The sequence below is a fragment of the Poecilia reticulata genome, chromosome 18 (genome assembly GCF_904066995.2).
Source record: "Poecilia reticulata chromosome 18, P_reticulata-male-v2, whole genome shotgun sequence".
NCBI classification, from domain to species: Eukaryota; Metazoa; Chordata; class Actinopteri; order Cyprinodontiformes; family Poeciliidae; genus Poecilia; species Poecilia reticulata.
In genome coordinates, this window is record NC_088847.1 from 26,278,228 (window position 1) to 26,557,372 (window position 279,145).

The 279,145-nt window shown below is 43.0% G+C and overlaps 20 protein-coding genes, 4 long non-coding RNA genes and 1 other non-coding gene across 47 annotated transcripts in view; 10 read left to right on the forward strand and 15 right to left on the reverse strand.

Annotated features, from left to right (window-relative positions):
* The first annotated feature begins 4,515 nt into the window (after positions 1-4,515).
* On the forward strand, positions 4,516-17,125 carry LOC103480991 (zinc finger protein basonuclin-2). The gene is made up of 9 exons (XM_081599817.1): positions 4,516-5,918; positions 6,302-6,612; positions 9,433-9,602; positions 9,679-9,744; positions 11,156-11,464; positions 11,529-12,066; positions 12,847-14,777; positions 15,184-15,259; positions 16,214-17,125. The coding sequence occupies exons 2-7, from the start codon at positions 6,459-6,461 to the stop codon at positions 13,398-13,400; spliced, it is 1,791 nt and encodes a 596-aa protein (XP_081455943.1). The 5' UTR covers positions 4,516-5,918; positions 6,302-6,458; the 3' UTR covers positions 13,401-14,777; positions 15,184-15,259; positions 16,214-17,125.
* Positions 17,126-18,654: 1,529 nt separating this feature from the next.
* On the reverse strand, positions 18,655-22,512 carry LOC103480969 (uncharacterized). Of its 2 annotated transcripts, XM_008436185.3 has the most exons (4): positions 22,410-22,512; positions 20,969-21,862; positions 20,546-20,663; positions 18,655-19,709 (listed from the first exon to the last, which is right to left on the reverse strand). In XM_008436185.3, the coding sequence occupies exons 2-4, from the start codon at positions 21,529-21,531 to the stop codon at positions 18,975-18,977; spliced, it is 1,416 nt and encodes a 471-aa protein (XP_008434407.1). In that variant the 5' UTR covers positions 21,532-21,862; positions 22,410-22,512; the 3' UTR covers positions 18,655-18,974. The 2 variants fall into 2 exon arrangements, with proteins under 2 accessions (XP_008434407.1, XP_017165878.1); XM_017310389.2 differs by lacking the exon at positions 22,410-22,512 and having other exon boundaries at positions 20,969-21,965.
* An 824-nt stretch (positions 22,513-23,336) lies between these two features.
* ttc39b (tetratricopeptide repeat domain 39B) lies at positions 23,337-47,919 on the forward strand. The gene is made up of 19 exons (XM_081600029.1): positions 23,337-23,633; positions 34,809-34,843; positions 35,556-35,660; positions 36,521-36,652; positions 37,365-37,435; positions 39,054-39,121; positions 39,460-39,524; positions 39,610-39,715; positions 40,419-40,484; positions 40,581-40,689; positions 40,778-40,845; positions 40,928-40,987; positions 43,092-43,253; positions 43,324-43,415; positions 43,774-43,894; positions 43,984-44,095; positions 45,401-45,518; positions 45,605-45,721; positions 47,710-47,919. The coding sequence occupies exons 1-19, from the start codon at positions 23,595-23,597 to the stop codon at positions 47,804-47,806; spliced, it is 1,743 nt and encodes a 580-aa protein (XP_081456155.1). The 5' UTR covers positions 23,337-23,594; the 3' UTR covers positions 47,807-47,919.
* On the reverse strand, positions 43,406-90,545 carry LOC145548920 (uncharacterized). The gene is made up of 2 exons (XR_014084867.1): positions 89,730-90,545; positions 43,406-43,924 (listed from the first exon to the last, which is right to left on the reverse strand). It is a non-coding gene; the product is annotated as an uncharacterized LOC145548920 (long non-coding RNA).
* Positions 56,595-72,271, forward strand: cfi (complement factor I). The gene is made up of 17 exons (XM_008436184.3): positions 56,595-57,551; positions 58,601-58,779; positions 60,298-60,451; positions 60,541-60,604; positions 60,690-60,849; positions 60,922-61,109; positions 61,770-61,874; positions 61,943-62,065; positions 62,868-62,912; positions 63,008-63,028; positions 64,218-64,360; positions 64,799-64,902; positions 70,164-70,268; positions 70,346-70,521; positions 71,680-71,781; positions 71,852-72,000; positions 72,069-72,271. The coding sequence occupies exons 1-17, from the start codon at positions 57,498-57,500 to the stop codon at positions 72,135-72,137; spliced, it is 1,941 nt and encodes a 646-aa protein (XP_008434406.2). The 5' UTR covers positions 56,595-57,497; the 3' UTR covers positions 72,138-72,271.
* LOC145548919 (uncharacterized) lies at positions 77,651-87,236 on the reverse strand. 2 transcript variants are annotated; one of them, XR_014084866.1, is made up of 3 exons: positions 79,720-87,222; positions 79,591-79,619; positions 77,651-79,513 (listed from the first exon to the last, which is right to left on the reverse strand). It is a non-coding gene; the product is annotated as an uncharacterized LOC145548919 (long non-coding RNA). The 2 variants fall into 2 exon arrangements; XR_014084865.1 differs by having other exon boundaries at positions 77,651-79,619; positions 79,720-87,236.
* A 7,578-nt stretch (positions 90,546-98,123) lies between the features above and the next one.
* aimp1b (aminoacyl tRNA synthetase complex interacting multifunctional protein 1b) lies at positions 98,124-121,944 on the reverse strand. 2 transcript variants are annotated; one of them, XM_081599821.1, is made up of 9 exons: positions 121,797-121,944; positions 117,682-117,776; positions 116,765-116,878; positions 114,288-114,467; positions 114,021-114,220; positions 112,516-112,687; positions 110,074-112,432; positions 101,249-101,392; positions 98,124-98,775 (listed from the first exon to the last, which is right to left on the reverse strand). In XM_081599821.1, exons 1-7 carry the CDS (start codon positions 121,826-121,828, stop codon positions 112,266-112,268), a joined length of 960 nt encoding a protein of 319 aa, XP_081455947.1. In that variant the 5' UTR covers positions 121,829-121,944; the 3' UTR covers positions 98,124-98,775; positions 101,249-101,392; positions 110,074-112,265. The 2 variants fall into 2 exon arrangements, with proteins under 2 accessions (XP_081455947.1, XP_081455945.1); XM_081599819.1 differs by having other exon boundaries at positions 113,994-114,220.
* On the forward strand, positions 98,519-105,707 carry LOC103480964 (dickkopf-related protein 2-like). The gene is made up of 5 exons (XM_081599101.1): positions 98,519-98,684; positions 101,235-101,398; positions 103,732-103,888; positions 103,979-104,113; positions 104,899-105,707. The coding sequence occupies exons 1-5, from the start codon at positions 98,519-98,521 to the stop codon at positions 105,279-105,281; spliced, it is 1,005 nt and encodes a 334-aa protein (XP_081455227.1). The 3' UTR covers positions 105,282-105,707.
* Positions 110,166-111,934, forward strand: LOC103480963 (GTPase IMAP family member GIMD1-like). The gene is made up of 4 exons (XM_008436178.3): positions 110,166-110,251; positions 110,392-110,536; positions 110,633-110,895; positions 111,501-111,934. The coding sequence occupies exons 2-4, from the start codon at positions 110,392-110,394 to the stop codon at positions 111,774-111,776; spliced, it is 684 nt and encodes a 227-aa protein (XP_008434400.2). The 5' UTR covers positions 110,166-110,251; the 3' UTR covers positions 111,777-111,934.
* Positions 119,033-134,617, forward strand: LOC103480961 (phosphatidylcholine:ceramide cholinephosphotransferase 2-like). 3 transcript variants are annotated; one of them, XM_008436177.3, is made up of 7 exons: positions 119,033-119,136; positions 129,101-129,772; positions 130,617-130,734; positions 130,821-130,878; positions 130,985-131,080; positions 132,750-132,916; positions 133,980-134,617. In XM_008436177.3, the coding sequence occupies exons 2-7, from the start codon at positions 129,252-129,254 to the stop codon at positions 134,151-134,153; spliced, it is 1,134 nt and encodes a 377-aa protein (XP_008434399.1). In that variant the 5' UTR covers positions 119,033-119,136; positions 129,101-129,251; the 3' UTR covers positions 134,154-134,617. The 3 variants fall into 3 exon arrangements, with proteins under 3 accessions (XP_008434399.1, XP_008434398.1, XP_081455944.1); XM_008436176.3 differs by lacking the exon at positions 119,033-119,136 and adding an exon at positions 123,825-123,959; XM_081599818.1 differs by lacking the exon at positions 119,033-119,136 and adding an exon at positions 124,013-124,267.
* A 930-nt stretch (positions 134,618-135,547) lies between these two features.
* LOC103480959 (transcription factor 7-like 1) lies at positions 135,548-152,640 on the reverse strand. 2 transcript variants are annotated; one of them, XM_008436170.3, is made up of 8 exons: positions 150,277-152,640; positions 149,746-149,788; positions 138,955-139,052; positions 137,953-138,107; positions 136,990-137,110; positions 136,504-136,611; positions 136,388-136,428; positions 135,548-135,791 (listed from the first exon to the last, which is right to left on the reverse strand). In XM_008436170.3, exons 1-8 carry the CDS (start codon positions 150,298-150,300, stop codon positions 135,731-135,733), a joined length of 651 nt encoding a protein of 216 aa, XP_008434392.1. In that variant the 5' UTR covers positions 150,301-152,640; the 3' UTR covers positions 135,548-135,730. The 2 variants fall into 2 exon arrangements, with proteins under 2 accessions (XP_008434392.1, XP_008434393.1); XM_008436171.3 differs by having other exon boundaries at positions 136,366-136,428.
* A 764-nt stretch (positions 152,641-153,404) lies between these two features.
* LOC103480955 (uncharacterized) lies at positions 153,405-160,020 on the reverse strand. 3 transcript variants are annotated; one of them, XM_008436167.3, is made up of 10 exons: positions 159,681-160,014; positions 159,526-159,597; positions 158,654-158,798; positions 158,427-158,551; positions 158,113-158,348; positions 157,788-157,903; positions 157,585-157,715; positions 157,277-157,521; positions 156,671-156,783; positions 153,405-156,591 (listed from the first exon to the last, which is right to left on the reverse strand). In XM_008436167.3, exons 1-10 carry the CDS (start codon positions 159,907-159,909, stop codon positions 155,202-155,204), a joined length of 2,802 nt encoding a protein of 933 aa, XP_008434389.2. In that variant the 5' UTR covers positions 159,910-160,014; the 3' UTR covers positions 153,405-155,201. The 3 variants fall into 3 exon arrangements, with proteins under 3 accessions (XP_008434389.2, XP_008434388.2, XP_008434390.2); XM_008436166.3 differs by having other exon boundaries at positions 157,277-157,715; positions 159,681-160,017; XM_008436168.3 differs by lacking the exon at positions 159,526-159,597 and having other exon boundaries at positions 157,277-157,715; positions 159,681-160,020.
* A 2,126-nt stretch (positions 160,021-162,146) lies between these two features.
* Positions 162,147-179,789, reverse strand: LOC103480990 (uncharacterized). The gene is made up of 20 exons (XM_081599822.1): positions 179,247-179,789; positions 176,084-176,155; positions 173,930-174,029; positions 173,729-173,841; positions 173,412-173,638; positions 172,043-172,155; positions 171,842-171,957; positions 171,387-171,613; positions 171,241-171,302; positions 171,077-171,168; positions 170,309-170,526; positions 170,148-170,236; positions 169,962-170,068; positions 168,986-169,218; positions 168,839-168,903; positions 167,228-167,328; positions 166,455-166,684; positions 166,291-166,349; positions 164,073-165,442; positions 162,147-162,790 (listed from the first exon to the last, which is right to left on the reverse strand). The coding sequence occupies exons 1-20, from the start codon at positions 179,608-179,610 to the stop codon at positions 162,768-162,770; spliced, it is 3,981 nt and encodes a 1,326-aa protein (XP_081455948.1). The 5' UTR covers positions 179,611-179,789; the 3' UTR covers positions 162,147-162,767.
* Positions 179,790-189,539: 9,750 nt separating this feature from the next.
* On the reverse strand, positions 189,540-197,727 carry LOC108167184 (uncharacterized). The gene is made up of 7 exons (XM_081599824.1): positions 197,347-197,727; positions 195,259-195,388; positions 193,981-194,065; positions 193,578-193,678; positions 193,361-193,463; positions 193,184-193,287; positions 189,540-192,050 (listed from the first exon to the last, which is right to left on the reverse strand). The coding sequence occupies exons 1-7, from the start codon at positions 197,573-197,575 to the stop codon at positions 190,889-190,891; spliced, it is 1,914 nt and encodes a 637-aa protein (XP_081455950.1). The 5' UTR covers positions 197,576-197,727; the 3' UTR covers positions 189,540-190,888.
* A 2,831-nt stretch (positions 197,728-200,558) lies between these two features.
* LOC103480954 (ceramide-1-phosphate transfer protein-like) lies at positions 200,559-204,959 on the reverse strand. The gene is made up of 6 exons (XM_008436165.3): positions 204,819-204,959; positions 204,052-204,116; positions 203,749-203,933; positions 202,867-203,026; positions 202,592-202,788; positions 200,559-201,410 (listed from the first exon to the last, which is right to left on the reverse strand). The coding sequence occupies exons 1-6, from the start codon at positions 204,910-204,912 to the stop codon at positions 201,182-201,184; spliced, it is 930 nt and encodes a 309-aa protein (XP_008434387.1). The 5' UTR covers positions 204,913-204,959; the 3' UTR covers positions 200,559-201,181.
* Positions 204,851-205,472, forward strand: LOC108167200 (uncharacterized). The gene is made up of 2 exons (XR_001777558.2): positions 204,851-204,978; positions 205,253-205,472. It is a non-coding gene; the product is annotated as an uncharacterized LOC108167200 (long non-coding RNA).
* A 1,421-nt stretch (positions 205,473-206,893) lies between these two features.
* Positions 206,894-225,573, reverse strand: LOC103480953 (F-box only protein 41-like). Of its 3 annotated transcripts, none has more exons than XM_081599362.1 (17): positions 225,325-225,573; positions 223,120-223,297; positions 222,104-222,574; positions 221,753-221,832; positions 216,990-217,062; positions 215,418-215,633; positions 215,124-215,233; positions 214,905-215,051; positions 213,522-213,679; positions 213,206-213,429; positions 212,416-212,531; positions 211,985-212,137; positions 211,812-211,907; positions 211,188-211,306; positions 210,878-211,036; positions 210,679-210,794; positions 206,894-209,245 (listed from the first exon to the last, which is right to left on the reverse strand). In XM_081599362.1, exons 2-17 carry the CDS (start codon positions 223,273-223,275, stop codon positions 209,183-209,185), a joined length of 2,457 nt encoding a protein of 818 aa, XP_081455488.1. In that variant the 5' UTR covers positions 223,276-223,297; positions 225,325-225,573; the 3' UTR covers positions 206,894-209,182. The 3 variants fall into 3 exon arrangements, with proteins under 3 accessions (XP_081455488.1, XP_081455485.1, XP_081455486.1); XM_081599359.1 differs by having other exon boundaries at positions 223,120-223,466; positions 225,325-225,564; XM_081599360.1 differs by having other exon boundaries at positions 215,124-215,179; positions 225,325-225,563.
* A 5,046-nt stretch (positions 225,574-230,619) lies between these two features.
* Positions 230,620-232,683, reverse strand: egr4 (early growth response 4). Its single transcript, XM_008436162.3, has 2 exons — positions 232,439-232,683; positions 230,620-232,351 (listed from the first exon to the last, which is right to left on the reverse strand). Exons 1-2 carry the CDS (start codon positions 232,563-232,565, stop codon positions 231,303-231,305), a joined length of 1,176 nt encoding a protein of 391 aa, XP_008434384.1. The 5' UTR covers positions 232,566-232,683; the 3' UTR covers positions 230,620-231,302.
* Positions 232,684-237,115: 4,432 nt separating this feature from the next.
* On the forward strand, positions 237,116-244,214 carry cyp17a2 (cytochrome P450, family 17, subfamily A, polypeptide 2). The gene is made up of 9 exons (XM_008436161.3): positions 237,116-237,441; positions 238,067-238,187; positions 240,244-240,382; positions 240,953-241,182; positions 241,503-241,589; positions 241,698-241,913; positions 242,769-242,938; positions 243,010-243,113; positions 243,184-244,214. Exons 1-9 carry the CDS (start codon positions 237,116-237,118, stop codon positions 243,447-243,449), a joined length of 1,659 nt encoding a protein of 552 aa, XP_008434383.1. The 3' UTR covers positions 243,450-244,214.
* Positions 240,472-243,357, reverse strand: LOC145548619 (uncharacterized). Of its 2 annotated transcripts, none has more exons than XR_014084631.1 (2): positions 243,224-243,357; positions 240,472-241,219 (listed from the first exon to the last, which is right to left on the reverse strand). It is a non-coding gene; the product is annotated as an uncharacterized LOC145548619 (long non-coding RNA). The 2 variants fall into 2 exon arrangements; XR_014084630.1 differs by having other exon boundaries at positions 243,164-243,254.
* A 364-nt stretch (positions 244,215-244,578) lies between the features above and the next one.
* On the reverse strand, positions 244,579-257,537 carry LOC103480949 (uncharacterized). Of its 2 annotated transcripts, none has more exons than XM_008436159.3 (5): positions 257,360-257,537; positions 254,874-255,361; positions 253,310-253,471; positions 250,739-250,943; positions 244,579-249,953 (listed from the first exon to the last, which is right to left on the reverse strand). In XM_008436159.3, exons 2-5 carry the CDS (start codon positions 255,016-255,018, stop codon positions 248,225-248,227), a joined length of 2,241 nt encoding a protein of 746 aa, XP_008434381.2. In that variant the 5' UTR covers positions 255,019-255,361; positions 257,360-257,537; the 3' UTR covers positions 244,579-248,224. The 2 variants fall into 2 exon arrangements, with proteins under 2 accessions (XP_008434381.2, XP_008434382.2); XM_008436160.3 differs by lacking the exon at positions 257,360-257,537 and adding an exon at positions 255,979-256,001.
* Positions 257,538-258,001: 464 nt separating this feature from the next.
* On the forward strand, positions 258,002-266,861 carry LOC103480948 (lysozyme g-like). The gene is made up of 8 exons (XM_008436157.3): positions 258,002-261,070; positions 262,575-262,703; positions 263,150-263,167; positions 263,264-263,341; positions 263,422-263,521; positions 263,596-263,713; positions 264,244-264,382; positions 265,844-266,861. The coding sequence occupies exons 1-8, from the start codon at positions 260,971-260,973 to the stop codon at positions 265,984-265,986; spliced, it is 825 nt and encodes a 274-aa protein (XP_008434379.1). The 5' UTR covers positions 258,002-260,970; the 3' UTR covers positions 265,987-266,861.
* Positions 266,862-267,175: 314 nt separating this feature from the next.
* Positions 267,176-271,501, reverse strand: LOC103480947 (PRELI domain-containing protein 1, mitochondrial-like). 6 transcript variants are annotated; one of them, XM_081599367.1, is made up of 6 exons: positions 271,478-271,501; positions 270,556-270,658; positions 270,056-270,281; positions 269,842-269,955; positions 269,552-269,630; positions 267,176-267,514 (listed from the first exon to the last, which is right to left on the reverse strand). In XM_081599367.1, the coding sequence occupies exons 2-6, from the start codon at positions 270,645-270,647 to the stop codon at positions 267,402-267,404; spliced, it is 624 nt and encodes a 207-aa protein (XP_081455493.1). In that variant the 5' UTR covers positions 270,648-270,658; positions 271,478-271,501; the 3' UTR covers positions 267,176-267,401. The 6 variants fall into 6 exon arrangements, with proteins under 6 accessions (XP_081455493.1, XP_008434373.1, XP_008434376.1 ...); XM_008436151.3 differs by lacking the exon at positions 271,478-271,501 and adding an exon at positions 271,252-271,454; XM_008436154.3 differs by lacking the exon at positions 271,478-271,501 and adding an exon at positions 271,120-271,205.
* trnag-ucc (transfer RNA glycine (anticodon UCC)) lies at positions 270,956-271,027 on the reverse strand. Its single transcript has one exon. It is a non-coding gene; the product is annotated as a tRNA-Gly (tRNA).
* Positions 271,175-279,145, forward strand: part of LOC103480946 (uncharacterized) — a 14,296-nt gene continuing 6,325 nt past the window's right edge. Inside the window, exons 1-3 of one of the 6 annotated variants that reach the window (XM_081599363.1) lie at positions 271,176-271,266; positions 273,711-273,841; positions 278,968-279,145. The exon at positions 278,968-279,145 is cut by the window's right edge and continues 25 nt beyond it. In XM_081599363.1, the coding sequence (XP_081455489.1) occupies positions 279,054-279,145 (92 nt within the window). In that variant the 5' untranslated portion in view covers positions 271,176-271,266; positions 273,711-273,841; positions 278,968-279,053. The other 5 variants (XM_081599364.1, XM_008436146.3, XM_008436147.2 and 2 more) reach the window with 5 other exon arrangements.

Below are 279,145 nucleotides of genomic sequence, written 5' to 3' on the forward strand. Positions count from 1 at the left end.
TCACATGTTGGGAAACATCAGTAGTTTTTAATGGGTTGGCAGTAAAATCTTTGGAGTTTTAGATGCTTTTCCTCTAAGAAACAGAAACAATTTGGTCTTAAATCATAACATGAGCTGAACCTCCGCCTGTTTTTTAGACTTTATTATCTTAACATTATGACGTTATTCTTCTAATACTAAGACATTTTTATCATATTTCAACTTTGTTCTCATAATCCTGACTTTATTCTCAGTTTATTCTCATTATTTCACCTTTATGTTCATATTTTTTTGTCTTTGTTCCCATGCAACTTTATTCTCAAAATATTATGACTTCATTCTCATTTTGTCACCATTTTGTACTCATATTATGACTTTATTCTCATATTACAATTTTATTCCCGTATTATTTTCACTTTATTCTCGTGATATTTTGACTTTATTCTCAAACCATTTTATTCTCATAGTTTTGTTTTCCCTCAGTTTTGCCCTAAAACTCGGTCATAGAGATGAAAGTTGGTGTAAATTCATCGGTTTCTCTTGTCTGCCGTTCATCTTCAGCCCTCTGAGTTGTTGACGCTCCTGTCGTTTCTCGGAGTCCCTCAGGGACGCCTCGCTGTTTTCTTCTTCTCTCCCCGGAGAAGATTTGCTGCTTCAGCAGGAAGCATTCACTCCCGCCAAGCTGCCCGCTGCAGCAGCAGATTAGGTTTTAATTCGCGATGAGGCAGCAGCCTCCTCTGTTGGAGACCAAACGCCGCCTGAATCCTCCAGAGGACGGAGCCGGATAATCCAGAAACAAAGCGGCGCCGCGGCTCGCAGTGACAGATTCCAGCTGCGGAGACGCAGAGATTTACATCAACATCAGGTCACGTCCTGCTCTGAAACGCCAAACTGACAGGAGAAAGGAGCAGCAGTGACACCCTCCACCTACAGAACCACCAGCCGGCCTCCGTTAAGCCTCGGCAGACGTAATGAACCCGATGGCCGCTGAAAGGAGACGTTTATTCTGCTCAGCTTTAAGGTTTCTGCAGGATTTAGTTCTGAACCAACACAGAAACATCTGGGAAACATTTCTGTTTGTTTGGACGTTTGACTCAAATCCTTATTCTGCTCAAAGTTTTTGGTTTTGTGACAAAAACTGTCCAAGTCCTGAACTCCCAGCTGGTGGACGGAGTGTTAGGGTCCCACTGAGGAAATGAGAAAAAATACCTGGAAAAGTCATAATATTACAACTTTATAATTGTTTTATTGACTTTATGCTCAAAATGTTACGACTTTATTCTCGGAGGAGTTTATTCTTGTAATTTTGTAACTTTGTTCTAGTCATTTTATTTTTTGTGTGTTTTTAGTTCTGCCCTAATCCTCCGTACGCTGCAGGTTTGAACTTTGACCTGTTCCACGTTTCACGCCTCTGGTAAGGCCCAGACCAATCCGTGGACGGGTGCGTTTGAAAATGTTTCCATCTTTTAGAGCATTGACTCTTTTTTTATAAAACCCAAAAATCACCAAAACGAGCATAAAAACTTTTTTTTTTTTTGTTTGCAGAATTGAGGGAATTATTTCAAATTTCGTCGATTCCATCAACGTTTTCTATGCCAATACTTCAAAATTTGCATGAACACGTCAATTTTGGAGGCTTTCAGTGAAAATACAAGATAAAATTGCTGACGTAGTTCGATAGAAATAGCCAGAGCTCTATTCCCAGATTAAAGGTTGGATTATTTAACATTTTGAGTTGCAGTTTAATGGATTTGAGCCTTTTGACAAAAACAAAAATCACCAGATAGTTTCAGAATCCTGTGTAAAAAATTAGCTGTCCTGCATTTTTTTTTCTTTTTGCATGAAGTGATGTTTAATGTGAAAAACGATTCTTTCAGACTCCAGCAGCGGTGAGGATGACAGACTTTAATCCTCCGTTTTGAAGCTGCAGGATTAAAAGTTTTCTTTTCAGCGTCCCTCGATTTCCACCTTCAAACTTCTTGGTCATTAATAAAAGAGTCAAATTAAATCTGGAGCGCCAAAACGAAGCAGAGAACAAAAGGAATAACTCAAAGGTGTCAGCGTCCTGTTTTAGTTTTGGATCTCCCTCATGATCTTCCGCTGTTGGGTTTTTTATTATTACTTCAAAAACGTTATTTTCCGTCTCGGATTCCTCCCTGCCTGCTGCTCCAGTTGTACCTGTGACAGCACACACACCTCGTCTTTAAACACACACAGCAGTGACTGAATCGGAGCCAAGTTGGCGTCGCTACAAAGAAGCAGCCTGCAGCAGCGGCACAGATACGGCGGGGCGGGACAGGGGACGGGTGGACGGGGGGGACGGGGGGTGGGGGACACACTCTGAGTCTAAGAGCCTCTTAAAAGCTGCCACAGAAACTCTGAGTGTTTGTAGTCATGTAAAATTAAGCTGAGGCGCCGCTGGAGCTGCCGTTTGAGGTGACAAATTATAAAAGTGACGGAGAGGGAGGCGACACACACGTCCCCGTCTGGACCGAGACAAGATTTTAGGTTGAAGTTTTTAAACGTCATGACCGAAAGAACGAGATCACGGATACAAGCGGCCGAAATGGGTTTCCTCCTCCGCAGGGTGGCTGGGCTCTCCCTTAGAGAGAGAAGCTCGGTCATCCGGGAGGGACTCAGAGTAGAGCCGCTGCTCCTCCACGTCGAGAGGAGCCAGTTGAGGCTCGGGCATCTGGTCAGGATGCCTCCTGGACGCCTCCCTGGTGAGGAGTTCAGGTCCCACCGGGAGGAGGGGAGACCCAGGACACGCTGGAGGGACGATGTCTCTCTATGGCCTGGGAACGCCTTGGGGTTCCTGGAGGAGCTGGAAGAGGCTGGAGAGGGAAGTCTGGGCCTCCCTTCTGATGGATGGATGGGTGGATGGATGGATGGATGGATGGATGGATGGATGGATGGATGGATGGATGGATGGATGGATGGATGGATGGATGGATGGATGGATGGATGGATGGATGGATGGAGGGAGGGATGGTTTTTAAATGCAAATTAAAACCCAAACAGACTCTAAAACTATGAATCAAGAGATGAGGATTTATAAAAACAAAAACAAACAAAGGTCAGGACAAATATTAAAAATAATTGTACTCCATTAGAGCAGGGGTGTCCAAAGTGTGGCCTGGGGGCCCTTTGCGGCCCTCAGGCTGATTTTGTGTGGCCCCAAACTTCAGATCAAAAGAGATGCAGATTAGACCCACATATGTAGATGCAGATTTTTAATTTGTAATCAGAGTAAAAACAAAATGTTACCAACATAAAATGTAAACTACAACACAAAGTATCACGAAATGTCAGTTTTTATCAGACATGTTTTCACTGTGAGGTGGAAACTTTAGCTCAGAGGAGGAGCTGCGTCTTGTAGGCGGGGCTAGACCCACCCAGGCGTTTTGCACAGCTTAATGGTTGCCATGGAGACTAAAGGATTTCTCAAACATGCCTGAAAGAATCAAAGCAAAACTCAGAGAGGATAACATTATAACACCTATTTATATAACTATTTGATATAATACTGCTCCTTTAAGAACATCAGAGTTTGTTTTACTATGAACCTGATTTAAGTGACAGGAAGTTTGTTGCACCTGACCCAGATACTCCGGTTCTGTCAGGAGAACCGGGCCAGAATGAAGTTTCTGAAGACAGAAGCTGTTCAGCAATCCTTCCTGACGGGGTTTAGATCATTATCAGAAGGTTTTAAAGTTCTCTCTGGCGATCCGTTCCTTTAAGGAAACCTAACAAATGTACAGAAAGACGATCCCGACCCGAAGAACCTGCCGACGCCCGGTCCCACCCACCAGGTGACCCGGCGCTGCGTTTGAAGCCCGACCCTCAGAGACGCTCTGATGCTGAACTGTGTCAGCGAGCGGCGGTGATTTCTGGCTAACGGGACGCGATATTCCAATTAGTGCTACATCAGAACAGGAAGGAGGTCTCCCGGCTCCCGGAGGACAGGAGGCCTGTCCAACAGCGCCTCTGTCTCCGTGTGAGTGTTTACCAGAGCGTTTCCAGGTCATCTCTTCTCGTTTCAGCACCAAAGTCTCTTTTCTGAGGACAGCAGGTTCAAATTACGGCAGATTTCACACAAACCGCTTCCTGCAGGAGCTGAATGTCAAGAAGCTAACAGCCAGAATCGTGTTTGGAGTAGGAAACTCCTGGGTCATGATTATCCCACCTCCACCTCTGGAACAGGCTGGAAAGTTTTCACACTGATGCTCGGTTCAATTTTACAAACTTTTGTTTGTATGTAGCAATTTTTTCAGGGTTCATCAGTTTATGAGATAATCTGAAAAATGGAGTCCTCTGCTTTCTCCCAGAGGAACAACCAATCAGAGCGCGGGGGCGGGTCTTAGCGCTGTCAGTCACAGTCTTGTTGGCGCTGCGAGATTTTCCCCAGATCCTGCTGTGAATGCTAGGCTAGTTAGCATAGCCACCAATGATGGCAGATAAATGGGTTTCTTGTAATGATACATTGTTTGTCCACCATTATTCATTTAGAAGTGAGTACATGAGGATGATTGACAGCGCTGAGACCCTCCTGGTTCTGATTGGTTGGTTTTGGAGCATTTCTTCAGATGGCTACAGCAGCTCAGGGAAGAAAGATCAACCTTTTCACAGATTACCGTATTTTCCGCACTATAAGGCTCCTAAAAACCTTCAGTTTCCTCAAAAGCCGGCAGTTTGCCTTATGACCCGGTGACCTTATATATGGACCAATATTGAGCCACAACAGGTCTGGCAACAGCCGCTGACTTCATTTTCGCCCGTAGAAGAAGAAGCGCGCGGTGCATGCTGGGATAGTTGTCAGAACGCTGGTTTGTTAATAAAGTTTGTCTGACCTACGACCTGATGATCAGGTCGTCTGCAGGTCATTCAGCACCACGTTCTCCACCAACAGAGAACGGTGACCATCGTCCGGCCCAGGAAGGCTCTCCTCGCCGACCGGAGTCGGGACTGTTTTGTTGACATTCCCTTTAGTGCAGCTCCATCTAGTGGACGCATAACGTAACTCCAGCCTCTCCTGCAGCGTCTGTTCCATGCGCCTTATAGTGCGGAAAATACGGTATGTCTCACACCTTCGCAACATGGCAACAGTTTTAACAAAAAATGTAGAAAACAGATTTTCCATAAAAGCCACAAGTTTTCAGCACGACGACCCGAAGCTGAGCCAGAACTCAGGATGAAGAACAAGATCAGGTTCAAAACAAACTGCAGACATTTAAACGTCTGCAGACATGAAGAGAGTTTCTGGAGGAAACGGCGCCATCTGGTTAATATCTGCATGATTTACTTTTAAACTACTTATTTTACTGTGTTTTCACCTCACAGTGCAAATAGCTGCATAATATTCATTAAAAACATGAAAAATGTGGGTTTTCTGAGACATTTGACCAGGAGTGGTGGTTGCGCTCTTATAGCTTTTCTAAATCCTGATCAGTTCAGACGCCGAGTCGTCATTTCAGGTCTCAGCAGGATGTTTCCCACCTTTAAATGTTTTCTACGTAACATCCCACGTCTCAAAACAAGGATTCCTACTGTTGACCTCAGAAGCATCAGCTGCTTTTCCTGTTGTTGACCTGAAATCTGGAGTTTTTTATTCAGTTATTTCATCTTTTTATGTTCGAATGTGAGTCAATATTTTCATCTGCAATCAAATCAAACGAGTCCAGTTATGTTTTCGTCTTTGTCCAATCGCGTTCAGCTGCAGGGAGGAGTCAGAGGAAAATAAAAAACCAGAACATGTACAAAGCTCAGATGAGAAAGAAAGGTCCAGAGAGGAAGAGGAGGAGGAGGAGGGAGCGACGAGGAAGAGGAGGAGGAAAGACGAGACGTTAAACTGCAGATTGCTCACCAAGCGAAAGAGAAAATCATTTATTTAACAAGAATTAGAAAGAAGCAGCTTTTCTTTTATCAGCAGAAACAAAAAGGTAGGATTTTAAAGTAATTTATGACAAATATCATTTTTTAAAACCTTCAAATTTAACTATTTTACTTTGAATTACATGATTTTTATTCCTCTGTTTCTACGTTTATTTCTAGATGAACTGAATTTTTGTCCTGCTAACATGAAAAAATATTAAATTAAAAAGAAATTTAATGTAAAAATGTAAGTTGGATTTTTTTTTTTTCATTTTCACTTTTTATAGTGAAATGACTCAAACACAGCAAACAGGTTTGATGAATAAAAATGTTACAGTGATCAACTAAATGTTTTATAGTGAAAGTAAAAATTCAAAATACTTTAATTCATTATTTTTGAATTGTTAACTGATTCTAGTCACGTTTATGTAACTGTAACTTTTCATTTCAGTTTTATTTTCCAGTTTTCTGCCGTTTTCCGGCTGATTTTCGTCGCTGCTCAGGTTCGATCGCTTCCGTTTCACTGCAGGATGAAGGTGTGAGGATGACTCCAGACGCTCAGGAGGGAAACGCTGCACAAAACACGTTTTACTGAAAACCATGTTGACATGCAGCATCTGATCGGAGGAGGACAGGAACCTGACCTCCGTGTCCGTCAGTCCGTCAGGTGCAGCGTTTCGAACTGCGCCTGCGCCTGTTTTAAACCCGGAAAGGTCAAGCTGAGGTCATGTGATCGCTGTGGACACGGCTGGGTGGAGCACGGTAAAAACACGCAGACTTTATCAATCAGCTGAGTTCATAGTGAAGGAAGGAACAACGTCACCAAGTTCAACAGAGACAGAACTTTTTATTTCCTGCTGATTTTATATGTTTGCTTTAAAAAAAATCCCTGCAATATTTACCCAGAATGCTTTACAGCACCAGAACATGATGATGGAAGTTATGAAGAGAGAAATATTCCCAGAGGCAGATTAGGTTGGATTATGGCTGTGAAACCTGGAGGACTTTAATTAGACCGTTGTGGACGGCTCGTCTGAAGCTCTTATTGTTATTCAGCTGCACATTTAAAATAAACACGTTGAGCAAAATTTTATTCCGAGGCTCCAATAATAATAAATAACAAAAAATATACAGTATTAACCCTTTCGTGCATAGTGGTCACTACAGTGGACAGCCGTCTAAAAGCCATGTTCTTGTGCTTCTTGTGGATTTTTATGTTATAAATGCACACAGACCACTGAGGTGGACACTAATGCATCATAAGATACACCATCAACTGCTGGACTTCAGCTGCAAATGCAGGAAATTATTTTTGTTAAATCCAACATGGCCGACCGACCCGGTCCCTCCATCATCAGATTAACCCCTAAAGAACAAAACTACTCATGTATTTGTCAAATAACAACTTTGTATTTGGGGAAAATTACAACTGATCACCTAAAAGAAATTAAATAAAATAAATTTTTACTAAAAAAAAGTTTTTCCAACCCTTTTTTTTATGCGTTAACAAAAAAATTTTGGGGAAAAAAAAATCCTGACACAGAGAATCCTAATTTCATTTCATTTATTTATTTATTTCGAACAGACATTAAAAACAGTAAAAAAAAAAAAAGAACAAGAAAACAAAATAGAATGAGACAAACTTAAGAAATAAAATGTAAAACAAATTATTTTGCCCATGTGACATGGAATTTTATATTTTCTGTTCGAAAAGCAGCAGGTAGAAGATGCATCTTATAATTTCCTGCCCCTTTTTATCAATGTTTTATCAATTAACTTTCAGAACATCAACAAGAGACAACTTGTTTCCATTTTTCATTATGTTTAACTATGTACAATTATTTTAAGTACTATTTATATAATCATTTACATTATAAACCACAGGTGTCAAACTCAAGGCCCGGGGGCCAAATCTGGCCCGCCGTAGCTTTTTATGTGGCCCTCTGGACTCCAAATTACATCAATAAGTCCGTCCAGTTTTTCACAAATCTGCAAAAATCACACAAAATCAACAAATTTCCACATTTTTTTACCTGATTTTACTGCAAATTTTCCTCAAAATTGGTCAAAAACGTTAAATCCGTAACTGATACAGCGAGTGATAAAGAGTCACATTTAACATTATATTAGCGTAAATACTGCAAAATAACAATTACAAATATTTCTTAATATTCACCACAAAATCTGTCATTTTGATTGCAAAAATAAACACTAAAAATAATCACAAATCCTGGAGGAACAGCTATTTATTGATATTTTAACAGTTTTATTGGTTTTATCAACAGATTCTGGTGCAACCGGCCCTTTAAGAACATTCAGATTTTTGATTCGGCCCAAAATAAAAATGAGTTTGACACCACTGTTATAAACTATTAAACATGTAGCATATTTTGAAATGAGTTCTGCTTTAATCAATTTTTTAAACTGGTTTACATTTGTAATTTTTTTGATCTCATCATTCAATCGATTCCAAACATTTACTCCACACACAGATAAACACAAACTCTTCCTGGTTGTTCTAATATGTTGTTTTTTAAAATATCCTTCACCTCTTAAATCATAACCCTCCTCCTCTCTGTCACCAAACGTTTCCTGTATATTGTGTGGAAGTTTTTCATTTCGGACCTTAAACATGAATTGTGTAGTTTTAAATTGGACCAGGTCCCAGAATTTCAGTGTATTTGATTTGATAAATAACTGGTTTGTGTTCCCAGTATCCCACTTTATGTAGTAATTCATGCATGAAAGGGTTAATATAAATATATACACTAAAAAAGATGAATGGAGTTTATTAGTCTGAAACCATTTGCTGTGTAAAGTTATGAGCGTGGGCTGCACTGTGGCGCAGTTGGTAGAGCTGTTGCCTTGCAGCAAGAAGGTTCTGGGTTCGATTCCCGGCCTGGGGTCTTTCTGCATGGAGTTTGCATGTTCTCCCTGTGCATGCGTGGGTTTTCTCCGGGTACTCCGGTTTCCTCCCACAGTCCAGAAACATGACTGTCAGGTTAATTGGCCTCTCCAAATTGCCCCTAGGTGTGAGTGTGTGTGTGCGTGGTTGTGTGTCCTGTGTGTCTCTGTGTTGTCCTGCGACAGACTGGCGACCTGTCCAGGTGACCCCGCCTCTCGCCCGAAATGTTGGCTGGAGATGGGCACCAGCACCCCTCCCGACCCCACTGAGGGAAAAAGGGTGCAAGAAAATGGATGGATGGAAGTTATGAGCGTCTGAAGCTGTTTGACTTCAGAACCGGATGCAGGAGTGAAAAACACGACGACGTCCTTCATCTACACACGACTCTGAGCTGAACGGCTCTGAGGACAAACCTCCAGAGAGTCTGAGCAGAACGTTCCGGTTCAGTCCCGGTTCTGTAGCGACGGTTGGTCCTGCAGCTGGTTCCGACTCGGAGGTGACACGGTTCAGGTGTTGCTGTCATCGTGTCGGCAGGAACATCTGGGTGAAACATCTGCGTCGTGCGAACGCGGATCAGGTGTTGTCAGGTTTATCGGGTCGGTTTCCTCCAACACCTGCTCCAGTCCTCCATGTTCCCTTCACACGTCTCTGACTCATCCGTTCATCCTCCCTCTCAGCTCTGGAGACGGTCCAGGCCGCTCCGCCGTCCGGCGCCGGCCCGGTGGAGGTGGCGCTGCCCGGGCTGGTGTTCGACCTGAGCTCCCTGGTTCTGTTCGGAGCGCAGGCCGTTCCCGTCCAGCTGAAGATCCTACTGGACCGGCTCTACAGCGTCCTGACTCCAGAGCAGGTCCGCCACCGTTTCCCCGGGTCAGCTGCTGTGGCCTGGTGCTGGTCGGGTTTGATGGGTTTGTTTTGCCTCCCAGGTGGGTCAGATTCTGAACGGTCTGGGCTGGAGTCTGGGTGATTACGTCCGCGGATACATGCTGCAGGTAAACCCAGTTCAATCTTCTGAAAACGGACACAAAGTTCTCACCTTTTATCCAACATGTTGGTTGATCCGCTTTGTAAACTCGGCTGAAGGTTCTGAAACGACCCACATCCCATAAAATGATAAAAACATCAACATTTAGTTTCCTCCTTCAGGGTTTTTATTCATTTAGGTTTTATAAATAAGACAAACCAGTCAAATCAACAGTAATTCACAGCTATTTTATCTGATTAAACATTCGGTGGATCTTATGATGTGCAGGTAAAATGCAGCTGAGACGTTTTTACTGATAAACAAAGAAAAATATAAATCGTCTGATCTTCAGCCAGTCATGGATACTTTATACTTTATTCCCTACTGGAGAGTCAAACATATGTCCCAGGCTTCATGTCCATCATGTCCATCATGTGAAGTGACCCAGGCTTCATGTCCATCATGTCCATCATGTGAAGTGACCCAGGCTTCATGTCCTTCATGTCCATCATGTGAAGTGACCCAGGCTTCATGTCCATCATGTCCATCATGTCCATCATGTGAAGTGACCCAGGCTTCATGTCCTTCATGTCCATCATGTCCATCATGTCCATCATGTGAAGTGACCCAGGCTTCATGTCCTTCATGTCCATCATGTCCATCATGTGAAGTGACCCAGGCTTCATGTCCTTCATGTCCATCATGTCCATCATGTCCATCATGTCCATCATGTGAAGTGACCCAGGCTTCATGTCCATCATGTCCATCATGTCCATCATGTGAAGTGACCCAGGCTTCATGTCCATCATGTCCATCATGTCCATCATGTGAAGTGACCCAGGCTTCATGTCCATCATGTCCATCATGTCCATCATGTGAAGTGACCCAGGCTTCATGTCCATCATGTCCATCATGTCCATCATGTGAAGTGACCCAGGCTTCATGTCCATCATGTCCATCATGTCCATCATGTGAAGTGACCCAGGCTTCATGTCCATCATGTCCATCATGTCCATCATGTGAAGTGACCCAGGCTTCATGTCCATCATGTCCATCATGTCCATCATGTGAAGTGACCCAGGCTTCATGTCCATCATGTCCATCATGTCCATCATGTGAAGTGACCCAGGCTTCATGTCCATCATGTCCATCATGTCCATCATGTCCATCATGTGAAGTGATCCAGGCTTCATGTCCATCATGTCCATCATGTGAAGTGACCCAGGCTTCATGTCCTTCATGTCCATCATGTGAAGTGATCCAGGCTTCATGTCCATCATGTCCATCATGTGAAGTGACCCAGGCTTCATGTCCATCATGTCCATCATGTCCATCATGTGAAGTGACCCAGGCTTCATGTCCATCATGTCCATCATGTCCATCATGTGACGTGACGGGTTTCGTTTCCAGAGTTGAGGCTAAGCTGCGTCTTCCTGCAGCGTCCCGGTGGCGAGGCGTTGGAGCGCTGGGACTCGGCCACCGCCCCGGAGCAGCTGCTGCTCCTCACACAGTTCCTGCGCTTCGGAGAGACTCGGCCCATCGTGGAGGAGATGATCCTGCAGCACCTGGAGGCTGAAGCGCTCCTGCCTGACCAGCAGCCAAACGCTCCGGTGAAAAACATCCAGTCTGGTTTGAGGGTTGGTTTCCTGACAGACGGCCGGCCGGCGGAGAGCAGAGACGTCCCAGGCGGCCAGTCGGTGCTCCTGCCGTTCCATTTCCCACAATCAGCCGTCTGCTGCTCAGCAAAGGTGATGATTCCTGTTCCTTCATGATCCGGAGCAGGTTTTAAATCTGCTCCTCCTGTTTCTGCAGGAAACTTTTCCTTCCCCTGAGCCTCAAACCGTCCTGCAGGGCTTCAGGAGGAACAAACTGGTTCAGAAACACGACAGGCATCGATGTGGGGAAGGCCACGGCTCGGTCCGGCAGAGATCAGAACCGGCCTCATCCATGAAAACCGACCCAGATGAGTCAAATCCGTCGCCGTGGCAACAGAGCCCCATCCTCCACCACGACCGGGTTTTCCTCCAGAAGAGACTGATCCAGGAGAAAACTGCTTCCTTTTCCTCTTCCTTGAACTTCTCACTTCCACCTTCCTCCCTGATGTGCTCTCCACTCCCCTCCTCTTCCTCCTCTTCCTCCTCTCGCCTTCCTGAAACGCTTCCCTCCTTCTCCTCCTCTTTCCTCAGGCCTCTTCACTCCTTTTCTTCCCCTCTCCTCCCCGTTGCGTCGCCGTGTTCGTCCCTCCATCCTCTCCCGTCTCCCCTCTGCTCCTTCCCTTCCCTCCTGGCGGCCGGAGGTCGGAAGGGCAGGGTCAGCTGTGGCGTCTGTGGGAAAAGCTTCTATGACAAAGGTGAGCAAACGTGACCTGAAGGTGAAAACCAGACCAAATGAGGTCAAAGGTCAGCTCCATTCATGGTGGAACGATGTATGAAAGAGCTTCACTGGTAACATATGTCATTACAAACATCCCAAAACTCAGCATGAAATCTTTAAAGTGATTACAAGATTATTTAACAGAATAATTATAATGTCATAATCTGTCCTAAGTCCTGGTTATTGGTAAAGATGCTTAGAGCTGCAGACTGTAACTTTTATAAAATAGATTTTATAAAATCTATTTTATAAAATAGACATATTTGTTAAAATGTTGTGAGTTTATGAGACAGATAATCTGTGAAAACATCGATTTTTCCATCTCCTCCTTGAAAACAACCAATCAGAGCCAGGAGGCGGGGCTTAGTGCTATCAATCAAACTCATGTACTCGCTTCTAAATGTGATGACTTACTATCAGTGTCTATGCTAACTAGCATAGCATTCATGACAGGCTGTGCTAGCTGCAGCGTACCACTGAGGATGAGAAGCACCTGATGTAGGATGATTGACAGCGTTAAGACCCGCCTCCTAGCTTTGATTGGTTGCTTCTAGTTAGCACTGGGAGAAGGAAGAGGAGTTCAATGTTTTCTCAGATTGTCTCATATCAGGTTGTCACAACATGATGACAGCGTCAACAAATATGTAAATAAATAAAAGTTCTGTGAGTAGAACTGAACAAAACATCCGGACGTGTTTGTGCTAAGCTAAATAAAATAATCGATGCTAACAGCGTTTCGTTTGCTGTGTTTGGACAGGAACCCTGAAGATCCACTACAACGCCGTCCACCTGAAGATCAAACACCGCTGCACCGTTCTGGGCTGCTCCATGGTGTTCAGCTCCCTGCGCAGCCGCAACCGGCACAGCGCCAACCCGAACCCGCGGCTGCACACGGCCGGCAGCCGAGACGCTCAGCCGTACCGAAACACGCCGTGTGGACAGAGCAGCGCTCACGCTCCAACACAGAGACACCGAGAGAAACAGGAAACACAGGGAGGCAGGAACGGTGACTCCTTTCACAACGCGCCTCAGGAAGCCGCCTCCCCGACTCCGCCTCTCATTCCTACAGCTCCGCCCTCAGGGGCCTTCACGCCCTCAGGGGCCTTCACGCCCTCAGGGGCCTTCACGCCCTCAGGGGCCTTCACGCCCTCTGGGGCCTTCCCGTCTTCACTTACCGACCTGCAGACTGGTCAGCACTGTTGGCAGGAGAATCAGTCCTTACCACAGAAGAAGAAACCCAGGAAGTCAAGCATGCCACTGAAAATAGAAAGAGAGATTACTGAAAGCAGCAAACATGAAGGCGAGAGCTGAAAGACTGAAATCTTGTTTTCAGTAATAAAAAATGGAGCTTCAGTATGTCACAGCTTTGAAATGATTCTGAATTCACACATTTTTGCACTTTTACAAATATGTTGTACTTTGTGTCCACTGGCTGTATTTATTTACTTGTAATTATTCAATGATAAACTTCATATATCACACCTGAAACTCATTTTATAAACCTTTCTTCAAATTACCAACTGCTAATTAAATTTAGGACTTAATCATCATCATACCTTGTTGTTACCATGGCTACCATCAAATGCTGTCAGCAACCTTTGTGTCTGAACTGAGTTTGTTCACAAATGCATCAGCAAATAAAACCTAATTATCAGTGATTGTTGTTTTAGCTCGACCAATTAAGCTCCTCCGTCTCCCAGATTTCATCAAATCTATTTTTAAACATTGTTAGTGATGCTGATGTTCTTAGTAGGAAGAGGGGCCTCTAAAGCAGATTCTGCCTCAGGCCCCATACAACCATGGGCCGGCCCTGCATGACGAGCTAGAACCGCTGCTGCGCATCTTCAGGCCCGGCGGCATTGAGGACCATATATAGATATAGATCTATATATATCTATATCTATATATGTTTTTCAGCCGACAATTTCCAGCTTCAGAGATTCAGCAGCTGAGATCGAGTCCAAAATCCGATGTGAGATTCATCCGTGCTGCAGTGAATCTGTCTCTCTTTATAGATTCTCCCTCTTCTTCCTCACATCGTGTCTTTAGGAAACTTTCAAAACAAAAACGGAAGATTTGGGATGTATCTTACTTTTGACAGAGTGAGAGAATTACATATAAATAATAGTCTTTACCACCTGTGTAAACTTTGCTGGTGAATGTTATAACACATAAGTTTTATAATATGTGTTACATTGTTTCATTTCTAATATAGGCTCTTGTGTCAGATAATCTAAGTCAATGTTAGAGAATAATTAATTTTTTAGATTTACAGAATCTCAGTTATCCTTCATAGCGGCTGAACCCGTATTACACCGAGCACTGTAGCTAATATTAGCTGGTATCTCACCAGTGGACATAAATACAGTAAAGTAATATTCTAATCACAAAATATACACAATAATGTGTCCATCTTACTTGTGAAATGTTGTCTGTGGAGCCTCACATCAATAGTCCATCGATCCGAACAGCAAAGTAAGAGGGAGTACCGCTCCAAGATGGCCGCCGTATTTCCTGCGCCGGAGCAGCCAATGCAGGGTCTACTCTTACATTATGTCTATGCGGAGACCTGCTGCTGCTGTGCGGAGCTACGCAGGTGTGTTAGATTCATGGCAACAAAACGCAAAGAACTTCCCGTAGTTTCCCCCCAAACTAACCGACTGAGTTCAGTAAAGCTGTTGGATGCAGGTAAAGTTAGCTAACAGATGACTAGCTAATAACAATACAGCACCATGAGTTTGCTAACAAGTAGCTTATAGGCTACTTATGTTCAATAGTGGGTAGTACTTGTTACATTTGAGTAACTTTTTAGGAAAACAATGTATTTATAAGGGTAGTTTTACTGCACTGTACCTTTTTATTTTGTTTGAGTGATATTATTATTATTATTGCTAAAACTGGGATCTCTGCTGAGGTCTACCTGCACTGCAAACTGCAGCTCTGCACCAAGCAGGACAACACCTGCGTCAAGGTGCAGCTTCTCTGAGTCTCACTCACCTCAGGATGCTGGATGCTAACACGCTATGAGAGACAGAGTTTAGCTCCGAGCTTCGACAGTCACTGAAATGCAGACCTGTCTGTCCTTCACTCCCAGACGTGTGATGGAGCTCGGATCCGTCAGGTCCAGAGATGAAGCAGTGGCCTTCGTCAGCATGGCCTGGACTGCCTAGGTAAGACTGTAAATTATTACCGTTCATCCATCCATCCTTTAGTGTTCACCTCAGAGGGGGCCAATGGGTCAGTAGCTTCCACTCGCCACTAGGGGCAGCGCCGTGTCGTCTAGTTCATGGGAACACCGGTGGATGTTTTGATTCGGTTGCAGGAACATGAAAATTAAAAGCTAAAACACTGACAGTCTTACCTAGGCAGACTGTCAGTCTACCTGTCAGTCTACCTAGGCTGACAGGTAGACTGACAGGTAGACTGACATCCATTGATTGACATCAGCGGATGTCAATCACATCTAATGTGATGTCAATGGACATCACATCCATTGGTGTGATGTCCATTGATGTGATGTCAATGGTCATCACATCCATTGATGTGATGTCTCACATCAATGGATGTGAGACATCACATCAATGGATGTGATGTCCATTGATGTGAGACATCACATCCATTGATGTGATGTCTCACATCCATTGTTGTGATGTCCATGGAAATCACATCCATTGATGTGATGTCCATTGATGTGAGACATCACATCAATGGATGTGATGTCCATTGATGTGATGTCTCACATCCATTGATGTGATGTCTCACATCCATTGATGTGATGTCCATTGATGTGAGACATCACATCAATGGATGTGATGTCTCACATCCATTGATGTGATGTCCATTGATGTGAGACATCACATCCATTGATGTGAGACATCACATCAATGGAGACAGAATAAAAATGGACAAAGTTCCTGATCGATGGGAAGAAGCTCAGGCTTTAACTTTTTACAGTTTTTTTTGTTGTTGAGCATTTTAAAGAATTTCCTCAGTTTATCACATAATGTTTGAGTTATTAAAATATGAGGGTAAATACTTTTCAACATCTTATAAAGCTGATGTTCAGTTGAACCGCAGCAGTTTGTGAGGTCAAGGTTCAAACTTTGGTCCTGTTGTGTTTTCAGGTGGACCTCCAGCCTCCATGAAGATCCCAGTCTGTGGAGCGGTTCTGATCCAGACCCGGGATGTGATGAGGAAATCTCAGCGGCTCTACTGCTGAGACTTTCTTTGTTTTAGTCAAATCTGGTGAAGGGAAGGGAGTGAAACACCAAAATAATCAGAGTTTATGCTTAGAGTCTCTGTTTCCTCCTGGAGACCAAATGTTGGAGTAGGCTTTAGAGTCGGGTCAAAGGTCACAGATGTGTGGGAACAGCAAGAAATCGAATCAAAGGAACCTTTTAATTCTCACTTTTGAATCACTGCAGCCTCGTTTCTCATTTCATAATGAGCTTTAATAGTTTAAAACATAAATGTCTCATTCAGGACTGTACAATGAGAGGCAGGAATTTGATTCCATATCCAACTTAATTAGTAATGAAAATATTTTCCAGGGATTGGTGGATGTTACTGAGTGTGTTGTTCTAATGACATTTACAGAAACATCCAGACCTGATGTTAGTTTTTAACATCAGTAAAATTATCAGGTTGAATTTTTTATTTCAGAAAGTTAAAGCAGTTTTAACTCTTACAAATGTAAAATGGAGCACTTCCCCCTCTGGTGGCTACAACTTGTATTACATACAGAAATAACAATATGTCTTATTCTTCTAAGATCAGACAGAAACGTTGTTGAGGGCAACTAAATGATGGACCTCTGTAGTTTTTATTCAGCCTTTGGATGGATTGTTGTTTGGTTTTGATGTTGGAGATCTGATGTGACGACATCAAGATCAGCACTTTTGATTTCTAGTCAATAAAATATTAGATTATTAATCAAACATTTTCATTTTTTCATTGAAATCCTGTAAACTTCTCTGATGAAGGTGATCAAAGTTGTAATTCATGTTTTAATCAGCAAATAAACATTAACAATAAAAGTCTGTATTTGGTATTTTATGCATATTGAATATCCAGAACCAAACTGTCGGTTATTTATGTATTAACTTACAAAAGGCATTTGGTTTACAACCTAATAAAAAGTCTGTATTACAAAAAGTTTTGGTGAAATTTGATCATTTTGATAAATTTAGATGAAACTGATTGTGTCTTTAAGGTCAAACTTGTGTAATTTATAATCTCTAGCCAAGTGTCTAAATAAGTGGTCCCCAAGCTACGGCCCGCGGGCCGGATTCGGCCCGCCGCCACATTTGGTCCGGCCAATACCAGAGAGCATTCAGATTTTTTTTCATATATTGTATTTTCCGGTTTATATGTGGATTTTTCTTCAACCACCAGGGGGCTCTTTAGCACTTTTTCTGTTACAAACTGACTCCGGCCCCCCACCAGAAAAGGGAAAAGTTATGTGGCCCTCACAGGAAAAAGTTTGGGGACCCCTGGTCTAAATAATCCAAATCCCTCAGAGTTCAGACATCGAGGTTTTCAGAGGCCAATCAGCTGATCCAGACCTGAAAACGTTACTCTGTTGCCATGGTTACCCATGACAACAGGAAGTCCTTCCAGCTGCTCAGCATCCAGAACCAGAGCAGATGTCCCATCACAAATCTGGAAATGGGACCATTGCACTCCAGAACTGAAGGGGGCGCAATTTCCATTGTGTTCCAGTATCTGTAAAAGTCCATTTAAAAAATACATTTAGAAAGTAATTTATCTAGCAGTAAAACAAGTTTTTAACACTTTATTTCTGTTCTTGATGAAGATATTCTGCTTGCAGATGACAAAAGATTAGAATATTACATCAGATTAAGTATTGATCTGCCACCAGCAGAGTGTCTGGGTGTGCACTGAAGAGGAACATCTTCATTTGCAGAGTTTGCAGTTTTCCTTTGACATGGATCCCAAAATTCAGACGTCAACACGAGACCAGAGCTGATGACCTCATGACCTGCTGCGACGAGCAAGAACAACCTTCGAGATTTAGGGGAGGGTCATGTGAGAGGTCACAGTACTGCTGAAGCTCTGACCGAGCGAATAATCAGGTTCTGATGTGGAGCTTCAGCCAGCAGAATACGCCCGCCGCTGTAATGTGAGTTATTCACCTGGTGGGGGAGCAATTCACCCCGAGGCCCAAGGGTCAGGAGCCCCCCGACCTCCTGATGGTCGTATTTACGACCCCATCATTCAGCTTGGTTGGAATAAAATGCCCAAATGTGAAACATTACATTCTTGCAGATGTCGGATGAAAACCTCCAGCTTCCTGCTGCTCATGTGGAGGAACATCTGTTTGACACGCAAGTTCAAAACATAACCAGACGGAAACGAGTGACCACTTCAACATTTTCACGCACAAGTACCTCAATGAGACGCGCAGCACTTAAAATGAGACATTCTCACTCTGTAATAGTATACAATACATAAAATAAATTCATTTAAATTTGTGCTATAATCAGCACTGTCCTGTAATTTAGGTTTGTTGCCAGGTTTTCATAAAAACAAGTTTACTGCCATGTATTGTTGCCTTCACGTTTATTCATGAAATGTGACAGCGACCAGTCAGTACATGAGAAAAATGCTGCTGTGGTTTTACATCAGTCTGAGAAAGATACTCAACAAGTACAGGAAAAAGGCAAATTATACAAATTAAACTTTGCCAACATGTTCATGAATGATCACTTGGGTCACTGTCCTGCATCCTGAGGGCGTTTCCTGGCTGCTCCTCTTCTTCAGCTGGTTTCAGTTAACAGGCCTTTTCTGACGTGGGAACTCCTGAACCACCTGAGGATGGGAAACGCTCTCCTCTGCTGAGAACTGCACAGCCGCTCCCTTTCTTTAGAGCGGTTTGTTTTGGTAGTTGACTAGCAGGCAGGCCACTGTAAACAGTTTATTAATGTTTCCGACCACAGATAAAGGGATAACAGAATCAAACAGTTTGTTTTCTTTAACTCTCCGGGTCGCCCGCTCAACGCGAACGCGCAGACGGGCGACTTTCTGTGCCTGCAGGACGTTTTGAGACGCCATCTGTGGTTTTGTGCCGAGAAAAGGTGGACGGTACACCTTACACTTCACGAGGTCAGAGGTCAGGAATCCTTTTCCCACCATGACGGCCATGTCTTCAGTAAGACGGTCAGCCAAGCCCGACCTCATAAACAGCTCCGTGTCACTGACTGACCCCTCATAGAGTGAAGACACAAAGGTCACGGCACCGTGGGGAGCCACTCCCATCAGACCTCTCATTACGCACTGAGTCTTGGATTTGGAGGACATCTCAGTGTGGAGGAGAGCAGAAGCAGGAGTTTGGCATCTGAGCTCAGAGCATCCAACTATCACCCGAGTATCTGGAAAATCTCTGAAGTCCTCCGGGAGCTGAGCTCGGACGGCGTCTGCATCGATCCAGATGCACAAAGAACCCAGGAGAGAGTACAAATAATCGGCCCACGAACAAATAATGCGGCTTGCAGTGGAAGGTTGAATCTGGAACCGGTTTGCTAGGTCTCCTTCCTGCAGACCTGCAGCCAGGTACATCAGGAACAGGAGCAGCTCGTCGATGGGCTGCAAGGAATCCCTCTGGAAAAAGAAGAGGCAACAGCAGACAAACATTTAAAATACAAATATACACTTTTATTTACTACTTATTTATTATAAAAACAAAGAAAACAAGTAACCAGTAGAACACAGGTGTCAAACTCAAGGCCCGGGGGCCAAATCTGGCCCGCCGTAGCTTTTTATGTGGCCCTCTGGACTCCAAATTACATCAATAAGTCCTTCCAGTTTTTCACAAATCTGCAAAAATCACACAAAATCAACAAATTTCCACATTTTTTTCCCTGATTTTACTGCAAATTTTCTCAAAATTGGTCAAAAACATTAAATCCGTAACTGATACAGCGAGTGATAAAGAGTCACATTTAACATTATATTAGCGTAAATACTGTAAAATAACAATTACAAATATTTCTTAATATTCACCACAAAATCTGTCATTTTGATTGCAAAAATAAACACTAAAATAATCACAAATCCTGGAGGAACAGCTATTTATTGATATTTTAACAGTTTTATTGGTTTTATCAATAGATTCTGGTGCAACCGGCCCTTTAAGAACATTCAGATTTTTGATTCGGCCCAAAATAAAAATGAGTTTGACACCACTGCAGTAGAACAACAGACATGAACAAAAGGATTATCTTTCCACCACTTTTCTGTTTGAAAGGAGCAGGAAGTAGCAAACACTTTTTATCTCAACTTAATGAAATACATCACTGAACCACTCGATTATCAGAAATATATAACTGAAAACAAAATGTCTGGAGATGTTCTTGTGTAATCTGTGGTAAAACGCCCGTTTCCTGCCGTGTCGCGGTGTGTGTGTGTGTGTGCTGTGGGAAGCTGCAGATACGAACCGTGTGTGTTGATCTGACTTCGCTGCTTCCCTCAGCGGCTCCTGATGAACGAATCATTTTATGGACAGACGGTTCAACGAGCCTCCAAAACATCAGGAAGAGACGATAACTCTCAAACCTGTTGGTCCAGAAACGCAGAAACGGGAGATTATTTCACTAAGAAGAGCCGAGAACTGATCTACTTCAAAAGAACGAATGTTAGTTATTGTATACTAAATTTTGCATTATTAATGCTAAATAATTTTTGCATTATTAGAAATAATGCAAAAATACTTCCAGTAACATTATATAATGCTTGTTTTCACTTTAAAACAATAACAAGTGAGACTTTAATGAACTGTAAGCGTGTTTACTGTATTTTTGGGTTAAAATATAGCAACCAAAATGAAAAATAAAATAATAATTTGCGGTGTTTCAGCTCACCTGGTGTAGAACCGGATGTCGTCATCGGACCCTGCGAACCTTTGTAATCCAAAACTGGATGGGATTTTCGGTTCCTTTAAGGCGTTCATTTCCTCTTTTAACGTCTCGTTTTCATTTACTGCCGTGTCCAGGTCGGCCGGTTCCGGGACAGAGCAGTAATCATGATCCAGGAGGCTGAATCCCACGGCCGGGTCAGCTGGGTCGGGCCTCCTCTGCGGCTCCCCCGGACCGGCCGTGGGGGGCGCGACGCTCTGGTGGCTCCAGGGAAACAGCACAGGGACGGCTCCTCTGTTCACCATCCGTCTGCCCCCGGCAGCTTTAGGCTGAAGCAGCTGATCCGGAGTGAAGTGAAGGCTGCACACTTTGCTGTGCAGCGTTAGCTTCAACTTGTCCCGCCGAATACTTACGAGCCACTGCCTTCTCAGCTCAAGGTCCCTTGGAAATCCGTGAAAACTTAACAGGCCGTTATATTTGGAGGAGGCTGTGCACTGAGGGACGCAGCAGTGCTCATGGTACTGCTTCGTCTGCTTCTGAAATACCACTTTCTCTTTCCTAGCAGTCATGGCTCCTCTAAACGGAAACAAGGAAGTCGCATTTCGCTCTTGCGGATGTGACGTCGCGCCGTGCGCGTGGCGTCACATCCGTGGCTCAGGCGGAGAAAAAGCCTCCTGGTGTAAAGATATGAGCTACGACAGTTAGTCGGTTTTCTGTGAGGTTTTTTTAATCCGGTGAGATTTTTAATTCTGCAGCGGGCAGAAACGCTTCGTCTCAACAGACTCCAGCTCGGTTCTGGTCCGGTCCAAACGGTGACCGGTGACACCGGCCTGCCGGCTGCTGCTCTGCCCGGCAGAGAGGCGCCCTGCCCGGGTTCTGCTGCGGCGCTGATCCGGTCAACTGCAAAACAAACAACCCAAAAATCCACCTATAAATAAAACCGATTTTAAGACAGCCATATGTTTCATCCACAGCACAATGTAGTTTTAGAATAATTTAGAGAAAGTAACATTTAATATTTTATAATCTAGGGTTGAAGAAAATCATGTTAAGCTTTGAAAATGTAAATTTATCTCATGCCAGTTTATCTAGTGCGGTTTTAAAATAATTTAGAGAAACTGTGAATATGTATTAAAACTACATCCCTGATACAGTTTTTATCCCAATAACTAAACTGGCTTGATGCTGAACTGTTTCTCCAGCCCGGAGTTTTATGGAGAGTCAATAGTGCCAAATGACAATAAAATAATGATTTAAATGTGTCAATTAAACAATTAAAACTCTCCTCTCTCCATAGATCCTGGGTCTTTAGATCCATCTTTAAATAATATAAGTTTATTCATAAATTGCTTACTGAAAAATGTACAATAAAGAATCTGAAATATGTTTAATGTTCGTTTTGGATTAAATTTAAATTCAAATCATGAACTTCCCGAACGAACTGAACTTTATCTCCTGGTCAGGATCCAGAGCTGCAGATCATCACCATGTTGAGGAGGAGAAATGGATCCGAACGGAGAGGCTGTGGGACCGGATAATTCCTGGAGCGAGGCTCAAACTCTGCTGCCTGGTTCTGAGGAGAGGACGGGATGCAGGCCCACATTTCAGGACCAAGAACCGTTTGGAGAAAGAGAATAAAATAATCCAGCAGGGATCAGATGAAGGTGTTTACCATGTTTCCAGCAGGTTCTGGACCTTCAGAACCAGCTGGTCTGGACTCCAGGTCAGCCACATTCAGCAGCTGCTTGACCAAGAACCAGACGGAGAACCCGAGTCCTTGAGAGCCGCTAATGGGTCTGAGCGTCCATGAAAATAATAAAACGAGTTATAAAACGGAAAGCTGCTTTCAGCTCACTGACCATCTGAAGCCACGCAGAGACCCGAACTGATTGGTTGATCCAAACCAACCAATCAGCAGAAGCTGCAGCCTCTCATTACATTCATATGAAAATGCATCGATAAGAACAGGAAAAACGAAATATTTATGCATTTCTTGTCAAAAATGCACGTAAGAAGAAAAGGTTGAAGAAAATGTGTTAAAAATAAATGAAAAATAAAATGTTTTAATTTCTGCTTTTATTCTTAATTATGTCAGTTTTGGTTCTCCATAGTTGGTCCCCTAATCATTGAAAAATACTTGATTAATATTGAATAGTTATTATTATTATTATTATTATTATTATTATTATTATTATTATTATTATACCTGCAAATAGAAGTTTGGATTTGCAGCAGATTAATATTCAGAGTTTTATGCAAACATTATGCAGATTCATCCCTCTCTCTCTCTCTCTCTCTCTCTCTCTCTCTCTCTCTCTCTCTCTCTCTCTCTCTCTCTCTCTCTCTCTCTCTCTCTCTCTCTCTCTTCTTTTCCCTCACTCTCTCTTTCTCTGGGCGGAGAGATGAAATGTGGGAGGCGTGTCTGTCTTGCACTTCACGGAAGAGAGCCGCAGAGTCCGAACCTCCGCGTCCGACAGGCGCAAGGACGAACCGGGACCCCCTGACTCCGGACCCTGACGGACCCATCGCGGCCAGAGTTCGGGTTCTGGCCGGGCGGCGCAGCGACATGCCAGCCAGGCGCGCCTGAAGCCGCGCAGACAGCAGCGCAGCTCCGGGAGGACGGACAGGAGACATGGCCCACGTCGGCAACGGGGCGGCCGCCGAGGAGGAGGTGAGATCCCGCCGCTATCACGTTTCAGCCGGTCGCTTCCCTCCGGAGGCTCCGGTTACATCCCGGCTGGTTTCCTCCTTTACATTCCCCCAAAACCCGTCCGGAGCCGGGATGTGACATCCTGGTCCTGCGTAACCTTCACTCATCGTCTGCAGCAGCTGCTGCTGCCTCACATGTTCTGTCAAATATTACAAATATGTAAATAACGAGGTGATAAACGAGACTGATTAAGAAAACACACACACACACACACACACACACACACACACACACACACTTTTTTCAAACCAGTTACGTAAAGGTGACCAGGCTGGTTTTGAAACACCTTTTCCTTCAGTGTCACACCTTCTTATTATTTGGTACATAGGAAAAAACACAGATATTCTTCCACACACTGTAAAAACACTGAAATAATCACAGATTTAAATGAAGTTTGGATTAAAGGTGCTGTGTGACAGATGTAGTGCCCTCTGGTGGTAAAGGTGGTACATTACTCCAGGTTATATTCCTTCCACTTGTCAATGTGGCACTGACTGAATAGCAGAAACGTTTTATTAGATAATAATTAATATAAAATATTCCTGCTGAGCCACGTTTTGGTTGTTTCTGCTTTAACGATTTATCTTTAAGGTTTGAAGACATTCTTGTCACCAACCTCTTACAAAATGGCTGCTTGAATGCTAATAATGCAGAAGAAACATGTTTACAGAGTTCTTCTGTAAACCCACACGCTGACATTTTTCTATTAAATTTGAGAAATTAACTTAAATAGAAAGGAAAAAAAGGTTTTTTTTAAATCTGGTTCACTTCCTTCCTGTTTGTTAGAGTCAAGTTTCTCCACTTCCTCTTGACCTACTTGCCATTTCGTTGTCGGTCAGAAACGGCTGCACAGCTCTTCATGGTTGCATGCAACAGAAAAGCTGAGATGTTTTCAGTGGCTGCTGCCGTTGGAAGCAGATCTCTGCTCCCCTCCATGGTTTAATTTGTGGTTGTGCTCTGGCTGCAGCCGCGGAGCTAAAATGGGAAAAAACCCAGGGAAAAAACGGCCCAGGAGGCTTTTCTGTTCAAATGAACCCGAATCAGACCAGAGCAGAGCTACTGACCACGCTTAGCAAGATGCATGCAGTCAGTTTTCATTCAGAAAAACCCAAATAAATGAGACAAAAATACTGTACATAAAACTTCAGCTCGAAATAAAAAAAAATGAAGCAAAAAACAAGATTGAAGAATCAAAGTTTTTCTCAAAAATCCCTGCAAAAACACTATAACAAGTATTTTCTGTCTAGTTTGTGGTTATTACACTTAAAATAAGACAAAACTACGTTATAATTAACTTTCATCATCACGGATTATTTCACGTGTAATGTGGGAAAATGTCGTGTTATTACACAACGCTGTACTTTTTACTTACATTTTTGTTTTAACCAAAGATCCAGCATAAACACACGGCTTCTGTTAAAGTTTCATCAGTTTTATACTGAAATAAAGAAACTGATATTTATTTCGCCTGATGTTATTTGTTACTTATATGAATTATTGTCCTTTTCGTTCCTTAAAATATCAAAATTTCCACTAAACCTTATACTTTGGTCTGTGTGATGACATAATTTTTAAATATTTAATGGCAGATTTTTCACCAAATACCTTATCAGTTATTTTTTGGACGACTACTTTTTACTTTTGCTGAGTAAAAACCTGCAGAAGAAGCTCTGCTCTGATTGGAGGGTTTAATTTTCTGTGAAACTGTTTGTCACTGTGTGAACAAACTTAGTCATGTGATTTTTATTTAATTTCTTATTTAACAGAAACGCCACAATCAGCAGCAGCAGCAGAATATAGACAAAGATCTGCTTGTATTTGTAGTGGAAAGTCTCTTCTATCAGCTCAGGGTTTCATATTTGTGCATCGATTCTCATGGAGCTCATAAAAGGCTGACAGGAAGTCGTGGTTGGCTCTTTGGACCATGGAGGTCCATGCAGCGTCCGGAGCGTCTGGAGTGTCTGGAGCGTCTGGAGCGTCCGGAGCGTCCGGAGTGTCCGGCCTCCGGTCTTTAGGTTTTATTACAGCTTAGATGAGGCGGAGTGTCTCAGCCCCTCGTCTGCATCAGGATCGTTTCCTGTTTAGTTTCTCCGTCTTCTTCTTCTTCCTCTTCTTCCTCTTCCTCCTCCTCTTCCTCCTTCTTCTTCTTCTTTTTCTTCTTCTTCTTCTTCTGAAATGAATCCAGCTCAGGTGAGCAGCTCACAGCCAGACGATTATTAAACTGATCCATCAGCAGCGTGTAATCAGCTTTCAGTGATGGTGTCAGGTTCTGGCTGTGTGTGTGTGTGTGTGTGTGTGTGTGTGTGTGTGTGTGTGTGTGTGTTTGCATCGTTCCTGTTGTCTCCTGCTCATCCCGTCTGAACCTGAGAAACGTTTCAAACTGAGGGATTAAAGTTTAACTGGTTTGTTCTGTTTAAACTGGGGCTGTACCAGTTTACCTGTGTTTTTTTTACATTAATTATTAACTAGAGGGAGAGTTTACTTTATGATATATGTCTGAATTAAAGAAGCATAAGAGACAAAACACTCGTAGTTTGAGATTAAAGGACACGTTTCCTGTTGCTTGGGAAATTAGGGAGATTTTTAATATTTGATTTGATTAAATCTGCACCACCAATTTTTTTATTTTTGACAGGATTAATGTTAAAATCAGAATAAATCTCAAATAATGAGGTAAAAATTGAATTCAACTTATACTTTTAAGCTGGAAATACAAAATCTAGTTTTAAATATAACCAAAACAAACTGAAAACATAAAATCCTCCTTAAAGCTACGAAGATACATGAACAGTTTTAGTTTATCTCTTAGTATTTTATTCCATTTGGAAACGATTTTCCACCAGCTGGAAATATTTCTGACACGTTTTGTGGCTTTAACTCTGCAGAAAGTCTCTCTTTGCTGCAGGTTTTAGGATGCGAGTCTTGGATTATCTTGGATTATCTGCTGATCTGCCTTCAGATCCAGACTCTTCACAGCACACAGAATCTGCTTTAATGAGAGTTTTTAATGACATCCTTCCTGCTTGTGATTCTGGCCACCATGTTGGTCTGATTTTACTTGTAGACATTTTAATATCGCGATTTCACCACGTTGTAGGTATTGGTGGCACTGTTCTTAAATGGTTCCTGTCTTACGTGGAGGTCAGAACAATTTCAGTGAAAATTAGTGACTCTGAATCATCTGCTGCTTCAATGCCTTATGGTGTCCCGCAGGGCTCAATTCTGGGCCCTCTGCTTTTCTCTCTGTATTCACTGCCTCTGGGTTCTACCCTCAGGAAACATGGGATCTCATTTCATTGCTACGCTGATGATTGTCAGATTTATTTGCCCCTGAAGCAGAAGGACGTCCATCAAACATCTCCTGGCCTGTCTAGGTGATATTAAAGCTTGGTTGGCCCTGAACGTTTTGAATTTTAATGAAAACAAAACAGAGGTGATGGTGTTTGGACCCAGTGGCTCCTGTGAGTCCTCTTCTGTTGACCTTTGACCCTTGGAGGTTTATTTTAAAGCTGTTATTACAGATCTTGGTTTTAAGGTGATTGTAAACTGGACAGCCAGATCAGAGCTGTGGTTAAAGTCCAGCTTTTATCGTTTAAGGCGACTGGCGTCAGTGAAATCTTTTCTTTCCATTTTGAAACATGATCCAGGCTTTTATTTCCACTCGGTTGGATTACTGTAACTCCCTTCATCTGGGAGTCAGTCAGTCGCTGCAGCTGGTTCAGATGCTGCTGCACCACTTTTAACAGGAACTGGAAAGAGGGAGCATGTGACCCCTGACCCCTGACCTGGCCTCACTTCACTGGCTGCCTGTATATTTTAGGATTCATTTTAAAATTCTTATGTTTGTTTTTAAATCACTACATAATCTCACCCCGGCTGACCTCTCTGAGCTTCTTCACCCCTACGTGCCCCATCGGTCTCTCAGGTTCAGCTGCTCCTGGAGGAACCGAGATCCAGGAGGCTCAGAGGGGACAGGACTTTCTCTGTCATGGGGCCTAAGTTATGGACCGACTTGCCTTTGCAGGTCAGAGACGCCGCTTCACTGTCCACTTTTAAAGCTCGTCTTAAAACCATCTATTTTACTTGGCTTTTAACTCCAGCAGGATCTAGTTTTAAAGTGTATGCTTTTGTTTTTAAACTGTAAGTTTTTATTTTATTTTTTTATTATGTTGTGTTGGGCTGCACAGTGGTGCAGTTGGTAGAGCTGCTGCCTTGCAGCAAGAAGGTTCAGGGTTTGATTCCCGGTCTTTCTGCATGGAGTCTCCATGTTCTCCCTGCATGGTGGGTTTTCTCCAGGTTCTCCGGTTTCCTCCCACAGTCCAAAAACATGACTGTCAGGTTAACTGGCCTCTCCAAATTGGCCCTAGGTGTGAGTGTGTGTGTGCATGGTTGTGTGTCTCTGTGTTGCCCTGCGACAGACTGGTGACCTGTCCAGGTGACCCCGCCTCTCGCCCAGAACGTTAGCTGGAGAGGCAGCAGCACCTCCTGACCCCACTGAGGGACCAGGGTGTTAGAAAATGGATGGATTATGTTGTGTTTTAATGTACAGCACTTTGTATCAGCTGTGGTTGTTTTTAAAGTGCTTTATAAATAAAGTTGGTTTGGTTAGAATGAAGTTTATTTTATTTGAAATGTAGCGAGAATAAAAAAACCAGAAACGGAACGATATTTTTTTCCTTCAGCTCGGCTGTAATCTGACCTCTGAAAGCTTCATTCAGGCTCGTCGCGTTTCGGAGGAACTCAGCTGAGGCTCGTTAAGCTCTGAGGAATGTGAGACTAACTGAGTTCATGCAAACTGGGATAAAGGTTCTCGTTGCTGACGCTGCGCAGAAACGCCATAAAAACACAAAGACGCCAATTAACTACGTGCACAAAACGCTGTTCATGTGTGCAGTGCCATGACCTTTGACCCTTTGCCAACTCAGGCCACTGTAGCTACACGACTGACTTGTAAATCTAAAGACATGACGGGAATATGAGGTGGAGTCATAATCTCACTCATAAAAACAGCAGAAAAACTTTGGTGCAAATTTGCTGAAAACAATATTTTATGAAAGCACATGTTGCTAATCTACAAAAATGTTTAAAAATGTGTTGAGCAGCGTTTATTTCTTCACATTTTTAGTGGATTCCATGAATAAAAGATTTCCAATTTGGTGTTTGTAGAGATTTTCTGAGTAAACCTGTTGGTAGAAAGACTTTAGTTTCATAGATTATTAAACTCTGAACTTTCTGAACTTTGAGATTCTCCAGAAAAGAAAAACGACGAGACAGGTTGACGTGTTTCTGTCGAAGATTTTATTCACATTTTGACGTATCCATCCATCCATCCATCCATCCATCCATCCATCCATCCATCCATCCATCCATCCATCCATCTATCCATCTATCTATCTATCTATCTATCTATCTATCTATCTATCTATCTATCTATCTATCTATCTATCTATCTATCTATCTATCTATCTATCTATCTATCTATCTATCTATCTATCTATCTATCTATCTATCTATCTATCTATCTATCTATCTATCTATCTGCCTGCCTGCCTGCCTGCCTGCCTGCCTGCCTGCCTGCCTGCCTGCCTGCCTGCCTGCCTTCCTTCCTTCCTTCCTTCCTCTTATCCGGGGTCGGGTCGCGGGGGCAGCAGCTTCAGAAGGGAGGCCCAGACTTCCCTCCCCAGCCTCTTCCAGCTCCTCCAGGAACCCCAAGGCGTTCCCAGGCCATAGAGAGACATCGTCCCTCCAGCGTGTCCTGGGTCTCCCCTCCTCCCGGTGGGACCTGAACTCCTCACCAGGGAGGCGTCCAGGAGGCATCCTGACCAGATGCCCGAGCCTCAACTGGCTCCTCTCGACGTGGAGGAGCAGCGGCTCTACTCTGAGTCCCTCCCGGATGACCGAGCTTCTCTCTCTAAGGGAGAGCCCAGCCACCCTGCGGAGGAGGAAACCCATTTCGGCCGCTTGTACCCGTGATCTCGTTCTTTCGGTCATGACCCAAAGCTCATGACCATAGATGAGGGTGGGAACGTAGATCGACCGGTAAATCGAGAGCTTCGCTTTTTGGCTCAGCTCTCTCTTCACCATGACGGACCGGTACAGCGCCCGCTTCACGGCAGACGCTGCCCCAATCCGCCTGTCGATCTCCCTTCTTCCCTCATTCGTGAACAAGATCCCCAGATACTTAAACTCCTCCACTTGAGGCAGGACGACCCCCCTGACCCGGAGAAGGCATTCTACCCTTTTCCGGCTCAAGACCATGGCCTCGGATTTGGAGGCACTGAGCCTCATCCCGGCCGCTTCACACTCGGCCGCGAACCGCTCCAGTGAGAGCTGCAGATCACAGGATTCAAAAATAACTTCCTCAGTTTTAGGTTTTTACTGTCACTTGAGAGGTTTGTTTGTTTTCCTGTTTGTTGACTTTTCAGAAAAAGAGTCGATACAATAAGGAGAAAATGCTGGATAAGTTCTGGCATCGCGGCGCTTTGCCTTACCAGAGACACCAAACATCCAACATCTGACGTTTTATTTCTGTTTTAATCCTTTTTAACAGCTAAGAGAAAACTTTAGCTTATTGTCAGCAGACGGAGAACCTGAAGTGATGAATGGTGACAGAATCTGGCTTCTTTAGCAGAACACCTTTAGTTTCCTCTGTTTGAGTTGTCAGTGAAGAGAAGACCGGATATGTCTGCTGCAGTATTAGACGGTTTTTAAAGGTAAGACCAAGTGTTTAATCCTTCAAATGGGTCAATAAAATCCCACCACACAGGGCAAAGTTTTCTCCGGATGTGTAAAAACGTTTATTGCTGTTTTGGGAGGAATTAAAACCTTTGTCTGGTTTCCTCTGGGCTTTTGAAGCCTTTGTTCCTGGTCCTTCTTGGTGGTTCCTGGTGGTTTATAGAGCATGTGGCCGGTAATCGGACGCAGCACGAAGGTCCTGACTAATTAATGAAAGGTGCAGCCGTTACCGGAGAACCTGTCTGACTCTGAATGCTGCGTGTTTCTAAAGGCGCAGTGCCTGGTTTTATCTGTTTCCTTTCTGGTCATAGAAATTAACTCATAGTTACCATCTTGGTTACTTAGTTGATATTTAGTAGTTAGTAATCCAGTTGGTGTTTAGACACTTTAAGAGGGATGCTAGTCATTTTAAAGCTCATATGTAAAGATGAAAGAATTTAGATGTGTGAATTTACCGGGTCTCGCCCGGAACGTTAGCTGGAGAGACACCAGCAACCCTCCCGACCCCATTAGGGACAAGGGTGCAAGAAAATGGATGGATGGAATTTACCGGGTCTGTACTTCTGCAGAGTTAAAGTACTAAATTATTGTTGTAATTAAAACGTTGTTGGAACCCCCCTCCCCTCCGTCTGCCTCAGTCTTTGTGCACCGTCATGCAGCTTCACCCACCTCGCTGGTGGTCAGAGGGCCTGATGGCGCCGATGCACGGCAGCCTCACTTCAGTCGCTTCTGTGAATGTATGCATGAATTAATGAATTCATAACCTACCTTCTTACCCGCCAAACTACCTCATTACCAGCCTATCTAGCTCTCTACCTACCCACCTCACTATTTACCCCCTGACCTAAAGAACAAGGTCGTTAGGTCAGATCTACCTACCCCCTAACCCTACCCTAACCCATAACATGGCTACCAACCCGTTGACCCGGCTACCAACCCGTTGACATGGCTACCAACCCGTTGGCATGGCTACCAACCCGTTGACCCGGCTACCAACCCGTTGACCCGGCTACCAACCCGTTGACCTGGCTACCAACCCGTTGACCTAGCTACCAACCCGTTGACATGGCTACCAACCCGTTGACGTGGCTACCAACCCCTTGACATGGCTACCAACCCGTTGACCTGGCTACCAACCCGTTGACCTAGCTACCAACCCGTTGACCTGGCTACCAACCCGTTGACATGGCTACCAACCCGTTGACCCGGCTACCAACCCGTTGACCCGGCTACCAACCCGTTGACCTGGCTACCAACCCGTTGACCTAGCTACCAACCCGTTGACCCGGCTACCAACCCGTTGACCCGGCTACCAACCCGTTGACCCGGCTACCAACCCGTTGACCTAGCTACCAACCCGTTGACCTAGCTACCAACCCGTTGACCTGGCTACCAACCCGTTGACCCGGCTACCAACCCGTTGACCTAGCTACCAACCCGTTGACCCGGCTACCAACCCGTTGACCTGGCTACCAACCCGTTGACCTAGCTACCAACCCGTTGACCTGGCTACCAACCCGTTGACCTGGCTACCAACCCGTTGACCCGGCTACCAACCCGTTGACCTAGCTACCAACCCGTTGACCTGGCTACCAACCCGTTGACCCGGCTACCAACCCGTTGACCCGGCTACCAACCCGTTGACCTGGCTACCAACCCGTTGACCTGGCTACCAACCCGTTGACCCGGCTACCAACCCGTTGACCCGGCTACCAACCCGTTGACCCGGCTACCAACCCGTTGATCCGGCTACCAACCCGTTGATCCGGCTACCAACCCGTTGATCCGGCTACCAACCCGTTGACCCGGCTACCAACGAGTTGACATGGCTACCAACCCGTTGACCCGGCTACCAACCCGTTGACCAGGCTACCAACCCGTTGACCCGGCTACCAACCCGTTGACCCGGCTACCAACCCGTTGACCCGGCTACCAACCCGTTGATCCGGCTACCAACCCATTGACCTGGCTACCAACCCGTTGACCCGGCTACCAACTCGTTGACCTGGCTACCAACCCGTTGACCTAGCTACCAACCCGTTGACCCGGCTACCCACCCGTTGACCCGGCTACCAACCCGTTGACCTAGCTACCAACCCGTTGACCCGGCTACCAACCCGTTGACATGGCTACCAACCCGTTGACCCGGCTACCAACCCATTGACCTAGCTACCAACCCGTTGACCTAGCTACCAACCCGTTGACCTAGCTACCAACCCGTTGACATGGCTACCAACCCGTTGATCCGGCTACCAACCCGTTGATCCGGCTACCAACCCGTTGATCCGGCTACCAACCTGTTGATCCGGCTACCAACTCGTTGACATGGCTACCAACCCGTTGACCTGGCTACCAACCTGTTGACCCGGCTACCAACCCGTCTCCATCTCCTGACTAGTTACCCTTTGACCTTGTTACTTTCCCATGAAAAGAAGGCAGGTACTTACCTTTTCTCCTGATAGCTGGTTCCTGGCCAAGCTGCCTTGTTCCTGACCATCTACCCCCTGACACGGCCACCTAGCTCAGTAGCTGCCTACCTGTCCGTTATCTTGCTTTCTACCTGCCTATCCTACTGGAATATCTAGCTAACTAGCTATACTTGCTAATCTAGCTGTACCAGCACCTAAATCAGAGCTTAGCCGTCTCCGCCCTGTCCTTCTGCTCACAGGTCATCAGCGTCCGGTTGTTAGAGACTTATGTTGTGTTGCAACATGCTGGCCCGGCTGACTCAACAACAGTTGCCTGTTTTTAGACGCACACAGCAGGAGCTTATGGTGCTGCTCTGAGGAATGCTGTGAATGCTGGAAGCAGACTGAAACCCTGACAGAGTCTGCTTTAACAGACAGGAAGTGATGCGTCTCTGAAACGAGGGTGTGAAAGCGACTGTTTGGATTCACACTGAATTATTGTTAATGTTTCCTGAAAGTATTCTGAGAAGTGTGTGTGTGTGTGTGTGTGTGTGTGTTGTACTTGTTTCTAATGGTCAGTACAACAAAATAAAGCTAATTGTAGCACACTAAAGCACATTTAAAATCTAACTTCTTTGTAACTGAGCATATAAAACATATTTTATTTCTATTTGCTTTTTAAACCCAACATATTTTGTCTACTAACCAATTGACCAGGATAAGATAGAAAATATAATTTCTGCTTTTATTTAATGTGTCCTTCAGTTATTTAGAAACATTTCTGTTTTAGGTTGATGTACTTTGTTTTCTGGTTGTTTTCTATTTCCGAAGCTGTTTTGTGTCTCTAGCATGTTGGCTAACTTTGACTTACTCCTGCTAGCATGGAGGCTAAAGTTAGCTTAAATGCTACGTTTAGCTTGTTGACATACATTCACTGTCTCCTCCTTCAGTCTGTTCTCTCGGTCAATTACCAAATATGTTTCTTTTTATGTGTTTTGTAAGAACTTTTAAATACCTTTGTAGAGACAAATCCTTTATTTTTTTATCTATAGAGCTACAACAGATTGATTTGCAGGTTGTTTGTTTTTTTTTCTTTATCAAAATGTAAGTTTTGTGTTCATTTCCAGTTTTGTACCTTTTTATAAGACATTATTCTTTGTTAAATGTTTCCTGCATCATGTCCATCATGACATGATGTCCACAGCTCCCTGCAGTTTGACCTGTTTATGCACATTGAGCAGATTCCCATCGAGCGTTTCCCTTCGATGCGCGGCTGTCGGCTGTGCGGCGCGGCTGGTCTGGACGGTGGAGGCTGGATGGATGGCTGCAGTCTGCAGGCAGAGTTCCTCTTTATGAGGCCGTGGCTGCAGCTGGATGCGGTTATGTAAGGAGCTGCTGGACAGCTATTATTAGCCTGTTACTGAGGCTCTGAAGAAACACTGTGAGGTTCACTCATGTTGGAGGTGCACAAATATGCTTTGGGAAAATCCATACAGGTGGAGGTGGGCAGGATGGTTTTGTATTTGAAAATGAAATGCAGATTAGTTTTGAGCAAAACGGAATATTTTTGTGAAACGGCTTCCTGTCTAAGAATGAAAACTAAGATTTGAAAATTGAGATTCTGGCTTTTGAGGACTTTGTTTACGAGCTTTGCTTAATTGGCATCGTAGCAGATCCTTTAGCGGTTTGCTTTCTGGACCAGGCCACGTCTCCAGCCGACACCCTGCACACCCAAACTGTTACAAAATGCTGCAAAGCAAAGGTTTTACTGTAGAGGGAGGCGGACATTTTGGATCAAAGGGTTATTTTTGGTCCTTTTTGATATTTAGACACCGCGAGGGATTAAAAGTTATCAAAATGTAATGTGTGTTTCAACATTTCACCAAAATATGTTGTAGCAGAGGGTTTGTGCTGACCTGTGATGATCCTGTATCTAAAGTGTTTGATCCGTTTGTGAGGATTTTCCTAGCTCACCTCAGTGTTTCTGTTTCAGGACTGCTTTGAGGATGCCTTCGATCGGATACCTTCGTAAGTACGCACATACTAACACACGATGTTATTAGAGCTGAAAACGTGTCTCTGTGTCGTTTTCACTTCCTGTCAGGCTCCAGTTTCTCCTTCTGTCCCTCACTTTGTCACTTTGGGTGTTGATTGGTCAGTGTGTGTTTGTTCTTATCATATCATGTGAGGACCAGAACTTGACCAGACCAACTGGGCCACTTTTATAAAACTGTATTTTCTTTTAATTTTGTTATTTTATGGTAAAGTCTTGAATTAAATTTAGATTTACTCACAATGTTAGTACAAATAGTTATGTGCAGTACACATCTTTTGCCTTTCACATGTTTATAAGAGCGTCATGTCTCAGTATTGTTGAGTTTTATGCATACCGTGGTCGGTGGGCGCCCCCTGGTGGTCCGCCAGGTACTGCATGTAAATGATGCATACAGCAGTGAGAGCTGTTTCTTAAAACATAAAGTTTTAGTGTTTAGTCTAACTCTAAAACTTTATGTTTTTGTGTTTGCCAATATGTCCGAGAATGTTGAGAACTAGAGAGCTGCTGCATCCGGGGTGCACAAAGACGCAAAGATCACAGATCCTTCCCTCCATCACTGTTTGAAAACAAGACACTAGAGAGCAGTGAGGGTTTTAAAATCTAACAGAGTGTGTGTGTGTGTGTGTGTGTGTGTGTGTGTGTGTGTGTGTGTGTGTGTGTGTGTGTGTGTGTGTGTGTGTGCAGGGCTTGTCAGATGGACCTGCAAACTGCCATCCAGGAGACTCAGTGCGCTCTCAACCTCGTCCTCAACAACAGGTTCTCTCAGGCTCTGGACCTGCTGAAGCCGTGGTGAGGCTCTGTTCAAACTCATCAAACTCGTGTTGATGTCGGAAAAATGGCCGAAAGTAAATCCCAAAGTAAATCCTAGATGTTTTTCCGGGGGGAATCATGTGTGAAAATAAATTTCCCCTAAATCTAATTACTGGTTTAAAGCTGATGACCAACAATGAGTCTTTTATTGTGAAGGAATTGAAACACATTCTTCTTCTTCTTTACTGAATTGTTTTAATTCGCCCGTCAGAGGTTTTCAGGATTTAACTAGACACCTACCTTCCATAATTATAGATAATTAAACTACTCAGCATCCTGTTGGCTTCTTTAGGTCATTTAGTTTTTCTTGTTGTTTTATTCCTTGTGTCTTTATTTTTTCATCTTTTTCCATCCCTCTATCATTTTATCCTAACTCTCTTATCCTTATTTCCTTTCCTTGTGTCCTTCCTAAATTGTATTCTCCTTCCTTCTTTTCTTTGTTGTTTATCCTTGTTTTTTTCTTCTATGCTTCCTTGCACAATTCCTCCTTTCCTCCATTCTTTCCTTCCTTCCTTTCACTATTTCTTCCTCCGTTCTTTACTTTCTTAATTCCTTCATTTGTTTCTTCCTTCTGTCCTTCTCTTCCTCTTAACTGTCCTTCCTTCCTTCCTTCCTTCCTTCCTTCCTTCCTTCCTTCCTTCCTTCCTTCCTTCCTTCCTTCCTTCCTTGCTTCCTGTCCTCTCCTTTCTGTCCTCTCCTGGTTGGAATCAAACCAGTTCCTCACTGGTTCCTCCCCTCCATCAGAGCTGGTCGTCGTTCCGTTCCTGAACCGGCTCCGGTCCCGTTTTGGGTCGCTGTGTGCTGGTTCTGCGGTCCTAACCGACCCGTTGTGTGTTCAGGTGGAAGCACAGCATGTACCACGCTCTGGGCTACAGCAGCATCCTGGTCATGCAGGCCACCATGACCTTTGACCAGAAGGACATCCAGACGGCCATGGAGACCATCAAGCAGGCGCTGCAGACCTGCCACCGGTAAGATGGCCGCCGCCGGGAACAAACGTCACATTTCACATCAACGCTCATCAGAACTGTGGGTCAGTTTCAGCCGAGCTCTGTTCTAATAAAGTCCTGAACTGGTTTCCATCTGATGGGTTTGATGGTACCGGTGGAGTCGGCCCAGTTTGGCACTGGGTTTAACTGGGAACCACATCCAGTTCCTCTGACGTCTGGAACTTTTTCACATCTTTGGTTACAGAAACAAACTTCACTTCATTTCGTTTGGATTTGATGGAACCAACACAGAGTTGTACATATTTGTGATGCTAGGTGGCGCCATTTTCACTCAAGCTCTGTCAGATTTGGTTGGACTGAATCTGTGAAACTTTAACTAGACCGTTCTGATGCATGAAGATGCTCTGAGTTAAACTATCCAATAATAATCTCCACCAGTTGTCCTGCTGGAAATCTGGACTTCATGCTGGTCTGCAGGTTTGTCTCCAGCATGATGCAGCCACCGCCATGTTTTAGCCTCTGGACGGTGTGTTCAGGGACACTGGACGGTGTGTTCAGGGACACTGGACGGTGTGTTCAGGGACACTGGACGGTGTGTTCAGGGACACTGGACGGTGTGTTCAGGGACACTGGACGGTGTGTTCAGGGACACTGGGTCGACTCCTCCGAACCTCTGAGTCATGTGATCAGAAAACCTGCAGCAGGAACCAAAGACTCTGAAATGTTTCCGCAGGTTCAGGAAGAGAAACTCGGTGGTCGTTTCTCTGTCCAGCCTGATCAGCAAGCAGTCCAGCTTACAGGAAGGTACGAGCCACTGGTTTAACTGGGAACCACTGGTTTAATTGGTTTAACTGGGAACCACTGGGTTTAACTGGGAATCAGTGGTTTAACTGGGAACCACTGGGTTTAACTGGGAACCACTGGTTTAACTGGGAACCACTGGTTTAACTGGGAACCACTGGTTTAACTGGGAACCACTGGTTTAACTGGGAACCACTGGGTTTAACTGGGAACCACTGGTTTAACTGGGAACCACTGGTTTAACTGGGTTTAACTGGGAACCACTGGGTTTAACTGGGAATCAGTGGTTTAACTGGGAACCACTGGGTTTAACTGGGAACCACTGGTTTAACTGGGAACCACTGGTTTAACTGGGTTTAACTGGGAACCACTGGTTTAACTGGGTTTAACTGGGAACCACTGGTTTAACTGGGAATCAGTGGTTTAACTGGGAACCACTGGGTTTAACTGGGAACCACTGGTTTAACTGGGAACCACTGGTTTAACTGGGAATCAGTGGTTTAACTGGGTTTAACTGGGAACCACTGGGTTTAACTGGGAACCACTGGTTTAACTGGGAACCACTGGTTTAACTGGGAATCAGTGGTTTAACTGGGAATAAGTGATTTAACTGGGAATAAGTGGTTTAACTGGGAATCAGTGGTTTAACTGGGTTTAACTAGGAACCACTGGGTTTAACTGGGTTTAACTGGGAACCACTGGGTTTAACTGGGAACCACTGGTTTAACTGGGAACCACTGGGTTTAACTGGGAATCAGTGGTTTAACTGGGTTTAACTGGGAACCACTGGGTTTAACTGGGAATCAGTGGTTTAACTGGGAACCACTGGGTTTAACTGGGAACCACTGGTTTAACTGGGAACCACTGGTTTAACTGGGTTTAACTGGGAATCAGTGGTTTAACTGGGAATAAGTGATTTAACTGGGAATAAGTGGTTTAACTGGGAATCAGTGGTTTAACTGGGTTTAACTGGGAACCACTGGTTTAACTGGGAACCACTGGTTTAACTGGGAATCAGTGGTTTAACTGGGTTTAACTGGGAACCACTGGGTTTAACTGGGAACCACTGGGTTTAACTGGGAACCACTGGTTTAACTGGGAACCACTGGTTTAACTGGGAATCAGTGGTTTAACTGGGTTTAACTGGGAACCACTGGTTTAACTGGGAATCAGTGGTTTAACTGGGAACCACTGGGTTTAACTGGGAACCACTGGGTTTAACTGGGAACCACTGGTTTAACTGGGTTTAACTGGGAACCACTGGTTTAACTGGGAATCAGTGGTTTAACTGGGAATCAGTGGTTTAACTGGGAATCAGTGGTTTAACTGGGTTTAACTGGGAACCACTAGTTTAACTGGGTTTACCTGGGAACCACTGGTATAACTGGGAACCACTGGTTTAACTGGGTTTAACGGGGAACCACTGGTTTAACTGGGAACCACTGGTATAACTGGGAACCACTGGTTTAACTGGGAACCACTGGTATAACTGGGAATCAGTGGTTTAACTGGGAACCACTGGTTTAACTGGGTTTAACTGGGAACCACTGGTTTAACTGGGTTTAACTGGGCGGTAGAACCAGAGAGCTGTAGAAAAGCGTGGCCTGTCTTTGTGTTGCAGAGGAAATGCACGCTGAGCTCTGCTACGCCGAGTGTCTCCTGCAGAAAGCAACGCTCACCTTCATACAGGTCAGAGTCACCGGTATCAAATCAGCTCAGTGTGTTTGAATCATGTTCATCCCTCAATAAAATCACTGCATTTTTAACTTGTGTACTAAAATATGTTTGTTTTCTGTAACTGGTCTCTAAATACCAGATAATAGAAATGAGAAAATTGTTTTTGTGGAAGTTTCCTCTTTGCCCTTTTTGCTGTAGCGTCTCTTAAAGTCACAATGTCCTTCGAAGTTAAAGCCAACAGGTGTGAAAATTCTGCCGACTTTTGAATCTGGCAGGAAAACCTAAGATTTAACGACTGCTGATGTAAGTTTAGCGTAAATAAACTCGTCTTTTCTGTCCTTATTTTCCAGGATGAGAACATGATCAGTTTCATAAAAGGAGGAATCAAGATTCGAACTAGCTACCAAATCTACAAGTGAGTGATGAAGGAACATGTGAAGCTGCCTCCATCAGAGGCATAGTTTAAATGATAGACCATCAGGCCCTGTGTTTCTCGTTAGGGACTGTCAGAACGTGCTGAGCATCAGCCAGGACAAGGCGGAGCAGTTCAATTCGTTCAAACAGTTTGAGGGCGGAGTCAAGCTGGGCATCGGCTCGTTTAACCTGGTGGGTGAAGAAATTAGTTAAATTCATTTAAACTGATGTGAAGGTTTTCTAAAGCTTTTCTGTTTTTAAACACAGAGAAGCTCATATTTTGGATTCTGCTGCGATTATCACCGTATCATCAGCATATCGGCAAACATTCCTAAAGTCTTACAGTAAAAAAGATACAAATCATACAAAATAACTTATAATTAGGTGTACTTTATTAATGAATTCCTTCAGTTTGATTTCTTTGTTTATTAGATTTTAAGGTTGTTGGAGTTTATTGGGTTTTTAAACACAAACACATATACGGGGTATTTAAATGTTTGCCCATATTTTGGATTCTGCTGCGTTTGTCACCGTGTCATCAGCATATCGGCAAACATCCCTAAAGTTTTACAGTAAAAAATATACAAATCATACAAAATAAATTATAATTAGGTGTACTTTATTAATGAATTCCTTCAGTTTGATTTCTTTGTTTATTTTAAATGTCTAGATTTTAAGGTTGTTGGAGTTTATTGGGTTTTTAAACACAAACACATATACGGGGTATTTAAATGTTTGCCCATATTTTGGATTCTGCTGCGTTTGTCACCGTGTCATCAGCATATCGGCAAACATCCCTAAAGTTTTACAGTTACAAAGATATAAATTATACAAAAAAAAACTATATTTAGCTGCACTTTGTTAATGAATCTTTGAATCTGATTCCTTGTTCCAGATGTTGTCTCTCCTTCCTCAGAAGGTCTTAAGGTTGTTGGAGTTTATTGGCTTCTCAGGAAACAGGGTGAGTTTTCCGTCTGCAGATATTTCACTAAAGACAGGAGTCGAGTGTCTGTGCCGTGAACAGAGGTGGCCGTCTCACTGCCCGTTTCTCCTGCAGGGTTTTGGTTTGTCTCAGCTGAGGGAGGGAGCAGCCAGCCAAAGTCTGCGCTCCATAATCTGCGTGCTGACGCTGCTCTTCTATAACACATACGTGTCGCTGATCCTGGGTAGGAAATTCCTACAAATCTCTATTTGTTTAACCTGAATATTTCACTTCATCGGTTTTCAGTTGCTTGTTTCTGTTTTTGATGTAAGGAACTGGGGAGGGGAACCTGACGGAGGCTGAAGCTCTGCTGGAGCCATACCAACAAAAATACCCCAAAGTGAGACCAATAGAGACTCTGTTCGATTACGTATTGATCCATTGGGATTGATAGATGGATTTATGGTTATTGTTTCTTTCAGGGCTCCATCATCCTCTTCTACTCTGCTCGCATCGCCACCCTGCGAGGAAACTTTGAGAAGGTTCGTTCATTTAGACCAGTGGTGTCAAACTCATTTTTATTTTGGGCCGAATCAAAAATCTGAATGTTCTTAAAGGGCCGGTTGCCCCAGAATCTATTGATAAAACCAATAAAACTGTTAAAATATCAATAAATAGCTGTTCCTCCAGGATTTGTGATTATTTTAGTGTTTATTTTTGCAATCAAAATGACAGATTTTGTGGTGAATATTAAGAAATATTTGTAATTGTTATTTTGCAGTATTTACGCTAATATAATGTTAAATGTGACTCTTTATCACTCGCTGTATCAGTTACGGATTTAATGTTTTTGACCAATTTTGAGAAAATTTGCAGTAAAATCAGGGGAAAAAATGTGGAAATTTGTTGATTTTGTGTGATTTTTGGAGATTTGTGAAAAACTGGAAGGACTTATTGATGTAATTTGGAGTCCAGAGGGCCACATAAAAAGCTACGGCGGGCCAGATTTGGCCCCCGGGCCTTGAGTTTGACACCTGTGGTTCAGACTCTCAGAGCCGTGCGGTTCAAACGTTAATTTTTACATCATCTTGATCCGTTTATTGCAAAGTGAGCTTAAAAACTGAAACTCAAAATATAACGGCTTTGTTTTGGCTGTTTATCTGTCACTTCTCACAATCAGAGCCAAAAAATAAACCCAGCAGTTTTAAAAAGACGACTAGTTTCAATCCCTAATTTTTATTCATATTTTTATTAAACAAACAGGAAAAAAGACTCGATAGCAAAGATGATATTTGTAAAACCTGCTAGTTTGTAAGGTTTTCTAACATAATCTGTTCTTATCTAGAAAATACTCATTCATACTGATCTCATCTTTAACATAAACCTACATAAAGTATTACATTTATAAATTTAGTCTGTTTACTGTTGTATTTTCCATTCTTACATTATTTTTTGACATAAGTGAGAACAAAACAGAAAAGGTTTGGCATTAAGTTCATCTTCCTGAACTTTTAAAAGCTTTTTAAACTTTATTTTTTAATAACACCTTTCTCTAAATATAAGATCTTTGGTATTTTAAAAGTTTTATTTTAAAAGTTCGTACAGCAGGTAGATCCGATTGTTTCACCGCAGCCTGAAGACAAATCAGATTTGTTTTCCACTTCTATATCCATCCATCCATCCATCCATCCATCCATCCATCCATCCATTTTCTTCCTCTTATCCGGGGTCGGGTCTCGGGGCAGCAGCCTCAGGAGGCCCAGACTTCCCTCCCCAGCCTCTTCCAGCTCCTCCAGGAACCCCAAGGCGTTCCCAGGCCATAGAGAGACATCGTCCCTCCAGCGTGTCCTGGGTCTCCCCTCCTCCCGGTGGGACCTGAACTCCTCACCAGGGAGGCGTCCAGGAGGCATCCTGACCAGATGCCCGAGCCTCAACTGGCTCCTCTCGACGTGGAGGAGCAGCGGCTCTACTCTGAGTCCCTCCCGGATGACCGAGCTTCTCTCTCTAAGGGAGAGCCCAGCCACCCTGCAGAGGAAACCCATTTCGGCCGCTTGTATCCGTGATCTCGTTCTTTCGGTCATGACCCAAAGCTCATGACCATAGATGAGGGTGGGAACGTAGATCGACCGGTAAATCGAGAGCTTCGCTTTTTGACTCAGCTCTCTCTTCACCACGACGGACCGGTACAGCGCCCGCTTCACGGCAGACGCTGCCCCAATCCGCCTGTCGATCTCCCGCTCCCTTCTTCCCTCAATATGTGGAATAAAATTTTAGAGTTTGCAAAGTGTCTTCAGTCGCATTTCATCCGAGTTTTAAGTCATCAATGAGACGTGTCATTAACAATATGTAGCTATTTATGTTTAAAATTTACTTCCAAAACACAACTTTCTACAAATACTAAAGCATTTACTTGCAGTTCACATCATCGTTTTTACCAATACAGCAGAAACAGTTTCTTCTTTTTAAAATCATGTTTCTAAATAAATATTGAAAAACATCTATTTACTCTCTCAGCATTTTTGAAAGGTTTCAAGCTAAATATTCCCAGAACGTTTCAGATGATGTGTCTGATTTCTCTCTGCTTGTTGTGCAACTTTTACCAGACGTTAAAACTTTAAGCTCGTTGTTTGAAATGCTCTGTTGAAGGCGCGGTCCAGGTTTGAGGAGTGCATCAGCAGCCAGCAGGAGTGGAAGCAGATCCACCACCTGTGTTACTGGGAGCTGATGTGGACTCACTCCTTCCAGCAGGAGTGGCAGCAGGCGTACCGATATGCTGACCTGCTGTGCAAAGAGAGCCGCTGGTCAAAGGTCAGCCCTGCTGCCGGTCCTCACAGCCTGAACAAACTCAGAGGCTCATCGGTGTGTCTGCTGGTTTTAGGCCATCTACATGTACCAGAAAGCAGCGATCCTCAGCATGATGACGGAAGACGACGTGAGGAAGACTGGAGAAGACATCGTCGAAGTCTTCAGGTTGTTTTTATTCCACGTCCGTAAACCCTCATCATCGTAACAAACAAAGAAACTCAGACAAGCAGGAATGTTTTAAATGTCTCAGTTAACGAAGGCCAAACATGTTGAAAAGGTTTTTCACCATGAAATCACTTTTTCTAAAGATTAAATAAAGAATAAAAACTTTCAATAAATGGAAATATGGAAAATAAGCTTTAAAAACGTGAGTGAAAGCATCTTGAAAACCTTTTTCAGTCATAATTTGTGGCTGCAGTGGAAGTAAAAATGCTTCTGTTGAGGTTTTGCTTGCTGTTGCTGCAGGGTTGAAGGTTTTGTGGTGGTTTCAGGCTCAGCGGTGTGAAGGTGTTTCTGTGTGCAGGCAGGTGGAGGGGCTGAAACAGCGGCTGGCTGGAAAGTCGATTCCCATGGAGAAGTTTGCAGTGAGGAAATCCAGACGCTACAAAGCTGCTCAGCCCGTCCCGCTGGTCATCCCCGCTCTGGTCCGCCAACAAACATCAGCCCCACTGCCACTGGGGAAAAAATGGAAAAATACTGAGTCAGAAAGGTGAATTTGTGTTTTTGTCTGTAGGAGATGATGTACGTCTGGAACGGCTTCAACATCGTCGGGAAGAGAGCCGACTACACTGAGTCCCTGCTGGTCACCATCGAGAAAGCAGAGCAGCAGCTTCGCAACGACGCCAGTGAGCTCAGCGACTCACTTCTGTTAGAAACATCCAGTGATGTAACATGGAAACCAGATCTGTTCTTCCATGGAGAGAAAAAACATGGCAAACGCGATAAAAACGGCAAAACGCAGAAAAGCAAATGCAATAGAAAAATGCTGCAGCTCATAATGCTGCAGCTAAAAATGGTGCAGCTCCAAACGCTGCTGCTAAAAATGCTGCAGCTAAAAATGCTGCAGCTCAAAATGGTGCAGCTCAAAATGCTGCAGCTCAAAACACTGCAGCTAAAAACACTGCAGCTCAAAACACTGCAGCTCAAAACGCTGCAGCTCAAAATGCTGCAGCTCAAAACACTGCAGCTCAAAATGGTGCAGCTCCAAATGCTGCAGCTAAAAACACTGCAGCTCAAAATGCTGCAGCTCAAAATGCTGCAGCTCGAAATGTTGCTGCTCGAAATGCTGCAGCTCAAAACACTGCAGCTCCAAATGCTGCAGCTCAAAATGCTGCAGCTCGAAATGTTGCTGCTCGAAATGCTGCAGCTCAAAACACTGCAGCTCAAAATGGTGCAGCTCCAAATGCTGCAGCTCAAAACACTGCAGCTAAAAACACTGCAGCTCAAAATGCTGCAGCTCAAAACGCTGCAGCTCAAAATGCTGCAGCTCAAAACACTGCAGCTCCAAATGCTGCAGCTCAAAACACTGCAGCTCGAAATGTTGCTGCTCGAAATGCTGCAGCTCAAAACACTGCAGCTCAAAACGCTGCAGCTCAAAATGCTGCAGCTCAAAACGCTGCAGCTCAAAATGCTGCAGCTCAAAACACTGCAGCTCCAAATGCTGCAGCTCAAAACGCTGCAGCTCAAAATGCTGCAGCTCGAAATGTTGCTGCTCGAAATGCTGCAGCTCAAAACGCTGCAGCTCGAAATGTTGCTGCTCGAAATGCTGCAGCTCAAAACGCTGCAGCTCAATGCTGCAGCTAGGCCTGTTGCAATAAACAATAAATTAATCACGATAAATTAAAATGAACTCAATCATTTCCTTTTGCTTGATTTATAATTTTTCTCTTTTCTTTCTTTTTACCAAAATCTGGATGATAAAAGTTTTCAGTCTGGTGTTTTGATCTCAACTGACTTTTACAGTGAAATCAACCGAATAAAAACGATATTAGCTGATCAACGTTTGAAAGTTTACAGGAGTAAACCACTTTATCACACAAAAGCTGATTTGAGGAAGTAAAATTCAAACGGAGCACCGTCCAGCTTTACGTCAGAGTCTTTTGAGCATGCTAACATGCTAACACGCTAACAGTTTGCTGTCCGTCTCTCAGATCCGTCCGAGTTCCACCCAGATGACAGCGGCCTGGTCCAGATGCTGAAGGGTCTCTGCCTGAAACATCTGGGCAGGTTGCTTCAGGCTGAGCTGTGCTTCACACAGGTCCTCTCCAGGTAACACACACAGATAACCTGGGTTGGCCTCTTCCTGCTGCTGCTTACGTCCTCCTGGTGAAGATCACGTCTGTGTGTGTTTGCAGCGAGAGTCGCATCAGATACGACCACTACCTGATCCCGTTCTCCCTCTATGAGTTGGGTCTGCTGTACAAACAACAGGGCGACTTCGTTAAGGCCGCCGCTTACATCGAGAAAGCCAAGTAAGTTCATCTTTGATTCAACAGACAGGAATTACATTTAAAACCTGTTAACATGTTTTAAATCAACACAAGTTTTGCTTTAATAAATCCTCAGTTTTGCCTTTAAAAAACCAAGCATGAGCTGCGTTTCCATTACAAATGTGCACAAAATTTTGTCTGTTTCGCTAATGTCAAAAATAAAATGACAATTTTACAAATGCAACGTCTGCGTTAAATAAGAAACTCAACAAAAATCACACGTGAATAAGTTTTACTCGATAAATCATAAAAACATTATCCTCCAGCTACTTCCTGTTGTCTTCTTTGTGGTTTTCGCCAGAAGCAATATCTGCTTGTTGATCATGTGACTCATGACGTGATTAAGTGTTTCCATTACAGTTTGAGAAATAAACCAATTTTGATACGGCCAAAGAAAACCCACCGCATCCTATCAACAAAACATATAAAAAAACAAGAGATTTTAAATAAATAAGCAAATTTATTTTCAAAATGTCAAATCGCTCCAGTTTTTCATATGAGACAATCTTTCGTCTTAGGATGTTTTCACACCTGATGGTCCAGTTGAATCCCGGTTCTCTTTCTCACTGCACTGAGACAAGCAATCAAAACTAATTGAAAAATATGTTCCCCTTCTCACCTCTGGGGGCGCTGCACCAAGAACCACTGGAGGAAACATCTCAAAACCCTAAACCAGTGGTTCTTAACCTTTTTGAGGTACCGAACCCACCAGTTTCATATGCGTCTTCACTGAACCCTTCTGCAGTGATAAATAAAATATGATTTCCCAACTAGAGTCTAGTTGGGTCACCCTAAGATCACTAAGTCTTCTTAAAGGTAGAGTCTCTGAGATCAGTTCTTCAAACTATAGTCAGTTTTTTCAGCAAAGTTGATCTGACTGTCCAGGAACGACCCAAAGTATTTAAAATCTGCCACAGTTTCAACAGGTTGGTCATAGAGAGAAACTGGAACCACTTTAAGGTCTTTAGATCATTTAATTAGCTCTACATTCTTAAGAGAATGAAAAATTAATAATAAATAATAAAGACTTTGCGGTATTCTGATTTAGTAATGTAATTATATTAGTGGTGTTACCACCCCACGCCACTAGAGGCAGTACCAACCCCGAAAAGATGCGAGGAGCAGATTTAGAAGTTCACTGAAAGCTACAGAATGTGGAAAAACTGTGAGCTTTGCTGAAGTAAATAAAGACACAAGTTCAAATCCATGCTGAGAGGAGCTCCTTCAATCAGGGCTCCTCCACAGCTCTGATTGGCTAAGCAATGTAACGTGATCCTCTGATTGGCTAAGCAATGTAACGTGATCCTCTGATTGGCTCAGCAATGTAACGTGATCCTCTGATTGGCTAAGCAATGTAACGTGATCCTCTGATTGGCTAAGCAATGTAACGTGATCCTCTGCAGCAAGTGATGGCAAAGCGGGGCGACATCACGACTTTACACAGGTGAGTCTTTACCTCCGCGGTCAGCAGAGGCTCCGCTGAACCCCTGAGACCGACTAACCGAACCCCTGGGGTTCGACTGAACCAGGTTAAGAACCTTGAAGACACTGAACGCAGCGTCTTCTTCACAAAATATAAGCAGAAATGGAGCAGTGTCAGATTTTATCAGTTGGATGATTTGTCTTCAGTCTTTGGTTAGAACCATTTCTCCCGCTAGCGCTAGACTCGCTAACGTTTGTATCAGTTGCATTCAGACCTCACCAAACGACCCAGAGTTTGAACAGAGGGCTCATGTGAACGCAGCCTTGGGTCGTCTTTGCTCTGCCGTAAACCCTCAGACCTCTGCCGCTTATCTCTGCTCTGCTGCAGGTGTGTCCTGCGGTAAACTGGCTGGTAAAACTGACTGACTGCTGTAAAAACATCAAAAACTGAGATATAAAAGTGTTTCATCTGAACTTTGACCTGAAAGAGTCACTGTGTGAAGTAGCAGCTTTTAATGCATATGATGCTAATGTTTGTTCTCCATCAGGACGAACTACAAGGATTACTCCATGGAGTCCCGGCTTCACTTCAGGATCCACGCGGCGCTCAGCAGCCTGAAAGGCTCGCCTGTCAGCACGCCGTGACCTCAGCTGGGAAACCTCCGGCTCACGTCACGCTTCAGCATTCACACTGATCGCTTCAGCATTCACACCAACAGATCGCTTCAGCATTCACACTGATCGTTTCAGCATTCACACTGATCGGTTCAGCATTCACACCAACAGATCGCTTCAGCATTCACACCAACAGATCGTCTCTGCATTCACACCAACAGATCGCTTCAGCATTCACACCAACAGATCGTCTCTGCATTCACACCAACAGATCGCTTCAGCATTCACACCAACAGATCGCTTCAGCATTCACACCAACAGATCGTCTCTGCATTCACACCAACAGATCGCTTCAGCATTCACACCAACAGATCGTCTCTGCATTCACACCAACAGATCGTCTCTGCATTCACACCAACAGATCGTCTCTGCATTCACACCAACAGATCGCTTCAGCATTCACACCAACAGATTGTCTCTGCATTCACACCAACAGATCGCTTCAGCATTCACACCAACAGATCGTCTCTGCATTCACACCAACAGATCGTCTCTGCATTCACACCAACAGATCGTCTCTGCATTCACACCAACAGATCGCTTCAGCATTCACACCAACAGATCGTCTCTGCATTCACACCAACAGATCGTCTCTGCATTCACACCAACAGATCGCTTCAGCATTCACACCAACAGATCGCTTCAGCATTCACACCAACAGATCGTCTCTGCATTCACACCAACAGATCGTCTCTGCATTCACACCAACAGATCGCTTCAGCATTCACACCAACAGATCGCTTCAGCATTCACACCAACAGATCGTCTCTGCATTCACACCAACAGATCGCTTCAGCATTCACACCAACAGATCGTCTCTGCATTCACACCAACAGATCGTCTCTGCATTCACACCAACAGATCGCTTCAGCATTCACACCAACAGATCGTCTCTGCATTCACACCAACAGATCGCTTCAGCATTCACACCAAAAGATCGTCTCTGCATTCACACCAACAGATCGTCTCTGCATTCACACCAACAGATCGCTTCAGCATTCACACCAACAGATCGCTTCAGCATTCACACCAACAGATCGTCTCTGCATTCACACCAACAGATCGCTTCAGCATTCACACCAACAGATCGTCTCTGCATTCACACCAACAGATCGTCTCTGCATTCACACCAACAGATCGCTTCAGCATTCACACCAACAGATCGTCTCTGCATTCACACCAACAGATCGTTTCAGCATTCACACCAACAGATCACTTCAGCATTCACACCAACAGATCGTCTCTGCATTCACACCAACAGATCGCTTCAGCATTCACACCAACAGATCGTCTCTGCATTCACACCAACAGATCGTCTCTGCATTCACACCAACAGATCGCTTCAGCATTCACACCAACAGATCGTCTCTGCATTCACACCAACAGATCGCTTCAGCATTCACACCAACAGATCGTCTCTGCATTCACACCAACAGATCGTCTCTGCATTCACACCAACAGATCGCTTCAGCATTCACACCAACAGATCGTCTCTGCATTCACACCAACAGATCGTTTCAGCATTCACACCAACAGATCGTCTCTGCATTCACACCAACAGATCGCTTCAGCATTCACACCAACAGATCGTCTCTGCATTCACACCAACAGATCGTTTCAGCATTCACACCAACAGATCGCTTCAGCATTCACACCAACAGATCGTCTCTGCATTCACACCAACAGATCGCTTCAGCATTCACACCAACAGATCGTTTCAGCATTCACACCAACAGATCGCTTCAGCATTCACACTGATCGCTTCAGCATTCACACCAACAGATCGTCTCTGCATTCACACCAACAGATCGCTTCAGCATTCACACTGATCGCTTCAGCATTCACACCAACAGATCGTCTCTGCATTCACACCAACAGATCGTCTCTGCATTCACACCAACAGATCGTCTCTGCATTCACACCAACAGATCGCTTCAGCATTCACACCAACAGATCGTCTCTGCATTCACACCAACAGATCGTCTCTGCATTCACACCAACAGATCACTTGAGCATTCACACCAACAGATCGATTCAGCATTCACACCAACAGATCGATTCAGCATTCACACCAACAGATCGTCTCAGCATTCACACCAACAGATCGTCTCAGCATTCACACCAACAGATCGTCTCTGCATTCACACCAACAGATCGTCTCTGCATTCACACCAACAGATCGTCTCTGCATTCACACCAACAGATCGCTTCCCGCTCTATAAACCCGTCAGCCTGATGAATCTCTAGATCCAGGCACAACTTTCTCGCTGTCAGTCTATTCAGAGGTTAATGACCCATTAAGGACGTCGGGTTGAATTTTTGTTTCTGCTGCATCTTTGATTCACCAAAAAGCACAAAGTAAAAAACCAAACTTATTATTCCAAAAAAGAGCAAAACGTCTGGGGAAAAATGACAAGTGGGATCTTAACCGCCCGCCTTTGGCTTTATTTTGCTTTAATTATTTAAAAAAAAAACACAAATCATGACCCTACACTACAATAAGTAACAATAAAATATGTATTTTTGGGATGAACTGCTAAATTCCAGTACAGACGGTGAAACCCTAAAGTGTCTCTAACAGGAGAAACGTTTATTTCTAACCGCTTCCTGCCTTGTTTACCCGTCTAGTTTTGTAGAAACGCCTCATGCAGTCACAGCCTTTTCACCAGTGGTGGCCTAAATAAACGCAGCAGCTGAATTCACCTATTCCAAACTCTCTCACACACACACACACACACACACACACACACACAAGCTGCTACGCACGTCTGAAGGAGATTACACACGCAAACGGCGGTGGTTGCACTTTTTTAGCAGCAATAGAAGATTTTTATGTTCTTGTTCTTGGACGATTTGTCAGGTTTTTGTTGGGTTCATGCTGAGAAGCCAAAGGTTTTTAATTTATTGTTGAGTTTCTCAAATACAGAGCTGCTTTTGATTCAGTCAAGGTTTTCTGCACCATTGGTTAGCTTAGCATCTAGCTAAGCTAGCTCGGCTAAAGCTAGCTGTAGAGGTGGCTAACACCAGTTCTAAGTCACAAAGACCTCTGTGACATTATAAATGTCGGAAACCCAACATTGTTGTCTTTACTAGTTCAAACACGTCAGCATTAACGTTAATGTGTTTACATGTGGAGTTCCACAAGGTCGTGTGCTTGGTACGCTACGTTTTAAATTTACGTTTTAAGGTTAAATAAATATAAAAATTTCTGTTATAAATTAATTACAGATGATCCCAGACAAGCTAACCAAGTTGTCTTTAAGTAAGTGATGAAGAGTCGATGACGGTTAATGACAGATGAGAAATAAAAAGCATCTCAGTGTTGCTCGGTACCAGAACGTCTGTCGTTAGCGGTTCAGCATTACACGGTACAATCAATCTACTCTCTGATCAGCACATTGAAAACACTAATAATAACAGGAAGTCTGACTAACGAGATTAAAAAATTATATTTTCAGGGAGCAAAGAAACTCAGAGGCATTTTAGGAAACATGTTTTAGCACAAAACTCCGGATTTTAGATAATGGAGCAACAGGATGTTGATTCTTTATCACTTCAGAGAGATTATTTTATGAAAACTGACACTTTTGCAGCTCCGTCTCTGAGAAATAACAACCATCACCCGCCTGGCTGCTCAGCCCTCGAAGGATCGAAGCTTTAATTTTATTTTTGTAAACTTTTGAACAAATGAACGTTGCCTTTTGTTTTCTGTTTTGTTGCTTTATAGCCTGGAATTTGCTGTAAATCCTACAGACGTTTAGATCAAAAGTATATATGTAGGAATATGGAGAGCGACTTTATAGTGTATCGTAAATGTAAGCACAATCTGTTTTCTCCAAACACGTGGATCAAAAATACTAATTATAAACATTATGGTTATTCTGAGAGGTTCGTGGACTAATAGAAATGATGAAAATGTATTTTTTTTGTCGTTTTCTGTGAGCTTGAAGTCGTTTCTGCTTCCGTTTGAGCCGTCAGAGACGCGGATCCTCTGAGACCAAACCCCGTTTCTCCGTTTCGTAAACGTCTGGATGTTTCTGCGACCGCAACAACTCGATGCTTCATTTGTTCGTAGTGATGACGAAGGAGTCGTGGCAACGAACTCAGAGTCTCGGTGAACATCGGGAGAAATGCTCCTGGAAACAGGAAAGGTCAGAGGTCAAACTCCAGTTTTTTTTTTATTTTTAATTCGGTTGTGATAAAACTGATGGGATATTTTATTTCCTTCTTTTAGCCAGTAGAAGTTTTTCGTCTGGTTGTGTTGATTTAATAAGATCTTGAATAAATGGTGTCATAAAATCTCGTTTATTTTTTTAACGAAATCCTGAATAACAGGATTTCTGTGGTTAAATGATGAGTTATGGATAATTTATGGTTTATTGATGGCGGTTGGGAGAAAATTATGAAGTTTTTCATCAGAAATCGCCTCTTTGTTGACAGAAATGATTTTAAATGATCAGGAAGTGAAATAAATAACTAAAATGGAGAACAGATTGTTCAAAATGAGACATTAAAGCTGCAGTACGTCATAAAAAATAAATATTTTTACATTTTTGTTGAAACTGTTACCATGCTGTGACAGTTTAGTAATCGGTTAAACACAAATGAATTAATCTCCCTGCCTTCTCCCAGTGGCAACTAAAAAGCAACCAATCAGAGCCAGGAGGCGGGTCTTAGCGCTGTCAGTCATCCTCTGTGTAACGCTGCTCATCCGCCTCTCTCAATGCTAGTTAGCCTAGCCACCGAGGACAACAGGTGAATGGTTTTCCTGTAACAGTGAGCGTCTCTGCCATTAGCACATTTAAAATTGATTGACAGCGCTAAGCCCCGCCTCCTGGCTCTGATTGGTTACAGTTGGTGCATTTCTTCAGAGACAGAGGAGATCAACCTTTTCACAGACCATCTGTCTCATAGCAACCATGAAAACACATCCTAATGAAAATGACGTACTGCAGCTTTAAATGTTTTTCATTTCCGTTTGACTCGTTTCGTTGCCACGACCTTTGACTCCTGTCAGTGTCTCTTGGTGTTTTGTCCGGGTGATAAACGTCGTGCCTCTTTGTGTGTCTGGTCTCCAGGATGTTGCATGTTATTTAATCTAATCTTTGTTTTTTATTTTCAAGGCCTTTTGCTCTGGTGACCATTTGGTGCAATAAAGTGGAAACAGGAATATTGTTCAGTTCGTGTCTGTTGGCGTTTTTATTTTTCTTTCTTTTGATTCTTTGTGTCGTTTTTAGAGTAGAAACATTTAACTGAAGACAAAACCCATAAATGTTGGTAACAGAATTATCTTAATGATTTAGGAGAAAATCTAGATTGAAAAAAAACTTTGAATGATAAAGTTAGCTGAACGTCTCAGGAGCGAAGCGACTCCGTCCTCCAGCAAATCACAGCTTGCTTTAATCGGGGTTCTGTGGAGAGGTTGTGAGCTGCCACTATCCTACGGCGCCTTTACTTTGGAAGAAGCTCGGTTCTGGTGTTTTGTTGAGAACTGACCAGTTTCTATCAACACTGAAGAAGACCGTCGTATCAAGATGGCCGACGCCCTGCGCTCCTCTTCCACCCGTGGTCGCCGCCATGTTTCTTTGTCTTCGCTTTAACGAGACGCAGGGCGACGTCGCGGTGCAGAAGGAACCATATTTGGCATTCGGGAGCAAAATTCACATTTTGAAAAAATTACTTTCATGAGCCAGAACATCTTCAGAACTCGGCTGAAAACTTTGTCACAAAATTTAACAACTATTTTAGTTCCCACTGGTGACTTTTGTTCCAAAAACGCAACTAGCGACAAATCTAGCATCTTGGAGACTTTAGCGAAACGAGAAATTACCGCTCTGCAGCTAGCAACACGTGGATGTAGTCAGTCTGACTCATAAATATGAATTTTAATGTTTCTTTCTCTGAAAATGTTGCATCTAAATAAACTCCTGATTTGATTCACTGATTCATTTCCTGTCTTTGGCTCATTTTGATATCACATAAAACTGATTTAGTGTAGGTTCAGGCAAAGGATGGTAAAACTTCATTTGAAGGAGGTGAATAAGACTGACATGACACTGTCATAAACATGTAGTAAACATGTAATAAACATGTAGTAAACATGTAATAAACATGTAATAAACATGTCATAAGCATGTAATAAACATGTAATAAGCATGAATAAGCCTTCATAAATATTTATGACTGTTGTCATAAAGTGTCATTTGGTAAATTATGACACTTTTAATACAAAGTTGACATTATTCAAAATGTCTTTATGACAATTTGACATTAACCAAGAAATTATTACTGATATAAATGTGTAATAAAAGTATTACTGATTGCACTTTAAAAATTTGGTAGCTTTATGTTATTAAAGGTAAAGTTTAATCAGTAATAATTTATTTTTATAGGCTTATTCATGCTCATAACAGGTGTTACGACATGTTTATTACAGTCTTATTCACAGCCCTTCAAATAAAGTGTTACCAAAAGTATTTACATTATTAAATACTTTCATAAAGTCTTTTTGTATTTTTAATCACTTTTGAACTTGTCTTATGTGTTTGAATCACATAAGACCAAATATGCAAATTAGGCGATGACGTCATCAGACGGTTTGTTTCACTGACTCAAACTTTATGTCATGATTTCATAATTATAATTTGTAGCCATTGTTTACATCCAGATTCACCGTCTGGCTGCTTCTGTTGCAGAATTATGATGAAATTTCTCACGTCTGTGACAAAAGTCGGATAAAATGCGATAAAATCCGTCCAGATTAAATTATTTGAAAACTGTCGGAAACATAGCTGGCAGTAATATTTTAGAAATGAAAGTTTCTGCGCCTCGTCTTGCTCACGCATCGATCTCCCGTGGGTAAGCTACTGCCTGCTGACAGCGACTCCACAGAACCCCGCGTTAAACCGTAAATCCCAGGTTTTCCTGCTTTTCTCTTCCAGACTCTTGAACATTTGGAGAAATTTTGCTGTGATTTTGTTTTAACCTTCTGAGTTAAAAAAAACTCGTCGGATTCATGGCAGAAACACGAAGCGTTTCGACATCAGGGACAGAAAAGTTCTGCGTTTTTAGGAAACATTATGCAAAAACTACCAAAGTAAATTTAGTGAAGCTTTGCTGACAATCAGAACTAATTAATTTAAGGTTCCTGTGGTTATTTATCTCTCTCACACCAGAGTTGGTGTTTTATTCTCTGTAAATATGAGATTAATTTTATGTTCTGACATATTTAACATTATAAATGTGCTACAAGCCGTAAATTCTACTTGTTGCTTTAATATCTTAAACAAAATACTTCCTTCTTTCCTTCATTTTTATGTTTTTGTTTTATTAGTTGAAATAATTCAATTTCTTAGAAAACTCTTTATTTTTTCACAGCAATTTTATAGATTTATATTAATATTTTTGCATGATTTTGAGCTCATTGTTTCGTTTTTTTAACCTAAAAATCATCCAATTTCCAGTTAAATTGATGTTTATAAAGTTTTCTGATCTAATTATTGAGAAAATGTTTATTTTTGCTGAGCCTTTAACTGGGGTTGAAGGATGCAAACCTTTCACAAACTGTTATTCTGTCATAATTTGATTTTTTCTGAGCTGTAAACATGAAATTAAATCAGTTAATCTGAACACATTTTTTACTGCCTGCACATTTTGTGATTTTTACACCTGAAACAATCTTTTATTCTTTAATTTTGTATTTTCCTTCAGTCTGAAGAGTCAAAACCAGCTTCATTTCTTCACAACTGTGGTAAAAATCAGCATAGATGCATAAACTTTAGAAAAATAAAGTAAAAAAAACCTCTTCGAACGTCTGAAAGTTGAATAAATCCTTCAGAAATGTTCTGAATTGTGTCTCAATCCGCTTGGAAACGGGATTTACTGCGTTCAGCTGTTTGTTTTAGCTGAAGCGTCTCTGTGATTTTGAAATTGTCTTTATTTATTCAGCGTTGGACGTTAACCTGTTTGTCAGGGTCAGGAAACGCTCAGCTGCACTAACATTTCAGACTTTTGATAAAGAACAAGCATGAGGAAAGTTAATGACGACGACCGAAGACGTTTCAGACTCATTACAGTAACTAAATATGTTGTTTTTTTTTAGAAAAACTGAAAATCTCAGGTTTTTATTTGTGTTTCCAGAAGCAGGAAGAAACTTTTCCAAAGTTTTGGCTCAAGAGTTTGAAAAGTTCATTTCTATAAAATCCTTCAGCAACAAAACATTTCAATTCTTCACATGATAAAAACAAAAAACAATAAATACAAAAATGTGGAAATTTGAAATGGTTTGAAAAGTAAAAAAATTGCTAGAAATTTTGACATTTAGCTCAAATCTGCTAAAAAAAACAAAAAACACTTTCTGAGTTTGAAAAGTCAGAGATTTGCTAGGGAATAAAATTTTTTTGAGATTAATCTTTTCGATTTTTGAAACTAAAAAAATTCAGAAAACACAGAAATTTCAGTTTGAAAAATCGAACATTCTTTGAATTTTGAAATTCCCCAAATTTCCAAAACTTTTTCTAGAAAATTTCAGAGCTTAATTTCTGAGTTGTTTTTTTCCAGTAATGGTTTCTTGCTTTTTTCTGCCTACAGTGACCGTAATCCGCCTGCAACATGCTGTCAGTTTTCAAACATTTAGCTACCAGAAATAATCCAGAGTTTTAATTTAGCTGTTTTATGCAGTGAATATAAACCTCTGGTTGTTCCACATTTGATCAAATAAACATGATTCTGTTGTTGGTTGTTTTCTAGGAGTTGACTCAGCTTCCACTAAGTCACAGGTGTCAAACTCAAGGCCCGGGGGCCAAATCTGGCCCGCCGTAGCTTTTTATGTGGCCCTCTGGACTCCAAATTACATCAATAAGTCCTTCCAGTTTTTCACAAATCTGCAAAAATCACACAAAATCAACAAATTTCCAAATTTTTTCCCCTGATTTTACTGCAAATTTTCTCAAAATTGCTCAAAAACATTGAATCCGTAACTGATACAGCGAGTGATAAAGAGTCACATTTAACATTATATTAGCGTAAATACTGCAAAATAACAATTACAAATATTTCTTAATATTCACCACAAAATCTGTCATTTTGATTGCAAAAATAAACACTAAAATAATCACAAATCCCAGAGGAACAGCTATTTATTGATATTTTAACAGTTTTATTGGTTTTATCAATAGATTCTGGTGCAACCGGCCCTTTAAGAACATTCAGATTTTTGATTCGGCCCAAAATAAAAATGAGTTTGACACCACTGCACTAAGTCCTAATGAAGTTTCTGTGACATATTTTGGTAAAAAACACTTTTAGCCAAAACAGAAATCCACGATTCCGCGCCTGATTAGCATCCAGCTAGTTAGCATCCAGCTAGTTAGCACCCAGCTAGTTAGCATCCAGCTAACTGTAAACAAAGCAGCTCTGAAACTTCAGAAACTCCCGGATAGAATCATCGGACGGGTTTAAACGTTTGGGCAGAAACTATTTGCTCCCTGCTGACGGGAATGAGGGTCTCCCACTCCCTCATCCTGTCAGGCGGATCAATCATGTGTTCACAGTGACGGGAGCAGCTAATGATTGATGGTGACACCAGGAGCCAGCCTCAGATTTTCAACAGATTTGAATCCGAGCAGGAACCAGCAGCTGCTGGATCCTCGGAACCATCAGGATGAGACCAGACTCCTTCCTCCTGCTGTTTCTCCTCATCTTTGGCTGTCAGGCGGTGAGTTGGGCGGATTTATTCCCGTTCAGGTCAGACAGAATAATTATAAAATTACCCAAAATTACAGATTAAATGTTTTAGAAGCTTCACGTCTCCACAGAGATTTTTTACGAAAATGGGTGAGACAAAAAAAGAGCTTCATTTGTCCTGAGTGCTAAATATTAATGATCAACCTTTAAAATTTGATCAAATCTATAATTTCATGCCAGAAAACTTTGATACAGTGAATTATGTAGGTATTCACATCCGCTTTGCCACATTAATGCCAAAAACTTGATATATCTTGTTTGATTTTATTTTGTTACAATCAACTTAAAGTTGTGCACAAATGTGGAAAGGAATAAAAATGATAAATATCCTGAACTTCCTGTCGCTCTGGCTGTATGTTTAGGGTCGTTGAGTTGCCGTGAGGTGAACTTTGACCCCAACCTCAGGTCCTCTGCAGACTCAGAGGTTTAATTACAGGTTTTGTCCTTTAATAGACCCATTAATTCATCTGACCGCAGCACAATGTGACCATGTTTCACTGAGGGAATGACGGGTTCAGATCAGTAGTGGTCACACTTATGCTAATGCGCTAATCCGCTAAGAGTGGAGCCAGTTCTTTGTTAGCATGTTGTCGTTTTTGCTAACTTTGTACATTTCATCTGTGTTGAAGTTTATGTAAATTTTTAAGGAACAAATCTGCTGCAGATCAAAGTTTTTTTCAAAGCCTCAACTTAAACTATTCAGTTTGTAGCTAAAAAAATCCCAGCAAATCATAAATTTTGAAAACAACCAACACAAAATCAGTTACTTATGTGGACGTTTTGTTTTATATTATATACTGATTAACGACTTAATATTGGAAAAAAAAACTGCTCCAGATTCAATATTTTTCACAACCTAAGAATATTTATTTAGTTTATCAGGATATCTATGAAATGTTGCTAATAATGCGTCTAAGCTGCTTTTAAAAAGAATCAAATATCATCTGCGTAATGCTTAACGTTTAGCTTCTGTGCTAAGCTATTGGGATGTGTTGGTTTGTGAATCTGTGTAATCTTTAGAGTAATCCATCAGACTCAGAGCAGCCAAAGGCCATAGAGCAGCAGCCCGAACAGATCCAACAGAAACAGCAGTTTCCAAAACCAAAACCAACCCCGGTGGCCACAACGCCTGCCCCAAAAACCACCAAAGCCCCCGACACGGACGAGTTCCTGGGTCCACAGGAATGTCTGGACAAAAAGTAAGTTAGAGAGTCACCAAAAGTTTCTGTAATCTACTAACAAAGGTCTCGATCAATAGTTCATCAGGCTTTCTGGGTTTATGGGAATGAAACTATTGGCAAATAGGCTGATAGGCTAATTGTGGAGGGAAATGTTTTGCTAAGTACAGTAGCGCTTTTGAAAACTTTCAAAAAAATTAGCTCACTTAGCTTCTACAGTAAAGAGTTTAAAACATATTTAAACTGCGATTTCTTACCACAGAGTTGGCAAAACACTGCAAAACTGAAACCAAAAATGAAAAATCTGTTCATCTTTCTGAATCACAAACAATACAAATGATGCCCTATGGGGGGGCGATATAACATGTTTTACTGACACATGATTGGTTTTAGCGCTTTAACATTAGCTTCTGCTAAATACCATGTTGGTATAGTGCTTAGCATTAGCAGGACTAATGTTTATATGTTTTAGGGTTAGCACAGCTAACTTTTTAGCTATCAGAGAGCCCACCACTGGTCTAGCTTAATGGCTAACACCACTGGTCTAGCATAATGGCTAACACCACTGGTCTAGCATAATGGCTAACACCACTGGTATAGCATAATAGCTAACACCACTGGTCTAGCATAATGGCTAACACCACTGGTCTAGCATAATGGCTAACACCACTGGTCTAGCATAATGGCTAACACCACTGGTATAGTATAATGGCTGACACCACTGGTCTAGCATAATGGCTAACACCACTGGTGTAGTATAATGGCTGACACTACTGGTCTAGCTTAATGGCTAACACCACTGGTCTAGCATAATGGCTAACACCACTGGTCTTGCATAATGGCTGACACCACTGGTCTAGCTTAATGGCTAACACCACTGGTCTAGCATAATGGCTAACACCACTGGTCTAGCATAATGGCTAACACCACTGGTCTAGCATAATAGCTAACACCACTGGTCTAGCATAATGGCTAACACCACTGGTCTAGCATAATGGCTAACACCACTGGTCTAGCATAATGGCTAACACCACTGGTATAGTATAATGGCTGACACCACTGGTCTAGCATAATGGCTAACACCACTGGTGTAGTATAATGGCTGACACTACTGGTCTAGCTTAATGGCTAACACCACTGGTCTAGCATAATGGCTAACACCACTGGTCTAGCAAAATGGCTGACACCACTTGTCTAGCATAATGTCTAACACCACTTGTCTAGCATAATGTCTAACACCACTGGTCTAGCAAAATGGCTGACACCACTGGTCTTGCATAATGGCTGACACCACTGGTCTAGCATAATGGCTAACACCACTTGTCTAGCATAATGGCTAACACCACTGGTCTAGCATAATGGCTAACACCACTGGTCTTGCATAATGGCTAACACCACTGGTCTAGCATAATGGCTAACACCACTGGTCTTGCATAATGGCTGACACCACTGGTCTAGCATAATGGCTAACAGGCCGTTCAGCCAGAGAAATGTTTGCTAGTAGCCTCAGGTTGCTAACAGGAAGCTGATGTTCCTCAGGTTGACTCGAGCGTCGTGTGGCCTGGTGTTTTGCCCTCCGTGGCAGCGGTGCGTTGAAGGTCAGTGTACCTGCAAACTTCCCTACCTGTGTCCCACTGAGGGCGTGGAACCGGTCTGTGGGCAGAACCACAGGACCTTCACGTCGTACTGTCAGGTAAAACCAGACGGAGCTCGTTCTTTACAGCTCGTTTGAAGACTCGATAAGAGACTCTTTGCTTTAAGAAATGCCGATTTGTTTCCCAGGCAATGGCTTCCTCATGCCGGACCAAGAAGCCCGTAATGTCCCACTTTGGAAAAGTCTGCACAGGTTCTGCTTCACAGATACATTTACAGCCTTACCTCGGTTGGTTTTCATGCTAATCAATGATATTTTCTTTATTTTGTGACCACAGTGAACATTCCCAAGTTCAAGAGCTTCCTGGACAAAGACACGGGACTGATCAGGATCTTCCTTCCTAACGCCACCGGAGGAGGAGAGAACCTACTGTTGTGCCAGCAGGACTGGGACATGGCAGCCGCTAATGTGGCCTGCCGGGAGCACAAACACCCACAGTGAGGAGATTCATCTACATTTACATCCATGAAGGCACAGCAAGCTAACCAAACCATCATTTAATGTGACAGAGGGGCAGCGTCTGCAGACTCTGTGGACCACAGCTCCCTGACGCCCAACACAGATCTCCCCAGCCGCTGCGTCAGCGTCCACTGCCAGGGCTACGAAATGTCTCTGGCCGAGTGTGAAATCTACGACAAGATGGCGGCTGACGGCGGGATGGTGGCTGCAGCGACCTGCTATAAGGAAACACCTGAAGGTCAGTCTGAGGTCAAAAACACCTGGAAGCTGCCTTACAGAGAAGCTTCTCAAAGAATCGCCTTGCCTCGCTCAAACGGTGTTTCTTCTTCTTCAGGAGTTAACCTGTGGCTCAACTCAGAGTTTAACTGGTCTTGCTATAAACAACAGTAATCATAAAATGCTGCTAGCTCACTTCACAAAGCGGAAGTCCTCCAGTCCACTAGGGGGAGTCTGGAGTCAGTAATAATACCTGCATAAATGTTCTGCTGTTGTAAAAAACCAAGTTTGAAACATATTTCCTGTCTTCTTGTAATTTTCTTTGTCTTCTTTGCTAAAAACCTGGTTCCTTATGATTTGGTGGCCGACTCCCCCTGGTGGCCTGGAGGACTTCCATTTTGTGGAGCAAATTTGCAGCATTTTCCTTTTGTATTTTTTTGTGTGTTTTGAAGTTTGCGGTGTGTTTGCGCCGTCGGCCAAACACACCGCAACGTTTGTGCTGCTGGTGAAATCTTCAGTCAGACGTTGGTCACTTTCAGGCTCCCACATATTTTACCTGAAGTGCTGAAAAAAGTCCTGAAATGCGATAAAATCTGCAATCCTGTCAAATTACTCGTAATATTTAGGTGAAGGTTTGATGCGATGTTGCCGCCTCCGTCTCCTGTTTGTGTTTCTGCTGCAGAATGCGGCGGCTTCACCTGCGCAAACCAGAAATGCGTCTTCCGCAACCAGACATGCGACGGAGTGGACGACTGCGGCGACCGCAGCGATGAGATGTGCTGCAAAAGTAAAACCCAAACACACAGATGAAGGCACAAACGTGCAGAGGTTTTCCCTGAGCGGCGTGTTTCTCAGGCTGCAGGAACGGAGGTTTCCGCTGCAGCTCCGGCGTCTGTCTGCACAGAAACGCAGTCGGCGACCAGCTGATCGACTGCCTGGACGGAGCCGACGAAGCTCAGAAACGAGTGGAAGCTTCCAGTAAGACGACAGATCAGATAAAGAGCTGAAACAAAAGTTACATCTGAAGTTGTTCTGAAGTTAAAGCTTTGGACCCTCTCAGGGTCTGAACTGGACCCTCTGCAGGGTCTGAACTGGACCCTCTCAGGGTCTGAACTGGACCCTCTCAGGGTCTGAACTGGACCCTCTGCAGGGTCTGAACTGGACCCTCTCAGGGTCTGAACTGGACCCTCTCAGGGTCTAAACTGGACCCTCTGCAGGGTCTGAACTGGACCCTCTCAGGGTCTGAACTGGACCCTCTGCAGGGTCTAAACTGGACCCTCTCAGGGTCTAAACTGGACCCTCTCAGGGTCTGAACTGGACCCTCTGCAGGGTCTAAACTGGACCCTCTGCAGGGTCTGAACTGGACCCTCTGCAGGGTCTAAACTGGACCCTCTCAGGGTCTGAACTGGACCCTCTGAGGGTCTGAACTGGACCCTCTGCAGGGTCTGAACTGGACCCTCTGCAGGGTCTGAACTGGACCCTCTCAGGGTCTAAACTGGACCCTCTCAGGGTCTGAACTGGACCCTCTCAGGGTCTGAACTGGACCCTCTGCAGGGTCTGAACTGGACCCTCTGCAGGGTCTGAACTGGACCCTCTCAGGGTCTAAACTGGACCCTCTGCAGGGTCTGAACTGGACCCTCTGCAGGGTCTGAACTGGACCCTCTGAGGGTCTGGACCCTCTCAGGGTCTAAACTGGACCCTCTCAGGGTCTGAACTCAGGGTCCAGTTCAGGTTTGCCTCTGACAGCAGCTTCATATCTAAACGTTTCTGTTTCCTGCAGCCTCAGCAGCTCCAGATAACTTGAACTCGGCACCAAACCCCTCAGGTAACAACTGTGTTTATTTACTCAGTTTTTAGTAAATCTGGACGTTTTTTAAACGGTAGAAATCAGACTTCATGTCTTCATGTCTTGTATTCCAGAGTACGTCTCTCGTAAAAACGGTAGGTGACCCTCAGCTGGTTCTCACCCTGCAGGTAGGAAACTTTATCCCCCGTCTGAGTGAAAAGCCAACAAAAGGTTTTCTGTAAAAGTCATAAATAAATCTGCATGTCCAGACTAAATGTTTTAACGTGAAGGCGTTCAGACGGAACTAAAAACACTTAAAACACTGAACATGTTGCAGCCGAGACACTTTATTAATGTAAATAAATCCAAAAATCTGTTTTATAATCACATTTAAAACACAAATTCTTTATGTTTACCCGTTAAAAAGATTCAAAATCAATCATTTCTCATATAAAATAAAGAAATGAAACATAAATTTATAACTTATATTTAACAACTATTAACATAAATAATCCTAAAAATATTTTACAGACTTATTGAAAGTGTGAGGAAAATAAAAATGAATAAAACTTGTATGAACTGAGTCTGTGGTGCTGATTCTGACTTCAGCTGGTTTTACCTTTATTTATATTCTTTTACACACTTTTCTGTCTTCTACGTTCAGAAAATTTATAAAAATATTTGTAAAAAAATCCTAAAAAGACCAAAAGAAAATTTGTTTTGTGACCAAATTAAGGTTTTTCTCTGACCTTAAACCCGAGTTTGGATTTAAAAAATGAGTTTCTGTGACGTTATTAACAGAAACGGTTCCTCCGCCTGCAGCAGAAAGAGTTCATATCACTGTGAGCTTGATGAAAAACTAAGTACACCCTCCAAGAAAGAATTAAGTACACCCTCTAACGCTGAACGTCACAGTTAGCAGGAGCTAATGCTAAAGCGCTAACTTTATACCTGCCCTCTAAACACTGCAGTCCTTAATTACCAAACTAATTTTGACTTAATTTGCATGTTATATGAAACATTATATCGTATTTATCTTTATATTTGTTCTGCCTGTGTTTTATTTTGTTCCTTTTTTGTTTCTTGTTTGAAATAAACAAGAAAAGGAGGAAAAGGAAGCCAGAATCTGAGGAAAGGAAATGGAAATGCTCCGTAAACAGACTTCAAAATAAGAGCATGAATATAAACGCCTAACCGCTTAAAGAGTTCCTACAAACCAAAACTTAAACACAGACGTCAAACTTTACTCAACTAGTGAGTTATTATTCCATAAATGTTAATTTAGGTCATGATAAATGTTTGTTTGTTTGTTTGTTTTTGTTTGTTTGTTTGTTTGTTTTCCAGAAACCAGAGCCAACAGGAAACACCTGGAGGCCCAGCTGTCCTGTGGGATTCCCAACAAGGACTTGGTGGACGACACGGAGCCGGAGAACCGAGGAAGAACGAGCCGGAGGAAGAGGGTGGTGGGAGGAATCCCGGCCAATCCGGTCAGCCACAGCCCGGGTTGCCAGATCCAAACACGCACAACTGGCAACCCGCTTGTAAACAGGAGGAAGTTATACAGAATAAAACGACGCAGCAGAAATTAAATAGTGGAATATAAAGCATTTATATTCATTGATTTATTTTAAATAACTTGTCAGCGATGATGAAAGTTGTTCAATAATTTAAATCACTGCAGGTTTGAGCTAAAAACCTCGAATGAGGAAACATTTTCTGATGCTTTTTCCTTCTGCTAACAGTTATTGAGCCGCAGTATTGATACTTTATTCACTTATCAATTATTACTCAATATCGCTGCTATCAAAATATTTTAAAAAAATGAGTATTTCTGTCACGTGAAGTGAGATTTTTAGAGGTCATTCATGGCCGCCTTTACTCTGAAGAGCTGAAGGTAACCTGGCGATTCCTCTTCCTGCCTGCAGACTCAGATCCAGTGGCAGGTGGCGCTAGAGGAGAACCGCAGGATCGACTGTGGAGGAGCTTACATCGGCGGCTGCTGGGTCCTCACCGCCGCTCACTGCGTCAGGTACGACCCGGTGACTGAGTGAATGTGACTGAGTGAAAGAGACAGAGTGAAAGTGACTGAGTGAAAGAAAGTGACTGAGTGAAAGAAAGTGACTGAGTGAAAGAGACTGAGTGAAAGTGACTGAGTGAAAGTGACTGAGTGAAAGTGACTGAGTGAAAGAGACTGAGTGAAAGTGACTGAGTGAAAGAGACAGAGTGAAAGTGACTGAATGAAAGAGACTGAGTGAAAGTGACTGAGTGAAAGTGACTGAGTGAAAGTGACTGAGTGAAAGAGACAGAGTGAAAGTGACTGAATGAAAGAGACTGAGTGAAAGTGACTGAGTGAAAGTGACTGAGTGAAAGTGACTGAGTGAAAGTGACTGAGTGAAAGTGACTGAGTGAAAGAGACTGAAAGTGACAGAGTGAAAGTGACTGAGTGAAATGACTGAGTGAAAGTGACTGAGTGAAAGTGACTGAGTGAAAGAGACTGAGTGAAAGAGACTGAGTGAAAGTGACTGAGTGAAAGTGACTGAGTGAAAGTGACTGAGTGAAAGTGACTGAGTGAAAGAGACTGAGTGAAAGTGACTGAGTGAAAGAGACTGAGTGAAAGTGACTGAGTGAAAGTGACTGAGTGAAATGACTGAGTGAAAGTGACTGAGTGAAAGTGACTGAGTGAAAGTGACTGAATGAAAGAGACTGAGTGAAAGTGACTGAGTGAAAGTGACTGAGTGAAAGTGACTGAGTGAAAGTGACTGAGTGAAAGAGACAGAGTGAAAGTGACTGAATGAAAGAGACTGAGTGAAAGAGACTGAATGAAAGAGACTGAGTGAAAGTGACTGAGTGAAAGTGACTGAGTGAAAGTGACAGAGTGAAAGTGACTGAGTAACTGTAACTGAGTGAAAGTGACTGAGTGAAAGAGACTGAGTGAAAGTGACTGAGTGAAAGAGACTGAATGAAAGAGACTGAGTGAAAGTGACTGAGTGAAAGTGACTGAGTGAAAGTGACAGAGTGAAAGTGACTGAGTGAAAGAGACTGAGTGAAAGTGACTGAGTGAAAGTGACTGAGTGAAAGTGACAGAGTGAAAGTGACTGAGTGAAAGAGACTGAGTGAAAGTGACTGAATGAAAGAGACAGAGTGAAAGTGACTGAGTGAATGTGACTGAATGAAAGAGACAGAGTGAAAGTGACTGAGTAACTGTAACTGAGTGAAAGTGACTGAGTGAAAGTGACTGAGTGAAAGAGACTGAGTGAAAGAGACTGAGTGAAAGTGACTGAGTGAAAGTGACTGAGTGAAAGTGACAGAGTGAAAGTGACTGAGTGAAAGAGACTGAGTGAAAGTGACTGAATGAAAGGGACAGAGTGAAAGAGAGAGAGTGAAAGTGACTGAATGAAAGAGACTGAGTGAAAGTGACTGAGTAACTGTAACTGAGTGAAAGTGACTGAATGAAAGAGACTGAGTGAAAGAGACTGAATGAAAGAGACTGAGTGAAAGAGACTGAATGAAAGAGACTGAGTGAAAGTGACTGAGTGAAAGTGACTGAGTGAAAGTGACAGAGTGAAAGTGACTGAGTAACTGTAACTGAGTGAAAGTGACAGAGTGAAAGTGACTGAGTGAAAGAGACTGAGTGAAAGAGACTGAATGAAAGAGACTGAGTGAAAGTGACTGAGTGAAAGTGACTGAGTGAAAGTGACAGAGTGAAAGTGACTGAGTGAAAGTGACTGAGTGAAAGTGACTGAGTGAAAGAGACTGAGTGAAAGAGACAGAGTGAAAGGGACAGAGTGAAAGAGACTGAGTGAAAGTGACTGAGTGAATGTGACTGAATGAAAGAGACAGAGTGAAAGAGACTGAGTGAAAGTGACAGAGTGAAAGTGACTGAGTGAAAGAGACTGAGTGAAAGTGACTGAGTAACTGTAACTGAGTGAAAGTGACTGAGTGAAAGTGACTGAGTGAAAGAGACAGAGTGAAAGTGACTGAGTGAAAGAGACTGAGTGAAAGTGACTGAGTGAAAGTGACTGAGTGAAAGTGACAGAGTGAAAGTGACTGAGTGAAAGAGACTGAGTGAAAGTGACTGAGTGAAAGTGACTGAGTGAAAGTGACAGAGTGAAAGTGACTGAGTGAAAGAGACTGAGTGAAAGTGACTGAATGAAAGAGACAGAGTGAAAGTGACTGAGTAACTGTAACTGAGTGAAAGTGACTGAGTGAAAGTGACTGAGTGAAAGTGACTGAGTGAAAGTGACTGAGTGAAAGTGACTGAGTGAAAGAGACTGAGTGAAAGTGACTGAATGAAAGAGACTGAGTGAAAGTGACTGAGTGAAAGTGACTGAGTGAAAGTGACAGAGTGAAAGTGACTGAGTGAAAGAGACTGAGTGAAAGTGACTGAATGAAAGAGACTGAGTGAAAGTGACTGAGTGAAAGTGACTGAGTGAAAGTGACAGAGTGAAAGTGACTGAGTGAAAGAGACTGAGTGAAAGTGACTGAGTGAAAGAGACTGAGTGAAAGTGACTGAATGAAAGAGACAGAGTGAAAGTGACTGAGTGAATGTGACTGAATGAAAGAGACAGAGTGAAAGTGACTGAGTAACTGTAACTGAGTGAAAGTGACTGAGTGAAAGTGACTGAGTGAAAGAGACTGAGTGAAAGAGACTGAGTGAAAGTGACTGAGTGAAAGTGACTGAGTGAAAGTGACAGAGTGAAAGTGACTGAGTGAAAGAGACTGAGTGAAAGTGACTGAGTGAAAGAGACTGAGTGAAAGTGACTGAGTGAAAGAGACTGAGTGAAAGTGACTGAGTGAAAGTGACTGAGTGAAAGTGACTGAGTGAAAGTGACTGAGTGAAAGAGACAGAGTGAAAGTGACTGAATGAAAGAGACTGAGTGAAAGAGACTGAATGAAAGAGACTGAGTGAAAGTGACTGAGTGAAAGTGACTGAGTGAAAGTGACAGAGTGAAAGTGACTGAGTAACTGTAACTGAGTGAAAGTGACTGAGTGAAAGAGACTGAGTGAAAGTGACTGAGTGAAAGAGACTGAATGAAAGAGACTGAGTGAAAGTGACTGAGTGAAAGTGACTGAGTGAAAGTGACTGAGTGAAAGTGACTGAGTGAAAGAGACTGAGTGAAAGTGACTGAGTGAAAGTGACTGAGTGAAAGTGACAGAGTGAAAGTGACTGAGTGAAAGAGACTGAGTGAAAGTGACTGAATGAAAGAGACAGAGTGAAAGTGACTGAGTGAATGTGACTGAATGAAAGAGACAGAGTGAAAGTGACTGAGTAACTGTAACTGAGTGAAAGTGACTGAGTGAAAGTGACTGAGTGAAAGAGACTGAGTGAAAGAGACTGAGTGAAAGTGACTGAGTGAAAGTGACTGAGTGAAAGTGACAGAGTGAAAGTGACTGAGTGAAAGAGACTGAGTGAAAGTGACTGAATGAAAGAGACTGAGTGAAAGAGACTGAGTGAAAGTGACTGAATGAAAGAGACTGAGTGAAAGTGACTGAGTGAAAGTGACAGAGTGAAAGTGACTGAGTAACTGTAACTGAGTGAAAGTGACTGAGTGAAAGTGACAGAGTGAAAGTGACTGAGTAACTGTAACTGAGTGAAAGTGACTGAATGAAAGAGACTGAGTGAAAGAGACAGAGTGAAAGTGACTGAATGAAAGAGACTGAGTGAAAGAGACTGAATGAAAGAGACTGAGTGAAAGTGACTGAGTGAAAGTGACTGAGTGAAAGTGACAGAGTGAAAGTGACTGAGTAACTGTAACTGAGTGAAAGTGACAGAGTGAAAGTGACTGAGTGAAAGAGACTGAGTGAAAGAGACTGAATGAAAGAGACTGAGTGAAAGTGACTGAGTGAAAGTGACTGAGTGAAAGTGACAGAGTGAAAGTGACTGAGTGAAAGAGACAGAGTGAAAGTGACTGAGTGAAAGTGACTGAGTGAAAGTGACAGAGTGAAAGAGACTGAGTGAAAGAGACTGAGTGAAAGTGACTGAATGAAAGAGACAGAGTGAAAGTGACTGAGTAACTGTAACTGAGTGAAAGTGACTGAGTGAAAGTGACTGAGTGAAAGAGACTGAGTGAAAGAGACTGAGTGAAAGTGACTGAGTGAAAGTGACTGAGTGAAAGTGACAGAGTGAAAGTGACTGAGTGAAAGAGACTGAGTGAAAGTGACTGAATGAAAGAGACTGAGTGAAAGTGACTGAGTGAAAGTGACTGAGTGAAAGTGACAGAGTGAAAGTGACTGAGTGAAAGTGACTGAGTGAAAGTGACTGAGTGAAAGAGACTGAGTGAAAGTGACTGAATGAAAGAGACAGAGTGAAAGTGACTGAGTGAATGTGACTGAATGAAAGAGACAGAGTGAAAGTGACTGAGTAACTGTAACTGAGTGAAAGTGACTGAGTGAAAGTGACTGAGTGAAAGAGACTGAGTGAAAGAGACTGAGTGAAAGTGACTGAGTGAAAGTGACTGAGTGAAAGTGACAGAGTGAAAGTGACTGAGTGAAAGAGACTGAGTGAAAGTGACTGAATGAAAGAGACTGAGTGAAAGTGACTGAGTGACTGTAACTGAGTGAAAGTGACTGAGTGAAAGAGACTGAGTGAAAGTGACTGAGTAACTGTAACTGAGTGAAAGTGACAGAGTGAAAGTGACTGAGTGAAAGAGACAGAGTGAAAGTGACTGAATGAAAGAGACTGAGTGAAAGAGACTGAGTGAAAGTGACTGAGTAACTGTAACTGAGTGAAAGTGACTGAGTGAAAGAGACTGAGTGAAAGTGACTGAGTGAAAGAGACTGAGTGAAAGTGACTGAGTGAAAGAGACTGAGTGAAAGTGACTGAGTGAAAGAGACTGAGTGAAAGTGACAGAGTGAAAGTGACTGAGTGAAAGAGACTGAGTGAAAGTGACTGAGTAACTGTAACTGAGTGAAAGAGACTGAGTGAAAGTGACTGAGTGAAAGTGGCCCAGAAGCTCCAGAACGGGTCGTTGGAATACGGCGGCATTCGGATGTAACCCGGCTGCAGGCGAACGCTCATTCATTTGGCTCAGACACGGAGGAAAAGCTCAACACGGAGGGTTGTTATTGTAGCTGAACATGCAGGAGAATCGCCTGGACAGAGCAGCTTTTAATGCCACGGCATTGGTTTTCCTTAGAATGACACAGTGAAAAACACCTGATCAACTTTATGCTCACAAACAACAGCTTCAACAGCTCCCGTGAAATGACTGAGTGAAATGACTGAGGGAAATGACTGAAAGTGACAGAGTGAAAGTGACTGAGTGACTAACTGGTTCATTCCCCCAACAGGCCGAATCCTTCTGCGTTCAAAGTTAAATTTTCTCTCTGGAAGAAATTTCGGCCTCAGGGAACGACGGACATCGTTCCTGTGACGGACATCCGCATCCACCCGAAGTACGAACCCGCCTGATCGCTGATTATCGATTATAAATCAGTCACACAGGAAGCTAAGACTCCCAGTCTCCCTGCAGCTACGTGCCGTCGACGTATGAGAACGACATCGCGCTGGTGCAGCTGGAGAAGCTGCCGTTCTCGGATAAATGCCTGGAGGACAACCCGGCCGTCCGGGCCGTCTGCGTCCCCTGGACCACCCAGCTGTTCCCGCCCAACCACACCTGCAGCATCTCCGGGTGGGGGCGGACCGCAGGTACGGCGCCGCGAGCACCTGAGACCATCACCACATCGGTTCGGCTCAGAAACACTGAGGAGGATTAAATATGAAATGTTTTTAGGTGAAGAGGGATTGAGCAGTTCTCACTTTCTACCAGTTGGTGGCAGCACTGCCCCATTATGGTGTTTACCAGCATAAAACAGTAGAACAGTGGTGTCAAACTCATTTTTATTTTGGGCCGAATCAAAAATCTGAATGTTCTTAAAGGGCCGGTTGCCCCAGAATCTATTGATGAAACCAATAAAACTGTTAAAATATCAATAAATAGCTGTTCCTCCAGGATTTGTGATTATTTTAGTGTTTATTTTTGCAATCAAAATGACAGATTTTGTGGTGAATATTAAGAAATATTTGTAATTGTTATTTTACAGTATTTACGCTAATATAATGTTAAATGTGACTCTTTATCACTCGCTGTATCAGTTACGGATTTAATGTTTTTGACCAATTTTGAGAAAATTTGCAGTAAAATCAGGGGAAAAAATGTGGAAATTTGTTGATTTTGTGTGATTTTTGCAGATTTGTGAAAAACTGGAAGGACTTATTGATGTAATTTGGAGTCCAGAGGGCCACATAAAAAGCTACGGCGGGCCAGATTTGGCCCCCGGGCCTTGAGTTTGACACCTGTGCAGTAGAAGATGAAGAGGATCCAATCAATAAAATATCACTTTATTGGGCCTGAATGTGGGTTTATGCAAATTATTAGAATAAAATGATGCTGAACTTAGTCGTTTGAATATTTGAGGATTTTTTTTCAGACATTTGAAAAGAGAGAAAAGTGGGAAAATGAAACAGATAAAAATAAGTTTTTGTTTTAAGTTGCAGTTTTTAAAAAAATAAATCTTTTCACTGGCAGCTACGTGAATCAATGGAGGTGAAGATATTTGTAAAAAATAACTAGATTATTTAGGTTGATGTGCAGCATTAAGTTTTATGTTGAAATGACTTTTTAATCCAAGATAATCTCAGACATAATCTGGTCTTTAGTGAACTTTTAAACTGAATCTACTCAGTTTTTAGATTGTTTTGACCTCCGCTGGTTGTTTTCTACCCGTAATGAATCCCTGTAATCCGGGCTGTTCGGGTCCATGAGCCCGTTAACATGTGTCTCGTTAAGATGATGTTTCTGCGCAGACGGCCGGTCGGCTCAGGTTCTGCTCTGGGCCAACGTGTCGCTCATCTCCGGCTGCGAATCCTCCTACAAGCATCGCTTCAAACCGGGGATGATGTGCGCAGGTGAGTGCGTCCGCGGCGCCCGAGCCGATCCGCCGGGTCGACGGCCTGAACCCGGTCCGTCTGTGTGCAGGTGACCTGGAGGGACACGTGGACTCGTGTCAGGGCGACAGCGGCGGCCCGCTGGTCTGCCAGGACGAACTGGGGGTTTCCTACCTGTGGGGCATCGTGAGCTGGGGGGAGCGGTGCGGCCATCAGGGCTTCCCAGGGGTTTACACACAGGTACAACTGGTTCTACTCCCAGTTCAAGCTCTAAAAAGACCCAGTTAACTGGTTTCTCTTCTCGGCAGGTCGCTCATTACTTTGAGTGGATCCGGCTTCACACCGGCTGGCCTGCAGTCACCAGATTCAACTCCTGAAGAAACAGACTAGTTTGAACTCTTTTCTCACCTTCATGTGATCTCAACCTTCACCTGGTACTGAAAACAGAAAACATTGTTCTGCTTTGCTGTTCAATAAAGTAAATAAAAAGGTCCTGAGACAAAAAGCTGGATTTTTACTGGCAAGTTGAACCTTATTTTAATGTTTGGTGATCCACAAAACATTTGACGCGTTTTTGTTCTTTCATTCGAGTCTCTGCTGATCAGAAAAACAGCCGTTTTCTGGCTAAGTTCATGTTTTATGGTGTCTGGAAAATTAGCCATTTAGAAATCCTAAAATCCTGCCAATAGCATGTTTACTACGACTGAGCTACTTCATTCAACACTTTAAATTCATCTTTTACGTCAAAGTTAGCTAAAATGCTACGGTTATTTAAAACCCTGTCGATAGCATGTCCACCATTATTGATCTACTTCATTAAGTTGATTACCGTATTTTCCGCACTATAAGGCGCACCTGAAAAAACCTTCAACTTCCTCAAAAGCCGACAGTGCGCCTTGTAGTACGGAAAATACGGTAACTTAAATCTATTCTCATTAGCTAAAACGCTAATGTTAGCATGAAGGCTATATGTTGACTAACATCTCCTATGCAAACAGCTACATTTAGCTAGAACGCTAATGTTATCTAAAATGTTTTTATTTATCGGATTTTAATTAAATCTTTTCTGTTGAACATAAACACCCAGAATTTCTTCAGTTTCTCTTTAAATCAGAAAGCTACTCCTGCCAGAACACGAAGGGCGTCAACAGAGGGAAGCTGCTTTCCCAGCTTTATTCGCTTTATTTACCAAACAAGAGCAAAACTAAACGTCTTTTATTGAAAGAGAAACGTAGAAAGTGCCAACATGCTGCTCTGGGATCACCAGGAGCTTCTGGATGGAGCTCCTCGGCCTCCGCAGGTCGTCACATGGAAACAAACGGATCGGCTTAATGGAAACCCGCAACGGGTCAGGTTACCGTCGCCATGGCAACAGAGGAAAAGGACGGTAAGCTAGCGCGTCACCTTAGCTAGCTCGTTGTTGTATCTGCTCAGGGCAGGAACTGACAAATTTACTCTGAAGCTCCAAGCATCCAACTCCCAGGGAACAAAATAAATCTAATCAAATTAAAAACCCTGACATGCGACGGGCGGCGTTAAACTTTCATGTAGCTTGACGGTTACGTTAGCGCACTGAGCTAGCTCTACGTGATTTTCTTGGCTGCGACGCGACGAGGCAGGAAGCAGCAGCGGACCGACCGGCCTGGCGAGGAGGTAGTAGCCGAAGAAGAGCATGCTGGTGGCGCAGGAGATGGAGAAGGTGACGGGCTCCGTGACGGAGCCACACTGAGGGAGGCTGCCGGGCACAAGGACCGATGCTGCTGCAGCACAAACTTCATCCCAATAAATGATCATGTTGCTTTGAGACCGTTTTCAACCGATACCTCGATAATAATGTATGTTCGTCCTGTCAGATATCAATTAACTTCAGTTTCAATATCCAAAATAACACACAATAAACTGTAATGTTGTTGTTTTGAGATCATTTTGAACTAACATAATGGTATTAATGGAATAATAATGCATAAATAATACATGAATGTTAATTAATATCCTTACTAAATAAATTTAAATTTAAACCAAAGCTGAAGACTTTAGTCATTTTGGTAGAAAGAGAGAAAACGATAAATCCTGTAAATGGACTGATGTGGTTTTAATTGATAGTGTGATTAATTGATTTAATACGTGAGGCAGGCGAGGCGGCTCACCAGGTGAGGTGGGCGAGGGAGGCGGCTCACCAGGTGAGGTGGGCGAGGGAGGCGGCTCACCAGGTGAGGCGGGCGAGGGCGGCGGCTCACCAGGTGAGGCGGCTCACCAGGTGAGGCGGCTCACCAGGTGAGGTGGGCGAGGGCGGCGGCTCACCAGGTGAGGCGGCTCACCAGGTGAGGCGGCTCACCAGGTGAGGCGGGCGAGGGCGGCGGCTCACCAGATGAGGCGGCTCACCAGGTGAGGCGCCTCACCTGGTGAGGCGGCTCACCAGGTGAGGCGGCTCACCAGGTGAGGTGGGCGAGGGCGGCGGCTCACCAGGTGAGGCGGCTCACCAGGTGAGGCGGCTCACCAGGTGAGGCGGGCGAGGGCGGCGGCTCACCAGATGAGGCGGCTCACCAGGTGAGGCGGGCGAGGGCGGCGGCTCACCAGATGAGGCGGCTCACCAGGTGAGGTGGGCGAGGGCGGCGGCTCACCAGGTGAGGCGGCTCACCAGGTGAGGTGGGCGAGGGCGGCGGCTCACCAGGTGAGGCGGCTCACCAGGTGAGGCGGGCGAGGGCGGCGGCTCACCAGGTGAGGCGGCTCACCAGGTGAGGCGGCTCACCAGGTGAGGCGGCTCACCAGGTGAGGCGGCGAGGGCGGCGGCTCACCAGATGAGGCGGCTCACCAGGTGAGGCGGGCGAGGGCGGCGGCTCACCAGATGAGGCGGCTCACCAGGTGAGGCGGGCGAGGGCGGCGGCTCACCAGATGAGGCGGCTCACCAGGTGAGGCGGGCGAGGGCGGCGGCTCACCTGGTGAGGCATCCCAGGAATCCCCCCCGCAGCGACAGGTAGGCGAGCCCCGCCAGCTGAACTCTGACCTGAAACCAACGACATCATCAACAGGAAGCAGCAGCAGAAGTAAAATAAAATGTATTTTATATGTAAACGTGTCTCTCATATAAACTGCAGCAGGACCAGTTGGACAGATTTGCTGTAAATATGATCATGTACTCAGATCCCTGCTGGAGGTCAGAAAGCTGCTCGCTAACGATGACTAGCATAGTTATAAACTTAATGAATCTTAAATGTACGCCTGATATATAAAGCAAAAAGGGACGCAGGGCTTTGCTCTAACACTACGACAACGAGGTGACAAGTTCAGGAAAAACATTTAATTAAGAGAAAAAAGCAAAGGAGGAGGAAGTAGTTCAGCTATGCTAACTTGACTTTGACAACCGTAGTGTTTAGATGTGCTGTGGAATTTTTTAAAAGTTTTATAGAAATGTGGCCTAAACAGCAGCTCTCACAGATCTTTAGTTTCATTTAGTTAACGGTTCTACGGCGGCAGCACCGCCATGGATGGAGGTAAAATAATGGTATTTTCACCCTGCAGCGTTGTGCGCCTGCAAAAACGTCCCCATGTAAACAATAATGCAGCAGTAGTTTAATCAGAATATTGTGTTTTTAGCTTGTTTTGTATTTTTCATAAACAGATGGCTACACTGAACTTCACGGCTCCATCAGTTGTTAGCTAGCGCTGCTAATCCACCTCCTTTGCCTTTGCCGCTCCTCTTCGTTTCTCTGTGTGACGTTCTGGTTGGAGAGATGTTGGAGTAGGGGACGCCGTCGTTGCTCAGAGTCGGTTTGAGCCTCTGCCTCCTCTTCAGCTCTCTGGGATTTGGGGTCAAAGTTCAGGTTTCATCTGAGATGCTAATCGGCTCCTGGTTGTGAAAACAACACCTTGTTGCCACGGTTACGCATGCTAGCATCTGTCTAAATGTATGAAAGCCCTTCCAGCTGCACAGCACCCAGAAAGTGTTCCCTCAGGTTGATCGGCCTGACCTGTAGGTGGCGCCACAGCGTCCTGATGTAATTCAGACTAAATGTTTGCTTCGTTCCTCAGACGGACAGAGGAATCTCCTCCTCCACTTTGAGGGAAACGGTTCTGAACAGCGACTTCCAGATCCAGGTCGATGACGTCATCTACAGCGTTCGCAGCGCCCGCTCCCGTCTGCAGGGGGCGCTGGCGACACCGGGCTGATGTTTTGTGCTCCGTTGGTCCGTGAGCCTCGTCCAGCGTCTGGACGACATGAAGCACACGGTGCAGCTCCTTCGCTCCGCCCTGAGTCTTCCTCAGCAGCTGAGGAGGAAGGAGACGCTGGACGACGTACGAGTCTCACTCCGAGTTACTTACCTCACACAGAGACGACGACGATGCTGGATTTAGCTAAAGAGGCTAATCTAATCTGTAATCCTGCAGCAGGTCGATGGAGGAGTTTAAAAAGTGCATAACAACTAGGGCTGTTGTAAACGATTATTTTAGTAATCGAGTAATCTATAGATTTTTCTTACGATTAATCGGATAAAAACAATTATGAAATAAAATATTGGTAAATCTTCCATAACACCAGTGTTACTATCGGATATCAACATCAGTCTATTTTTTCCACATTTGAGCTTCCCTACCAGTTACTGTTTTGTAGACCGGGGAGCAACACGGGATATTTATGGCTCCTCCGTTCAGAAACTCATCTACCAGCCATGTTCCGCCTCCCGTTTGTTCAGACCGGGATGATATAAGTTTATTGTGCGGTTCGTCCGTAAAGCTGCTCTTACCCTGTAAGCATCAACCCTCAGCCGCCCGCCGTGTTCAGTCTCTCCGCTCACCTGTAGAAATCCTCCTCAGCTTCTTCCCGCCGTTCAACCAGCAGCTCCGGAGCAGAAAGGCTGCCGAACTCCCGGCATCGCGCCGGTCATTTTAAGGATGTTTATTGGTCCCACAAAAACGATGAAAACCCGGAATTATCACCAATCAGTAAAATCCCCGCGGGCCGAACCTGAAGATTGGACGTTATGCCGCTAACACGTAGCTTCCGTCAACAACTCAGAGGCGGAAGTCAGAGCTCCGCGCAACGCAAATAATGTTCCGGCTGAAACACGGTGCTAAATGATAAAACATAAACTAACGAAGCTTCGAGGCAGGTCAATTTTCCTCGAGGAATTTTAATAATCGAGGTTCTCGAATCACTCGAGGAATCGTTTCAGCCCTAATAACAACATAACCGGCAACAAGATTAAAATACAAGCTTAAAATCTTCCTGATTAGCTTCAGTTAAATGCTTTAAAATAAGAGCTGCTCAATGTTTCTGATGCTATTAAATTAAAATAAAAAATGTTTCTGTTCTTTTTTAGTTTAAATCTATTCTAATCTGCATAATTTCCATTTACTTTGTGCTAATCGTGTCGCCATCAACAGAAAAGATTAGCTTCGTTTGAGTTGGTGCCACGGGCCGCACAGAATCACGCCAAGGGCCCCACGTGGCCCCCGAGCCACACTTTGGACACCCTGACATAGGACATGAGGAGTTTTGTCTCCGCTGCCTGGACGCTGTTGGTTTCGGGGGAAAATTAAAACATTTTCAGGCGTTTCAGTGAGTTTTTCTGCTATTTAGCGTCAGAATTAACTCTAATTATTATTATTTGTGTCGTCTTGATATTTCAGGCGAATCGCAGAGAAAAGCCGGTTTAGCGACGTTTTAAAATAAAATTCAATGTTTGACTGACTTAATTAATTCTGATGTTTCTACATTTTTAATCATCTGCATAATTAAAACTTATGAAGTCCAGATAATTAGCAATGCTAACATGCTAACATGTTAGCATTGCTAACATGCTAGCATGAATGCTTAACGTAGCTTCAGTTCACTTTATTTCAATGCAAGACCAAATCTACCTGAGAACTTGGCAAACTATAACAGAAAACATTCGTTTCATAAAGTTTTTATTATGTTTCTCTGATTGTTCAACAGAGTCACTCAGAGTTCAGGAGGCCTAAAAATAAAAATATCACGGTGAGGAAACACACAGTCCGTCACCGAGGCGACAATCAACCAGGTTGTTTATGTAACGTCACTAAAATACATTTAATTAGCTTTTGTACCAAATCATGTTTCGTTACGCAGATGATGCTGTGATAATATTCTGATTATACTTTACCTGTGGATGTAGATTTACTGCTCAAGCTGGAAAAGGCGGACCGGACCGGACCGGACCGGACTGAAAGACCAGAAGAACATAGAAAACTTTACAAACTACAGTTATTTTAGCCTGTAAACTGAAATGTTTAGTTTTTCTGTTTGATTTTAGACGTAGTAACAGCGAGAACTAAACACCAAGTTACAGAACAAACAGGAAATTATTTATTATTTTTGACAAACTGCGTTTGTAGTAATTTCACCTCAACACCTAATCCAGGGGTCCCCAAACCTTTTCCTGTGAGGGCCACATAACGTTTCCCTTCTCTGGTGGGGACCGGAGTCAGTTTATGACCTGCGCGTTTACCTCCGATTAATGATTATTAATAATATTCAATTAAATCTTCAGGAGAATCGCCTTTCGTCAAAAAAGATCAATGCAGTCAGAGCCGCAATTTAAGTGTAACTCCCAGTGTTTCCCACAGTGTATTATAAGCCTGGCGGGCCACCAGACTTTAATTGCCTCCCCGCCAGGCTTTACTTGCTCCCTGCCAGGCTTTACTTGCCTCCCCACCAGGTTTTACTTTCCTAGCGACCAGGTGTAACTCCCAGTGTTTCCCACAGTGTATTATAAGCCTGGCGGGCCACCAGACTTTAATTGCCTCCCCGCCAGGCTTTACTTGCTCCCTGCCAGGCTTTACTTGCCTCCCCACCAGGTTTTACTTTCCTAGCGACCAGGTGTAACTCCCAGTGTTTCCCACAGTGTATTATAAGCCTGGCGGGCCACCAGACTTTAATTGCATCCCCACCAGGCTTTACTTGCTCCCCGCCAGGCTTTACTTGCCTCCCCACCAGGTTTTACTTTCCTAGCGACCAGGTGTAACTCCCAGTGTTTCCCACAGTGTATTATAAGCCTGGCGGGCCACCAGACTTTAATTGCCTCCCCTTCCCGGCTTTACTTGTCTCCCTGCCAGGCTTTACTTGCCTCCACCAGGCTTCAAAAAGTCACTAGAGGGTATAAAACCCCAAAATTATCGTATATTGGCTCCGCCCACTTTGCTGGAATGTTTTTTATTTGTCAGGGGGCGGAGCTAATCTTCCACCGAGGGGTTAATTACACTTTAAACCAAAACTAAAGAAAAATATTTACATTTTGCTTTTAGAATAAAAAAATTCACTCCTGAAGTTTTAGCTTCACTCAGTTCAAATAAAAATATTGCATTAAAAAACTTTTATTAATCAGTTAATCCAAACTTAGTGAAGTCAACCAGAAACAGCTGAACATTTTAAACGTCGGGAGTTTTTAGCTACAGATTCGTGCTTTGCTACAAACGATGAAACGTTCCCTGAAGGAATGCTGTCGCTGCATTTTACACAATTAAATCTTTTATCTTCTCATTTAAAAGAGGAATTTTCTGATACTGTTTCAAAAAAAGGCCCAAGTGTTTGAGTCTGCAGAATGTAGCTGTTTGTTTTTATCTTTTATCCGGTTGTGGCCGTGTGCAGAGCAGGCGGGTCGGAGGGACCCGCTGGTGGCTCTGCGGCTCAGGAATGTGACCGCAGAGACGAACCCGGCCGGGAACCGGGAACCGGGTCTCAGAGGTACAGGGACCCAGAGAGGGTTACCAGCAGCCGAGAGAGTTTCTCCTTCCACTGTAAACATGGGCAGAGTCGCTTTAACACGGGTTGGTTTGGTGGTGAAAGTGTTTTTATTGATTCTGCCAACGTACCGGAGCAGCCGCCGGTTCAGGATGTGACCCTGGAGCCAGAATGAAAAGTAAATACTAATTATGTGAGAAGCTCTTTGCAGTGAGCCGTCATTTCCAAATGCTCCAGGTGTTTGGTTCTGCTGGGCCCACCTGACTGCTATCAGCTGGACTGGACCGCTTCAGCTCGGATCGTTTCATCCTCTTCAGGCTGGAACGTCTTGGCTCACTTCCGGGTGAAACGATGCTTCACGTCTTCAGCTGGAATAACTAATAATTGATGATGAGGTGAAGCTCTGCTATCAGCTGGACTGGAGCCCAGCCGGGTCGTCTCTCCGGTCGGATTCGGTGCCGGTGGTGACCCGGGGTCCGGCCCGCTCCAGAACCGGATCATCCTCTCCCAAAACGGAGCGAGTCTCAGCTGCTGCTAACGAACTCTTCCTCAGTCTTCAGCCGTCATCTTCATCTCCGTCCCGCTGCTGGAGGACGTTCCTCCGTCAGGATGGTCCCTCCTCTTCCTCACTCGGCCCGGTGTTTTCATAAACAAACCCACCAGCCCAAACTTTAACCGCGCCTCCATCCGCCGCCACCTCTGACCCTCGGACATCCCGCCGTCTCTGCGTTTAAATCCGCGTGATATAAATAGCAGCAGCCCTGCTGCCTGCTGGGCTGCTGCCTCTGACCACAGCTGGAAATTTCCTCAATAATCTGTGATGAAGAGCCAACAGACGGGATGTGAAAGTGGCTTTTCATGAAGTTATTCAGCTTCTTTACACACAACCAGCCTGATTCTTTCTAATCCCACAGGAAACCCGGCTACTTGGACGCTTCATCACGTCAGCGATTATGGCGAAACAAACGCGTTTCCTACAAAGATTTCTCCTCTTCCTCACCAGGATTTTATCTCCTTGCATTCACATCCACAGATTACTGACTGTTGGGGTTTTTTCCCAGAATCCCCCTGCGCCTGCTGTCTGACGGGCTGGGAGCGCCGGGATCCGCAGCTCGTTTTGATGGGATCAAAAATCCAAAGGAACCGTGAAAACGAGCCTCGTTTGGTTCATCCGTCCGGCTGTGACGGGACCGTCACAGGTTTTATCCCGACGGTGGATTTCATGATGTTTATCCCAGTTTAGACCAACACATCATCTCTCCCAGAACATTTACAAACCCTGGATCCAAAACCTGAACCATGACGAATAACCTGAACACCTAACCATTGGCTTTGAGGGGAAATTATGCAGCAATTAACCCTTAAAAGGACACAGCCTGCTTTAACCCGGTGCAGTCGCTGCTCGCCGTGCGGCGTACAAGCATGTGACGCATTAATGAGGCTTCGTGATAACACGGACGGCATACCGAGTTTTCATTTCGACTCTGGTGGACAGCACGGACTTTAAACTTTATAAAAGTAGTGCTTTTATGTTGGTTTTGTGGTTATTTACTTCAAAATAAAGCCAGAAATAAGATCGATCATTTCCGCCTTATTTTGTGGGGTCTAAATGTACCACATTTCGAAACAACCAATGAAAATGTGTTGACGGTCTGTTGCTAGGTAGAACAGAGACACGCGGAAAGAGACGAGGGGGGGATTTGGATACGGCAAGAGACGAGGGCGCAGCGATGCTGTGGATTAAGAGTGTTTCGATGGTTTTTAAGACTATAAGTGTGTTAGTTAGAGTTCGTGGTGTGTGTAGGGTTAGTAGCAGTTTTGCTAGCTATCGCTACATGGCTTCATAGCGAGCGCTGACGCACAGAGAAGAGAGACTGGGACGGCCATTTAGACCTCGACTGCAAAGGGTTAACAGCATTACATGAAGGGTCTTTAAGTTAATTTACACATAAAGGGCTCATTGGTCATAAAGCCATCAACATGACGGTGAGCTTTTAGCTGCTAGCGTAACCGTTTATCAGAGTCTCATCGTTTTCTGGAGGATGTTCTTTAAAGAAACAGATGAGTTTATTTCGGTTTGTTTTCCGTACAGCAGCTCAAACGTACCAAGGAAAATCACCGTTAGCATAAAATCACGCAAATTGGAATTACGAAGATAAATCTGCTTAATGGTAACAAACCAATTTTGAGAAAACTCACATTTTCCAATGAAACGTTTCTGCGTTCGATGAGGTAATTTTTCAACCGTTTGGGCAACGGAAACATTTTTATCGTGTTTCAGGAGTTTGTGGCACAATCAACGCTCTTATTTGTAATTGTCTTTGCCTCCACTAAAGTTGGACGATTGGACAAATTTATCAATCATCGACGAAATGCTGCGTCCTTTGTTGTTTTTATAAGAGTTACTCTATTAGCTACGATAATCACGATGCTTTACGGAAGTCAAAAGATGCCCTTCCTGGGAAAAACGATGTTGTTTTTAAAGGCAAACACAAATTCCTTCCAGCTGCAAGCAAAGTTTTTACTTTCCAGAGTGGCTCCAAGTGCAGCAGTGATTTATTTAGTCAAACCCGGAGCAGGAAGCCGGTTTCCTCCGTTCAGAAAACACATTCGACCAAATAATAACCGTAGTGGCGACGAGTGACAAACAAACAGTTTCTTTCTCCTGGTTGATCCTGCTTACTGCCGCTCCACTACCTGGTTTATGGTTCCCAATATAAAACAAGATTAAAACAAGATCTCCAGTCTTGTGGGTCACTGACAAGTTCCCCATTACGTTAGTCGTCACGTCTGTCACAGCCGTGATTTTTAATCAATTATCACGTCATTTTTAATTACTCTTCTTATTTAATGGAGACACCTTAACCGGTTTCTAATGTCAGAGGTTTTGTGCACATTTGTAACAGAAACGCAGCAAATGATCCCAAACGTACCAGAGAAAATATCCTGATAAACGGAGCAAAGGTTTATGACTCAATAAAAACGCTTACGGAGAGAAAACACTGCCAGCAGAGAGAGTTTACGAGCACAGCTGGATTTCCTGTCTCTGTCAGTCTGACCTGCAACATGTCAACTTTCTTCTAACAAAAAGAAATATTAAAATCCTCTTTGCCTTGAATGGGGATAAACGTGCAGCAAAGCAGGGAAATGGATTCAGAAGTTTGTGGGTTTCAAGGACAGGACAAAAAAATTCATAATCTCCCTTTCTTGCAGTTTCAGAAACAGAAAATCTTAATTTTTAATAAAATGCAATCACATTGTGGCAGCGTTGCCATCATTCAGTCTGTAAACGCCACCAGACAGGAAAAATAATGTCGGGGTCCCCAGTTTGTACTGAAAACCTGCCAGTCCAGCAGACAGCAGCTGACATTCCAGACATTTTCCTCCGGATAACGGTCCCCACATTTCAGCGGCTGGAAAATACACGCGCTCCCACCCACCCCGTCCTGGATGCACAACCATTTTCTGCAGTTATGGTTCGTTTGCCTTGCTTGACCACTGGTAGTAGCCACTTCTATGCGCTCTAGCTCTAGGAGTGTCTCCAGACTCCAGAGGAGAGCAAACACCCAGCGCAGTGGCCTCAAGTCGATACCAGCCTCTGCTTTCAATTTGGTACCAAAATAGCTTATGGGAAGAAAAAAACAAACCTCACATTCCCAGTTTAAACGGTAAACCTCCCAGTCCAGCAGTCAGCAGCCAGAATCCAAACTATTTAGGCTTCGATAATAAACATTTTACGCATCCAACTGGGAAGGAAGTCTGTGCTATCCTTAAAATATCACCAGAAATTAAGGATTCACCTTTAATATACAAACAATTATACATTTTAGAGGGGAAACAAAAGGTTTTTTGAATCTGCCAAGCAACAGTTTGAACTGTGTAACCCCAAAAACCACAACTCTACGTCAAAAATAAAGTCTGCGATTAAAGACACAATTATTCCTCCTGAGAAATCCCCACATTTTAAATCCTTTACCTACATAAAACAGCTGCGATTTACGTCAAACGACTTCCAGGTTCATGTTACAGATGTTAAATGGATGATTATCAAGTATAACATCATAAAAATTATATTCAAATAAGTTCTGGAAAAGCAAACAAGTTCATTTCTACCAGCTGTAAAACAAATGGAAGGAAGGAGAAGCGTTTAAAATACTCCTCTTGGCTTGAAAGCTGTGAGGGAAGAAAAACTCAAATCAAAGTATCCAACTTCAAATTGTACCAGTAAAAACTTCCCACGCAGCATTTTGACGCTGCGTGGATGTCAAAAATGATGCTGTAATTTCTAAAACAATTTCCAAAACAAATTACAGCATCAAATTCTGTCATTTGTTTTGTCCTTTATCTGAAAACCATATTTTTATGTTGAAATAACAGAGGAAGAGCTTATATGACAGTAAAAAAGGACGGATCCGAGCACACGGCCCTGTGGAACTCCATCAGACTGATTCTCTTCAGATACACAGATGTCTTTTCTTTCCATAGTTACTGATTCCATCTGAACAGCAGAAACTCTCTGACAAAGAGTTCAACACGAATGTGAAGGTCAGAGAAACAGCCCAACTATCAGGACTGAACCCAACTTCCGCCTATTTGTTCTGCATTTTAAAAGTTAATCAGCTGCGGCGACATTAGATACGAGCGTCAACGACTTGTTTACTGGCAGCTGCGCCACCACGGAAGTCAACAGGAAGCCAGCGGGTTTTCTGCGCTTCCTGTGGAAATGCAATGTACTCTGCGCTCCTTGGCTCCTGTACTGTAACCCTCCGCTGGTGTGTAACCATCAGATGCGAGAATGAGACGCCTCCTTCCAGGTCGCTGCTTGTCGTCTTCTGGGTTTGACTCAAACTTAACGTCAACAGACGACGTGGGTTTGTTCCAGTTCAGGCACCCATCTGACCGCCTTGTTAGACAAAAACAGAGGGAACGACTGAAGATCTGCCACAACCTTGGCAAAGCACCAAAAACGTGCCATCTATGCCCCTGCATTGGTGAGCAACTCAAATCCAGAGTGGGACGAAACTGCCTTGACATTTATTGATAAAATAAAAGACTTGTTTAAACTTTGAATCTGGAAGAAGCAAAGTTTAACCCTATATGTTTAACTAATGCCTTGGAAGTTGAAACTCATTGCTGGGTTTGACGACAGTATTCCAGTTAACGCAGGCGGAGAAGTCAGGATTTCAACATGGTGGCGCCGAAAAAGACATTGTTCACAATCTCTCTTCCCAACATCGCTGAGCTTTACTTAAATAAGTACGATGTAGGGCTGCAGGCGCCACATCTAACGCTGAAGATTGAAAGTGTTGGCTGAGATGTTGTTAACGTAAATCCACGGGCCGATCAACAAATGCTAAAGTAAGTTCACCCTGAAGGAGGGGGGGGCAAAGATGCTAAAAGGAGCCTCCAAAAACCCGACAATGTCACCACTGCAACCGTTGGTACAAAAAATCCCGACTGAACAACCAGAAAATGAACTAACAAGTTTCATGGTCTTCCACCACAACTGATGAAAAGGTTTGAACCTCAGGGTTTGATCTTGGAGCAACTCGTTCCACCAAGTACGACGGTCTCGTTGTGGATTGAAGATGTCGGTTGAGATGTTGTTGACGTAAATCCATCGGCCAGTCAACAAATAATCAAGTAAGTTCACCCTGAAAGCTGGCTGCAAGATGCTAAAGCAATCTCCAAAAACCCAACAATGTCACCATGGACCTACAACAAGGCCCTGCTACTGTCGATGCAAAAAAATCACGACTGTCCAATCAGAAAACAAATCTACAAGTTTCATGGTCTTCCACCACAACTGATGAAAAGGTTTGAACCTCAAGGTTTGGCCTTAGTCATCCCACCAAGTACGGCGGTCTCATCACAGATTGAAGATGTCGGTTGAGATGTTGTTGACGTAAATCCATGAGTAAAGCTGACTGCAAGATGCTAAAAACAGCTTCCGACAATGTCACCATAGACCTACGACAAGGTCCTGCTACTGTGGATGCAAAAATTCACGACTGTCCAATCAGAAAACAAATCTACAAGTTTCATGGTCTTCCACCACAATTGATGAAAAGGTTTGAACCTCAGGGTTTGATCTTGGAGCAACTCGTTCCACCAAGTACGACGGTATCGTTGTGGATTGAAGATGTCGGTTGAGATGTTGTTGACGTAAATCCATCGGCCAGTCAACGAATAATCAAGTAAGTTCACCCTGAAAGCTGGCTGCAAGATGCTAAAGCAGTCTCCAAAAACCCAACAATGTCACCATGGACCTACAACAAGGCCCTGCTACTGTTGATGCAAAAATTCACGACTGTCCAATCAGAAAACAAATCTACAAGTTTTATGGTCTTCCAACTCATCTGATGAAAAGGTTTGAACCTCAGGGTTTGATCTTGGAGCAACTCGTTCCACCCAAGTACGACGGTCTCGTTGTGGATTGAAGATGTCGGTTGAGATGTTGTTGACGTAAATCCATCGGCCAGTCAACGAATAATCAAGTAAGTTCACCCTGAAAGCTGGCTGCAAGATGCTAAAGCAGTCTCCAAAAACCCAACAATGTCACCATGGACCTACAACAAGGCCCTGCTACTGTCGATGCAAAAAATCACGACTGTCCAATCAGAAAACAAATCTACAAGTTTCATGGTCTTCCACCACAACTGATGAAAAGGTTTGAACCTCAAGGTTTGGCCTTAGTCATCCCACCAAGTACGGCGGTCTCCTCACAGACTGAATATGTTGGTTGAGATGTTGTTGACGTAAATCCATGAGTAAAGCTGACTGCAAGATGCTAAAAACAGCTTCCGACAATGTCACCATAGACCTACGACAAGGTCCCTCCACTGTGGATGCAAAAATTCACGACTGTCCAATCAGAAAACGAATCAACAAATTTGACCTTTATCAAAGGTTTTCAACTGGAAAACCTTTGCTCCTCAAGAAACACACAAGCAGACAAAGACTTGTGGAAAAATGAGTCTAAATCTGAATTATTTGGCACCAGGACAGACGCATTCCAGGTAAAGAACTTCCTACCAGCTGTGGTTGGAGGTGGAAGCGCCACGGTTTGGAAGTGTTGAGTTGGATCAGGACCTGTTCAGCTTCCCATCACAGGCCCCACCGTGACTTCTACCAAAAAACATTAACGCTGAAGCAGAACTGGACCGTGAAACACAAAAACGGCTCAAAACACGGCAGAAAAGCTCAAAACTAAGAAAAGGAAAGTCTTCGCTGAGATCCTGTGGGCTGAAAAAGCAGAACAGTCCTCAGAAATCTCACACCTGAAAGTGAGAAGTGGGGCCAACTTTCCTCAGACATGCAAGAGGCGTTGACAACAAACAACCGCTTCCTGTTCCTGTTTGAGCCGTTTCAGGAAACCCTGTTCCTCTTCTCCCCGGCCTTGGAGTCCAGCTGCTGTGTCAACACCGGCAGCGCCGAGACTGGGTCTGTTTGGTCTGCTGACAGGAGGGCGTTGCCTCTAAACCAACACGGCCTCATTGTGTGATCCTGGCTGCTCCCTCTGACTCTCTGCTGGCGCTCAGCTAGCAGTGGGATAACTGTGCGTGTGTTTGTACTCGCTGGTTTAGCCTTAAGGACCTTCAGCCGTACATTCACTAGCCTTCTGCAGACCGGAGAGCCCGAAGGAGACGAAGGCTGGCAATGATGCAGCGAACTTTACTTTTCTAGGGTTGGTGGTTGGGATTAAGAACAGGATTATACTGGTAATACAGTATAATCCTGTATTACCAGTACAGGATTATACTGGTAATACAGTATAATCCTGTATTACCAGTATAACTCTGTATTACCAGTACAGGATTATACTGGTAATACAGTATAATCCTGTATTACCAGTACAGGATTATACTGGTAATACAGTATAATCCTGTATTACCAGTAGTACAGGATTATACTGGTAATACAGTATAATCCTGTATTACCAGTATAACTCTGTATTACCAGTACAGGATTATACTGGTAATACAGTATAATCCTGTATTACCAGTATAACTCTGTATTACCAGTACAGGATTATACTGGTAATACAGTATAATCCTGTATTACCAGTATAATCCTGTACTGGTAATACAGTATAATCCTGTATTACCAGTATAACTCTGTATTACCAGTACAGGATTATACTGGTAATACAGTATAATCCTGTATTACCAGTACAGGATTATACTGGTAATACAGTATAATCCTGTATTACCAGTATAATCCTGTACTGGTAATACAGTATAATCCTGTATTACCAGTATAATCCTGTATTACCAGTATAATCCTGTATTACCAGTATAACTCTGTATTACCAGTACAGGATTATACTGGTAATAAATGCACTTAAAATGAGTTGAAATCAATAAAATCCAAACATGGGTAGAAATACAAACTTTAGTGTTTGCAAAGACTTAATAATCTTTAAATAATTGAGCAAACTGTACTGTTATGAATGTGTGTGATTAAACTGAAATATATTTTTTGTAAAGTGCTTTCAGAGTATATCTGCTGTGAATCAGTTCATGTTGAAATAAACGAAGTTGAATTGAACACGTTGGACAAAGTTTTCGTTGAGCCCAAAGGAAACCCGACGTAAACAATTATTTCATTGGGTCTCCGACAGATTTCACAATAAATCATTTGGCACAATGTGTCGCGATCATGTTCCACAAGCAATAAAAGTTCTGAAGCTCAAACTGGAAAGTATTCCTGCAGGCATGAAAGCCTCGGATCATTTAAGCTTTCTTTTCACCGGAGTCTTTATGGTGGATAGTAAGGATTTACGCCCGTTAGCTTCAAGGTGTCTAATTATTCCCATGCTGCTAAAAATCAATTTGCAAGAATCCTCTTTAATTCTCTTGTAACATTTACAGTCAAAGTTCTGAATCTTCTCCATTTTACATTTTCTCCAAATGTTCAGTGGTAATATTAATTAGTTATGTGTTCCTGTCAAACAAAAGGCAACTAGCCAAACGAAGCTATAAACCTGTAAAAACTCATAATTACTTAAAAAATATTGTATTTTTCTGCTCCGATCACCATTTTTTCAGTTGCATAATGGATCCCAGGCTGATGACGCAGACGGACTGAAGCCTGAAACAAAACTTCAGACGCTAAGGACATTTAGGCTAACAAGGTTAGCTAACAAAACATCTGGGTCGAGGAAAACTGCCTCAAAAGGAACTATTATACAGCAAAGACGTCTTGAAACACATAAACATGATTTGCTTATATCATATTTTCTATGTTAGCTAGAGCTAACGCCATTAGCAGGAGCTAATACCGCTAGCAGAGGCTAACACCATTACCAGAGACTAACGCAAAACCACAACAGTGGATGTTTAAAGTGATAATGAAGCATCTTTTAGGTTTTGTAGCATCGTTCCAATGTATTTGAGAAAATGTTTTGATCCCAATGCTAACCATAAACATTTCAGGTTAGCATTTCCAAGCAGCAGCTGTTTCATTCATCGTCATCCGTTTGGTTCTCCTCGTGTTCATTTGTTCCTGTCATTTATGCATTGGTTTCTGTTTCAACACGTTTTGGTTCAAATTGAAAAGTCTGAACGTTACTGAATGTGCAAAAATTATTGTTCTGGATGGACGGAGCTAGCGCCTTAGCACGTAGCATATGCCATCTACCCAGGATGCATTGCAGCGCAAAAATCATGGCAACAACATAAAAAAAAATCAGGAAGGGTGTTTTTGTTTTTGCCTTATTGTAGATAATTTGCAATATGTTTCTCAAATAAAAAGTCTTGTTACAACTAATGAAGAATTCCTTTAAAAAGAGGCGGCAGAAGCAAAGGAAGTGGATTAGCAGTGCTTATCAACAACTATCGTCCTTGACATGTTACTGTGGAATATCAGAATATCATCTCTGCTGTTGGCGTGTCATGAGACTGTCATACAGCAACAGTCTTCAGTCAGAGGCTTTTCTAATTCATCGGAAGACTGACTGCTACTGGAGAGTCTTTTTGAAGGTTTATCACATTTAGTTTCCCTCAGTGATCAAATATTTTTTACATTTTGAATTAACCAGAAGCAAACTAGAATAAGGAATAACTTCTAATGTCAAAACAAGATTATCTTGAAGGACAGAGTCCGGCTGTCTCTGAGACATTAGAGATTAAAGTCTAATAATAATTATGTAAGAAAGTGTCGCTGTGCCAAACACAGAAGCGGAGATAACAGTTACAGAGCAGCAAACCACAAGCGGACACCAAACAGCAGAAAGCAAACCTCAAGTAAAAATAAAAGCGGGACTCACGTAGCATCCAGAGGCAGCGCTGCGCTCCGGTCTTCACACCCGGGCAGAGCGCTTCCTGCGCCGGACAGGCCGTGGCTGACAGCGGCCCGCCGGAGCTGGAGCTGCCGCTGCGGCGTCACGGAAACACCGCTACGTTTCCCCACGCCGCCGCCTCCACGCTCCATCTTCTCCGGTTCGGGTTTCGCCTCCAGAACACCGGTACGAAATGTCGACCGGGCCGGATAAAAAACGGAAGCCGGTAAAATGAAAACGGGCCGTTGGAGACACGGTTCCTGACGCAGCGGTTCCGCTGTTGCGCGGAGCCCCGTGTTGCCGGATCTTGCTAGAAAAACCAGCAACCAGCTATGAAAACAAGCCCAGAAACCCCAACTAGCGACCTGCTTGTAAACAGTATAAATTAATACATTTATGGTAAAAAAATCATTTAGAAAAGGTCTAACTAACAGCCAAATGTCCAGAATAAATATCCACTATTTTATACAATTATTCACGGGAGGCCAATGGAAATTATAAATAACCCCAATTTAAGTTTTTTATTTGTCTTTATTCCGTTTGAGCGCTTATCGTCTTTACTTCGTTTTATCTGATCTATCTATAATTAACTTCCGGTTTTAGATTCAATGCTTTTATTTTTTTAAAAAGACTATTCTATTTCCGGTTTTGTATTATTGAACAGCAGCTTAACGAAAACAACGGAGTCGGGAGTTGATCAAATAAGAGAGATAGAGATAAATCTTTATTGTCATTGTCACAAGAACAACGAAATTTAAAAAGTGCCGTAAGTCAGTGCATATGCTAAAAAAAGAAAAACTTGTGTCACACTTTACATATACTGTAAGAAATACATAACAAGTAGGTGATAAAATAAAACTAATAAATAAGAATAACCACATTCTGACACACATCATTCATAGTGATTAATGGTTATTTGATTGCATGTAAATGAGAATGTTTTCAATATTGAGCAACTGAAATTGTGCTTCTGTTTCATTGTGTACTAAAACTAGAGTTATTTTTAGACTATATTTCAAAGTTGCAAACATAATGGTTTTAGTTTAAAGGGTTTTTTTTTTTTGTATGTTGACGTTTTCTTTACGTCACTCAGTCACTCTAGGCGCCAGTATGAACGTCGGAAGTGAGGACCGGAAGTATGGAAATTTTGCTACTAATGCGTTAGAAAACTCGTTACGGTAAAAAAGGGGTCCGGCGGACGTCACACAGTGACTGACAGCCATGTTGGTAGGCAGGTAACTTACCTACAATATAAGTACATAACTAACCTGATCACAGTTTTTGAGAACTCCACTCACCTCGCTGTGATCCTTAGACAAACATCGGTGATATTTACAGCTGGAGCAGTAAAATCAGCTTAGCTAATGCAGCTTTTGTCTGTAGGACGGACATGTTGCCTCCTGTTCGTGTTTGTTGCTGCGTGGACTCTCTCTGCCAGTCACCACAAGCTTGTTGGAGGGTTTGTACGGCAAAAGACATTCAAATTTAAAGTTTACTCCAGGGATTTTTTTTTATTGTCATACCATTTTTCACAATTGCTTGAATTTGTTCTTGCATTACTAAGCCGTTGTATTACTTGCTATCGTTTATCGCAGTAACTTCTGGGATAGAAGTTACTGCGTGCCTACTGCGTGAAGTGAATGCATGCCTTCTGAACCAACTGACCAAGTTTGAAGCCGATCCATCAAAAGCCCTAGGACACAGGTGTCAAACTCAAGGCCCGGGGGCCAAATCTGGCCCGCCGTAGCTTTTTATGTGGCCCTCTGGACTCCAAATTACACCAATAAGTCCTTCCAGTTTTTCACAAATCTGCAAAAATCACACAAAATCAACAAATTTCCAAATTTTTTCCCCTGATTTTACTGCAAATTTTCTCAAAATTGGTCAAAAACATTGAATCCGTAACTGATACAGCGAGTGATAAAGAGTCACATTTAACATTATATTAGCGTAAATACTGCAAAATAACAATTACAAATATTTCTTAATATTCACCACAAAATCTGTCATTTTGATTGCAAAAATAAACACTAAAATAATCACAAATCCCAGAGGAACAGCTATTTATTGATATTTTAACAGTTTTATTGGTGTTATCAATAGATTCTGGTGCAACCGGCCCTTTAAGAACATTCAGATTTTTGATTCGGCCCAAAATAAAAATGAGTTTGACACCACTGCCCTAGGAGGAGTTCGATCAAATGCGAAGGCTATAAACGGCCAAAATGGGGTGAAATTTGCAAATTCAATCCAAAATGGCCGATTTCCTGTTTGACATGCACTATGAGAACAATTATAAATTCTGACATCATCAGAATCTATTGTTGTGACAGAAAAGAACCCTGCTGGGAGGGTACGATGATGTCACACACGGCCTGATGATGTCATCGGTGACGTCACTCTGTGATACAGCCTCTGTCTATGACTCGTCGGAATCCTCTCCATTTGTCTCCGGACCTCGAAGCTGTCTGGCCTGCGTTACGTTTTGCTCTGACGATTTTGGCGTTAAAAACCTCAAAATGTACAAAGTCGAGAAGCAGAAAGCAATGACTGCTTTTTACGATGCTGAGAAAGTTCGCAAGAAGAACAACAAGGCGATCCAGAAGCTGCTGAAGACCAACGCGGACCTGGAGAACTCCTCGGACCGCAGGAGCCGCTATCAAAATCGGAAGAGGCTGGAGAAAGATGAGAGGGTGTTTTTCAAAGAATGCGAGAAGCGGCTCTACAAGCTGAACTTGGAATTCGACATCTGGGCAGACGAGGAACAAAAACTGGACAGTCTGTGCAAGAGAAGGGCGATGCTTTTCGACGTGTTGAAAAACACGAACGAGCAGCTAATTGAGGAGCCCATGATGAAGTCTTTGAACCACGGGGCCCTACTGCGTCAGGACAGGCTGTTATTTCTTAACAAAGAGTTAAGAAAAAACGTCGGCATCTTGTCAAGGCAACTTGTTCAACAAACGAAGCTATTTGAAGAATTCACAGAGAAAGAAAGGCAAAACAAAGAGATGATGACGATTCAAGACAACTACTTCAGAGAGATCAGGCAGAAATTAAAAATGTACAACTTGGTCACCGTGAAGAAGAAAGTCTCCTCGGACGATGAAAGCGGGAAGGACACGTTCAGAAAGAACCAGAAACTGGAGGGTACGCTCAAATCACTGAGCCAACAGACGATCAACGTGCCGATGCTGAAATATCAGTTTCTCTGCGCAGTCGACGAGAAACGGCGGCTCAGCGTCCTCAACGGGGAGCTGGAACTAGAGGTTCTGGTGTTGACGGAAAGGCTTTCGGATCAGACTGGCTGGGAGGTTGCCTTCAAGGACGTGGAGAGCAAGGTCAAGGATCTGCAGCAGACCCAGGCTGCTCGTCTGAAGAAGATCGAGGAATTGAAGGGAAGCGCAAAGCTCGGGACCAAATCCATGTTTTCCTCGTTTTCAAAAGAGAAAAAGGAAAGAGAGAAGCTGACCAAACGCTTGAATTACTTCAGGACTAAAATCACTACCCTCCAGAAGGAATACAAAGCCTTCCAACCAGACATTGAGGCGTATAAGAAGGAACTGGAGGCTGCTGCAGAAGCTGCAGAAGCTGCAGCAGAAACTGCTTCGATCGCAGCGAGAGACTCTCCTAAATCCAAGAAATCAGAGGAGTCTTCCACCGACTCTGTCAGTGAGTCAGATATTGAAGAGACCGTCACTGAAGAGTCAACCACCTCAAGCCGTCCCATCCAGGGAAGGAAACAAACAGGAATGTTTCCCAGTACTTGGTGCAATTGGGAGGAGGAAGAGTCGAGGAATAGTCCAGAGGCCGCAGCTGAAGCCCTGCCTGAAAGCAAAACGCCTCCAGAGGATTCAGTAGACAGCCAGCCGAAGACGAAAGCCAGCATCCCGAGGCTAATAGACAGACGTCCAAGCTCCCGGGCAGAATCTGTGGACTCGGTCAGTGACTGCAAGTGTCAACCAGCTGTGTACTCTCTTAGGACGACAGGCTCTCCACCTTCCCGCAAACAGTCCTGGTGGCACTTCCTCTTCTGAGCGAAACGTTCCTCCGTAGCTCGTAGAGGAAGTCACAATTTGAACTTGTGGGTTTTCTCCGGGCGCTCCGGTTTGACTGTGACACCCAAAAAAACATCCATGGTGGCTTCATTGGTCTCTCTAATTTGTCCTTTCATATTCTAACCAATAACATCCAGAAACCATTGGTGGCAGGTTAGTTCGTCTTCCCTTAGGAGAGTCTGGACTTGTTTGGCTTTTCCACTCAGGATCATTTCTGCCATGTTGACGAACCCTCTGAAGACCGAAGGGTCTTGCCAGAACCAGAACCTGGCCCTATGACCTGGTTCTGGCCCGGGGGTTTGGGTCAGGGGCGTCCGCTGTTGATGAGCCGTTTTCTCCGGGTGCTCCGGTTTGACCATCACGTCCAAGCAAACACCTGTGATAGTTTGACTCGCCGAGCCAAACCCACTGAAGCAGGAGTGAGAAAACTGATTCAACAACCAAACCAAGACACAGAAATGATAAGACGTTACTTCATAGTTTATTTATGTCTAATAAACCATAAATAACTGTTATCTTCTCCAGCTAACCATAGCAGACTGCTCCATCAACGAAGACGATTCCCGACCATCTAACTTTTATACATTTATTTATATTTATATTCATAGATTACTATATTTTCTAATTATGTATTTATTTAATATGTTTATTTTATATTTAAATCACTTACAACAGTGGTGTCAAACTCATTTTTATTTTGGGCCGAATCAAAAAATCTGAATGTTCTTAAAGGGCCGGTTGCCCCAGAATCTATTGATGAAACCAATAAAACTGTTAAAATATCAATAAATAGCTGTTCCTCCAGGATTTGTGATTATTTTAGTGTTTATTTTTGCAATCAAAATGACAGATTTTGTGGTGAATATTAAGAAATATTTGTAATTGTTATTTTGCAGTATTTACGCTAATGTATGATGTTAAATGTGACTCTTTATCACTCGCTGTATCAGTTACGGATTTAATGTTTTTGACCAATTTTGAGAAAATTTGCAGTAAAATCAGGGGAAAAAATGTGGAAATTTGTTGATTTTGTGTGATTTTTGCAGATTTGTGAAAAACTGGAAGGACTTATTGATGTAATTTGGAGTCCAGAGGGCCACATAAAAAGCTACGGCGGGCCAGATTTGGCCCCCGGGCCTTGAGTTTGACACCTGTGACTTACAATATCACAATTATGTCTATTTTTTTATATATATATTTTATATTGTGTATGATTTTATTTGTATGTAAAAATATTTAACACTTCAGATGGAGCAGGTGTCAATACATAAGGCCCTGAGGATCAATAATCAATATTATATTCTATTGTCTTTAGCAGTTAAACCTGATGTGTTTCCATCTGTTAAAAACCTTATAAATGTATAAAATCTCTGTATTTTTCAGCCATGTTTGCTCTATAGAAACTGATTTCACTGTATAAATAAAACAACATAATTCAAAGTTCAGTCCGTTTATTTAGTAGAAATGATTTAAAAATCCTAAAGTTGGCTGTGAAACCTGGACGAGCTTCTTTAAAACTTTGTTTCTTGTCATTAATAACTGAACTGTTTTAGTTATCTGCCTTTATTCTTATAAATATCTGATAGTTTTATATATATTTTTTATAGTTTAAGCATTTCGTTCAGCCACTGAAAAAATGCTAAGAAAGCATAATGGTGTGGTAGAAATATATTATTTTATTGAAAGATACTGGAGATTTATTTTTGGAGGGTTTTTAATTAAATATTAAAGTCAAACTGACATTTAAACCCTTAAAACTGGTGATTAGTTTATTAGTCGACTTTTGGCCTTTTTGTCCTTAAAGACTCAAATTATAAATTGAACTTAAAAGTAAATATTTTTAAGATCTTCAACATTTGACTTGAGATAAAAGAAACTCCACTGATTTACTATTTTCTGTATGAAAATAACTTTTTACTCTTTTATATTTTTATATTTAACGATTATTTATTTAGCCTTTGATACGAGCTGAGAAAATAAAGCATTTATTAAAATTAAGTAAATCACATATATAATTTTCTACGGTTTTTCAATTTGTGGTTAAAAATGAGTTTGAATATTTTATTGATTTTTTATCGCTGCTCTCATCCTTTGACCTTTTTTTTGTTCTTGCAGTTGCGGGGAAAATCCACCGCGTGGCGCTGTTGTCCACCTGACGACGCAGTCAAATTGTTCCAGAGTTTCACTATTAAGACAAATTCACCGAAGAATCGCATCTAGAAACAGATTTTCTATAAAAAAAACCCAGAGATAACTCCCATTCTTTGTTGAACTACTTTCCATTTTCAGGAGTTTTTCACCATCCGGCAGGTTTTCCAACAGGATCGGTTCGGTTTTTTTTTTTTATTGCTCCATCCAGATCTCTGTGTCTCTCCAGCATCTCCACAGCATGATGCTGCCACCACCATGTCTCTAACCTTAGAGACGCAGAGCTCACGGTAACGAATAAGTTCCTCTTTGAAAACATCACCTGCATTTTCACGCTGAATTTGCTTTAAATCAATAACATTCCAATAATTTGGTTAACGCTGCACAGATGAATTTATCCAAGATGAGGAAAAAAAAAAAAAACTGAATGTGATCGTTGAAAATAAAGATTAAATGTATTTAGATCAGGTCTGAATAGTCGGGGCTGTCGATGGTGACGAAGAGTTTAACCGCAAACATGAAGAGGTTTTCACAGAAACTTTCATTTGAATTTAAAAAAGATCTGGAAATCTGAAAAGTGTGGCATGCAATGAGCCGTTTACTTGGATGAAGCCATTTTGAATTGATCTGAACTCACAGCACGGTGGTGGCAGCGTCATGCTGGAGGGAAGCAGGTCAGAGTTAATGATCAGATCGATCAGTCTCAGAATGATACTTTTACTCATCAAATGAAGCACAAATAGTTTTATTTTTATTCATTTTTTCCTCCACAACGATAAACTGAGCATGCAATGTTTTTACTAAATGAAAAGTTTACATCAACCTCCTGCAGCGGCCACAAAAAAATCCTCCCCAGGGCCACAAATGGGCCCACGCGCCTCATTTTAGACACACCTGAACTGAAGTCAGGTTAAGGTTTGTTGGAGCTGCACCACCAAACACCTAAAACTACGATGTGAGTGGTCTAGTCAAAGCCCAGGCCTCAATTCAGACTAGAAAGCTGATCACAGATGTTGCGAATCAGACAGCGAGTTTTTCATCCAGACGTTCAGATTCTCAGCCGTGTATGTGTGTGTGTGTGTGTGTGTGTGTGTGTGTGTGTGTGTGTGTGTGTGTGTGTGTGTGTGTGTGTGTGTGTGTGTGTGTGTGTGTGTGTGTGTGTGCGGTTTGGTTTTTCCAGCTCATTATCTTATCTGGGATCAGCGGCTGCGGCTCGGACTCTGAAAGCAGCCGCAGGTGTCGTGGGCGTCGTGTGTGGAAATGTTAAATGTTTCCCACAAAGGTCACAGACAGAAAGGACTCGACTGTTTACAGTGTCGCCTTTCACGCAAAGATGGAAACGTGCTAAAAATAAGCTTCAAAGCAAAACCTTTCGTCTGTTGTGCCGCTTTTTAAAACACTTTAAAACACTGATGGCCCAGTTAGGATTCATGCTCACCATTTCTCTGCTCTCCGCTTGAAGCCGGACATCTTGTTTTCTTCTTGTTTTTGACTCAAATTGACAAAAAAACAGAAACATTTCTGGTACCTGTAAATTTTACTTGGATTACGCCCAACATTAAAAGATGCAACTGGTGAAATTTCTGCCAATATTTATTTTAAAAATATCTCAAGTTAAGTCTCTGTCTGTCTGTTTGATAGATTTTAATTTGTTAAAACATTTTTGGCCAATTAATCATGTTTTTAAAGTTTTGTTTTTGTTTGTTTGTTACGAAAGTTACGGGCGGAACCGTCGTACTCTCGTGTTTCTAGTACGACTATAAATCTGACGCACACCCCTAAAGAAACATCAACAGAAGATGAATCCGCTTCTCTCGGCGAACTGGAGGATAATTCCTGCTTCTAATCGATCTGATTGGACGCTGGAAAACATTATTGTTGTGTTGAAGTTGTGCTAAAAGGAGTTAGCCTTTATTCAAGCTAGCATCTCGATGCTAACCATGTTGCTAATGCTAAATTCAGCGTCCACGTTTCTAAATGAGTCACATGATCCTGAAACACTTTCCATCAATCTGACGGTTGAATAAACTATAAATATGTTGTTGCTCAGCTCATATGTTGATTTATTCACAACAAAAAAGGATTTTTGAGTTGAAATAGTTGCTCATCTGTAGTATGATGGCATATTAATGGCCATAAAAAGCATAACTTTGAACATAATGAACACTTTCGTCACTGATTCTATTTTTTCAGTCAGTTTTATTTTAATTAGTTACAAGTTGGGTTATAGTTCATGTGTTTGTAAAGACATAAAACTTATGAGACATAGTGAAATTTAACAAAGTTTTATGATTATTCTGAATTAAAGTCTGTTTCTCATCCATCTACACTAAAAAAAAACAACAGGTGAACCAACTTTTTTAAAATTCTGCTAATTTGCTACAAGTAATCAAATTAAGTTTAAACAAATAAGTTTATCAAGTTGTCAAGTTTAGAAAAGTGAATAAATTCAGTTTGGTTACATAACAAACTTTTATTTTTTTAAGTTGGAGCTACATTCTCCTTTTTTCAGTGCAGCTGCTGTTGAACCAAAACGTCCTAATCCAAACATGTCCATCTGCAGCCTCCGTATCGATGGCTGCGGGTATCGATGCGCGCGGGAGGTGTGGCGGGGAGGGTTGCGGGGCGGACCGGGGCCAGCCTATAAATGGATCAGGTTGCGGGTTCGCCTCACCTGAGCGAACCGGAGCATCTTCCAGCAGCAGGTGTGTTCGTGTTACTGACCCGCACGCGCTCACAGGTGTGTCTGTTGTTATTATTAACCCTTCTGTGACTTTAGCGCTTAAACCTGGACATAAATCTGAGGATCGTCGCGTCCCGCAGCGATGAGCCTCCAGTACCTGCGTGAAGCTGACACCCCACCCACGTCAAAAAATCCAGCAAATAGTCTGAATGGTTAGTGCTCCGTTTGTGCAGGTTTGTGCCGTTAAAATTTTCGTTTGTGCAGTTTTGGTTTCTGAGATATTAAACATTATTTTTAGGTCATCTAGAGTTCACCATCCCCCCATATCGCTCCAAAACAAACCAAAGTGGGCTAGTTCGTTAGTGCTCCGTTTGTGCAGGTTTGTGCAGTTAAAATTTTCGTTTGTGCAGTTTTGGTTTCTGAGATATTAAACATTATTTTTTAGGTCATCTAGAGTTCACCATCCCCCCATATCGCTCCAAAACAAACCAAAGTGGGCTAGTTCGTTAGTGCTCTGTTTGTGCAGGTTTGTGCCGTTAAAATTTTCGTTTGTGCAGTTTTGGTTTCTGAGATATTAAACATTATTTTTTAGGTCATCTAGAGTTCACCATCCCCCCATATGCTCCAAAACAAACCAAAGTGGGCTAGTTCGTTAGTGCTCCGTTTGTGCAGGTTTGTGCAGTTAAAATTTTCGTTTGTGCAGTTTTTGTCTTTAAGATATTAAAAGTTATAATTTTGGCAGATGACGTCACCATCCCCCCATATGCTCCAAAACAAACCAAAGTGGGCTAGTTCGTTAGTGCTCCGTTTGTGCAGGTTTGTGCAGTTAAAATTTTCGTTTGTGCAGCTTTCATCTTTGAGATATTAAAAGTTATAATTTTGGCCGATGACGTCACCATCCCCCCATATGCTCCAAAACAAACCAAAGTGGGCTAATTCGTTAGTGCTCTGTTTGTGCAGGTTTGTGCCGTTAAAATTTTCGTTTGTGCAGCTTTCGTCTTTGAGATATTAAAAGTTATAATTTTGGCCGATGACGTCACCATCCCCCCATATCGCTCCAAAACAAACCAAAGTGTGGGCTACTTCTTGTAATTCTTCAGATTCTCAGCTGTTGTACAATGTGTACATTTTGTTTTGAACTTCAATAAAGACTTAGAACAAGAAAAAATGTGTCTCATTTCAAGAAATGTTTTAAGATAGCAATGTTTTTTCACGAACGTAGCGCACAATAATTGAATCCTGCTAATAAAGGACATGCAGCCTGACCCTAACGTAATGTGTATAACCTGTTCAACTGTGCTTTGATTTCGGAGGTGGTCTGAAGAATTATATTCACATTGTTGATGTACTGTCTGCTGATTATGCAGCAAACGTGTAAAAAAATTACATGAGCCTATAAAGGCCAATTTGCTAGTTGCTTGAGCAAAGATTTTGCCGAGTAAAACGGAAATGTGTCATTATTTCAAAGTTCATCCAAGTAATGTACTTAATATTTAGTAAATATAGTTTCAATGCAACGACTTTCATTTCATCCAATTTCTTAAATTAAATGTGTATGGGCTTCAAGGAGACATGTTTTGCGAACTTTGACATAGTTCTCACACAACTGGGATTGGCTCCACCCACACTGTAGTGAGCCTCCTGCCCCCCCCCTCCCATCTTGTTTTGCAGAGCAAGTGTAATTTCAACCTCTCGTTAATATTCTAGCGGTCTCAAATCGTTTTGAATAAGTCATTTTTGGAATTTTTTCAACCCCGATTTTGATTTTTTAACAAGGTAAAATCAAATTAATGCTCAACTAGCAAATTGGCCTTTATAGGCTCATGTAATTTTTTTACACGTTTGCTGCATAATCAGCAGACAGTACATCAACAATGTGAATATAATTCTTCAGACCACCTCCGAAATCAAAGCACAGTTGAACAGGTTATACACATTACGTTAGGGTCAGGCTGCATGTCCTTTATTAGCAGGATTCAATTATTGTGCGCTACGTTCGTGAAAAAACATTGCTATCTTAAAACATTTCTTGAAATGAGACACATTTTTTCTTGTTCTAAGTCTTTATTGAAGTTCAAAACAAAATGTACACATTGTACAACAGCTGAGAATCTGAAGAATTACAAGAAGTAGCCCACACTTAGGTTTGATTTGGAACATGATAGGGTGACGGTGACGTCATCGGCCAAAATTATAACTTTTAATATCTCAAAGACGAAAGCTGCACAAACGAAAATTTTAACGGCACAAACCTGCACAAACAGAGCACTAACGAACTAGCCCACTTTGGTTTGTTTTGGAGCATATGGGGGGATGGTGACGTCATCGGCCAAAATTATAACTTTTAATATCTCAAAGACGAAAGCTGCACAAACGAAAATTTTAACGGCACAAACCTGCACAAACGTAGCACTAACGAACTAGCCCACTTTGGTTTGTTTTGGAGCGATATGGGGGGATGGTGACGTCATCGGCCAAAATTATAACTTTTAATATCTCAGAAACCAAAACTGCACAAACGAAAATTTTAACGGCACAAACCTGCACAAACGGAGCACTAACCATTCAGACTATTTGCTGGATTTTTTGACGTGGGTGGGGTGTCAGCTTCACGCAGGTGCCTCCAGTTGGTGCTGATGTTTGGCGTCGGGGCCGCGCTCCTCCGCGTGGACGCGCGCGTCCGCCTGAAATCCATCAGAACCGTGATCCTGACGGAAGGTCACGCGCTGCCCGTGAACAGGAGCGCGTGGGGACCCGGCGTGGACCTGACGGTGAGTGAAACCAGCACAAACTGTGGATACCTGAGATCTGATGCAAAGTTAAAGAGTCCAAAATGTAGGTAAAATAGACCAAAATGTAGAGAAAATAAACCAAAATGTAGGTAAAATAAACCAAAATGTAGAGAAAATAAACCAAACTGTAGGTAAAATAGACCAAAATGTAGAGAAAATAAACCAAAATGTAGGTAAAATAAACCAAAATAACCCAAATGTAGGTAAAATAAACCAAAATGTAGGTAAAATAAACCAAAATGTAGGTAAAATAAACCAAAATGTAGGTAAAATAACCCAAATGTAGGTAAAATAAACCAAAATGTAGGTAAAATAAACCAAAATTAAACCAAAATGTAGGTAAAATAAACCAAAATGTAGGTAAAATAAACCAAAATGTAGGTAAAATAAACCAAAATGTAGGTAAAATAAACCAAAATGTAGGTAAAATAAACCAAAATGTAGGTAAAATAAACCAAAATGTAGGTAAAATAAACCAAAATGTAGGTAAAATAAACCCGAACATGAACCACAGCGTGAAAATAGTTCTGCTCATGTGAAGGGAGGAACTTAGATTTTTAAGTTACCGACTTTCAGCTTGTTCCAGTTTCTTTAGTTAAATTTATGCAAAATCCCTGAGAGTTTATTGTTTTCGTGTTTTTAAATCCATTTTCCTAACATCGATCGCGTGTGAATATTTTAGGAAATAAATGGAAAAGCAGCAAAAATGATGACAAATTAACAAATGAGGGCAGAATCTGGAGGATTTCTGACTGGATTTTGGGACATTTTTCAGTTTCAGTAAAAAAAAAATAACTAAAGCAACCTGATTATTGGATGGAAGTTAAATTTAAAGAGTTAACATCGAAAATAGAGGCTCAAAAGAGTAACTTAATATCTGAACGCTATATTTTTATAACCAAGAATAACCAAGAGAAAAAGATTTTCAAAATAAAAGCTCTCAGCATTTTAGCTCTATAGATCATAACTGGAAATGGATGTTTTCCTACTTGAAGTGTAGTTTATTCTCACAGTTAGCATGTATGCTAACCGGCTTGCAGTGGTGGAGAAAGTACTCAAAAAATTTACTTAAGTAAAAGTACAAATACACAGACAAAAATGTACTTAAGTAAAAGTCAAAGTACCACATTAACATTTTACTTAAGTAAAAGTAAAAAAGTACTGGCTTTTAAAAATACTTAAGTATTAAAAGTAAAAGTACTTGCTGAATGCATTGCCTAATCACTAATATCATTAAGTGAACCGATCGTATTTAATTTTAATACATCAGTAATGTGCCATTTTAATGAACAAGGCCACAGATAAAGCCTGTTTTTATTGAGTTTACTCTGTAACAACCCTAACCCTAACGCGACAGTTCTGTAGAAATGTAGTGAAGTAGAAAGTACAGATACTTACTGTAAAATGTAGTGGAGTAAAAGCAGTGGCGCAAAAAGTGGGTATGCAGGGTATGCAACGCATAGGGGCGCAGCACCAGAGGGGGCGCCAAAACCCCGTCTGGAGGGGGCGGCGCGCCGATGATTGTTTTTCCATACACTTCGGCGCGCCTTACGCTCCTTCACCTCGCGCACATAACGAGGTAAATGTAGCGAGTTTTACCCTTCACGTATCGTCGCCTCGGGGGGGGTGAGAGCGTCGCTCCTTCACCCTGACGATCCGTCCCTCGGGGGGTTGGGTGGTGGGGGGCGCCGATCTATGTTTTCGCATCCACCTGAATAATGTGTAGTTGCGCCACTGAGTAAAAGTAGAAAGTATCCATTATTAAATCTACTTAAGTAAAGTACAGATACACGAAAATTGTACTTAAGTACAGTAACGACGTACTTGTACTTCGTTACTTCCCACCACTGCCGGCTTGGTGTCTGATTTCTGATTCCTGTTAGCTTCCATTGCTGTGGTTGTTACGTTTCCTCCTATCTGGTCTGTTTTACAGTTATTACTGTGTTTATATCCATCTTTGTGTTGTATCGCGTTAGCATGACTGGTTAAAGTCAATAAAGTGCAGACGGATGGATGGATGGATGGATGGATGGATGGATGGATGGATGGATGCTGCGTCTCCTCCAACAAATGCTTCATCATAAAGCTTCTTAATCTACATCCTAATCTGCTACAGCGCTTCAGATTGTACCAGTTCATCTCAATAATTTCTACAATTAAATGTTACCTCAACAAACCAGAATCATTAAGTTGCATGAAATGTCCCAGACTTCCCTGCATGGTCTGTTGAAATGTGTTGACAAAGTTTCTCACTGTTTGGTTTGAAACGTCCTGGATAGTCGGGAATATTTGTTGTAAACTTGGTTGTTCAGCTTTACCAGTGCATGAGCGACCTGGAGTGCACCGAGGGAAACTACTGCCACGTCCCGCCCGCAGGCCCCGCCCACTCCCGCTGCCACGCCTGCCGCAGGAGGAGCAGGCGCTGCCTCAGGGATAGCATGTGTTGCCCCGGCAACCGCTGCAGCAGCAGTAAGGCCTGCTTTCAAAATGATGGTCGTACAGTTGGAAAATATGAAGAATTTTAACGTAGATTGTTGTTTTTTTTTACTTGTTTTTTAGACATTTGTGTTGCTGAGCTGGTCGGGTTTTGGTCTCAGAGTGTCCTGGACGCTGGTGGACACGTGAACCCGCCGCCGTCTAAGAGAGGATGGAGGAAACGAGGGAGGGTGAACCTTAACGGGTCGTCTGGTAGAGGTGAGTTTAAGTTTTTATTTCAGGGATGTTGTCGTAAAGAGCTTCAGTTTTCTGTGTTCGTCAGTCAGGCTGAGTAAAACCAACCAAACCCTTTAAAACAAACCTGTTCCCCTCCTGACCTGTGGGGGCGCTGCGCCAAGAACCGCTGAAGGAAACGACACAAACGCCTCTGAAGAGACTAAATGCAACTCGTCCATTAAATGGAAACAACAGAGTGATGTCAGATTTTAGTGGGTTGATAAAAGGAGTCATTTCTCCTGCTAGCGCTGGGCTAGCTCGTTTGTTTTGGTCGGACTTTTCCACTAAATTAATTTTTCGGGACAAATTGTAAAGAACTAATTAACTTTCTTGTTTGGTAAAGTTTTAGCTGAGTAAAGCCACATAAAGCTCAGAGAGCAGACGTGATCGGTCGACCCAACAGTGGTTGGTTCTTCGGTTTGCATCGGACCAAGTGGGCTTTCCAGGCAGTCGGATGGTTTGCATCAGAGCCTGATTATGATTTCATGCCTCCAAAAATGAACCAAACTGTATCGACAAATTATCTGGACCAATCTGAAGCTGATTTTCCACTTTTGGTTAGTGGAAAACGTTCATCACATTTAGTTTCCCCTGAATAAACGTCTCTGGAGTTGCAAAGCGCTGATTCACTTGCCTGTTTTGCAAGCTTTCAGTTCAGTCAAGCTTAAAAACATCAAGTCAAACAGGAAGTGTGATGGTCAACGACGGTTGGCTGTGGTTTTCGGACCAGTGGATTTTCAGCTAACGGTTCAGTGTGTTGGTTCCAGGTCAGCTGGGCGACCCGTGCCTGCGCTCCTCTGACTGCTCGGACACTTTGTGCTGCGCCCGCCACTTCTGGGCCCGGATCTGCAAGCCGGTGCTGCGGGAGGGCCAGGTCTGCACGCGCCAGCGGCGTAAGGGCCACCAGGGCTTGGAGCTGTTCCAGCGCTGCTCCTGCGGCGACGGACTCACCTGCCGGGCCGCGCCGAACCCAAACAGCCAGACTGCTCCAACACGGCCGGCTTCACTGCGGGACCAAGCCGTGAAACCCAAGTTTGAGGTTTTCCCTTCCGTGTCTCGGCACGTTTCTCCTCACACCTCGATGCCGGCCGCAACCTCGTCGTCTTCCGTGGCGGCCAAGACGAGACTCCACGTGTGTCAGAGGAGATGAGTTGGACAAACGGGGAGAAAAACGGACTGATGGAAGGATGGACAGAGCAAAAGCTGCTCTGTGTCTGTGATCGAGGCCAGAGGCAACGGGAGGCAGAGACATTTGTAAAAGAAAGAGTGAATAGCATTCCTGCTTACTCCCTCAGCAGCGTCTCCTTAAAGGTCAGCGGCTTCCTGTCACGCCAGCTGAAGGAGACGCGAAACCCTCTGAGGTTGGGATGTGATTTCCTCCAGGGCGTCTGGACGAGCCAAACCGCTTTGAAATCCAGTCTGACCCCTTTGGCCCCAGCAGCACAGGGGCAAATGTTGATGCTTATCTGACGTAATTCACACATTGGTTTCAGCTTTTCAGCTGCTCGGCAGTAAATCTACAAGGTCCGAAAGTCAAACCCGGAGAAACCGAGTTAAGCTAATGATGTTTGTTGAGCTACAGAAAATATTAACCAAATTTAGTCAACATTCCTGAAAATGTGGATGTTTAATTAAATAACTATTCCATCTTTAGACCACAGACATGTAAACAGGTTTTGTCGCTCTGACCCCCATCCAGCCGTTCACCATTGTTAGAATCCGTTCATGTATATTTCTGTTTTAAACTTATAATAACATTTTATGTAAATGTTGTCAAACTTTTTACGTTTTTAGCTAATTTTACTGGGTTTTTTCTCTGAGTAAAAACTAAAAAATGAATTAATTCTTTCTAGACTGCATATGTCTTATTGCACTGATATTTTGAAAGAATTATTTTTACATAAATGTTGTATTTTGTGGTAAATCTGTGTAATTATTCACATTTATTCAGTTTAACTGAAAGTTAAAAATGTTTTGTGATTAAATTTGTTTCTTGCTACAGTTTTCTGTTTTGTACAATAGTAAAATCACACTTACTACACAAGACCTCTGAACCTTATTTACCTTTTCACTGCTTAATTTCTACCAATATGTTACGCTAGCTGACTAAGCTAGCTAGCTCCTTGAGTACATTTAAGCTAACAGTCTCTCCCTGGATTAAAACATTTCCAGTCATGAGTTTCAAACTGTTGACATCATGGGTCAAAGATCTAATGTTGGTCTCAAGAACACCTGATTTTATATACATTTTATCTATATTTGACTTTATCTTTTTGCTAGCAGCTAGCGTGTAGTAGCTGTTAGCTTAGCTAGCTAAAATGCTATAATCTTTGATTATCTTTGATTATAGCATTTTAGCTATAAAATGCTAAAATTTTATAGCTAAAATTTAGCTATAAATTTAGCTAAAATTTAGCTATAAATTTTAGCTAAAAATATATTTAAAAATATATTTTTAAATATATTTTTATATTTTAAAAATATATTTTTAAAAATATATTTTTAAATATATTTTTAAAATATAAAAATATATTTTAAAAGAAGAAATAATAATCATACATGAAAGAAATTCACCATATTATTGTGATAAATAACCTTATTAGTCCAGATTATTGATAGATTAAACACACAAAATGAAAAAAAAGATTTTAAAAAATCCTCTGTCATTTACTAAGCTGTTTGTAATTTCTAGTTTTAACTTATATTATTTATGAGCCATAGTTTTCCTTAAATGCACTTTATATGATGATATAAAGTGCATTTAAGGAAAACTACGGCATGTACTGAAGGCAGTGGGCGCAAAAAGTCATGAATATAAAAATACCTCCTTATTTAAGCAGGTAAATTTAATTTCCAAACATGAAAATCAAAGTTTGTTTTGAAACCAGTCAGGATTGGGGGGAAAGTTGTTAAAAAGTGGGAAAGAAATGTATATATGTGGTTGAAAAACAAAGGATTGAACACTTAAAGACATTGGAGGGAATATTACCATCTAGAAGTTGTGATGAACTGATTAGCTAAAATGTTTCACACCTGAGATTTATAAGTTTAAACACAAACACGAGCTCCCGAACTGAAACTGGTTTTATAACAGCTCCAGTTTCATTCATGCTCTAGAGTTGTAATTAGATACTGAGATTCAAATGCTGACATTTTGAAGAGCCACGTGTTTTTGTGTTTAACCCCTTAAACCGGTCCTGCAGGATAAGAAGTCGAGCTAAATTTGCACCCAGCTGGCGCATGAGGCCCCATCAGAGTTTGGTTCAGGCTGGGTGGGTTCTGGTCGGGCCCATTGGGTTCATTACCCAGAATCCATTTGGGGAACCACCAGCGTAGTTCTTCGTATCAAAGAGCTCAATCAGTTCAAAATATAAAAATCCAAACTCCCACACGGGGACAACATCCGGGTTTCTCAGCACATTTTCTGCCCTTATGGGTCTCATCTCACCTTAATGTAAAGATTAGGATAAAATCGCATTAAATTATACCCGTCAAACAACAGAGGGTCAAACTGCACCACTCTGTTGGTTAAAGTATAAAACCATCTGACACACGGCTCCCCCTGGTGGCGAGGCAGGTTACAATCCCCACAGTGTGTTTTCGGCTCTGACCTTTTTGTTGGATTTTTTTTTTTTTAATTTGGGGAGGAATTAGCTTTCAGAGAGGTTAGTTACATTTTAATTAACTCAAATTTCCTCTCTAATTCACCACTTTCTGTACTTTTTGGGTTTATCACCACATTTCACTTGGTCCATCTGTTTCACTCCCAGAGGTCATTTAGACCTGCGCGGCCGTTATTTATTTAATTTTAAGTCAGTTTGACTCGTACTCCAACCAACCACCAAATTACAAAATTCAGAAGTAAAAAAAAAAATTAAGATAAGTGCAGAAAAGTGTATTATTATTCTTGTAGCTAAAAATACAACATTTCCATTTCCAAACAAGACTCCAGACTAAACCCTCCCAGCTGTTAACAGACTTTAAATGCTAATATTGTTACGTTTGTCCAGCTGAATGAGTCTGGCAGCATATTTTAAACAGCTTTGCTGTGAAAAACAAGGTTCATATGAGCCAAGTTGCATATCTGATTTGTGGAAAAACGCACGTTTCCTGCAGCCTTCCCTGATCTGATTGGGATCTTCTGCAGGTTTTCCTCCAGGGAGAACCTGAGCTTCCTGTTTGAGAGGAACCGCTGTCCCGACTTTGACTGCTGCTGCTGCCGTGAAGATAATCTCACCGGGTCGCTTCCCGGTTCAGGCACGTCCGCAGCAGGTCACCAATCTGCGTTGGCGTCACATTTCCATCCGCGTTTCCCCGTTTCGCTAATGTCACAGGTTAGTTTCATCTGATCCGAGAACAAGGACAGAGCTCTGAAGGTTAGCTTTCAGTTGTGTGATTCGGTATAACCGGACCGAAGAGGCCCAAGAATCCACTTAACCATGGCAGACGCCAAAGAGCTAACTGGCTAGCTTGACAGCTAGTTAGCAGTAGCATCAGCTGCCAACAGTCTCAGAAAGCAAAGATGTTCAATCAAACTTTTGTCTAACAGAAAAGTCCTACAAGAAAAAAAGAAAACAAAAAAGCATTAAATAATCCTGCCACGGCAAAATCTAACACCTGTGATCAACAAATTTAAGGCCAAGTTTCATTTTAGTCATGAATTTAAGAGTTTTTAAGGATGCGCAGACACCTTGTGGCAGGGGTCCCCCACCTTTTCCTGTGAGGGCCACATAACTTTTCCCTTCTCTGGTGGGGGGCGGAGTCAGTTCATATCAAAAATGTTACACGGTTATCACCTGCGCCGCCGGAAATTGTTGACGGGGGGCCTCCTCGATTGATTTTTACCCAGAAAGCACATGGGCAAAAACCGTTAGTGAAACGGTCACTGGGACTGACTAGTATATATTCCATTGAGGGAAAGTAACTAACATATGTTAACATAAAGGCTCGTTTTGAAGTATAAGCTGCTACTTACAGGCTTCGAAGAACTCGACCTGGAATGCGGCGTTCATAACAAACACGTGTTCATCTGCTCTACCGCTAGCAAACAACCGTACATAGCATAAGTGTCAAGCAGTTCCCTAAAAGTCCAACAGATGGCAGCAATGCACCATGCAAAACAAAACACCCACAGTTTACAGGACACACTTCCTGCTGCGGGCTGCACAGTGGCGCAGTTGGTAGAGCTGTTGCCTTGCAGCAAGAAGGTTCTGGGTTCGATTCCCGGTCTCTCTGCATGGAGTCTCCATGTTCTCCCTGTGCATGGTGGGTTTTCTCCAGGTACTCCGGTTTCCTCCCACAGTCCAACAACATGACTGTCAGGTTAATTGGTCTCTCCAAATTGTCCCTAGGTATGAGTGTGTGTGTGCATGGTTGTGTGTCTCTGTGTTGCCCTGCGACAGACTGGTGACCTGTCCAGGTGACCCCACCTCTCGCCCTGAACGTTAGCTGGAGAGACACCAGCACCTCCTGACCCCACTGAGGGACAAGGGTGAAAGAAAATGGATGGATGGATGGACTTCCTGCTACAGGTGGTTGAAGAAAAATCCACATAAAATACATGAAAAAAAATCTGAATGCTCTCTGGTCCACTGGTCAGGGGGCCGGATCAAATGTGGAGGCGGGCCGGATCCGTCCCGCGCGCCGTAGTTTGGGGATCGATTAGCATCAAACATTAATGAACCTGCCTGCATGTGGGCCTGATATGTAAACAGTTTGTTTAAAGAGAAGGAAGTGGAGATTAAATAACTGTAAAGTTTATGACTAACTGACTGGATGATCATTGTAGCGGCTAAAAAGAATAAATGGCTCCTATGATCATGAAAAACAACATTTTAACGGTGAAAGTCTCTGAGCGTCCGCTGACAGCAGGTCACATCAGTACATTTACATTTTATTTTTTGGCTTTATTGCAACGTCAGAGCAGGTAAAAGCCAACTCACCTTGACGTCAGCGCTGAAGTGCGAGGAACTGCAGAGACGTTTATCACTTTTATGGGCCAATAAACGCTGAGCGGAGCGACAGACGGGTTGAACTTTAACCTGCAGCCACTCCTCCTGCGCCGACCGGACCAGGAACCCGGCCTCTGTCTGTCTGCTGCGCCGGCTCAGGTACGACCAGGTGAGGAAGCGTTTTATTAAATGTTTTTATCGTCGTGAAGGACAGTAACGATGACTCAGAGGCTGGATCAAAGCTAAAGACAGAAGCTGTCCGTTTGCTGGGCTGTAAAAACGTTGTTGTTGTTGTTGTTGTTTTGCCAGATGGGCGACAAACTTGGTTTCCATGACAACGTCCTGAGTCGGCTGATAAAGCCAAGAGACGGACAAAGGGATGTTCTCGTTTTAAATGTGCTGTTGCTAGGAGACAGGCAGAGTGGGCGGAGCTCCGTGGGGAACGCTCTCATTGGTCAGTCCTGTAAAAAGCAGAATTTCGTCCAGGTCCAGGTTTTTTGTTTTTTTTTTCATGCGACTCTAACGACGTTTTTCTCGCTGGGTTTCAAAGGCGGGGACGAGTTCCGGACGGGAACCTGCGTTTCTGGCGTTTCCGTGACGACGGAGCTCCAGGTCCTCAGCAGGGAGTTTCCGGCGTATTTCAGGAGGCAGGGGGCGGAGTCTGACCTCGTGCTCAGAGTCGTGGACACGCCCCCCGCGAAGCTCCGCCCACAGGGCCTGCAGGAGCTCTGCCCCGGCGGCGTTCACGTCCTGGTGGTCGTGGTGAGGGTCGATCAGCTGGACGAAAACTCACAGCTGCTGAGCCACACGGAGGTACGAAACAAAATGTATTAATCTGCATTTCAACCCAACCTATTTCCGCTTAGCGGCGGTTTTGTGGCCCGCTACTTTCTGTGTTTTCGTACCTTTGGGATAGAAAAATGTCTGCTGCTCCTGCAGAGACTAAAGTTTACCAATATACCACTTTATATCAAGCTTGTTTGACTCAGTAGCTGCTTATTTTGTCAAATAATCTGGGCAAATAAAAATGATTTCTCCCAACAACTGGTTCTAGTACAAGCTAGTGGTAATGTTAGCTTAGTGTGATCATTTTTCCACATCTGTCAGCTAACGGAAATGAGCCATACAAGTTATAAACGTCTAACTACTTCAATAATTCATGACCTTCAACACAGATGCTGAAGTTTACAGAAAGCTCACATAGCAGCCAAGTAAATTAGCGATTCAGGATTTATCCAAAAAATGTATTTAGGGGAAGCTAGATATGCTAAGCTAGCAAAATTGCTAACTAAATTAAAAATTAGCTCCAGTGTTAGCGGATACTAACGCGTTTCCTGATAGGAAAAATAATCCACATTTCTTAATTTTCTTCTCAGAAACATGTTGAGACTTTCTAAAAACATTTTTTTGCCTTTCAGAGCCTCTTCGGTCCAGACTGGCGTCGTCACGCCATGCTCGTCTTCACACACTCCGATCACCTGGAGAAGGCGGGGCTTCAGCCGCCTGCGTTCCTCACCCAGAGCTCTGATTGGCTGAGCTCTCTGGCTGAAGAGGTTGGGGGCGGGGCTTCGTTTTTGGACAACAGCTCTGATTGGCCATCAATCAGAGGCCGTCCAATAAGAGATCAACTGCTCCGCCTCTCAGCGAAGAACCATCACGAAGCTCTGCAATTTATGCCAGACCAATCACTCTGACACAAATTCTGAGGACCAAAACCGTCAATGTTGATGTTGTTTTTAGGCCTGTAACAACAGCAAATGTCGTAATTATTGCGATAAATGATAATATTTTATTTTTAGAGTAGTATTTTGAAAGACCAATAAACTTTAACTTTGTTAAAAAAGACAGTCAACACTGAAATTGGAAGATATTTCAAATATAAATGTTAAATTTCACTAAAATGCTAAAAAAAAAAAAAAAAAATGCATATTTTGAAAAGTGCAAATTAATCATTTTAGTTTCCAACATGTTTGAAGAAACTTTAGTGGCAGCCATGTTAACTATAACCAGCATTTGAAATAATAAAAATAATAATAACACGAAATAATTAAAAAGCAACAGAAAAAACATAATTTTGTTTGTTTATTTAAGTATTTTTTTCCTTTGGTCTGTCGGTTCATTCGCAGCCACAACAGCAGCAGAAAACGTGTTTGTACACAAATGATCCAGAAGGGGGCAGTTTTCTATCTGATGGCGCAGCTAGTGAGAGATGGAGCCCTGCAGAGCCCCTTCCCCTTCACCTCGAACCCACAGCCTTTGTAGTTGGCCACACCTTTGCCGTCCACCTGCAGGTCAGGCAGCAGAAGCTCCCAGATCCTCTGTTTGGATGAAAGTTCACCATCCGGCTCTCCTAAAGCAACATGGTGGATCCTAATGTTGATGCCTGTTGTAAAAAAAGGCTGAAAATGACCCGAACACTGTCGCCATAGTTACCAGGGTAGCTCAAGAAGGTGATTCTGTCTCCGGGGGCGGAGCCTGATGGCGGCGCCAGCAGCTCGGTGATGACGTCAGAGGCGCAGCAACACAGGAGGCGGCCACGCGAGGCCACGCCCCTCATTTTAGAGGCCTTCACGTTGCATAGAAACACTCCAAGAGAGCCTTTCAGCTGCCGAGAGGAAATTTAAATAGTTTTAATTAATAATAAAAGATTAGAAAACATACAAGCCAAGAACAAAACCCACAGTACAGATTAAGCTAGCATCTTTATCATTAGCTGTTAGCTTGACTCTGGTTAGCTGCTAGCATGATTTACTAGAGAAATACAATTTTCAGACATATTTTGAATTATTATGACTCCAAAATTCACAAAATTAAGTGAAATTCATTCTATTTGTGTAAAATCTAGTTAATTAAATCCAGGTTTTTCCTTCATTTCTTATTTAAACAAGAAACAATCGCATCTAGATTTCCAAAGCTTTATTATAATTGTAGGAATTAATTCAATATATCTTAAAACGTAATAAAATAAATTTTGATTTCAAGATATTATTAATTAGTTAATTATGTGTTTTTATTTTTATTCCAGTGGAAACTTGACAGCACAATTTTTAAATAAATATTTAATTTCACTGCTTACATATATACAATCCAGTCATTCACATCAAATGTTCATCTTTTACATTTGTATTTTAATAAAAACAAATATAGCGCAAAGTAGAAGAATTGAGTGGAATTTCCTATTATTTTGATAGTTTAGGTTAATTTCTGAATACCCTTCAAAATCAAAATTATATTTTATAAGCAGAAATATTTGGAGGCATACTGAAAAGGGTTTGAGGAAAAAGTCACATTTTGTTACGAAAACGTTTAACTTCATAATTTGGAAATTTAAGCTAAAAAGGTTTCAGTTTTCATTCAAAACACCTGATATAATAATGTTGTTTCCTGGCGTTTGCCTCGGTGGTCCCCAGGCTGCGGCCCGCGGGCCACATTTGGTCCGGCCCCCTGAACAATACCAGAGAGCTTTTTTTTTTTTTTTCATGTATTGTATTTTCCGGTTTATATGTGGATTTTTCTTCTACCACCAGGGGGCTCTTTGGCGGGGGGTGTGTCCTGTAGGCTGTGGGTGTTTTGTTTTGCATGGCGCATTGCTGCCATCTGTTGGACTTTTAGGGAACTGCTTGACTTTTATGTCATTTAATCAGTACGGTTGTTTGCTAGCGGTAGAGCAGATGAACACGTGTTTGTTATGAACGCCGCATTCCAGGTTTCCCTCAATGGAAGATATACCAGTCAGTCCCAGTGACCGTTTCACTGACGGTTTTTGCCCATGTGCTTTCTGGGTAAAAATCAATCGAGAAGCCCCTGCCCCTCCCCCTGTCAACAATTTCCGGCAGCGCAGGTGATAAACGTGTAACACTTTTTCTGACTCCGCCCCCCACCAGAGAAGGGAAAAGTTATGTGGCCCTCACGGGAAAAAGTTTGGACCCCTGGTCTACCTGGTCCAGATCTTGCAGTCCTCCCAGTTTGCTGACGACGGTCCGCGGAGCGTTTTCTCCCACATCCACTTCCTGAACACTCATGGCTTCCGCCAGCGGGTGGCGCCGGACGCTCAGGATTCTTCCGACACGCAGATCCAGACGTGACGCATCGATGCGAGACTCCGCCCCCAAAGAGAGCGGGTCTGAGACCGGACGAGCTACGAGACGGGTATAAAACGTGACTGTCGTTTCATTTTCCGCTGGTTTATTTTGGTTTGTTCTTACCTTTCCTCTCTCCTCTCCTCCGCCTGCCTGCTCGGTCTCTGCTCTCACCAGAGGAAACGGAGGGAGGAGGGCAGTTTGGAGGAACAGCAGCTGTTGCTCCTGCAGGGGAGGCGGGGTCAGGGTTGGAGTGGGCGGGGCTTACACGACGAGGGGGCGGAGCCTGAGAGAACAACGCTTTGGCTGGAAGAAAACATGTTAAATCAGCAATAAATCGATGAAAGAATTGATCCTGAGCTCAGTAATTATGTGCCAATGACTGAGTGCATCTGAGTAACTTATAGTTTAGCAAGATTTCAAGTCTAAGGCTGTCCGCCATGTTTACAAGAGGTTAAAAACATTTCCGTAAAACTTCCTTCAGAACTTTACGGTTCCTCAGTCCCCAATGGGAACATCTATTGGATCCTTTTTTGACCTGGTGGAGTTTAGATGTTATTTAGGGTGATATTAAAAAGTTTAGATGTTATTTAGGGTGATATTAAAGAGTTTAGATGTTATTTAGGGTGATATTAAAGAGTTTAGATGTTATTAAGGGTGATATTAAAGAGTTTAGATGTTATTTAGGGTGATATTAAAGAGTTTAGATGTTATTTAGGGTGATATTAAAGAGTTTAGATGTTATTTAGGGTGGTGTTAAAGAGTTTAGATGTTATTTAGGGTGATGTTAAAGAGTTTAGATGTTATTTAGGGTGATATTAAAGAGTTTAGATGTTATTTAGGGTGGTGTTAAAGAGTTTAGATGTTATTTAGGGTGATGTTAAAGAGTTTAGATGTTATTTAGGGTGATGTTAAAGAGTTTAGATGTTATTTAGGGTGATGTTAAAGAGTTTAGATGTTATTTAGGGTGATGTTAAAGAGTTTAGATGTTATTTAGGGTGGTGTTAAAGAGTTTAGATGTTATTTAGGGTGATGTTAAAGAGTTTAGATGTTATTTAGGGTGATGTTAAAGAGTGTAGATGTTATTTAGGGTGATGTTAAAGAGTTTAGATGTTATTTAGGGTGATATTAAAGAGTTTAGATGTTATTTAGGGTGATATTAAAGAGTTTAGATGTTATTTAGGGTGATATTAAAGAGTTTAGATGTTATTTAGGGTGATGTTAAAGAGTTTAGATGTTATTTAGGGTGGTGTTAAAGAGTTTAGATGTTATTTAGGGTGGTGTTAAAGAGTTTAGATGTTATTTAGGGTGATATTAAACAGTTTAGATGTTATTTAGGGTGATGTTAAAGAGTTTAGATGTTATTTAGGGTGGTGTTAAAGAGTTTAGATGTTATTTAGGGTGATGTTAAAGAGTTTAGATGTTATTTAGGGTGATGTTAAAGAGTTTAGATGTTATTTAGGGTGGTGTTAAAGAGTTTAGATGTTATTTAGGGTGATGTTAAAGAGTTTAGATGTTATTTAGGGTGATGTTAAAGAGTTTAGATGTTATTTAGGGTGATATTAAAGAGTTTAGATGTTATTTAGGGTGGTGTTAAAGAGTGTAGATGTTATTGAGGGTGGTGTTAAAGAGTTTAGATGTTATTTAGGGTGATGTTAAAGAGTTTAGATGTTATTTAGGGTGATGTTAAAGAGTGTAGATGTTATTTAGGGTGATGTTAAAGAGTTTAGATGTTATTTAGGGTGATGTTAAAGAGTTTAGATGTTATTTAGGGTGATGTTAAAGAGTGTAGATGTTATTTAGGGTGATGTTAAAGAGTTTAGATGTTATTTAGGGTGATGTTAAAGAGTTTAGATGTTATTTAGGGTGATGTTAAAGAGTGTAGATGTTATTTAGGGTGATATTAAACAGTTTAGATGTTATTTAGGGTGATGTTAAAGAGTTTAGATGTTATTTAGGGTGATGTTAAAGAGTGTAGATGTTATTTAGGGTGATATTAAACAGTTTAGATGTTATTTAGGGTGATGTTAAAGAGTTTAGATGTTATTTAGGGTGATGTTAAAGAGTTTAGATGTTATTTAGGGTGATGTTAAAGAGTGTAGATGTTATTTAGGGTGATGTTAAAGAGTTTAGATGTTATTTAGGGTGATGTTAAAGAGTTTAGATGTTATTTAGGGTGATGTTAAAGAGTGTAGATGTTATTTAGGGTGATATTAAACAGTTTAGATGTTATTTAGGGTGGTGTTAAAGAGTTTAGATGTTATTTAGGGTGATGTTAAAGAGTTTAGATGTTATTTAGGGTGATGTTAAAGAGTGTAGATGTTATTTAGGGTGATGTTAAAGAGTTTAGATGTTATTTAGGGTGATGTTAAAGAGTTTAGATGTTATTTAGGGTGGTGTTAAATAGTTTAGATGTTATTTAGGGTGATGTTAAAGAGTTTAGATGTTATTTAGGGTGGTGTTAAAGAGTTTAGATGTTATTTAGGGTGGTGTTAAAGAGTTTAGATGTTATTAAGGGTGATGTTAAAGAGTTTAGATGTTATTTAGGGTGGTGTAAACGTTGAAGCTGTTGAATCGTCGGTAGTTTCTTTCAGAGTCCGTACCGGTGCGTCTCCTCTGCTTGTCCTGCAGCTGACCCCTCAGCTGGTCGATGTCCTTTTTCAGTTTGCCGTTTTCAACCAGCAGCTTCTTCTGCTCTCTGACCGACGCCTGCAGCACTGCAACACACACGATATCATGTTATCCACAAGGTGGCGCTGTGTGGGAAATACAAGAGAGTGAAAATAGTATATTTGACTCTTTATTCATTTTTTTCCTTACTTTTTTTTATGTTTCTGGCCATCATGAGACAAAATGCACTTTTATTTTTTTGCATTTTCTTTCTTGTGTCATTTTAAAGTTTGTTAAAAATTCGCATGTTTCTGATTAGCTACATTTTAGTGGAAATGCCAGACCTGCAGAATGAAATAGTTCCTGTCTGACAACATGAAGCAGGAATTCATTACATCCTTTCAAAAACAAATAAGGAACAACATTGCTGTCACCTATCAGTCTTCAAAGTTGACTAAATCAGTTGTGGTGTTTTAGAAATGATCCACAGGAGCCAAGTTTCAATCACAAATGTGTTCAGATCGTCTTTGATATTCTGCAAAAGGTAAAAAATAAAATAAAATTTTGTAAATGCGCTTTTTTTTTTCTTGTTAAGCAAGAAATCCAATTAAAATGTAAATAATTTTGTTAGAGCTGTTTTGTTACCAGAGTTACTGGTGAATAATCACCAAGCATATCTGGTCATGCCTTCAAAGTCTTCAACATCCAGAACCAACATGTTTGGACTCCCAACAGAACCAGAACCAAACTGGCTTCAGTCAACATTAAGGTTCTGGGCGACCTGAACCCGGCTGAAAGGCTTTAAAAGCCTGAAATTAATGTGGGATTATGTTCATAATGAACACATCTGAGCTGACCTCTGACCTCTAACCTGTTGATGTCATTAAACTCTCAGGGTTTGGGGTCTTACAGGCTTTGTCTCTGCTCAGCAGCGCGTGGGTTTTAAAGTACTCCATGATCTGCTCTCCATCATCTGGGTCCAGTTTCTTCAGAGCCGCTGCCAGACTGGAAAAAAAAAAAACATCAAATAAAACAAACCGTGTGCTGACAGAGGTCAGAGGTCAAAGGTTTTCTGCCAATCTGAAATATTAGCAGCAGTTTTCAGTTTGGCGCGTTGTTATTAGCACTAACTGTTTCCCCTCTTAAAGAAATAAACTGATAATTTTTGTAGAAGTGGTTGAAATGTTTATCGTTTTATTTTAAAATAAGTGTATTTGAACAAAAAATGATTGTTTTTTATTACATAAAAGGAAAGATGTCTATTTAAAATGCTCTTTTCTGTCAGGTTCAGATGCCATCAGTCTGGTTACAGACCAACAGAAACAATATTCAGGCAAACATAATTATTCAAATGAGACAATCCGGTCATCTGATCCCAGACGACCGGATCAGATGTTTATGTTTAGATGAGATCTGAGCGGACGCTGCCTGCCTCAGGGCAGCTAAAGGTCAGAGCTAACGGACCAGAAAGGTTTGTTTTTATCAAACCATGAATGAGCGCGAGAGCTTCCTGCATGAAATGATCATAAAATGTCAGAAGAACTCATGCAGAGTCTGTTTCAGAAATGGGCAAATTATTTCCTACTTATTCACCTCCGACAAACACAACAAACTTAAAAACGGCTTTGGAAAGACAAGAGTCCTGACAGCTCATTAAACTAAAAATAGAACATTTTCAAAAATATCTTTTAAGTTTTCTACACGTTTCATTATTTTGTTGATATTTCAAAATGATACAGAATACAAATTCAAGATTTCAGTGACGAGTCTGAAATTTCATTCTGAATATTTCTCATAGAAAAGCTGTTTAATTAACGATATCGGGAATTCATTTGGAGAATTTTGTCTAGTCAGAACTGCAGTTTGAAATTGTAGCTACGGATAAAAGGTGAGATATTGTAACTTTGACTAGTCATCATATAATTGTTGATATCTGAAATATATAGTTTAGATGGTCAATAATTAATTGCAGATATGTTGAATTAAAGCTTCCATACATTCCGATGTCATTTAAATTAGTCAGAATGTAATTAGAGCTATCTTAATTTACAAATACATCTAGTCAAACCGATTTCAGATGTCTGGAATGTTGGTGTGGTGAAACTGATTTTATGTCAAATCGGCCTGCCATACCCTCCAAGCGACAAAATTAGCATGCTAACGGAAATTGGTTAAAATTTGAGAGAAAGTTCGATACGAAGGAAATTTTTAATGGTTTCAGTGGCAGATTATCTTAGATTGTGGACGTCAGACTTGTTGCGGACTAACAAACTTCACCGGATTAGATTAACTGGACCACTGCGGACGTAAAAAGACAGTTTTGTTCGAGATTTTTCTGTTCTGTCAATGATGGAGACTTTGGGCGGTGAGTTGGACGTTATTTTGCATTTCTTAGTTGTTTGACGAAACTGTTCACTTTCTACAGTTACTGTGCCCCATGATTTGTATAATTTGTTAGAACCTCAAGAGCCTTAGCTTTCCAATTATTTAAAATACGTATATAAAGTACAAACAAAGCGCATAAAGTTTTGACGACCAGCACGCGGTATATAAGGACTTCCGGTGGTTAAATAAGTGGTAAATTTTTCAGATTTGTCCTTGTGAAATTTGCATGAACGCGTATTTGTCTCAGATCTGTTTCCCAATTCCGTTTATTATTATTTATTTTTTTTATTTGTGTGTGTTGTGAAGTCAACCTACTGGACCTCAGATGAACAAAGAGTTATACATAATTATTAGGCAGCTTATTTTATTTAGGCAAGATGAGCTCAAAAGCAGATTTAAGAATAAATCAATAACAATAGAATATTCACTAAACTCCGATCCAGAACCGCACAGCCTTCTGGGAGATGTAAACAGAGGAAAGGCTTTAGCTACTTAGCTTCTCACAGCTAGCAGATCGAAGCTGGTGACATCAACCATAGACATGATATAAGGATAGACCCTAATGGCCGCTCTCGCCTATTGTCGCTGACGAGATTTAGGGCGGCCATCTTGGAGAGGTCCACCTCTCCACTCAGCGTTATGTGTTTAGCAGCACAATGGCGTATCAGCGCATTTAATCGATCATAACACGCTACTTTGTTTCTGGAAACCATATTCAAACATCTATCAAAGCTACATTTATAAACAATTGTATTATTTAAGTATGTTTTAATACATAGTTCAGCATATTTAAATGTGCTTAGTGGCTATAACAATAGAATAGGGATGGAATATTCTGATATTAATGTATGATGAGAATATTACAGAGCACACAGCCATTCATAATTTATTTAATAAATTATTTAGTAATATCAATACATATTTATATAATAATGATTAATACTGAATAATACACTTAAACACTTAAGTGTTCACTTAAGTGTTTAAGTGTCCCCTTTATTTTTTTGAGCAGTGTATATATATATATACGTATATACTTTTTTTTTTCAGCCGACAATTTCTATCTTCAGAGATTCAGCAGCTGAGATTGAGTCCAAAATCCAATGCCAGATTCATCCGTGCTGCAGTGAATCTGTCTCTCTTTATAGATTCTCCCTCTTCTTCCTCACATCATGTCTTTATGAAACTTTCAAAACAAAAACGAAAGATTTGGGATGTATCTTACTAGTGAAAGAATTACATATAAATAATGGTCTTTACCACCTGTGTAAACTTTGCTGCCTTGGGAGGCAGCAAAGTTTGTGAATCTGGCATTGGATTTTGGACTCAATCTCAGCTGCTGAATCTCTGAAGATAGAAATTGTCGGCTGAAAAAAAAAAAGTATATACGTATATACATACACTGCTCAAAAAAATAAAGGGAACACTTAAACACTTAAGTGAACACTTAAGTGTTCCCTTTATTTTTTTGAATGTTATAACACATAATATAAGTTTTATAATATATGTTACATTGTTTCATTTCTAATATAGGCTCTTGTGTCAGATAATCTAAGTCAATGTTAGAGAATAATTAATTTTTTTAGATTTACAGAATCTCAGTTATCCTTCATAGCGGCTGAACCCGTATTACACCAAGCACTGTAGCTAATATTAGCTGGTATCTCGCCGGTGGACATAAATACAGTAAAGTAATATTCTAATCACAGAATATACACAATAATGTGTCCATCTTACTTGTGAAATATTGTCTGTGGAGCCTCACATCAATAGTCCATCTATCAGAACAACAATATCCCTCAGTGCTGAGGCATCTTCTGCTGTTTTGGTTGAACAAAGTAGGAGGGACGACCTCTCCAAGATGGCCGTCGTATGTCCTGCGCCGGAGCAGCCAATGCGGGGTTTACTCATATTACGTCTATGGCATCAACTAACTCACTGTCTCACTCTTCTGTTGCTTAGCAACTCACTTATTCTTTGGTTACCTAGCAACAACCTGCTGAGTAACTTACGCAGCAGCAGTTTAAGGTTTGTGCCTCATAACTGCTTAAAGATAAAAAAAACAGCAGCTTGTAGAGAAAACTGTGGATAAAACAGAAAAGGTGACAAAGCCAAAACTTCACGTTTACTTCCGTAACCATGCATGTTTGTTGTTTATTAACATTTCGGATTAACAGAGAGTAATGTAGTTGGTGATTAATAAAAATATAGTTTTAAATACGGCGGCTTCTGACGCTGCCCATGCGTGTTTTTGTCCTGTGGGAACCGTTCCTGCGTCCTCCCACGGCAGCTAAACAAACCCACTCAGAGCTCCTGACAGGCAGAGACACAACAGCTGCAACAGGCCTGGTGCTAAAAATACCTGGAGCTGGAGGAGCTCACTCACATGGACGTACAGTAACGACACTGACAACAGAGTCAGAAATGACCGGGAAACACATGGAGAGGAGGAAGAAACTCAGAAAAAATGAAACACCCAGACCTGCTGTTGCTCTAATGTTGACCAAAATGTTTCTACTTTAAGACTTAATCTGGAAAACAAAGGTGAGCTAGTGCTACTTTTTAAGATACATCTGGGAATGAAACAGAGCAGCGTGATGTGAGAAGCGTTGCTTGTCGGTGACGGAAGCCGTTTGGTACCTGGGGTTGAACAGGTTCTCCATGTTGTCCATGTTGACGCTCGGCTGGCTCCGCTGCAGAACGCGCGTGGAGCGGAGTGGTTTCGCCTCCGGTCCGCCTTCTGTCAGCTGTCTGCCTCCATCAGCGCCGTCCGTTGCCAGAGGTCATAGGTCACATACCTCCACTTTTAACCACAGGAGAATCAGAGGCTTACGTTTTGATACCCACCGTATTTCATTGAACAGAGTGAAAACAAACTGCATGATGAACGGCGCCTTGTGAAAGACCTGTTCACATTTAGTCAATAAAACCACAAAAATCAGTGCATTTAATTCAGATTTCAACTTTTTATCCATAAAAGATTTATTTTATGAATTAAACTTTTTTTGTCAATTACATAAAATTCCAATAAAATCTGAAATGAAAATATTTATCTGAGATTTCAACCACATAAGTCACTAATAAACAGTTAATAAAATGTTTATTGATCTCTGAAGGCCAGGTCAGCAGGACATGGATGTGCTTGAACTGATGTAATGAACAATTAGCTCCACCTAGTGGAGAATTGGACAAACTACAAACCCCAAACCAGTCAGACGACAAGTTGGATCTGGAGATTTATGCTCCAGTTTTAATTTAGATTTAGTTTAACTTATTTAGTTGATTTATGTTTTTTTTTTTACGTCAGTTGTTTTTGTCAACTGACCAAGCTAACTTGCATTAGCAACCCTGTTTTGCATGTTGGCCTTCAAACAGCGTTGTAGCATGTTTTACACCAATGTTTTGCATAGATCTCATTGATTTAACTACAAACAAGCAGCTTACTGCAGTTAAACGGCATGTTTGACTCTGCAGATCAGAGCTCTAAATTACACAAAGTTTTATTTTATTATATTTTTGAAGGGAACCTCTTACAGTTGCTGTGTTTCATTTAACTCATCGGTCAGAGCCTGGGTTTTACGATGATTTAAGATTTGTTTATGCTTTGTTTTGAGCGAACGAGGTGATAAAATGCTATTTTACAGCCTTTTGAGCATTAAAAAAACTGCACCTCTTGTTTGTTCACAAGCTTTGTTCTAATGTTATTTTCAATCTGCTGAGCCTGTTGTGTCATTTTAAGGTCAAGAAGCTGCAGTAAACCATATATGACTGGTTGTAGTCTACCCTGTTCCGACATATTGAAAGAAATTGATTTAGGAAAGTGTTTCTTCAGTCTAAATTTGTTCATTTGTAATTATGATAATTCCGTATTTACATTCTTTTTTTCCATTTTAATCTTTAAATTACCAGAAGGTGCATGTAATACTTTTCGTCTGTAGGATGACATCATTTTTAACTATTACATCAGATGTTCAGATCTGTTAGTTACTCAACTTGAGTCACCTTTTTACCAAACACTGTTTACTCTTGAGTAATATCTTGGATAACTACGTTACTTGTGTGAAAATATGATGATGTATTGCTACTCTTAGTTGAGTACACATTTTTGGTACCCACCTCTGTCTATAACAACACCATAAACATATTCATCCATAAGAAAATAAGCAAATGAAAAAATGTTTTAAAAGTTCAGAAATAACAAATAACTGTTTTTCAAAAGTAAAATCTGATTGTTTGGAATGAAAATACCCATTAATGAGACACGAATGAGAGGAAAACGGCATTCAGATTGTTTGTATTTAGCAGGCACTGTCAGACATTTTAATACTTTTTCATATTTATTAAATCACTCAGTTAAAAATACACACCATTTCCATGTTTACAATACTGACTCCAAATGAGCCATAAAGTTCAAGTTTAACAAATAATTTGGGGTAATGACAAATATTTTAGATTTATCTGCCCGAACTCCGCTGCTAGCTTTCAGCTAGCTCCGTATTTCTCCGCTCTCTCCGGAAAGTTCCGAGTGAAACCGAGCTCAGGTGAGTCATGCGCAGAGGTGAGTCAGCGGGGCGGAAACCGAGAGAGAGAGAGAGAGAGAGAGAGGGAGAGCGCTGCCTGGGAACGGAAGTAAACGAACCATATATGGAGTCTAAACATGGAAGAAAGCCGGGCACGAGCCACGGGGTGGGGGCGGGGCTTCTCCTTCACCACGGCCAGCGGAGAAAAGGAGGGAGGACGAAGGGGAACCAGGAGAAAAGTTCACGTTTCCGAGAAGAAGACGTGAGATTGTTTCAGAAAGCGGTGAGTACATCTCTGTCTACCTTATTACCAGAAGAAAACCATCAATTATTCTAGATCGTTTTAGTTAATGGAAAGGAAACCCGCGCAAAAAGTTTAAGTTTTGTGGTCGACAGGTGTTTTCCTGGATTCAGCTTCATGTCGTAATTTCAAAATGAAGGACTCAAGGGAAACTCAGAAAAACAACAAAAAGTCCATTTAAAGTCTCCGAGCAAACCTTGAGCGATCGATAAGTTGACTTAGAGGCACTTTTTAAAGAAGACAAAAGTTTGTTTGGGACTATTTTGATTGATCTAGCTTGAAAACAACAGGTAAATATTTTACTGTAAAAATGGGTGATCCTGCTCTACAACTGCATTTGCAGGAAAGTGAATATAGTCACTTATTTTCTGTTATTTTGTAAAAGTGTTTAAAAATCTCATGTTGAGATTTTTTTGTTTCTGATGCAATTCCTCATTGCATCAGAAACATGTTTGCATGTTAAAACTCTAAAATTAAAACAAGTTCCCTTAAATTATTTTAAATGTATAAAACATAAAACTTTTAATAGCCTTGTTTGATATCTGTTAAAGCGTTTTATTTTAGTGTTAAAAATGTTTATCTAAGCATCTTTATGAGACTTGAATTTAGTTGATTAAATGTGATTAAACATGGTTTATTTATTAGTGAACAGAATAAGCAGGTTGCATCATGTATGTGAAGCTTATTTAACGTTTGACGGTCTTTATTGAGCGTAATCTGACTTTCATTGACTGATAATCTGGAGTGTGTCTGGATCACGTGTGTTTTCGGGCGTGTAGCTCCTCCTCGCCCGCCTCGTGTTGATGAATCAGCTCTAATCTGTGGAAATTGAATTCCCGTGTTTCTAACTTCATTAGGCCTAATTCCCCGTTACTCTGTAAACAGGATGCTGCCAGGAGATGCACAGAAAGTCTGTTCAGAGGAGAGATTCTCCAGGTTAAACCGGTAAAAGCAGCAGCTGGAATAGAAGTTTTGATCCGTAACATCAGTTTCTACGGTCTGGAAACAGGTTCTAGGCCTGGCCTGGTCACAGGTTTTAGCTTTGAGCTCACATACCGGCCATCACATGTAGACATCACACACAGGCTCCTCGGCGGGCGCAGGAGGCATTTAACGCACACGCTACATCTGAAACCAGCTTTTCTTACATTCCTGCTCACACCTGTCCTGATGCACAGGTACAGATGAGTCGGTGAAGAAGAAGAAAAGCTAAAACCAGAGCTAGATGTCCTGCAGCAGAGCCTCGGTGTTCCAGTCCTGGTCCTGCAGGATGCAGACCCACCATATGACCCTCCTGCAGCCTGCAGCCCCTTCAGGTCTCCCCTGATCCAGCTCTGTGTGCAGCTGCCCATAGAAAACCCCTTTGCTCTGGGTGGGACCCATAAGGCTCATCCGAATCCAAACAGGCAGTCATGCGGTTCCTGCATGTTTGCATTTACACACACCTCCCATACAACGGCGCTGACCAAACTGTTCTGCAAACAGACTAATCCATGAACGACGTTACAGTTTCCATCCAGGCCTTGTTAACCATTCACCAGTCATGTTTTCATAAGAGCTACTCAGTGAAGAATCATAAAAGTTTACATAATTCCTCATTGCGTCAGATAAACGTTTCTGCCTCCTGCGGTTACAGTGGAAGCGGATTAGTTGGAGAGAAATGTCAACATGTCTGTCTGAGCAACGTCTGCATACAACTCGGCAACAAACTTCTGACCAATCAGACAAACACTTCGGACCGAGTTCTGTAGAAGTAGTTGGACCCGGCCTGGTGTCGAGTTCAGGAACAAAATGATGGAATGTTTATCACGTCAATGAGAACCGAATTCGGCGCTTCACATAAGCATGTCGGGTCTTTATAGAGCGGATCAGAACATCTACTCATCCAGGACATATTCATGGTTCTGGTAACGGGGATGGATGGATGGGTGGATGGTTGGATGGATGGGTGGGTGGATGGGTGGATGGGTGGATGGGTGGGTGGGTGGATGGATGGATGGTTGGATGGGTGGATGGGTGGGTGGGTGGGTGGATGGATGGATGGATGGGTGGATGGATGGATGGATGGGTGGGTGGATGGGTGGGTGGATGGATGGGTGGGTGGATGGATGGATGGGTGGATGGGTGGATGGGTGGGTGGGTGGATGGATGGATGGGTGGGTGGGTGGATGGGTGGATGGATGGGTGGGTGGGTGGATGGATGGATGGATGGGTGGATGGATGGATGGATGGGTGGATGGTTGGATGGGTGGATGGATGGGTGGATGGATGGGTGGGTGGATGGGTGGGTGGATGGATGGATGGGTGGATGGATGGATGGATGGATGGGTGGGTGGGTGGATGGGTGGATGGATGGATGGATGGGTGGGTGGGTGGATGGGTGGATGGATGGATGGTTGGATGGGTGGATGGATGGGTGGATGGGTGGATGGGTGGGTGGGTGGATGGGTGGGTGGATGGATGGATGGGTGGGTGGGTGGATGGGTGGATGGATGGATGGATGGGTGGGTGGATGGATGGATGGATGGGTGGATGGATGGGTGGATGGTTGGATGGATGGATGGGTGGGTGGATGGATGGGTGGATGGATGGGTGGATGGTTGGATGGATGGATGGGTGGGTGGGTGGATGGATGGGTGGATGGATGGGTGGGTGGATGGATGGATGGGTGGATGGGTGGATGGATGGGTGGGTGGGTGGATGGATGGATGGGTGGGTGGGTGGATGGGTGGATGGTGGATGGATGGATGGGTGGGTGGGTGGATGGATGGGTGGGTGGGTGGGTGGATGGGTGGATGGGTGGATGGATGGGTGGATGGATGGATGGGTGGGTGGGTGGGTGGGTGGATGGGTGGATGGATGGATGGGTGGGTGGGTGGATGGGTGGATGGATGGGTGGATGGATGGATGGGTGGGTGGGTGGATGGATGGATGGGTGGATGGTTGGATGGATGGATGGGTGGGTGGGTGGATGGATGGGTGGATGGATGGATGGGTGGGTGGATGGATGGATGGGTGGGTGGGTGGATGGGTGGATGGGTGGATGGGTGGGTGGATGGATGGATGGGTGGGTGGATGGGTGGATGGATGGATGGGTGGGTGGGTGGATGGGTGGATGGATGGGTGGATGGATGGATGGGTGGGTGGGTGGGTGGATGGATGGATGGGTGGGTGGGTGGATGGATGGGTGGATGGTTGGATGGGTGGGTGGGTGGATGGATGGATGGGTGGATGGATGGGTGGATGGATGGATGGGTGGATGGATGATGGATGGGTGGATGGGTGGGTGGGTGGGTGGATGGATGGTTGGATGGGTGGATGGATGGGTGGGTGGGTGGGTGGATGGATGGATGGATGGGTGGATGGATGGATGGATGGATGGATGGATGGGTATCAGGTCTGTTGTAGATTTGCTGTTGGCTTCTGCAGCTAAATGTTTCTACTGGCTCCAAATGCAGGATCATGATTGGTGCTTTGTTGTTGCCACGACAGAAAAAAGTTGCTAAATGTAGAGACAAAGTCTCTAACAGTCACCCAGCTGTTGATTTACGGTTATTTTTGAAGAATTCAAATTATGCAATGAGAGAGAACCGCTGGTAGCTAAACATCTCCACAGCATGAAGCTGCCACCACCATGTTTGGCAGCTGGAGCAGCGTTCTTACGTCAGGAACCCTGACGCTGATTTCTCTAAACGGCTCCATTTTCATCCAATTTGACCACAAAGTGTTTCTGCTGCAGTTTCATATGGAACAAGCTCCAGGCCAAAACTTTGTGACTGCGCCCCCTGGAGCCATTCAGCCTCAGCTCTTTGCAGGTTAAATCATTTACGCTGCAGTTGTTGGTCATCTTGTCCAAACGGAAACATTCCTCCTCGCCTGGTTTCATCAGTGGGATAGAAAATATCTTTGATATTCAAATGTGTGAAACTCCACAGATGGAGAGCAAATAAAAGGGCTTTGTCTTCAGCTGAAGGGAGGAAGTTTTATTACGCAATCGGTTTGAATTTTTAAATCACTCCAGAGCCACAGACATCAAAGCAGAGATGGATTAGTTATCCTGGCCTGTTATGTCCACTAGATTGTTTTATTTATTGATTACATTTTTATTTTGTGTACTTTTTTATTGATTATACTTATTTTCTTTTAATAATTTATATATATTTATATTTTTGCAGGTTGATAATTGTAACTGGTATATTTCTGCATACTTGTATTTGTTTTTTTCTTAAATTTTATATAATTTTTTAATTTTTTTTTAGATACATTTATTAAAGTTTCTTAAGGTAATGCAGTCGGCTGAATCTTAAACGTGTCTTCTTGTGAGTCCTGATGACTTCTGGGTAACAGGAAGTTGTTCTCATTTAAGACGAGCGTCTGCTGTCATTGAGCCGATACTGAAGCTGAAGAAGCTCCTCCCCCTCCTCCTCCTCCTCTTCCTCCTCCTCTTCCTCCTGGTGGATGCGACCAGACTGGTTCTCAGGACGTCTCAGAGGAGGGAGTGTCTCCCTGAGGTTACCTGAAGTCAAACCGCTTCCTGCTCAGAGTCTGGGGAGAAAAATGCATGAAAACCTGCAGAAACTCGGCTCCTCCACACAGAAGCACACGGTTCCTGTAATAAAACCCCCGGATGTTTAAATATGGAAATGATTTCAGGTGCATGTGCGCTCAGGCTGATGTAAACACACACAATGGGGTGTGTGTGTGAAAAGGTCAACGACCTGTCGGCGAGTAAACATGAGAGAACTGCTGCTGCAGATGAAATGAATCATCTGATCGCAGGAAGAGTTCAGACCTTTCTGGGGACACGATTGGCTGGTTTACAGCTCACAGCTGATTGGTCGATTCCGATCCATGAAGACAGGGTTTCATCTCCTTGTCATCCTGACGCGCGTTATCGGCTGAGCCGTGTTTTAAAAGTTTACTACAGATCAGCTGCAGGTTAAACTTTGGACACTGATAACAAATCAGTTTGAAAACTAATCTGAAGATGTAGCGTTTTAAACGCTTGTGTAGACGGTTTAAATGCCGTATTGTCTTTCCTGTTTTGAGGAGTGGAAACCAGAAATCAGTGAAACTGAATGTTTGTTCTGTAAATGGCTGAAATGTAAATGTTTGTTTTTCAGGTTTCTGCTGATTGAGACTCACCTGATCTGGTTCTGCCTTATCTGTGAGCTCAGAGACCAAACACCTGCAGCAGACCTGATAATCGATCAGTCCTGTTATTGGTTAACAGCCTGACTGGAAGGACTCTGATTGGTTGATAAAGTCTGGTCGATGGCCGCTTCAGAGCTGATTGAGGAGGAGGAAGTCCGGATCCCAGTGGAAGCCAATGTGACCTCATCAAACTCCCCGACGCAGATTCATCCACAGAGGGTTGCCAACGGTAACCCCACCCGCCATGCCTCGCCGCCCCCAGACGACCTTGACGGGAATGACAGGCGCGAGCGCGGCGGCCTGTGCAGCCTGATGCTGATCGAGTCTCTGAACAACAAGCTGAAGAGACGCTGCGACTACGAGAAGATCTGCGGCGCCAAGGCGGAGCCCGGCGACAGCCTGCCCAGCGAGTGGTGGAAGACCGGCGTGGCCTTCCTCTACGCCTTCTTCAACCTCATCTTCACCACCGTCGTCATCACCATCGTCCACGAGAGAGTGCCGGACAAGTCGGTGAGCCCGCCGCTGCCGGACAAGTTCTTCGACTACGTGGACCGAGTCCCCTGGGCCTTCACCATCACCGAGACCAACGGGTTGATCCTGGTCGGGCTCTGGCTCATCCAGTGGCTGCTGCTCAAACACAAGTACGACCACTGACTGATACTGGGGACACTGGGGTTACTGGGGACGCTGAGGTTGCTGGGGTTGCTGGGGACCCTGAGGTTGCTGGGGTTGCTGGGGACGCTGAGGTTGCTGGGGTTGCCGGAGTTACTGGGGATGTTGAGGTTACTGGGGTTACTGGGGACGCTGAGGTCACTGGGGTTGCTGGGGACGCTGAGGTTGCTGGGGTTGCTGGGGACGCTGAGGTTGCTGGGGTTGCTGGGGACGCTGCGGTTACTGGGGTCACTGGGGACGCTGAGGTTACTGGGGATGTTGAGGTTACTGGGGTTACTGGGGACGCTGAGGTTACTGGGGTTGCTGGGGACGCTGAGGTTGCTGGGGTCACTGGGGACGCTGAGGTTACTGGGGTTGCTGGGGACGCTGAGGTTGCTGGGGTTGCCGGAGTTACTGGGGATGTTGAGGTTACTGGGGTTACTGGGGACGCTGAGGTTACTGGGGTTGCTGGGGACGCTGAGGTTGCTGGGGTTGCTGGGGACGCTGAGGTTGCTGGGGTTGCCGGAGTTACTGGGGATGTTGAGGTTGCTGGGGTCACTGGGGTTACTAGGGTCACTGGGGTTACTGGGGTCACTGGGGTTACTGGGGTCACTGGGGTTGCTGGAGTTACTGGGGTCGCTGGGGTTGCTGGAGGTTGGTGCTCCAAAAACATAAGTTGTTGAATATGGTATCCATTTAATAAGAGTAATAATGGATGTAGAAGCAAATTACATATATTTAGCATTTATATTTCTTTGGCTCCATGACCTCCAGTTCATCCTGTGTTTGTTGTTTTAAGCCGTTATTGATCTGCGATTGATTGGTTCTCTGCAGAGCCATCGTGGGCCGGCGGTGTTTCTTCCTCATCGGGACTCTCTACATGTATCGCTGCCTCACCATGTACATCACCACGCTGCCGGTGCCGGGGAAGCACATGGTCTGCGCCCCAAAGGTCGGCTGGACGCTTGACTTCTTCTTCTCCTCATCCTCGGTTTGTTTGCTGAAGCTTAGAGCCAATAATCGATCGTTTCTCTGCAGCTTTACAACGACTCAACGGGGAAAATATGGAGGATCCTCCGGCTCATTTCAGGAGGAGGTAACGTCACGCTAACAGCTTGTTACGAAGCTGGTTTCTGATTGGCTGATCCCTGCAGAGTGGATCAGATTACCTGATCAGAAACTAATCAAACTTTATTTTCCAGGTTTGTCTCTGACCGGTTCTCACCTCATGTGTGGAGACTTCCTGTACAGCGGCCACACGGTCATGCTGACGCTGTCCTACCTCTTCATTCAGGAATGTGAGTCCAAGGAAACACAGTTTTTCTCTCAGCTGAGCTTCGGCTGAGCTTCAGCTGAGCTTCAGCAAAGCTTCAGCTGAGCTTCAGCTGAGCTTCAGCAAAGCTTCAGCTGAGCTTCAGCTGAGCTTCAGCAAAGCTTCAGCTGAGCTTCAGCTGAGCTTCAGCAGAGCTTCAGCAAAGCTTCAGCAGAGCTTCAGCAAAGCTTCAGCTGAGCTTCAGCTGAGCTTCAGCTGAGCTTCAGCAGAGCTTCAGCTGAGCTTCAGCAGAGCTTCAGCAAAGCTTCAGCTGAGCTTCAGCTGAGCTTCAGCAAAGCTTCAGCAGAGCTTCAGCTGAGCTTCAGCAGAGCTTCAGCAAAGCTTCAGCAGAGCTTCAGCTGAGCTTCAGCAGAGCTTCGGCAGAGCTTCGGCAGAGCTTCAGCAGAGCTTCGGCAAAGCTTCAGCTGAGCTTCAGCTGAGCTTCAGCTGAGCTTCAGCAGAGCTTCAGCTGAGCTTCAGCAGAGCTTCAGCAAAGCTTCAGCTGAGCTTCAGCTGAGCTTCAGCAAAGCTTCAGCAGAGCTTCAGCTGAGCTTCAGCAGAGCTTCAGCAAAGCTTCAGCAGAGCTTCAGCTGAGCTTCAGCAGAGCTTCGGCAGAGCTTCGGCAGAGCTTCAGCAGAGCTTCGGCAAAGCTTCAGCTGAGCTTCAGCAGAGCTTCAGCAAAGCTTCAGCTGAGCTTCAGCTGAGCTTCAGCTGAGCTTCAGCAAAGCTTCAGCAGAGCTTCAGCAGAGCTTCAGCAAAGCTTCAGCAGAGCTTCGGCTGAGCTTCGGCTGAGCTTCGGCTGAGCTTCGGCTGAGCTTCGGCTGAGCTTCGGCTGAGCTTCGGCAGAGCTTCAGCTGAGCTTCAGCTGAGCTTCAGCTGAACTTCAGCAGAGCTTCAGCTGAGCTTCAGCTGAGCTTCGGCAGAGCTTCAGCAGAGCTACAGCAGAGCTTCAGCTGAACTTCAGCAGAGCTTCAGCTGAGCTTCAGCTGAGCTTCAGCAGAGCTTCAGCTGAGCTTCAGCAGAGCTTCAGCTGAGCTTCAGCAAAGCTTCAGCTGAGCTTCAGCTGAGCTTCAGCAGAGCTTCAGCTGAGCTTCAGCAGAGCTTCGGCTGAGCTTCGGCTGAGCTTCGGCTGAGCTTCGAGCTTCGGCTGAGCTTCGGCTGAGCTTCGGCAGAGCTTCGGCTGAGCTTCGGCTGAGCTTCGGCTGAGCTTCGGCTGAGCTTCGGCTGAGCTTCGGCTGAGCTTCGGCTGAGCTTCGGCTGAGCTTCGGCTGAGCTTCGGCTGAGCTTCGGCTGAGCTTCGGCTGAGCTTCGGCAGAGCTTCAGCTGAGCTTCGGCAGAGCTTCAGCAGAGCTTCGGCTGAGCTTCGGCTGAGCTTCAGCTGAGCTTCGGCTGAGCTTCGGCTGAGCTTCAGCTGAGCTTCGGCAGAGCTTCAGCAGAGCTTCGGCTGAGCTTCGGCTGAGCTTCAGCAGAGCTTCTGCAGAGCTCCGGCAGCTTTTCACACAATAAGCTGCTTCAATGCCGCCTTTAAAATCAATACATTTGGCTAATCGCCATCATGTGGGGCCATTTCCTGGAGTCACTTCCTGGTTCTGGTCTGTAGCTGACTGCAGCAAAAGGCAGTTCCTCCCTGTTTTTACCTGAGCCGTGTTCTCCAGACTCGCCCCGCTGGATGTGGTGGTACCGCTGGGCCTGCTGGATCCTCAGCGCCTCCGGGGTCGTCTGCATCCTGATGGGCCACGAGCACTACAGCGTCGACGTGGTCATCGCCTACTACGTCACCACCAGGGTCTTCTGGTGGTACCACACCATGGCCAACAACCACGTGAGTCCGATCCGTCGCAGCAGAACCAATCACACGCCTCGGTCCGGTTAAGTTAACTTAATACATCCAAGTTGTAATTACTTTATTTTTAATATGTAAATAATAACTGGTGCTTCCTAACACTCACATTTTCTAACTTAATCAACTTATGAGAGAAAATACTTAACAGAACTCTTCCTGGATGATTTACTAGTATTTATTTACTCATTTGAGTCCAAAAAGCTCCAGCATGCATTCAGAGCGCAGAGGTCAAATGAACTGGACCCTCCATGTCAAAAACAACTGGAAACACATTAAAAACTCCAGTTTCTGTACTGAACCAACACCTGCAAAGCATCATGGGAACGCCACATCTTCAGTCACAACGTGTTACATCTTAAAATAAATCTAAAAGTGAAACGCCTGAATGGTCTTTAAACTTTGATTAATTAAAAACTCGATCTATATCCTCTTGTTTTTTCAGTTAAATGGTTTCGGTCTGCGTTGCTCGTCACCATCATGTGCTTCTCTGTTACTTAAAATCCAAATAAAATGCTTTAATCTTGTTGCTGCTGTAGCAAAATGTGGAAATGTCCAGGACTTTGTGCTGCGGCGCCCTCTGCTGGATGGATGGTGGAAGCAGATGGTTTTTAAAATGTGCTTTCAGCAGCAGCAGTTATTTTGAATGTAGCGTTTTATTCTTATTTGTCTGTGACTCAAACATTTCTGCTTTAAAACATCTTATTAGCTTTTTGCTCCTGATTTTTCTGTTTTTGTTTTGGGTTTGGAGTCATTTCTCCAAACTGCAGGAACGTTTCTGATTCTGTTTCTTGACTTTTATAAAACCTGTTTCTGTAGAAACTCACTTCCGGGAACTTTGTAGCTGACGGCCATCTTGGTAGGCACCGTAACTGACTGCCTTAACAGTTGCTATGACGACAATAAACAAGCTCTCACCTCGTTCCTGTTGAACTTCTAAGTATTTTACACTACAGTTTTTCTGCCCTCTGTGTGATGTTTACTTGCTAGCAGAATTAGCTTTGATCTGCTAGCTAACACCTGCAGCCTGGTGTCGTCTGTCCAGGTTCTGCGCGGAGCCTCCACCAGCTGCCTGACCCGGGTCTGGTGGAACCCGGTCTTCAACTTCCTGGAGAGGAACGTCCAGGCGACGGTTCCGGTCGTGTTCCTGTCGCCGCGGGCCCTGCTGTCCTCCTGCAAAGAGAGGTACCACACGATGGGCATCGAGAGGGACGAGTGAGGACCGGACAGGGTGGGCGGGCCCACCTGGACCCGGACCCGGACCGTAGAACCCACCTGGTACCGCTCTGCCCAGCAGCTGGAGCTGTTCATGTTCCAGGCTGCTGGCCCAACTTGTTCTGGATGTTGAAGCTGAGGAGCAGAAAGACGTTTTGAGTTCTGCTCCTGGAGAGCGCGTGCTGGACCCAAACGGACCTTTCCGGGCCGGGGTCTGGGCGGTTCTCCTGGTAGAAGCTGAGAAACGTTGCTTCTGGCCGAACTTTGTTCCTCGACGCTGCAGACGGACAGAGAAGGTTTCACCTCAGTGTTTCTCCTGTTCTCCGGCTCGGTTCTGAGCTCGGTTCTGTTGGACTTTGACGGTGCCTTGGGGACGTATTCACCGCCCGACTGATGGCGTTTCTTTCTGTGGATCTTTAAATGTTTCAGTTCATCAAAGAACCTGAATAAAAACCAAAAATCAAATGATTTTATTTGTTCAGCCAGTCTGTACCTGGCGCTGCTCCCTCTGGTTGCAAGTACTCATCAGCAGGCCTGTGCTTTGACTAGGCCACTCTTCTGTTTCATCCTTCATTTCAAGACACTCCTGGCTGTAGAGCAGAGGTGTCCAAAGTGTGGTTTGGGGGCCCTTTGTGGCCTTTGAAATAATTAATTTTATTTTCTTACAAAAAGGCAACAGTTTGAATCCATGTTTTAAATCTGTAATAATTTTAGATTTTATATAAAGTGTTGAGCTGGTTAAACAAATATTTGTATTTTTAATGGAATTAAAAGTATTAATGTATTAAAAATGTAAATATGTAATTGTTTAAATATATTAAAATATTTACAATTTTAAGTTTGTTAAAATGATTTAATTTTCCAGTTTTGGCCAACAGAGCAAACCGTTTGGACGCCTCGGCTCTGATCCGTGTTCTGATCCGTGTTCTGATCCGTGTTCTGATCCGTGTTCTGATCCGTGTTCTGATCCGTGTTCTGATCCGTGTTCTGATCCGTGTTCTGATCCGTGTTCTGATCCATGTTCTGATCAGTCAGACCCGACTCCACAGAGTCGTCCGTATATTCAGCTGTAGTGCTGAAGGTTTGGGGCTTAAATTGAACTTTAACCGTTTTACAGGTGTTTTGTTATGATGGCTGCATTCGGACTCGATCAGGCAGAACATTTTATTTTCTCTTCTGAAAAATGATGAAGATGGAATCAATCAGTCAAGTCTCAGATGGTGAAATTTCTTTATTTTCACAGTAAATATCCACACAGGAGGAAGCAAATAACAACATATAAAACCCAAAATACCTCTAATTACAGGAAAAACTCAATTTTCTGGGAAAAAAACAGAAAATAAAATTTCACTTTACAGGACAAATTAAAGATTTCATGCAGGACTTTGTCATGGAAAGAGTTTTTTTTCCTGCTTCTTCTTGAACATTTTTGCTGCATCCGAGTTCTTTAACTTCTCAGTTGAACCAGTGGCGATGCATCACTGCCCCCTTCTGGAGTGGAGTGGGAAGGACAGTAGGTGGAGCCCAGGAGCTGGTGAAGCTTTAGTGGAGGCGTATGAATACTTTTGAGCCTGTTCAGATTTATTTTAAACCCAAAGTAACAAAACGTTCATCCAAATGTTTCAGGTTGTTGGTTGTATTCCTGTCGGGAATGAAAATGATTTATTTGGATTACATGAATTAATCTGAAATTTTTATAAAAATAAAACGTTTAAATCGGTCACATGGGTTTAAGCAGGATATTATGGAGAAGTGTTCTGATAAATTAGTCTCATTTCCAATACGATACCAATATCGCAGCTGTGATCATACCGATATTTACCCGATACGATATCAGGACGAATCTTATTTCATTTGTATTGTGAAAAGTTAGAAAACACTTAATCAATTCTAATTACTGAAACCAATCATGATGGTCAACAACATTAGGTATGAAAACAAATGACCCATTTATTATGAACCGGGACTACAATCTGGAGCAGACGGCTTCTGTCTGGGATTATCGATCCATTCCAGTTTAATCTGATCAGGTTTTGGCCAATATTGGATAGATTTTCAATATCAATACCTGCCCAATATTGCATGAACATTAAAGAATGTTGCCATCATCGCATCAGTTCTTAACGTTACAATGTTCAAAACATTTCATTTTTATTGTGCAGCAGTGCAAAGTTTCAGATTATCAAGCAGCTGCTGTCTGAATTATTGAACTACACCTGGCTGCAGATGACCTCTGACCTGGAAGAGCTTCCTGCCAGCTGCTTCCTCTTCCTCTTCCCCTGGAAACGAAGGAAAACCTGAGTTTTTTTCTGAAGGTGTGTGCGGTGAATGTTCGGCATGAGTTTGGTACGTACGTAGTTGTCCCTGGCGGACCAGCCGGGGTAGAGCTGCATGTGCAGCAGCCGCTCCTTCTGGGCCAGATCGTAGAACCGGGACTGCTCCGATCGAGGCAGAGCGTGCCACTGACCCAAAGAGACAAACATCAGGTCCGGCCGGGAAAACGCAGTGACACCAAAACCATTTTACAGAAGAGCGATGGATTCAACACGTTGGAAAGACACACAGCCTTGTATGATCTGTGCGATGCTGTGAGAGCTCTGGTGGAGCCGGAGAAAAACAAACCATCATCATTCTACCACTTCCTCTCATTTACTTTGGTGTTTCTGCCAGTAGTAACATCCGATCACATGACTCCTGATGAGAAAAAATGTCTTTCCATACGGTTGACAAACCGTTTTTTGTTGTTGTTGTGTTTCTATTGATTTATTTTCGTAATTTCAGTCTGCACAATTTTACAGTGAATGGAAAAGCAGCTACTGTGACATCATCAGGTGTCTCACCCGGCGTCCCAGGATGCGGTTTATGGCGGAGCTCTCCTTCTCCCGTCCTTCCTGCAGCACCTGGTGTCGCGTCTCCTTCATGTAGAGCATGAAGGCGTTCAGCGGCTTCTTCACCGGCTGCCTGCCGACCAACACACAGCAGATCGACACCAGAAACCAGGCCGACCAGGCGCTACAGCCCTCGCTAACGCTAACGCTAATGCGCTTGAATGAAACTTAGCAGGCGATAGCTAAAACTTCAACACTGAGGTCAAACTTTATCCTCCTGAATAAAGTTCAGTTTGTTCATTTTAGTTCTTTCCATTAGCACTAATTAGACGTGGCAGAGAACCAAATATCAGAATAAGAGAAAAGACATTTTTCCAAATCAGATTCTTTCAAGACAAAACTTATGAGATGTTAGCAAAAACTGCAGGCGTGTCTGAGTCTGGTGAATTTTTGGTTAAAACATGTTTTTCATTCACTGGGTAGAAAATCCAGACATTTTACTTATGTAAGAAAAGAAAAACTTCATAATAATTTTACTCAAGTAAAATGTAAAGCGTAAAATGAAAATTTTGTTTTCAAAAAGTCAAAGAATGTAACAGTACATGTAGTTACTACCCAACTCTGGCGCTAAAAGTTTTCAAAGCTAGCTAAAGCGCTAAACAAAGAAATCAGCTCTGCTATAATCACATTAGCAGAAATCTGGTCAGCACTGCTAAATGCTAAATGTTCTTTAAATCAATAAAATCTTAGGAAAAATTGATCAGATGTGATTAAATCCATAACTATCTTAAACTTTTCCCGCCCAAGACGTTTGGACAAAAACTACAAATAGCTGATACATATAAATAAAATCAGACATTTCCTGATTTTTTAATTAATTTCCCCTTTTTCATTAATGAGCAGAAGAACAAAACAACTAAAGGTTATTATCATTCCCGCTCTGCTGGTTTTCTGCTTCAATGACGCGGAACTCGCCTGGAAACGCTGTTGCCGTGGTAACAGGGGCGTGTCCAGGAGGGAGGGTCGGCCTGCCGGGCAACGGGCTCGCTGATTGGCTGGCTGTAGGGGGAGCGGAGCGGCAGGTGCCTGTCGCTGTGGAGGAGGAGGGGCACCAGAGGATGGACGGAGGTCTGCAGACAAACATTCCGTCACAGACCGCTTGGTCCGGTTCGACCGAGTATTAGGGCCGTGATATTAATATATACATTTTGAGAATAATGTCATTAAATGACAAGAATTTTTTTAAAAAGGCTTTTTTTTAATTGTCTTGCCCTTATGAAGCACTTTCAAAAAATTACTTCATTTCACAAGAATAGTCATAATTTACATTGAACATTGACTTTATTCTTAAATAATAAACTTTATTGTCATAATATTGTGACTTTATTCCCATATTTTTCTTAGTATGGCCCTAATAATCTGCTTCATCAGGTAAACATGTCCGTGTTTTAAAATGAACGTGTTTAACACTTTGTTGAATCTACAGCACAGCCAATAATAAGGCCCATAGCTTTGTGCTGCAGTTAACACGACGGCCACTGGATGGCGGTATAAAACACACATCTCCAGTTCCTCCCCATCTCTAACTGGGCCAGTTCTGACCTTTGCCCCTCAGTTTGTATCTGACAAACAGGAAGAGAAAACGGTTTGCAGCGGTTTCATGTTCCAGCCGTTCAGAGGCCGTCGGGCTCGGCAGAGCGGTCATCCTGTCAGGCCGCAGGGCCGCAGCGCCTCCTGGACCGGATTTAACACTGATCGTGTCAGAAAGGGAACATATTGGCTTCAAGGGGAACAGAAAAAACTATTTCCTTATACCGACTGGTTCTTTCTGACCTGGAAATGAATAAATCAGTCTTTATATCACAGGATGAAACGTTATTTATGTTAAAACTGCTTTAGCTTAAACATTTCAGGGACTTGTATCTTGTCGCCTCCTCGTCTCCGTCCGCGTGACGTAAGAAAGGCGGGAAAACTCACAGCGGAGGCGGCGTGTGAGTTGATCTGCCCCCTGCTGGTCAGACTGCAGTACTGCAGCTCGGATTCCTGAGCAGGCCAGTCGAAGGAGGGCTGTTTATCTGGAAAACATGAAAACATCTGAAAAACATGAAAACATCTGAAAAACATGAAAATATCTGAAAAACATGAAAACATGAAAACATCTGAAAAACATGAAAACATCTGAAAAACATGAAAACATCTGAAAAACATCTGAAAAACATGAAAATATCTGAAAAACATGAAAACATCTGAAAAACATGAAAACATCTGAAAAACATTAAAACATCTGAAAATATCTGAAAAACATGAAAACATCTGAAAAACATGAAAACATCTGAAAATATCTGAAAAACATGAAAACATCTGAAAAACATGAAAACATCTGAAAAACATGAAAACATCTGAAAATATCTGAAAAACATGAAAACATCTGAAAAACATGAAAATATGAAAACATCTGGAAACATGAAAATATCTGGAAAACATAAAAATATCTGAAAAATATCTGAAAAACATGAAAATATCTGGAAAACATAAAAACATCTGAAAAACATGAAAATATCTGAAAAATATCTGAAAAACATAAAAATATCTGAAAAACATGAAAATATCTGAAAAACATGAAAACATCTGAAAAACATGAAAACATCTGAAAAACATCTGAAAAACATGAAAATATGAAAACATCTGGAAACATGAAAATATCTGGAAAACATAAAAATATCTGAAAAATATCTGAAAAACATGAAAATATCTGGAAAACATGAAAATATCTGAAAAACATGAAAATATCTGAAAAATATCTGAAAAACATGAAAATATCTGGAAAACATAAAAACATCTGAAAAACATGAAAATATCTGAAAAATATCTGAAAAACATAAAAATATCTGAAAAACATGAAAATATCTGGAAAACATAAAAATATCTGAAAAACATGAAAATATGAAAACATCTGGAAACATGAAAATATCTGGAAAACATAAAAACATCTGAAAAACATGAAAATATCTGAAAAATATCTGAAAAACATGAAAATATCTGGAAAACATGAAAATATCTGAAAAACATGAAAATATCTGGAAAACATAAAAACATCTGGAAAATATGAAAACATCTGAAAAACATGAAAATATCTGGAAAACATGAAAATATCTGAAAAACATGAAAATATCTGAAAAATATCTGAAAAACATGAAAATATCTGGAAAACATAAAAACATCTGAAAAACATGAAAATATCTGAAAAATATCTGAAAAACATAAAAATATCTGAAAAACATGAAAATATCTGGAAAACATAAAAATATCTGAAAAACATGAAAATATGAAAACATCTGGAAACATGAAAATATCTGGAAAACATAAAAACATCTGAAAAACATGAAAATATCTGAAAAATATCTGAAAAACATGAAAATATCTGGAAAACATGAAAATATCTGAAAAACATGAAAATATCTGGAAAACATAAAAACATCTGGAAAATATGAAAACATCTGGAAACATGAAAATATCTGGAAAACATAAAAACATCTGAAAAACATGAAAATATCTGAAAAATATCTGAAAAACATGAAAATATCTGGAAAACATGAAAATATCTGAAAAACATGAAAATATCTGGAAAACATAAAAACATCTGAAAAACATGAAAATATCTGGAAAACATAAAAATATCTGAAAAACATGAAAATATGAAAACATCTGGAAACATGAAAACATCTGAAAAACATGAAAACATCTGAAAAACATCTGAAAAACATGAAAATATGAAAACATCTGGAAACATGAAAATATCTGGAAAACATAAAAATATCTGAAAAACATGAAAATATCTGAAAAATATCTGAAAAACATGAAAATATCTGGAAAACATGAAAATATCTGAAAAACATGAAAATATCTGGAAAACATAAAAACATCTGAAAAACATGAAAATATCTGAAAAATATCTGAAAAACATAAAAATATCTGAAAAACATGAAAATATCTGGAAAACATAAAAATATCTGAAAAACATGAAAATATGAAAACATCTGGAAACATGAAAATATCTGGAAAACATAAAAACATCTGAAAAACATGAAAATATCTGAAAAATATCTGAAAAACATGAAAATATCTGGAAAACATGAAAATATCTGAAAAACATGAAAATATCTGGAAAACATAAAAACATCTGAAAAACATGAAAATATCTGGAAAACATAAAAATATCTGAAAAACATGAAAATATGAAAACATCTGGAAACATGAAAATATCTGGAAAACATAAAAACATCTGAAAAACATGAAAATATGAAAACATCTGGAAACATGAAAATATCTGGAAAACATGAAAATATGAAAACATCTGGAAACATGAAAATATCTGGAAAACATAAAAATATCTGGAAAACATAAAAATATCTGAAAAATATCTGAAAAACATGAAAATATCTGGAAAACATGAAAATATCTGAAAAACATGAAAATATCTGGAAAACATAAAAACATCTGAAAAACATGAAAATATCTGAAAAATATCTGAAAGACATAAAAATATCTGAAAAACATGAAAATATCTGGAAAACATAAAAATATCTGAAAAACATGAAAATATGAAAACATCTGGAAACATGAAAATATCTGGAAAACATAAAAACATCTGAAAAACATGAAAATATCTGAAAAATATCTGAAAAACATGAAAATATCTGGAAAACATGAAAATATCTGAAAAACATGAAAATATCTGGAAAACATAAAAACATCTGAAAAACATGAAAATATCTGGAAAACATAAAAATATCTGAAAAACATGAAAATATGAAAACATCTGGAAACATGAAAATATCTTGAAAACATAAAAACATCTGAAAAACATGAAAATATGAAAACATCTGGAAACATGAAAATATCTGGAAAACATAAAAACATCTGAAAAACATGAAAATATCTGAAAAATATCTGAAAAACATGAAAATATCTGGAAAACATGAAAATATCTGGAAAACATGAAAATATCTGGAAAACATAAAAACATCTGAAAAACATGAAAATATCTGGAAAACATAAAAACATCTGAAAAACATGAAAATATGAAAACATCTGGAAACATGAAAATATCTGGAAAACATAAAAATATCTGGAAAACATAAAAATATCTGAAAAATATCTGAAAAACATGAAAATATCTGGAAAACATGAAAATATCTGAAAAACATGAAAATATCTGGAAAACATAAAAACATCTGAAAAACATGAAAATATCTGAAAAATATCTGAAAAACCTAAAAATATCTGAAAAACATGAAAATATCTGGAAAACATAAAAATATCTGAAAAACATGAAAATATGAAAACATCTGGAAACATGAAAATATCTGGAAAACATAAAAACATCTGAAAAACATGAAAATATCTGAAAAATATCTGAAAAACATGAAAATATCTGGAAAACATGAAAATATCTGAAAAACATGAAAATATCTGGAAAACATAAAAACATCTGAAAAACATGAAAATATCTGGAAAACATAAAAATATCTGAAAAACATGAAAATATGAAAACATCTGGAAACATGAAAATATCTGGAAAACATAAAAACATCTGAAAAACATGAAAATATGAAAACATCTGGAAACATGAAAATATCTGGAAAACATAAAAACATCTGAAAAACATGAAAATATCTGAAAAACATGAAAATATCTGGAAAACATGAAAATATCTGAAAAACATGAAAATATCTGGAAAACATAAAAATATCTGAAAAACATGAAAATATCTGGAAAACATGAAAATATCTGAAAAATATCTGAAAAACATAAAAATATCTGAAAAACATGAAAATATCTGGAAAACATAAAAACATCTGAAAAACATGAAAATATCTGGAAAACATAAAAATATCTGAAAAACATGAAAATATGAAAACATCTGGAAACATGAAAATATCTGGAAAACATAAAAACATCTGAAAAACATGAAAATATGAAAACATCTGGAAACATGAAAATATCTGGAAAACATAAAAACATCTGAAAAACATGAAAATATCTGAAAAATATCTGAAAAACATGAAAATATCTGGAAAACATGAAAATATCTGAAAAACATGAAAATATCTGGAAAACATAAAAATATCTGAAAAACATGAAAATATCTGGAAAACATGAAAATATCTGAAAAATATCTGAAAAACATAAAAATATCTGAAAAACATGAAAATATCTGGAAAACATAAAAACATCTGAAAAACATGAAAATATCTGGAAAACATAAAAATATCTGAAAAACATGAAAATATGAAAACATCTGGAAACATGAAAATATCTGGAAAACATAAAAACATCTGAAAAACATGAAAATATGAAAACATCTGGAAACATGAAAATATCTGGAAAACATAAAAACATCTGAAAAACATGAAAATATCTGAAAAATATCTGAAAAACATGAAAATATCTGGAAAACATGAAAATATCTGGAAAACATGAAAATATCTGGAAAACATAAAAACATCTGAAAAACATGAAAATATCTGGAAAACATAAAAACATCTGAAAAACATGAAAATATGAAAACATCTGGAAACATGAAAATATCTGGAAAACATAAAAATATCTGAAAAATATCTGAAAAACATGAAAATATCTGGAAAACATGAAAATATCTGAAAAACATGAAAATATCTGGAAAACATAAAAACATCTGAAAAACATGAAAATATCTGAAAAATATCTGAAAAACATAAAAATATCTGAAAAACATAAAAATATCTGAAAAACATGAAAATATGAAAACATCTGGAAACATGAAAATATCTGGAAAACATGAAAATATCTGAAAAACATGAAAATATCTGAAAAATATCTGAAAAACATGAAAATATCTGGAAAACATGAAAATATCTGAAAAACATGAAAATATCTGAAAAATATCTGAAAAACATGAAAATATCTGGAAAACATAAAAACATCTGAAAAACATGAAAATATCTGAAAAATATCTGAAAAACATAAAAATATCTGAAAAACATGAAAATATCTGGAAAACATAAAAATATCTGAAAAACATGAAAATATGAAAACATCTGGAAACATGAAAATATCTGGAAAACATAAAAACATCTGAAAAACATGAAAATATCTGAAAAATATCTGAAAAACATGAAAATATCTGGAAAACATGAAAATATCTGAAAAACATGAAAATATCTGGAAAACATAAAAACATCTGGAAAATATGAAAACATCTGGAAACATGAAAATATCTGGAAAACATAAAAACATCTGAAAAACATGAAAATATCTGAAAAATATCTGAAAAACATGAAAATATCTGGAAAACATGAAAATATCTGAAAAACATGAAAATATCTGGAAAACATAAAAACATCTGAAAAACATGAAAATATCTGGAAAACATAAAAATATCTGAAAAACATGAAAATATGAAAACATCTGGAAACATGAAAACATCTGAAAAACATGAAAACATCTGAAAAACATCTGAAAAACATGAAAATATGAAAACATCTGGAAACATGAAAATATCTGGAAAACATAAAAATATCTGAAAAATATCTGAAAAACATAAAAATATCTGAAAAACATGAAAATATCTGGAAAACATAAAAATATCTGAAAAACATGAAAATATGAAAACATCTGGAAACATGAAAATATCTGGAAAACATAAAAACATCTGAAAAACATGAAAATATCTGAAAAATATCTGAAAAACATGAAAATATCTGGAAAACATGAAAATATCTGAAAAACATGAAAATATCTGGAAAACATAAAAACATCTGAAAAACATGAAAATATCTGGAAAACATAAAAATATCTGAAAAACATGAAAATATGAAAACATCTGGAAACATGAAAATATCTGGAAAACATAAAAACATCTGAAAAACATGAAAATATGAAAACATCTGGAAACATGAAAATATCTGGAAAACATGAAAATATGAAAACATCTGGAAACATGAAAATATCTGGAAAACATAAAAATATCTGGAAAACATAAAAATATCTGAAAAATATCTGAAAAACATGAAAATATCTGGAAAACATGAAAATATCTGAAAAACATGAAAATATCTGGAAAACATAAAAACATCTGAAAAACATGAAAATATCTGAAAAATATCTGAAAGACATAAAAATATCTGAAAAACATGAAAATATCTGGAAAACATAAAAATATCTGAAAAACATGAAAATATGAAAACATCTGGAAACATGAAAATATCTGGAAAACATAAAAACATCTGAAAAACATGAAAATATCTGAAAAATATCTGAAAAACATGAAAATATCTGGAAAACATGAAAATATCTGAAAAACATGAAAATATCTGGAAAACATAAAAACATCTGAAAAACATGAAAATATCTGGAAAACATAAAAATATCTGAAAAACATGAAAATATGAAAACATCTGGAAACATGAAAATATCTTGAAAACATAAAAACATCTGAAAAACATGAAAATATGAAAACATCTGGAAACATGAAAATATCTGGAAAACATAAAAACATCTGAAAAACATGAAAATATCTGAAAAATATCTGAAAAACATGAAAATATCTGGAAAACATGAAAATATCTGGAAAACATGAAAATATCTGGAAAACATAAAAACATCTGAAAAACATGAAAATATCTGGAAAACATAAAAACATCTGAAAAACATGAAAATATGAAAACATCTGGAAACATGAAAATATCTGGAAAACATAAAAATATCTGGAAAACATAAAAATATCTGAAAAATATCTGAAAAACATGAAAATATCTGGAAAACATAAAAACATCTGAAAAACATGAAAATATCTGAAAAATATCTGAAAAACCTAAAAATATCTGAAAAACATGAAAATATCTGGAAAACATAAAAATATCTGAAAAACATGAAAATATGAAAACATCTGGAAACATGAAAATATCTGGAAAACATAAAAACATCTGAAAAACATGAAAATATCTGAAAAATATCTGAAAAACATGAAAATATCTGGAAAACATGAAAATATCTGAAAAACATGAAAATATCTGGAAAACATAAAAACATCTGAAAAACATGAAAATATCTGGAAAACATAAAAATATCTGAAAAACATGAAAATATGAAAACATCTGGAAACATGAAAATATCTGGAAAACATAAAAACATCTGAAAAACATGAAAATATGAAAACATCTGGAAACATGAAAATATCTGGAAAACATAAAAACATCTGAAAAACATGAAAATATCTGAAAAATATCTGAAAAACATGAAAATATCTGGAAAACATGAAAATATCTGAAAAACATGAAAATATCTGGAAAACATAAAAACATCTGAAAAACATGAAAATATCTGGAAAACATAAAAATATCTGAAAAACATGAAAATATGAAAACATCTGGAAACATGAAAATATCTGGAAAACATAAAAACATCTGAAAAACATGAAAATATGAAAACATCTGGAAACATGAAAATATCTGGAAAACATAAAAACATCTGAAAAACATGAAAATATCTGAAAAATATCTGAAAAACATGAAAATATCTGGAAAACATGAAAATATCTGAAAAACATGAAAATATCTGGAAAACATAAAAATATCTGAAAAACATGAAAATATCTGGAAAACATGAAAATATCTGAAAAATATCTGAAAAACATAAAAATATCTGAAAAACATGAAAATATCTGGAAAACATAAAAACATCTGAAAAACATGAAAATATCTGGAAAACATAAAAATATCTGAAAAACATGAAAATATGAAAACATCTGGAAACATGAAAATATCTGGAAAACATAAAAACATCTGAAAAACATGAAAATATGAAAACATCTGGAAACATGAAAATATCTGGAAAACATAAAAACATCTGAAAAACATGAAAATATCTGAAAAATATCTGAAAAACATGAAAATATCTGGAAAACATGAAAATATCTGAAAAACATGAAAATATCTGGAAAACATAAAAATATCTGAAAAACATGAAAATATCTGGAAAACATGAAAATATCTGAAAAATATCTGAAAAACATAAAAATATCTGAAAAACATGAAAATATCTGGAAAACATAAAAACATCTGAAAAACATGAAAATATCTGGAAAACATAAAAATATCTGAAAAACATGAAAATATGAAAACATCTGGAAACATGAAAATATCTGGAAAACAAAAACATCTGAAAAACATGAAAATATGAAAACATCTGGAAACATGAAAATATCTGGAAAACATAAAAACATCTGAAAAACATGAAAATATCTGAAAAATATCTGAAAAACATGAAAATATCTGGAAAACATGAAAATATCTGGAAAACATGAAAATATCTGGAAAACATAAAAACATCTGAAAAACATGAAAATATCTGGAAAACATAAAAACATCTGAAAAACATGAAAATATGAAAACATCTGGAAACATGAAAATATCTGGAAAACATAAAAATATCTGGAAAACATAAAAATATCTGAAAAATATCTGAAAAACATGAAAATATCTGGAAAACATGAAAATATCTGAAAAACATGAAAATATCTGGAAAACATAAAAACATCTGAAAAACATGAAAATATCTGAAAAATATCTGAAAAACATAAAAATATCTGAAAAACATAAAAATATCTGAAAAACATGAAAATATGAAAACATCTGGAAACATGAAAATATCTGGAAAACATAAAAACATCTGAAAAACATGAAAATATCTGAAAAATATCTGAAAAACATGAAAATATCTGGAAAACATGAAAATATCTGAAAAACATGAAAATATCTGGAAAACATAAAAACATCTGAAAAACATGAAAATATCTGGAAAACATAAAAATATCTGAAAAACATGAAAATATGAAAACATCTGGAAACATGAAAATATCTGGAAAACATAAAAACATCTGAAAAACATGAAAATATGAAAACATCTGGAAACATGAAAATATCTGGAAAACATAAAAACATCTGAAAAACATGAAAATATCTGAAAAACATGAAAACATCTGGAAAACATGAAAATATCTGGAAAACATGAAAATATCTGAAAAACATGAAAATATCTGGAAAACATAAAAACATCTGAAAAACATGAAAATATCTGAAAAATATCTGAAAAACATGAAAATATCTGGAAAACATGAAAATATCTGAAAAACATGAAAACATCTGAAAAACATGAAAACATCTGAAAAACATGAAAATATGAAAACATCTGGAAACATGAAAATATCTGGAAAACATAAAAATATCTGAAAAACATGAAAATATCTGGAAAACATAAAAACATCTGAAAAACATCTGAAAAACATGAAAATATGAAAACATCTGGAAACATGAAAATATCTGGAAAACATAAAAATATCTGAAAAACATGAAAATATCTGGAAAACATGAAAATATCTGGAAAACATAAAAACATCTGAAAAACATGAAAATATCTGAAAAATATCTGAAAAACATGAAAATATCTGGAAAACATAAAAATATCTGAAAAACATGAAAATATCTGGAAAACATAAAAACATCTGAAAAACATGAAAATATCTGGAAAACATGAAAATATCTGAAAAACATGAAAATATCTGGAAAACATAAAAACATCTGAAAAACATGAAAATATCTGAAAAATATCTGAAAAACATGAAAATATCTGGAAAACATAAAAACATCTGAAAAACATGAAAATATCTGGAAAACATAAAAATATCTGAAAAACATGAAAATATGAAAACATCTGGAAACATGAAAATATCTGGAAAACATAAAAACATCTGAAAAACATGAAAATATCTGAAAAACATGAAAATATCTGGAAAACATAAAAACATCTGAAAAACATGAAAATATCTGAAAAATATCTGAAAAACATGAAAATATCTGGAAAACATGAAAATATCTGAAAAACATGAAAATATCTGGAAAACATAAAAACATCTGAAAAACATGAAAATATCTGAAAAATATCTGAAAAACATGAAAATATCTGGAAAACATAAAAATATCTGAAAAACATGAAAATATCTGGAAAACATAAAAACATCTGAAAAACATGAAAATATCTGGAAAACATGAAAATATCTGAAAAACATGAAAATATCTGGAAAACATAAAAACATCTGAAAAACATGAAAATATCTGAAAAATATCTGAAAAACATGAAAATATCTGGAAAACATAAAAACATCTGAAAAACATGAAAATATCTGGAAAACATAAAAATATCTGAAAAACATGAAAATATGAAAACATCTGGAAACATGAAAATATCTGGAAAACATAAAAACATCTGAAAAACATGAAAATATCTGAAAAATATCTGAAAAACATGAAAATATCTGGAAAACATAAAAACATCTGAAAAACATGAAAATATCTGAAAAATATCTGAAAAACATAAAAATATCTGAAAAACATGAAAATATCTGGAAAACATAAAAACATCTGAAAAACATGAAAATATCTGGAAAACATAAAAACATCTGGAAACATGAAAATATCTGGAAAACATAAAAACATCTGAAAAACATGAAAATATCTGAAAAATATCTGAAAAACATGAAAATATCTGAAAAACATGAAAATATCTGGAAAACATGAAAACATCTGAAAACATGAAAACATCTGAAAAACATGAAAACATCTGGAAAACATGAAAATATCTGGAAAACATGAAAACATCTGGAAAACATGGAAACATTTTTAATAAAACAAAGCGCTCTTCTCTTGTCCTGATAAATGTATTTTTACTCACCACAGTTCGGTTCTGCATCATTTCCACTCATAAACAGCATCTCCTAAAATAAGATCAATAATTAAAACATCAGTTATAGGTGCACTTCATTTTATCATTTTTAAATTATTGTTTTAAATGTAAATGTTTTTACATTAGTTAATTATTGTCCTTTCTCATTATTAAAGCTGTTTTCATTTCTTTCCTTCCTCCTTACCCTAACCCTAACCCACACACACTTTGTCACATCTTCACATTTCAGATCCTCAAACTAATATTTTCTAAACAAAGATAAAATCCTGCTAATAGATGATTTTATAATTATTTATTGCTCCGACGTCTCAGTGCTGTTTTATGGATTTACTCATGTTCACTTTGATGATCTGAAAATCCAACAAGATCCAAAATGTCAAAACTAAAATCTTTATAACTCACTTAGCTAAAAGTAAACAATAAGATATTCTTTGTAAACAGTTATTTTCTTTTAAAAAAGTAAAAAGTTTCAGTCCAGGTTATTGATTTAACAAGCAGATAATAATAAAGGAGACTTACTTCTGCAGTGAGAATCTGCTCCATCCTGCAGGAGGAGCTGAAACGGATAAACTCGGGTCGGTGCCACCAGCGGATTCTGCCGGATCATCAGAACCGCTCGGCACGTTTTGAAGCTTCGCGCCGACCGCCAGGATCTGCCCTCTGGTTCTTCACACGGCCCAAACCATCACGTCACGTTCCGCTGACGGCTCAAACATTCGCTGCAGCATCAGAGTGTTTCTGTTCAGCAGGTGTTTAGTTTCGGTCCAGAACTTTCCTGGACGATCCTGATGTTACCGTCTGCTGGGTTTTAACATCTTCAGCTCTGAAATCATTGTTGCTGTTTTTACATCTTATTGTTGCATTAAACACCAAACATGCAGCTTTCAGCTTCTAGGCTCCACAGATCTGGAGCAAACATCCAGAAAACTGCAACACAGCCGAAACGCTGAGATCCTTTAAATCTAGACTAAAACCACCTGCTTGGAGACGATCACATTAAAAATAAACATTAAAAATAACATTAAAAATCACATTAAAAATAAACATTAAAAATCACATTAAAAATAAACATTAAAAATAACATTAAAAATAACATTAAAAATAAACATTAAAAATAACATTAAAAATAAACATTAAAAATAACATTAAAAATAAACATTAAAAATAAACATTAAAAATAACATTAAAAATAAACATTAAAAATCACATTAAAAATAAACATTAAAAATCACATTAAAAATAAACATTAAAAATCACATTAAAAATAAACATTAAAAATAACATTAAAAATAACATTAAAAATAAACATTAAAAATAAACATTAAAAATCACATTAAAAATAACATTAAAAATAAACATTAAAAATAAACATTAATCAACATTTTGATGAGACGCTTCAGTTGCTGATTTCTGTGTTTTTATGAAGATCTTTGAAATGTCTTGTTGCTGAAACGTGACATTCAGAAAATTTGAGCTGAAACATTGATATCACCTTCCTGAAATAACGACCTGCTTTTGTTGTTGTTTTCATCTTCAACATCTTCAAGGAAAAACGACTTGCGCCATAAAGTCACACGCCTGAATAAAGAAGCCAAAGTTGTTGAAATGTTCGTTTTTCTTGGTACCAACTCTGAGCCGTTTCCATCCGAAGCTTTCCTCTTCTACCTCACGGCACTCTGACCTCTGACCCCGCCCCTCCTCTTCCTCCAGCGGGGGGGTCACAGGTCGTGTCAGGGTTGAGTCTCCCTGTGGATTTGCCGCGGCGGCTGTCAGAAACGTTTTACTGCAAAGCCTCAAACCAAATCAGAGCTAATAGACATCAGCCGGACAGAAACAATCCGGCCGTCTCCACGGCAACACTTCCTCTTCCTGCTCACTGTGCGGGATTCCCACAACAACAGCAACACACTTATTCTGTCTAAAAGAATCTGGCCAGAACACGAGTTTAAATAAACGATCACATAAACCAAGGGTCCCCAAGCTACGGCCCGCGGGCCGGATCCGGCCCGCCGCCACATTTGGTCCGGCCCCCTGAACAATACCAGAGAGCGTTCAGATTTTTTTTTTCATATATTGTATTTTCCGGTTTATATGTGGATTTTTCTTCAACCACCAGGGGGCTCTGTAGCAGGAAGTGTGTCCTGTAAACTGTGGGTGTTTTGTTTTGCATGGCGCATTGCTGCCATCTGTTGGACTTTTAGGGAACTGCTTGACTTTTATGTTATTTAATCAGTGCGGTTGTTTGCTAGCGGTAGAGCAGATGAACACGTGTTTGTTATAAACGCCGCATTCCAGGTTTCCCTCAATGGAATATATACTAGTCAGTCCCAGTGACCGTTTCACTAACGGTTTTTGCCCATGTGCTTTCTGGGTAAAAATCAATCAAGAAGCCTTATATTATATTATAGCCTTATATTTTCTGCCTTATATTATAACGTCACAACAACATAACTTTAGCAAACATATAAAATACTTTTTTTTTTTTTTTTTAATTAAAGGTTACATACTATTATTGCAACTTTAACAAACTCCAATCTGTCGGAGCCAGAATGGGAACAATCAAAGCCCGCCATGAAAACACCCACAGGGCCGGAAGTGTCTGCCGTTAGCGCCGCAGCTGGTCCGTCTCTTCTTCTACGGTTCCTCCGCAGCAGCTGGATGAGGATAAACGCGGTAGATTCCCGCCAGACTTTCTTCTTTCACTGACATGAATAATCAACAGCAGAGCAGCTGGGAGAGGAAACGGCAGCTCACCTGCAGCTGATGATGGACCGCCGTCCTCCTGTCTGCTCAGAAGCGACATCTTTCTCTCCTCTTCTTTACAAACTGTTGCTCTACCAGGTGAGGCGGAATGCCGCCATCTGCTGGCGGTTCCTATTACTGCACCAGAATTTGAATGCAAAAATTAAAAGTGATTTTTAAAGACATTTGTAATTTTAGCAGAGAGAATCTATGTAAATATTTGTGAAAGGCGATGTTGTGGTAACGCTAACAAGTATTCATATCCCTGCAGATCTTTTAGTTTTACCAACATGTTTGTTTTAATTCTGGTCCGGCAGAGGAACAGCTGTCCGAGTGTCGAGATTTAGATTTACTGTCACGGCTTTGAAGCGTCAATAAAAATAGCTTTTATTTCAAACATAACGGATATGGAGCTGGAAAAGAAAGGGAGAAAGATGGATGAAAAGATTGTTCTTAGAAGTCTGCTTCTGCAGAAAGAGAGAAAAAACCCAAAAAAGAGACAGAGAACCGTGAAACCAAGAAACAAAATATAAAATCACTGAAGAGAAAACGGTATAATTTATAAAAACAAGATGTGTTCAGTGGCAACCGCAGCATAATGTAGTTTATTTGGGAAAAAATGTAAAACAATGTTTGTAAGAGTGAACAATGTCTCGTTAAAATCCCGACTTCGTTAACTGGAACGCTGACGTCAAACCCAGCTCAGAGTTCGGAAAAATACGACAAAACTCTTAACTTTAATCGCCAAATATCGTCTCTGCTGCCCAGATATTCAGCTGTTAGCATGTCATTACTGCAAGCCTCAAGTCAGAGGCTTCTTCAGGTTAGCTGCTGCACTGACTGCTACTGGAAATCCTTCCATTGGCGTCACCAGATTTAAAAGATAAACAACAGCATCGTAAAAATTCGAGTAGCTTAGTGTTTTATTGAAACGGGTCCATACAAAAACAGGACAGAACATCAGATCCGGTTTTTACACAAAAACACCAGAAGAAGAATCGGTTAGTTTCCCTAAAAATGTCCCCGTATGAACTCTGTGTGTACCAGCGCCGCACCAGGCCACGGGTTCCTGGTCCAGGTCCGCTTTCTCCAGCTTTCACACACTGAACAGTTACAACAGAAGATGGTTGATCATTTATTCTCTTTTTTCGGTAAATTAAATGTATTTTTTTTTTTACAGTGAGAAGCTTAAAGCAAAATGAAATAATTACGTCTCAGAGAACCTGAGAGAGTAAAACCGTTTCCGGCCCATTTCCTTTCGTTCCATGAAATAATTCCTGACATACGACTGAATTTAAACCGTCGGATGTCAAACTGGCTAAATATTTTCTTTAAGTAGCATTTTGATTATTTCTGCTGTTGGATTCCATCGTTTTCTTTTTCTTCTGATGTGATTTTTATTGTTGTTTGTAAACCGTACAAAAATCAACCAATGAAAACACAAAACGTGGCGAGAAGGGATCGACATTGGTCTGAGTTAGCATTTAGCATTAGATTTGCTGTTAGCTAAATCGCTAATTTAGCGGAGGAGACGTCACACTGGGTGAAAGAAGAGTTGTTGTTTGGCAGCAAAACAGGAGTTTAATATTTCAAAAGTGATATTTTTTAACAAATTAGCCTTTAGCATAACTAGCGCAGTTAGCATTAGTGACTAAATGCTGCCAACATTTCTGAATGTATTTTTTATTAATTGAAAAAATTGTTGCTTTGCCCTGCTCAGCCTTCTTGTTATCTGCTGAAGTTATACTCTCTGTAACAGCCGTCATCTCTTCCACACCAGTGTTGATGCTAGCACATATTAGCCACTTTAAGCTACAAGAATCTCCTGAATCTGACGAGAAACCGTTTTGTTGTTGTCCTCAATAAGAATGATACAAAATGATACAGTTGGAATGTTTTCCGTTTTTGTCGACACAAAATGTTCACAGTAGAACTAAAGCAACAGAAAACCAGACAAAAGATCATCGTTGTAGTTTTATCTATTTCTTCTTTTCTATCGGTGCTGTTCGGATTTTAGTCTGTTCAGGTTGAACCACGACCTTTAACCCAATGTTTTCTTTGCTATGCTAACCAGATGATAGCAAAAAGCAGTTTCAACAAATTTAAGAAATCAATTATGTAGATTAAGCTGCTACAATGCTTGTTTTCTAGATACACAGGACACAGTATTGGCTACAAACTAAGCTAGCAGAGATAAAAGCCTTACAGTCCTTTGGTTGGGTTTCCCTCCAACAACTTCCACTCCGAAGAGTGTTGATGCTAGTGCAAATTAGCCACTTTAAGCTAATAAAGAAAAAAAAAAAACGGATTCTGATAGGAAACCATTTTTATTGCCCTTCATGAACCCTGAGGACATTTTGAGTTAAACCGTTAAGCTCAGTAAATGTGATATAAAATAAAACATTGGAATGTTTTCCGTTTACAGCCACTGTTAAACTAAAGCAATAGAAAACCAGAAAAATATTATTATTGTGGTTTTTGATATTTTAATTGGATACTTCTTTTCTCATGAGGTTTCGATTTTGGCCCGACCACGACCTTTGACCCAGCCCCTTCTGCAACGCTAACCAGATGATGGCTTATAACAGTTTCAACAGGATTAAGAAATCAGATACGCAAACAAAGCTGCTAAGATGCTTGTTTTCTAGATTTACAGGCCGCAGCATTGGCACAACCAAACCAAGCCAACAGAGACAGAAACCTTAGAGTCCGTCGGTCGTTAATTCGGCCGATCCTTCAGCCGCTCCATCAGCCGCTCCATCGGTCGTTCCGTCGGTCGTTCCGTCGGTCGTTCCGTCGGTCGTTCCGTCGGTCGTTAATTCAGTCAGTCCTTCAGTGACCAGCGGCTGGAGGAAGGAAGTCGACGGTTCTTGGAAGAGGACATGCTCGGGATGGTAGCTCTTCATGTGAGTTTTCAGGCAGTGGCTCTGGGTGAAGGCTTTGTCGCAGAGGGAACATCTGTAGGGTCTCTCTCCGTTGTGGGTCCTCATGTGGACATTCAGGTGCTCCTGTCGAGAACACGCTTTGCCACACACGCCGCAGCTGAAGCGCTTGATGCCGAGGTGGCTCTGGATGTGGACGTTCAGGGTGCTCTTCAGCTTGAAGTGGCGTCCGCAGTGGGAGCAGCCGTACGGTGTCTCCCCGGTGTGAACCCGCATGTGTTTCTGGAGGTCGTACTTGTTGAAGAAGCTCTTGCTGCAGACGACGCAGACGAACGGGCGCTCGCCGCTGTGGGTCTTCATGTGGCCCGTCAGGGCGTTGTTGGACAGGAAGGTCTTGCAGCAGATGTGACACAGGAACATCCGGTCCCGGGTGGTGTGGACCTTCATGTGCTCCTTCAGGGTGTGCTCCAGCTTGAAGCGCTTCCCGCAGACTTTGCAGCCGTAGCGGCGCTCGTTTGAGTGCGTCAACTTGTGGCGAGTCAGAGACCTGAGGTCGCCGACGGACCGGCCGCAGATGTTACAGAGGTACCGGTCCCGACTCACGTGACTCTTCTTGTGAGCCGTGAGCTGGCCTCTGAGTCCAAACGTCTTTGGACACAAGTCACACTTGTGCGGCCGGTCTTCCACGTGGACCCAGAGGTGGACGTTCAGGGCGGACTGGACGGCGAAGGTCTTGCTGCAGTGGCTGCATTTGAACTGGCGCTCTCCCGTGTGCAGGGAGACGTGGTTCTTGAGGCCCGAGGCGGTGAAGAACCCCTTCCCGCAGTACGAACAGTCATGGATCTTTTGGTGAACTTCAAAATGTTCCTTCATGTCTTCCACAGAACTGAAGGTTTCTCCACACACCCCGCAGAGGCTCTTGGGGTCCCCAATGTGCGCCCAGGCGTGTCTGGTCAGACCCGATACTGTCCGGTACCAGACGCCGCACACCTGGCACAGCACCTTGCTCTCCTTGCCGTTCTCCATGTATCGCCTGGGGCCTTTGTAGCTCCTTCTTTTTGGCTGTGGAACGTCTCCTTCCTCCAGATCTTCGGCGTTTGGTTCCCACTCATCATCATCGTCGTCGTCTCTCAACGCCTCGTTCTCCCCTCCAGAACCCGCGTCGCTCGCCGCTGCATGCCCCGACCCTCTGCGGTCCAGATCCTCAGGGCTGCGGAGACACAACAAGTTAGAACAGGTCCGCTCCCTCCGGGGTTTGATGACGGGTCGGTTCTGCCGCCAGCGGTTACCTTTGAAGCGGAGCGGTTTCGTCCTCCAGAACCACACAGTCCGTGGGCTGAGGTTCGTCCTTTACCATCTGGAGGTTCTGCTCCTCGTTTTCACTCTCCTCTTCTTCTCCTGTCTGAGGAGGAAATCAACAAAAGCTTCAACACTTCAAAAACTCAGCTCAAAGTTTCATTCTGACTATTTCCTGGTTCCTGAATTTATCTGCAGGGCAGTTTGGCCTAGAAGTTGGACAGAGACTGATTAGATCAGCCCAACAACCCGGTGATGCAGCCGCGGGTCTCGGCTTCCTCTCCAGGGATCAGTTCACACGAAGCCGCATCAGAGCCGATGATGCAGTAGGTCTGGAGGAAAACGTCTGAATCACATGGACAGAACTTTTGCTAGAACCAGAAATCGGCACCAAGAAATAAAAAGTTAGTTGCAGAAAACCCTGAAGCATTAATCATAAACTTTAGCTCTGCTAAACCAACTTAGCTGAAGCTAATGCTAAAGCGCTGAACCAGCAGGTTCTAACTAATGACCAGTAAATGTTGGTTTCTTTCCTCTGAGTCTTCATGCTGCTGCACACACTGCACCTGTCACCTGCAGTGACAGGCGAGTTTTCGTACCTTCAGTTTGACGTAGAGGACGGACTTCTTGGTCCCGGTGGACCTCATGCTCCTGTAGATCTCCTCCGGCGTCAGGGTGCTCGTTTTGAGCTTCTGCAGCTTCCTGCTGCGGTCCGACTTGTACATGTTGATCTTTTTGTCGTCTCCAACCAGCTGAGGGAAGGTGACCCTCAGCAGGTCCAAGAACTCGGCCTCCTGCATCCTCCGAGGACATTTCAGCTCCTGCACCGACGACGTCTGCAGCTCTGGAACAGGAACGACTTCAGCTGGAGAAGCTTCACCGCCGTGGAGCAGAGCTTCACACTCACCAGTTTCTGTGGGAGCGTCTGACTGGTTGTCCTCCAACACGCAGACTCTGAGGAAGTGGTGAGCTGGTTCCTCCCCGGCGCGCGGCCGGCCCCGCCGCCGCCTCTGAGGCCGATCGACGGGAGACGACAACCTGCAGGACAACAGAGGAGGCGTGTGGAGACCCTGGAGGCAGCAGAGGTGAGCCCAGAGCGGATCCGGTTACCTCAGGTTCTCCTCGGTTTGATCACTGGAAGGCGTGGCAGAGCTGACGCTCAACTCCTCATCCAGCTGATGAAGAACATCACTGCTGCTGCTGCTGCTCTGAGGCTTGACTGCTGTCTGCAAATGTTCACACAAAATGAAAAACCAGGTCTAGGATCCAGCTAAATGTGTTCCAAGACCCCGAATGGAAAATATGGGAACATTTAAGGCCTAAAATAAATATTATTACTTTGAAGACACTGCAAAAACCAGCATTATGAAGGGAAAACACACAATAACAGCAACATGTTCTGCTGAATCAGTGATGACGGGTTTGGAGCGGAAACCTTGAGGCGGACGTAGAGGGCGGAGTTCCCGCTGGACCTGATGGTCCTGTGGATCACCTCAGGGGTCAGGCTGCTGACCCTCAGCGGATGCAGCCGCCTGCTGGTATCGGTTATGAACAGGTTGAACGGCTCTCCTGCAGCCAGCTGAGGGATGGAGGACCGCAGCAGGTCCAGGAAGTCCGACTCCTGCAGATCCCGAGGACAGCTCAAGTCCTGAACGGGACTCTTCTGAAACACTGGGACAGAAACCCAAACCTTCAGCTGGAGCCGGTCGCTCAGAACATTTCCCCTCAGACGGTTCGTCTGCAGCGTACCGTTGTTGGAGAGCACCTCGGTCTCAGGGTTGTCCAGAACCCGGACCCGGAAGTCCAGGTGGGTCAGGGAGCTCAGAGGTTTACTGGCTCTCCTCTTCTCAGGTCGGACTCGGGACGGAAACGACCTGGAAAAGTCACACGCTCGTAAAAACTACTTCTGGTTAAACCGAAATCTGCCAGATGAATCAATCATTGTGTCCGTAGATGTAGAATAACAGATGTGTAACCTTGGTGATATCTCATAGTCTGGGTCCGTCAGATCCTCCCGTTTGGGTCCGGACCGCGGCGTCACCTGAACCACAGGCTGGATGTCCTCATCATGGTCATCATCACCGTACCACAGGAAGTCCAGACTCCCAGAGTCCCTCACATCTGGACGAAAATTAAAAATAAAACGCAGTTTGGTTGGACTGCAGTGTGGAAACAGCCAGACGATGCTCTGCGTCATCAGTTTTCTAAAACATGACCCTCACTGGCCGCAAAACAAGAAAACACACAAAGTGGCGTTTATAAAGGTACAGTCAGAAATTTACAGCAATATTTTGATATTCAGAAAAAAACTAAATGGGTTCAAGTTCTCACCACGTTATTCATTCACTAATAAATGTTTAATTAGCTATTTATTTAAATACTCAGCCCCAAAACTAAATTTATCTAGCTAAATATTTAATTAGCAATAAATGACTTAGCTTAGGACTGAATGTTTAAGTTTAGCTAATTAAATGAAATATTTAGCTCACTTAAAATATCAGCCAGTGTTTATTTTATCCAATGTTTCAGTTTTATCTCACCGAAATATTTAGCTATCACTACATATTTATCAAATAAATCCAGTTTAGTCTGTTGGTTTTCACTGGTTTTAATTCCGCTTGAGTTGCTGTTTTATAATATTTTTATTCAACTTGTTTTCCGTTTGCTGTTCAATATGTTTTCTTTTTAATAGACATTTATGTGCAAAAATGAATTGATGTTTTTTAGTCAATCTAAACCCAAATCACAGAGAGCTGCGATTAAAATGAGCAACTCAAGACTTGTTGTTGTGATAAATATAAAGGAACGTTTATTTTGAACCGGTTCGGTTCGGTTCGGTACATCCTACCTGCGTGCTGCCGCTGCTCCTCGCCTACAACCACCACCTCATGGCTCTGCAGGTCCGGGAGCCCCGCTTTGGCTTCCCACACACAAACAAACATCTGATAAACATCCCAGCTGCTTGAATTCAGCAACGCTGCGCCTCTCCTGTCCGCCACTGACCTCCTCTGTGCAGCTTGACCTGCGGCTGCAGCAGCTCCAGCTGCCTCCTCTGGCGGTCGATCTCCCGTCTGAAGCCCGACGCCTCCTTCTCGTAGTCGGCTACGGTCCGCTCCACCACCGCTATGATCTCCCGGGCGGCGGTGCTCAGCTTCTCGGTGATGATTCCTCTCAGAATGCCGCTCTTGGACATGCTGAGTGGATCGGAACCGCTGCTGCTGCAGTAAAACATCCTGGATTTCCTCTGTTTGTGTTAAAAACTTCTGGACGGCCGTTGGATAGATCTACTTCCGGTGCTTGGGGAGGAAAGACGTAACGGCTGAAAACTGGCAGAAAGGATCAGTGGCGCCATCTTGCGTTCGCCTCTAGAGCTGCATCCGAAATTAGGACGTAATCTAAACATAATCTAAAAAAAACCAATTTTTTCCATTTTATTTTGAAACGAAAAAAACCAAAGAACGAACCAACAACGGATTCAGTTAAACATGTATTTTATACACATTAATTTGGTTTATTTCAATTAATTTCCTTACGCCATGGTCTAAAAAAGATGTATTTCAGTGATTCTTGAGAAGAGGAACAAAATGGGTTTTAATTTTCCCATAATTTGTTTTTGTTATTTCTCAACCTTATGTATGCAAATATGATAAATAATGTTTTGGAAATGTAAAGATGCTGAGGTGCAGGCTCCCAGTTGCAAAATTTTTTTTTTTTAAATTACATTTTTAATCAACCTGACCTAGAAAGCTGTCATCACCATCTGACAAAAATAAATAAAAAATAAATTTTAATGACCCTATTAGTGACATTTTTACTCATTTTACAAATGATTCTCAAGAAACAAAATATTATTTAAAACAAAAAAAACACAAAAAGTCCATCTGAGTTGACACAGAACTGAACGTGACAAACTAGAGAGTAAAATGAAAAACTTGGTACATGTGAAGTAATGCAATTTATGTAAAATACATTAAAATGAATTAATTGCATATTTAAGTGAGATTTGACAACAATTTCACTGAAATAGTGAGAAAAACTCTGACGGAGTTGACAAAAAGCCAAACTATCTCAATTTATATGACGTTATTCTGAAGGAGGCCATGTTGTAGCTCATCACGTCTATTAAATCTTTACATTTTACCGAAATTAAGCTTTTATTTCACTAAATTTCATCAAAGTTTTGTAAATTGTCAGTTATGGTGTTGACACATCATGGTTGTGACAAACAACGTAGGAATAAAAAGAAGAAAAAACTAAAGAACAACATAAGCTAACCGGAGCTAACTAGCCCTCTTAGCAGTGGAAGAGACAGGAAGTGGTCATGGGGTCCTCAGAAGTTCTGCTGCCCCCAATAATGCCTGATTTTTTTTACATTCTTTTCATTTCTGACGGTGTTGACAAAAACTAGGGACAAATTTCAATGAAGTTGGAAAATATCCATCCATCCATCCATCCAACCATCCATCTATCCATTTTCTTTCACCCTTGTCCCTCAGTGGGGTCGGGAGGGTTCGGAAAATATATAAAAATTATTTTTAATTCAATTTATTGATATCTTTATAATTATTTATATGAATACTTATACTTAATTGTCATAATATATAAATTTAGTATTTATTTAATTGTTTTAAACTATTTTAATGTGTTGAGTTCTGCTCCTGGACAAGGGATTTTACAGGCATCATCCACCGACTACAATGTTTAAAATAAAAAAATATTCAGAAAACATGAGGAAAATATACATTGTTGTGATCACATGACCCAGGTTAGTTCAGTCAGATATTTGAAAAAAAAAAAATTGTGTATATTTTATTAAAATTTTGTGCTTTATCCTGTTTTGTCCCTATTCTCAAGAATCTGATTTAATTCTTAATTTGTCCAATTTTAACCGAATTTTAAAAATCTGTTCTAGACATAATTCTAGCTTTATTCCACTTGTGACTCTAAAAAATATTTTCTCTGTATCAAAAGCTTTCGGACGGCCGTCTGACTTCCGGTACTTGGGGAGGAAAAACGTGACGGCTGAAACCATCAGTGCCGCCATCTGCCTTCACCTCTACAGCTGCAGTTCTACACATGGTAGCGCTACTCCTCTTGTGACTGTTATGGCAAAACTTAAGCAATCAATCAATTTGATCTATGAAGCTCCCTTCATGTTGGAGGCAGCTCGCTGGAAACGCATGATAACTGGTATTTCTGAGGTCCGCCTCTGATTGGCTGATCAGGCCCTCCTGACGACTCCTTCACCCAAACGCTCCCATTCACAGAAAGTGGCTCCAAGAAGTGGCGTTGGACACATTTTTGATACATTTCAAGCCTGATTACAATATTGTAAATGTACACACACAACACAGCTTGTAAAGTGTGATAACTGAGAATATAATTGTGAATAATTGTGTCGTCATTTATGCCACGTCTTGTGGTCCAGTACACTGTTCAACCAGATGAAAAACTACACAGTATGGCAGATACAATAACTAAAAACTCAACGATTTATTTAAAATATTAACATCAAGAACATTTCAAACAGAAATCAAAACAACAAAAAAAAACTTGTCAGCTTCAGATGGTCTGTGTACTTAAAAAAAGTCACGGTTTCCAGAAATTAGCCTAAAAAAAATATAAAATCTTAATAAAACTCAAAAAATAACACCCAGAAATTTCTGCTGAACCCGTTTTGTCACTTTTCATTAAGAAATGTCCCAAGTGAGAGAAACTCCCAGGAGAAACGAGCAGCTTTCACCTCACAGAGCTTCAAAAACTAAATCTGCAAGTCGGTCACAGTTTCCACACGGCAGCGAGGAGCAGCAGAGGAAACCGTCCTCAAACGAAACAAACCGGCTGCAACAGGAACATCAAGGACCCAAAGGAAACACGTTTCCTCCTTCACTCGGTCCGCCGGACCCAACCAGAACTCTGGAAACCCAACGCAGCCTGAGCCGACGCTTTTCTGACGACAGCCGACCCGCATCAACAGAAGCTGATCTGCAGACGCTGCCGTTACGGTTTTTCAGTTTTTTGTGGTTTTGCAGCCGTTTTTCCTGAGGGGACGGAGTTTTCTTCTGCAGACGACGTCCAGGCGGCTTCAGGCTACTTCTGCTCAGGATCGCCCCCTACAGACGGATTGACAACACATTTCAATGCTGCTTCATATTCTGGCTGTTTAATTCGGGTTTTAAAGGCTTCAAGCCGTTTTATTATTAAGTGTTTTCAGGGTTTAAAACTCAGTTTCTGCCAAATTAGAAAACAACTAATTGACTTAAAATGTAAGTAGTTTAATATCATTTAATTGTTTTGAGTTCAGTTTATTGATCCAGGATGTTTTCTGATATTTTCCTGAACTCAACATCTGTTTCCTTTTACTGTTTTAAACTTTGGTTGGTGACATTTGGTCACCTGCTGCTGTTTTAAATGTGCTGTAAAAATAAACTCGGGCAGAAAGCGACCGATCAGTTTGTGATTCTCAAAACAGAAAAAGTCAAAATGATTCACCGAAGCGTTTTCAGACTCAAAACTTTTTAAACTCGTCGGCTTTTCAGCTTATTCTTTTTCAAAAGGTATTTAGCTGTTTATCATCTTCAGTTCTTCTCATCAGAAGAAGTGAAGAGCTGCAGAAGAGTTTGCAGTGAAAACTCTTCGTCTTTTCTGGCTTTTCTCTGCGAGCTTCAGTCACTTATGATGAGAATAAGGACCAAATAAGGAGGTTTTTGTATATTTTGTCCTGAATATGAGCATAAAGTTGTAATTTCACGAGCACTCCACACCAAACTGCGTTAAAATGAGAAATACTGTCATAATACTGTCGGCCTGTCATAAAAACCTAATTAATCATATGATAAATTAAAATAATCTCCATTTGCATGATTATCATGTTTCCTTTTCTACTGAAAACTGGATGATAAAGTCTTCAGTCTGGTTCCTTTTTGTTTCCAGACATTTTATAATTCATTTTATTTGTTGTTTTGTTTATTCTGCATATTTTAAATGTCTTCCTGCTCCAGTGTTAAATGTTACATAATGCATTATAATGCCATGACCACTACATTACTTTAAAACTATCTCAAAACAACAATATCATCATTTATCGCAATAACTTCTGGGGCAATTTATCACCCAGGAAACTTACTGTGAGCCGTTTATAATGATTAAATTCCTTAAACAGAATTAAATGATTACGCAGGACGTTGAAACGATTCTTTAAACGACTGAATCAGTTTCAAAGACCCAGAGCTGCTGAGTCAGATCCCATCAACTCCATCTGAGCTTTTTCTCACATTTAAATATTTTTCTCATCACTGTGTGATTTTCTTCCAGCCAGCAGTGAAACATTCTGGTGTTTTCATGAATATTATGACTTCAGCCTTTTGCAGAAAACCTCCTGGTTTCTGCCGTTACCTTTGTGTCGGCTCGTGTGTCTCTGGCAGCCGCTTTTGGTGAAGAAAGTTTTCCCGCAGACCTCGCAGGTGTAGGTTTTCTTGTGAGTCTGCAGGTGTTTCTTGAGCGCGGCGGTGGAGTCGAAGCGCTGCCGGCAGACTCCGCAGACGAGGCCGTGGTTGTTGACGTGGCTCCTCCACACGTGTCTGATCAGGAGTCCCCTGGACGTGTGGTACGTGTGGCACGCCTCACACAGGTGCAGAGGCTTCTGAACGCCACCAGATGGAGCCAAACTGCCGTCTGCTTTTGCAGCTGAAGGCCCGGGGGCTGAACTCTCCAACACCTTCCTTGCCTCTGCGCTGGTTTGCTGCGAGTCTCTTCCAGATACGTGAGGCTGAGGAGTCGATGAGCTGGAGGACGGCGAGTCTTCGTCCCCGTCGTTACTATCTGCTATCTCCACCGCCTCCATGTTCTCCATCGCTGCTGCAGGCTCCTCTTCATCTCCGTCTTCTGTTCTGGTTTTCTGCTGCTGTGCATCAGATACCTGAGGCTGTGAAGATGCTCCATCATCATCATCATCATCATCCTCAATGTTGATGATTTCCACCTCCTCTGTCATGATGTTTGTCTGTTTGTTTGGTGAAAGCTCGACGGTTTTCTTCTTTGCTGTTTTCACAGCTCCTGTACTCGTCCGTCTCGTTGCATCTGTACCAAATGTCCAAGGCTGCAGAGACCAGACTGGGGGCTTTTTATCACCTCCATCCTCACTATCAACTATTTCCACCGCTTCCAACCTCTGGTTTGTCGATCCAACTTCCAGTTTGATTTCTTTCTTCTTCCTCTTCTTCTCTCTGTCCTTCTTCCTCTTCTTCTTTTCCTTCTTCAAGCGTTTTTTGCTCGTGTCCTGCTTCATTTCACTCTCCGGCCTCCTGGGGTGAAACGACGACAGCCGGGAAGACTCTGCGCTTCCAGGCTCGTGGTAGTCCTCACTGTCCTCCGTTTCGCCATCGTCTCTCGGGCTGTTCGCCGCCTCGCCTGCAGGTTTCTGTTCCGTTGGGTCTGCAGGTTCAGCCTTTATGTCTTGCGCTGAACTCTGCCCAGACGACCCCGGCTGCTGAAGACCGAGAGAGAGCTTGCAAACCAGAGGATGTTGGTTGTAACGTTCATCGTCGCTGTCGTCCGTCCGCTCGTCGTCCGTGTTTGGCGTGGGGTCAGGATGTTTGTCCGTCTCCTGCACAGGAGGACCGGTATCGGTCTCCTGACCCAAGACTTCGGTGGACGTCGCATTTCTCTGGTGGCCGTCGTCCTCGCTGTCTTCGGTTTCAACGTCCTCACTGGACGCTCTGCTGGACCGACTCTGTGATGTTTTCTTTCGTTTTATTCCATTTTTGCTGCAGGTGAGACATAAGTTAGCATGGCTAAAGGAAGCTTTGCATTAACATGAAGCGTGTCTTTCAAAATAAACGGCAACAGCATATTAAAGATGCTCTGCCTATGAGATACATTAACGATGTTTAAACCAGATGGAAATAATCGCTCTGCAGTCGCTAAACACTCCAGTGGTTAGCTGGAGCTAATGCTAACGCGCTAAGCGTTCAGTTTAATTCATACACAACTTATATGTTCTACAGTTGACTTAGATACTGTATTTATGTCTGTTTCTTGTTGTTTAGTATCATTTCTTTTGTTCCTGTATGTTTCTTGTTTGTGAACAGGAAATTGACCTGCGTAAGCAATGTCCACCTACTTCAAAATAAGAGCATCAATATAAGTCATCGACTATTCTTAGCAGTCAATAACCAAAACTTCAACACAGTGACGCCAAGCGAAGGGCCAAGTTAAGGCGCTAGTGCTAAGTGTTAGCTAACAGCTAGCTAAGGCGCTAACTGAAAAATTAGCTCCACTGTTAGCAGAAGTGAATCCAACACAGAAAGTTTACAACTCAGACCTGAAGATGCAGATTTTGAACCTTTTGAAAAGGTTATTTTAAAAAATATTAAAGGAAAAAAAAAATTTTTTCTTGAACAGAACTCAGCTTTCGAACCGGATCCGAATCTCTTCTACGTGTACGAACGCAAACCACCGGTCAGGAAACACAGTCGTCGCCACGGATACCGACGACCCCCGGCGTGGTTTGGTCTCCACCTCTGCCAACCGAGCGCCGCAGCTTCACGCTTCGCGTCACGTTTAAATCCCCGCAGGGATCCGGCTACAGACCGGACTGATGTTCAGGACTCACCTGGCGGGAGACACGTCGACGCGACTCCGTTTCACGCTGGCCTGGACGCTGAGTTGCTCCTGGAAGAGTTTGAGACCCGAATGAAGCCGACACCTCCCCACCTGAACACTGAGGCCTGGCCATGCGCTGCTGGAGCCTCACAGGACAGAGAAAAGGCGTCTGACCTTCAGGCGGATGTAGAGCAGAGACCCGCTGGCCGATCTCAGGGTCCTGCTGATGTCATCCGACGTCATGTCCTGCAGGTCGATGGGCTTCACGTCGCGGCCGAGACCGATCTGGAAGTCCAACGCTTCTCCAGCCAGCTGAGGGAAGGTCGTCCGCAGCAAGCGGAGGAACTCGGCCTCCTGAAGGGAGCCGGGGCACCGGAACGTCAGGATGGGGTATTTCTGCAACACTGCGGGAAATAAAGACAGCATGTCACCATGGAGACCGGAACAGGCCGAACAGAAACTGTTCCCTGGACCTGAAGAGGAACGACCCAGAGCCATAGATCTAGAGTTATAGAGTTCTTCCAGCTGGAAACCAGAGACCAGGCTGACCTCTGACCCGACCCTCGGGTTCCACAGTGGGCCGTCTACCAGCTGCAGAACATTTCAGGACCGGAGGACTAAAGTCTCACCCAGACTTTGATTCCTGCAGCTTTCAGCTTCTATGCACCACAAATCTGGAGCAAACGTCCAGAAAACTGCAAAACTGCTGAAACACTGAGAGCCTTTATATCTAGACTACAGACCCAGCTGATTAATAATCAATGAGACATCAATCAATAACCTGACGCGTAACAACGACACCTGACAGAACTTTGTGTTTCTGTGATGCAAAGCTCTTTGATCTGCCATGTTGCTGAAACCTGCTATATAAACAGACTTGATTGATTGATTGATTGATTGATTGATTGATTGATTGATTGACTGACTGCTGAAACCTCTGAGTTCACCTAGAGGAGAGGCAACGTCCATCATGGGGTCGGCCACGATGCAGATCTTCATCTCCACCAGGTCTTCTGGGTCAGAGGTCGTCCTGCTGGGGGACTGAGTTCTGACAAAGTAAGAGGAAATGGAGAAATTCGTCAGGGGATGGAGGTTTACCAATACGATTCCAATATCACTGCATGTCATCAAGCAGGTACGGTACATGGTACGGGAACCGATCAGCAGAACCGTTAAGCTTAACGAGTCCAAGAAACTGAACTACTGCGAACCAGTTCCTATTGAGAACCAGTTCTTGTAGAGAACCAGTTCCTATAGAGAACCAGTTCCTATAGAGAATCAGTTCCTATAGAGAACCAGTTCCTATAGAGAACCAGTTCCTATAGAGAATCAGTTCCTATAGAGAACCAGTTCTTTTAGAGAACCAGTTCTTATAGAGAATCAGTTCCTATAGAGAATCAGTTCCTATAGCAAACCAGTTCCTATAGAGAACCAGTTCTTTTAGAGAACCAGTTCTTATAGAGAACCAGTTCCTATAGAGAATCAGTTCCTATAGAGAACCAGTTCTTTTAGAGAACCAGTTCTTATAGAGAACCAGTTCCTATAGAGAACCAGTTCTTATAGAGAATCAGTTCCTATAGCAAACCAGTTCCTATAGAGAACCAGTTCCTATAGAGAACCAGTTTTTATTGGGAGCTGGTTCTTGTGGAGAACCAGTTCTTATAGAGAACCAGTTCTTTTAGAGAACCAGTTCCTATAGAGAACCAGTTCCTATAGAGAACCAGTTCCTATAGAGAACCAGTTCCTATACAGAACCAGTTCCTATACAGAACCAGTTCCTATACAGAACCAGTTCCTATTGAAAATCAGTTCCTATACAGAACCAGTTCTTATAGAGAACTAGTTCCTATAGAGAACCAGTTTTTGTAGGGAACGGGTTCTTGTGGAAAACCAGTTCTTATAGAGAACCAGTCCTTTTAGAGAATCAGTTCCTATAGAGAATCAGTTCCTATAGAGAATCAGTTCCTATAGAGAACCAGTTCTTATAGAGAATCAGTTCCTATAGAGAACCAGTTCCTATAGAGAACCAGTTCTTATAGAGAATCAGTTCCTATAGAGAACCAGTTCTTATAGAGAATCAGTTCTTATAGAGAACCAGTTCCTATAGAGAACCAGTTCTTATAGAGAATCAGTTCCTATAGAGAACCAGTTCTTATAGAGAATCAGTTCTTATAGAGAACCAGTTCTTATAGAGAACCAGTTCTTATAGAGAATCAGTTCTTATAGAGAATCAGTTCTTATAGAGAACCAGTTCTTATAGAGAATCAGTTCCTATAGCGAACCAGTTCTTATAGAGAATCAGTTCCTATAGAGAACCAGTTCTTATAGAGAATCAGTTCTTATAGAGAATCAGTTCCTATAGAGAATCAGTTCCTATAGAGAACCAGTTCTTATAGAGAATCAGTTCCTATAGAGAACCAGTTCTTATAGAGAATCAGTTCTTATAGAGAACCAGTTCCTATAGAGAACCAGTTTTCGTAGGGAACTAGTTCTAGTGGAGAATCACTAGTTCTTTTATGGAACCGGTTCTCTAAAAGAACCGGCTGTTCGTGACTCACCTGGCCTGTGGAGTTCTTGGACGAGGAACTTTAGATTCAGCAGCTTCTGTCTGAGGATTCTTCTTCTAGAGTTTCATAGAGACGAAGGAGTGTGATTACACGTCTCCGGTGTGTGAAGGGATCCGGCGGCGGCGGCGGCTGACGTACCAGCTGCTGGACGCAGATGACCGAAGCCTCCAGGGAGTCGATGGTCGTCCCGATCTCCTCTGGATTCACGCTGTTCAGGTTCAGCTGCAGCATCTTCTGGCCTTGAAGAGCAAAAACGCTGAAGGGCTGATCTGAAGCCAGCTGAGAAAACGTGGACCTGAGGAAGGCCAGGAAGTCCGGCTGCTGCAGACCTCGGGGACATTTCAGCACGTGGATCGGAAACTTCTGCAAAACTGAGAAAACAAAGAAAACTCAGCCAGTCAGATCAGGTTTCACTGAAGCTGCTAGCTAACCTCGCAGTACCAAATGACCAGGAGTTTGAGTAAACTACAGCTAACTACTGAGATGAGGTTACTGGAGCTTTTTAACTCTGAATCGTCAAGTTAAAGAACAACAGGCTGAAAAAAGACACTGAAGCATTTCCTTTAAATATGGGATTCCCCAAGGCTCCGTGCTTGGTCCTGTCCAGTTCTCAAACTGATCCAAAGACAGCTCTTTGGATCGTTTCAGATTTTCATTCAACTTTAAGCATATTTTGAAATTCAGCAGCTCGTTTGGACGAACAGCCAAGATGAGCTGCTGCTTTTTTCCCTGGAATAAATGAGAATCTGCCGATTTGTTGCTGATCACTTTGGACACTTTTATATTTTTCTCTGATTATCTGCTGTTGCACTTTAAATTCTTTAAATGTTTCCAGCCTGTTTGCCGTGTTTTGTCGCCTGGTGCCTGTGATGGTGGTGATACCGGCTGTCTGTCCGGCGCCACCAGGTGGCGCTCGGCCGTAACGTCCAGAGTTCATCTCGACACTAAACTGGAACATCACACCGTCGTGCCGTCTCACCCAGAGCTCGCAGCTTTTCTGGGTTTTCTCTGAAAGCTGCTGCACTGACTGTGTCCCTGGTTTTACTTTCACATGAGAGATTTTTGCTTTTCTAAACTGCATCAGAAACAGAAAAGAGCAGAAAGTCGTAATTACGGAGCTGCGGGCTGAAAGTGGAAGAATCCATCTGGGATTCCTCCAGGTAGCAGATGTTCAGGTTGAGGTGAGCGTCTTCGTCGTCTGCTGGGTCGGGGTTTTCATTTCTGGAGGACGGAAAGAGGAGGATTAAAAGCGGATCAGATGAAACGGATCAGATTGTCTGGAGACTGAAAGGCTTCTTACCTGTTGCTGGGTGTGGCGGGATGTGGACGCTCTGCATCCTGGTGATTCTGCTGAGGCTCTTCTGTTGCATCACTGGGCTCCTCTGGATGCTGAGAGGAAAATGTTTCCTAAGTTATCGGGTAACCTGAGGGTTTCTGGCCCAGTCCGCCCTGCTGCAGTACCTGGAGCCGCAGGTAGAGGGCAGACGTCCCGGCCGCCGTGCAGATCAGCTCAGGTGTGAAGGACGGCAGGTGGAGAGGCAGCAGCTTCCTGCTGCGGTCGCACTTAAAGGCTTCAAACTGCACCAGCTGAGGGAAGGTGGACCTGAGCAGGTCCAGGAAGTCCGACTCCTGCATCCCAGGACGGCACTCCAGTTTGTTCAGACGATACTTCCTCAGCACTGAAACACCGACAACGTCAGCAGGACAGGGAGGAAAACGCACGCAAACGCATGAAGACACATGTTCAGGGGAAAATAGAAACAGATTAATGTGTATTTATGCTAAAAACTGAGCTAAGGGGAAAAAAAGCTTCATATACTGAAGGATCTTTGCAACAGAGAACGTATGAATCAAAATGATTCCTCTGCTGTCCAGCAGATTCAGTTATTTGCTTTGTGGATCCATTTCATATTCCTGCACTTAAAACATCGAAAATAATCAAGTTTTCTTTTGAATTTTAGCATTTTCAAAGTGACAGCCTCAGAAAAAAAAGAAAGCTAATCCATTTCTTTGTTTAATCGTGAAATCTAATCTGTTTTGAGTCATTATTTTTGAAATATGTTCATCTTTCTATTGACAGATTATCAAATTCGTCAAGAAAAAGACCCTAAGAACCCGTAAAAACTGGCGTTCGTCTGGAATCAGGAGCTGTGACGTTTACGCTGAGCTAATATAGCGTTAATTATTGACAGAGTAAAATCGAATAAACGCCTCCAGGCTTGAATTCACCTTCTGCCGTGACGACGTCGATGCCGGAGTCCTCCAGGATGTGGATCCTCAGGTTGATGTGGGCCTGGTCTGGTTTGTTTTGAGACCCTTTTCTGGGGAAAAACCAACGTTTAGAAACCTAAACATCGCTTTAAATAATTACTGTAATAAATTATAATAATCACTTTTTTCTTGGTGCGTCTGCCAGCAGATTTTTCAGTCTGGACTTGATGTTTCCCCCTACAGACTGAAGAGAAAAACCCATTTTCAGAAACCAGAGCACGGCTTCCTGTTCAGCCATCTTGAACTCCTGTGGCGCCAGCTGCAGTACCTTCAGTCGGATGTAGAGGGCAGAGTTCCCAGCAGCGCGGCTGATCTGTTCTGGCGTCAGGGACTCCGCTTTCAGAGGCAGCAGTTTCTTGGTGCTGTTGGTGATTAAAAAATCAAACGCCGTTCCAGCGGCCAGCTGGGGGAAGGTGGACACCAGCAGCTTCAGGAGCTCATCCTCCTGCATCCCACGGTGACACCGGAGCTTTTTGGACTTGTACTTCTTCAGGACTGAAACGGAGCAATCAGGAACGTTGAAACCCTCAATGACCTACTCTGGGTTTAGCCTGTAGCGTTAGCGTGCTAGCTACAGAGTTAGCTGCGCTAACCCAAAAGCACTAATCAGAAACATTATTTCTGCTAAAGCTAATGTGCTGTACAAGATAGTAATTAGTGGAAGCTAACGCTAAAACGCTGTAGCAATGTAGTAATCATTAGAATTACTCAGTAAATGTTTACCGGTCTTTGACAGAGCCACAATGCGGGAGTCCTCTATAAGGCGGACCTTGAGAACGATGTCTTCATTGTGACCGCTCTGATTTTCAGCCGGCCTTTCCTGCGGAGCCTCGTTTCTGCTACGGGGAAACGGAAAAGATCACAAGTTTTAGGTGAAATGCAGACTTAGATGATTCACCGTTTACAGCGTTTGTGTTTTCTCACTTGGCGTCGGGTGCAGCCTGAAGCTCCATGGGCGGAGCATCTTCATCGTTAAAGTCATCATCACTGGTCTGCATAGGCTGCTGACGACTTCCTGCTTCCTGCTCAACTGGACACTAAGAGAGAAAAAAGCTTTTTAGTTATCAACAAAGCAGTTAGTGGAAGCTAAAGGGCTAACCAACAGAGTAGTTAGCAGAAGCTAATGCTAAACGGCTAAAAAAACAGTAGTTAGTGGAAGCTAATGCTAAAGGGCTAACCAACATAGATGTTAGTGGAAGCTAAACGGCTAACCAAAATAGATGTTAGTGGAAGCTAATGCTAAAGGGCTAACCAACATAGATGTTAGTGGAAGCTAAACGGCTAACCAAAATAGATGTTAGTGGAAGCTAATGCTAAAGGGCTAACCAACATAGTACTTAGTGGAAGCTAATGCTAAAGGGCTAACCAACATAGTAGTTAGTGGAAGCTAATGCTAAAGGGCTAATGAACAAAGTAGTTAGTGGAAGCTAACACTAAAGGGCTAACCAACATAGTACTTAGCAGAAGCTAACACTAAAGGGCTAACCAACATAGTACTTAGCAGAAGCTAACGCTAAAGGATGTAGAGGTTAGTAGTTAGTGGAAGCTAACACTAAAGGGATAACCAACATAGTAGTTAGTGGAAGCTAACGCTAAAGGGCTAACCAAAATAGTAGTTAGCAGAAGCTAACACTAAAGGGCTAACCAACATAGTACTTAGTGGAAGCTAACACTAAAGGGCTAACCAACATAGTACTTAGTGGAAGCTAACACTAAAGGGCTAACCAACAGAGTAGTTAGCAGAAGCTAACACTAAAGGGCTAACCAACAGAGTAGTTAGCAGAAGCTAACACTAAAGGGCTAACCAACAGAGTAGTTAGCAGAAGCTAACACTAAAGGGCTAACCAACAGAGTAGTTAGCAGAAGCTAACACTAAAGGGCTAACCAACAGAGTAGTTAGCAGAAGCTAACACTAAAGGGCTAACCAACAGAGTAGTTAGCAGAAGCTAACACTAAAGGGCTAACCAACAGAGTAGTGAGCAGAAGCGAACACTAAAGGGCTAACCAACATAGTACTTAGTGGAAGCTAACACTAAAGGGCTAACCAACATAGTACTTAGTGGAAGCTAACACTAAAGGGCTAACCAACAGAGTAGTTAGCAGAAGCTAACACTAAAGGGCTAACCAACAGAGTAGTTAGCAGAAGCTAACACTAAAGGGCTAACCAACAGAGTAGTTAGCAGAAGCTAACGTTACAGTGATATTCCAACATTATAATTCTAATTTTTCCATCGCTGATCAACCTGTTGGCCAATGAAAGTTGAGTTTTCTGCTCTATGGTCGGGTGCAGTACCTTCAGGCGGATGTAGAGGGCAGAGTTTCCGGCTGCGCTGCAGATCTGCTCCGGTGTGAAGGACTGCACCACCAGAGGTTGCAGCCTGTTGGTCGGGTCAGTGATCAAGAACTCAAAGGCGGTGCTGGGGGCCAGCAGAGGGAAGAAGGACCTCAGCAGCTTCAAGAAGTCGGCTTCCTGCTGCCCGGAGCGAAACCTCATCTCGTGAACCGAGTACTGATCATCCACTGGAGCGGAGAGACGGCAGCCATGTTCCGCTCAGCCCAGAGCAGTCAGCCCAGAAACAGAACGTGGGGAAGAAGAGCTTCCGTCCCTACCTTGGTCCGAGACCTCCTCGATGGTCCAGTCGGTCAGGATGCAGATCTTAAGATCCACACAGTTTTCCAGGGTCCTGAGATGAGAGGCGACCACGTTGGTCCCATCAGCCAACCTGAGCAGAGGACGCAGTTAAAAACCGACTCATCTGGGCTGGAGACCACGACACCGTCTGAAGGTTGAGGAAGATTTAACCTTCTGACCTGGAGGCGTCGTCGGGACCTGGCCTGTCGATGTGCTGGCCGTCCGCCAGCCCCCCCCCGCTGTAGGAGACGATCATCGGAGTCTCAGGGTCCTCCAGCTCTGGACACAAGCCAGCAACCACAGCCACAGAATGATGATGCATGGAACAGAAGCTAACATCTGTGATGCTAATCATGATTTAATTAAACGTGGTGTTCCACAGGGTTTTTACAGTTCTTATCGATCGTTGGGTGATTATCATTACAAAATAAATATGTTAATAAGCAAGTTAATGAATAAACACAGCTACTGAATTAAGAAAATAAAAAAAAAACTAATAAAAAATGTAATTTAAGGAGGGAAAAAACAAAAAAATTTAAATAAATTAAACAGTAAAAAAAAAAAAAAACTAAAAAGTTTTAACCACAATCACAACATATGAATTAAACATATTTAAATATATTTTTTATATTTTGAAAAATAAAAATTTAAAATAAACAAGTTAAATATATATGCAAATATAAATGAATTAAAATTAGTTTTGAAAGGTGTTTAAAATACTTTCCAGGTTAAATTATTAAATAAAACTTGTTTCCAGACGTCATTAGATAAAAATCCAGTTTGAATTATGATGTTTTGTTGTCAGCAGCTTTATGTCACTGGATGTTCGTTAAAACACGACTCAGCGTGTTTTCACAGGCGCCATTTCCGTCTCTTCTTGCTAAAACTGCATGAAGACACGATTCCTCCGTCTCCTCCAGCTGAGAAACCATCCATCCATCCATCCATTTTCTTGCACCCTTTTTCCCTCAGTGGGGTCAGGAGGTGCTGGTGCCTCTCCAGCCAACGTTTCGGGCGAGAGGCGGGGTCACCCTGGACAGGTCGCCAGTCTGTCGCAGGGCAACACAGAGACACACAGGACACACAACCATGCACACACACACTCACACCTAGGGGCAATTTGGAGAGGCCAATTAACCTGACAGTCATGTTTTTGGACTGTGGGAGGAAACCGGAGTACCTGGAGAAAACCCACCATGCACAGGGAGAACATGGAGACTCCATGCAGAAAGACCGGGGCCGGGAATCGAACCCAGAACCTTCTTGCTGCAAGGCAACAGCTCTACCAACTGCGCCACTGTGCAGCCCCAGCTGAGAAACCGTCTGGCTGTAAATTTACTTTCTGTTCGTTTTCCTGCCGTGAAGGCAGGATGTTGTTTTCAGCCACTTCCTGCTCACCAACGAGACAAACTGAAGGTCTTCAGACGGCGGCGCTGAGCGGCTCGCGCGTTTCTCCTTCTGCAGACGTTTCACTGACGTCTGTGTGGGTCAGCAGAACTGATGTAGCGGCAGAAACACGATGATTAAAGGAGTCGCTTTAGTGAAAGAGCAAAGGGAACCAAAACATTCCTTGGAAGGAAAGATGTTTGGACTTCCAAGGAATGCCGTCATCTCAACAATTTTGAGATAAATTGGCCGACTCGGCAGTTCTGAGATGGAGATGTTGAGTTCACGAGGTCCTAAATATCTTAAAGGTCGTCCAACACACTCAGCATAAGTCTCGCCAGAATCTTTACACAAACCAAGAGCAGCAACGCCATTGGTTGAAACTCTCCGGCTCACGATGATGAGAGCATAAAAAAGGTGGATGTTAAGAAAACGGGGAGGTTTGTGAGCATTGATGAAACTGAAGTTTCTGTGGAGGGGAATAAATCTCCTGCTCGTTTATGTCCTTTATTAATTATATTTATTTAAGAGTTTAACCAGCTTTCAGTTCCCCTGACAGGAAAAACCTTCTGCAAACTTAATATGAGCTTAAATGACTTCATTCAGATATTTACTCTTTGAATAATTACACATCTCCAGAACAGAGTTAAATGAATAACGAGTATTTATGCAACCGTTCTGTGTCGTTATGTTGGAAACTATTAAACATTTTTTATGGGTTTTTTTGGTGCAAAAATCAGCCAAAGGTTTTATTCAAGTTTAATGTTGATGTTTATTTAAAAATCTGAAAGGAGGAAATAAAACCCTTGAGAAATAGAAACTATTTGTTGGATTTTCTTTGTTTTTTAAACCAAAACGTTTCAGTTAATTACGATATTTGATCCGTTTTAAATGTTTTACATATCAAAGCCGTAAATAAAAGCCGTGTGTCTCTGATGACGTCCTACTTATTCGACTCGTCTGTCCCGCGTCGTCCCACCGTCCATCAGCGGCACACAGAGGCAGCAGCAGCTGGACGTCTGATCAGAAATAATCAATATTATTAGTACTGGACACAGAGTTTCACCAATAGGTACAACATAATGCAGTGTGTGTGTGTGTGTGTGTGTGTTGATGTGTGTGTGTGTGTTGATGTGTGTGTGTGTGTTAATGTGTGTGTTAATGTGTGTGTGTTGATGTGTGTGTGTTAATGTGTGTGTTTTGTGTGTTGATGTGTGTGTGTTAATGTGTGTGTGTGTGTGTTAATGTGTGTGTTGATGTGTGTGTGTTAATGTGTGTGTTGATGTGTGTGTGTTAATGTGTGTGTTGATGTGTGTGTGTTAATGTGTGTGTTGATGTGTGTGTGTGTTAATGTGTGTGTTGATGTGTGTGTGTTTATGTGTGTGTTGATGTGTGTGTGTTAATGTGTGTGTGTGTTGATGTGTGTGTGTGTTAATGTGTGTGTGTGTGTTAATGTGTGTGTGTTAACATGTGTGTTGATGTGTGTGTGTTAATGTGTGTGTGTTAATGTGTGTTGATGTGTGTGTGTTGATGTGTGTGTGTTAATGTGTGTGTGTTAATGTGTGTGTTAATGTGTGTGTTGATGTGTGTGTTAATGTGTGTCTTAATGTGTGTGTTGATGTGTGTGTGTGTGTTGATGTGTGTGTGTGTTAATGTGTGTGTGTGTGTTAATGTGTGTGTGTGTGTGTTGATGTGTGTGCGTGTTGATGTGTGTGTGTGTGTTAATGTGTGTGTGTGTGTGTGTTGATGTGTGTGCGTGTTAATGTGTGTGTGTGTGTTAACATGTGTGTGTGTGTGTTAACATGTGTGTTAATGTGTGTGTTAATGTGTGTGTGTGTTAATGTGTGTGTGTGTTAATGTGTGTGTGTGTTAATGTGTGTGTGTGTTGATGTGTGTGTGTGTGTGTGTGTGTGTGTAGGTGTGTGTGTGTGTGTGTGTTGATGTGTGTGTGTGTGTGTTAATGTGTGTGTGTGTGTGTGTGTGTGTGTGTTAATGTGTGTGTGTGTGTGTGTGTGTTGATGTGTGTGTGTGTGTGTGTGTGTGTGTGTGTGTGTTAATGTGTGTGTGTTATCAGGACCCTCTCAGTTTAACCTTCGCCTGATGCAGATCAAACCTCCATCTTCTTCTTTCTCCTCTTAAATCGTTTAAAACCAGCAGCAGAGACGTGACCCGTTTTTACTTCACCGTAAGCAGCGATGGTTCTACTGCAGGGGGTCCAAAGTGCGGCCCGGGGGCCATTTTTGGTCCTTGGACTGATTTTGTGCGGCCCCCCAATGCGTCTCAAGAATGATACAACTGATTCGTCCAGCAGATGACAAGCTAAAATATCTTTGTTGTTGAGCTCAGGAGTCGATTTATTCAATACTTTAGCAGCAAAACCAGTTTTAAAAATTAAAATACTGTTCATACATTTTTAATTAAAATGTTAAGGTTTATTACATCTCTCTTGCTTTCTGTGAAAGCGGACGGTTTGTCCTTTGTTCCCCTCTCTGCTCTGTTTTTGTCTCGTCTTTTTCTATATTTTTGGAGCCTTTCTTTGCACATCCTCCAAATCTACAAATTATGGATCTGGTGAAGCGGTCACCCTGGATTTATTCATGATAACAGGATTTCTGCTGTTTGGACCTTGTGGATTCCTGGATTATCGACACATTTGTGACGGACTTGGCCGAACTAGCGAACACTCGGACTGCTGGTGTGGACAGAGACGAGGACTCTAAAACTCACTAACCGGATGGAATCGATCTTGGAGAAGTTGCTGGTTTCGGCTCAGTGGAACGACCAAACTAATTTGGATGATTGGGAACTGAGACGCATCGGAGAGACTTTAGGGAAGATTGAAATTCATCATCTTCCCGACCTAAAACATTCTGTTTCTGAATTGGCTTCCCCCGTGGGGCCTTGGAAGGGCAGCATGTCTCTAATCTCCTTGAAGATATGCAAACATAACGCTCTTCCCTCCTCACCACATTCTGTTATCTATGCAGCCGTGGAGCTGAGCGCTCCCAGGACATCACGCCTTGATAACAACATCTTATCGGACTTCTGCCAGGAGGCTGAGCAACGTGGTTGTCATGGCAATATAAATGCAACACACACACACACACACACTCCTTGATGTCGATGCCTCCACCCGTGTCTTTGTTTAGTCTGAATGTTGAGTGTGCCTAACGTGTTCTTTACTCTTTATTTTTTATTACTTGTTATAAACTGTGGAGTACTCGGTATTTAGACCAATATTAAACTTCTTGGATTCATTTTTAGATTCTTATGCAGAGACTCCTATTATTGCAACCCGGAAAAGGAATCAGACCAGAGGACACCTACTTATCTACCAACCCTGAACAAGAGTCTAGTTTTTATACTTTAGATCAGAGGTTCCCAAACTGTGGGGCGCCGTGCCATTGCAGGGGCGCCGCAGGAAGCGGTATGGATAAAAAAACCAAAACAATGTGTGCTGTGTGTGAGTGGACAGAAGAGTATAACAGGGAGTCTCTAAGAATCTCTCTACGCCCCACAAACCACCGACACATCGTTCAACCAGACTCTAACTCTCCCTATTTGTTATCCACAGGGGGCCCAGAAAACCACTGCTTTAGGTCAACATTAACAGATTATTTTTCTTATTTTGCTCTTTCCTTTTGTTTGTATTTCCTATGAATTCATGTAAAGCACTTTGCATTGCCTCCTTGCTGAAAATGTGCTAAATAAAATTACCTACCTACCTACAGATCCTGCAATTAACCCAATTTTAAAAATGAATCTAGTCCCACCACTGTTTTCAAAAAATGCTTTGAACGGCCCATAAATTAACATTTTTGTAATATGGGACAATCCTGATAGATAGATAGATAGATAGATAGATAGATAGATAGATAGATAGATAGATAGATAGATAGATAGATAGATAGATAGATGATATACCCACAGGTTCCGCTAGGAGTCGCTGTTTAACACAAATTAACCATCTCTGTCTGTGTTTCTAATAAACAGACCTGCAACGTCTGAATATGAACCGCTTGGAAAAGTTGTGTTGAATTTCCGCAGCGCGTCAGGAACTAAATCATACATTTCTGCTGAACAACGCAGCTTCCGGGCAGATTTACCGACCTGTGGGCTCTTCTTTAACCCGAGGCCGGAGCAGCTCCAGTTGGCCCTTCAGACGGTCTATTTCCTGCCTCAAGCCCGAAACCTCCGCCTCGTACAGGACAAAGGTCATCTCCACGTCCGCCAGGATCTCGGAGGCGGCCGTGCTCAGCTTCTCCGTGATGACGCCCGTCAGGCGGCTTTTTGACGCGTTGTAATCCATGTAATCCGTCGGACTAGCTACACCGGAACAAACTGGCGCGGTCACTCCACCGGAAGTTACACGAGCTGAAGCGGAGAGAGGGAATCGGTTAACCCGGAAGTGAACGATCTCCACCACATAGCAGAGGATGTTTCCCCGGAGATCAATCTGAGAGTGAGTAAACATGAATACAAGTGATCTGAGAGGGGTAATCACGGAGCGGCTGGGCTCGGCGACCAGAGAGGTGCTGGCGGCGGTGGAGGAGACCGTAGCCGGGTACGAGCAGGAGGCGACGGGCTTCAGACGGGAGATCGACCGCCAGAGGAGGCAGCTGGAGCTGCTGCAGCCGCAGGTCAAGCTGCGCAGAGGAGGTCAGTGGCGGACTGGAAGTCCACAGTAAAGATAAATAAGAGGATTTTTAGTTGAGCGGCACGTTTTATAGTGAATCAGGTGCGTCCTTAAGATTTGGAACAATGGGGCCCTGAGCCCGTGAGGGGGGGGGGCGGTTCTGGTTCTGTTTTATATCTTTGTAGTAGGTGTGATTACTACTGAATAATAAGCAATAAATCAATTAAAACAAACTCAATAATTTACATTTCAGGGATATTAACAGCAAATTTGATTAATCGATATTCATTTTAGCCACAGTTTATTGTTCTTAATAGTTTATATTTAGTATTTTGAGATTAACATGTCATGTACAGAGTTAGTTGAAATTCTGACTTAATTTCTGTTTTCAGCTAGCGTTCAAATTGGAAAAGTAAGTTCTGGGGGGGGGGGAACTTAAATTCACTTGTTTATGAAAATGAAAGTTAAATGGAGGAAAGGCCTACCTTAAAACAGTTTTCTAACCCCTGAAATTTCTTCAGATCTTGTCAAATTTAAGAAGTGACATCAAAGTAAACTAGGATAATTTAGACGGATGGGAAAGGAAGCAAAAAGTTTAGATTTACAGTCATTAAGCAGAATAGCGGGTGTTCTGTGGTTTGTCTGCCTCACATCGATCTGTTTGCTGTTTAATTTTCATCCATCCATCCATCCATTTTCTTTCACCCTTGTCCCTCAGTGGGGTCGGGAGGTTTGCTGGTGCCTCTCCAGCTAGTGTGCCGGGCGAGGGGCGGGGTCACCCTGGACAGGTCACCAGTCTGTCACAGGGCAACACAGAGACACACAGGACACACAACCATGCACACACACACACACACACTCACACCTAGGGGCAATTTAGAGAGACCAATTAACCTGACAGTCATGTTTTTGGACTGAGGGAGGAAACCGGAGTACCTGGAGAAAACCCACCATGCACAGGGAGAACATGGAGACTCCATGCAGAAAGACCGGGGCCGGGAATCGAACCCAGAACCTTCTTGCTGCAAGGCAACAGCTCTACCAACTGCGCCACTGTGCAGCCATGTTTAATTTTCACGTTCCATAAATTATTTTATCCATTTTTAGCTTCATTTTGAGAAGATTGTCAGATGCTGATCAGGTTTTGCTTGTTTCTGCCTGAAAAGCCAACAAGCCGATCCCAGATCTGGAGAGCCAGGAGGAGGAAGGCGGTGAGGAAGAGGAGCAGCAGCCCAGCGGTAGGAACCAGAACCAGAACCAGACTGGAGGTACTGGATCATGTCAGATCAGAACTCTGCTGCTGTTTTCAGGTGAGGCGGCTGAGAGTCGCAGTCGACCTGGGAGCCTCTCTGATGAAGGGGCGGAGCCAACAACGACCTTCAGGCTAAACCAGGAACACCTGCAGGACAAACATTATGGGAAACCACCAAGGTAACTGGTTTTAATGGGCTGAGCCCTTCATGTTTGAGACGGTAGTAACTCCACTTTATCTCTGCCAGTAGCCAGAGCCGCCATCTTGTTTTTTCTCTGGTTTAGTGTTTCAGGGCTAAATCTTTATTTTAACTACAGCTAGCATAAACCTTATGTTCTCTATTTTTAGTTTTAGCACAGAAAGTACTCCTGGCCCAGTGCCTCGATGTTTAGCTGTTTATATTCCCAAGACATTTAAATAAATCTCTCTGCTACGAAGAGATGTTTGTTTTCTACTAGAACGTTCTGTCATGTAATTACTAGGATTAGTTGTCCTAGTAATTACTGCCATAAATGATATTATTATTTTAGACCATTTTTCATTTATCTATTGATAAAGTGGCATAATGATGCAAGTTCTCCCTCTGCAAGACCAATAAACTGGAAGAATACTGAACACTGGAACTGGAAGATATTTTAAATATCAGAAAAACCAGAAATAAAATTGATTCTGACGTCTGTAAATAAAATTCTCCTTTAAAAAAAAATGTCAGAATGTAAGTTATTGAGCTCATTTCAGTTTCTCATGTGATTAACTCAGATGAACTCATAGGAAGTTCTTCTCACTTCCAGTGTCGGGTTTCCCGTTTTTTTTATTTCAGGAAGCGACTCGCCGTGTCCAAGTTCTACAATCTGAGAGCGATGATCACGGAGCTGCTGAGACGGGCGGCCAGAGACGTGCTGGCGGCGGTGGAGGGGACCGCGGCCTGGAACCAGGAGGACGAGGCGAGCTTCGGGCGGGACGTCGACGGCCAGAGGAGGCAGCTGGAGCTGCTGCTGGTCAGCCACCAGCAGGCAGGTCAGTGGAAACCAGTCGCAGCTGGTGGGTTTACTGGTTCAGAGCAGCTGGGATTCTGATCATCACTGAGTCCGAGAGGAACTGGCTACATTTACTTCACTTGCTTTTTGGAGAAAACATGCATGATAGGTATTTTTCTAGAACCTACATAAAAGAACCACAGACAACGTGTATGAATTTTATGACCAAGCTTTTGCAAAAGGAGAAAAACTCTGTCAGCTGCTCCTCCGAGCCGTTCAGAGCGTCTGAAGATCTTTGGGTTCAGCTCGTCTTTTATTATCAAGCAACAAAGACGGAGGATAGGCAAGATAGACAGCAGAGGAAACACAGCAGAGGTCATAAAATGTTGAGGAATATAATTATGTTAATAGTTAAAAGTTGTGTTAATTCACATTAAGATGTGTTTTACTGAAAAGGAATGTGTTACGTTGTGCTGGTTCAACACCAAATAAGGTGTTGTACGAGACATTCCTGGCAGGCAAGGGACTCAGCCAGAGTCTCTGTTTGGACAGATAAGAACTAACAGTCTGACTAATGGTCCTCCTGAGGGAGCAGATTTAACTTCCATGAGGTCGGCCCAGAATTCTCTGAACTTCCAACACACACTCAGTGTAAAACAGAGCCAGAAGCCAGATTCAGAACGCCATTGGTCAGACGGTTTCCAATACACTACAGCAGACTGAAAGCGGTATAAATGCTCAAAGCCAGAAGCAGAAGACAAGACATTTTGGATTCTGAGACGATGAAATGAGATGATGAAAATGTAATATGTGATTCCGCAGATGTGCATTAAATGTCTTCCTGGTTGTCAGTGAGCCGGAGAGAATGGAGTTTTGTGTATCGTCTCTTAATTCATGAGTTTAGCACCTTTAAATTCCTCCATAAAGTGGTGACACCCGACGTGCCATTTCACCTAAACAACCAGCAACCCAGTTCCAGATGTGATATCTGATCTGAGCCCGGTTCAAATCCCGGTCAAACTGTTTCACATGAAGATGAACAGGCAGCTGTGACCTCCAGGTCAGTTACACTAAAGAAGAGAAAACTTTAAACTGACTGACATTAGACTGAATATGAACTAAAGTAACAACAAAAGGATAATAACATAAAATCTCCATCAATGCACTTCTTTATCGCTGCTCTTTCTGAAGCAAAATCTTGCAAAAACACCAAATTTTACCAAGTTTTTTGTCCAGTTTTTATCTTAACCAACTTAAATTTTACTTTTCAGCAAGAAATTGTTGTAAATTAATTATTTCATAATATTAACAAAACACACTAGTTACCTGATAACATGGGAAAATACCTTGAAATATATATTTTTTAAAGTAATTATTGAGCCTCTACGTCTTTATCATGCAATAAATTTGCATTTTATATTTTGGTCCATGTGATGATGTAACGTTTTGTCCTTGAGTCGATTTTTAACAAATTTTACTTTTACTGCAGTAAAAACACGTTGACTTAGTTTCACTCTGGTTCTGTGTCTCCGCCTCGTCTGCTGCGGCCCAGATGTGCCGACCCAGGAAGTGGAGGTCGTCGTTGAGGAAGAGGAGCAGCAGCAGCTCGCAGGTAGGACTGGCCTGGAAACTGGTTCACGCAGAACCAGAACCAGAACCAGAACCTCCAGCCAATCAGACCAACTGCTGGGCTCAGGTGTGGATGGAGCGGAGGGTCTGCTGCTGAATGATGAAGGCGATGGTGGCGATGAAGAGCCAGTAAACGCCTCCTGGCTGAAACAAGAAGACCTGACGGACCCGGACTACGAGATCCCGTCAAGGTAACAGAACCAGAACCGGGCTGGTCCAACAAAACAACAAGAACTGGTCAAATAGTGAGTCTGTAATAAAGCAAAGGCTCTTGTTGATGATGTCATAACGTTTCCCCGCCTCCTCAATCTGATTGGTCGTTTTTAGTTCTGCTGTTTGTAGAAGCTAAAAAAAATATATTTCCACAGATTATCTGATTTTAAAGTGTCCAAAAGTTTAACCCGCCTTTGACCTCTGACCCCTCCGGCCAATCAGAGCTCACCTGCTGTCGTCCCGCTGCAGGTCGACTCGGGTCAGAGGTCATCCTGGAGGCCGGCGGCCCGGCAGACCTCGGCTCAGTGGCTCAGCGGACCACCTGGCGCTACGGGTCCGGATCCTGGAGGATTCCCGGACCAGAGTCCTGTCCAAGGCCGGTGAGAGCCCAGAACCAGCTCTCCCAGTGCATGCTGGGAGCTGTGCTGTCTCCCAGTGCATGCTGGGAGCTCTGCTGTCTCCCAGTGCTGCTGTCTCCCAGTGCATGCTGGGAGTCCTGCTGTCTCCCAGTGCATGCTGGGAGCCCTGCTGTCTCCCAGTGCATGCTGGTGTCTCCCAGTGCTGCTATCTCCCAGTGAATCCTGGGAGCCCTGCTATCTCCCAGTGCATGCTGGGAGTCCTGCTGTCTCCCAGTGCATGCTGGGAGTTCTGCTGTCTCCCAGTGCATGCTGGGAGTTCTGCTGTCTCCCAGTGCATGCTGGTGTCTCCCAGTGCTGCTATCTCCCAGTGAATCCTGGGAGCCCTGCTATCTCCCAGTGCATGCTGGGAGTCCTGCTGTCTCCCAGTGCATGCTGGGAGTTCTGCTGTCTCCCAGTGCATGCTGGGAGTTCTGCTGTCTCCAGTGAATCCTGGGAGCCCTGCTGTCTCCCAGTGCATGCTGGTGTCTCCCAGTGCTGCTGTCTCCCAGTGCATGCTGGGAGTCCTGCTGTCTCCCAGTGCATGCTGGGAGCCCTGCTGTCTCCCAGTGCATGCTGGTGTCTCCCAGTGCTGCTGTCTCCCAGTGCATGCTGGGAGCTGTGCTGTCTCCCAGTGAATCCTGGGAGCCCTGCTGTCTCCCAGTGCATGCTGGTGTCTCCCAGTGCTGCTGTCTCCCAGTGCATGCTGGGAGTCCTGCTGTCTCCCAGTGAATCCTGGGAGCCCTGCTGTCTCCCAGTGCATGCTGGTGTCTCCCAGTGCTGCTGTCTCCCAGTGCATGCTGGGAGTCCTGCTGTCTCCCAGTGCATGCTGGGAGCCCTGCTGTCTCCCAGTGCATGCTGGTGTCTCCCAGTGCTGCTGTCTCCCAGTGCATGCTGGGAGCTGTGCTGTCTCCCAGTGCATGCTGGGAGTCCTGGTGTCTCCCAGTGCATGCTGGGAGCTGTGCTGTCTCCCAGTGCATGCTGGGAGCTCTGCTGTCTCCCAGTGCATGCTGGGAGCCCTGCTGTCTCCCAGTGCATGCTGGGAGCTGTGCTGATGAACGCTGTGCTGCTGTCAGTGTTTCAGCGCAGCGCGGTTCTGGACCTGCAGTGCCCCCGCGGGCTGTCGGAGCTGGGCTTCCTGGACCTGCTGCGCTCACGCTGCCCCCTGCTGGCGGACGGACGGCCCTTCGACGTCTTCATCGCCGCCAAGAACCGGCGGCTGCAGCCGCTGGCGGCGCAGAGCCTGACGCCGGAGCAGATCTGCTGCGGCCACCGTTCAGGCGGGAACCCGACGCTCTACATCCGGCTGAAGGTCCGACCAGAACCGACCCGGTCCAAACAGCCCCCACTGGGTTCTCTCTTTAATACGACCTTATTCTCATGATTTACAACTTTATTCTCGTAACTTTCCGACTCTGTTCTTGTAACTCTGCGATTTTTTCATAACTTTGCGACTTTATTCTGCTAATTTTCTAATTCTTTCTGTATTATTACAATTATTCTGGCAATATTAGAATTTTATTCTCTTAACTTTTTTCTCTGTTTAAATAATCCATCATACTTTTCACTCATTCAGCTCCATGTTTTAATTCCCCTTAAAAAACAAACTGAACGCTAAATTTACGATATGTCGGCCGATTTTCACCATTTTTAAACAGATTTTTAAATAAATCTGGACCAATAAGTGAGGGAGGAAACTGACTGTTTACCTAAATTGTTTAATTTTGAAATAAAAAGTTCAGTTTGAGTCAGGAAAACGTGAAGCTTCATTCAATTTGTGAACGTTTTCTTTCAGGAAAGCGAGGATCCATCTTCATCCGACGCTGCGGCGATGAAGAGAGACAAAACCGACCTTCATTCCTGGTAAACGACTGATACCAGCGTTCAGTTCCAGGTCCAGTCAGAGCTCAGCGGCTCAGTTCATCCACTCATAACTACGCCGTGAACTGAAACACAGATGTTTTTATCTGATCGATTCCCTGGAAGCTTCTGTCAGACAAAGAAGTTAGGTTTCTGTCGGCATTATGAACCACAGCTGCACTGAGCTGCCTGCTCGCAGTCATCGGTTGGAAATCAAACGTCCAGTTTATCCGGACGCTACATGCCAGTAACTCTGCATGTCTGACCAGTTTGGATGTGGGGAAATCGTCACGATGAGAAACTTTCTGAAGCTGCATTAGTCGTGACAGTTTCGTCACTGCAGAAACTCTTCGAAAGTGGAAAACTTCCTCTTACAGCTAAAACCCAACTTCCTCTTGAGGCCGAGTTTCTTTTGCATCCTGAAGATTGATTCCACCAGCTGCTCCACATGTGGGAATGTCTGCAGTCTGAGCGGAGATTGTTGCTTTTTTCTGACTTTTACGTCATTAATGTGAGACACGAGTCATAATTCTGCACCAGAAGAAGCCGGAAGCCCAGCTGTGGCACCTGGTGTCCGCCGCCCACCGTTTGTGTGGCAGCGGACACCAGGTGCCACTTTCCATCAAGCAAATCCAGTGATAATATTCCAGTTCTTACAGATTAATACCAAAAACATCATCATTTCAAATATAATTATTCACTAACAGGCAGCATAACTGGCACGTTTTCTGCAAACCGACATCAGCGCTTCCCAAAACAGCAGCTGGCAGCTGATACCAAAACACTGGCCTGCAGCTTTTCGGTGTCAGATGCCGCCTAGCTGTGCAACCTGGTGTCAGCTGCCAGGAACTGAGGTCAACCTGCTGCACATGTCTCACCTTTGCCAGACTGGATGGCATCTGATTCATTCATCTGTTGGAGCAGAGCGGTATCCAGCTATGTGGGAAGCCCTGATTTCAAATATGTTTGTTTTTGTTGTTGCCTCTGCAGCCCTGCTGACGGTAGTGAGGAAGCCGACCCAGGCCTGGAGGCTGAAGACGACGACTGGAGGCCTGATCCCGAACCACAGACCGCCAAAAGGCCGAGGAAGCGGAAGGAGAAAAGGGCGACGCAGATGACCTTTGAGAGCAAGAGGTCCTGTATGGTGTGCGGCGCCTGGTACAGGCAGCTGGGCAGTTTGATCAGCCACGTCTGGAACCACGCAGGCGACCCGCAGGGCGTCTGCGGCGCCTGCGGAGAGAAGTTCGAGTCTGCAGACGAGCTAAAGGAGCATCTTCGAAACCACCAGAAGGTCCACAGCTGCCAGCACTGCGGGAAGACGTTCGTGTCCGTCCAGAGCCTCAACCTCCACGAGGCGAAGCACACCGGACAGAGTCGGTTCCGATGCGGCGTCTGCAGCAAAACCTTCACCAACATGGCCTCCCTCAACTACCACCAGTGGCTGCATGTGGAGGACAAGCCGCACAAGTGTGACGTCTGCCTCAAGACCTTCGGCTTGGAGTCGCACCTCGTGTCCCACAAAAAGCTGCACACGGTCAAGGAAAAGCACGTCTGCGACGTCTGCAACAGGTCGTTCCGGCTTCGCCGCGCCATGACCCAGCACCGCCTGACCCACTCCGACGACAAGCAGTACGCCTGCGACGTCTGCGGGAAGCGCTTCAAGCTGGAGGGTTCGCTGAAGGTCCACGCCAAGACGCACACGGAGAGGGACCGGACGTTCCTGTGCCACGTCTGCTGCCGGACGTTCCTGTGGAAGGGAACGCTGATGGCTCACCTGAAGACCCACAGCAGCGTCCGGCCGTTCGTCTGCGCCGTCTGCACCAAGGGCTTCTGGTTCAAGTGCGACCTGAAGAAGCACATGAGGATCCACTCCGACGAGGCGCCGTACGAGTGCTCGGAGTGCGGCCGCCGCTTCAAGCAGAAGGCCAACCTGGACAGCCACATCAAGATCCACATGGGCATCAGGAGGTTTGTGTGCGGCGAGTGTGGGAAGGAGTGCTCCCGACGGGAACACCTGAAGGTCCACATGCGGACCCACAACGGAGACAAGCCCTACAAGTGCAGCGTCTGCGACCGGGCCTTCACCCAGAGCCACTGTCTGAAAACGCACATGAAGAGTCACCCCACGGAGGGAAACCTGGACCCGACCCAGACTCAAGGCATGTACGAAAACCCGGCTCTGGACCCGTCCCAGAGCCACGAGATGGAAGGAGAGCCGGTTCTGGACCCGTCCCAGAGCCACGAGATGGAAGGAGAGCCGGTTCTGGACCCGTCCCTGAGCCACGAGATGGAAGGAGAGCCGGTTCTGGACCCGGCCCAGAGCCACGAGATGGAAGGAGAGCCGGTTCTGGACCCGTCAGAAACCTGAACTGATACCTTAAATTCATGACTTTATTCCTATCAGACTTTTACATGTAATAATTAACTTGTAATGACAAAAAGAAATAAAACAGTTGATCACTGGAGCGCTGTCCCAGTTCCTTCAGCTGCCCTACAGTTAGTCACGGAGAACCGCAGGGCGCAGAACTCGGACCTGGTGACATCATTTAACAACGATAGTTGGCTTTATTTATCCGTAGTGCCTGACAAATTAAATTAATCACTAGAAATTCTTGACGACTTTTAAATTCCAGCTGCCAAACATCGGGGAATAAAACATTTTTCTTTTTGTTTTTTCTCAAAACAATTAAAACCTCCTTCAGAGGAATCCTGGTCACATTGTAAATGGCCTGCTAGCTACAGCGCTAGCTCAGCCCAAGAACAGTCATTTTAATTAACGTTCAAATGTATGGAGGGTCAGAGCTGACAAAGTTCAACGTACCATGAAATATGTGTAAGTTATACAATGATTAAAATCATTACATAATTAAATTTACCACTCATTAAATTATATTAATATAACATTTTTACATATGCAATTAAATAATTAAATGTCCAGTAAAAATATTTACCTTTTTAAATAATTATTTGAAATAAATTTTTTTTAAAGAAAATTTACATAAATATATTTATTTCACTCTATTTCTATTTCATGGCCCCAGTGAGAGAGCTGTTATAAAATATACTGTCCAACCATTTTTTTTAGATGTTTGTGGAAAATCTAATCATTTAATAATTTTCTAATACATTTAATTATTTAGTGGTAGACTTATTTTATTTATTTTTATATAATTTTGTCACCCATAGCACTCCGTAGATTTTAATCAAGAGTTCATTGAAATAGAAAGCAATGGAGAAACGACCTGGGAATGAGGATGAGGAGGATCAAATGGATGAAGGGGAGAGTCGGCTGGAAAAGCTGTGTGTGTGTGTGTGTGTGTGTCTGTGTGTGTGTGTGTGTTGTCCAATCACAACCCCACAAACACAAAACGGCCAATAAATCATCTGATTTTAAACCGGCTTCATCAGGTCACCACTGGGATTAATTGCACACAGAAACAATTAATCTTTTCTCGAATTTATTGAAACGTATCAATGCTGAAAATATAGAAAATTTAAAACAACGCAGCTTTAGAGGTTTTATCAACACGTCAAATCCAATTTCTTATCTTTTTCACTGTATGAAAAACAATACGATAAACGCCCGTCCCTAATGCGCATCAAGATAATCAGCAAACATTGCATGTAGAATTTGAACAGATAGGAAAACTCGTTCAATTTGTTCTGCACAGAGTGGTGGAGCAGCGAGCGGCGCGGGTCGGGTCGTACGCTACTTTTAGGACCGGCGTGTTCACCAGGAGAGCATTTCTACCGCTAATTGTACTCTTCTTGGGCGTGGCGCCTTGCTACTGCAACAGCAGCAAGTAGTAATATCCTCCATTGGTTCGGGGACAAAATGTCACTGTCCCCCAATCAATGGACGCCAGTAGCTCCACCCTAATCATACTTTACCGTTGTCCTACAACAGAAAAGGGTCCAGGGTCGGTTCTATCGCCAGATTTTACAATGGAAATAGACAAAAACAGAACCAAACTGCACCGACCAATGCCGCACCATATACTGCAGTGTTTAGGTTGTCAGGGTTCACCCTGCTGTGGCTCTCAGAGTGAACATCCCTATGGTTTCTCTGGTGCCTTTTCATGTCACGGATCTTCTCATGCGCCACCAGTGAGGTTTCCAGTGTGAATGTTTCCCGCAGTGTGCAGGATGATGGTTTAAATGATACTGTGGCTCTCTTGTCCTGCAGACATCAGTGAACATCCCTATGGTTCCTCCGGCGTCTTTTCATATCACGGATCTTCTCATGCGCCACCAGTGAGGTTTCCAATGTGAATGTTTTCCCGCAGTGTGCAGGATGATGGTTTAAAGCAGGTTTAAATGATACTGTGGCTCTCTTGTCCTCCAGACATCAGTGAACATCCCTATGGTTTCTCTGGCGTCTTTTCATGTCACGGACCTTCTCATGCGCCACCAATTAGGTTTCCAGTGTGAATGTTTTCCCGCAGTGTGCAGGATGATGGTTTAAAGCAGGTTTAAATGATACTGTGGCTCTCTTGTCCTCCAGACATCAGTGAACATCCCTATGGTTTCTCTGGCGTCTTTTCATGTCACGGACCTTCTCATGCGCCACCAATTAGGTTTCCAGTGTGAATGTTTTCCCGCAGTGTGCAGGATGATGGTTTAAAGCAGGTTTAAATGATACTGTGGCTCTCTTGTCCTCCAGACATCAGTGAACATCCCTATGGTTTCTCTGGCGTCTTTTCATGTCACGGACCTTCTCATGCGCCACCAATTAGGTTTCCAGTGTGAATGTTTTCCCGCAGTGTGCAGGATGATGGTTTAAAGCAGGTTTAAATGATACTGTGGCTCTCTTGTCCTCCAGACATCAGTGAACCTCCCTGTGGTTCCTCCGGCGTGTTTTCATACCACGGATCGAGGTGAAGGTTCTGTTCTACGGGGATCTCTCCGGTGTGGATCCTCATGTGGTCCTCCAGGGCCTCCAGTCCGTTACTCACCTGGCCACAGATGGTGCAGACACACTGCTGGATGGCTGAGTGCATCTTGATGTGGTTGACCAGGTAGGCCAACCGTTTGAAGCAGCGCCCGCACTGTGAGCACTTGTATGGCGTCTCGTTGGAGTGGACGATCATGTGGACCTTCAGCGTGTCTTTGGACAGGAAGCTCATGTTGCACAGGCTGCAAACAAACGAGCCGTCAGTGCCGTGAGTCTTCGTGTGGTTCATCAGGTTCTGGTAGGTTTGGAAAGTCTTGTGGCAGATTTGGCAGGTGAATGGGCAGTCACTCGTTGCGTGGGTTTTCTCGTGCGTCTTCAGGGAGGTTTCCAGCGCGAAGGTCTTCCCGCAGAGTTTGCATGTGTAGCCCAGGGTTCCTGTCGAGGCGTTGCCGTATACGCCGCCGTGGGCCACAAGATCCGACTTCATATCAAACGATTTTGGACAAAGATGGCACCTAGCAGGTCGTTTCTCCAAGTGGACCCGGCTATGCCCGTTCAAGGCTGACGTGGTGGAGAAGGTCTTGCTGCAAACGTTGCATTTAATCCGAGTCTCCGCCACCTGATTCATCGGCCCGTCTGTGACATGCTTGGCGATGTGGCGGTTGAGGGTGACGCTGGACAGCAGGTACTTCCCACAAATCCAGCAGCTGTAGCCCTTTTTGTGACTTGGGAGGTGTTGCTTTAACGCTTCCACGGACTCAAACTTCTCTCCACAGACGCCGCAGACGCCATGAGGCTCGTTGACGTGATTCCAGATGTGGCTGATCAGACTTCCCAGCTGCCTGTACCAACTCCCACACACTCTGCACGTCAGCTTGTCGGTTTTCCTCCGCGTCTTCGGCTCAACGTCCTGATTATTGTTGACAGATTCGTCTAAAGACTCGTCCGTGTCACTGCTGGAGTCGCTGGAGTCATCGTCCGATTCCAGGTCGTCGAGTTCGGACGTAGAGCTGACGGACAGAGCGTCTCCTCTGGGATCTGATTCACCTTCAGGAGAGCTGCAAACAAGGGAAATATTTAAACTATCTTGTAGACCTGCTGAAATGCTGCAGTTGTTGAGAAGCTCTGATAATCCACCTCATTTACTTTTGCCACTCTTCTTTAAATATCTGTCTACCTGTGGCTATGATTGAACTCTTCTGGCATTTGGGGTCGCAATTCCCCAAAAACCTTTTGTCCTGTTTCTATGGATGTTTTCACACCTGATAGTCTCAGTTCTGATAGTTTCAGTTCTATTGGGAACCAAAGTAGCAACATTTGTTCCTCTCCAGCTGCTGTGGTTCTCTTTCTCTCTGCTCTGAGTCAAACCAACCAAACTCTTTGAGCAACTTGTTCCCCTCCTCACCTGTGGGGGCGCTGCACCAAGAACCTCTGAAGGAAATTACACAAAATTCTCTGAAGAAGCTGGGCACAACTTTCTTTATAAAATGTAAACAAAAATTGAGTCAGATTTTAGCAGATGGAAGATTTCTCTCTGGTAAAAGATCATGAGTCATCTCTGTTTTGGTGGCGTTTACCCAGAATGCACTGCGGTGTAGTCCACTTCCCGCTTTTGGAGCGGTCTCGGGTCCACTTGGCGTTCACATATGCATTCACACCTCCCCAAACAAACCAGACTTTCTAGCTAAACTGGAGTTTGCTAATGCGCTACTAGCGGAGCTAATTTTTAGCTTAGTGCTTTAACTTTTTTGTTAACTTTACAAACTTTTAGCACACTTGGCTTCCCATACATAAATTTTTCTGGATAAATTGTAAAGCATAAACTTACTTTGCTGTTTTGCAAAGTTTTGGTTGAATAAAGCTTCCCAAGAGAAAATATATACGACAAAGCATGATTGGTCGACGGTGGTTAGCCAAACGGATGCTATTAGCATGCTAAGTGTTACATGACAAGACACAACTGGTCAACTCATTGGCAGGAAGTTAAAGATAGAATAGTGTAACTCTGCAGTTCAACATTGTTTTTAGCTTTAGCATTAGCCTTTGCTAAATAGCATTTTGGTTTAGCACTTTAGCGTGAGCAAAACTAATGTTTATGGTTAGTGCTTTAGGGTTAGCATGAGTAACCTTCTAGCTAGCAGTTCTCACCCTGTAGTTTGATTAGAAACAGGCCGTGTGTGAATCATGTTACCTGGTTCGTGGTTCTGATTGGTCGTTGTCGGTTGGATCAGGATCCAACGTGAGCTGAGCCACAGAACCTTCTTCCTGCTTCACCTCCACCTTCACCACTTGGTTCTGAAACAGATCCGAGTGCAAATCAACAAACAAGAACCCGGACCCAGAACTTCGCTTCGTCCGCAGCACTCACCCAGCAGACCTGGGTTTCCATGGCGACCGTGTTGCTCTGATCGGCTTCCTGCTCCTGGTGTTGGTCCGCTGAGCTGATGGACCCGTCGACGGCGCCAACAAAGCTGCAAATGGAGAACGTGTTTCAGTAGCTAACGGATCTGAAACCATCCGGGCTTTCTGCGGTTCCGACAGAGCTCTCCTTTGGACTTTAGCTGCTTTCTAACGAATGTAGTCACCTCGTATGGAGCCCGGTTTCATCGCTCTTCAGAACCACCGGGTCGGTAGCTGCAGACTCAGAGGGGAGATGCTGACCAGCCTCCATCTTTACCTGCGGTTTCTGAAACAGACGAGCTCAGAAATGACCAACTGGACGAGGTGCAGTTCACAGAACACAGATACCTGAGGTTCAGTACCAGCCGGTACCAACACTGTGCAGAGTTATCAACAGAAACCAGATGAACAGTGATTCATTTCCAGCTCTAAACTTTTAAACTGAACTGTGTTTATGAATTATAAACAAGATGAATCGAGTCAAATCAGAACAGCCAAACTCTTTTTAGTTTATGATTGTTTACAATCCATGAAAACATTTTAAATTTGGTCTAAAATCCAGTTTGAGAAGAACCGAGCTGCGTTTACCTTCAGGTGGTTCTGAGAGTCGCTGACCCGAGTTTGACCGGTTCTTTTCCTCCTTCTGGCGGTCTGGACTCTGGAGAAACAGGACCTACAAAAAGACAGCAGGTCAGCTCTGATTGGCTGCAGGCCGGCGATAAAACGACCCGATTGGCTGCAGGCCGGGCGATAAAACGACCCGATTGGCTGCAGGCCGGGCGATAAAACGACCCGATTGGCTGCAGGCCGGGCGATAAAACGACCCGATTGGCTGCAGGCCGGGCGATAAAACGACCTGATTGGCTGGATAAAACGACCTGATTGGCTGGATAAAACGACCTGATTGGCTGCAGGCCGGGCGATAAAACGACCTGATTGGCTGCAGGCCGGGCGATAAAACGACCCGATTGGCTGGATAAAACGACCTGATTGGCTGGATAAAACGACCTGATTGGCTGGATAAAACGACCTGATTGGCTGGATAAAACGACCTGATTGGCTGGATAAAACGACCTGATTGGCTGCAGGCCGGGCGATAAAACGACCTGATTGGCTGCAGGCCGGGCGATAGTATGACCTGATTGACTGCAGGCCGGGCGATAGTATGACCTGATTGGCTGGATAAAACGACCTGATTGGCTGCAGGCCGGCGATAAAACGACCCGATTGGCTGCAGGCCGGGCGATAAAACGACCCGATTGGCTGCAGGCCGGGCGATAAAACGACCCGATTGGCTGGATAAAACGACCTGATTGGCTGCAGGCCGGGCGATAAAACGACCTGATTGGCTGGATAAAACGACCTGATTGGCTGCAGGCCGGGCGATAAAACGACCTGATTGGCTGGATAAAACGACCTGATTGGCTGGATAAAACGACCTGATTGGCTGCAGGCCGGGCGATAAAACGACCTGATTGGCTGCAGGCCGGGCGATAGTATGACCTGATTGACTGCAGGCCGGGCGATAGTATGACCTGATTGGCTGGATAAAACGACCCGATTGGCTGCAGGCCGGGCGATAAAACGACCCGATTGGCTGCAGGCCGGCGATAAAACGATCTCATCCATCAACTATTTGGTTTTTGAAGATAAAATTTTTGGGAAATCTGGATTTGTTTTCAGAGTGATGTCAGCACGCCCAGGGCGGCCATCTTGTTTGACAGGTTTTGAATTCAGGTCAACTCTATGATGAAGATTTACAGCCAGGTTATAATTCATTTTCAACTAGAAGATTAAAGTCGTATTACCAGAATAAAACTGCAACACTATCAGAATAAACTATTAATTTATTTGCACAGCCGTTACCTTGGCGGCGTTTCATAATCTGGGTCCTTCAGGTCTTCTTGGATCAGCTTGGAGATTGCTGCTGGATCTTCCTCCTCTTCATCATCACAGTGGTTCCCAGTCAGTCTGTGTCTCTCAGCTGCCTCCACATCTGGACACAGCAATAGAGTCTGAACAGCTGCATTCTACCCATTTTGATCATTTTACGGATTTAACTCATCAGATTCAATGACAACATGTTCTTCTGTAGCTGTTGTAGTTTTGAATCCAACAAAAGTTAGGAAATTAAAACAAAAAAAAGATTTTTCAGTATTGGCCTGATTCTGAACTCTGGATGATTAATTAATTAATTAATGTATCTCTAGTTTCTGCTTATTAACTTTTGAATAAGCAGAAACTCTGCTGGAGTGAAAATATCTTTTTACCCCCTTTTGGACTAATGATGCTGATTAGCATCAAACCTGTTTTGTTGTGAACACAGTCAAATGAGTGAATGAACACTATAAACACTGGTTAATCCATCTACCACTCCTACTATGGTTACAGTTAGAAGTGGTCGAAGTGGGAATTACACAATTAAAGTCACAATTCTGAGATTAAAGGCCCTAATTCTCTTCCATAGAAGTCACTCTCAATTTTACTCAAGAGCAAGTAAATGTAACTGATAAGCAGTAAGAATAATTTAGGTATAACTGTAATGTCTGTCCATGTATTTTGGTGATGCAGTTTTGAATCAAAGGAGTAAAGGACAATGATGGGTATTTTTCTCGAACCTTCATTAAAAGATCTACAGACAACGTATATGAATTTTATGACCAAGCTTTTGCAAAAGGAGACTCAGCAAGCTGCTCCTCCAAGCCGTTCACTGAGTGTCTGAAGACCTTTGGTTACAGCTTGTCTTTTATTATCAAGCAGAAACAGGGAGGATAGCTAAAGAAGACAGCAGAGATAAATTATTACTGCAAATAGGCAGTTTCTAAAATAGGGAGTATTCCGGTTGATAAGAAGGCACCTGTGGAAACGTAATTTAAGGTCTGAGAAACACACAGTTAACTGTTTCACATGAAGTCACAGGCAGATGGGGCCTCCAGGTCACACAGAATGAAGAGAACACTTTAAACTGAACATTAGACTGAATATGAACTAAAGTAATAACAAAATGTTAATACCAAAAAATCTCTAATAGACAATCCAAGAAAAAAACCCTCTGCCAAGTCTGTGTGCACGCAGCTGCTGGGATGACGAAGGGGCAATGTGGTCACCTCATGGAAGGAACCACCAAAAGTACGACATTATATGCAACATCTCTGAAGTCGCCTGTTAGAAACCAGCTCCTTTCCCTACAGCAGCGCTTCTCGATTCCAGTCCTCAGGCTCCCTGCTCTGCATGTTTTAGTTGTGCCTGTATACAGGAACAACCTCAGAAGAGGTCTGATGTGAGCTGCAGAAGCCTGTTGATCACCCACAGATTCAATCCCAGGTGTGGCAGAAGGGAAACACCTAAAACATGCAGATCAGGGGGCCTGAGGACCAGAACTGAGAAACACTGTTTGCTTTTTAGGATCTGTGCTGAGAAACGACTGCCCCCTGGAGGCGTGGCCTTGTTTTTCCATCTGCCTATGAGGTATGTAATTCCCAGTCACCTGCTATGAAGCTTACCGGAAGTTACCTGAGCTGTAAACAACCATCTTCCACTGGGAAAAAAAGAGCTGAACAATGCGGCTGTTAATTCAGCATTTGGAGGCCTGACCAACAAGGACTTAAGGGCTTCATTCACTTCTTCTGCTGCCATTGCTAAAGCTACAGGCAGACGAATTACAACGTTACGTCATAGATCACAACTTCTGCTTCTGGTCGCTGATTGGCTAGGATGAAATTCAACCGGAGACAATCCCAGAAAATGGGAAAAATTCCAGACTTTCTGTGAAGCAACATTTTAATTAAGCGTGATAGCTCAGGAAGTTAATGGGAAGTTTAGTGTGAACAGAAAAAGCAAGTCTGAATATTTAATAAAAAGTCGGGGGTTTATTTTTATTTGTTTGCTTTTTAACTCAACACTTCTGTTTGAACAATGTCAGTTTTTAATATTTATCTCCTGTCCGCCACTGACCTCCGCTGTGCAGCTTGACCTGCGGCTGCAGCAGCTCCAGCTGCCTCCTCTGGCGGTCGATCTCCCGTCTGAAGCCCGACGCCTCCTGCTCGTACCCGGCTACGGTCCGCTCCACCGCCGCTAGGATCTCCCGGGCGGCGGCGCTCAGCTTCTCGGTGATGATTCCTCTCAGGAAGTCGCTTTTAGACATGTTGAGTGGATCGGAACCGCTGCTGCTGCAGTAAAACATCCCGGCTTCTCCCTGTTTGGATCCAAATCTTCCCCACGTTGCTCCCTACACGCCTACTTCCTGTTGTTGTCCCTGGAAACGGAAGACTCTCCTTCTTCTTCTTCGGAATTTAATTGGAGCGGATCTCTCTGCCGCCTCCTGCTGGCCGCGTCCATCACCTCACCTTACATAAAAAACGTGTTTTTCCTTTTACTTACGGGTATTTATACATAAAAAAAAACAGAACAAGACAGAACTTAATATCACCAATAATTCTGAATTATTCCATAAACAGTTTTGGGCTCAAGAAGAAGAAACATTGTTACCTCAATACAAAGATTCAAGTTTTTGATCTTAAAATAAAATAACTTATTTATTCTTAGTGTTTATAGAACTTTCTCTAACTCTGTTAGTTCTGATTTCTTTTTTTTTTCTTTTTTGGACTTAATTGTCACTTTTTTAATCGTTGAATTTAGTCCATTATTTACTGTGGTTCTTATTTTTATTTATTTTTTTACTTTGAGACAGCTATGATGTGTAACCGTGGCAACAAAGAATTGCATGGTGCTATGAAGTTTAAGAAGAAGAAAAAAACCTGAAACTGAAAAACAAACTTGAATCTGAAAAATAATTTTGAGCAGATATTTATTTTTAAACTTAATTATATTTTGATGTTAAATGACCCGGGTTTGGGACCAGAACCACCATCAAGTCATTAAAATATCAGAATACTTGAGCTGCCTTTCACTAAAAACTCTTATAATATCTCATTTTAACAGTTCGAACATTTTTTACGTGCATTAATGCAAAACAGTCTTGGTTCTACTGTCCTTATTGCCGCTCCGTCGGGATTCAGCCAATCAGTGGCAAGGAAAGTCAGCTTTGCTCCAGGATTGGCTGGTTTGCTAATCCCAGCTAACAGCCTGTCAAGTAGCAGTTTGGCTCGGATCAGGCTGGAGAAACTTCTCTAAACCAATATGGGATTAACCTGGTTCGATCGAACCCCAGGGGTTCGGTGAGTCGGTCTCAGGGGTTCGATGCTGCGGAGGTAAAGACACACCTGTGTAAAGTCGTGATGACGCCCCGCTTCGCCATCACTTGCTGCAGAGGATCACGTTACATTGCTTAGCCAATCAGAGGATCACGTTACATTGCTTAGCCAATCAGAGGATCAGGTTACATTGCTTAGCCAATCAGAGGATCAGGTTACATTGCTTAGCCAATCAGAGGATCAGGTTACATTGCTTAGCCAATCAGAGGATCACATTACATTGCTTAGCCAATCAGAGGATCAGGTTACATTGCTTAGCCAATCAGAGCTGCGGAGGAGCCCTGATTGAAGGAGCTCCTCTCAGCATGGATTTGAACTTGTGTCTTTATTTACTTCAGCAAAGCTCACAGTTTTTACCAAATTCTGTAGCTTTCAGTGAACTTCTAAATCTGCTGCTTAGTCGCATCTTTTCGGGGTTGGTACTGCCTCTAGTGGCGTGGGGGTGGTAACACAACTAATATAATTACATTACTAAATCAGAATACCACAAAGTCTTTATTATTTATTATTAATTTTTCATTTTCTTAAGAATGTAGAGCTAATTAAATGATCTAAAGACCTTAAAGTGGTTCCAGTTTCTCTCGATGGTCAACCTGTTGAAACTGTGGCAGATTTTAAATACTTTGGGTCGTTCCTGGACAGTCAGACCAACTTTGCTGAAAACACTGACTATAGTTTGAAGAACTGATCTCAGAGACTCTACCTTTAAGAAGACTTGGTGATCATGGGGTGACCCAACCAGACTCTAGTTGGGAAATCATATTTTATTTATCACTACTGAAGGGTTCAGTGAAGGCGCATATGAAACTGGTGGGTTCGGTTCCTCAAAGGTTAAGAACCACTGGATTAACGATTATCATTCCTGTAAATAAATGTTCAGCTCTGATGTGATTTGTTTTCTAAACAGAACTGTAAGGCAGCGGAAATGGGATTATCAATCTAAACTGAACACCAGAATTTCTATCCTTTCTAATATTGCATGTACATAAGAAATATTTATCTTTAACAAGAACAAATTAAACCTTTGAAATATCTGTTCAAATGGAGTTCTGAACACTAACAGAACCAGAACCGAGCCACTGTCTGGACTAAATCTGGTTCTGCCAGCGTTCAGCTGGAAGATTCATTCATTCATTCATTCATTCATTCATTCATTCATTCATTCACATGGATCGATGAAAAGAGGCTCAAATAACTTGTAATATGAGAAAGTATTTTATTTCACTCTTACATTTTACAACATGCAGAAACTCATCATCTGTTAGAAAGTCAACAGAATAAGACGCCCCTGAGACGCAGCGTTGAATTTATTCTGTTGTGAACGATTTGATCTGAGAATTATGTTTTCATTCCTGTGAATAAATGAGAAATGTTCAGCTTTGCACACCGACGGAGATTTATTTTAAAACGGGGACTGCAGGGCAGCTAAGTTGGGATTAGCCGTCTGGTTTCTGGACCTGAGCTCATGAGGCACTCGGTTCAGGACCAGGATTTTTATTACTGCATGAATGTGAGGAAGATTTACTTTAACTAGAACAAATTAAACCTTGGAAACATCCGTTTCCTGTTTCCTTGGAGTGCTGAGTCAGAACCAGAACGGACACAAGTCCATCATCAGAGAAATGATCCTCAGTGACCAGAGCTGCTTCAGTTCTGTGATGAGACTAACAGGTCTGGAAAAACTTGACTGGTGGAAGAGTCAGAAACTTATATTGTTCATTGTTTCTTCTATTGTTTCTTCTATTGTTTATTGTTTATTCTATTGTTTCTTCTATTGTTTATTGTTTCTTCTATTGTTTATTGTTTCTTCTATTGTTTATTGTTTCTTCTATTGTTTATTGTTTCTTCTATTGTTTATTGTTTCTTCTATTGTTTATTGTTTCTTCTATTGTTTATTGTTTCTTATACTGTTTATTGTTTCTTATACTGTTTATTATTTATTCTATTGTTTATTCTATTGTTTATTCTATTGTTCTGTTTATTGTTTCTTCTATTGTTCTACTGTTTATTGTTTCTTCTATTGTTTATTGTTTCTTCTATTGTTTATTGTTTCTTCTATTGTTTATTGTTTCTTCTATTGTTTATTGTTTCTTATACTGTTTATTGTTTCTTATACTGTTTATTATTTATTCTATTGTTTATTGTTTATTCTATTGTTTATTCTATTGTTCTGTTTATTGTTTCTTCTATTGTTCTACTGTTTATTGTTTCTTCTATTGTTTATTGTTTCTTCTATTGTTTATTGTTTCTTCTATTGTTTATTGTTTATTGTTTCTTCTATTGTTTATTGTTTCTTCTATTGTTTATTGTTTCTTCTATTGTTCTGTTTATTGTTTCTTCTATTGTTCTACTGTTTATTGTTTCTTCTATTGTTTATTGTTTCTTCTATTGTTTATTGTTTCTTCTATTGTTCTACTGTATGAGTCGGTTTTCCTCCTGTTTGGTCTCAATTATTGACTGAGATACAATTTTCTGTCTTGTGATGTTTTATTCCTTTAATAACTAATATAAATAACCTCTAACACAAACTGATAGATATATTTTGCAGTATCCACCTTCTCACAGGGTTCTCCTGTTCAGGGCAGCTCCAACATGTTGTACTTCGCCAGGAGGCGTTGAGTCCGTGTGTGGACCACCGAGAGCGCGTGGATGATGATGCGCAGCACGGGCGTCGCCTCTTCCTGTTTCTGCACACACACCAGCTGCAGGAAGTACTCTCTGTCAGGAAGAGCGAGGAAGACTATCTCTGCGGCCTGGCGGAGCATCCAGGGATGGTGGGGGGCCAACGCCACCTTGTAGGCGTCTCTGGGTGAAGGAAACAACTGAATATGAGACAAATACATAGTTCCTACAAGCCTGGACAGAAAGTGATCTGCGCCATCTTGGTAGACAAGCGCATACGCAATGCATAGCGGACCCATGGCGTCGAGACCAACAGAAAGAAGATATGTGGAAACTCTTAACCAACAAAATGGCTGCTGTTGGGATCGACCCAAATGAGACGGAGAATGGAAAACATGGAGGAGAAGAACTCATACTAAGATATAATTAACTACTAGTGAACAGGAAGAGTGCGAACCCCACGGAGGAGCTTCACCTGAAAGTCTATGGCTGCAAACAATCAAAGTTTAACCACCTGTGTGACGGATGTACGAACACTTCAGGTGAATAACAAGGTTCTGGTGACTGGCAGAGTCAGAACATGTAGCAGCAAACACGTAGGCTACATGCCCGTCTTAGCTAGCAAAGCTACGTTAGCTAAGCTAATTTTGCTACTTGGCCTGCAAGTACTACAGAAAATATCACTGATATGTATCTTAGTATTACACAGACGTGGGTAGAGTACTCATACATCATGTATATTGTGAGTTAGATGGGAACGAGACGAGAGCTAATTCTAAGCTTGTGGCTAGTTTACTGTTGTCATAGCAACTGTCTATGTGACTGTCAAAAGCTCACGGTGTTAGAGATTTTTTGGTATTATCATTTTGTTATTACTTTAGTTCATATTCAGTCTAATGTTCAGTTTAAAGTGTTCTCTTCATTCTGTGTGACCTGGAGGCCCCATCTGCCTGTGTCTTCATGTGAAACAGTTAACTGTGTGTTTCTCAGACCTTAAATTACGTTTCCACAGGTGCCTTCTTATCAACCGGAATACTCCCTATTTTAGAAACTGCCTATTTGCAGTAATAATTTGTCTCTGTTGTCTTCTTTAGCTATCCTCCCTGTTTCTGCTTGATAATAAAAGACAAGCTGTAACCAAAGGTCTTCAGACGCTCAGTGAACGGCTTGGAGGAGCAGCTTGCTGAGTCTCCTTTTGCAAAAGCTTGGTCATAAAATTCATATATGTTTTCTGTGGTTCTTTTAATGAAGGTTCGAGAAAATTACCCATCACACGGAAGTGTGACGTCACATGAGAACTAGGTTGTTTGGAAATGACCATTTAAGTGCTCAGAAGATGATCCTGGGTAACAACAGTCCGTTACCTGCTGAGCTCTCCGGGCGTTTTGAATCGTCCCTCAGCGTCTGGACCCTCAGACAAACCCTCCAGCATCAGCTTCAGCCAGAGCAGCGAGCGGTGCAGCCGCAGCAGCGTCCGGCAGCCTGAGTCCGTACGGCGGGAGAAGCTGACCGTTCCGGCCTGCAGCTCCGCCTCCACCATGGATCGAACGGATCGATACGCCTGTGCAGGAAGTGATCTCAGTAAACGTGTCTGGGAAGGAAGTTCTGACATGTTGAAGACGGGAACGGCAGGTCTCACCCCGGTTTTCAATCCGAATGCTGCTGGGGTTTGTAGTCCAGAGGAACCGGCTGACCGAGACTCTGAGCTGCGTTTCAGCGAGAGCTGTCGGATCAGTTCCGTCTTTTCTCTCACTTTCTGAGAAAAGAAGCTGACCATCGTTCCGAGAGACTCCATGAAGCTGAGAATGAAAAGAATAAGGCTAGTTCATGCTATTGGTGGACACTGCTAGCTAAATGCTAGTCGTGCTAATCATACACTATAGCTAAAATGCTAAACATTAGCTATAGTGCTAATGTTTAGCATTAGCACTATAGTTAATGCTATAGTTAATGCTATAGTGCTAAGTATTAGCACTATGCTAAGCATAGTAGTACCATAGCATTAATGGTACTTCCATGGTACCATTAAGTACCATGGAAGTACTTAATGGTACTTCCATTAAGTACCATGTACTTAATGGTACTTCCTTTAAGTATCATTAAGTACTTCCATGGTACCATTAAGTACCATGGAAGTACTTAATGGTACCATTAAGTACATGGTACTTAATGGAAGCTAAATTCAACCGTGTCAACAACACAACACGACGCCCCCAGCAGGTTCATTTCTGTAATTACACACCTTCCTGTCCGCTTTGCGCTTCAGGAAGTGATTCTTCGGAAAAAAACTTTCATTTATGGTTTCAGTTTTATAGTTTCCGTTTTTACAAGTTTAAAACAATCAACAAAAACCTGCATCTTGAAGTTCTGAGAAAGTACCAGGTACTTTCCAGAAAGTATACAGACAGAAAGGTACTTGATAGGATTCTAGAAAGTTCAATAAGTTTTTCAGAAGCTGTTATTGTATAAATGTGTCTGTGGTTTTGGTCTTCAGACCTTTAAACACATAAATCTTGTTTACTTGAGCAGCTGGTCCCAGCTGAGCAGGTACGGCTCCAGCAGGACGTCCTCGTCGTCCTCAGCCAGGCTGGACCGGAGAAACCGCAGCAGCTCCCGGGCCTGAAACGTCTGTCCAGGACAATCTTTGACAAGGGGCGGGGCTTCGTCTGACTCCGCCCTCTCATCCACGATGGGCGGGGCTAGAGGCTACAAAAAAGTTAGCTAACAGTTACTCTAAAACGTTTATCATGTTCTTTACGTTTGTTTTTGCTGTAGTTCATTTTACTTGATTCACCACCACCATGTGTGAATATGTCAGTCGTACCGTCTGGATGTGATACGTCAAACATGGCTGCCACACTGAGCCGCAGCCTCTCTGTTCACCCTGAGCTGAACAAACAGGAAGAAATCAAATCACTGGTTACCAGAAATAACAGGTTATCAATAAATTTAGTTGGACGTTTATAAAAAAGCACGTTTTTGCGTCTTAATCTTAAGAAAGAAAAACAGCCAGAAAAGCAATTGCTGTGTTTCAATTAGAAACTTTGTTGATGTTTTGCTAAAGTAATATTTCAAATCCCAAATAATAAGGTGAAAATCATTAATCACAGTAGCAATGTAAGCTACATTATGCTAATGATACCATACCATACCATACCAACTTTATTTATAAAGCACTTTAAAACAACCACAGCTGATACAAAGTGCTGTACATTAAAACACAGCATAATAAAAAAAATAAAAACCTCTTACAGTTTAAAAACAAAAAACATACACTCTAAAACTAGATCCCGCAGGAGTTAAAAGCCAAGTAAAATAAATGGGTTTTAAGACGAACTTTAAAAAACTTTAAAAAATAATGATAGCAGGAATGCTACACAGAAAGAGCAGCTCAGAAATGATGAAGCATCTGACATGTTGGTATGTGGGGCCCCGAATGGAAATCTGCTTAGGGCCCCAAAAAGGCCTGGACCGGCCCTGTAAGACCTCGGGGTTTTCTTTCTCATCACAACCCGGCGTGTCTCTTTAAATGCCGCTGGCAGTAGGCGGAGCCAACATGGCGGAGCGGCCGGCGTGACGAGGGAAACTTACGGAGCCAGAAGGAGGTGAGGAAGAGGAGGAGAGCGAGCGCCGTGGACAGCAGCAGGTAGCGGAGCAGCAGCGTCCGCCTGAGGGGAACCATCATCCGTCCTCAGAGCCCGAGTGGACGCCGTCGCTGCTTCACATGCTTCCTGGACGCTAACACACACCTGTGGGTGACCTTTGAACTTGACCTTTGTCCTCTTCGCCTGGTTTATCTCAAGCAAACACGCGGTCACGCTGTGGGGAATGTGGGAGATTCTCGTTCTGGAGTTCAGAGCAGATTGAACTGATCTGATCTGAGACAAACTGACTGGGAGAAGCAGGGATGGGATTTTATTGTCTTAATTCCAGGTTATCGGATAAAATAAATAAATCATGTTTTTCTGTGCATAACTCTGATCACTCACTTTGAAGGTTTTTAACCTTATTAACTCTATAAACAGGCAGAGTAACGAAGACTTCAATGAGCGCAGAAACTTGTTTGCATCAGAGACTCCGGCGCCCCCTGTGGACAAACCTAAGAAAACACCTTGAAACGGAGCTGCTGTCTTAAACTCGTAAAGGAAAACAGAAAAATGAAAACAGAACCTCCTTGTTTCCATGTACACATGTACTGAAACACGGCTAAATAAAATCTTAGCTATGATTACAGCTAATATTGTATTTTAGTACAGTTTTCGTGTATCTGTACTTTACTTAAGTAGATTTAATAATGGCTACTTTCTACTTTTACTCCACTACATTTTACAGTAAGTATCTGTACTTTCTACTTCACTACATTTCTACAAACTCTCGCGTTACTCGTTACATCCAAGTCTCGTTGCGCTTTTCTTCCGTTAAAATGTGAAGTTCAGGGATTTAAGATGGCGCCGTAAAATCCCAGCAATAACGTGACGTAGTGTCTGTTGTCACCCATCGGCTCCACCTTTACTCGCACGCGGAGCTCCAGACATGCGCAGTGGTTTCCTCTGAGCGGAAGAAGATGTCTGTCTAATCGATAATAGCTGCATAAATCATTGATATGGCGACATGTAAAATCAGCAGCGCTTCGCTTTCACGGACGGTTGGGACTCCGTCCAACTTTTAGCGTCACTTTAAAAGGATAGCTTAAAGAAAGGTAAGATCTGTGGACGTGATGCTAGCTAAGCTAGCTGTACAGAGACACATGTTGCATCTGCGATGAAAAACAGTTGTCACGCATGCGCTGAATTACTGTGTGGAGGTTTTGACTGAGGTGTCGCATATATGGGACAACGCTGTGACCAAAGTGCAATATAGTGATATGACATTCAGGAACAATCTGATTCTTCTGGACTGATCTTTACTGATTAAATTCATTTCAGCTCTAAGTATTTAATATCTAGGTGTTTTATGGGAATGTGGATCTTTCAGATCAATTTGAGGAGCAATTTTGATAGGTAAAAGTTAATTTTATTGTCACGTAGCTGGTCTTGGTCTCGGTGGTCTTGACTATAACTCTGCTATGTGGCTCCTCGGTTGCCTGTCCTCTCCCACCCACCTTCTTTCCATCCCCTTTCAGTTGGATTTCTTTCAAAATAAAAGCCACTAGTGGCAAAAAAAAGTGAAGTTCATGCTATGTTAGGACAGGAGACGAGATGTTTCCATCCCTGAAATTATGATGCATAGAATCACATATCTAAGTCTAAACTATGTTACAGAGTAAACTCAATAAAAACATGTTTTATCTGTGGCTGTTCATTAAAATGGGACATTTCTAATGTATTAAAATTAAATATGATTGGTTCACTTAATGATATTAGCGATTAGGCAATGCATTCAGCAAGTACTTTTACTTTTAATACTTAAGTAAAAGTAAAAAAGTACTGGCTATTAAAAATACTTAAGTAGAAATGTTAATGTGGTAGTTTTACTTTTACTTAAGTAAATTTTTTGAGTACTTTCTCCGCCACTGGCTCTAATCATACACAGTACTTCCACTAATGCTAACAGAGTATTTAGCGGAAGCTAATGGTAAATATAATTCCAGTATAAAAAGGTTTCTTCTTGTAAACAGCGCCCCCTTCCTGTTCAGACGTAGCAAGAGAAAGAGACGGAGAAAAAGCTGATGAGAAACAACTTTATTGATGGTAAAATCTGACATAAAATCATCTTCAAGATGCCAAACTAGTTTTTCCATCAACCCTCTGATTGATTCGGTGCGACACGCCTCACGTTGTGTGCAAAAGGTTTTTGTGCTTCTGTGTTTCTTTATTGAGGTAACATTTCAATCAAACCTACAGGAAACAAGCCGAAGGGTTTTCCATCACTAACGAGGATCATGGCTTTCAGGTTCACACAGGTCTTCAGTTTCATGAGGTGAAAGTATAAATATAAGGGCTGCTAAAGGAGAACGTTGTGCTTTCAGAGTTAATATATAAAAATAGAGTAAAAACAAAGAGGGTTTGCATAAATTACGTGCTGATCAGCTAAGGGTGCCGTTCACACAGCCAGTAAACGCGACCTGTATGCGTTCTGCAGTCTGAATGGAAAAACGACCTGGAAGTGTCCCGCATGCGCAGTAGAGGGCGCTCTAGCGTCAGCGTTCTGCCAGCCGCCATGAGAAGAAGAAGAAGAAGAAGAGCTCAGTGTTTCCGGAAGTAAACATGGAGGCTAACGGTGTAGCTTAGCTTATATATTTGAAGTTGTTGTTCAACCGGAGCAGCAAATTAACAACTTAATCCTCATATAATCCGTCATGGTTGTTGTTTTTCTTCCTTCCTGCGCGTTTCAGGAAGCAGAATAGTGAGATTTGTTGAGTATCAGTGACGTTCAGTTCGGATGAATGCGGCCTGGACGTTACGGTCGCATTTGAAACAGAATCCGACCGGAGCTGTTCACACAGCCAGTAAACGCGACCTGTATGCGTTCTGCAGTCTGAACGGAAAAACGACCTGGAAGTGTCCCGCATGCGCAGTAGAGGGCGCTCTAGCGCCAGCGTTCTGCCAACCGCCATGAGAAGAAGAAGAAGAAGAAGAAGAGCTCAGTGTTTCCGGAAGTAAACATGGAGGCTAACGGTGTAGCTTAGCTTATATATTTGAAGTTGTTGTCCAACCGGAGCAGCAAATTAACAACTTAATCCTCATATAATCCGTCATGGTTGTTGTTTTTCTTCCTTCCTGCGCGTTTCAGGAAGCAGAATAGTGAGATTTGTTGAGTATCAGTGACGTTCAGTTCGGATGAATGCGGCCTGGACGTTACGGTCGCATTTGAAACAGAATCCGACCGGAGCTGTTCACACAGCCAGTAAACGCGACCTGTATGCGTTCTGCAGTCTGAACGGAAAAACGACCTGGAAGTGTCCCGCATGCGCAGTAGAGGGCGCTCTAGCGCCAGCGTTCTGCCAACCGCCATGAGAAGAAGAAGAAGAAGAAGAAGAGCTCAGTGTTTCCGGAAGTAAACATGGAGGCTAACGGTGTAGCTTAGCTTATATATTTGAAGTTGTTGTCCAACCGGAGCAGCAAATTAACAACTTAATCCTCATATAATCCGTCATGGTTGTTGTTTTTCTTCCTTCCTGCGCGTTTCAGGAGCAGAATAGTGAGATTTGTTGAGAATCGGTGACGTTCAGTTCGGATGAATGCGGCCTGGACGGAATCCGACCTGTTCTGTTCACACCGCCATGAAAATATCAGATTCAGGTCATTACGTCAAATAAAGTCGTTATTGCGTCACTTTACTCTGCAGTGTGAACAGCAGCCTGATTCAGTTCAGTGTGGAAGAAAAAGGGAAAATCCAGTGGATTAAAATCTACGACGCTACGTTCCTCTGGGATTTTACCCATCATGCATCTGGAAGGAGGAAACTTTCCTCAGGATCAAAACCTCCCGAAACAAATCCTCTGAATTTCATCAATATTAGGTTAGTTTTGGTCATAAAAAGTTAATCCTGTTTAAAAAAACAACCCTGGGTTCAGAAAATGTGTTTTTGATTCCTGAAGTTTTAGTAAAAAACTATAATTGTGTATTTAAGTCACTTTAAAGCTGAACGTAAGCTATTCATACCACTGTCTCTTTTATTTATATTTTTTCATACTTTGGAAGCTAAACAAGTAAAACTTTCCATCAGTTTCTGTCGTTAAACACGAATGAGCTGCCATGAAATTAACCTGCTGACGCTGCTCATGTTTCCATCTATCCCGATGAAAACATGAGCAGCAAACACACACTGTTTTAGATGACATCATAAGTGAAAGAAATATAAATATATTCTTTTATCAAACGCAGTAAGAAGTGGTTTCCTGATGAAATCTGGCTGTAAATGAGATAAATTTGCCCTTTTCTGCATCGTCAGGCGCAGACGTGGAGGTCGGGACTGTCGGGTCGGATCCTGGGAGCAGAACCGCGTGACGGAGGTCAGGAGAATCCGCCAGCTTTCACCTGAAGGGCGTCGCAAAGGCCGGGTCGGGTCTGCAGAACCTGGGAGAGCAACCAGAACCGGAGAGACGCTCAGACACAGACAGTTCACCTGTAGATCAGTGGCATCCGAAGGGCCGGAAACATTAGTTTGTTTAGATAAAAGCATAATATAATTTTATCTGCTTGATCCAGGGCTGCACAGTGGTGCAGTTGGTAGAGCTGCTGCCTTGCAGCAAGAAGGTTCTGGGTTCGATTCCCGGTCTTTCTGCATGGAGTCTCCATGTTCTCCCTGTGCATGGTGGGTTTTCTCCAGGTACTCCGGTTTCCTCCCACAGTCCAGAAACATGACTGTCAGGTTAACTGGTCTCTCCAAATTGCCCCTAGGTGTGAGTGTGTGTGTGCATGGTTGTGTGTCTCTGTTGCCCTGCGACAGACTGGTGACCTGTCCAGGTGACCTGTCCAGGTGACCCCGCCTCTCACCCGGAACATTAGCTGGAGAGGCAGCAGCACCTCCTGACCCACTGAGGGACCAGGGTGCAGGAAAATGGATGGATGGATGTTTGATCATTAACTAAATAAATGCTAAATATTATTGGATGGTACTGCGGAGAAATGTTCCTTTTGGTTCTGTTGGTCCCGTTTGGTTGTCGGCCTCATGTTTGGGTTTAGAACCGTCTGATTACAGACGTTCACACAGAAATGACAACATTTCTATAGTAGCATGAAGGTAGAACCACTGATTTATACAGTTTATCTGCAAAAACAGCTGATTTGGGTTTTAGTTGCTCAAATAGACAAAAACCTACAATGTTTGACGTCATCACTGCCTTTTTTCTGTGGAAGCAAAATGTTTTCTCAGCTAAAGAGATAAAACTTTAAAGCTATAAGAACAAAACTTACAACCTAATGTTTAACTGTATTAACTCAAAGTTTACAAACATCCATCCATTTTCTTTCACCCTTGTCCCTCAGTGGGGTCAGGAGGTGCTGCTGCCTCTCCAGCTAACGTTCAGGGCGAGAGGCGGGGTCACCTGGACAGGTCACCAGTCGCAGGGCAACACAGAGACACACAACCATGCACCCACACACTCACACCTAGGGGCAATTTAGACAGACCAATTAACCTGACAGTCATGTTTTTGGACTGTGGGAGGAAACCGGAGTACCTGGAGAAAACCCACCATGCACAGGGAGAACATGGAGACTCCATGCAGAAAGACTGGGGCTGGGAATCGAACCCAGAACCTTCTTGCTGAGAGGCAGCAGCTCTACCAACTGCACCACTGTGCAGCCCCAGTTTACAAACAAACAAGTAAATTAGCACTTTGGAGGTGCGCTAAACATTTTTAAAATTAGCCAAAGCGCTAACCTACAAGTTAGCACCACTGAAAATTAGCTGCAGCTTGATGTGTTTTTCTAAAACATCTGCAGAAAACAAACAGAAACCAGTCGAACCGCGACATGTTGACTCATCTAACCGTATGATCTCTGACCTTCAGGGTGCTGAGAATCTCTCCAAACAGGTGCTTTGCTTCCTGAGTATCTGGCTCCTCAAAGTAGTCCGACACGGAGACGTCCACCACGATGGACCTGATGTTGCTGCACACACCTGCGCAGGTGGACAGAACGTTAACCCCTCCGTTAACTGGGTGCCGGGTCTGAGCACAGCAAGCAGCAGGAACCGGATCTCACTGTGGAAGTGGAGGACGGCCTGGCCGCTGACCGGCGTGTGGGTCAGGATCAGCGTCTGCAGACCCTTCAGTCCGGCTCTGCAGAGCTCTGCCGCCACCTGAAGGCTCAGGTCGGTAACGCGCTCCAACTCCAGCGTCTGCAGGTGAGTGCAGCTGCGCACTGCATGGAAATATGAAAGCAGCAAAAGGAGAAAACTCAGAACGTCATGTTAAAATATTTATGTTCATTTTTTTATGAGCTTTTATGGTGAATTTTACACTAAACTGTTAATATCTGTTAAAGGAAACATGAAAATCGTCTTTTTATTTACCAACAGCCACCAATCCCTGAGTGCTGCAGCCAGCTCCGCCCACACTGAGACAACGGAGGCGTGGCCAACATCGACCAATCGTCTGCAAGCACCGGTTTCCAAACCGAGTCGGCTGTTGGCTAAAACCAGAAAACAAGAACATGAGATAAAAGTAATCTAGCTTTTTTAGTTAGCAGTGCTAAGTTAGCACCAGTCATAAACAGTTCCACTGTCGCTAAGCGCTATGTCAGCCGCGTATTTAGCAGAAGCTATCGCTAAAGCGCTACACCAACGTAGTAATTAATAAAAAGCTACGCTAAAGCGTCACATTAGCGTAGTAATTAGTGGAAGCGATGAAAGCTAACCAAAACTTCAACTGATTTCACTAACCAGCCATGCTAATTAGCGCTCTAAAATATATCTGAAAAAATGTAACATAGAAGAAGCTAAGTGTGCTAAACATTTTCAACGTTAGCAAAAGCGCTGACCTAAAAATTAGCTCCTCTGTTAGCGCGCTAGCAGCTGTGTATCCCACCACAGTTAATAAATTACTTTTGTTGAAAAGGCTAAGCAAAAATAAAAATGTTTTTGCATTTAAGCTTTACTTTCTACTCCCTTGACGTAGCTGAGAGCTGACTGACTCACCTGGGGTGTGACGGCGCGACCTGCAGGCTGCTGATGTTCCTGCAGCCGGCACCCAGAACCCACAGAACCTCCTGACCCACCGGGTCCGAGGAGCTCCTGCAGGGAGAGACACTCAGGTGAACGCTCAGACAGCCAGGTGAGCCTCGGAGCAGCGGCGGCCTCCTCAGTCCCACCTGTACGTGAGCGTCTGCAGGTTCCTGCAGTAGCAGCTGGCCATCCACAGCGTCCTGTCGGTGAGGATGTGGGGACACCGGGAGACGGAGAGGAGGAGCAGACTGCCCCCTGCTGACCGCAGCAGCGCCTCCAAGCCCGGCTCCACGCTGCCCCTGAGACACACACCGCTCCAGGTCAGCACACCTGCAGACCTCTAAATGGTCTGAGCTCAGAAAACAGACGGGACTAAAACTGTTTCCACGGCAACGTGCACATCCTTCAGTTCACTAAGAGATGAGAATATGTTTAAACTTTCTCTGAGTGTTAATCCCTCTGAGCTGCTGCTGCGTGTGTGTGTGTGTGTGTGTGTGTGTGTGTGTGTGTGTGTGTGTGTGTGTGTGTGTGTGTGTGTGTGTGTGTGTGTGTGTGTGTGTGTGTGTGTGTGTGATACCGAGTGTTTTTGTGGTAATCCTCTCGCGTCTCGTCGGGCCGGCGGCTTCGCGGCTTCAGGTTGTTGAGGATGACAGACTGAGTTTGAGTACACCACTGAGAGAGAGTCTGCAAGAACTAAACACACAAAATAAACGTTCAATCCAGACAACAGAGGAAAAAATATATATTTAAAAGCGCAAAAGGTGCTTCAGACTCTGAAACTCGGTCACCGTCTGAATTTCAAACATCATCTGGGAGTGAAAACAGCCTGAATGCAGTTAGCTAAATAATTAGCTAAAACTAGCTAAATAATTAGCTAAAACTAGCTAAATAATTAACTAAAACTAGCTAAATAATAAGCTAAAACTAGCTAAATAATTAGCTAAAACTAGCTAAATAATTAACTAAAACTAGCTAAATAATTAGCTAAAACTAGCTAAATAATAAGCTAAAACTAGCTAAATAATTAACTAAAACTAGCTAAATAATTAGCTAAAACTAGCTAAATAATAAGCTAAAACTAGCTAAATAATTAACTAAAACTAGCTAAATAATTAGCTAAAACTAGCTAAATAATTAACTAAAACTAGCTAAATAATTAGCTAAAACTAGCTAAATAATTAGCTAAAACTAGCTAAATAATTAACTAAAACTAGCTAAATAATTAGCTAAAACTAGCTAAATAATAAGCTAACTGCAAACTAGCCAGTTCTTTGCAACACACTGATATTGCTTTGATAAATTATTCTCTAATAACAGTTCTGAATTAATAATTTAAAAAGGTGTAGAGGACAGTGAAGCCGCTGTACCTCGGCCGACACTCGAGCGTTCTCCAGTCGGAGGCGAGTCCAGACCGCTGGGTGCCTAGCAACAAACCGCCAATCACAGCACACCTCGGCCGCCAGCAGCAGCGAGCGAACATCCAGATACGGGAAGACGCAGAAGAGCCCCGCCCTCATCCTCAGGGTGTCCGCGCCCGGCGTCCTGTTGGCATGACAACGGGAGGGGGTGGAGCCAACGGAGGAGGGTGTGTCTGGGCGACGAAGACAACAGGAAGAGGAAGAAGAGCAGATAAGAGGAGGCAACATCTGCAACAACCAGTAGGGGGAGAAGGAGGGTCTTTACCTGATCCAGGTGTGTACTTCCTGGCCAGAATGAGGCGCCTCATCTCAGCGCTGCTCCACAGACCTTCCTCCTCTTCCTCCTCCTCCTCCTCTTCCTCAGTGCTGTGGTGACGAAGGTTTCTTTTGCTCCAGGTTCTTCCCCATCCTTCCTCACTGACCCTGAAAACACAAAAGGAGAAAAACACTCTGGTTCTCTGAAGTCCACATCTCTGTTAAAACGCCACGTTTTTGTTACATTGGACATTTTTTACATTCTTCTCCTGACTGATGCCTTTATGTAGTGATATCAACCTGGCTTTTAAGAGGGGTGATTATGTTTTTAAAGGTGGTTGCACGTTTTACCATTAATGATCCAACATGATTGGTTAAAAGTGAGAAAAGAGATCAGCCGTTTCAATTTGGCCTCAAATCTACTGGTGAGCAGCTAGCTAAAAGGTTTGGAGTGCTAATCCTAAAACATTAACCACGACTGTAGCTATGTCATCACTGCATGTAGTGAAAGCTAATGCTAAGGCACTAACATCACTGCAGATAGCAGAAGCTAATGCTAAAGCACTAGCAGCACTTCATGTAGCAGAAGCTAATGCTAAAGCACTAATATCACTGCAGATAGCAGGAGCTAATGCTAAAGCACTAACATCACTGCAGATAGCAGAAGCTAATGCTAAAGCACTAATATCCCTGCAGATAGCAGAAGCTAATGCTAAAGCGCTAGCATCACTGCAGATAGCAGAAGCTAATGCTAAAGCACTAGCATCACTGCAGATAGCAGAAGCTAATGCTAAAGCGCTAGCATCACTGCAGATAGCAGAAGCTAATGCTAAAGCACTAGCATCACTGCAGATAGCAGAAGCTAATGCTAAAGCACTAGCATCACTGCAGATAGCAGAAGCTAATGCTAAAGCGCTAGCATCACTGCAGATAGCAGAAGCTAATGCTAAAGCGCTAGCATCACTGCAGATAGCAGAAGCCTGAGGAATCGTTAGCAGTCGGTAACCGAAACTGAACAACTGAAAGTTCAGAAAACAGGAAAGAAAATCGACGCTTTATAATTTATCTGTTGTAACTGAGCGGTTGGTGCGTTAAATTTGATCAAAGTTAGCAAGAATGCCAAAGCGCTAAACATGATATTAGCTGCGCTAGCTCTGTACCGCTTGACTTATATCAACATCTTTTACAGCAGTGGTTGATTTCCATCTTGATGCATTCAGATGAAATTCTCTGCTGTTCATCTGAAGAAATGGAGCTAATTTATATTTTAGTTTAAAACATCTGAATCTTTTCACCAAGGCCTCAAACAATAATGCTCTCTGGAAACGTCAGTAATAAATTCTTCTGTGTTTTTCTTGCTCTGCTTCGCCTCTGGTGAAGGTTTCCCTCGTACCAGACTCTCTCCCGGCGCCTGAACCCCTCCCCGTCCGGCGGAGTCCAGTGTGCAGCGCAGTGGGACGGGTGGAAGTGGACCCGTCCTCCCTCGCTGTCCCAGCCCCCCGAGCCCAGGGACAAGGTCCGCATCTGATCACTCAGGCCACTGGAAAGCACAAACTCACCAAGTCAAGGGAAAAGCTGAATGTGCGTTTTGGACAGGAGTTGGTGGAGCTACCTGTGGCGATGCGTCGGCTCTCCCAGCCTGTAGGAGCTGGAGACGCTGTAGCTTCTCTGATGAGACATAGACGTGTCACACATATTTCTAGTGCAAATGTCTGAGTCCACCTTGAATAAGACAAAACTGACTTAAAGTAACTTTTCAGTCAGATGTAGGAGCTTGTTTTAGGCTTATAATTCCTTAACATTGATGGAAAACCTGCAGATTATCTCACTTCTAGCATAAAAATCGTGTTTTTCAGTGCATTTTCTGCGTGACCCCAGTAAAACCAGAGCTGTTGGCGTCTCCCACCCTGTTGCCGAGGCTCTGCTGCATCTCGCTGGCGATGACGTCGTCGTCGTCGGTGCTGCCGTCCAGGCTGCGTCCAGGTCCGGGTGAGTAAACCTCCGAGGGCGAGTTCGGCTCGCCGTACCGGAACCTGTTGTGAGCGAAGTGGTTGTTGCCGAGCAGCAGCAGCAGCTGCCTTTCTGCTCGGTCAGCTCGCTCCAGCAGCGACTCGATGAACACCTGCCGTAGAAACAGACGAGCCCGTCAGCCCGGCACCAAACGCTGCAGACTGAAGGGAGTTTCTGCTGCCGGGTCCAGAACCGCCTGGGAACGACTCAAACCCACGGATCCTTCACACCTCCTCCAAAAACTACACATAGTTGCTTATTTTCAATTAAAAATATGCTTTAAAATACCTTAAAACGCTCAGTGGAAATGGTCTTGGTGTCACAGCTGAAGATGACATCTACATAATGTCAAACTCGAGGTCCGGGGGCCAAATCCGGCCCGCCTTATCTTTACACGTGGCCCACAGGCTCCAGAGGGACACGTGAGTAAAACCTTTAATATTTTATCAATAAGATCAAAGCAGCTTCTTTACAGAACATCATATTTTTTATTAGTTTAGTAAAAAGTTCCCCTTGAAAACTGTAAAAACGTTGTGTTGACGTGATGCTGCCTCCCACCTGCAGGTGGCGATATTTCCTACCGCTGCTGCCAGAGTTAAAGGCAGAGATTAATACGGCAAGCAGAGTCGAATTTACTGTCATGCAGAAATAAAACAATTAGCACCGAAACGGTCATGAAACCCTGGAGCTCGTGAAAAGATGTTCCACGTTATTAAACTTTAACGCGTCGAATATTTACTGCGTTTATAATGTAATTTTAAAATAACACAAAATAAGCTTCAGTGGCTAAATGAGAAAGTGGCTCAATTTTATCGTCCGATCGATCGATCACTAAAATAATCATTAGCTGCGAAACAGGAACAGCAGATTCTTCAGTTGACTGAGCTGTTAGGCTGGAGCATCGAGACGAATGTGAGTGTTGGTGAGGAAGAGACACATTTTAGCACATTTAAGCTAATCTAATCTGGTATAATCTAATCTAATCTAATCTAATCTGATCTAATCTAACCTAATCTGATCTAATCTAACCTAATCTGATCTAATCTAACCTAATCTAATCTAATCTGATCTAATCTAATCTAATCTAATCTGATCTAATCTGATCTAACCTAATCTGATCTAATCTGATCTAATCTAATCTGATCTAATCTGATCTAACCTAATCTGATCTAATCTGATTTAATCTAACCTGATCTAGTCTAATCTGATCTAATCTAGTCTGATCTAATCTAACCTGATCTAATCTAACCTAATCTAGTCTAATCAAGTCTAGTCTAGTCTAATATAGTCTAATCCAATTTTACCTAATCTGATCTAATCTATTCTAATCTAATCTAGTCTGATCTAATCTAACCTGATCTAGTTTAATCTAGTTTAATCTGATCTAACCTAATCTATTCTGATCTGATCTAATCTAATCTAATCTAATCCTAATCTAATCTCAGTGTTAATCTCTCCCAGTCGTCACCTGCAGTCTGGTTTTGGCCTCAGCTTCTTTTTCTGCCGTCCGTCTCAGGAAAAGCTCGACGTCGGCCATCTCCCTGAAAACGACGTCAAAAATGTCACAAATGCTGAAAACATTCAGGATAAAAATATCTGTTTTATAAAAGTTAAACAGTATTTAGAAAGTACTGAGGAACTGATCAGATTATCAATCATTTAATATTTTAAAATTACATCATCAGAAGGACCAAAATATAAAGTTAAGAGGAAATTTTGGTTTTTTTAAGAACCAAAATGACAATAATTCAAATAAAAAATAACAAAACCAGGCAAAATATTTTTTTCTAAATCAGTTTCTTACATACATTTTACTCAAGAGTAGAAATACTAATAAGTACTAATAAGTACTGTGTAGTAAAAGTACTCCTAAAAGTACATTTTTTCAAAAAGTTATCAAAATAACTAACGATTTACTACAAACTCTGAGAAACACGAATAGTTGAAGAGTCAGAGATGAGAGAAGCTGATGGTAACTAAACCACTGGGAGGAAACTGGAGCCACTGGGAGGAAACTGGGACCACTGGGAGGAAACTGGAGCCACTGGGAGGAAACTGGAGCCACTGGGAGGAAACTGGAGCCACTGGGAGGAAACTGGAGCCACTGGGAGGAAACTGGAGCCACTGGGAGGAAACTGGAGCCACTGGGAGGAAACTGGAGCCACTGGGAGGAAACTGGGACGACTGGGAGGAAACTGGAGCCACTGGGAGGAAACTGGAGCCACCGGGAGGAAACTGGAGCCACTGGGAGGAAACTGGAGCCACCGGGAGGAAACTGGAGCCACTGGGAGGAAACTGGAGCCACTGGGAGGAAACTGGGACGACTGGGAGGAAACTGGAGCCACTGGGAGGAAACTGGAGCCACTGGGAGGAAACTGGGACGACTGGGAGGAAACTGGAGCCACTGGGAGGAAACTGGAGCCACCGGGAGGAAACTGGAGCCACTGGGAGGAAACTGGAGCCAGTGGGAGGAAACTGGAACCACTGGGAGGAAACTGGGACGACTGGGAGGAAACTGGAGCCACTGGGAGGAAACTGGGACCACTGGGAGGAAACTGGAGCCAGTGGGAGGAAACTGGGACCACTGGGAGGAAACTGGAGCCACTGGGAGGAACCTGGAATCAGTGGGAGGAAACTGGAGCCAGTGGGAGGAAACTGGGACCACTGGGAGGAAACTGGGACGACTGGGAGGAAACTGGGACGACTGGGAGGAAACTGGAGCCACTGGGAGGAAACTGGAGCCACCGGGAGGAAACTGGAATCAGTGGGAGGAAACTGGAGCCAGTGGGAGGAAACTGGGACCACTGGGAGGAAACTGGAGCCACTGGGAGGAAACTGGAGCCACTGGGAGGAAACTGGAGCCACTGGGAGGAAACTGGAGCCACTGGGAGGAAACTGGAGCCACTGGGAGGAAACTGGAGCCACTGGGAGGAAACTGGAGCCACTGGGAGGAAACTGGAGCCACTGGGAGGAAACTGGAGCCACTGGGAGGAAACTGGAGCCACTGGGAGGAAACTGGAGCCACTGGGAGGAAACTGGAGCCAGTGGGAGGAAACTGGAACCACTGGGAGGAAACTGGGACGACTGGGAGGAAACTGGAGCCACTGGGAGGAAACTGGGACCACTGGGAGGAAACTGGAGCCAGTGGGAGGAAACTGGGACCACTGGGAGGAAACTGGAGCCACTGGGAGGAACCTGGAATCAGTGGGAGGAAACTGGAGCCAGTGGGAGGAAACTGGGACCACTGGGAGGAAACTGGGAGGACTGGGAGGAAACTGGGACGACTGGGAGGAAACTGGAGCCACTGGGAGGAAACTGGAGCCACCGGGAGGAAACTGGAATCAGTGGGAGGAAACTGGAGCCAGTGGGAGGAAACTGGGACCACTGGGAGGAAACTGGAGCCACTGGGAGGAAACTGGAATCAGTGGGAGGAAACTGGAGCCACTGGGAGGAAACTGGAATCAGTGGGAGGAAACTGGGACCACTGGGAGGAAACTGGAGCCACTGGGAGGAAACTGGAATCAGTGGGAGGAAACTGGAGCCAGTGGGAGGAAACTGGGACCACTGGGAGGAAACTGGAACCACTGGGAGGAAACTGGAGCCAGTGGGAGGAAACTGGGACCAGTGGGAGGAAACTGGGACCACTGGGAGGAAACTGGAGCCACTGGGAGGAAACTGGGACCACTGGAGGAAACTAGAACCACTGGGAGAAAACTAGAACCACTGGGAGGAAACTGGAGCCAGTGGGAGGAAACTGGAGCCACTGGGAGGAAACTGGAATCAGTGGGAGGAAACTGGAGCCAGTGGGAGGAAACTGGGACCACTGGGAGGAAACTGGAACCACTGGGAGGAAACTGGAGCCAGTGGGAGGAAACTGGGACCAGTGGGAGGAAACTGGGACCACTGGGAGGAAACTGGAGCCACTGGGAGGAAACTGGGACCACTGGAGGAAACTAGAACCACTGGGAGAAAACTAGAACCACTGGGAGGAAACTGGAGCCAGTGGGAGGAAACTGGGACCACTGGGAGGAAACTGGAGCCACTGGGAGGAAACTGGGACCACTGGAGGAAACTAGAACCACTGGGAGAAAACTAGAACCACTGGGAGGAAACTGGAGCCAGTGGGAGGAAACTGGAGCCACTGGGAGGAAACTGGAATCAGTGGGAGGAAACTGGAGCCAGTGGGAGGAAACTGGGACCACTGGGAGGAAACTGGAACCACTGGGAGGAAACTGGAGCCAGTGGGAGGAAACTGGGACCAGTGGGAGGAAACTGGGACCACTGGGAGGAAACTGGAGCCACTGGGAGGAAACTGGGACCACTGGAGGAAACTAGAACCACTGGGAGAAAACTAGAACCACTGGGAGGAAACTGGAGCCAGTGGGAGGAAACTGGAGCCACTGGGAGGAAACTGGAGCCACTGGGAGGAAACTGGGACCACTGGAGGAAACTGGAGCCACTGGGAGGAAACTGGAGCCACTGGGAGGAAACTGGAGCCAGTGGGAGGAAACTGGAGCCACTGGGAGGAAACTGGAGCCAGTGGGAGGAAACTGGAGCCACTGGGAGGAAACTGGAGCCAGTGGGAGGAAACTGGAGCCACTGGGAGGAAACTGGAGCCACTGGGAGGAAACTGGAGCCACTGGGAGGAAACTGGGACCACTGGAGGAAACTAGAACCACTGGGAGAAAACTGGAGCCACTGGGAGGAAACTGGAGCCAGTGGGAGGAAACTGGAGCCACTGGGAGGAAACTGGAGCCACTGGGAGGAAACTGGAGCCACTGGGAGGAAACTGGAGCCACTGGGAGGAAACTGGAGCCACTGGGAGGAAACTGGAGCCAGTGGGAGGAAACTGGAGCCACTGGGAGGAAACTGGAGCCAGTGGGAGGAAACTGGAGCCACTGGGAGGAAACTGGAGCCACTGGGAGGTAACTGGAGCCACTGGGAGGTAACTGGAGCCACTGGGAGGAAACTGGAGCCACTGGGAGGTAACTGGAACCAGTAGGATGCAACTGGAGCCACTGGGAGGAAACTGGAGCCACTGGGAGAAAACTAGTACCACTGGGAGGAAACTGGAGCCACTGGGAGGAAACTGGAACCACTGGGAGGTAACTGGAACCAGTAGGATGCAACTGGAGCCACTGGGAGGAAACTGGAGCCACTGGGAGGAAACTGGAGCCACTGGGAGGAAACTGGAACCACTGGGAGAAAACTGGAGCCACTGGGAGGAAACTGGGACCACTGGAGGAAACTAGAACCACTGGGAGAAAACTAGAACCACTGGGAGGAAACTGGAGCCAGTGGGAGGAAACTGGAGCCAGTGGGAGGAAACTGGGACCAGTGGGAGGAAACTGGAGCCACTGGGAGGAAACTGGAGCCACTGGGAGGAAACTGGAGCCAGTGGGAGGAAACTGGAGCCACTGGGAGGAAACTGGAGCCACTGGGAGGAAACTGGAGCCACTGGGAGGAAACTGGAGCCACTGGGAGGAAACTGGGACCACTGGAGGAAACTAGAACCACTGGGAGAAAACTGGAGCCACTGGGAGGAAACTGGGACCACTGGAGGAAACTAGAACCACTGGGAGAAAACTAGAACCACTGGGAGGAAACTGGAGCCAGTGGGAGGAAACTGGAGCCAGTGGGAGGAAACTGGAGCCACTGGGAGGAAACTGGAGCCACTGGGAGGAAACTGGAACCAGTAGGATGCAACTGGAGCCACTGGGAGGAAACTGGAGCCAGTAGGAGATAACTGGAGCCACTGGGAGGTAACTGGAGCCACTGGTTTGACCTCTGACGCAGCCTCAGGGCCGCTGAGCCTCGCTGTCGTCCTGCATCCATCATCACAGGAAGCGGCGCAGCAAAGCGTGTCAGAGTGATGCAAACCAAACATGGCGTGTCCTCCATCCCAGAGCCACGCTGCCCTTTCCCTCTCTTCAGTCCAGAAACAACCTGACCTTCATTAACCGCTTTGGGGTCTCGTCGTTTATAACCACACGTTGCACATTCAAGTTACCAGATTAAACGAATCCGCCCACATTTACACAGTCAGGCGTTCAAACCGAAGCCTCAGGCTCGGTACTTTTAGCTGCTGCTGTTTACATTCTGCCTGTTTTCAGGAAAAGCTGCAGAGTGAGGCATCAGCAGTCTGTGAGACTCTTTGATGAGGTAGAAAAGGTCTGGCAACATGAAATAAACCGTAACTCCACCACAAGAAAAGCCCTGAAGGATACTGACTGGTGTCGCTCACTCAGCTCTGTCTCTCTCTCCGCCAGGTTCGTCTTCAGGCGCTCCGTCATCTCCATGGCGACCGACACCTGCCAGGTGAAAACCAAATGTTTTAGAAAAAAGGTTACGTAATTAGATTACTGCCTGAATGATGTTAATCCGCTAACAGCTGAGCTAACGTTTAGCTCTTCGCGCTTTCTCTCGTTGTTTTCACCAATAACTTTATTTAAAACAAAAAGCGTTACATGAACAATATGAACAAAATATAAACAAGAAAAACATTAAAATGTGAAAATTGATCAACTGATGAGAGGAATCGACTGATGAGGTGTTTTTAAGGTACGGAGCAGCTCCACCCACCTGTCTGGACAGGTAGGCCGCCCTCTCCTCCACCTCCTCCTTCTCCCTCCGCAGTCGCTCCCTCTCTCTCCTCTTCCGCTCCAGCTCCGCCTCCCTCCTCTGCAGCTCCGCCCTCAGCCTCCCGACGCGCCGGTTCACCTTCTCCTCCACCTCTGCAAACGTCCGGCTGATTTTCCGGTCCAGTCCCAGTCCCAGCCGCTCCTCCAGGCCGATGTCCACCGTCAGCCTGAAGTCCAGGACGCCCGGAACCAGAGAGCCGGGCCGGGCCAGAGCGGTGCAGGGCTCCTGCCCGGGCCGGTCCGGCGGGCCGAAGATTCCCCGGAGCAGCTGGACGGAGGCCGACGAGGAGGCGAGGTCCAGGCAGGCCAGCGGCAGGGGGAAACCCTGCGCCTCCATGTTGGGAGGAGACGCTTCGCTCTGGGCCGCTGCTGGTCCAGGAAGAGGCAGGAGAGCAGGTCCAGAACGCCGGGCCTGGACCAGGACCACAAGTTACGGATAAATGACGAGTTTAAACGAGCTAAGCAGTAAAAATATGTGGAATCTGATCCTTCCAAACAGACCAAATCTCTCTGTAAACATCAGAAATATCATAAAAAAATACTGAAAACATGCAGGAAAACATCAGAATAACGCCTCAGTGCTCATTAACACTATTCACAATATTTTCACTCCAGTAAAAGTAAAGAGCAGAAAGAAATATAATCCAGTTTTTGGTAGAGAGAAAATATAAAAATATGCTAAGTGCAACACGACACACTAATAGTGTTTAACGCTAATTTACTTGGCTGTTTTTTAAACTTTCTGTTTGAAAATGTAGTTAAAGACAGAAGAGAACAATTATAAATCATACATATAGAGCTAATTGTTCTGATTTGTTGTGACAGTTCAGAAGCAGTGAGTTCACCTGCATTTATAATAGTAAGCTCTACTTGTTTTGTTTTACAGTGCAGAGCGACCCAGAGGTTTCAGTTTAAGTTGAATTTTCTCCTTTAGCATTAAAGCAGCGTTGGACTCACCTGGGACAGGACCAGCAGGGTCTCATAGGTGTGTCTGCTGACCAGGTGAGCCCGGAGCTCAGCCACAGACGGGAAGCGGCTCCGGTCGCCGCAGCGGGGGCAGAAGTAGGGCAGCGGCGAGGAGGAGGAGGAGGAGGAGGAGGAAGAGGAAGACATGATCACCGAGGAGCAGCGGGACCTGGAGCCGGAGGAAAACTGGGTCAGGCACTGCGAGCTGCCGTTATTGATTATTGACGGGTCAGAGAGGATGCTGGTTCTGAGGCCCGAGTGGGAGCGGGTTCCTGCCGGGATCAGGGCGCGGCGCAGCGGCGTCCTCCACGCTGATGGCCGCGCAGGCGGAGCGGCGCCTGCATGCATGGATGAGCAGGAAGAAAGGAGCGTCTGGGCGTGGAGGCTGAGCCGCTAATCACAGATTCACTTTTATTCACCATCACTCAGCACTTCCTCACACTCTGGGTAATTTTAAGATTTACATTAGAAAATCAAAAAAACATCATTCTTAGTTTGAAGATGCTCTGCAAAATGAGTTTAATGCTTTTATTACAGCTGTTCCAGAAATTATAATGTTTCTGATGTCTTTTCCAGGCACGTAATGACGTTTTATAGCAATTTGTTACCTTCAATTCTTATAAATATACTATATATGTATAAAATATTACTTAAAAGAAATTTAACGCCTCTGTCTCTTTAAAAATTCCTGCTCTGTCTGAAGCTCCGCCTTCAGGAAGTCATCCCAACATGGCTCCTCGGTTAACCCTTTAACGCTTTTAGCAGCGTTTCACTGAGAAGCAGCTCCTGTAACGAGCTCAGCAGCGCCACCAGGTGTTTGCTAATTGCTGCTGGCTAGTCTGAAGGAGCTGAGTGGGGGAGGAGCTCCGTCTCGAAGGCGGGGCTAGATCCACCCTGCCGTTTCACACACTTGGGACAAAATAGTTGAAATTACAGAAATATTTTTTGATCATTCTTTCTTACATCCATCAACATATAAAGTTTTGATTTTTGTGCACAATATTTTCTACATATGTAAATTTTTCTACATTTTCAGGTCTAGATTAAAATTCTAGTCTATCTTTAGTAATTATAAAAGTTTAGGGGTAACTCTGTGATTCTGTTTCTGTCCTGATCAACAGATTTTTGACTTTTATTTTGTGTTTCTTCGTGTTTATTTCTGGGCATATTATTGCTCGAATGGTGTTGCCATATTCAGTTGTCTGTTAATGCAATGATTTGAATAAATTTAATGTAAACGGCATCTTTTTACCTTCTAAAGAGCCTGTAGGAAACATTTGTTGAATTTATCTATTCCACTTCCATTCAATGTTATACGGTTGACCCGGATTCTGCCCGGTTCTGCCCGGTTCAGCTCCCAGAACCCCCAGAGCGGCTCCGGCTGGACTTGGATAATGGTCACATCGCCCAGTGATCTGATCCGGGTCCATTTGTTGCTCCGTCAAAAATTAACAGCAATATTTGGAGTTATTTAGTCTGTCATGAAGTCAAAATGACAAAATGCGTCTTCATTTCTCAACGGGACATTTTCTTATAAAACATTCTTATAAATGTCAACGTTACAAACTAAATAGCAACAATAGAGCAAGCAAAGTAGAGCGATATTTAGTATAGATATTGTATTTATGCAGTAAATACGATATTTACTGGAAAATGTTTAGTTTGAAATGAGCTAAATATTCAGCTTTCTAACCAAATATCAAGTTTGATGCTAAGTATTTGACTTGCTAACTAAATGTTTAAATATTTACTTTGACACTAAATACTTAGTTTGGAATTGTGAAAAAAAAAATTGCAATAAATGTGAATTTAAATAAGTTAATAAGATGGTAAAGATGTGACTCTTTTATGGCAAAAAGATCCATTTTCTAATCGACGCCCCATAAAACTACAGGAAACATCTGAGATTCACATTTTCCTCAAAATAATTTAAAAATATTTCCAAGATGTCAGACAAATGAACTGATCACTCAGTTAAATGTCACCGCATGCTGATCAGATGACACTTTGCCTGATAACGTTTTATTGCAATATTGATCTCAATGATTTACAGTTGATTTAATTAGATTTAAGCTGAAACGACTCAAAGTTTGGATGAAAATCGATTGATTGATTGATAACTGATTGATGAGATTCATTCAGAGAAACTTTCTCCCCCTCAGGGAACTGATCCCCCAAGTTAACAGCAATCGATACCTCTGATTATTGATCAGCTGCTGGTCCGTCGTTGCGTCACTCGCTCCTCGCCTCCTTTTCGACCGAACCCGTTGCCATGGTTTCCTGCTGTCGGTCGTCTGGGCTTTTCGGACCGTCCGGTACCGGCAGCGGCTCTCGGAGCTGCAGGATGGATGAAAACAGAACCGGATGCACCACCGCCCCGCGCGCACCGTCACAGCGAGCAGCCGCCGCGTGCTCCTGATGACGTAGGAGCCGCGTGACGTGTCACTGCTGATAAATCAGGCTTGTTTCAGCGTTTTTAGTGTTTTTCCCTGTTTTTATTATTAGTATTAATGTTGTTTTAATAATAATAATAATAATAGTTGTGTCCTTTTTATGTCCTTTTGTTTTTATTATTGTTTTTTAATTATTGTTTTAATAATAATAAAACTCTTTCCAGATGTTTCCAGCTGGATAAGAGTCAGCTCACTGTCTGTCACTTCCGTTTCAGAAAACTGGCTGTAGAATCACATCCAAACAAATAATCTTTTCAGTTTAAACAAGCTTCATCAGATTGTTTCTTCAGGAGTGGAGTCTTGTGCACTGCGTGTGTCAAAACTCACTGCTTTTTCTAGGATTTTCCATTTTTACTTTGCTGTCTTCACTCCTCTGTTATCCATAAGAACTAACTGAAATTAGCCAAAATAAATCAAGTCTATCCGAAGCAGCGCCTCAAAACGTAAAGAAATCTCAGAAGATGTAAAAAAATCCACTTGGCAATAAGGAGGAAGTCAACCACGCCAGCTGAAGATGAGTTCATCCGGTGATGAAGAGGAGAGCTTCTGTCTCGTCTGTGAAGAGGCTTGAGCAGCCGGACCTCATTAAATACGTTTATTCATAACCTGCCTGGTCATGCTGGGAGTCACGACGACACACTTTCTGTTTACACCACCAACAAATGGGCTCTGAGCGCCGACATGTTCAAATATACACGGTATGTTTATCAAACACATACCGTGTGTTTGATAACGGTATGTTATCAAACACCGTTATTTGATAACAATAATGTTACGGTGGTATCACCGTACGGTGATATATATATATATATATATATATATATATATATATATATATATATATATATATATATATATCACCGTATGTTACGGTACGGTGAGATATATATATATATATATATATATATATATATATATATATATATATATATATATATATATATATATATATATAATTATTATAATAATATAATAATATAATAATTATTTATTATTGCTTAAATAATAAAGCAATATTTATTGCTTTATTATTAATAAGTTATTATTTATTATTATTTTATATTTATTATAATAATATAATTATATTATTTAGGCAATAATAATTATTTATTATTGCCTAAATAATAAAACAATATTTATTGCTTTTAATAAAGCAATAAATATTGCTTTATTTATTAATAAAGCAATATGAATAAATTATTGCTTTATTAAGTTAATAAAGCAATAATTGCAGCAATAAGTTCATTGCTTTTTTCCTCAGCAGTTGGTTTTGACTCAATTTTAAAGTATCATAAAAAAAATCAACTTGAGCATAAAAAACAAAAACTTGGAGTTTTGATTTGATTCCTTCATGCATGTTTAAGAAATCCTTCAATCTCCATGGCAACCATTCAGCTGTACACAGTGTCTAGGTTGGATGTAGCTCCGCCTTCGAGGAGCAGCTCCTCCCACTTTCAGCTCCTTCAGACTAGCCAGCAGCAGTTAGCAAACGGCTTCTCAGAGCAGCTCTGGTAAAAATGTTGCTAAAGGGTTAATAGAGGAGCCATGTTGGGATGCCTTCCTGGAGGCGGAGCTTCAGACAGAGCAGGAGTTTGACATTTTTGAGTGTAGATCTGTACTGTAGAGTTTTAGATGGCGTCCCTCAGGGCGCTGTATTGGGTCTTATGTTTCTGACAGGAGTCAGAAAGTTCCTGATTTACGTCTCCACCTTTATCTAGATGGTAAAACCTTTGAAATTATTATAAAAACATCAGCAGCTCTGGTTTTCATATGAAAATCGTTTCAGGTTTTTATTTACAGTTAGAAAAAGTATTTCCTTCAAAATAAGGGACTAACATGACCTGATGCTTTAGAGCAGTGGTCCCCAAGCTACGGCCCGCGGGCCGGATTCGGCCCGCCGCCACATTTGGTCCGGCCCACTGAACAATACTGAGCATTCTTTTCTTTTTTTTTTTTTCTTTTTCATATATTGTATTTTCCGGATTAAATGTGGATTTTTCTTCAACCACCAGGGGGCTCTGTAGCAGGAAGTGTGTCCTGTAAACTGTGGGTGTTTTGTTCTGCATGGCGCATTGCTGCCATCTGTTGGACTTTTAGGGAACTGCTTGACTTTTATGTTATTTAATCAGTACGGTTTGTTTGCTAGCGGTAGAGCAGATGAACACGTGTTTGTTATGAACGCCGCATTCCAGGTTTCCCTCAATGGAAGATATACCAGTCAGTCCCAGTGACCGTTTCACTAACGGTTTTTGCCCATGTGCTTTCTGGGTAAAAATCAATCGAGAAGCCCCCCCTCCCAGCCCCCTCAACAGTTTCCGGCAGCGCAGGTGATAAACGTGTAACACTTTTTCTGTTACAAACTGACTCCGCCCCCCAACCAGAGAAGGTAAAAGTTTCCCTCACAGGATAAAGTTTGGGGATCCCTGGATTAGAGATTCAATCAGAGGAAGGTTTAGAAGCTCAGAACGACGTGTCTCAGCTTTTTGAAATAGATTTTCAGTTCATTTCTTGTACCGATTGATCTCGTTTTGTTTGTTTTAACCAGAGTTTTGTTTTGAAAATGAAGATTTGGAATTTAAATGTACATGTGTTGATAAAATAAAAATGAAAGTAATCCCTGACCAGTGTGAAGGATGCATGAAATATTCCTTGACTGGTTTTAATGTTTCGCACTGGAGAAATATTGAAATTCCCTCCTGTTTTCTTAGAGGAACGTTGTTTTTAATCAGTTCTCTCATTTTTGCATTTTTGATGATGAGGCTGAATGTGTTTGATTTCAAGAAATGTTCATTTTAACTGCCTCAAAACCAGATCATGTACAGAATCCCCTATTTTAAACAGCAAATACTGAAAAAACTGGAAGAAAATGGAGAATTTTTAAAACATTCACGGCATATTTTGTACTCCAACAAGCCTTTTGTTAACTGGAGACGGCAGCATCATGAGAAAATGTACTTCATTTGTTATATTTATTCGCGCTGATGCTGTGACCTCTGACCTTTTAGCATCGACTCAAAGATACACTGTAGAGGAGTTGCAGTTGCAGCATTTGGCCGCAGGGTGGCGTCAGACGTCCACGAACAGAGAAGCAGCTCAACCTGACCTGAAGTCACTCTCATCATCATCATCATCATCATCATCATCATCATCATCATCATCATCATCATCTAAACCTCTTTCCTTCAGAGACTCACCGGCGAAAACAACAAAACAACAAAAACTCGGCGGCGACGTGGGCGGAACGTTGTTACCATGGAAACTCGGCCTTCGCAGCCCATACCGCCTGACGAACTGTTAACGGAACCGTCTGTTGCCAGGCAACAGCAGCCTGTAGAAGGCTGGACGGAGGCTCTCTGAAGAGCTGTTTGGTTTTCGGGCGCCAGTTGAAGCGTCTCACTCCCTGATCCTGTGAAATGTTCAGAAATATTTACATTTTAACTCGTTTGATCCTCATTTCTGGATCTTTCTTCCGCCTTTCGCTCAGACTCCACTTATATTTCAGCTCTGGGTTGTTGTTGTTGTTGTTGTTGTTTTTTTTAAACCGGTCTAATCTCCAACGTAAAATCAACTACGACTTGCAGTCTTGTTCCCAGAAATGGCGGGATCACCATGGCAACCGGCGGCCCGCTCTTTTCGGAGCCTCCATCATGTCTCCACAGGTGATGCGGCCTTCCGGTCTCTTCTGGTTTTCGGTGCTGATTGGCAGCGAGCTTCTTATTAAAGTTTTCACACAGCTGAAGACGTAATGCAGACAGGAAACACATTTCCTGCCGATTTTGAGATCAATCTTATAGCTTATTGAAAACAAGAACATTTTCGACTTTTGAAACTCAGAAATGTTTCAAGTTTTTTCCTCAAATTTGATATTAATCTTAAAATATCTTTTTGATTTTTCAAACTAAAAAATTTTCCTTTTTTCTAGAAAATTTCACAGATTTTTTTTCACTTAAATTTACTTAATACTTTCTACTTACAATGAAATTATTAATGTTCAAACTATAGCGACAGGTTTTAACATAAATAAAATTCACAGCCGTCTTTAGAATAAGTGTTCAAACACCAGGGAATGCGACCCAAATTAGACTGTTTCTGTCAATAAACATATTTAAATATATCTTTTAGCTCTATTTGCCTATTTGTGTTTCGCTTTGAGTGAATTCCTTATTTTACACATCTGGTCATCTTCAGGTCTTGATATGAGTGAAATTGCACCATAAAATGTGGTTTAATCATAGTTGAATCATGAATTATCAAGGGAGCTGTGATATTTTCACACATTGCCAGATTGTTGTGAAGAGATTTTTTATCTCCTTTAGTTAAAGCTGCAGAGTGCAACTTCTATAAAATGTATATATATATATATATATATTTATTTATTTGTTGAAACTGCCACCATGTTGTGAGTTTGAGACAGATGATCTGTGAAAAGATGGATCTCCTCCTTTTGCCAGAGGAGAAACAACCAAGTTGAAAGTGTTAACTAGAAAGAACCAATCAGAGCCAGGGGGCGGATCTTAGTGCTGTCAATCACCCTCAACCCCTGATCTTCCTGCAGCTTCTTATCTGATCCGATGACGGTGGATAAATAGTTTTCCTGTAACAGTAAGTTGTGCCTTTAGCACATTTAGCAGCGAGTACATGAGGTTGATGGACAGCGCTAAGAACCTCCTCCTGGCTCTGATTGGTTGTTTCTGACCAGGATCGGTGCATTTCTTCAGACGACAGGCAGAGTGATCTTTTCACTGATTATCTGTCTCATAACTAAATGGTGACAGGTTAAACAAATATGTACAAAAACCTTCAAAATAAAAGTTCGGTACCACAGCTTCCTTTCTGCCCCATAAAGCTCGAAGCGGCATCTTTGAATGCAGATCTGTAGAGCTTCAGATGGTGTCCCTCAGGGCTCTGTGTTGATCAATGCAGTTTGATATTAAAAATGATCTGAAATGCTTTTTTACTCTCCAGCTTGGCTAAATGTGTGAAAGGTGAGAGGTTCTGTTGGTGTCTCGGTGCAGAGGAAACAGCCGAACTCAGCGGATCCGTTTTGTTTTGTTTATTAACAGCAACAACAGCCTCCATGCAGAATGAGGGAACAGTAAACTCGCACAGCCATGTGTGCTACTCAGCGCTCAGCTCTCACTGAGCCGGTGTGCTTCGGATCTCACACCACAGAACACAGGACAACATATCCCACAATGCATCGGTGCAGCCGGACCTGCACACACGGGTTCGTTCAGAGTCCGCGGAACGCGAACAGTCGTTTCGTAGAAAAAGTGACATCGTGTTTCACGTTCATGTGCCAGAGAAACATCTGTAAAATATTCACACTGAGAGGTAGACAGTCCGTCTAGAAAAATAGAGATGTGTTACAAACATGGACCTCCTCAAATATAGAGCTGCTTACATGGAGATATCAACAACAGAAGCACGACATTCTGACGTCGACATTCACAGAGTCTCTTTACGGCTTCATGCAGAAGAAACTGGTTTTATTTTACAGCAGGATCCGTCCTGCAGGGGCCGCACTGCCCCTTTAAGGCGGCGGAGGCCCGGTCGGCTGCCGGGCCAGGCCCGAACCCGAACCCGAACCCTCAGGGCACCGCGTACACGCATGCGCCTCCCAGCACCTGTACACCGGTGTGACGTCACATGTATCTCCGGTTGTCGGTTCAAATCCGAAAAGCTTCCAAAACCCCGCGTAGAGGGAGCGCGGGCCTGTGTTTACACGCCGGGCGCGTTCAGGGCCAGAGAGTAGGCGGCCATCATTTGCGCACGCAGCTGCTGCTTCACGTGCACGCGCCCGTGCCGCTTTCTCTCGTCGCTGCGCGCGAACCTCTTGCCGCACACGTCACAGGAGAAGGGCTTCTCGCCGGTGTGCGTGCGCGTGTGCGTGGTCAGGTGGTCGCTGCGGCTGAAGCTGCGCGCGCAGATGGTGCACTGGAAGGGCTTCTGGCCCGTGTGGATGCGCACGTGCCTGTTGAGCTCGTCGGAGCGCGAGAAGCGGCGCTCGCAGCCCTGCACGGAGCACGGGAACGGCTTGGGCTTCACGCCGCCGCGCGCGTGCGCTCTGCGCCCGGCGCGCTGCTGCTTGGGCGCTACGGCCGCGTGCACGCTGCTGATGTTGACCATCGGGAACGCGCCCTGCAGGAGGGAGGAAAGCAGGTGCGCGTCCAGGGTGGAGGGAGTGCTGCTGATGACGTAGTTACCGGATTCCCCGCCGGTTACCGGTAAACCCTTCAGCCAGTCCTCCAGCTCCAGCGGCTCCTGCTTCACCTCGCAGCCGGGCTTCAGCTCGCCCTGCCCGGCTTCGGAGCTCAGCAGAGACTCGATGAAATCAGCCATGTCCACCTGTTGCTCCAGAGCCATGAGCGGGAGCAGAGAGTCCGCTGCAGCCGGGAACAGAGCGTCATTCCCGAGCGTGGAGGGCTGTGAACACCCGCTGCTGCAGCTGGAGCTCCCGAACTCCGATTTGATCACCACCGGAGCTGAAGCGGGGGCTGCAGGCGGCTGCGGCTCCGCGGCTGCAGGAGGGATGCTGAAGTCGGGGGCGGGCTGCTGCTGCTGCTGCTCCATCTCGGTGCAGATTCCCACAATTTCCGTGATCATGTTCAGGATCGCGTCGGCGGTGCTGCTCAGCCCCGCGGCCGTGGGCTCCGACTCCGCGAAAAAGCTTCCGGTGTAGCCGAGCGATGGAGAGAGAGTGTCCGAGGAGCAGTCGCTGAAGTCGGAGAAGAAGTCTGAGTCCGAGGCGTCAGTTCCCGGAGAGAAAACTGCAGAAAGGGAGGGGAGGGGGTTATTATTGCATAATGACAGAAACATGCAGCTGCAGGACATGCAGCGGGATGCTGGAGACTCACCTTGGCTGAACGGTGATCCCACGTCAGAGTCCGCGCCGTCGCTGGGGCTGGACCCCACGCTGTCCACCCAGGCGCTGCAGGCGTCCTCAAACTCAGACATGAAGCTGTCGTCGCGCTCCAGAAGCATCTTTTTCTCAGGTTTTATGATTAAATCCGGGATTCCCCCTAAGAAGTGAGGCGTTAATCCGGTTTAAGCTGCGGCTGCTGCCGGGCTGAGAGGCTGAGGATGCTGAGCGCTCTCCGGCTCTCCCTTTTATACTCTCCGTCTCCAAGGTAACTCCCGTCCTGCCTTTATTGGTCGACACCGGCGCGAGGGATTCCCCCCGCCGTGCCCCTTTCGTAGCTGACCAAATTTGGGCTGCTTCCGGCTGTGACGGCGGGTATCCCCCATGCCTTAAAAGGACAGGCGGCAGAGCGACGTCTTGGAGCGGAGAGAGGGGTTTCCTTCACTGCGGCAGAGAGAGGTTATACAACCGGGAGAAGACAGGAAACACGGGCGGGAGACTCAGATCGCGGGTTTTGGCGCATTTCATGGGACACCAAAGACCCAAATTTGTTTGATTTGTTGCAACATTTGAGTTAGAGATGCTCACACCGAGCAGACACAGACAGCGCGTGGTTTTCAAAGCACCATCAGCTGCTAAGCCACAGAAAACGTCGACTATAATTTTTTGCGGTCGCTCATGGCGCCCCCTCCAGAGCGGCGCCCGCTTGGTGCGTATCACAACTTTTTTTGCGCCACCGGTTCAGCACTGCAGACGCATCACTGGCCCACATGTGACATTCCTGCACAGCCACATGCAGCTGCTGGGATGTAGTCGCCATGGAGACGGATGGAGGATCCAGGCCGGCGTTACATAAAAGGAGCTGGATCATCAGAACCTGCAGAACCCCCTGGTTCTGTTCGGAGCGTCGGAACGTCCTCTGAGATTCACGTCGCTCTCATCCCTCCATGCAAACCAAAACAAGCAGAAGAAGTGTTACATAACAGGGAAATTAGCTGCCCTCCATGTCCATTTGTTCCCCTAAAACATGGAAAAATACATTTTTATTTCAGTAACATTTCATTTAAACCCTTAAATTGCTCAGATGTAACTTTTCAATCTTGTGCATCGTTTAATATATAACAATTTGTGATTAATGAATGTTACAGATCAGGGGTCCATAGTTTGTTATAAATGTTTCTATGCTCTAAATGCGATGCATGCGGGCGCCGGGCCAGAGGGGGCGCCAGAAGCGATGGCAGAAAATTATTTCTAGTCACCATTTTCTGCTTTAAAAATAACAATAATATGTCAGAAAGTACATAGCTGCATTTAACTAATTTAGAGTTGCAAACGCTGCAACAATTTGATAAAAGTTATAATTTAAAAAAATGTCTACCACAGTGGATAATTTGTGCTGGAGAGCAGAGCCTCTTTAAAACACTCAGACCTGCCAGTTCAGACCCCAAATATCCATTAATAATGGATCAGTGTAAACCTTCAGTCCTCCTCATCTCTGCTCTTTCCTGTTGGTGGAACCATTTTCTGCATCAGAACTTTTTCTGTAAATGTATTTTCATCTCCTCTTTAAGTATTTCAGAAAAAACTAAAATCACATCAAATGAGCGTAAAACTCTTTTTTTCTTCAAAATGTTTTTTCTTTATTTTATTTTGGCATTTCTATCAACTTCTAATGCAAAACTTCAAAATGAAACGCTAATGGAAACACAGATCAAATGAAATCGACGTGCTGGAATGGCCTAATCAAAGTCTAGGGATAGATTTAACTGACATCCGTTGGGGCCTTGCATCCAATCGGACTGAGCTCGTTTTGTAAAGAAGAGAAAAAAAAAACATTCAGCTGATTGGTGGAGACCAACCAGCTGGATCTGCAGAGAAAGAGTTCAATACAAATGTCCACCACACTTTTCAGAAAACGTTTAAACCATGTCTGGTTTTCTTCACATTCCTGCATTGCTTTGTGTTAATTGATCACATAAAACCTCAATAAAATATGTTCCGGTAGCGGTTAGCGATGCGATAACGACAAAAATGACGCTAAAAATAATTATCAAAACTTTTTAGGTGACTGTGTGTCACAGCATTTCTAGCCCCACAAACACAAATGCTGCTTGAAAATCATTCCTGTTTAAAATAAACATCTTTCGGACAACAATCACATCAAAAATTTTGATTTACATCAGCTTGATTTAATCATATTTAGAAATTTATTGATGTTTTCTTTGACCAAACAGTGGAGAAAATAGTGAAACTAACAATCCAGACAATGTGGATATTTTTGAGATTTTTAAATATCATTAACTGGAATTAATCATGATTAAATTATTACAGTAAATTTTATCAGGATAAATGATAAACGATGTTCTGGGTTTTTATAACGTCAAAACTTCTGGCAGATTTTTAAGGTTTGAAGGTAAAACTTTGCATCAGATCTTCATTTAGACCAGGGGGGTCCAAAGTGCGGTCCGGGGGCCATTTGTGGCCATGAAAAGTATTTTGTTCGGCTGCTGAAAACAAATCAGTTGTTCAGGAGTCAAGATGGTAAAAATGTGACCACTGAATAGAAAGCAACGCGTTACTAAAAGAAGAAGAAAATGTTTCTTTTAACAAGGCAACAGTCTGAAACCCTTTTATGATTTGGATCTTTAATGATGCACAGATTTAATTTTAAAAACTTTATTGTTGAGGAGGTAAAGCTAAACTAATGTTTGCATTTTTTAGTGAATTTTGTGGCTCTCCAGCAGCTCAAACTGTCCCGTTTTTGTCAGATTAAAGCCTTGAAACCAGCCTTTATGTTCCCCTTTTCCCAGGATTATTGTAACTAAAGCAACAGATTGCGAAGCACCCGGCGCTGAAACATGAAGCGGAGCGTTTCCAGGGTTTTACATCAGAGGCGTCGCGTGTTTGACCTCCAGAGGGTTTTTTTAGCCGAGACGTTGAAGCAGCACCTGTTGTCAGTTTTTCTGCCAGAGACCAGAACCGCTCCGCTCGCCTCGCCGTGTCAACGCGCTAAATCAGGACAGATGATGGGGAAATGTGTGTGTGGGCGCTGTTGCCATGGCGGCGTGCCTCCGCCGGCTGCACACACAACGCCACCGAGACGCTGAAGCGTTCGGACTCTGGTGGCGTCAGCCGCGCCGCTGATTCACACGTTTCTTAAAGTTAATGGATCAGTTCAGACGTTAAGATGGCCGCCATCAGGGAAACGGCAGCAGGAGAGAGAGAGAGAGAGAGCAAATGTTCAGGCTGGACTAAATTTAGCTACAAAACCCAAAATACCAGCTTCACAAAGTCTGAAATGATTCAACAGGAATGCATCATGACTGAGAAATATCCAAACCGAGCATGAAAATAGAAACTATGAACTATGAACGCACCGATCCAGTTTCATCACTTCTGATGCCGATATCTGAGAATCGGACAGAACCGACGCAGAAAAACGACTGAACTGATTTAAAATGCTCATTTTCTTAAACTGAAACATGAATGTATTTAATAACTCTGCATCAGTGCAGCACAATTAGCAAACATGTAAAACTTTAATTTATTCAGACTATTTAGGAGAATAACAGCAAATTTAATATAAAAAATAAAGAATCTGACACAAACAAAACCTTAACTACTTTTGGTGAAACATGACAATAAATTGCAGCAAACCTGTCAAATGTTTCAGAAAGTTAAATTAGGAATCCTAAGTGTAATGTAAAATAAATAATAAATCATGACATAAAGCATAGAGTTATCAGGAACATTGTCACTGATACCCAATCTAGAATATGTTTCAATATCAGGATCGATACAGTTATTGATATCAGATCGATGCTGCTCCAGCTGAAACCGCCAATACAGATTCCTGAACCAGAACCACAGAAGAGAAAGACCCGTTCAACTATCTAACCGGGTCAGAACGGTTCTAATGGGAAGTTTTTCTGATAAATGAATGAAATGTCAGAAACAGTTTTTATGCTTCATGAAGAGAAAAACTGAAAATGAAAAACTGAACATTTATATCTTCGGTCAAAGTTTTGCTAAATTAAGTCCAAATCCAGGTAATAAAGCCTAAAACCATCAAAACCTTTACCACATAAAACCAAGTTCAAAATGGATCAGAACCACGACGCAAAATAAACATAACAAAATGACACACAAAACAAGAACTAAACTTCAGAACAGAACAAACATGACGAGTTTGATTTATTCCTGAGGCAAATCAGCCCAAAAACAGCTTTAAACCAAACACCTCAGACTAAAACGGGTCAAAACCGTCCAGAACGAACCAATAAACCGGTCCAGAACCGGTCCAGGACTAACCAGGTCAGACCGGGTCAAGGTTCTTCTGTCTCACAGGAACCTAAACCGTCTCCTTCACTGAGTCGGGAACGAAAACCTGGTCAGAGTCGACAGACCTGGACGGAGCGGCGGCTGTTCTCCTTTAAGGTTTCCATGGCAACCTGTGGCATTCAGCCTGATAACACCAAGGCCACCTGATGAAGGAAAACACACACACACACACACACACACACACACACACACACACACACACACCGTCACGGTCAAACATCTGTCATAACAACACGCAGGCGTGACCTCTGACCTCTCCAAGGTTCCTCCCTGGCTGGTTAAAGTCAGGGTTCTTCGTCGCCTCCTCATTTTCCTCTTCCTCGCTGCAGCCATGCTCTCCGCTCTGCTGTCCTCTGCCCCACCACCCCTCGTCCTCTTCCTCCTCTTCATCGTGGTTCTGCTGGTTCTGTTCTCCCGTTGGTCCGGTCAGGAAGCTAAACACCAGAACTCGTCTGGTCCGGTCCGGGGATCCAGCCCGGTCCAGGGATCCGGCCCGGTTCGGGGCCCCGGCCCGGTCCAGGGACCCGGCCCGGTTCGGGGCCCCGGCCCGGTCCAGGAGCCCGTCCCCTGCCTGCCTCGCCTCCCGGTCCTGGGCAGCCTCCCCTGGCTGGGCGGAGGTCTTCCTCCTCACCTGCTCTTCACCCGGCTGACCTACAGGTGAGTCTGAGACGCTGCAGGGCGGGTTGGTTAGCAACTGGTTACTGTAGAGAGGACTAGTTATCAGTGGGAATGCTGGTTAACCACAGGAATGACTCTTTGGGTTTGGATTGAGCTCATATTTAATGGACTAGTTTGTGTTTAGTTAATCATCATATCTTGAGGTACTAGTTAATTTTCATAAAATGAGTCAGTCTTTGCCATAGTTTGACCGATTAATGTGTAGATTGATTAGTTAACATCTGAAAACTGGTTGTTTTGTTGTCTCTATTCTAGATAATCCCACAACTAGACTACTAGTAATCTTTGGGTTGGTAGACTTGCTTAACGAGCCTTTATGACTAATAGTTTGTTAAACTCTTTTTGGGATTTCTGCTGAAAATGACGAGTTTAGACCTGGATCTCAACTGAATCATGTTTAATTTAATATTTGTAAGACTAGTTAGCTTCTTAAACCAGTATTTAATGTGAAGGAAGGAAGGAAGTTCAGGTAGATACGGTCAGGATTCTTAAATCTGAATGGTTCCGTTTGAGGATTACGAGATTTTCAGGAAGAAAACTATAATCCTGGACGGTAATCTGGTCCTAACTGATGATGACCTTTGACCCTGTGCTTGTTTCTGAGGTATGGACCTCTGTTTGCGCTCTACCTCGGCCCTCACTACACCCTGGTGGTGAACAACCATCAACACGCCAGAGAGGTGCTGCTGCAGAGGGGCAAGGACTTCGCCGGACGTCCCGACATGGTCAGAAACGGCGACAGCTTTTAATGAAAACCCACCGAAAAGTTTCCCTGCAGAACCTGAAACTCTGATCTGGACCGGAGTCACGTCTCAGGCACTTTCCTTTGGAAATGTTCTGATTATACTGGATATTTTAGGCAGAATAAATTTAGGTTTTTAACTATTAAGAAAATAAGACTTTTATTGTTCCCTGTGGAGTGAATCACTCGTTTCATTTCTTCTTTTCCTTTAGTACATTTTCCTGCAGCGCCCCCTGGTGTCTTAACATGGCACTTCAGAGATTTTGACTCCTTAAAATATATTTCTAATAGGTTTTGAGCAATTATACATGCAGAAATATAGCAGTAATCGTTTATAAGGGCTAATGTTTCATTTTTCATTTACAGTTTCCAGCCTTTAATCCAGTTTTAGTTGGGAAACAGAAAAAGTTCAAAAAGCTGAATCTAATTTTAAAAAACAGGAGAAAATTCAATTTCCATTTTTGAATCTTATTAATCAACAACCTGGGAGCCAGTTTTAACTAAACATGCTAAAAATGCTGATCAGTTCTGCATGCGAGTATAAAATGTGTTAAAGTGGACATAACATGCTTTTAAAGCCCTGTTTCACATTTAAATCAACAGTTACAAAGTCAGCTAATGCTAGCTTCAATAACGTTACTGAAGGTTTTACAGAACAAAAAGTCTTTATGTGATAAAACTATTAAAAAGGGCAGGGCGTTGTGTACTCAAGATGCTAGCAGCTAGCACACAGTGCTAACATTAGCAGAAGGCCCGATGCTACAGCTAGCAAAACAACGACTGGGTCATGATGTCATAGGCACACAAATTGATGTTTTTAAAATCATTTTTGACGCCACTGTAAAATCGCTGCGAGAAATAAAAATGGCGGATTAGCGAAGCTGGTTAACCGGAAGTCGTTGTTTAGACCAGTGGTTCTTAACCCCAGGGGTTCGGCGGAGCCTCTGCCGTGGAGGTAAAGACTCACCTGTGTAAAGTGGTGATGACGCCCCGCTTTGTCATCACTTGCTGCAGAGGATCACGTTACATTGCTTAGCCAATCAGAGGATCACGTTACATTGCTGAGCCAATCAGAGGATCACGTTACATTGCTTAGCCAATCAGAGGATCAGGTTACGTTGCTTAGCCAATCAGAGGATCACGTTACGTTGCTTAGCCAATCAGAGGATCCCGTTACATTGCTTAGCCAATCAGAGGATCACGTTACATTGCTTAGCCAATCAGAGGATCACGTTACATTGCTTAGCCAATCAGAGCTGTGGAGGAGCCCTGATTGGAGGAGCTCCTCTCAGCATGGATTTGAACTTGTGTCTTTATTAACTTCAGCAAATCTCACAGTTTTTCCAAATTCTGTAGCTTTCAGTGAACTTCTAAATCTGCTCCTTAGTCGCATCTTTTCGGGGTTGGTACTGCCTCTAGTGGTGTGGGGTGGTAACACAACTAATAAAATTACATTACTAAATCAGAATACCACAAAGTATTTATTATTTATTATTAATTTTTCATTCTCTTAAGAATGTAGAGCTACTTAAATGACCTAAAGACCTTAAAGTGGTTCCAGTTTCTCTCGATGGCCAACCTGTTGAAACTGTGGCTAATTTTAAATACTTTGGGTCGTTTCTGGACAGTCAGATCAACTTTGCTGAAAACACTGAATATAGTTTGAAGAACTGATCTCAGAGACTCTACCTTTAAGAAGACTTGGTGATCATGGGGTGATCACCAAGTCTTGAATTTGGGGGGGCAGGAGGGTCATATTTTATTTATTGCTACTGAAGGGTTCAGTGAATGCGCATATGAAACTGGTGGGTTCGGTACCTCAAAAAGGTTAAGAACCACTGATTTAGAAGTAATAGTTCACAAATAATAGTGAACAAACGGAACAATCTAACCTGAATACAATGTAAAGACGACTACGCAGCACAAAGAGAGACTAAATTAAACTGTTTTGCTCTCCTAGAGGTTCTAATTATACACCAAAATGAACTTAAGGGCTAAAAACCTGATGTTATGAACTGGGCTGTATCCGTTCTGCACAGGTCACCACCAACCTGCTGACCCGCGGAGGAAAAGACATCGCCTTCTCAGACTACTCTCCTCTGTGGAGGTTTCACCGCCGCCTCGTCCACAACTCCTTCACCCTGTTTGGAGAGGGAACCAGCCGGCTGCAGGACATCGGTACCGTCCAGAACCTCCACGTTTCTGATGAGAAAAACAAGCTTCCGGGTCACAGCGACTGATTTTAACTATTACTGCTCTGCAAAGTCTGTCAATACTGTATATCTTTTATTGAAATTACAAAAATTAAGACATTTTGAGATTATTCACAAACATTTTCTAGAAATAACATGGACATTTCTGAGATCCAAAAGGTCGAAATTTTTGACTTTACGAACTCAGAAAATTTAAAAGTTTATCTTACAGAAATCTGAGATCAGTTTCAAAGTTATTTTAGTTTTTTCTTGCAAATTTTAGACTTTTGAAGCTCAGAAATTTCCTTTTTTTTCCAGGAAAATGACTGAGAATAATCTTAAAATGTGTGAGTTTTTTGGTTTAGTCTCGTTTTCCACAATGTCCCTGGTCCATCGTTATAAAATACGTAGAAAGCAGCGTTTTAAGAAAGCCTGGGAAGATTTTCATCAAGAACACTTTAAACATTTAGAAACAAAGACAGTTAGTAACTTTTCATGACTGTTTCATGTTTTATCCTTACGTATTTAGACCCCAGTAACATAAACGTCTGTGCAGTTCTGTCGGCGGTGGACGGGCTCTGCGTGGAGCTGCTGTCCCACGGGTCGCGGGGCTTCGACCCGTCTGCCGCCATCACCAGGGCCGTCACCAACGTGGTCTGCACCCTGGTGTTCAGCAGCTCCTACGGCCCCGGAGACCGCGAGCTGCAGGAGGTGATCAGCTACAACAACGGCATCGTGGAGACGATCGCCAGGGGCGGGCTGGTGGACATCTACCCCTGGATGAAGGTGCGACTGGGGAGCCAGAGGAAAACCAAAACTGTCCCTGGGCAGAAGAGAAAATAATACGACGGCATGTTAGGCACATTATAGAAACAAAATGTGAGAAAGTAAAAGTAAAAAAGGTAGAAATTTTGAAGTTAATTCACAGAAATTTTCTAAAAATAAAGAGAGTGAATTGCAACCCCTCATTAAAATCCATAAAAACAAACTCCAGCTGGTTGATGCAGTGGATGCAAGTGAAACTTTAGCTGAATTTTAAACATCTTAGTTATTTTCTTCCATTAAATCTGTAAAGCTTTGACTCCCAGCCTCTTCCTGTCCTCCAGGTGTTTCCTAACAGGTCTCTCAGTAAACTGAAGGAGTGCATCACCGTGAGGGACCGACTGCTGACCCGGAAACTGGAGGAGCACAAGGTGGTGAAAACCGTTAAAAACCACCAGAGACCAACAGCTCCCCCTACAGGCCACAGCGCTTATTACAGCTCTGAGCTCTTTTTCCATTGTCTGTCTGGTGGGTTGCAGGCGGCACTGGGTGACGGTGACCCCCGTGACCTCCTGGAGGCCCTGCTGAAGGGTCAGACGGGCAGTGGGCGGGGTCAGAGGTCACATGGGTCAACAGAAGAGGGGATAACCGACGACCACGTCCTGATGACAGCAGCGGAGGCGTTTGGAGCCGGCGTGGAGACGACGTCCACCACTCTGCTGTGGATCCTGGCCTACCTGCTGCACCACCCCGAGGTCAGAGGGCAAAAGGTCACTTCTCAGGACGTTTTGCTCACAAACTGCATTTCTGTGGCGTTGTTCCACCAATCAGAGCGCGCCATGAAAGTGATGTGAGCAAACAAAAATTTACAGTGTTGAGCATTAAAAATCTCAAACTCGGTCGCTCCTTGTGTATGGAGCACCAAAAAGGCCAAAAAGGTGATAAGTCGTCCAAGTCAAAATACTTCAGGAAGTGACAGAAATTACCAAACAAAATGCAAGATTTTAGAAAAATTTACATTTTTGGACATTTTTCTTTTTCCATTTGCACTTCTACTGCCAGCCAAAGTGCTTAAAAAACACCCAGCCATGTTTTTGGCAACAAGATAACGTTTTTTGGTGCCATTTCAAAATCCTCCCAATTGTTAAGTCATGTTGGGTTGCCCTGTTACCTAGCAACCCAAGCAGAGCTCCAGCACCTCTGGTCAGCTGGTTTTCCCACTGTATGTGCTGCTTAATGGCTGCAGGAAAAGACAACCGTTTCTTTGTTGATTTATCATCCAGAAACCTCTTGTTGGTTGAGCAGGAGGCTACACTTCTACTTTTCAAAGATGTACTGTGGTGTAATTACGCATCTGTATGCATCTATTTTCACCTGCGAGTGTAAAGGTTGAGTTGGGCTGAGAAAAAATGTAATGAACATGTTTTGTAGCCCATAAATCCATCCTAACTTGGTCAAGGACAGGTAAAAACACAAATACGGCTAGTTGGTGGATTTCCGGTAGTCCGGTAGCGTTTCAGTCCGTCCCGATCAACTCGTGTCGGTTAGAAACCGATGATGACCTGGACGCCCTTCAGGTCTCGGTCGTTACTTCTGGGTTTCCATCGCAGGTCCAGGAGCGCGTGCAGAGGGAGCTGGGTGAGAACGTGGGCGGTGATCGTGCGGTGAGCGTGTCTGACCGCGGCCGGCTGCCGTACCTGGACTGCGTCATCAACGAGGGCATGAGGATCCGACCGGTCAGCCCGGTTCTGATCCCGCACACCGCCATGAGCGACAGCAGGTAGGTCCGATCGCAGGGCGCAACGTGGAAAAGCTCACAGAGTTTCTTAAAAACCCCGTTTCCTCTCTCAGCATTGGCGGTCACGCTGTGCGCCGCGGGACTCGGGTTTTGGTCAACATGTGGTCGATTCACCACGACCCCCGGTTCTGGGACAAACCGGACCTGTTCAACCCAGGTGACCCAACCGGTCTATCAAAACAAACCCAACAGAAACGTCGTTCAAACCTTTTTCTCTCCTAACATAGATCGTTTCCTTGACGACAAGGGTCAGCGCGCCGCACCCACCTGCTTCCTGCCGTTTGGGGCGGGACCTCGGGTCTGCGTCGGCGAATCGCTGGCCAGGCTGGAGCTTTTCCTCTTCCTGTCCTCTCTGCTCCAGCGAATGAGCTTCAGGCTGCCAGACGGGGCCTCCCCACCCAACTTGCAGGGGCGTCTGGGTGTGGTGTTACAGCCGCTGCCTTATAAGGCGGCAGTCAGTCCACGCCCAGGTTGGGAGGGCGGGGCTAAATGAAAAGGGGCGGAGCTTACAGCCAAGAAAATAAAGCTACTTTCTAGTTACCCTTTTCTGAATAAATGGAAAAGAAATATTACAACCTTTTCTCATTGATTTACAGTCTGACTGATCCGATTTCTTTTTGTTAAAAAACAACAACTTTCTAACAAATGGTTGCTTAAAATATATATTTTTTTGATTTGTAAAATATTTCTTAGCAAGACTAAATTACTGATTCTCGGCTAACTTGTTGTCGTTTAGCATCACATCTTTCATCAGGGTTTCTAACATCCCTGGGAAACATTCCTGCATTTAAATTTTGGGGTGGGGGTTTGCAGGGGCAAAGCACAACCCATGTATTGAGGCCTTAGTCCTCATGCTGGTGGTCACAAGTTCGATTCCCGGCCTGGTAACACCTGCCGCATGTCTTCCCCCTCTTTCCTGTCAAACTGCTATCAAATAAAGGCAACTAGAGCCAACCAAACCTTCAAAATTTGGTCGTGTTGAATTTAAAAAAGTGAATTCTTTATTTTTCAATATTAAAATCCAACATCCCCCCAAAAAATCTTTAATTTGACATTAAATTCAGTCATATTCAGATTAAAAGTCCTGTTTTTGAACATAACCTTTACCTAGATACTAAACACTTTTTTTATAAAGTCCACATCTGTGTATTTAAAATATATAGATTGGTCTGATGTAATATTCTGATCTTAAATGTCATGTTTTCATTAGCCATAAGCACGAAATCACCATAATCAACAAATAAAGGCGTGAAAACAGTCTGAGTGTTTTCTGCTTAATGATGGAGTTACTGAAATGAACTTTGCAATAATTTATCAAACATTTATTGACTTAAACTGTAGCCTGCATGCGATTTTACCGTAAACAGTCATCCCCTTCAAAATAAGAGCATGACTATAAAGTTCTAGCTACTTGAATACTTTTTTAAGTTGACAACCAAAACTGTATTGAATTTTTTTCACCTGAAAGTTTACAAAACAGTCGAGTAAATTAACAGAATTTATCTTGAATTATTTATTTAGGGGAAGCTAAATATGCTAATCATTTTCAAATTCAATTAAAATGAGCTCTGGTATAAATGTGGTGCTTTAGTGTTTCAGTATTAAACTTACAGACAGAAACGTTTTAGATTCAACAGTTTTATTATATTTCCACACTTTTAGAACAGGCTGGTTTAGTTATGTCACACATACGTACAAACATTCACACACACACCAATTATTACCTCTAATACTAGTTAGTGCTCCTGTCGTTTGAATATTACAGGATTTAAATCTTTTCTAAATCCTCTCCCACCGACTGACAGCCAGAAACGCCAGTGAGGATATGAAGGTGGAAAAAGACAAATTAGTTAAAATCCTGTAAGCAGAGGGAAGGAACTGGACAGTCTTATAATCCGGGTCAACTAAAAGAGATCAGATCCAAACTGGTTTGACTAGCTTCACATTTTAGGGTCAAGAAACTGGCCTAGTCAAACCAAACCAGTCTCTAAAACCAACCAAATTAACATTTAATCCAAAAACTGTATTAAATGTTTCTTTAGTTTCTCATCCAGTTTGGTGTTTTCCATTGAATTCTTTAGAAAATGGAAATTGGATTTATCATCTCCCAACACCTGCTGTGGCAGAATAACAGAAAACAGGCAGAACCAGTCAGGTGTTACTATATTTAGCCTTGAATTCAAGAAAAGAAATCTACATTTTCAGTGAAAATCCAGTCAATGTGGACATAGTAACATAGTTCAGTAGAAATAAGTAATTTAGACTTTTAACAGAGACATAAAGACAGGATTTCCCAAAGCAGGAAGTCCTGGATCAGCTGTAATCTGTCACTTTACCTTAAAAACGCCTCGGAGCTTTTGGTCAAAACCAAGACAGAAAAGACTCACTGGGTTGTTTCAATCCTTTTCCGTTAAACATCGGCGCTCCAAGCCGTTTCTAACCAAACCCCAATCATCTCGAGCTGATCTCAGGTCTGCTCAGCCTTTGGGAACCCAAAGTACAGACAAAGTTCAAACAACTCCCAAGTCACTCTGCTATAAAGCCACAGTCACACAGAGCAAGAACAGCTCTAAATAATGCTAAGTAGTAACAGTAGTCAAGTAGAAATGGCACTCGGAAACCAATGAAATATATAACGTTATAAGTTCAGGTAAACAAAAAACACCGTCAACCACAACATCAACTACAACATCAACAGCTGGGCGTCGCTCTAGAAGCCTCCAAGAACTCGTCGTTCTCACTCCACCGGTGCCGACGTTCAGCCAGAAGCATCTTCCTCGGTCTGTCAAAGTCCCAGGACCAGATATCTGGATCCGTCTCCGTCGTGAGCCGTTTCTGTGGCAGGACTTTGTGCCTTTAATGGAGTCCTAGCAGCTTAGCGCTCATTTGGATCATGTATCGGTGGCTCTGTTGAGTTATGCATGAAGGTGTGGATCAATGCAGCATGAACACAGGGTGTAAGGATCAACCAGGCTGAGTCTCTCTCCATTCACTAAGGTTGGGTGGATGATTTCCTGGGGTGATGAGAACCTTCACTTTTCCTCAAACACAGGCCCGTTTAGCTTTACTGCCGGAGGAAACATCTAAATGTTTCATCAATCTGCTGACATCACTGATCTTTCTCTCACAACAACCAAAGATTTGGACTTTTTAAGACATGCTCCTACATCAATGGACATTTCTGAAACAGGAAAGCACGGGTGAATGGTGAAACCTACGTTATACCACATATTCACGTAGAACCAGTGGCCTGGCTCATCAAGGTGTAGCCCTGTGCCCTCAGTGGCCGGTAGAGACGGACACCAGCCTGTCCCTCATGGCCTTGTAAAGAAGATGGGTGGATCGTGTCACTTCCTCATAGACTGGGTTATGTCTTGACCATGTGTTGGACTGGGAACCTTCTTCAGGTGTCTCTTGTCCGTTGACCTCAAGAAACCAACGCCCTACAGTAGGATGGAGCATTTTTTCTTTCCTCAGTTGAACAAAAATGCATCTAAACACTTTTCATCAGCCTCATTTGTAAACTTTTTTGCACCAAGAAGAAAACTCCCAACTTTTCTGAAAAGCGTTGGGAGTCACCAGTAAAGTGCAGGTGGCTGTTGACCCTGTGGCGGACTGGCGCCTTAAGGTGTACCCCTGCTTCCCACACTGACCGGGAGAGACAGACACTAGGCCATCATGGCCTTGTATAGATGATAGATGGATGCATCATTTCCTAATAGATTGGATTATATCAACACATTTCTTGACGCTGTGTTGGACTGGGAACCTGCTGCAGATGCGTCTCTTATCGTTTGACCGTAGGAGATAAACACCAACCACCTTCTACACGATGAAACGCTTTTCTCTTCAGAGTTGCTCAAAACTGCTTCTAATAACTTTTCATCAGATATCGGTCTGACCTTTTCCGTCCCGACGTTTCCGACGCTGCTTTTTCACTTTTCTCTGGGTTTATTTATTCTTTTAGAATAAAAATATTGCTCTTCATCTCACTTCTAATTCCAGATCCTACGGTGAGCTGAAACACGGCAGCATGTACAAAACAACTACTAACTGCTTCGTTGATAAAATATACTCCATCTTTGTGTGTCACAAAATATGTACACTGACTTGTCTATCAAGCTCACAACGTACGAAACACCGACCTAAAAATAAACCAAACTCTTTAAACACGTTTGCCGTGACTTATTCTTTTAAAAGGCCTTGAAATGTCTCTGTCTGCTCTGCAATTTGTTTTGCACTATTGTTCAAACCTGCTAAAGTTAAGGACGTAGGAGGGGCGTTTATGAATGAAGAGATCCAGAAAGTGACGGAGATCGAGGCGTCTACGGCGTATTGTTTGATCTGACCTCATACTCCGAGAAAGAGACAAAGACGGGACGATGACACGCTCCGCCTCTGCTCTCTTTGGGGCTTTGTTTCGCTCTAAAAGCAGCCATTGTTTGTTTACATTCATGTAAGAGCTTTTCTCTGCTGAGATGTCGACGCAACACCAGCCAAGCCGAGCCGTCCGCCTTGAAGTTTTCCACTCGCTGACTGCAAACCTAACTCTGCTCTGCTGACAGACCCAGCCATCAAACCCAGTGAATCAGTCTCCCCTCCGTCAATCAGGCGCCGTGAATCATCCACCTACACCGGGCTCTCTTCCTTTTTCAGAGCAAGCCAACTTGTTCCCGGCACATTTCCAAACCTCCGTCATCATCCAAGACGGCAGTGGAAGGTATCGCCGCCTTCCGAATGCTCGATTCGTTAAAGATGCTCATTTATGGGCAAAAGACGGAAAGCGTCATCGGCTGCCGGGGCACGATTTCAACCTCAGACAAACACGTGTGCAGCTTTTATGCTGTATTTGCGTCACATGGAGATTGTTTCCCCCTTGTGTGCAAATTTATGTAGTTTGGATCGATGGTAACCATATTTGACTGTTAAGAGGATTTATTAAAATTTGTTGATGCGAGTCAACAAAGATTGGGTTACAGTGTGATTTAATACGTGTTAAAGAGTGTGCAGGACATGGAGATCTCTTAGGTAAGGAAGAAGAGCTCAGTTTTAGCTCAATCATCCTGAAATGAAGCATCTAGATCTGGTGAACTAGAGGCGTCCATAAAATGCCCATAAAGTGACTTCCAAACCAAATCTTTCTCCCAACACCAGTGCATTCGTCGTCTAGGTTCACAACCACGACGCTCGAGAAGCATCTTCTAAATTTGATGGCTGCCTGGCGTACTCCAGGTCAGAGCGAGGAACTGAACCATCGGCTTTCATCGGTTACACTTTCTCCATGACGATAATGACCTTCTCTTCAGGGGTTGACGTGGTGACCGAGGTGGAGGGGTTGCACGGCGTAAGTTCGTCCCCTGTGCTCATCTGACTTCTTGCGGGACAATCCACGCTATCATGCACGTCCGTGTCTCCGTCTTTCTCCTCTTCCTCTTCTTCATCCTCATCCTCCTCTTCCTCTACTCGACATCTGCACACCTCAATCCCGGAGTCGCCGGTGAGACGGCGGTGCCGATACTGGCTCTCGTCCGCTCCCATGTCATCGTCTTCGTCCTCCTCTCTGTCCCCAGCGGCCTGCTCCTCGTCTCCGTCCTCCCAGCACGCGGGTCTGGGTTCGAAGACGTCCACGCACGGCGAGAAGACGGTCTGTTTCGGTGGAGACTGAGTAGCGCGGGGCGACGGGGAGAGGGAGGACGCGTGGCCGGAGGAGGAAGCGCCTTTGTCGGACGGGTGAAGAGCGGTGAGGGGGTCCAGGAGTAATGCTGGTGCCACAAGAGGAGATCGGGGTGAGGATGGAGAAACAACCGCAAGGGGCGACGGAGAAGACATGAAACAAGTCTCAGACTCGATCGTGATTGCTGGACAAGAAGAAGAGCCGTCTACCGGAACCGGAAGGAGGGTTGGCGATCCTGATCCAGAGCTAAAACTAGCCTGAACATCTGAAGGCAATGGTGCGAGAAGGTTTGACTCAGATGAACCACGCAGCTCTGGACTCGGTCCAGAAACGTTCACAGTCAAAACTAGACAAGAGTGCTGGGAAGGCCCTGACCCAGGGCTTGAGGGAATCTGGGCCAAACGCGACCCGGGAGATGGTTCTAAGTTTTGAGTCAATGGAGATGAAACGGTTTGCGCAATCGTACCTGGGGTGAGATTTAAATGTGTTGGTTTAGGAATCAGAGGGGCGCCAATAATGGCTGAAGTACAATCAGACAGCAGTGGTTCTTGGTCCTTTGTCGGGTTTGGAGACGCTATAGTTTGGGTCGGGGTAACAGGTGCATCGGCTGGAACAACGCTAACATCCTGATCAGGAGTTAGAAGGCTGGCAGAGTCTGCTTTCAAGGCCATAGTTCTGAGAACGTCTGGAGACGGTGCTGATGGCGTCGAAGCGGCACTGGGTGGATCAAAAGTTCTCGAAGAATCAAGAGTCTCCAGAGCTTCGAACGGCCCACAGCAGTCAGAGGGGTTAGCTGTTGGCGTGGGAGGCCCTGACAGACTTCCGGTTCTCGTGATTTTACTGGAGGGGAGCTGGATGGCATCGAGCCTCGGACTGGGGAGAGGACTGGAGCTACCGGTGCTGAAGATCGGAGAACATGGAGGAGGCATGTCGAGCTTTCCAGGAGACGAAGCTGCAACGGTGAGGGTGACCTCAGAGCCAGGTGAGGGCTGAGACGGCGCTGCCCTGGTAACCATCGCCACGGTAACAGTCTGGCTGGGGAGGGAAGAGTCCGTGGCGGAGGCTTCCTGAGCGCCGACGTCTTCGGCGCCCTCGATGTCGACGGTCACCGCGGCGCCCGGTCTGTCAGAGGCGAACCGGGCCTCGCTGGCCGCCAGGCAGCTGGCTGCAGCCGCTATGGTCTCCATGGTGACGTCAAGGGTGAGGGGCGTGGCCTCGCTTGGCGTGGAGCCGTGGCTTGTGTCGGTTTCGTAGGTGATGGGCGCTGAGAGCGAAGAGCTACACGGAGAAGAGGGGCAGCAGGAGTCGCAGGAACAGCTGGAGCTGCAGACAGGTCAAAGGTCAAACGTCTGACAACAATCAGCTCAGCAGTTTAAATATGTTTTTACGTATTAGATAAAAATGTCACTATGTTGCCACAGTGGAGGACAGATTCTGCTCCCAGTGGTAACTACAGACATCATTCAGTCAGAAACAACCAATCAGAGCCAGGGGGAGGGGCTTAGTCTTTCACGTCCCAGAAGTTGTTGCTATAAACAGTAACATGGTTTTCAGCCCATTTTAATGGCAAAATAATGCAAGAACACACTCTAAAAATTACTTTAGACTCTAATGAACATTTAAAACTTGAAGACATTTTAAATATCCAAAATTAATAAACAAAACATCAAATAAGATGAATTATGAAGTTTAGTTTTAATTTATCATGCGATTAATCAATTTATTGATTATTGCGATTGATATCAATCTTAACGATATCAATCATGCTCTTGCTATGCGCTGCTCACACCCTTCCCCTTGGTCTCTGTATTCTTCCCAACAGAAAAATGCTATTGCTAGTTAGCATAGCCAACAATGACGGCGTACAAAAAGATTTTCTGTAAATTACAACATTTTCACATTTAGCTGAACATACACCAGGGTGATTGACAGCACTAAGACCCTCCTCCTGGCTCTGATTGGTTGTTTATGGTCAGGACTGGTGCGTTTCTTCAGAGGACAATAGTAGCTCAGGGAGGAAATACCAAACTGCCACAATGTGGTGGCAGTTTTAACAAATATGTAAAAAACCTTTTTAATAAAAGTTGCAGCTTTGAAGATTTGTCTACCTGTTGTCGGAGCTGAAGGAGGACGGGCCGTCGCTCAGCGGCCGGTGCAGCAGCGGGCCGTGCTGCGTGAGCAGGTGCGGGTCGGCGGCGCGCGGCGGCTGCGGGTATCGCGGGGTCGTAAACACAGAGCTGTACGGCGGAGGAGGAGTGGAGGGCTGGGCCGCAACCTCCTCATAAGACGGTAGCTTTAGCGACGCCAGGAAACCTGCAGAGAAACCGGATCAGAACCACCGGTAAGACAGGCGGTAGTTTGGTTATCATCAGTTCTGGAGCTTTAACACTTCTAGAAAAAATGTCTTGTTTTTAGGGAAATAATCGGCAAATAAAACTTGAACTTTTGCATCAATATCAGTAAATTATGTACTTAAAACAAGCTCCTGTATCCTGTTGAAAAGTTTTCTCCTTCAGATATTTGCATTAGAAACTGGACCAAAAATAAGTGGAAAGATTTTGTACATTTGCAGCGTGTGACGGTAACAGATCATATTCAGGTTGAGACCATCATTCCCTCTGGTTTTGTGAAACTGGACGGATTTTTGCTCTTACTTTTTAACAGTTGTCACATGAAGGCTTTTATTTTTAGTCATAGCTTTGTAATTTACCATCTTATAAATGTAGCTTATGCATGTTTACATCTGTTGGGTCTCCTGGTGTTTTATTACTACTCCACTACACCAACTAGTGAATTATTTAAAATATAGACATTTCTACCAAAAACAGTGATTGAACTGCTATAGTGGAACAAATGCAGTGTTTTGTTTTAAGCTAACATCAGCGCCGTTTTACACCGAACGGCTTTATAAACAGAGTTTGGCTGATCGATAAAGCTGCAGCAGGAAGAGTTTCATTTCTGAAAAATCAAAGCCTCTGAGCTGGAAATTTCCAGCGGTTCGTCTCTGAAGCGGATTGGAGAAACACCAGCTGAGCGTCAGCAGCAAACAAAAGGACAAAACAAGAGCCGGCTTCATTGTGTTGACGGATGAAAAAGCCTCACATCTTTTTCTACGCTGGAAATCCTGCAAACTATTTCCAGTAAAACGGATCGTCTGCTGAAGTAATGTGAGTTAACGGTTGGCTCTAAGGTGCAGCGGGAATCAGGTCTGCCAGATGAGAAGAATGAAACTCACGATATAAACGCTAGCACAGCCTTTACAGAACTATTCTCTCATTTCCTCTCGTTTTGCTGGAGTTTTATGAGTTAAACCAACACAAACTGGAGCAGAAGATAAATGCTTTCTGAGTTTTAATATTTATCACAAATAAAACTTGATGTATTTGAATTATGCGCCTTTTAATCCCCCAAATAAAATCCAAAGTACCAACTAACTAGCAAACTGAGCCCAACTGTACCAAGGCTAGAACGGCCTAGTCAAAGTTCTGCCTTCCCTTAAATTGAGAATCTGTGGCTAAACAGATTCTCAATTTAAGTTTTGACTCAGTCTGAGTCTCTATTCAAGCAATTATTTTAGTAATCAGTAATTCTGATGATTAATTGATTAATCAGATGTATACATTCAACCACTTATGATTATTTTATGCAATATTAAAAATAAATTATTATTTTTTTAATTTTTCAATTAAAAAATCCATCCATCCATTTTCTAACACCCTTGTCCCTCAGTGGGGTCAGGAGGTGCTGGTTCCTCTCCAGCTAGCGTTCTGGGCGAGGGGCGGGGTCACCTGGACAGGTCACCTGGGCAGGTCGCCAGTCTGTCGCAGGGCAACACAGAGACACACAGAGACACACAACCATGCACACACACACTCACACTCACACCTAGGGACAATTTAGAGAGACCAATTAACCTGACAGTCATGTTGTTGGACTGTGGGAGGAAACCGGAGTACCTGGAGAAAACCCACCATGCACAGGGAGAACATGGAGACTCCATGCAGAAAGACCGGGAATCGAACCCAGAACCTTCTTGCTGCAAGGCAACAGCTCTACCAACTGCGCCACTGTGTAGCCCCAATACAAAATAAACATTTTATTTCCTAGGGTGTGAGCATTCTTCCCAACAGAAAAATGCTATTGCTAGTTAGCATAGCCAACAAGTACAAAAAGATTTTCTGTAAATTACAACATTTTCACATTTAGCTGAACATACACCAGGGTGATTGACAGCTCACTAGAGGAATGCCGTAGTGTAAAAGATGCAACTCAGGGCTGACCTGGTGACTAATTATTGATTAACTGATTAACAATTGGATGCAAAAAGTGCTTAAAAGGATTTTATTTAACAGAATTTGAACCTTCAACAGAGGATGAAGGTTTTTATTATAATAAAGACAAAATGCTTTATTTTTGTACAGTTTTGGTTTAATTTCTGCTCTGATGCTTGTTGTTCTTGGCCTTTTTTAGAGTCTCTGTACTCCAGTTAACGATTAATCAATTTCAATCAGATTAATCAGATTAATCGTTCAAACTTTAATAAACGTTGTTGTTTTGATGTGATAAAATGAGGTGTGAATGCTTTAGCATCATGTTGTAAAGTTTGATAAGGGTTCTTTTGGAGTCCAGAGCAGAGCAGTTGTGTGTGTTAGTGGGTCAGAACCAGCAGCTGGACTCACTGAGGTCCAGCATGGAGGAGGGGAAGGAGTTGGCTCCATGGTAGGCCAGCAGGCTGATCTCTCGCTGCCTCTGCTGCTGCTGGACCCGCAGCTTGGCCCGCCGGTGCCGGTACGCGCAGCAGCAGCTGAACAGGATGAGGACGGTCCAAAGCAGCCAGAACCCTGAGGACGGTCAGAACAGAACCACAGCTCAGAGTTCTGGTTCAGGCACATCGAAGCTGAATTAACTGAGCTTCATAAACGAGAATCCAGAAGAAAAACGGGAATCATTTTGGTTGTGAGATGAAGTTAATGTTGTATTTTTATTGTCTAAAGGAAAAACACTGTAAATATTTAGCTGTTATTAAATAAAAATATTAATATATTAAACAGACAAAAAACAAATCTTGACACAATAAAACTAACAAACTGCTCTAACTGTGATCTTTAAGCAAATTACCTTTATTACAGTCTGTATGCTCCAGTTAACAATTACTAATCGATTAATCACTATTAATCAGATTAATCGTTTTAGCCCTATTCATGAGTTTACGTCCTGTCAGACTGATTTGAAGTTATTTCCTTTCCTGAAGTTAAATCTGTAATTTAAATTTTAACGGGTAAAATTATGTTTTTTAATATGACCTGGTTGGTTTGACTGGAAGTTTTATTCCCTAATAAATGAAATCATCTATTTTTATTTACTCAGACTATCTTTGTTTGATATTAGGAGTGACAAAAAACTGAAATAGCAGAAATCTGAAGAGGTAAATACTTGCTAACAGCACTGTAACATAAAGCACTTCAATAAAGAGTAAATGTTAATTTCAAGGTTTTGCTGCCTTGTTGAAGAAGAAGTCGTTCAGCATTTCTTTAATTAAAAACAAAACTTTAAGCAATAATGTTTCCTGCAGAAAAACACATATATGCTAATATTAGCATTTTAACTTTTACTAGCTTAAATACTCCTTTTGTATGCTAAACTGAGTATATCGTATGCTACTGATACCCCCATAACAATGTTAGCATTTTAGCTAATTTGCATATAAACGCTAAACTAACTTGCTTTTTCAGCATAACAATGCATATAAGCCAACATTAACATTCACACTGCTTTTAGCATACACTGCTTTCTGAAAACCAAGTGGAGAACTTTACTGTTGGTAGATTTGCTACTGCTAGCCTCCATGCTAATGTTAGCATTTTAGATAACTTTGATAATAAAAGCTGAACTTTAACCAATTAGATTCATTTCCAACAGAAAAACTTATACAAGCCAACATTAGCATTTTGCTCATACACTGCTTTTTGTATATTAAATGGAGAACATTATGTGCTACTGCTAGCCCCCATGATAATGTTAGCACTTCAGCTAATTCTAATATAACATTTCTTTTAGAGAAATGCATATGAGCTAATATTATAATTTTCATTCGTTTTAGTTTACACACTGCTTTTTGTATGCTAAATGGGTAACATTATTTGCTACTGATAGCCATGATACTAATGTTAGCATTTTAGCTCATTTTGATTTAGAGATAAACTTTCACATCAAAAGTGTAGCTCTTATGTCAGGAAAACTTACACCAGAGCTCGTAGTAGTAGGTGCAGCAGCCGGTCTCTCCACAGCAGTGTCCCGTCTCGCACAGATATCCTCCGTTAGCATTGGCTCCAGGGCAGTACCGCGGTCTCCCCAGCAGGGGCAGGCTGCCACCGGAGTGGTACTCCATCGCACCCCCGCTGATCACCCTCTGTTACGCCAGAGCCACCGCTATCCGTCTACCTCAAGCCGCTAACTCACCGTTAGCTACCTGGTGCTGGTCGCAGCCCACCTACATGTTCGAAGTGGTTTGGTTTCTAACCAAATCTCAGTTTGTTTTTATTGTCTGGCTGTTTCTAAACGCTTGGCGGGTTGGAGCTGCAGGACAGAGATCACAGTGAAGCTGCAGCTAGCCTGGCAGTGTCGGGGTCATTTTTCAGACGAATCCCACCAAGACGCTTCTGCCGCAGCAGCAGAAGGAGAGGAGCGGCTGGTGGGGCGAGACGAGATGACGGCCAATAGGACGTCCCGGACTGCGGAGAGAGAGGAAAACAACGCTTTATTGATAAACAACAACAGAGCGTGACACCCAGCCACTACTACAGCCTGTTTGATATTCATCTCTGCACCGACTTAACCTCGAGAGACACAATGAAGCCACTCTGTCCACCGCGCACACACACACACACACTCATACGTGTTTAGCTATACTTCTGGAGATCCCGTTGGAAATCATCTTTATGGGTACATCAGTAAACTCTCTGCCCCCGTCCTGGAAAAGCTGCAGAAAATAAATCTGAATGTCTCCACTTATTCCTAGACTCTACATTTTCAAAAAAGTTAATTTTTTTTTTTTTCATAAAGTACCAAACAAAAGAAGTTAAGTTTTTTTCAAACATTCAGAATTTTTATACAATTTCGAGGCGAAACAAATGATTTTTTCACAGCAGTCTGATGTTTTCACGTCCTCAAAAAGGTAAATTTTATGCCACTGCCATGGGTGGAACTAAATGGGAAACGTATCCGATGGTTCTCAAAGAGTCAGCAGCCAGAACAGTCACGCTGCATTTTATCCAACTTTTCTACATAATTGACATCAAACATGCAACATAATTCAGACGTCGTAAATCCGGACGTAATCAATACGTACATATATTGTGACGACATCGTCAGCTCCTGTTGACCAGGTTATATTTCACATGATAGCCAACATAAAAATGTCAGTTTTTATTTACTTTCAAAATAAAAACACAGAACCAGCAAAAGTTATGATACAAACTGAAATGTGATTAGCTTAAAGAAAAAAAACTAGGGTGGAAAAAGGGGGAAATATATAATAAAAATAACTAGATAAAATAAACACAAATTATTAAAATACATTATTTCCAGTTGAAAGTAAGTTTTCCTTTAAGGTGGTCAGAGCGCAGAGCAGGTAGTCCATCAGGGGGCGCCAACACGACTTTAAATTTTCAGTTTTGCCACTTAATTTTGAATTTCTTAAATTTTTTTTGCTCTCTGTTGGAAAAATTTCAAATATTTTCCAGTACTGTTGAGTTCCCGTAAGACGTTTATCTCAAATACATTTCTGACTTAAAAATAGCCATTTATTAGTTATCTGAAGTTTATTACCTTTATTTATTTTTATCTGGCGGAGGCTGCATATTCATGGTATATTTAGTGTTTAAACTGTGAAAATACACAGTTATACGTGTTTTTAGGGGGGTCTAAAGTATTTGTAGGTTTTAGCTATCGTGGTTATCGTTTCAAATCCTTGTGAAAACAGTTTGTCTGCTGTACTTCATTTAACATTTTATGTTTAAAGATTAAATGTTGTATTTGAATAGAAGCTAAAACCAGGAGTTTACACTGAGAAACAACTAAAACAAAATCCTGGGAACTTTCACTCAGGCAGAAAAACAACCCTGGTTCCTGCAGTTCGTGTTTCAGAGGGTCAATAACATCTTTGATAACATTAATGCAAGAGGAAATCTCAGTGGTATTTGAACAACACAGCGTAAGTAAATATTCACCACACTGTAATCCCAGATACAAAATGTTCCCAGCATTCCTTCCTTAACGCCACGCATGTTTAGGAATGTCTGGCTCCCCAGAGGAGCAGTATTAGACAACCTCGGCCCTCATCGGGACGTTTTTAGCAGTCGGCTGGTCCCTGAAGGGAGCAGCAGCCGCCCGGACCAAGATGTCCCCAAGCCGCCGGTGGTCCCCGCACTGACGGGGCCGCGGCGGCGTGGCGTCCCTCACCGGGCCAACTTCTGTCTGCATGCTGCAGTGCCGCACACACGCGCGCACACGCACGCACCCCCTTTGCAGACCGGTAAACATGACGGCCCACGGTCAGTGAACGCAACACACGCACGTAGGCCACATAAAGGCCACACAACCGGGGCTCTGGTTACACGCAGACGGAGCGTTTTAAAAATAACGGCGCTGGTGTCCCGGGTTGCCCAGCCAGCAGACGGCCCCCCTCCAGCCACCACCCCACCGGGATATCCACACAAAAACAGCCGTACCCCTCCATCCGGTCAGCGGGCCTCCCTGCAGCGCGGCTCTTTGTGCTCACGGCTGGCTTGGCGGAGCGTCGGCGCTCGGTTCCGCCGTCTGTCCCCCGCCTCCTCGCGCTCCCGCTTCAGTGCGACCCTCCGCTAGCCCCGCCGCCATCAGCGCCAGCGGCACGTGAAGCCCGCGCAGCTCTCTGCGGAGCACTTCCGGCCCCTGGCCTGGGAGACCTTCAAAGTAAAAGCACCGAACTCTTCACACGGTGATTTGAAAACAGTTTAAATCTGAACACCCACTGACAAAAACAAACTTAAATAAATAAAAATGAAACCAAACAAATAAAACCACAAATAAAAACATATAAGTTAAACGAAACAAAATAAATTATTAACAATAATTTAAGAGAAATGAACACATTGAAAATATAAATAGAAAGGCTGATACATTTTTAATTACATTTATTTTCCCGTTGGGATAAAAAAAAAAGTACTTTCGAATTTGAATTTAATTTAAATTTTGCCACAGATTTTAACTCTTTTAGTAAAATGATTATATATGACAAAACATACAAACATTTAATGGCTTAATCAGCGGTTATGCTTGGCGTGACCATTTGATCGGAAAGCTTTTATTTTGTAAAGCTGGCATCGTAAACAGGAAGTTCTCGCTGTGTGTGTTTGTGATAGCTGGACTTCCAGCAGCAGCCGCAGCAGATCCCGCAGTATCAGTCTGCCGGTTTTAAGCCTCTGCTCGGGATTCAGCCAGCAGGTCCTGTCCGAACATCCAGCCAGCAAACATAGAAACCAGCCGCGCAGCCGGAAACCAGCCACCGGCGGAGAGAATGAGGATAAAAACAGACGGATTATGGATTCTGGTGACGGGCGCTCTGGCCTCTGATTGGTCCGAGCAGAGAGGCTGCGGACCAATCAGAGGAAGGCTGCAGCTCCTAGCAACAGGGAGAAACTTCTTGATTTATGTCGGAAAACTTCTAGTAACATGTTGATTTTTTCATAGCAGAAAACAGAAAAAGAGCAAAATGAGCCTGAAAAGCTCCTATATATTTATTCATTTGTTTATTTCTGTCTAATAAAGTTACTTAAAGAACCACTTTCCTATTTACAGTGTTTCAGGCATAACGATGTTTGTAACTTGAAAAATATAACAAAATGTGAGATATTCAGGGTGTTTGAAAACCTTTTTTAGACCGTGTGTCAGCAACTGGAGCTGCAATAAGACGATTTAATTGACATTTACCCTTAAAAGGCCAAATTCCCGTTTATAAAATATGTTTTCTGCTCTTCAACAGGTTATTAGTCATTGTTGTTTATTATGAACAATTCGCTTACAGAGTATATGGATAAATCTGTGCACTTTTCTCGGTTTCTCAGCTTCATTTGGAGTAAATAATGGCTGAAAAGAGAAAAACAGCGTTTAAAATATGTACTTATGTTTCTATTTCACTGATTACTAGACAGTTAATTAGCCTTACAGTCCAGATTCTTTCTGCTGTTTGGTGTTTTTCTCTAATACTTTGCAAATTAGGTTATTCAAGTGAATTATGAGGTATTTATTATGAATTATGAGGTAATTATGAGGTCAATATTTGACTGAGACATGTAGTTACATGATAAAGCCAGCAGGCGGCAGCAGATCCCCTTCGCGGGCTGGCAAAATGTGCGTTTATCGATCTTATTTTTCGTTATTTTGATTTAACTGTTCAGCTTTTGAACTGTATTTCAGCAGAGTTAAATAAAAGCAGACTTATGGTTCAGATGAATTCTCTCAGAGCTACAGGAATGACACCAATGCAGCCCTGAGCTCTAACTGCAGCAGTGGATCATTTCAGCTTAGTCAAATCTGAAGAGACGCTTTAGTGACTGTGGTAAGATAAAAAGATGCTCTCTGGGGTTACTCCTGTGTGAAAGTTGCTCACAAACATTTGGTTTCCTGCTCCTCTGAACTTTGCAGAGACGTTGGGTGCGGCTGATGAGAGGCTTTGTGGTTTCCGCTTCACTGCAGAAAGAACCTGTTGCACTCAGCATGACCTGTTCGCTCTGTGTGGTTACACAGGAGAAAAACTGGGTTTGACAACCCAGTTGTTCTTCATCCAGTCTGACTGAACCTGAGCTGTTTTACAAAGAAAAGTCGATCAAAACTGGTAGAAAAATGTCACTAAAAGACCCGAATTCAGTGAAAAATAAAGCTCAACAATCAACTTAGGATCACTGAATACTAAGGCACAGTAGTGCTAAAATGTTAGCTGTGCTAATCCTGTGACACTAATCAAACACTAAGTCCATTAATACTAACACACAGCACCAACATAGTATTTAGCGGAGGCTAACACTAAAGTGTTATATCATTGTGGTACTTAGCGGAAGCTAACGCTAAAGCGCTAAACCAACGTTGTAATTTGCAGAAGCCCCTGGTAAAGTGCTATGTCAAAGCAGTATTTAGCCAAGCTAATGATAAAGCTAATGGTAAAGTGCTGTACCAACATGATATTTAACGGAAGCTAATGCTAAAGCAGGCTGAACAGTTCGATTCCCGGCCAGGTCTTTCTGCATGGAGTCTGCATGTTCTCCGTGTGCATGGTGGGCTCTCACCAGGTACTCCAGCTTCTTCCCACAGTCCAAACACATGACTGTCAGGTTGATTGGTTTCTCTAAAGTCTCCCTAGGTGTGAATGTGTGTGTGCATGGTTGTCTGTCTCTGTGTTGCCCTGCGACAGACTGGTGACCTGTCCAGGGTGACCCCGCCTCTCGCCCGGAACGTTTGGTGGAGAGGCAGCAGCTCCTCCTGACCCCTGACCCCACTAGGTATAAGGGTGTAAATAAAATGGATGGATAATGCTAAAGCATTATAAAAACTTGGTATTTATACCAACTGTCATGATCCGTGTTCTTGTGTGTTTATTTTTGAGTTTTTCTGTGTGATCCTGTTCCCTGTTAGTCCTGTCTCTGCGTCTTTCCCCGTTGATTGTCTCCCAGGTGTGTCTCGTTCCCGTGATTCCCCCCGTGTGTATTTAGTCTCACCTGTTGTCTGTGTTCTTCGTCGGGTCCTTGTCTATTGATGTCGTCTGTCTCCGTGGCTGCCAGTTTTCCTCGTGCCGTTCCCCGCTGTTCCTTGTTGTTGGAGTATCATCATTAAACTCATTATTTCACTACATCCTGGGTCTAGCTGCGTCCACTTCTTCACCACAACCTACCAGCTTATGACACCAACGTAGTATTTAGCCAAGCTGAGCAATTTGCTGAGCTCAGCATCTTCTAAGCTGATCAGATTAGAAGATGCAAGAAGCAAAGCCCGACCTGCTGCTCACATCAAGCCCTGATTCAACCAGGTCAGTAAAAGCCCACAGCGTTACAGTGATGCCTGCGCCTGCTGCAGCTGAGCAGCTACGTGTTGTTTACTCAGCTTTCCATGCAGAAAGTTCAACTGCAGGAAGTCTCACCTCGTTTGCTTCCCCATGATCTGCTGCATCTTATTCACCAACTCAACTTTATACTTATTGCATGATCATAAACAGAAGAAACTTCGCGGAGTGCTTCACATTTACAGTAACTCTGATAACATATTTGAGCTGATGTTCAGCTGATGATGTGCAGGTTTGGGCAGCAGTTGAATGTGTGAAACTGTCAGCCGACGTCATTGCTGTGAAGAAAACACAGCAGGAAGTCTCTGCAGATCAGGTCAGACGTCTCCTGCTGCTGTGATGATGGAAGGTGAGACAAACTCTGGTTTCTAACGCCGCTTTTCTGCTACACCAAAGATCAACGCATAACTTTATTGTATGTAGATAATGTGGACATTATTTCCGAAACTAAAAATCAATTTGCTGATTCTGGAGTCGATTTTAAATTGGACAGTTTTTAAGCAGATGAGACGCAGCTACTTTTTATCTCGACACATTTTAACAGTAAACAGCATTCAGATCTGATGAAGGTTTTTATGAATTTATCCATCGTGTTTGTTAATCTGCGACTCCTTCCCGTCACAAAACTTCTTCATTTTGAAGCGTCTGATTGTAAACGACCTTCACGGTGTTTGAACTCTCAGTCTGGTGTGAAAATGCACAAGACTTCCTGTTTCCTGTTTCTCTGCAGCAGCTTCATCTGCTGCTTGTACAAGTTAACTTTTTAAAATGCAGAAACAAAAAAAAACAAACCAAAAACACCGAACTCAGACGAAGCTATAATTGATAGTTTCATCGTTTTAATCCAACTGAAAAAAGGTTCACAGGCCAAAAATCATTCAAATCAACTTCTGCATCTGCAGGTCTGGAGCCCTGAAAGTTACTTTACTGGGCAATAAGTCAATAACAATATATGTCGCAATAGACACGTGATCAATATCAATAAAAATTATGTTAATTATATTATTCAATACTTTCCCTGAGCTCTGATCCAGAATCGCACAGCATTCTGGGAAATGTAGGCAGACGAAAGGCCCAATGGTTGGTGACATCAACTAACTCACTCGTTCTTTGGTTACCTAGCAACAACCTGTTGTTGCAGTTTAAGGTTTGTGCCTCATAGCTGCTGAAAACTTAAAAAAACAACAGCAAGGAGAGAACAGGAAAAGTCACATCACCAGTTTGGTTGCATTTCAGATATTTAAACCAAAAAAATCTTATCAATAATTATTAATATTGGCTGATATGAAACTTTTATATCGTGTTATGTTCTTCAGCCATATTGTCCAGCCCTACTGGAACCAACATGATACTTTACTGGGTCCTACAGAGTGCCTTACTGGTACCCACAGGGTTTACTGGGGTTGTTTTACTGGAACTTACAGGGTTTTCAATGGAACCTACAGGGAACTTTACTGGAATATTACTACCGAAGTGAAATAACTTTCCCGTAGTTCAGTGGTAGTTCCTGGCTACTTTCTCAGTCTTTACAGAATACCTTCAGTAAGGTACTATGTACTTTGTCTTATGGGTGCTTCGTAAAGAGTAAAGGGTGCTCTCTGGAACTCACTGGACACTTTCCTGAAACGTTTAGAGAGAGTTAAAAAGGTATTTACAGGTTATTTAGCTCCTTAGATCTGATGGTACTTTGTTCTGCGGCGCGCTACAACAGGTTTACTGAAACATAGGAAGCTGTATCACCACCTGGTCCAAGCGTTTGCTTTGGCGTGGTTGGTGGGGACTGAGGTTGATTACTGTGACGGAGGTTGAACAATATTCTGCATATGGCATCTCTGACTCATTTGGTTTTACAGAATATGGTAAAACTGCTGCTGCTGCTGTGGATCTCCAGAGTTCCTCCATGCTTCACACCATCCTCCCAACCTTCATCCTGGGCGTTTTTGTTGGGTTCCTGATCGACAAGCTCAAAGGTTTTCTGTCAGGTGGGACTTCTGCATTCACTTTCCTTTCAAAGTGAAGTTATTTAGTCTGAGCTGATTTTCATCTGTGACTTGCAGTGATGATTAACAGGAGATAGAAAGAAGATGAATTACAAGATGAGTTCTTTCTGCAGGTTTGCTTTTATGCACCAAATTTCTCAGATGACAAAGACCTGATGATGTTTGTTTCCTCCTTTCTGCTGAGCCTTTGCTTCCTGTTAAATGCTCCAACTAAAGACCGACGTAGTTAATGTGCAGATTTACCAAAACCCGGAAACTCTGCTTGATAGCATGTGAAAAGCCAGCATTAACATTCCGAACGATAAACCTTGAGGCACCGTCCAACTGTCAGTAATGTAGATTGTGGTTATCCATCCTGGTGCTCAGGAACAACGGCCACTGGCTGTGTTCAATGTGACTAAAACCAGGTTCTGTTGTTTATCTTTCAGGTAATGAGACCCACACAGGTGAGGATGGTTTCTATTGGTTCAAAAACTAGGCATTCACCATCCAACCAGACCTCGAGTCGTTCCTGCTCCCCCTGTTCTGCTGCTGCGTTTCAGAGTACAGGAACCTCAGCCAAATGACGACGACTGGAGCCTCTAAAATCACAAAGGAAAGAAACATTGACAGCTCTAGCAGTGAGTTACCTTCACTCAGGAAAGGTTTGAAAGGCTTGTCTGATTTAAAGTACCATCCCATGAGTGACATTCCTCTGCAGTGAACAGGATGACTGGCGTTGAAGTGTCCAAAACGTTGGCAGAGCAAGATCTGGAGCTGATGTCTAAGTACAAAACGGACATCAAAAGTGTGGGAAAAGCGTAAGTTTCAAAACTGCAAAAGTTGTTGCTTTGTGTCCTTGATATAAACAGACAGACCGATGTGAACATTTCAGGCTTCGTCTTCATCCTGCTCTGATCGCCGCCATCATCTCCAAACAGTCCCGCGCCGGAGGAACCCTGGACTGTAAGGGTTACGGAAAACTCGACAGCGTCTGCTTCGGACTCATGCAGGTCTGTGTGGTGACGCTCACTTCTCCACGGCCGCGGCTTTACCCCCTTGTTCCCAGTCCACTCCGAGTAGAGTTTGTCTCCATTTGCAGATCTTCTTCTTCCATTTTTCCGTAACCATTTAAAGGGTGACACATGTCACACCAAGCAGTGTGTTACATGCAAGCATTTAGATTGACAGAAAACTGCATTCTGTATTGCTGTCGTAGTTGGTGAGATAGCAAGCAGTAAATTACTAATTCCTTGGGAAGCATTGAGGTCCAAACCTTTTATCAATTGTGGCGGAAGAGTGGATATAGCGTCAAACTGGATCGGGTAAGAGATTTCTGAGAAACTGGCTGCCCAAGAGTACATTCACAAAATAACATTGTAGCATGGACCACAGGTCCTGGGCGTTTTCACGCCCACAAAGCAGTCAGGAACAGACTTCCAACGGAGACACACCCAACATGACGGAACCGAGACATTAACCGGCAGGACTGAGACTTTGGTTCATTGTGTCTTCCAGCCGATACCATGTCCTGTTGTTGCAGATCCATAAAGACCATCATGAGCTGAAAGGAACAGCGTTCAGCAGGGAGCACATTGAGCAAGGAAGCACTTGCCTGATTCACCTCATCAAGGACATGAAGAACCGGAAGCCTGATTGGTCAGAAGAGATGCAGCTGAAAGGTGAAGAACTAACAGCTTTAAATTGTTGATGGACCGGTTCTAAAGTTCTGGTACAGTCATTGTTTCTTCATGCTTTGTCTTCCAAATAGAAACTTTCTCTCGTTCCCTCCATCGCAGTCTTCATTGATAGTTTTCCAAATGTTCTTGAGGGGCTGGATTCCCCTCGGACATGAAGCTAGCAGTGGAAGATGTGTCTTCAGGCTGGGAGGATGCTAAAAGTCTCTGACTGAAAACTTACGGTGTTGATATTCTGCTATCTAGAAAAAATAGTTTCCAATTTATGATCCATCCATCCATCCATCCATCCATTTTCTTCCGCTTATCCGGGGTCGGGTCGCGGGGGCAGCAGCTTCAGACTTCCCTCTCCCCAGCCACTTCTTCCAGCTCCTCCAGGAACCCCAAGGCGTTCCCAGGCCATAGAGAGACATCGTCCCTCCAGCGTGTCCTGGGTCTCCCCTCCTCCCGGTGGGACCTGAACTCCTCACCAGGGAGGCGTCCAGGAGGCATCCTGACCAGATGCCCGAGCCTCAACTGGCTCCTCTCGACGTGGAGGAGCAGCGGCTCTACTCTGAGTCCCTCCCGGATGACCGAGCTTCTCTCTCTAAGGGAGAGCCCAGCCACCCTGCGGAGGAAACCCATTTCGGCCGCTTGTACCCGTGATCTCGTTCTTTCGGTCATGACCCAAAGCTCATGACCATAGATGAGGGTGGGAACGTAGATCGACCGGTAAATCGAGAGCTTCGCTTTTTGGCTCAGCTCTCTCTTCACCACGATGGACCGGTACAGCGCCCGCTTCACGGCAGACGCTGCCCCAATCCGCCTGTCGATCTCCCGCTCCCTTCTTCCCTCATTCATGAACAAGATCCCCAGATACTTAAACTCCTCCACTTGAGGCAGGACGACCCCCCTGACCCGGAGAAGGCACTCTACCCATAATGGGAACAAATTATGATGTTCCCATTAAATAAGACACACAATTAAAATCACGTGATTTTAAGTTTGTTCACCCAATAAACTGCAGGCTTCTTTCACAATTTTCAGAATTATAATTTTCAGACATTATTTACGTCCAGATTTATTGTGTCGAGCTTCTTTTGATGCACGGACCCGTTGTGAATGCTAAGGCTAGTTAGCATGGCCACCAATGATGGCTGATAAATGACTTTCCTGTAAGGGTTAAGTTATTTCTCTGCTACTAGCACATTTAGCAGAGATTGATTGACAGCGCTAAGACCCTCCCTCTGGCTGTGATTGGTTGGTTTTGGTTGGGAGCGAAGCATTTCTTCAAATGGCGGTAGCAGCTCAGGAAAGAGGTGGAAGAGATCGATCGTTTCACAGATTAGCTGTCGGGACCTGGTGACAGTTTTAAAAAATGTGTAAAAAAAATAACATCTTTATAAAAGTTACGTACTGCAGCTCTAATGGAGTCGTCTTTAACGAGACTGGCTACATGTGTTCCAGGAGCGCTGGTCGGGTACATGACTGGGCTGGAGCGGGTTCCTCTAGCCCAACCCGATCACCTGGACAGCGAGACACGGACCAAGGACTTCTCTAATGATGTCATCGCCAGAGCGCAGTTTTTCCAACAAAAAGGCTACAAATGATGAGAAACGGCGGCAAACCTGCTGCGGTTCCTCCATGAAACATCACGACCACCAGGTCGGACCGGCCCATTTATTCCCACCACAGTTCGGCTTCTTGTGGTTTTCTAAACCCAAAACAGAATTTATAACGACACCTTGATCCTCATCACCAGTGGTGGGCAAATAAAAGATTAGCTACTCTAACTCTAAAGCGCTAATCACAAACATTCATTCATGACACTGAACAAACAGTATTTAGTGACAGCTAATGCTAAAGCTAATGCTAAAGCTAAAACTTCAGTTTAAATTATACCTATAAGAGACAACAGTTTAATAATTTACATGTTAGATATTGGTTAGGTAATCTTCTTTGCTAAATAACCTTTATTAATACTATTAACTGTGATGATTTTTAATAATTTAATCGATAAATTTGATATTTTGGTCTTGAACATCTTGGTTAACTTTTTCAAAAATATTTTGTTTTTTTTTATTTTGTAGATGAATTGTATTTGCTCAGTGTTAACTGTTATTCTTATGTTAGTCTCATCTTATGTTAGCTTCCTAACACAAGATGTTGCATAAAATGTTGAATTTCAAATGTTTAAGTTTCCTCCAGCAGAATGTGAATTGATTAAGCAGCATCATGATAGAGATGCTTTCTCCTTTATTTTTATTTCTTCACTGTTTCTGATTAAGTTAATTTTAAACATCAGTTGTTTTAATTGTAAATAATTTGTTCTTCATAAAGAAAGTCAGTGCTTGTTATTAACCGTAGATACCCGCTCAACTTTTGTTCTTTTACGTCGTTTTTATGAATTATTTCTGGTCTGTAAAGACAATTGAGGTGAACTTTGGTTCCCAGAGTGAAATCTGAATAAATTTATAAAGTATTAGTTTCATATTTTATTCAAAGTGAAGCTAAACTCCTTGAATCCGTAAAACAAACAGGAAACAGCGTCGTTATCGTAGTTTAATTTCAGTTTGAACAACAGAGACGCTAATCTGATAAGATGCTAACAGACATTAGATTAATTCATCTTCACCTCAAATCCTGCACCTGACACAGCATTTAATATTACATTTTTATATTAAGTGCAACTAATTTGAACAAAGTTATGTGTTTTTAACTCAATATAAATGACTGAATTGATAGTTTATTTTATAAATCATGTTTATTGAACGCAAGAAACAAAGACACATAAAAAAATGGTAGATAAAAAAGAAATGTATTGAACAAGAACTGTAATAATACATATAAAATCATTTGATTCTTTGTGTAAAAATGACGACGCTCAATAAATCAATAAAACTAAAAGCAATTTTGAATCTATTCCAATAAAAAAATGAAAATCTGAGGTGACCAATCTTAATTTGTAACTTTCACAGCCAATGAGGTTCAGAACAGCAGTTTTTGTTTACTCGCTGTTATCGGTTCAGGCGAACTGATTGGGCTTCTTGGCTGGAGTGGGCGGGGCTTTTGGTGGGCGGGGCTTGTGTTTCCCGGATGAATCTTCCTGGTCGCCATGGAGATGGGGAAGATCTTCACCTGGAGGAAGACAATAGAAAACAGACTAGTTGATGCAATAAGCTGTATTACGTTGATAAAATACTGAGCATATTTTAATCCCAAGTACATTTAAAGAGCAAATACAATCGTAGTAATAAGTAAGTACACCTTCAGGTTTAATGTTTTATATACTGGAACAAATTTAAAAACAATTTGATTCTCTAGATATCTGGAGAAAGATCGTATTTCAGTATATTAATATCTTTGATTAAACAAAAATGAGCTAAAATATGCTGGTAAAACTGAAGGACTGGCATTAAAGGTACCAGTTGCTACATACAGTGACATCTAGTGGTGGAATTAAAGAAGTGCAGCTCTACTACCTAGAGCTGCAAGGTTTTAAAAGAGATTTTCTTCATGTACAAATCGAGATACATATGGCACCTAATGCCAACAGGTAAAATTAGGATGTTTCTCTTGAGGAAAGTGTTGTAAGAGATGACTGAGCTGATTAGAAGGACCTCCATGTTGGTGAGGGCCAAACAGCTGGAACAGAGAAGAGTGGCCACTAATTTATCTTTAAGCAAACTGGAAGCATGTAGGGAAGACAAAATGTGCCATCCATCCATCCAGGACGTGAAAACCAGAGATCCTCCTCCTTAGCAAGACTATCAAACTCATTCCCTACGATCCCAACGCGTTACTAGTTAAAGACTCTGCGAAGAGTCCAAGCAAACTTAAAGCGAATGTCTACCAGACTCGACTTTATAAAGATACATTTCTATGACCATGTAGCTGTAAACTGCTCAGTGGGAAATGAGTTGGTGCAAAAAGTCTTAAGAGTTCGGGGAGCAGGTTCTCATTCCAGCTGCTTTACAATCAGCCACCGACTGCTACACTGCAGGATGAACGTCATGGCTTGAAGAGGCCAACAGAACCAGATTACCTTTAAAATACAAAGATGAGGCCATGAGGTTCCCAAACCAGACGCCCAGAGATCCTGTACACAACTGCCACAAACAAGACTTTTTCAGGAAAATGGACATTTGCTTTAGATTTAGAACTACAAGAGGCAAAAGTAAAAGTAACCCTAGTACCCTAAACTCCTACATTAAAAAGCCTCAAAGGGTGCAGACAATCCACAAAAGACATGAACTAGAAAACAGAACCTCCACAGTTAGCTCAGGAGTTGACTAAAGGTAAAGGTCCGGACCACTTTGCCACGGTCAGAACCAGAATCCTCCATTTGGAGTATGGCAACCTTTACCTCTGAGCTGCAGCTACTCTGAATGGTGTCCACTACCACCCGGCTGTTGAGTCACCTTGAGATTGTGTTGGTGAGGTAAGTAAGAGGACTTTTTGTGAGATATCCATCCATCCATCCATTTTCTTCCTCTTATCCGGGGTCGGGTCGCGGGGGCAGCAGCTTCAGAAGGGAGGCCCAGACTTCCCTCTCCCCAGCCACTTCTTCCAGCTCCTCCGGGGGAATCCCAAGGCGTTCCCAGGCCATAGAGAGACATCGTCCCTCCAGCGTGTCCTGGGTCTTCCCTCCTCCCGGTGGGACGTGCCCGGAACACCTCACCAGGGAGGCGTCCAGGAGGCATCCTGACCAGATGCCCGAGCCTCAACTGGCTCCTCTCGACGTGGAGGAGCAGCGGCTCTACTCTGAGTCCCTCCCGGATGACCGAGCTTCTCTCTCTAAGGGAGAGCCCAGCCACCCTGCGGAGGAAACCCATTTCGGCCGCTTGTACCCGTGATCTCGTTCTTTCGGTCATGACCCAAAGCTCATGACCATAGATGAGGGTGGGAACGTAGATCGACCGGTAAATCGAGAGCTTCGCTTTTTGGCTCAGCTCTCTCTTCACCACGACGGACCGGTACAGCGCCCGCTTCACGGCAGACGCTGCCCCAATCCGCCTGTCGATCTCCCGCTCCCTTCTTCCCTCATTCGTGAACAAGATCCCCAGATACTTAAACTCCTCCACTTGAGGCAGGACGACCCCCCTGACCCGGAGAAGGCACTCTACCCTTTTCCGGCTCAATTGTGAGATAGATAAACATTAATCTTTGTCTTACTCTGTATCTTGGTCAGAGCGTAGTCCAGCCCCTTCATGGCTTGAGTTTGGTTGCTTTTGTACCGCGCTACGCCAAACTCCTGGTGGACCGACAAGGACAGTTAGACAAACGACTTACCTGGACACATCAACCACAGGGATCACATGTCCTGTTGTTACTTTCAGGTTCAGGTACAATGCACAGCTCTGTGTTATCCACACTTTTTTTCTACAATTGTGAGGTTCATCAAACTGAAGACACTGAGTCCAGGTCTGAAAGATTTGATTAAACTGTTGGAGTGTTTATGCTACCTGAATGGGCCGGGTCAACCCATAAACAGATGAGGAGATCCAAGCTTCTTGCTTTAGTTTGGTCCATGTGGGCTGACTGCCGTCCTGTTCAAACATGCAGCGCTCCACCACCGTCTGAGAGGATTAGAACTGGACATTTTACTGCAAATCAATAATGAAACAGCAGTAATTCCCTCAGACAGGACACCTCTATAGAAACATTGCCGGGTCTCACCATCAGGGTGTTGTGGTTCAGGTTCCAGGTCTTGGTGACGAGGGTGTTGGCTTCCGGGTCCACGATGGAGTCCTCCAGGACGTAGACATCCCGCGCCATGTGGGCGGGAAAGATGTGCTCTGCCCATCCTGGCAACCGGTTGGTTTTGGTCAGCAGTCTCCGTGACAACAAGAGGTTGGTGGGGGTGACCTCACGGTACAGGACGTCCTCGGTGAGGACATGAGTGCTGGCACAGAAAACCAGAGGTCCAATCAGATCCAAACATACCCAGCCTTAAAATGTATTAATGTAAATAAAATGATTTTTACTTTCTGAATTAGAAAAATATCTAATTATTGTATGTTTTTAGACGTACCTCCACACATCAGCTGAGCTGTGTGGGGATTGGAGGTGATAGTGATCTACCAGAGGTTAAAGTTCATGTCCACCGCCTGATTTAAAGAGGACTCACATGTTTGTATGATGTCGAGGTCACTATGTAGAGAATTTAACTGACTTACCTGTATGGGTTTGGGTAGCGTTGCCAGAAAGCAGCCAGAACTTGATACCATGGACTCTTGATGTGGACCTCGCTGTAGAAGTACCGCCCCATGTCTGGACTCGCTGCCGGAGGTAACACAACATTCAGGAACTCTAGTCATAATAATACTCTACATAATAGAGCACTTCAAACAGATCCAGTTTCTATGTTAGCATCCAGAATATTCAAGTTGGTAAAATCCACACTACTTATTAAAACTTAAAATTTAGGTAGAAGATTGTATTATGTAGTCACTACATGTACTTGATGTAATTCATGCATTTTACAGTGATAGTCTCGAGATTAATAGCTGATGTACACATTTTTAATAAATTATTAAAGAAACACTACAGACCCCAAAAAAAAAAAAAAAAAACATTTGCGTTGGCCGGGAATCGAACCCGGGTCAACTGCTTGGAAGGCAGCTATGCTAACCACTATACCACCAACGCTCACATCTACCGCTGTCCCGATGTATCTACTTGACTGTAGGAGGGAAAAACAATGAGCTGGCTCTGATTTTCGGTTTTCTGACCCCGATTACCGAACAGTTCCCGGCGGCAGGGCTGGTCTTTCTGCTCCGTTTAATCCATATTAGCCGTTTGCTGACATTAACGGCAGCCTGGCCACCTGGAGCTGAAGACGAGGCTAACCGTTAGCAGCGGAGCTAACATACCTGCAGCGGGATCAGGTCGGTGTAAAAGTCCGGACTCGACGGTATAAAAGCCGCATTACTGAAGAGTCTACCGATGGTGTGACAAAAAGGCCTCTGCTTACAGTTATTGCCGCTGAACATCCAAGTAAAACCAGTAGATCAAACCAATAACGGCACATCCCGCTTTCCTCCACTAGATGTCGACATTTAGTCATTTTTAGAGCAGAAGCCCGCCTGTTTTTCTTACCTTGTTTGGGGGGTTTCTAGTGGAACCCAGACACAGTTTGCGTGGTTGTGGTTTAAAAAGTAAATATGAAATTAACAGCGATTCAGAGCCAGAGGTGTGTAGAGTGGCTGAAAATTGTACTCAAGTAATAGAAACGCTTCATTCAGGAATAAAATGTTGTCATCCATTTAAGTATTAGTAAAGAAGTGCTTGGTGAAAAAGAAAAACAAAACCTAGTTGTGCATTTAAGTATTAGTAAAGAAGTGCTTGGTGAAAAAGAAAAACAAAACCTAGTTGTTTCGTATACTTTTTTGGGTTAAAAAGCTTTTGTTTTTACGTTTAGTCAAGTCACTTTCAGTGGGTAATGTAGCCAGAAATTATACTCATGGAAAAGTATTTTCTTCAAATTATATTACTCAAGTAGAAGTAAAAAAAATTTATTTAAATAAAAACCAGTCCTAGAAATATGCTTTTTTAATAAAGTGACCAAATACCCACAGTGGACCCCTGCTAAAGATTCACTGTTCTGGATTCACCGATTTTTCTGTGGAAGGTAACTTCAAATTATTTATGGAAAATCAGACTATGTACAGAATCTTGTAGAAGAGCATATCTAAAATATTCAAAAGAAAATGCAGTTTGGGAAGCTGAAATATCTCAGCACAAGGATACGCTATTGGCTAGCAATCCCCAAGAGCGAAAATATGGAAGACCGTTGATGTTAGCTTCTGCTGTAGGACTGAGACCAATTCTATGACTATTAGTACACATTTAGATATATCTGATGCTATAAACAAGCCAGTTACAAGCATTTTTAGAGGGTCTCAAGTATTTTCAGATCTTACAGTGTGGTCCTTAGCCCCTACATCAGACAATATGATGATTTGATGATCCATGTAACTTAAACTACAATAAAAACTAAGACTAACTTTAAGGATGAGCTTAATGGAAAAGATTTCAATTACGCCCAAAACAAATTGGTGCTTCAGTGTGTCTCATTTACCTCTGAACTTGGATCTGGTAATGACTCCAAATCCCACTGAACTATGTTAAAACCTCAAGTTTGTAAACAAGTGAAAACTAAATGAATGATCAATTAAATTCAAATCTTTTAAATCCAGTTCACTGACATTGTACCAACTCACAAGAAACACAGATCAAATCTATCTTCTGAAATCCACTCAGTCCAATCACAGACAAATTCAGCTTCAGTTAAATGGAGATTATTCTCAATCTGGATGTTGCACCTTGAAACCTGCAGAGTTGAGTGAAGGAGGATCTTTTCCAAGCTCTGGTTGCTCTACAGTCGTATTAAACCTCAGGTTTGTAATTTCCCAAACTGAGTTCTGACTTCTTGCAAACGTTCTTAGATTTTCCGACTTTAAACTTCTAAATATCATCTTCTGTGTTTCCTTCCAGGCATCATGCAGTGCCAATAAATGGAGAGTTAAAATGTTAAGTTATTTTATGAGGTAAAGTTTGAGAACCTCGGCGGTAGATGATGTACGGATCATTTCTCACGGTCTGTGTGTGGGCTCTTTTCCTGCCTCCTAAAGAAATGACCTCAACATACCGTTCACTCAATAGACACTTCTTGTTAGCCTTTCATTTTTCCAGTTAACACAGATTTCTTTTAACTGGTTACGTTGGGACTCTCCAGTGTGGATTATCTGCCTCTTCTCAGAAATCTGAGTATTTGGCTGAGATGCCAAGACTCTAAACCTGAGCTTTCACTTTCACTGAGATCTTTGGGTCCATCTCATGTATTTTTTCCTGAAGCATTGTCATCTACCTCACATCTACGTTTGTCATGGTTAGAAATATCCATGTTCCCTCTTGCTGATCTCTTTCCATTAAGGTTTCTATCTTCGCTCACCGTTGAGGAAGATGCTCAAAGAATGGGTTGTTGTGAACGGAACAAGGATGACCACTGACTAACCCAATGAGACACCTGCAGACATCACCTGTCCATTGTTGCTCTGTTCAAAATAAAACCAATGGTCAGTTGACCTTCAGGCCACAGCTGCTGGAAACCTCATTTGAAAAGGAGGACCTTCTGGCTCCTCTGCCAGGAGGTCAGAGTTCACCCTGACGTCTTGTTTCTTAAATCTTTTCACTTGAATGTCTGAGGCGTCAAGCTTCAGGTCTATCGTTATGCCCTGTTGCCCTTATGGGGTCACCTTCCACAGACGCTGGACTGTTGTTCAGTTTATAAGATCAGACAACACTCAGAACCTTCCCTTTGGCTCACCAGGGTAAACTCCAACACCAGGCACTCCACCAGAGGAATGAGAGGACCTCCACACCCGCCTGATGCCAACTCTAAAGTAAGAGAGGGTCCATCCCCTCTCCAGGACTTTAGATCAGAGCCCAAGCTGTGTTGGGGTGAGTCCAACTATACTTGGTAACCTTCCCCATCCCAAACATCTCCAGATTCAGCACGTCCACTCTGCCACACTTACCTGTCGCTCCGCTGCTGCTGGTCTTTGACTGGTCCATTTGGAGGTGAGCACTTGTGGCCTTTAGGATGAGGACTGGACTCTAGTCAGGTCAAACCTCAGTTACCAAAGCTTCTTCCCTCTTCATACTTGATTGGGTAATCAGACCAATCCAGCACATTAAGGTGGTGATTCTGGTGAGGGCATTGAGATGATTTCTCAAACATCCTTAAGGACTGTTGTTGGTCAGAGACAGGACTCCATCCGAAGACAGCTACTGGATTCTTTCCAACACCATGTATCATGACGAACCATGTCACAAGGACTGGAATCTTATTACTAAGATGTGTGGGTCGTCGTTACACCCCTATATGGGGCGACGGTGGAAGGCGTTCGTCCCTCACTTGGTGGGTTCCGGCTCGATTCCCGCTCTGTCCACCTCTGTCATTGTGTCCTTGTATGAGACATTTCACCTGCCTTGCCTGCTGGTGGGGGTCAGAGGGCAGCTTCACCTCTGTCAGACCCAGGGCAGCTGTGGCTACTCCCCGTGGGAATGTAGTGTAAAAGCACTCATCAATCCTCTGGATCTGATAAGGTGCTATGGAAGTAACATTTGTTACCCCATTGCTTCAACACTGAACCACTAACAGAGTGTGTGCATATTGTGTGGGTGGGTGGGTGTGTGGGTGTGTGTGTGTGTGTGTGTGTGTGTGGGTAAAGATGAAACTTTTCTCAGTAAAAAGTGCTTTTAAATCAATAAATGTGTGTTAGGATTATTATTAAACAACTTCGAAAAGTTGGTATAATTAAGACGTTTTTATCAAAAACACACAAACCAGTGAGGAAAAGCCCAGAGTTTCAGTTTTATTAAAGGAAACAGCAGAAAAACAGAGTTCTTCATTCATTCTCTCTCTCTCCCGTCTCTCTGAAGGGTCTCTCTACCTCTCTCTGTTAGTGGCCAGCAGCCAATCACCTGCCAGCTCTCGCGCCTCCTGTTTCCTCCTCACCTCTCCACAGCGCCAATCAGACCGTTCACGCCGCGCGCCGCACGCCACGCCGCCACGGGCGCTGCCGACAGCAGAACACACACACACACATACACACACACCCCACACACACACACACATACACACACACCCCACACGCACACACACACGCACGCACACGCAGCCTCCCCTCTCTGTTACCGAACATCAGCGTCGTGTGTCCCCCCTCCCTCCCTCCCTCCCCTTCTCGCCCTGCCGCGAGAGCGACGCACGTATCCGTTCATAACCTCCGCCATTATTCATCTCCCCTCCTCCCCCGCCCCTCTCCTCCCGTGGTGCTGTTTTTTCTCTCGCTTTCCTTTCCTCGAGCTCCTCGCCTCTCTTCCTCCTCCCCTGCAGGGTCTCCACAGAGCCGCTTCCCTTCTCCTCGGCCGGGCTAATTTAACGCCTCGCCCTCCCTCCTTCTCCCCGCCTCGCGCTCGCTTGTGCCAAGCCCAGGTGATTATCCATCCGCCCCCCTCCTCCCTCCAACCCCCACTCCCCGTTATCCCTCCCTCCATCACCTCCTCCTCCTCCTCCTTGGTACCAACAGACCGACAAATCCCTCCCGGAGCTCCTCTCTCCCCCCCTCCCCTCCTCTCCTCTCTTTCTCTGTCTCCTTCCCCGCCAGCCATGATCCGTGGCGGGCTAATTCCCAGACGGTCTTCTCCTCCTTCCTCCTCTTTCTCCTCATCACCCTCTTCCTCCTCCTCCTCCTCCTCGCGGGGCCGGTAAGTAGCAGCAGCACGCGCCGTCCATCTTCTCCCTTCCTCCTCGCGCTGTATCGGACTGCATGCTGTGTTCACGGTATTTATCGGTCGTTATCGGCTCTGCCTTTTTTTGTGTTTGACCCCCCCACCCCCTCCACCTCATCACTCTCCCTCCCTCCTACCCTCCTCGCCTCCCTCCCTCCCTGCTCCTTGGCTTTCAGTGCCTGAGGGGGGGAGGTGTTAATGTGTCGCGTGGGAGAGCCGTTTTCCCCTCGCGGTCGGTGGCCGCTGTGACCTTCTGTCGGAGCTCGCGCCGGCCCGCTTGACCAGACAGGGTAATTAGTTACGCCTCGGGGGAGTTTGAGGGTTGGAGAGGGGGGGAGGAGGAGTGGATGAGGGGGTGGGACACGCGCGCACGCACGCACGAGCCGACACACATTTCCACACCGACTACACACACACACGCGCGATAGACACACTCTGTTAGAGGCTGCACGCGTTTGTTTCCTTTGACAAACACCCACATTTCACACTCATTCACACAACCGCGCAGTCTGCTCGTTGTTCACACACTGACAAAAGGCAGCGGATGCTTTCCTGGCTGGTTTGTTGTGCTGCCACCGTGGGGTCCGAGGCCGGGCAACTCTCCCAACTGACCGGGATTTCCTGGGAACCTGGGAACCAAACTGAGGACGCCGCCGGTCCAAAGTGGTTTGGGAAGGTTCTGACTCCCCCAAAAGTGTCTGAGCAGCATTATTGGGCTGGAAAGTGAAAAGACGTCAACATGGAAAAATGCCCCAATGGAACCGAAAAGTTGGGGGTTTTGGGCCACTTCAGATAAGCTAATCACTCCTAGCTTCTTAGTTTAGAGTTTTCATGCCCAAAGTTTGGAACGACTTGACTACACGTTCATGAGATGTTGATCTTTTTCAAACTAAAATCAGGAGTTTTTCTTAATGTTGAGGTAACCAGACATCTACATCTACGTCTTCTGGACTAAAATGCTGCTGAAGTGAACAGTTTTGGGGACAGATTTTAACAATTAAAAACACCAGGGAACGAACTTTACATCTTAAATGGAAATGGAACAAAAAATCACACTTTGCAAGAGATTATAATGTCACATCAAATAGTTCCCAGGTTTCAGGGCTGGGATTTCATCAGTTTATACATTTTCCTAACAGAACTTCAGGCTGGTTTAGTCTGGATATTGGGACTTCTCTGCTGATTATGCAGATTCTTGTCCAATCATATTCATATTAAATTTTTGAAGATAAACAGAGTTGGTGGTTTTAGTAGGAGTGACATGGAGAAGGCAGCCTTGCATCATCTTATGCACCATCATTGACGTGGACCAATGTGTTGGTCACCTGGCCGGTCACAGGAGAACCTCAACACAGCGCAGCAGCAAGTAAACATGGTGTTGATGAGGACTGGTCTGCTGAAAACACAGAGCTAGCGCTGGGTCTCTACGGTTTCTGTAGAGACTAGAGGTCACCTGAAGTCATACCTAGAGGTTTGTTGCTGTGCAGCAGATTCCCCAAGTCCGATACTTGAGATCTACCATCGTTTAGACCTTTAGACGCCTCCCTTCTCCAACACACCTGGATCAAATGGCTCATTAAGCATCTTTCAGCTCTGCAGAGGTCTGGTAATTAAGTATTTGATTCAAATGTGTAGAATTAAGGGTGTATCTAAAGGTTACAGGGCTGGATTTGGGAATACAAGCCCATACCTTATGGTATATCCCTGCGTTGAGTCAGATGGCTAAACCTTGAGATGGTGAACTTGTCATAATGATGGAAGGAACCCAATAGAGTGAACGATGCAGCATTTCCTCTCTAGTTCAGTCTGTGTGGGGCAACCAGAACCTGGTTTATACTTTTTGTGGGTCATGAACCCAATAAATTCCAACACCTGTAAACCAGAATCTGTCTTCATAGTACAACCACCCAGACTGACCCAAACAAAATGGTGTCTTTCCTACCACCATCAATGCTGTGTAAGGATCATTTTAAGGTTGATCCCGTCTTAGACAGGCAACCAAAATGATGGTACAGTTCTTGTCAGGTGAGGTTGTGGTTTCTAGGTTGGGCTGTTGGGTCGTTGCACAGAGAGCGGGATCAGCAGAGTACAGTGTATAACGATGTCATGGGGTTTATCAGGATTAGTTCCTTGAGGTTGCACCTTCTCATTTTTTTGTTTATCGATTTGTTTTGTTTATGGTATAAGGGTATAAGGACGGTCTCTTCCATTGGCTTTACAAATCATTTTTTATACTTGCTCATACAGCGACTGAATTAGACTGAGCTGCTGCCTATTTTTCTGTTCCAGTTGACATGCTAACTCAATAGAAATAATACTTTTAGGGTAAAACCATGTACACATTTCAAACCAGAATAATTACAGTTACAGTTAGACTAAAACAACAAACGACCTTCAACTCGTTGTTCATGTCTGGACTAAAACTTTGAACCAGGACTCTCAATCTTGTCTGAGCACCTGTGTATACGTGTCTTTTAATATTTTTGGATACTGAAAACATTTAGGACACATTTCACAGTGAATTATAGAAGATAAATTGCATTGGGTTCGGGTTGCAAGGTGGTGCATTTTGTGGCACCGCTGCCTGGCTTGGAGTCTTTTTTCGTGGAGTTTGCATGCTCTCCTTGTGCATGGCTTGGCTTTATTTGGGAACTCTGACTTCCTCCCACAGTCCACAGATTAATTGGTCTCTCTAAATTGGTTGCCCTGTGATGGACTGGTGACCTGCTCAGGGTGTACCCTGCCTGTTACCCAATGACTGCTGGAGATAGGCACCATCAGTTTTGTCGAACATCTTCTGAAATATAAGAATGAGCCAACACATTTTGGTTGGTTGAGACATCATTCCCAGATTTGAGTTCCAACATTGCATCAACAGCTTAACACCAAGTCCCAAAAACGCTGTATCACCATCTACTGCACTGGAATAAGTGAGTAGGGCTGGTTTCATATCGGAGGTGATGCGAGGTGTGCTTACCCCGATCTTACGCCAAAAGAAGGAGGAAATAGTGCTGACCAGGGAACACAAAGGTTCAAATATGTTAACGAGGGAATACGTTACACGGTGCTCTGATATTCTGGAAGACAGACGAGGTGTCCTTTAGCTTGGTATTACCCAATACCAATATCTCATAAACCAACGTCTATACATCAGTTATAGACAAAGATTGTGCTCTGTTATTAACTTATATTGGGTAAAAAGATTACGCCAGAATGGAAGGTTATCGTGGTCTGTAGAAATCAATAAACTGTGTTTCCTAAAGGCACTTTGTCTGATCTGTTTGTATCCACAGACCAAAACGCAGTGACCTCACAGAGCTAACTGCTAGCTGAGCAAACGTGTTCATATGCGTGTTTGTGTGTGCGTGTGTGAGAGGTCATGTCGGGAATGACGAGCGGCGTGTGTGTAGAGAGTGACCTCTCCTCGATGCTGCAGAGAAGCTCCGCCCCCTCTCACCATCACCCAAATCA

Excerpts from the sequence above, each read along its gene's own strand:
- LOC103480991 (XM_081599817.1), top strand. The coding sequence starts at position 6,459 with ATGCAGCATCTGATCGGAGGAGGACAGGAACCTGACCTCCGTGTCCGT. Across the intron at positions 9,745-11,155 it reads TCCGCGGATACATGCTGCAG|CGTCCCGGTGGCGAGGCGTT; the intron begins GTAAACCCAGTT and ends GTCTTCCTGCAG. Across the intron at positions 11,465-11,528 it reads CCGTCTGCTGCTCAGCAAAG|GAAACTTTTCCTTCCCCTGA; the intron begins GTGATGATTCCT and ends CTGTTTCTGCAG.
- LOC103480969 (XM_008436185.3), bottom strand. The coding sequence starts at position 21,531 with ATGACTGCTAGGAAAGAGAAAGTGGTATTTCAGAAGCAGACGAAGCAG. Across the intron at positions 20,664-20,968 it reads GACATCCGGTTCTACACCAG|GTTTGAGAGTTATCGTCTCT; the intron begins GTGAGCTGAAAC and ends CTGGACCAACAG. Across the intron at positions 19,710-20,545 it reads AAGTCAGATCAACACACACG|AGGGATTCCTTGCAGCCCAT; the intron begins GTTCGTATCTGC and ends TTCTTTTTCCAG.
- ttc39b (XM_081600029.1), top strand. The coding sequence starts at position 23,595 with ATGGCCCACGTCGGCAACGGGGCGGCCGCCGAGGAGGAG. Across the intron at positions 35,661-36,520 it reads CTGGACCTGCTGAAGCCGTG|GTGGAAGCACAGCATGTACC; the intron begins GTGAGGCTCTGT and ends TTGTGTGTTCAG. Across the intron at positions 37,436-39,053 it reads GCAGTCCAGCTTACAGGAAG|AGGAAATGCACGCTGAGCTC; the intron begins GTACGAGCCACT and ends TTTGTGTTGCAG.
- cfi (XM_008436184.3), top strand. The coding sequence starts at position 57,498 with ATGAGACCAGACTCCTTCCTCCTGCTGTTTCTCCTCATCTTTGGCTGT. Across the intron at positions 61,110-61,769 it reads CTATAAGGAAACACCTGAAG|AATGCGGCGGCTTCACCTGC; the intron begins GTCAGTCTGAGG and ends TTTCTGCTGCAG. Across the intron at positions 62,913-63,007 it reads CTCGGCACCAAACCCCTCAG|AGTACGTCTCTCGTAAAAAC; the intron begins GTAACAACTGTG and ends CTTGTATTCCAG.
- LOC103480964 (XM_081599101.1), top strand. The coding sequence starts at position 98,519 with ATGGCTGCGGGTATCGATGCGCGCGGGAGGTGTGGCGGGGAGGGTTGC. Across the intron at positions 98,685-101,234 it reads TGACCCGCACGCGCTCACAG|CTTCACGCAGGTGCCTCCAG; the intron begins GTGTGTCTGTTG and ends GTGGGGTGTCAG. Across the intron at positions 101,399-103,731 it reads GACCCGGCGTGGACCTGACG|CTTTACCAGTGCATGAGCGA; the intron begins GTGAGTGAAACC and ends TTGGTTGTTCAG.
- LOC103480963 (XM_008436178.3), top strand. The coding sequence starts at position 110,392 with ATGGGCGACAAACTTGGTTTCCATGACAACGTCCTGAGTCGGCTGATA. Across the intron at positions 110,537-110,632 it reads CGTGGGGAACGCTCTCATTG|GCGGGGACGAGTTCCGGACG; the intron begins GTCAGTCCTGTA and ends TGGGTTTCAAAG. Across the intron at positions 110,896-111,500 it reads AGCTGCTGAGCCACACGGAG|AGCCTCTTCGGTCCAGACTG; the intron begins GTACGAAACAAA and ends TTTGCCTTTCAG.
- aimp1b (XM_081599819.1), bottom strand. The coding sequence starts at position 121,828 with ATGGACAACATGGAGAACCTGTTCAACCCCAG. Across the intron at positions 114,468-116,764 it reads CAAGCAGAGGAGACGCACCG|CCAAAGCGTTGTTCTCTCAG; the intron begins GTACGGACTCTG and ends GTTTTCTTCCAG. Across the intron at positions 114,221-114,287 it reads GAGGAGAGGAGAGAGGAAAG|CTCGTCCGGTCTCAGACCCG; the intron begins GTAAGAACAAAC and ends CCCGTCTCGTAG.
- LOC103480961 (XM_008436177.3), top strand. The coding sequence starts at position 129,252 with ATGGCCGCTTCAGAGCTGATTGAGGAGGAGGAAGTCCGGATCCCAGTG. Across the intron at positions 130,735-130,820 it reads ACATGGTCTGCGCCCCAAAG|CTTTACAACGACTCAACGGG; the intron begins GTCGGCTGGACG and ends GTTTCTCTGCAG. Across the intron at positions 131,081-132,749 it reads CTACCTCTTCATTCAGGAAT|ACTCGCCCCGCTGGATGTGG; the intron begins GTGAGTCCAAGG and ends CGTGTTCTCCAG.
- LOC103480959 (XM_008436170.3), bottom strand. The coding sequence starts at position 150,300 with ATGGAGCAGATTCTCACTGCAGAA. Across the intron at positions 149,789-150,276 it reads AGCAGATTCTCACTGCAGAA|GAGATGCTGTTTATGAGTGG; the intron begins GTAAGTCTCCTT and ends ATCTTATTTTAG. Across the intron at positions 136,612-136,989 it reads ACCGCATCCTGGGACGCCGG|TGGCACGCTCTGCCTCGATC; the intron begins GTGAGACACCTG and ends TCTTTGGGTCAG.
- LOC103480955 (XM_008436166.3), bottom strand. The coding sequence starts at position 159,909 with ATGTTTTACTGCAGCAGCAGCGGTTCCGATCCACTCAGCATGTCCAAG. Across the intron at positions 158,799-159,525 it reads GGAGCAGCGGCAGCACGCAG|ATGTGAGGGACTCTGGGAGT; the intron begins GTAGGATGTACC and ends ATTTTCGTCCAG. Across the intron at positions 156,592-156,670 it reads GAAACCGCTCCGCTTCAAAG|CCCTGAGGATCTGGACCGCA; the intron begins GTAACCGCTGGC and ends GTGTCTCCGCAG.
- LOC103480990 (XM_081599822.1), bottom strand. The coding sequence starts at position 179,610 with ATGTTTACTCACTCTCAGATTGATCTCCGGGGAAACATCCTCTGCTAT. Across the intron at positions 176,156-179,246 it reads GGTTAAAGAAGAGCCCACAG|ACGTCCAGCTGCTGCTGCCT; the intron begins GTCGGTAAATCT and ends ATTTCTGATCAG. Across the intron at positions 170,237-170,308 it reads CCCTCTACCTGCGGCTCCAG|CATCCAGAGGAGCCCAGTGA; the intron begins GTACTGCAGCAG and ends TTTTCCTCTCAG.
- LOC108167184 (XM_081599824.1), bottom strand. The coding sequence starts at position 197,575 with ATGTTTTACTGCAGCAGCAGCGGTTCCGATCCACTCAACATGTCTAAA. Across the intron at positions 194,066-195,258 it reads GATTATGAAACGCCGCCAAG|GTCCTGTTTCTCCAGAGTCC; the intron begins GTAACGGCTGTG and ends GTCTTTTTGTAG. Across the intron at positions 192,051-193,183 it reads CAATCAGAACCACGAACCAG|CTCTCCTGAAGGTGAATCAG; the intron begins GTAACATGATTC and ends CCTTGTTTGCAG.
- LOC103480954 (XM_008436165.3), bottom strand. The coding sequence starts at position 204,912 with ATGATGGTTCCCCTCAGGCGGACGCTGCTGCTCCGCTACCTGCTGCTG. Across the intron at positions 203,934-204,051 it reads TGACGTATCACATCCAGACG|CCTCTAGCCCCGCCCATCGT; the intron begins GTACGACTGACA and ends ACTTTTTTGTAG. Across the intron at positions 202,789-202,866 it reads CATTCGGATTGAAAACCGGG|GCGTATCGATCCGTTCGATC; the intron begins GTGAGACCTGCC and ends CTTCCTGCACAG.
- LOC103480953 (XM_081599362.1), bottom strand. The coding sequence starts at position 223,275 with ATGTCTTCCTCTTCCTCCTCCTCCTCCTCCTCCTCCTCGCCGCTGCCC. Across the intron at positions 215,634-216,989 it reads AGGCCAAAACCAGACTGCAG|GTGTTCATCGAGTCGCTGCT; the intron begins GTGACGACTGGG and ends TTTCTACGGCAG. Across the intron at positions 213,430-213,521 it reads GAAGTACACACCTGGATCAG|ACACACCCTCCTCCGTTGGC; the intron begins GTAAAGACCCTC and ends TTCGTCGCCCAG.
- egr4 (XM_008436162.3), bottom strand. The coding sequence starts at position 232,565 with ATGCTTCTGGAGCGCGACGACAGCTTCATGTCTGAGTTTGAGGACGCC. Across the intron at positions 232,352-232,438 it reads GGGATCACCGTTCAGCCAAG|TTTTCTCTCCGGGAACTGAC; the intron begins GTGAGTCTCCAG and ends CCCTTTCTGCAG.
- cyp17a2 (XM_008436161.3), top strand. The coding sequence starts at position 237,116 with ATGCTCTCCGCTCTGCTGTCCTCTGCCCCACCACCCCTCGTCCTCTTC. Across the intron at positions 237,442-238,066 it reads TTCACCCGGCTGACCTACAG|GTATGGACCTCTGTTTGCGC; the intron begins GTGAGTCTGAGA and ends CTTGTTTCTGAG. Across the intron at positions 238,188-240,243 it reads TCGCCGGACGTCCCGACATG|GTCACCACCAACCTGCTGAC; the intron begins GTCAGAAACGGC and ends CGTTCTGCACAG.
- LOC103480949 (XM_008436159.3), bottom strand. The coding sequence starts at position 255,018 with ATGGAGTACCACTCCGGTGGCAGCCTGCCCCTGCTGGGGAGACCGCGG. Across the intron at positions 253,472-254,873 it reads CTACTACTACGAGCTCTGGT|GGTTCTGGCTGCTTTGGACC; the intron begins GTAAGTTTTCCT and ends GACCGTCCTCAG. Across the intron at positions 250,944-253,309 it reads CTCCTCCATGCTGGACCTCA|GTTTCCTGGCGTCGCTAAAG; the intron begins GTGAGTCCAGCT and ends GTTTCTCTGCAG.
- LOC103480948 (XM_008436157.3), top strand. The coding sequence starts at position 260,971 with ATGTGTGAAACTGTCAGCCGACGTCATTGCTGTGAAGAAAACACAGCA. Across the intron at positions 261,071-262,574 it reads TGCTGCTGTGATGATGGAAG|AATATGGTAAAACTGCTGCT; the intron begins GTGAGACAAACT and ends TTGGTTTTACAG. Across the intron at positions 263,342-263,421 it reads AAACATTGACAGCTCTAGCA|TGAACAGGATGACTGGCGTT; the intron begins GTGAGTTACCTT and ends ATTCCTCTGCAG.
- LOC103480947 (XM_081599367.1), bottom strand. The coding sequence starts at position 270,647 with ATGGGGCGGTACTTCTACAGCGAGGTCCACATCAAGAGTCCATGGTAT. Across the intron at positions 269,956-270,055 it reads TGAACCACAACACCCTGATG|ACGGTGGTGGAGCGCTGCAT; the intron begins GTGAGACCCGGC and ends TAATCCTCTCAG. Across the intron at positions 269,631-269,841 it reads GGTTGACCCGGCCCATTCAG|GAGTTTGGCGTAGCGCGGTA; the intron begins GTAGCATAAACA and ends TCGGTCCACCAG.